General features: G+C 43.8%; 2 protein-coding genes across 4 annotated transcripts; one reads left to right on the top strand and one right to left on the bottom strand.

Annotated features, from left to right (window-relative positions):
* Positions 1 to 39,241: 39,241 nt before the first annotated feature.
* On the bottom strand, positions 39,242 to 104,559 carry LOC132394217 (uncharacterized). Its single transcript, XM_059970086.1, has 2 exons — positions 104,132 to 104,559; positions 39,242 to 40,166 (listed from the first exon to the last, which is right to left on the bottom strand). The coding sequence occupies exons 1-2, from the start codon at positions 104,287 to 104,289 to the stop codon at positions 39,431 to 39,433; spliced, it is 894 nt and encodes a 297-aa protein (XP_059826069.1). The 5' UTR covers positions 104,290 to 104,559; the 3' UTR covers positions 39,242 to 39,430.
* On the top strand, positions 103,837 to 187,628 carry slc20a2 (solute carrier family 20 member 2). Of its 3 annotated transcripts, none has more exons than XM_059970083.1 (11): positions 103,837 to 103,995; positions 148,218 to 148,778; positions 156,014 to 156,154; positions 158,229 to 158,314; positions 158,398 to 158,494; positions 160,003 to 160,122; positions 160,215 to 160,418; positions 166,346 to 166,934; positions 179,184 to 179,369; positions 182,980 to 183,064; positions 186,642 to 187,628. In XM_059970083.1, the coding sequence occupies exons 2-11, from the start codon at positions 148,490 to 148,492 to the stop codon at positions 186,804 to 186,806; spliced, it is 1,962 nt and encodes a 653-aa protein (XP_059826066.1). In that variant the 5' UTR covers positions 103,837 to 103,995; positions 148,218 to 148,489; the 3' UTR covers positions 186,807 to 187,628. The 3 variants fall into 3 exon arrangements, with proteins under 3 accessions (XP_059826066.1, XP_059826067.1, XP_059826068.1); XM_059970084.1 differs by lacking the exon at positions 103,837 to 103,995 and adding an exon at positions 138,873 to 139,073; XM_059970085.1 differs by lacking the exons at positions 103,837 to 103,995; positions 148,218 to 148,778 and adding an exon at positions 151,243 to 151,359.
* The last annotated feature ends 82,336 nt before the right edge of the window (positions 187,629 to 269,964 follow it).

Here is a 269,964-nt window from a genome sequence, read left to right as displayed (position 1 = left end):
TGAAAGCTGAGATTTTTCTTCTTGGAAATATTCAACTTCCTAATTGATGTGACAGTGTACAGGCAAGCAAAAAAAGTCACTGTTATTAAAGTGACAGAGTTAACGGGCATACATTGCATTTTGAAGTCCAAAGTTCAAAGTAAATTTATTATCAAAGTACTTACTGTGTGTGTCACCATATACAGCCCCGAGATTCATTTTCTTGTGGGCATTCACAGTAAACCAATTTCCAATGCACCTGAAGAACTAGTAGCTTCATGTGTAACAGTAGAGATTTTGATTCCAAGTCTCCAACTCATTAGTACAAACCTTGTTTTTCAAGGTGGGCCTAGGCAAGGATCTAATGGAATGAAAGGGGAACAGGCTGTTCAAAGCAAACTCACTTCAGTTTCTTCAGGATTTTGCGTGAGGTTGGTGGAAATCTGGCTATAGGCTCTGTCCAAGGCCCAGCTTTCCTCAGACCGGGGAAGAGCAGTAGGCAGGTTTAAGGCCAAATGGACTTAAAACGGAATGGCTGTCATTGGTTTGTCACACAGCTGTGCAAGGTGTAGAGACAATGTGAAGAAAACCTTCAGTTTGTAGTCTGGACATTTCTGTTATTGGAAATACCTTTGTAACAGGAATGATGTTAATGGGGCAGTGGGAAATTCAGTTTGAAATTGTTTAGATCTAATCTTGTTTTGCAGAATACTTAGAATTATAGTGAATTAAAATGTTTTTGTTTTAAACAAGGACATTTTTGGAGATAGTGGAGTAGAAATCTGGTAGGTGGATCCAATCTTTTCCAGCATTAATCAGCCTTTTAGTGTCAGGAATAGTTGCTTACTTCTGATGAGGCTTTGGCAGCTGTATGTGCATCAGGTCAGGTGGATGATGTCAGTCCGTGCAAAGTGCCAGACCAGTGACAGTGGCGTCCCATGCTGAAACCAACATCCTCTCTCAAACTCACATACCTGGACATGACACCAAGTGCTATTAAGCTGAACTGGTCACTGAGCACAAACTATGGACTCTCTTCTAAGGGCTCTGCAACTTGTGCTCTCAGTATTACTAATTTATTTATTGTATTTGCACGTTGGTTGCTTGTCAGTCCTGGCTTGCGTGTCATGTTTCAGTGACTCTTGTCATAAGTTGGCTGTTGAATCAGGACCCAACTGCAGGACACAGACACTGGAGTCCCGGAAACAGGACGAGACGGAATGCAGTCTAGACAGGGGAAGCAGGACCAGGATGAGGGACTGGGAACAAGGAGCCTGGGGTGCACTCCGAGCCAGAGACTGGACAAGGACCCAGAACCAGGGTCTTGCCTCGGGCTCGGACCCCCAAACCCTGGCGAGGATGTGACGAGGCTTGGCTAGGGACTTGGGGTCTTGAGGCTAGAGGCTGCAGGCTTGGGTCGAAGCTTGAGGCTGCGGTCTCGGAGCTTGGGGAACTCAGTGGCTGGAGCTAGGGGCAGACTAGGAACTGTACATCAACATTATCCTCCGACAAGCCAGGACTCATCTTTAACAAGGCACTGACATGAGACGAGACAGTACACAGATGTAGAGCCAGGACTTATCCACCAACAAGCCGGGACTCATCTATAACTCCACACCAAGGTGGGGCAGGACCATCCGTTGGCTAACAGCAGAACGGCCTGACCTACCGGATGGAGGCAAAGAAAAGACAAGACAGATTCCCCCTGCAGGGCAACGGCAGAAAGGCCTGACTTACCCCCACAGAGACAAGGACAGGAAGAGACAAACACCAAGGAACGACAGACAGTTCCACCTCTGCATCGGGGTAGCTTTGAGTAGCTGTTACAGCCAGCAGCCTTGGCCGACTACGGAAGCAACCGGACCCTACCTAGCTCAGAGTGGCTGACGGCCACCCAGCTGGCCTGGGAAACAGCCGAATCCCTACTGCAATGACCGCTCCAACTGCTACCAGCAAGGCTCCCAGAAGCCATGGTTCTCCAATGCAGTCCCAAGGATGGCAATAGCCCATTCTAGCCTTCCACCAGCCAACTGTACCATGAGTCTCTTGACAAGACGATGACGACAACCACACTCAATCCAGGGCCATTTATATTCCCAGTTCCAATATGAGCCTCAGGTGCCTCTGGTTAAGTCCAACCGCAGCAAGGGACCGCCGGAAAACCCGGAGTCCGGTGTCCACGGACCGGACCATGGACTTCGGACTGAACCACCACAATTCAATTGTATTTATTTGTTCTACTGTGAATATCTGTAGGAAAATGAAACTCGGGGTAGTATCTGGTGACGTATGCATTCTTTGATAATAAACTTACTTCATACCTTTGAATCTTTGAATTAAGCACCTTTGGTTACTTGAGAATGTTGTTTAAAAGACGATGAGCTGGCCAGCTCATTGATTAGTACTTGGATTATTACTTCTAGTTAATGCTTAAATTGTGTGCAGGTTAGGTGATTTATGAAAGTCTTATTCTACAATGAGTCAACACGAGGAAATCTACAGATGCTGGAAATTCAAATAACACACACAAAATGCTGGTGGAACACAGCAGGCCAGGCAGCATCTATAGGGAGAAGCACTGTCAATGTTTCGGGCCGAGACCCTTCGTCAGGATTAACTGAAAGGAAAGATAGTAAGAGATTTGAAAGTAGGAGGGGGAGGGGAAATGCGAAATGATAGGAGAAGACTGGAGGGGGTGGGGTGAAGCTAAGAGCTGGAAAGGTGTTTGGCGAAAGGGGTACAGAGCTGGAGAAGGGAAAGGATCATGGGACGGGAGGCCTAAGGAGGAAGAAAGGGGGAGGGGAGCACCAGAGGGAGATGGAGAACAGGCAGAGTGATGGGCAGACAGAGAGGAAAAAAAGGGGAGGGGGAAAAGCTAAATATAACTAAATATATTTCCCTGATAACTACAGCAACTGTAGTTTCTTAGAAGTTTGTGTAGATTCAGCATGTCACCAAAATCTTTGACAAACTTCTATAGGTGCACGGTGCAGAGTATCCTAAATGGTAGCATTACAGCCTGGTATGGAAACGATGACACCCAGGAACAGAAAAGGCTACAGAGAGTGGTCAGTACTGCCCAGTCCATCACAGACAAAGCCCTCTCCTCCAGTAAGTACATTTACTTGGAACACTACCGCAAGAAAACAGTATCTGTCATCAAATATTGCCAGCATTCAGGCCATGCCCTCTTCTCGCTACTACCATCAGGCAGGAGATAGAGAAGCCTTAGGTCCCAGCCCACCAAGTTCAGGAACAGGTTTTACCCTATAGCCATCAGGTTTCTGAACTGCATCGATAACTTCATTCACCACTCTAAACTGATTCCACAAACTATGGACTCACTTTCAAGGGCTCTACAACTCATGTTCTCAGTGCTATTTTCAGTTGCACAGTTTGTCTTCTTTTTCATAGCTTTATTCATAAACTTATTTTGTGTTTCTTTTTTTCCTGTAAATGCCAGCAGGAGAATGAATCTCAAGGTGATATAGGATAATATATATGTACTTTGATAATAAGTTTACTCTGAACTTTGAAAGGGAAGGCAGAGATGAGTCCACAGCAGAAGATTAAACATACTAAGGTTTTGAGGGCTACCACTTACTACAATCTTTGTGACTTTCACTATTCGAGATCTCTTTGCTTAGTGAAAATGTCACTGAAAACTGCTGACTGCTCAATGTCACAACTGCAAACCTGAACAGAATGAAGACTATCAAATGACTTCTATATTTGGCTCCTTCCTGGGTGCCTTTGGAGGTAATAGTAACATCTTAAAGTTGCGAATGCTTTGATTTATAGGGCAAGCCATTAAATCAGTCTATACACTGAGAGGGAATTCCATCTTGCCAGAGTTGAGTAGTCCAAGGGTTTGCTCAGGTCTTGTGCATAATGTCCTGAGTTGGGTTGCAGGTGGCCTGCAGTCACTCAAGGTGTTGCTGCTCGGCAGCCATCGGCAGTCTGGGGGTGATTCCTTTCTTTTGTGCTAATCCTCTGTGTTAGTATTTGACCCACCACGTCAAGTCAAAAACCTGAACATCAGGCAGTATTACTCCTCCTCTCTCTGCAAGGCTTCCGTTCCATTCCTGGGGGAACCTCTGGATACAGGCTGACAATGTCATAGGAACGTCCCTGAGCATTTTAAATAACAGTTCTATCATTTAATGGTACATACCCCTGACACTTTGATGGAACAGTCTATCACCTAACCATCTTTGCTAAGGAGCAGCATGAGGAGGTGGAGAAGAAACAGCTGGAAGAGCAAATGTGCTAAGGTGAGGAGGAGGTTAACAAAGAATATGGCATGTTTCTGTCCAGGTCATTAGTAACCAATACCACTCCGCTCAATCACAACTTCCCTTTCGTGACAGTCCCATGCTCCTTACCTTTCCCCATCACTAAAAATCGGATCATCCACTTACCAGTAAAACATAAAAATGGCATGCAAAATAGATTTTGTGATGTAAATTTATAAAAAGATTGAAAAGTCAGCTGAGGGACCTTGTGGAGCTTCTTTTGGTGGTGTGTTCCTGTCCTTCTAGAACATACTTTCACAGAGGCTTGTGCAAGTCTGCTGATCTTCAAACGAGGCGACTGCAGATATTCTCTGAGGGTGGCCTGCTCCCTGTTGTTCTGGCTGGCAGACTGACAGGCAACAGCAAGAACTCTGACAGAGTAACATGGGGCTGCTTCAGCAGGAAGGTAGAGCCTCTCCAATTGTAAGCACCAGATTCCTGCGCGATTCGGATCAACACGTTGACGTCAGGTGATGCCAACCCATGTTGGAATGGCTGGGGATGAGATGCCAGATGAAGATTGATCCAACCCTGGCTCCCGAATGGACAGACTCGTGCCTGCCCCTCCTGGGCCGCACTTCATCAGAAGCGTTAAGAGAAAAACAGCCGCCTTATGAAATAACAGCAACGCATCAGATTGACGCAGTATTTGGAATTCTAGGTCCCCGTTCACCATGACCTTGATAGCAGCCGTCAGTGCTTATACTTGAGGAAAAGCTTTGGCAAAAGCCTGTTATGCTGCAAATGAATAAGAGAAATAGTAACGAAGGCAGTGTCACAGTTGCCAATGGAAGTGATTGTCCATTCTAGGCTGGACAAAGCTTTGTGCCAAGCTGGTGCATGTCAGTATCTGCACACATCATCTTCTTCTGTGCCCGGGTATTCGAAGTTCACATCCTGGTCTGGTGTTCTGCAACTACTTGGTATGTGATCTTCAACAGTGTAAAGACAACCCCACTTGGTCCTTTCCCTTTCCACCAGATTTTGTTGCTGGTCGCCAGATGCTGATCTCTTCTCTGTGCTAGTTCTGTCTGGTGGAACCATCTCCACTCCATCGCTCAGAGCTCACAACCTCCAGGTTTCCTTCCTACATCACCAACATGGGGGCTGGTGTGTTTCTTCCTGGTCTTTACCTCTTGTGCACCATCTGCTCTAGAATGTGTGACTGTCATGGTTGTATAGACTCCTGTCCCCGTGAGCAGTGGCTACACAAGGATCCTGGATGGTCATTGACTGCTGGCCAATAGGAATTACTCAAGGCTAGTGATGCAATTGCTAGGATATACCACTTTAAGTGGTTTTGGTCACTTTGGTAACAGAACCATTAAGCCTTTACCCATATCTATAAAGGAAGTCCTGATGTTTGTCTGGTGGGTGTAGAATTCAACACTTTGCAAAGCGCCAAGGAATTTTCACTATTCTGATCAAAATTATCCCATAGCTTAAATCATTAACTACAATTACCTGCCCATGTTTTCTCACAGTGTAGGACTCAGCTGTTCACAGCCATAGTCCTTACAAGACATTATATTTCCTAATTCTTTCACTTATGCAAACTGTTTACTGATAGGTGTATCATTTCCAACACCAACACCAACCTGAAAATGTCATAAGGGGACAGGAGGTTGGTCCCAAGCACAGGACACAAGAATTGAAGTACTAGGGGCAGGACGGGAACAACTAAACGAGAGACAAGACGTGGAGACCGTGGTGTGCATGAGGGACAGACATTCAAGGTGATGCTGGGGTTCTGAGAGAGTCATAGAGTTCAGGCAAGGCTGGATCCTGGAGTTCACTGGGCAGGCCGCATAACTCCTGGGCAGGGACACAGGGACCTGGGCAGGTCACAGGATACCTGGGTAGGTAGCAGGGCACAACCCATCAGCAGCAAGGGATAGGTAGGGGCAGAGACCTCTGGGTGGGCCACATAACTCCTAGGCAGGGCCCAGACCCAGGCAGGAACACAGGGGCCTGAGCAGGTCACAGGGCACCTGGGTAGGTTGCAGGGCACAACCCATCAGCAGCAAGGGATGGAAAGGGGCAGAACCCCCACCAGGCAACCACAGTCCAGCCAGGCTTGCCCAACAGAGGCAAGGGATAGGAAGGGAACTCGGTCCAGGGTGACTGCCAGACTTACTCAAAGAACTCATCTTTAACAAGGAGTACTCCCAGCCAGGACAACCCCCCAACTCCACTCAGTCCCAGAGCCCCCTATGTACACTGCCAGCCGATGGGCATCAGGTGCACCAACTTGAGCCCCAACAAGCCACGATGATCCACAGGTGTGACTAATTGGGCTCAAGGGTGAAAGGAGGGATGGCTCCAGGACCCGGAGTCCAGAGTCCGCGAACTGGATCAAGACCCGGAATGTGGGCTCCGGACCAGACCATAACAGAAAACCTTTTGTTATCTTCAGGGCCACCTCTTTCTCAGGACTATTGTTAATGAAAATAGCAAAAAAAAAACCACTCAGCAGGTGAGGCAGCATCTGTGGAAAGAAAAAGAGACTAAAAATCATAAAATATAGGAGCAGAATTAGCTATTTGGTGCATCGAGCCTACTCTGTCATTTCATCATAGCTGTTCCAATTTCCCTCTCAACCCCATTTTCCTGCCTTCTCTCCATATCCCTTCATGCCCTGACTAATCAAGAATCAATGAACCTTGCCTTAAATATATCCAATGACTTGGCCTCCACAGCCACCTGTGGGAACGAATTCCACTGATTCAACACCCTCTGGCTAAAGCGGGGGTCGGCAACCCGCGGCTCCGGAGCCACATGTGGCTCTTTTACGTCTGTGCTGCGGCTCCCTGTTGCTTTGGGAAATAATTGGTTGTGGCGACCCTTTTCCTGGCACATCCGAACCGACTCACTATTAGATAGCCTACGGGGGTTTGCGAGCACAGAGCTTTGGAGCCTCTGCGCCATGGGGGGCAGGTTGAGGGAGGCTTAAAAGTGAGGCTGAAGATTTCGAATAAAGTTTTTTCCTTCGACTGCAGTTACCGACTCCGTGTCGTAATTTTAGCGCTGCGTGTAGCACACCGCTACATGGTCAGTATTTAATTAAAATGTATTTTATGTTAGTTTGTTAGTTTTTGAAATGTAATTCTAAATTTGAAGATTATGGTGATCTTGTACAATCTAAATAAGACATTGTGGCGACCCATTTCCTGACACATCCGAACCGGCTCACAATTAGCCAGCGCTCATGCTAAGGGAGATAGCCTACGGGGGTTTGTGAGTACGTGCCTTTTGCAGCATCCGCGCCCATGGGGGGCGGGTTGAGGGAGGCTTAAAAGCAAGGCTGTTTAGTTCGAATAAAGCTATCTTTGACTGCAGTTTACTGACTGCGTGTAGCAACCGCTACAACGTGTTTTTATCGCTGGCTGTCCAGAGGGGAGGTGCTGAAACGCTTTGTCGCGTGTCTGGAAGAAGAGAAAACTTCCCTGGGCAGCAAAGGGCCCACCTTTCCTGAGCTGGAACAGCCAGAGTGGCTGGAAAAGCTACACTTCATGGTAGACATGACAGCGCACCTGAACACGCTGAACACAGCTCTTCAACGGGGTAAGGACGTACAGCCCTGCACATGTTGGAGGATGTTTTGGCATTCGAGCACAAGTTGACGTTGCTTGCCAGAGATTTACAGAAAGGCACATTGTCTCACTTCCCCAATTTGAGAGAGTTCAAACAAGGTCACGACATGATAAATTCGGAGTATTTACATTCTGCAATCATCGCAATGCAAACATCGTTTGGGAAACGCTTCTGTGAGTTCAGAGAGGAAAAAAACACATTATCCTTCCCGGTCACTCCCCTAAGCATCGATCCATCCCTACTGAATACGACTGCATTGTCAGGTGTGAGTCAACCTGACCAAGTATGATAAATGTTTTAATTGCCTATTATTTTACGTATATTCATATGTTTTCATTGTTCAGTGAAATAGTCCTTTTATTTTTCAGGTTGACAGCTGGCTGACGTTATTTTTGGTTTGCTGCTGGCGGCAAATTTAAGTTTGGCGTTTTTCATAAATACAAGAAGGACTCAAATAGACGTTGAGTATTTTACTTAAAAGTAACCTTCAACCCAACGTCTTTTTTTCGGAGTTCAAAATGTTTTTGTTGCATGCAGAAATGTAATTTCGTTTTCTCTGCAGGAGTTAATCAATTTCATAAATGCAACACATTATAGTTTGTTTATACATAGCATAAAGGCAAAACAAAACGTTGTATGCAGTGTTATTTCATTTTAAATGTCAAACGGGTTTTGCGGCTCCCAGTGTTTTCTTTTCTGTGGGAAACGGGTCCAAGTGGCTCTTTCAGTGGTAAAGGTTGCTGACCCCTGGGCTAAAGAAATTCCTGTAAAAGGACATCCCTGTATTCTGAGGCTGTGTCCTTGGCTCTTAGGCTCCCCCATCTTTACACCCACTCTTTCTAGTGTTAATGTATCACGTTGATGACCCATGCTCAAAACTGGGGAAGAGAGAAAACAAATTAGTTTTAACATGTAAGTAGGGCAGGGAAAGGATGGGTTGACAAAAGGATTTTTTCTGATAGGGTACGATCACTACCCATTACTTCTCACTTCTTCTGTGACTACATACCAGAATAAATGTGTCAATACCAGAATAAACCTAATGCCAATGAATTACTTTGAGCAATGTTACAGCTTCTGATAAACACATAACCCAACGTATTTTGAAAGATTGTAATTCTAGGAAGTCCGAAAATTGTTCTTGCATTGAAATCAAAGATAATAGTAATGAGGGACAGAACTTGCATTTATCGATTGTTTTTCATTTTGTCTGGACACATCAACTTCCATCATAGTCAATGAAGTACATTCAAAATGCTATATTTTAGTGAGCTCGCCACTTTGTTCTCAGCAAGATCCAATAAACAATGACCCTTTTTATCAGTTGAAAATAGTGTTGAGAAATAAACCCTGAATCCCTGTTTAAAAGCATGCCCAGTAATCTATGAGGTGCCTCTAAGTTGCAAGTAGATTTCTAATTTGGTACCTCATTCAAACAGCATTCCAGTCAAGTCAAGTCACTTTTATTGTCATTTCAACCATAACTGCTGGTACAGTTCATAGTAAAAATGAGACAATGTTTTTCAGGACCATGGTTTACATGACACAGTACAAAAAACTAGACTGAACTACACAATAAAAAAAAAACAGAGAAAGCTACACTGGACTACAGACCTACCCAGGACTGCGTAAAGTGCACAAAAACAGTGCAGGCATTACAGTAAACAGGACAATAGGGCAAGGTGTCTGTCCAGGCTCTGGGTATTGAGGGGTATGATAGATTGGGGAAAGAAACTGTGCATGGTCTGGTCGTGAGAGCCCGAATGCTTCGGAGCCTTTTCCCAGACGGCAGGAGGGAGAAGAGATTGTATGAGGGGTGCATGGGATCCTTCATAATGCCGTTTCCTTTGTGGATGCAGCGTATAGTGTAAATGTCTGTGATGGCAGGAAGAGAGACCCCGATGATCTTCTCAGCTGACCTCACTATCTGCTGCAGGGTCTTGCGACCCGAGATGGTGCAATTTCCGAACCAGGCCGTGATGCAGCTGCTCAGGATGCTCTCAATACAACCCCTGTAGAATGTGATGAGGATGGGGGGTGGGAGATGGACTTTCCTCAGCCTTTGCAGAAAGTAGAGACGCTGCTGGGCTTTCTTTGCTATGGAGCTGGTGTTGAGGGACCAGGTGAGATTCTCTGCCAGGTGAACACCAAGAGATTTGGTGCTCTTAATGATCTCTACCGAGGAGCCATTGATGTTCAGTGGGGAGCGGTCGCTCCGTGCCCACCTGAAGTCAACAACCATCTCTTTTGTTTTGTTCACATTAATGGACAGGTTGTTGGCTCTGCACCAGTCTGTTAGCCGCTGCACTGCCTCTCTGTAAGCTGACTCGTCGTTCTTGCTGATGAGACCCACCACGGTCGTGTCATCGGCGAACTTGATGATATGGTTCGAGCTGTGTGTTGCAGCGCAGTCATGGATCAGCAGAGTGAACAGCAGTGGACTGAGCACACAGCCCTGGGGAGCCCCCGTGCTCAGTGTGATGGTGTTGGAGATGCTGCTGATAAAGTATCACCTTTATTACCTCTAGTTCTGCATTAAAGAGCAGAACTAGAGATCCTCAAAGAAGTGGAGTTTGAGCCTTTTATACCCTGATACAAATGTTATCACTGAAACAAGGCAGTCACTTCTAAATATAATCAGTTAATTTGATAATTTATGAACATTTGTTCCTGAAATAGAACTCAGAATGACTCTGGGAGAAAGGAGTTCTCAGAATCAGAATCAGGTTTAATATCACATATGTTATGAAATTCATTGGCTTTGCGGCAGCAGTACATTGCAATACATAATAATAAAAAACCTGTGAAGTACAGTAAGTATATTAAATAAATTAAATAAATAGTGCAAAAAATAGAAATGAAAACATACTGAGGTGGAGTTCATGGGTTCAATGTCCATTCAGAAATTGGACGGCAGAGAGGAAGAAGCTGTTCCTGAATCATTGAGTGTGTGTCTTTTGGCTTCTGTACCTCCTCCCTGATGGTAGCAATGAGAACAAGGCATGACCCGGGTGATGGGGGTCCTGAATGATAATGGGTAAATATTAACGAATGGATGTGTGGATGTCGTATTGAAATGCTCGGTATTTCCCTAAATTGTAACAAGGTTGTATATGGACAAACTGAGTTATAACATCTGCGGAAATAAGAAGCAAATTTTTCTTTCTGAAGAGGATCCTATCACTTTATTTCATTTCATTCAGCGCAGCAAATTACTGTTCCCTTTTATCCTGCTTTAGCCTAAAGAGAATTGCAATGTAGATTTGATTGTACAGTCACTAAGAAGGCTTTGGCTTATGATACATAGCAACAAGATCCAACAATGTTTATGAACTTGATTAATGTTGTCTACAAGAACCTGCAATTTTATTGTTCTAAATTTAAAAATGCATTAGATGGACTTTGCAAGTGTCAGACTAAAGGTAATTTATTTTAATGGTTCTCTAGAGTCATTACAGAGCATTTAAACTTTAAACTAAAGATGGGGAATACACTTGTAATTTTATTATATCATAACAATATAATAGAATGCGTTTATAACATTTACAAGCTTAAAGCCCAATGCTAAATTTAAAATATCAAAGTTTGATAATGCATAGAGTTTGTTTTGTTGTCACCTTCAACTAAAGTCTTCCAAACTTATCAATTTAATAGGTGTTATCACCATCATCAGAAGAAATCAAACATGCACATGTTCAATGACAGTTTTTACCAGAATTTGAGTATATTTCTGATTGAATCTTATAATTTCACATTTAAATCATAAGATACAGAATGGCAGAGATTTGTAGAGTCCTCTGTATTGGCTCCCTTCCTGTTTACCTGTATACTTCGGACTTTAGTTACAACATGGAATCACATCATCAGCAGAAATTCTCTGGTGATCCAGAAATAGTTGGGTGTATAAAGGACATGAGGTTGAATACAGAGTTCTGGTGGAGGACTTTGTCAAGTGGTGCAAGCTGAATCATCTACAGCTCACCATCAGTAAGACAAAGGAATTGGTGATGGACTTTAGGAAGACTAAGCCTGCACTGCTCCCTGTTACTATGGATGGTGAGGACGTGGATGTGGTGAGGACCCACAAATACCTTGGGAGCACCTGGACGACAGACGTGAGTGAAGCACCAACACAGAGTCTGTGTACAAGAAGGGCCAGAGTCGCCTCTACTTGCTGAGGAGACTGAGGTCCTTTGGAATATGCAGGCCTCTCCTTCACATGTTCTACCAGTCTGCTGTTGCTGGTACAATCTTCTATGTGGTGTGTGCTGGGGCAATGGCATCAACACAAGTGATGCCAACCAGCTCAACAGACTGATTAGAAAGGCTGGCTCTGTTATAGGAGTCAAACTGGAGGCTGTGGTAGAAAAAGGACCCTATGGAAAATCCTGGCAGTTGATTTGGTATTGGGAAATGAACTTGGTCAGGTGTCAGATCTCAGTGGGAGAGCATTTTGGAGATAGTGATCACAATTCTATCTCCATTACAATAGCATTGGAGAGAGATAGGAACGGACAAGTTAGAAAAGCGTTTAATTGGAGTAAGAAGAATTATGAGGCTATCAGGCAGGAAATTGGAAGCTTAAATTGGAAAAGATGTTCTCAGAGAAAAGTATGGAAGAAATGTGGCAAATGTTCAGTGGATATTTGTGTGGAGTTCTACATAGGTACGTTACAATGAGACAGGGAAGTTATGGTGTGTACAGGAACCATGGTGTACAAAGGTTGTAATAAATCTTGTCAAGAAAAAAAGAGAAGCTTACAAAAGCTTCAGAGAGCTAGGTAATGTTAGGGATCTAGAAGATTATAAGGCTACTAGCAAGGAGCTTAAAAAGGAAATTAGGAGAGCCAGAAGGGGTGGGTGCAGAGGAGATTTACAAGGATGTTGCCTGGATTGGGGAGCATGCCTTATGAGAATAGGTTGCGTGAACTCAGCCTTTTCTCCTTGGAGCGAAGGAGGATGAGAGGTGACATGAGAGAGGTGTACAAGATGATGAGAGGCATTGATCGTGTGGATAGTCTGAGGCTTTTTCCCAGGGCTGAAATGGTTGCCATAAGTGGACACAGGTTTAAGGTGCTGGGGAGTAGGTACAGAGGAGATGTCAGCGGTAAGATTTTTACTCAGAGTGGTGACGGTGTGCCGGCAGCAGTGGTGGAGGTGGATACAATGGGGTCTTTTGAGAGACTTTTGAATAAGTACATGGAGCTTAGAAAAATAGAGGGCTATGGGGGAAGTCTAGTAATTTCTAAGGTAAGGACATGTTCGGCACAACTTTGTGGGCTAAAGGACCTGTATTGTGTTGTAGGTTTTCTATGTTTCTGGACAGTGTTTCTCACCCTCTACATGGCAACTTGGCTGAACAGAGAAGCACTTTTAGTAATAGACTAAGACAACTGTGCTGCTCCAAAGAGCTCAATATTAAGTCATTCTTACCCTTGGCCATTAGGTCTATAATGAGTCAACTTATTGCCAGGGAAGTGATAAACCCCTCCTGTTAGACTGTTTGGGATAATTTATTTTTAATTCTTTCTTACTTTTCTTCTAATATTTGTATATTTGTATACCTGTGCACTTGTAATGCTACTGTGACACTATAGTTTCAATAAAGCATCGATTGATCTATCTAGAGAGGAAGACATGAGAACTGTGTGGCTTTGAAGATAAGCCTTGTTGACTTTACAAAGTCTTGTCTCAAGCTGTCACATTCTGAAAAGTCATCTGTGATATTGAGCGCAGGAGCCCTGTCCTTTCAATCAAAGGTCAGCGAGAATTACTGAGTGAGATAAGGATATGAATTAGTAACTAAGTAAAGAGGGAAGGCATTAGAAGGTGACTTACCAGGGGCAATATGGCTCAGGGCTCTCCACAAGGTAGGAACAGCAGACACCAGTTAAAAAATTCAGCTTCCACAAAGATGAAATTAATTAAGAGATGGTAAAGGTATTCACAGGCATAGATGAAATAGGGAGACTGTCTTCTTGAACAGTGCCTGAGAACAAAGTCATAGAGACTTGCAGCACAAAACAGGCACTTCAGCACACCAAATTTATTCATGCTAAAATCATAGCAAGAAAATTGAAGTTTCCACGATGAGTAAACATAGCAGATGCCCTGCCTTTATCAATGTTTCCTCATGTCTCCAGAGAACGCCAGTGTTATTGGAACACAATTGTCAAGTGGGTGGTGATGAACTATGTGTTGAATGAGAAGTCATGGATTCGGGCTCGTCAGCAATGTTCCCTCTCAGGTCTACGCATGTGCGCACGCACACATCTTTTGTGACTAGCCCACAAAGGAATTTAAACGACAGTAAACACAAAGCTGTGGTCAAAGCAACATGTACAAACACGCTGGAGGAACTCAGCAGGTCGGGCAGCATCCGTGGAAACGAGCAGTCAACATTTTGGGCCAAGACCCTTCGTCAGGACTCAGCCCGAAACGTTGACTGTTCGTTTCCACGGATGCTGCCCAACCTGTTGAGTTCCTCCAGCGTGTTTGTACCTGGAATTTAAACAAGTGTCACCCTTAGCATGTTTCACGATCATACCCAATCACATTTCCTTTTCCAGTTTCTGACGTGGATGGTGTTAACAACGTGATTAGTCTGCAGATTTTAGAAAAGGGTGGAAGCACAAAAGAACTGCTAGTTCATTTAAAGTGGAATAGCTTATTACCTTTAAAATAGCTTCAGTTTCACTCCCACTTAAAAATTCAGTGTGGCCGAGTTGTGTCACTGAACAAAAAATTTCATAGCTCAAGACTTCTGTGTACACTGGTCATTACAAGATTGATTGATTGATTCCTGGTATGGCAGGACTTTCATATGAATAAAGACTGGATCGACTAGGCTTATACGCACTGGAATTTAGAAGATTGAAGGGGAATCTAATTGAAACGTATAAAATTCTAAAGGGATTGGACAGGCTAGATGCAGGAAGATTGTTCCCGATGTTGGGGAAGTCCAGAACGAGGGGTCACAGTTTAAGGATAAAGGGGAAGCCTTTTAGGACCGAGATGAGGAAAAACTTCTTCACACAGAGAGTGGTGAATCTGTGGAATTCTCTGCCACAGGAAACAGTTGAGGCCAGTTCATTGGCTATATTTAAGAGGAAGTTAGATATGGTCCTGATGGCTAAAGGAATCAGGGGGTATGGAGAGAAAGCAAGTACAGAGTTCTGAGTTGGATGATCAGCCACGAATGGCAGTGCAGGCTCGAAGGGCTGAATGGCCTACTCCTGCACCTATTTTCTATGTTTCTATGTTTCTAGACTAGAGACTAGGAATTATGCAAATTGACCAAGATTAGTATGGGCAAGGAAAGAAAAGACACGGGGAAGAGAAGACAAAGAAGGTTGGCTTCTGAGGAGAGTCAAAGGAAGGACGAAAAGAGGAAGAGATAGAAGAGGCCTCCTGAATAATCCCCAATATCTGCACTGAACTGCAGCATTATTTCTGTTTCTCCAACTAGCAGGAACAGCCTAATTTGCTAAGTATTTCCAGCTATCTCTGTTTTTCCCAAATTATACGTCCTGCTCTTTTACAGGGTTATGGCATACAGCCAGCAATAATTTTAAGCAAGTAACCCATTGCTGCTTTTAAAGTCTGCATGCTTTATCTTGCGATGGCTGCAGCTTCCTACCAGCTGTGTTGTAGCCACCTGGACTGCCTTGCTTTGAAACTAGCAGGATAAGCAAAGGCTCGAAAGAAATCAAAATCTATGATTACGTTATCTAATTTAATAAGGTTTGTTTTGATTTATAAATTTGATTTGAAATTTTAGTCCGGTAGCCAAGCTAACTTTGTTGGTGTGTTTAAATACTGGTTTATCAGGGAAATAAGGTATAAGATTACTGATGAATAAAGAGCATCACACACAAAATAGCTCAGCAGTTCAGGCGGCATCTATGGAAATGAACAAACAATTGACGTTTCAGGATGACACCCTACTTCAAGATTTGATGTGTTAAGAATCGGGATTGCACTTACTCGAATTATCATCCAGTGAATTGTTCATGGTTATCACAGGCAAATATGGGCTGTATCAGTTGTTCTTCACTTCTTCCCGCATCTTAGCGTGGATGGTGCTGAGCATAATCTCCTCAACATGGGGATGGCAGTGTCACTGTAAAACTTGGGACATGGCCTGTGTAATTGCAGGGTTCTTCAGAGTAGTACAATCAGTGATCTGGTGCTTGAGCACACCATAGTGCTGAGTAACAGAGGCCTGAGAGAAGAGTTAGCCAGAATTGGATGGAAAGGAACACTGGCAGGGATGACGGCAGAGCAGCAATGGCTGAATGTATGGAGCATTTTGCAAGGCACAGGATATATACACTTTAAAGAGGAAGAAAGCCGTCTGATGGTGTAGTGGCAGCTGCACTGGACTTTGAGGCGTGTGTTCAAATCCGAGTTGAAGTCCGGCCGGCTCCTTGAATGCTTTCCATCTGTCCTGGATTGAATGTCGAGCTAGCAACTTAGCCTCATAAGAAGCAGCCAAATGCTAGGGAAATGGCAAAAATGCCGCCGGATGCACCACAAAGTGTGAAAAGGAACAGCAATAAAGAGGAAGAAATATACTAAAGGCAAGGTGACACAACCATACCTAACAATCAAAGTCAAAGCCAACATAAAACACAAAGAGAGGGCATTTATAAGAGCAAAAATCTGTTGGAAGTTAAAGGATTGGGAAGCTTTAAAATCTAAAAGAAGGCAACTAAAAAGTAATAAAGAAGGTAAAGAAGGGATACAAAAGTAAGCTAGCTAATAATATTAAAGAAGATACCAAGAGTTTCTTCAGGTACTTAAAGTGTAAAGGAGAGATGGGTGTTTATTATTGGACCGCTGGAAAACAATGCTGGAGAGGTAGTATTGGGGGACAAGCAAATGGCAGATGAACTGACTAAGTATTTGGCATCAGTCTTCACTTTGGAAGACACAAACAGTATGGTGGAATTTACAGGTGTCGGGGTCATGAAGTATGTGAAGATACCATTACTAGATAGAAGGTTCTTGGGAAACTGAAAGGTTTGAAGGTAGGCAAGTCAGCTGGACCAAATAGTGTGCACCCCAGGGTTCTGAAGAAGGTGGCTGAAGAGATTGTGGAGGCATTAGTAATGATTCTTCAAGAATCACCAGACTCTGGAATGGTTCCAATAGACTGGAAAATTGCAAATGTCACTCCACTCTTCAAGCAGGGAGAGAGGCAGAAGAAAGGAAACAATTGGCCAGTTAGTCTGACCTTGGTTGGGAAGATGTTGGAGTCGATTATTAAGGATGAGGCCTCAGGGTACTTGGAGGCACTTGCTAAAACCATGTAGTCAGCATGGGTTCCTCAAGGGAAAATCTTGCCTGACAAATCTGTTGGAATTCTTCGAAGAAATAATAAGCAGAACAGAGAAAGGAGAATCAGTTGATGTATATTTGGATTTTCAGAAAGACTTTGACAAGGTGCCACACATTAGGCTGCTTAACAAGCTCAAGCCCATGGTATTACAGGGAAGAATCTGGCATGAATAAAGCAGTGGCTGATTGGCAGGAGGCAAAGAGTAGGAATAAAGGGAACCTTTTTTGGTTGGCTGACAGTGACTAGTGGTGTTCCACAGGGGTCTGTGTTGGGACTGATTCTTTTTACGTTATATGTCAATGATTTGGATGATAGAATTGAGGGTTTTATTGCAAATTTTGCAGCTAATATGAAGATAGGTGGAGGGAAGGTAGTTCTGAGGAAGTAGAGAGACTACAGAAGGACCTAGACAGATTTGGAGTATAGGCAAAGAAATAGCAGATGGAATACAGTGTTGGGAAGTGTATGGCCATGCACTTTGGTAGAAGAAATGAAAAGGTTGGCTATTTCCTAAATGGAGAGTAATTACAAAATAATTGAGGTGCAAAGGGACTTGAGAGTCCTATTGCGGGATTCCCTAAAGTTTAATTTGCAGCTTAAGTCATTGGTGAGGAAGGCAATGCAATGTCAGCATTCATTTCAAGAGGACTAGAATTTCAAAGCAAGGATGTAATGTTGAGGCTTTATAAAGCTCTGCTGAGGCCTCACTCAGAGTATTGTGAGCAGTTTTGGCCCTTTGTCTTAGAAAGGATTTGCTGAAACTGGAGAGAGTTCAAAGGAGATTCATGAAAATGATTCCGGGATTGAACAGCTTGTTATATGAAGACCATTTGGTGGCTGTCAGCCTGTATTCACTAGAATTCAGAAGAATGAAGGGGTACCTCATTGAAACCTATTGAATGATGAAAGGGCTTGATAGAGTTGATGTGAAGAGGATGTTTCCTATGGTGGGTGGGTCTAAGACCAGAGGACACAGCCTCAGAATAGAGGGGCATCTTTTTAGAATGGAGGTGTGAAGGAATTTCTTTAACCAGAGGGTGGTGAATCTGTGGAATTCTTTGCAACAGGCAGCTGTGGAGGCCAAGCCTTTATGTACATTTAAAACAGAGGTCAATAAATTCTTGATTGGTCAGGGCATGAAAGGGTACGGGGAGAAGGCCGAAGATTTGGGTTGAGAGGAAAATTGGATCAGCCATGATGAAATTGCAGAGCAGACTCGATGGGTCAAATGGCCTAATTCTGCTCTTGTACGTTATGGTCTTATCTCCCCTTTTGGTGTTATTTGGCTCAAACCCAGCAACAACAGGAGAAGTACCTGGATCATTACTGTGCCACCAAGAACTGATCTGAATGATTTGTCACACACCTGCTGAATGATTCACTGGATATTGTCATACACCAGCTGATTGATTCACTGGATATTGTCACACACCTGCTGAACGATTCACTGGATATTGTCATACACCAGCTGATTGATTCACTGGATATTGTCACATACACCCGCTGAATGATTCACTGGATATTGTCACACACCTGCTGAATGATTCACTGGATATTGTCACACACCAGCTGATTGATTCACTGGATATTGTCACACACCAGCTCAATGACTCACTGGATATTGTCACACACCTGCTGAATGATTCACTGGATATTGTCACACACACCCGCTGAATGATTCACTAGATATTGTCACACACCTGCTGAATGATTCACTGGATATTGTCACACACCAGCTGATTGATTCACTGGATATTGTCACACACCTGCTGAATGATTCACTGGATATTGTCACACACACCCGCTGAATGATTCACTAGATATTGTCACACACCTGCTGAATGATTCACTGGATATTGTCACACACCAGCTGATTGATTCACTGGATATTGTCACACACCTGCTGAATGATTCACTGGATGTTGTCACACACACCCACTGAATGATTCACTAGATATTGTCACACACCTGCTGAATGATTCACTGGATATTGTCACACACCAGCTGATTGATTCACTGGATATTGTCACACACCTGCTGAATGATTCACTGGATATTGTCACACACCTGCTGAATGATTCACTGGATATTGTCACACACACCCGCTGAATGATTCACTAGATATTGTCACACACCTGCTGATTGATTCACTGGATATTGTCACATACACCCGCTGAATGATTCACTGGATATTGTCACACACCAGCTGATTGGTTCACTGGATATTGTCACACACCAGCTCAATGACTCACTGGATATTGTCACACACCAGCTGAATGATTCACTGGATATTGTCACACACCAGCTGAATGCTGAGCAGGTGAAAATCATTCATTCAAAACATCTAAAGAAATAGGAACATAATTAGGCATTTAGTCTATTGGTTCATTTTACCATTCCAAAGTGGCTGTTCTATTATCCCTCTCAACCCCACTCTGTTGTCTTCTCCCTGTAACTTTTGACAAACATGCTTATCAAGAAATTGTCAACCTCCGCTTTAAATATATCCAATGACTCAGCCTCCACAGGCACCTGTGGCAATGAATTCCACAGATTCACCATCCTTTAGCTAAAGAAATTCCTCCTTCTCTCTGTTCTAAAGAGATATCCTTCTATTCTGATGCTGTGCCCTCTGGTCCTAGACTTCCACACTTAGCAAACATCCTCTCCACATCCACTCTACCTTGGCCTTTCAATATCTGATGGGTTTCAAAGAGAACTCCCCCCCCCCCACCCTCTTCTTCTAAACTTGAAATGCTCCAAAATGTGTTCACCTGTTCATTTCCAGGATCATTCTCATGAACCTCCTCTGGACCCTCTGCAATGCCAGCATATCCTTTCTTATTTAAGGGGCCCAAAACTGTTCCCAATACTGCAAGTGTGGCCACACTAATATTCACAGTAATATTTGTTGATCACTAATCAGCGTATTCATGTAGATAGTAGCATCCTGCATTAGAGGAAGCCTGTAGTCCTTGCAAAGATCGTGCTGCCTCTTGCTCGCTGTCAAGTGTGAATGAAATGAATTCAGTTTTCTTTGTGTAGAGATGAGGTTAGGATGTTTCCTTACTCAAGAGAGGCTGGCAATCTGTTGGGTCTTGCAGATATCTCCAGTTTAAGCTTGGAAGGACTCAGTCTCCTCAGCCACTATAGACAATGAAGTCCTAGCTTGCACATTGTAATATTGTTCTCCTTATTTAAGGAAGGATGTTAATGCACCAGAAACAGTTTATGCAATGTTTATGAAATGTATTCATGCCATAGGCTGGTTGTCTTATGGGGAAATGATGGACAAGCTAAGATTGTGTCTGCTGAAATTGTCAAGAGTGAAAAATGACTTAATTAAAGCATATAAAATTCAGTCTTGACATGATCGATGTGAAGAGGTTGTTTTCTTATGTCTAGTTCCCTAAATTACAATTAAGACTGTTGTTTCAAACTACAAAGTCACCTGTTCAAGACACAGCAGAGGTGTAGCTTTGGGAGGGAATGTCTCCTCTTGTGGGAACATTTAGAATTAGGGGTTGTTATTAAAAATATGGGATCGTTAATTTGTAACGGAGATGAATCAACATTCTTTTGGAATGTTCTTCCTCAGGAAGTGTGGTGAACTACATATACCTGTCTGGACACGCCCCCTGCTGACTGCTCCTGTGGCTCCTCCCACTCAGAGTGAGTTATTGATGGTGCATCAGGAAGGCAGTGAAAGCAGAGCCAAAGTCAAAGTTGAGTTTATTGTCATATGTTTGCACAGGTGCAATGAAAAACTTACTTCCTGGTGGCAACTACACAACGTTCATAAGAGTCTGAGTATTTCTAAAGAAGAAACATCGATTACTGATAAGCAAATCATTGAAACACCTCTGAGCATAGGGGCCAATGCAGAGCTGGCATTGCCATCACATCAGCCATGATATTATTCATATCTAATTGCCCTTGAGGAGCTGCTGTCATGAACTTTTGCAGAATTTTGGTGAAAGTGCACTCATAATTGGGTGGCAGGGTGGAGATAGGTCCCTACCAAAAGATGCTCCTTCCCTCCGCTAGCCTGCAGGTCATCCTTGGGCAAGGTATCACCTCTGCTTAGCCCCCACCGATCCAATTCACCGATCCAGCCCTAGGAGCAGCTGGTGCAGATCACAAGCCTGGTCATGAGGCAGGCATTCTCTGAAGGGTGATGATAATGGCTGGGGTCACCCATCTTGTAAAGACACTGCCCAGAAGAAGGCAATGACAAACCACTTCTGTAGAAAAAGTTGCCAAGAACAATCATGGCCATGAGAGTGTGATCACCCAGGTCATATGACATGGCACATAGTGATGACTCATCATAATGATGGTGCATCGGGAATACCAGGATTTAAGCCCAGTGATGAGCTCGATAGGAATGCAGAGTGGAGGTTACAGTCAGATTAGCTGTGGTCTTGCTCGTTATTCAAGAGACCTACTCCTGCACTAATTCAAATGTGCATATATAATCTCAGCTGATAGAAAAAGGGACTCCAATCTTCTATCGGTGCATGTTTTGCTAAGTAAAGTTAGGAGAAGCTGTTAGCTGCAGCAATAACCTCCAGGCATTACATTCTGATTGTCTGACATGTGTCAACCAAGATCATGTCTGATACGATTTGGTCACTGATGCACCATCAATAATTCTCGGAGATGGGAAGCAAAAGATAGGCATTTATTAGCTGCAAACGTGAACACGACATCTCGGAGACTGAGGGAGGAGCAGTGCCCCAATCGCCTTTATACAGGGGCCTGTGGGAGGAGCCACAGGAGCAGTCAGCGGGGGGGCGTGTCCAGACAGGTATACACATAGTTTACCACAGTCACGTCACAAATGGGGGTGTAGGAAGGAGATACTGCTTTGGAAGCAATCCAGTTTTGGTAAAACTGAGACGACATGGACTGTGGACTATGAAACTGAAATCTGTTTCTTAGATTTACCAAACGACCCTAGTTTTCATTGGAACAAATGGACTGTGACATAGAAATTGGCAGAGCAAGATTTGATAACCAGCAGAAATTGACATCTATTACTTCCATTGCAGGCTATGTGGCAGCTTTGTATCGCTATTATGGCCCTCCCGTCAGCTGAATGTAAATCACTACATTTCTGAACAGGAAGTAATACTGGGAAACTTCTCACAAGGTATTGGATCAGCTCTGTTTCCAATTTCCTGCACTGTCGCTAACGAGCAAGCTACAAGATAGCTTCAAAAACAAATGTTTTTATAAATCCCTGTGTTGTATTCAAGCACTTTAAAGATGTCATACAAATCACAATGTGAAGCTCTGCCTTTTAGTATCTCTCTGCCAATTATTTTTGGCTCTGTTCATGAAATGAAATCCAAGCTAAAGTCAGTTTTAAACAATGCTAAACTATGTCAGTTAAGGATTGAAATGGTCACAGTGCGTACAAGGAAATTAGTATAGATAGCAGTATGAGTTCATGCTTCTGGATTTCCTCAGCACATGGAAGAAAAACTTCTGTCCAGCCAAGCTGACATTGGTTTTTAGAACAATCACACCCATCCCAGTCTCCTCCTATTTCCCTGTAACCCATTCTCTCTTACATGCCTATCAGCTTCTGCTACCCACATCTGCTCAGAGTAATCTGTCAACCCACCAACCAGCAAGTCTTTGGGATGTTGGAAGCACAGCCCAAATGTCATCACGGGAAGAATCAAATTTAAATCCTGTTGATTAAAATGCTGGTACCAGTCTCGTACAGGTCCATGAAAAGTTGTAGAAACTTGAAGTTGGTATATGTGGCTTCAGGCCTATTGCAATGAGGTAACTCTTAACTCCGCTGGAATGGCCCTGCAATTCATTCATTCACAAGAGAGTTGTAAAATCACGGAAACTAGCCTCCCTCCCCTCTGGGGACTCTGTAAAGCAGCTGGCATAGTCAAAGACCCTACCCATGCTGAACATCGTCTCTCCTCCTCTCTCCCATCGGGCAGCAGGTGCAAAAGCCTAAAAGCATACATCACTAGGCTCAGCAACAGTTTCTTCCTCACTGTTATAAGACTAATAAGAAGTTCTCCAGTATGATAAATCAGATTCTTGATCTCACAAAATATCTCACTGTGACCTTGTTAACTTGCATTGGTCTTTTTCTGTAACTATTACACTTTATTCTGCATTGCTATTGTCTTACCTTGTTCTGCCTCAATGCACTGTGTAATGATCTGGTCTGTATGCACAGTATGCAAGACAAGCTTCTCACTCTATCTCAAAACATATGGAATAATAAAGCAATTCCAACTCCAGTTGCACTTCCAGTGCAGGGACAATTTAGGAGTGGACAATAAATGCTGACACAGCAGAAATATCCATCTTGTCGAATGTGTTCAGAATGTACTTGGCTACTGGGCGGAGCAGTCACGTTCTCAGCTGTGTTGGCACACCGAACTGCTTAACAAAGAATATTTAACCTCAACACCTACGGCCAATCAACACCTTCAGGAATAACAAACTGTGATATGAGACAAGAGGCTGGTTGAAGCTACACTAGATATGATTCTGCTCCTCTAGACCAGGGCAAGGCCACATTTATTCCAGATATTTAGAGGGAGATCAACCTTCAACAAAGCAAAACTTTGAACTTCCCTGCGCAATGGCTAGTTGGTACCTTTGGTAGAACTTCTGAATACTATTAATCTGCATTAACTGCTTGCAATTACTAGAAAAAAATAGTAAATAATTTAAAAATGAAGGCTCTCTGTGCTCCCTGCAGGTTGTGTAGAGGAGACTGCCCATCCCTCTGTGGTGCCCACAGGTTGTGTAGAGGAGACTGCCCATCCCTCTGTGGTGCCCACAGGTTGTGTAGAGAAGACTGCCCATCCCTCTGTGGTGCCCACAGGTTGTGTAGAGGAGACTGCCCATCCCTCTGTGGTGCCCACAGGTTGTGTAGAGGAGACTGCCCATCCCTCTGGTGCCCACAGGTTGTGTAGAGGAGGCTGCCAGTCTCTCGGTGCCAACAGGTTGTGTAGGGGAGGCTGCCCATGTCTATGAATCATTGGGGTGGATAGGAGATGCTGGAGTGCAGTCTGAAACACCATGAGCAGCATTAACAGCAGGACAGCACAATGGCTCCAAGATAGGGGCACCCATTAATAGGAACCCATGGAATGGCAGAAGAGATTAAGAAACAAAATTGAAACCTTAAGAGTAGAAATAGTCGACCTCATGGAGTAGAAAGTGGATAACCCGAGAAAGAAAGTTAAGAGAAATTCTAAGAAAACACAGGGTCCACACACGATACAATCAACCTAGCCAAAGCACTGTAGAGTTTATAGATACACTAAAACAAAAGCCTGGGGCATAGGAAGACAGGCTAAATAGATACATGAAATGATCAGATGAAGAAACCAGTATTATCAGTTCAGGAACAATGAAGAAAGTTTATATGGGACATTGAAACTAAATATGATGCTCTAAACTGTCAGCAACCCCAGCACAGAATTACCAACAAGCACAGAAATAATATCTGCTCAAATAGGGTGACACACAATCAAGAAGCAAGCCGAATTAGGGAGGAGAAAGAACTCACCCACACAATTGAAGACGTGCTAACTCCTGAAGTTACAATGGATATGCTAAAAGTGGTTATAAAAAATACCCACAACTGGAAAAGTACCGGCAGGAATAATATTCATCACTATTGGTATAAAAATTTACTCAGCTTCATCCTCATCAGTTAATATATATTAACAATTTTCTCAAAATTCCTGAAAATAAAGTCTGAATTTTTGCAGTAATAAAATAATTATTTGTATAAGCAAGGATTCGGTCCCACTGCAATTTCCCTGTTGCCACCATAGGCCCACAGGGGATGCAATCTCATTGGCTCTTCACCTGGAGAATACTAATACATATGTTAGGCTGCTGTTTATTGACTACAGCTCAGTGTTTAACACAATCGTTCCTACAGTTCTGATCAAAAAGCTCCAAATCCTGGGCCTCTGGACCCTCAGCTTCCTCACTGGACGACCACAGTCTGCGTGGATCGGAATTAACATCTCCACCTTGCTCATAATCACCACTGATGCACGTCAAGGATGTGTGCTTAGCTCACTGCTCTACTCTCTCTACACCTAAGACTACGTAGCTAGGCACAGCTCAAATGGCATCGATACTCTTGGTGATGACAGAATCTCAGACGGTGACGAGGTGGTGTACAGGAGTGAGGTAGATCAGTTCACTGAGTGATGTTGCAGCAATAACCTCGCACTCAGTGTCAGTAGGACCAAGGAATTGAATGGTAATTAAAGGGTAAGTTGAGGGAACACACACTAGTCCTCATAGAGGGATCAGAAATGGAAAGGACGAGTTATTTCAAGTTTCTGGATATCTCTGAGGACCTCTCCTGGGCCAAACATGTTAATGCAGTTACAAAGAAGACATGACAGTGGCTGTAGTTCATTGGGCGTTTGAGGAGATTTCATATGTCACCAAAGACATTCACAAATTTCTACCGATGTACCGTGGAGAGCGTTCTAACTTGCTGCATCACTGTCAGGTGCAGAGGGAGGGGTGTGGCACTGCACAGGATGGAAATAAGCTGTAGAAGGTTGTAGACTCAGTCAACTCCATCATGGGCACTGGCCTCCCCAGCATCCTTAAAAAGATGGCATCCCTCCTGACCTTTTATGTACCTGTTAAAAGACTCCGCCATCTACACCACCCACCACCTTCCCCACACCTCTTACCTATGTGGAGAACCCAAGCAAGACAAAACTGAGCAATCAAATGTGTTTAAGGTAAAAATATTCCTAATGAAAGATATGGAACTTGCTGTCATGTTGGATGCCTCACATTGGAGGTGTGCTTCTTGATTTTGGTGTGGCTGAAGCTCAGGTTGGATCATGTTGTGGCATTCCAGTGGGCTGTCTAGTACTGAAAATGATGGAGCTTTCTTCAGCAGAACTGCCTTGTTAGTGACCCGTTAAGAGCATTGTTTGTTATCTGTAAAGCTGGAGCTGTAGTGACAACCTTTCTTCCATGCCTTTAGATTGCTGAATGCTTCTCTATCAAACCAACCCTATGCTTTGTAGCAGAAAACTAATTGTCAAGAATAGCTCATTTTCTGGCCATTGCTAATGGTGACGCCATTTGATATCAAGTGAAAATGGTGGAACTCCTATAATTTAGATGGTCAATGCCAGATATTGTAGGTGGATTGGCAACTTGTCAAGCCTCGTAATTCCTTATGTGCAAACTACCTCAGTGCAAATTATGAGCTTGTAGTGGTGTGCTACACACAGCGCTGAAATAACGACACACAGTCGGTGAGTTGCAGTTGCAAAAGAGGTTTATTCAAACTTCGCGGCCTCGCTTTAAAGCCTTCCTGATCCCGCCCTCCCCAGGCGGGAATGCTGTAGGGGGCGCGTATTCACAGTCCCCTCCCGCACGCGGGCTTTTCCCCTTGCTGGTGAAGCAGACTTGGCGCCCTCTTTGAGACTGGCCTTTATGCCGGCGCGCGCTGCTTTGTGAGCCGGTTCAAGTGCGCTGGGAAGTGTGTCGCCACATAACCCCCCACCACCAGAACTGGCAATACACCCCCCAATGTCCACAGTCTGGGTCAGGCTCTGTTTGAGAGGTCTGCCTCTGCGCAGCGGTGCCTGAATCTCGACCGGCTGCGCCAAGTCCACATGGGCCAGTTTGAGTTGGCCCACCGTGAAAACCTTCTTTCTCCCCCCAATGTCCAGCACGAATGTGGATCCATTGTTTCTGATCACCATAAATAGCCCCTCGTAGGGCCATTGTAGTGGTACCCGATGGCCACCCTGTCGTACAAAAACGAACTTACAGTTTTGTAGGTCTTTGGGTACGCAGGTCGGGTTCTGTCCATGCTGCGAAGTGGGTATGGGGGCCAGGTCACTGAGCCTCTTGCGTAGTCTGCCCAGGGCTGCTGCGGGATCTTCCTCTTGCCCCCTTGGGGCCGGTATGAACTCTCCTGGGGCGACCAGGGGTGTGTCGTACACCAACTCGGCCAACGAGGTGTACAGATCCTCTTTGGGCACCGTGCGGATTCCAAGCAGGACCCAGGGAAGCTTGTCCACCCAGTTAGGCTCCTCGCAGGCAGGCCATGACAGCCAACTTCAGGTGACGGTGGAAACGCTCCACTAGTCCGTTCGACTGTGGGTGGTAGGCAGTTGTGTGGTGCAGCTGTGTCCCCGAAAGGCTGGCCATAGCTGACCACAGGCTGGAGGTGAACTGGGCACCTCTGTCGGAGGTAATGTGGGCCGGTACACCAAAGCGAGATACCCAGGTGGCAATCAGTGCCCGGGCACAGGATTCAGAGGTGGTGTCGGTGAGCGGGACTGCCTCTGGCCATCTTGTGAACTGGTCCACGATAGTCAGGAGGAGCCGCGCTCCACGCGACACTGGCAGGGGGCCCACGATATCCACTTGAATGTGGTCAAAATGCCGGCGGGTGGGGTGGAACTGCTGCGGCAGGGCTTTGGTGTGCCGCTGCACCTTGGCTGTTTGGCAGTGCATGCACGTTCTGACCCATTCACTGACCTGCTTGCGGAGTCCGTGCCAAATGAACCTGTTGGCCACCATCCGGACGGTTGTCCTGATGGAGGGGTGCACTAAGTTGTGAATGGAGTCAAAAACGCGCTGCTGCCAGGCTGCCAGGACGATGGGGCGGGGTTGGCCGGTGGCGACGTCACAGAGTAGGGTCCTCTCACCCGGGCCTACGGGGAGGTTCTGGAGCTGCAAACCAGAGACTGCAGTCCTGTAACTAGGGATCTCCTCGTCTGCCTGCTGCGCCCCCGCCAGTGCTTCATAGTCTACCCCCGGGACAGGGCTTGGATGTTAGGGCGGGAGAGGGAGACATGCCCGACATCCATCGTGTATTCGGAGATGTAGGACAAATGTTGCTGCTGGCGGGACGACCAGGGGTCGGTTGCTTCCGTGAACACAAAGGTAAGAGGTTTGTGGTCCGTGAACGCGGTGAAGGGCCTACCTTCTAAGAAGCACCTGAAATGCCGGATTGCCAGGTATAGCGCCAACAGTTCCCAGTCGAAAGCACTGTATTTGAGCTCAGGTGGTCGTAGGTGTTTGCTGACAAACGCCAGGGGTTGCCAGCGACCCTCGATGAGTTGTTCCAACACTCCACCGACTGCCGTGTTAGATGCATCCACTGTGAGGGTGGTAGGGACATCCATTCTGGGGTGCACTAGCATCGCGGCGTTGGCCAAGGCTTCTTTGGTTTTAATGAAAGCGGCGGCGGACTCCTCGTCCCAGGTAATGTCCTTGCCCGGACCCGACATCAGGGCGAACAGGGAGGATGATTCCTGATTGCATGATTCGGGCAGCTGAAGGGAGAAAATGGTGGTAGAAATTTACCATACCCACAAATTCCTGAAGGCCTTTGATTGTGTTGGGTCGGGGGAAATGGCGGACTGCGTCTACCTTAGCGGGCAGAGGGATTGCCCCGTCTTTAGTAATCCTGTGGCCTAGGAAGTCGATGGTGTCGAGCCCGAACTGGCATTTGGCCAGGTTGATTGTCAGGCCGTATTCACTCAGTCGGGCATAGAGTTGACGGAGGTGGGACAGATGCTCCTGACGACTGCTGCTGGCTATGAGGATATCATCCAAATAGATGAAAGTGAAGTCCAGGTCTCGTCCCACTGTGTCCATTAACCGCTGGAACATCTGTGTGGCATTCTTCAGACCGAACGGCATGCGGAGGAACTTGAAAAGGCCGAACGGGGTGATGAGTGCCGTTTTGGGGACGTCGTCCGGATGCATCGGGATTTGATGGTATCCCCGGACGAGGTTCACCTTGGAGAAGATCCGTGCGCCGTGCAGGTTTGCTGCAAAGTCCTGAATGTGCGGCACAGGGTAGCAGTCCGGCGTTGTAGCCTCGTTCAGCCTGCAGTAGTCGCCGCATGGTCTCCAGCCCCCTGTTGCTTTGGGCACCATGTGCGGGGGGGAGGCCCATGGGCTGTCGGACCGCCGTATGATCCCCAATTCCTCCATCCTCTTGAACTCCTCCTTCGCCAGTCGGAGCTTGTCCGGGGGAAGCCTTTGAGCACAGGCATGGAGGGGTGGTCCCTGGGTCAGGATATAGTGCTGTACGCCGTGTCTGGGCATGGCTGCCGTGAACTATGGTGCCAGAACCGATGGGAAATCCGCCAGGACTCTGGTGAAGTTGTTGTCCAACAGCGTGATGGAGTTGAGGTGAGGGGCTGGCAACTGGGCTGCACCCAGGGAGAATGTCTGAAAGGTCTCGGCGTGTACCAGTCTCTTCCTGGGCAGGTCGACCAGTAGGCTGTGAGCTCGCAAAAAATCCACAGCCAGAAGCGGTTGGGCTACGGCGGCCAGTGTAAAGTCCCATGTGAACCGGCTGGAGCCGAACTGTTGCCGCACCATATGGGTGCCGTCGGTCCTTACTGTGCTGCCGTTTGTGGCCCTCAGGGTGGGACCCGGTTCTCTGTTGCGGGTGTCGTAACTCGTTGGAGGTAAGACGCTAATCTTGGCTCCGGTGTCGACCAAAATGCGGCGTCCCAACTGCTTGTCCCAGACATACAGGAGGCTATCCCAATGGCTAGCCACCGTAGCCATCAGTGGCCCTGGCATTTCCTGGGAACTTGCAGGGCGGGCGACAACGGCGGGCTTCTGTGCCCCACCGCTGGTGGTAGAAGCACCATTGTTTGTTGGTCTCCTCACCCCTGCCTCTGGGGTTAGAGGGCTCTGTGGCCCGGCTTGGTCTGGTCTGCTGTCGGGAACATGGCCTGGTGATCTGTGCAACGGACGCCCCACTCTCCTTCTTGGCGTTCCACAGCAAGTCCGCCCGGCCGCCACCTTCCGGGGGTCGCTGAAATCCGCGTCGGACAGCAGCAGGCGGATGTCCTCGGGCAGCTGCTCCAGGAATGCCTGCTCAAACATGAGGCAGGGCTTGTGACCTCCAGCCAGGGAGAGCATCTCGTTCATCAAAGCCGACGGCGGCCTGTCCCCCAAATCATCCAGGTGCAGTAAGCGGGCAGCTCACTCGCGCTGTGAGAGTCCGAATGTCCTTATGAGCAAGGCTTTGAATTCTGTGTATTTGCCATCCGCTAGGGGCAACTGTATGAACTCCTCAACCTGGGCCGCTGTCTCCTGGTCGAGGGAGCTCACCACGTAGTAGTAATGTGTGGCATCCGAGGTTATCTGCCGAATGTGGAATTGGGCCTCTGCCTGCTGGAACCAGAGGTGAGGTCGCAGCATCCAGAAGCTTGGCAGTTTCAACGAAACTGCATGTACAGATGTGGCGTTGGTCATCTTCTGCCCAAATATCGTTTGGGTCGTCGGGATCACCTATTGTAGCGGTGTGCTACACGCAGCGCTGAAATAATGACACGGAGTCGGTGAGCTGCAGTTGCAAAAAGAGATTTATTCAAACTTCGCAACCTCGCTTTAAAGCCTTCCTGATCCCGCCCTCCCCAGGTGGGAATGCGTATTCACAGTCCCATCCTGCGTGTGGGCTTTTCCCTTAGCTGGTGAAGCAGGCTTGGCACCCTCTTTGGAACCGGCCTCGATGCCGGCGCGCGCCACTTTGTGAGCTGGTTTGAGTGCGCTGGGAAGTGGGTCGCCACAAGCTAGTAGGTGAGCCCGTGTACTATGAGACCTTCCCTGGCAACGTGTCCAAAAAGTCCCTCTTTTGTCACCGTTTGCCTGTTTTCTTTCTCTTGCTCCCCTCTTCTTTCTCCCCTCATTGTTCTCAGATTATTCCCTATGTAACGGAAGTATGAAGTATGAGATCTTTCCACTTAGACCACTGCAGTGCACTTGCTTAGTGCTTCAGTCAGAAGATAGTGGATTGAAGATCCCGGTGATAGTCTCCATTCTGCTCACTGTGCTCTGAGGCTGTTATCATTGTAATTTCCAGCAGGATTCCAGTTAGGAAGATGAAAGGATATGGGATCCAGCCCTTGTTTGACAAAAGCTCCCATTTCTCCAGCATAGTGGTTGAAACATCGAGGCCAGAGATGAATAGCCGAGTTTTCCTCATGCATGTCCTTGACCATTTTGCATGTACAGCAACTGACAGCTTTCCAGTTTGAGAGAACTGTTCCGGTTTCCGGTTCCGGTTGGCATGGGGAAACCAAAATATGTCAAGGTTGTAATCTATCTATCTCGGAACTTGACGGAGACCAGGTTTACGCTATGTTGTTCTTCAAGTCAATATATGCTACATACATATGATCACACGGAAAGTTTCACTTTTTTTAAGTGTGGAGAGGAGCTGAAACTACACAAAAACAGATTGGCTCACCCTTCGAGAGAACGGGCAATGGCCACCTGATACCCCTCCCAACTTCTCTCTTCAACATTGGCCCTGGACGCAATTTTTCAGGCCTCAGAAAGGGCCAGGTCAACTTTAATAGGCACAGCTCTAACAAGCTGCTGCATGTTAATAAGAACCAATCCTCAAAGTTGCCTCTTCCATTGAAAGACAAACTGCTTCACTCATTGTCATTGGTGAACGCCATAAAAACGAGAAGAGAATTGACAGCTGTGGCTGTATACTGTCCTGCAGGTTATGATGGTAAGCTGATGTGTTTTACATCATTCAGTCAATCAGGTTCTCCCATCACAGCACTTCATTCAGTACACTTTATAACTAAGAGTTCAATGAAAATGAAGGGAAAATTTTATTTTAACATCCATTGTCGGGGTTTGGCTGATGGTGACAGAATCCAAAAGACTTCAGTTCTGGGAGTCTCCACAGCATTTGTGGAGGGTTGGAAACCCAAGCAGGAAGGATGCTGATCTCTTGGAGATGAACTGGTTTTGTAGGTTAACCACAAAACTAGGGTGCGTCAGAGAGGCGTGTGTTAGGATATGCTTTTGAATTGGAACCACGATGATGTATCTTTCAGAGAAAGAATTACGACAGACAATAGCTTTCTCAGATCCCTTTCTCAGTGGTTCGGTGTTTCAAAATAAAATTTATTTATAGATGGTTTATAGATTTATTTATAGATGGTGAGTCATCACACAGTAACATAATTGAAAGATTCAAAAAACGCCCAAAACAGGACCACACAGATAAAGATTGGTGGAGTCTAGTGAGCAATGAGAGAATCTGTATGAGATCTGCAACTGTTGCCTGATCTAACAAAGTACTATTAAAGTACAAAGTATGTTAAGCAGTGCTATGGAAACTCACTTTCAAAGTCTGTTCATTGTATTATCTTTGTGCTTCAGGATATTAATCTTAACAAAAGATTGTATAAGTCAACCCTATCCAAGTTTATCATAAGATCATGCTATCAGTGGGGTTTTGACACATCTAAGGGACAACTTGTCCTTGGAAAACAGACTAAAATGTGCCATGTTGGCTTGGTCTTAAACCATGAAGGATGTTTAATGAATAGCCTGGTTAATATTGGTCCTTAAGAATCCAGGCCCAAATCTCAGGTGGTTTTATTTAAACTTGTGATACTCATTCCTATACCATGAATTGTTTTGAATTGTGCTCATTAAGACATGGCGGTCACTGTCTACCCAGTGAAGATGCTCCCAAAGGGTTATTGACAAGGAGCCCAGGGAAGCCATAATGCTAGTGTCAGGTGGTCTGTGACTCAATGGGAACACAAGATTGTGGATGCTGAACTCTGCTGCGGTTTTATGAAAAACAAGCTCCTGGAGAGACTTGGTGGGTCAAGCAGCATCTGTGGAAGGAAATGCAGAGTGTATGCTTCATATTGAGACCCTTTATCTGGACCAAGAGTAGAGGAGAGATGGCCAGAAAAAGAAGTGAGGTGAAGGGAGCTGGAGCAAGATTCAGCAAGTGATGGATGGGTCCAGGTGAGGAAGGGTTGATTGATAAATGGAGGAAGGAAGGATAGAAATAACAAGAGAAGCTTGAGGGAGATGAGTGGAAAGAACAAAGGCCTGCAGATTGTGGGGAAAGTGAGGAGTAGAACCAAATGAGGGAGAAATGGTGAGCAGATGGGAAGAGTGTGGGGTGGGGGAGGGAATAGTGAACCCAGTGGGAGGAGCGTGATGCTGAAGAACATATGGAGTAGGTTCAACTTTATTAGTACATGCACAGAGATAGGGTATAAGTACTGTATCATAAAATACTTATACAGTACAATACCGGCATACATTCATTATTCATATTCATTATTTATTATTATTATCAACAGGTATACTAATAAAGTGGCTACTGAGTCTATGTTCATGGTCTTTTGCTGCTGTAGCCCATCTACTTCAGGATTCGACACGTTTTGCATTCAGAGATGCTCTTCTGCATACCACTATCGTAACGTGTGGTTATTTGAGTTACTGTCCCCTTTGTGTCAGCTTGAACCAGACTGGCCATTCTCCTCTGACCTCTCTCATTAACAAGGTGCTCCCCCCACAGAACTGCCGCTCACTGGATGCTTTCTGTTTCTCACACCGTTCTCTGTAAACTCCAGAGTCTGCTGTGTGTGAGAATCCCAGGAGATCAGCAGTTTCTTAGATACTCAAGCCATTCTGTCCAGCACCGACTGTCATTCCACGGTCAAAGTCACTTAGATCACATTTCTTTTCCATTCCGATGTTTGGTCTGAATTATAGCCAAACATCTTGACCATGTCTGCATGCTGCCATATGATTGGTTGATTAGTTATTTGCATTAATGAGCAAATGTAACTAAAAAAGAGGTCATAGTGTAAGTCAACATAAATTTTAATTAACAGAAATTATGCAAAACTTGCATAACAAAATAAACATAATGACATTTGTGGAAGTGGAGAGAGAAGGAAAATTACAGTCCAAGGCAGTGTAGTGCTCTTCAGTTTAGTTCCAGAGAGTGGAGAAGAAACTATTGATGAACTTTGAAGTGGGGTCTTCAGCAGTGAGGTGAAGAGGAAAAGAAACTGTGATAGGGATTAGCAGTTGGTGAAGAAGAAGGGGTTGTCTAAGATGAACTGGTAGGTTGGTCAGAAGAAGAAAGAAAGGTACAGAGTGGAAGCAGGTTACCCAAAATTGGAGAATTCAATGTTCCAACAATTGAGCAGTTGTCCATTCAGGCACTCTCACCCTGGCAGTGAAGGAGTTAGAAGAATTAAAATGGATTGTATCAGGATGCCCCAGATGGCCACTGGGACAGAGTCCAGATGCTTGACTGGCCAGTCATTTAGTCTGTGCACTGTATTCACCGGACAACGTTGGAGGAGGTGTCTGTGACTCTTTGCTTCACCTGGATGGAGCTGAGGGAGAAGGTGTAGGGACAGGTGTGACATCTCCTCTTGTTGAAGGCAGAAGTGCCTGGGGAGAGGGAGCGATGATCAAAGCAGGGAGTCGTAGAGAGTGCTCTTCCAGCAAGGGATGGGGAGGGGAATATGATCACATTGTATCTTGCAGAAGTCTTGAAGAAAGATATGTTGAATGCAATGTGGAGCAGCCCTTGTTGCAAATCTCTCTCCAATTCTTTATCTGCTAAATCCACAACTACTGTATTTTGGTGCTGCCTCCTGCACCCATGCAGAACTTTTTTTTTACGTCACTGCTAACTTGTTTCTTGCCCTCAAGTTAACTTGTACTATTTTTAACACCTCTCACCTCCATCTTTCTGCCCCCTTCTAGGGAGACAAACTATCTATTTACTCATTCTCACAGCAACCTAGGGGACACCTTTTCCCACCATGTTGTTTGCAAAGGTTTCAAGCCTTTCTCTTAATTTCTCTGTCTGCACCACATCTTTCTCAGTTAGGAGTTCCACTAAACCAGATATCCTGCTTTTTCAAGAAACATGGATTCCCTGCCACTGGATGATGGAGCCTTCACCAGCACCTTCTCCATCTCCTGGACTTCTCACCCTGCTTGCTCGCAGACAGAACAAGGGGGAAGAGTTCTCTTGGTCATTTGCTCTCTCCTCATCAGTTTCTGCATTTAACACATCATCGCTCAATATCAGTAAGGCAAAATGCAGACTAGACAACTGCTTGGCTAAGTCCCTGTGCTCTATCCACCCTGGCCATTTGGAGTTCCTGGTTTGTAGGCCATGTTAATTCCTATTCCCACATTGACCTGATGGCATCTCCTATTCTACCTGGGTAGTTTATAACCCAACAGCATCAACATTTGAAGTCTCTAGTTTGAGGTAATCTCTGTCAATTGCAGTCTCCTTCTGTTTTACACACATCCTTTTTATTACCCTTCTTTCCAACCGCTTATCATGCAGTTTGTTTCCTTTCCCTCACCTGGGCCATAAGCCCTTCACCATCAGACCCCTCCCCTCAACGTTCCTCTCTGCCCACTATCCCTCCATCATTTGGTTCTGCTCTTCAGTTTATTTACTGCAGCTCTGCTTGTCTTTGCTCATCGCCTCCCAGTCTGGGGGGCTATCTCTACCCTATTTGCTCCTGCCTGACATCATCTGCCAATCAATCTCTCCTGACCAGTCTCTAGCCAGTTACAGCCCCTCTCCTCCCCCTCACATTGCTTTTTAAAATTAGCTACTTTCCCTTCACCGTTTCAATACATTTGGAAGAACCCATAATGTCAATTGAGAATTCCCTCCACAGATGCTGCCGGACCTGCAGGATTCCTCTAGCAGCTTTCATTTTTGCTTCAACTTGAAGCATATATCTTTTTTTACGGTGATGGCTGCGAGCTTCAAAGATGCTTGAAGAAGACTTGTTAAGTAGCTGCAATACGTCTTGTAAATGGAGCAAACTACAGTCACAGTTCAGCGGCCCACTATAGCATAGCGGTTAGCACAACACAGCTTAGAGCATCAGAGTTCGGAGTTCAACACCTACATCATCTCGTCCATTCTTCCTGAGACCTCATCAGTTCCAGTTCTCTTCCACAGTCCAAAGACGTACCAGTTGGTGGGTTAATTAGTCATTGTAAATTCTCCTGTGGTTAGTCTAGGATTAGAAAGGTGGGTTGCTAGGCATGACGGTTCATTGGGCCAGTTCCATGCTGTATCTCTAAATAAAAAATAAGTAACAATAGAACAGTGGTGCAGGATGTGAATGGCTCGTGTACAAGATGGAATGACAATCAAACTGGTGGCTTTGTTCTAGATGGTGGCAAGTTCCTTGGGTATTGTTAAAGCTCCACTCATCCATTACACACCTAATTTGTGCTTTGTTATGGATGGTGAAAAGGCTTGGATCAGAGGGAGGGTCAACAGGTTAGTTCCTGGTTTTGAGATTGGATACCATCCACCTCCTCCAAGAGAACCTCAATCTTGTCACAGGGTTTGGAGGCTTGTGTGCAATAGCACTAGATATTTGCATAAATAAGCAGGTGTACAGGTGTAGTAAACAAAGTAGCTACAGAGTATATGTACATCAAACTGAGATGGAGTGGAGCTAAGATGGTGCCAAATAGCTGCTTCTTTGAGCTCATCTACAGAAACAGCTTAAACTCTCTCTTCAATGTCTCTTTTTTTCTCATTTCAACGTGGCTGGGGTTCGACCAATGTCCTGATCTGCCACAGCACTCAAACTGTGTTTTTTCTCGGCAGATGAGTTCCCGCTCAGAGCTCAGTGACCAGACATTTCCAAGAGTGGTCCGCAAGGTGCCGGGGTGCAGCCCTGTGGTCAATCGATCCAGGCCGATGCCACCGAACGAGACGTTGTAGGAGGAGCAACGTCAGGATTTCACTACAGCAAATTCTGTGGATGAAGGTCTCTGTAGTCGAGCAATCACTCCCTCTCTCTTGGTGTTGGGGAGAGTTTGCTGCTGATTCTCGAGTCACACAATCTCAGAATAAAAAACGACGCAGCAGACTGTGATATCATAACAGTAACTGTTCATTGATCTTCCCTTCCACTGTGAAATGGGTGACGCCTCTGTCCCTTGTTAGTGTGGCATGTCAAACTGATGAGTGAACAATAGTTTTTGTTGACTGCAGATCCTGGTCTCTCTTTGGGGGCTTTGCTGTTGGTGGGTGGTGGGTGCTGACACTTTCTGCTAAGATGGGTGGGGGGGGAGCTTTGTTGCTGTTTGTGTGGGGGAGGGGGAAGAAGGGCTTTGGAGTTCTAACATTTTTCTATCTTTCATTCTTTTGGGGTTCCATTATGTTTGGTGGATGTCTGCGAAGAGTAAGAATTTCAGGTTGTATACTGTATACGTTCTCTGATGATAAAATGGAAGCATTTGAAGTCTATTTATGTATCTGTATTCAATGGTTATTCCTTTAGATTTGTGACAAGTCAGGACAAGTCAGGAAAGCACGAATTTAGTCCAGAGGTAATAATGCTATCTCAATGATGTTTCAAGTACTTCCCGAGATATTGCAAGTAATGAAATGGACATCCCGACAAATAAAATCTCACTGTGACATCTATAATCTACATTCAACATCCAGTTCCCTATTCAGTGCTGCAAATGTGAACAAGATCAAATCAAGCTGAAGTGCCCTTTGTGACTGAGGAGGCTGTTCACAGTTAATTCTATGCCCCGTGCGTTTAACTATTTTCTTATAGTCTAGATCTTAATTTACTGCAAGTCATGTTAACATATGAAACAGGCATGCTTCACTCTCTTATACATGTAACCTGTAATCTATAATTACAAATCTTTATATGGTTTTACTGCCTGTTTTCTTAAAATATATTATCATTTTGAACGGTTAAACAGCAGCAGAAAGAATACTGTCTTCATACTATAAGCTTTTCTTTAATAAAGTACTGTTGTTAGTTTGAAGTATCAACTACTTTCAGCTTCAGTGGAAGTGCTGTCCGTGTCCTTGGCTGTGGAGGTTGTGAACTTTGATGCCATGGTTCAAGGAGTCCTTGTGATTAGCTGTATATTATAAGTGAGCAACCTACCATGAGGCAACAATACTCCCCACACTCATCTGTAGTTTGGCCCGTTTACAAGATGCTCTAGAACTACATTCTGAATCTTTTTCGGCCTCACTTCCATACTCATGGCCTTTATCACCGAGAAGGACAAGGAGAACAAATGGCTGAGGCCAGCACCACTTTCATGATATCCATTGAGTCATATGCCACCCTGACATGGATGAATGGAACAGCAATATGTTTCTATCACATTGACAGATAAATGAATCCCCAATATATGGTGTGAAGAATGCCATGGGCCGTTTTCAACTTTTTGTCTTGATCACTATATTGAAGTTATGCCTGGCTCAACAAGCTTTGGCTATTTGATGTTTTTCCCACATTAGCACTAGCCAGTGATCAGGAGCATCACCTCCAATTAGATCTAGTACCCTAGCTTACAGCTCAAAGGCACCTATTGAATTCATTTTCTTTAATGTTGGGCAGTTTGCTTCCAAGAGCAATTGGGGTTGATCCTAGATAATATGGATAGGATTCAGGGAATGGAAAAAAATGGATTGCCCTTACAAAAAGCCAATTAGGATTCCAAGCATTAAGAGAGCTATAACATGTTGTAGCTATGATGTTGTCAGTCCTTTTTGTTGACCTCCTATGGGCTCCTTGTTCTCTTCCATAAATAAATCCATTCATGGTCTTAGACCTCCTCCCTTCCTAACCGTATATAAACTTACAGTAACTCCACTCAGGATTCTCCAGTCCTCCAAGCCTGACTTCTTCTGCTCCCTTTTTTTAAACTGACAACATACCTATCTTAGTCTTGCATTTGGAATATCCTTACCCAATATCCTTCAAAAGTCAGAATCAAGTTAGTCGTATGCATAGGTTCAATATAAAAGCTGCAGCAGCATCAGAGGCACAGAGAATCAAATAAGCAGCATTCACGAGAAGAGCCTAAATTAAACATAAACTATCCACAAATTTGACAATAAAATCCAATTCCAACAGAAAATAAATGCCCATTTTAGTGCAAAGTGGTCATAGTGTTGCCAAACTGTAGATCAAAGGTCAAAGTAAATTTATTATCAAAGTTTGTATATGTCTCCAAATACTATACTGAGATTCATTTTCTTGTGGGCATTCACAATAAAACATAAAGTCAAATCAAATCACTTTTATTGTCATTTCAACCATAACTGCTGGTACAGTGCATTGTAGAAAATGAGACGTTTTCTCAGGACCATGGTGTTACATGATACAGTACAAAAACTAGACTGAACTACGTAAAAAACAACACAGAAAAAGAACTACACTAGACTACAGACCTAGCCAGGACTGCATAAATGCACAAAAACAGTGCAGGCATTACAATAAATAATAAACAAGACAGTAGGGCAGTAAGGTGTCAGTCCAGGCTCTGGGTATTGAGGAATCTGATAGCTTGGGGGAAGAAACTGTTACATAGTCTGGTCGTGAGAGCCAGAATGCCTTTTCCCAGAAGGGAGGAGGGAGAAGAGTTTGTAAGAGGGGTGCGTGGGGTCCTTCATAATGCTGTTTGCTTTGCGGATGCAGCGTGTAGTGAAAATGTCCGTAATGGTGGAAAGAGAGACCCCAATGATCTCCTCAGCTGACCTCACTATCCGCTTCAGGGTCTTGTGATCCGAGATGGTGCAATTTCTGAACCAGGCAGTGATGCAGTTGCTCAGGATGCTCTCAATACAACCCCTGTAGAATGTGATGAGGATGGGGGGTGGGAGATGGACTTTCCTCAGCCTTCGCAGAAAGTAGAGACGCTGCTGGCTTTCTTTGCTATGGAGCTGGTGTTCTCGGCCACCAAGAAATTTGGTGCTCTTAATGACCTTTACCGAGGAGCCGTCAATGTTCAGTGGGGAGTGGTCGCTCCGTGCCTTCCTGAAGTTAACAATCATCTCTTTTGTTTTGTTCACATTCAGAGACAGGTTGTTGGCTCTGCACCAGTCCGTTAGCCGCTGCACCTCCTCTCTGTAAGCTGACTCATCGTTCTTGCTGATGAGACCCACCACGGTCGTGTCATCGGTGAACTTGATGATGTGGTTTGAGCTGTGTGTTGCAGCACAGTCGTGGGTCAGCAGAGTGAACAGCAGTGGACTGAGCACACAGCCCTGGGGAGCCCCCTTGCTCAGTGTGATGGTGTTGGAGATGCTGCCTCTGTTCCTGAAAGGTACGAAAGAATCAACAAAAAACTACAAAAAAGTTTGACAGCAACCAACGTGCAAAAGAAGACCAACTGTGTAAATACAAAAATAAAACAATACTAATAATATTAAACATAATAATAATAAACAAATAATACTGAGAACATGAGTTGTAAAGGCCTTGAAAATGAGTCCATAGGATGTGCTCAAAGTTGAGGTGAATGAAGATGTCCATGTTGGTACAAGAGCCTGATGGTTGAAGAGTAATAACTGTTCCTGAACCTAGTGGTATGGGCCCTAAGGCTCTTGTATCTCATTCATGAAGAGAGCATGGCCTGGATGGCGGCAATTGTTGCTGATGGATAATGATTGATGATTTGGATTTTGCCATTTGGTGTGGATCTTTGATAGATAGTGCCTTTTTGTCAGATAGTGGATACTACTAATGGTGACTGAGTCTGCTACTCTCTTCTGCTTCTCCCATTCCTGTCCATTCGAACAGTCAATGATACAACCAGTCAGGATACTTATACGATTTGTATAAATTGGTTACAAATGAAACGTTTATTATGCCAGTGTCCTTACACTCTTATGATTGTGTCTGTGTGCTGGGCCCAGGAGAGGTCATCAGATATGCCAAGGAATTTAAAGGTGCTGATTTTCTCTGAATGAAGACGGGTGCATGATTGCTCTCCTTCCCCTTCCTGAAGTCAACAAGGGAGTGTAGAGGTTAGTGTAATGTTATTACAGCTCCAGCAATCACTGTTTGGGGTACTACTTCCACTGCTGCCTGTATGGAAGTTGTATGTTCTCCCCGTAGCTGTGTGAGCTTCTCCTCTGGGTGCTTCAATCTCCTCCCACTTGCTAAAGATGTACAGTTATGGTTAGTGAGCTTTGGGTATACCATCTCAGCATCAGAAGTGTGGCAGCACTTGTGGACTGATAAGCACACTCCTCACTGATCTGACAACGCAAACAACTCGTTTAACTGTATGTTTCAATGTACAGATACAAACTTCAAAATCTTCTAAATCTCCTATCTCCTCTCTAAGTTTTGCTGCCATTGAACAAGGTTAATTTTCACAGCACCTCCCAACCAATCTCATTCCAGTAAGCTGATTCATCACCACCTGTGATTCATCCAGTAACAGGAGTATCATTGGCAAATCTGAAGATGACATTGAAGTTGTGCTTAGCCACAGAGTGTAGAGCAGGTGGGGAAACATGCAGCCTTGAGGTGCACCTGGATCGATGGTCAGTGAGGAGGAGGTGTTGTTACCAATCCTCACTGGCTGAGATCTGCTGATAAGGAAGTCAAGTATCCAGTTGAAGAGGGAAGTGTTGATGATGATGATGATGTTGGATGGGATAATTGTGTTGAACACTGAGCTGCAGTCAATGCTCAGCAAGCTCCTGTATGAGTTGCTGTTGTCCAGGTGGTTCAGAGCAGAATGAAGATTCAGGAAGATCAAACCTGCTGCTGACCTGCTACAGTGGTAGGCAAATTATAATGGATTCAAAGCAGCAGCTGATTTGACCCATAACCAAGCTCGCAAAGCACTTCATTATGGTTGAGGTAAGTGCCACCAGACGGTACTCACACAGCAGGTCAGTAGGGTCTGCTTCGGCAGTGGTACAATTGATGCCTTACTGCAGCAGGTGGGAACTTCATACCGTAGAATTGTGAGGATAAATGTTTGTAAACACTCCGGGCGGTCAGACCGCACAGATGTTTAGTGCGGGGTGAGGGACTCTGACTGTAAACACTCCGGGCGGTCAGACCGCACGGATGTTTAGTGCGGGGTGAGGGTCTCTGTCTGTAAACACTCCGGGCGGTCAGACCGCACAGATGTTTAGTGCGGGGTGAGGGACTCTGACTGTAAACACTCCGGGCGGTCAGACCGCACAGATGTTTAGTGCGGGGTGAGGGACTCTGTAAACACTCCGGGCGGTCAGACCGCACAGATGTTTAGTGCGGGGTGAGGGACTCTGTAAACACTACGGGCGGTCAGACCGCACGGATGTTCAGTGCGGGGTGAGGGTCCCTGTCCGTAAACACTCCGGGCGGTCAGACCGCACAGATGTTTAGTGCGGGGTGAGGGTCCCTGTCCGTAAACACTCCGGGCGGTCAGACCGCACAGATGTTTAGTGCGGGGTGAGGGACTCTGTCTGTAAACACTCCGGGCGGTCAGACCGCACAGATGTTTAGTGCGGGGTGAGGGACTCTGTCTGTAAACACTCCGGGCGGTCAGACCGCACAGATGTTTAGTGGGGGGTGAGGGTCTCTGTCTGTAAACACTCCGGGCGGTCAGACCGCACAGATGTCTAGTGCGGGGTGAGGGTCTCTGACTGTAAACACTCCGGGCGGTCAGACCGCACAGATGTTTAGTGCGGGGTGAGGGACTCTGTCTGTAAACACTCCGGGCGGTCAGACCGCACAGATGTTTAGTGCGGGGTGAGGGACTCTGTCTGTAAACACTCCGGGCGGTCAGACCGCACAGAAGTTTAGTGCGAGGTGAGGGACTCTGTCTGTAAACACTCCGGGCGGTCAGACCGCACAGATGTTTAGTGCGAGGTGAGGGACTCTGTCTGTAAACACTCCGGGCGGTCAGACCGCACAGATGTTTAGTGCGAGGTGAGGGACTCTGTCTGTAAACACTCCGGGCGGTCAGACCGCACAGATGTTTAGTGCGGGGTGAGGGACTCTGTCTGTAAACACTCCGGGCGGTCAGACCGCACAGATGTTTAGTGCGGGGTGAGGGACTCTGTAAACACTCCGGGTGGTCAGACCGCACAGATGTTTAGTGCGAGGTGAGGGACTCTGTCTGTAAACACTCCGGGCGGTCAGACCGCACAGATGTTTAGTGCGAGGTGAGGGACTCTGTCTGTAAACACTCCGGGCGGTCAGACCGCACAGATGTTTAGTGTGGGGTGAGGGTCTCTGTCTGTAAACACTCCGGGCGGTCAGACCGCACAGATGTTTAGTGCGGGGTGAGGACCTGATGTCTTTTGTGGATTCACCTTCTTGAAGATTTCCTGAATGTCCGCCTCAGATGACTGAAATTGCAGGCTCATCTGGAGATGTTGGAGCTCATGTGGGTGTGTCATAGTTCTTTCTGTGTGTCCTCCGCTGATTAATTTTCTTTTAACACGTCCATTTATTGTTGATTTGTGCTTTGAAGAAGATTTTTAGGTCACTTCAGCTGTAAAATACCAGATGTATGCCTAATTGTTAATATATTGGATTTCTGTTAATTGGGCTTTTTGTCAATCAGAGCAACCACTTACTTGGGACAAAAAGAAATCAAGGAAATAGCCAGGATTTTCTTTGATTATGTGTGACAATATGCTGCTTAATTGGGGGAGGAGATTGTTGTTAAACATTTTCTAACTAGAGCCAGTCATGTGCTCATCGTGTGGCTATTAGACATTTCTCCATGGTTGGAGCAAACCGTTTTCAAATTGTGCCTCTTGCATGTTTGTGCTCAACAAGCCGTGATTTTTCTCACTGATAGTTGGGGAGTAATAAACAGTAAGACAATTCGGAACCTTTTTGCTCAGAGTGGTTTCAAGCATCCAGGAGCTGCCGGAAAAGGCCATGAGTGAATATGAAACAATTTTGCTTCAAAGGGCTTGACGGTATTGACAATCTTCTTGAATGTATCAATTAGAGTGATGATCTGGAGAATGCAATCAATGAAACACTGCTTGAAGGCAGTCCATTATCTGCTCTAGGTGTCTATGCTGATTTTGTTCATTGTTGTTGTCTGCTGTTCTAACTGAAGTGTGGCCCGGGGTTGCATTGATCTTGGTCTGGCATCTCGTCCACAGCCATTCCAAACGGGCGGCCCTGAGTTGGCATCGCAAGCCTCCACATGATGTCAATGTGTTGATCCAGGTTGGGGAGGATTGTGTTCATTTACAGTCTATCAAAAGAACACATCAGCATACAATGAATTAATTCCTCTGGCAATAACTAGTAGGAGCATAAGAAGATAAATAGAATAATACACCATTTTATAGTACTGTAGTAGTTTCGGTAGTGGTCTACTATATTCTGTATATTATTTAAATACATAGTTTGTTGCTCAGTTAAACATTAGTTTGTCTTTTTTATACCTTTTTAACTACTTCCGTGAAACTTCAGCTTAATTGGGCCAAAATGTACTGGTCCCGATGTGTCTCAAATAACTGTATACTGTAAATAAATATTTATGTGTGATCAACATAGACACTCAACTAGATCAAAAGGCACTTGGCACATGGCAAATAAGTGAAATTTGAATATTACTTCATGCTGATCATTGAATATGGTTTCATGTGAGGTATTGAATGATTCTATTACTAAGAATAAATGTACGATGAAAAATAGGTTAACCATTGCAAAAGGAATACAGCTTGCAGTCAGTAAGTCCAATGTAATTTGGCATACATCCTGTTGTTGTTATTCATCTTCATTATGTTGCTTTAGTCACTGCCCAGCAGATACAGTAATGACTGATTATCCTTTTAAGATTCCATTGTTAGGCTTCTGGGTCTTTCTGAGGAAGACATTGCTAAGTATAGTGAAGATCATTTTAACAAATTTATTGAGACCCAACCCAACCAGTGTAGTGAAAGTCGGGCAAGATGTACAGCATATGAAGGGTAGGGTGAACACTACATATCAGACTGCCCACTGTAAAAGGGGAATCCCACCCCCACCCCCCAAAATAGGATCTGCTTCGCTAATTGCGCTTGAGCTACTAAGCTATTATTAACTGATTTTCCTTAAAAAGAGAAAAAGAGGAAAAGAGAAAGAATTTCTTTAAAAACCTTGATCCTTTGAAGTGTATTTTTGTACATTTTAAAAGGCACCTAAATAAAAATTTGAAATTACTTTCTGAAGAATCAATTCAATGGCCTGACCAACTGTTTCAATAAGGTGTGATGAAGTCCTAGAGAAGCAGTGTAAAAACGGTCTGATCCAACCATCAAATACTCATTGGCATCAATCCTACCCTAACCCACTTTATTCTACCCTCTTTCCCACCAAGTTCCCCTAGATTCTACTTATCTACATGCTGTGGGAATCTATATTCAGCAACTAATCTACCAACTTGCATAATTTTGAGTTAAGGGAGAAAGCTGGTACCCAGAAGTAATCATGTGGTGACAGGGAGAACATGCAAACTCCACAAAGATGACAGTGGAGGTTGGGACTGGGGCCAATGTGAAGTCCCTGTTTTTACTGCATTAAAAAATATCTTTTCTTACCTTATAATCACACTCAAAGAGTCTTTTCAGCCTATTGCGTCTGTGCTGGTTTCCAGGGACAACCCATCAGTACCAGTCAAAGTCAAGTTTATTGTCATCTGCACAAGTACATATATGCATGACAACCGTACCTACAACAGCAGCACAGGCACATAGCATTAGATACACAACGTTCATAAGAGAAATATGAGTTAAACATAAGTTTTTAAAGTGAAATGTCCTGGTTTCCTTAGCTGCACAAGTCTAGGGAAGACACTGTCAAGTCCAGCCAAGCTCGTGAGGTTGAGATGACTCGTCCCACCCCAAACCCCAGTTTGTGTGGGTGCTGTGTAATTTGCTACTCCGTTACAAATTAATGCCATGAAATAACAGACAGTACACTGCATGATTAAAGGAAATATACTTATGAATCTTAACTGAAGGGTTAGCAAAGAATAACAAAAAGGGCCCATTCTAATTAAATCATCAAATGTGCACAAGTTGGAGCTCATCTTGAACTTCTCTGTCACTCACGCACTGGGCCCTTGGCCTGTGTGAACGCCCACACCACCTTACGAACGTCACTTACTATCCATCTCGAACAAACGGGTCTCCCACCGGATTGTATGCTACAACCGGTTCTCCCCAATGTCTTCTCTCTCCATCTCCTTGTGAACCAAAGCCTCAAGCCCAACCTCAACGGCCCTCACCAAGAAAACCTCCCGCTAACTGGATGGCACACATTCCACATCATCCCTTATCTTCAACAGTAACCCAAACAGGCTGAAAGCAGAACAGAGCTGCTAAACGAAATACCTACAGCATGACAGTAAAGATGGGAATCAGGGCATTACACAAGAAAGAACACAATTAGAACAAAAAAGTCCATCGTAATGCCAAAATAGCCATAGCATTGCTTTGCATTTTTCCCTTTCCTTGTGTCCCTGTAAAAAATTCTTTTTCATGTGCTCATATCAACTCCTTTTGACTCTTTTGCCATTTTATAACAGTGGGAGCAATTTGCTGAATACCCTGAGTAACTCGCAGTGCCACTGGAAAAATAAGCCAGCGATGCCCAAGGTTGGAATTGAAATGAGCTTCCTGAAGCTGAGAGGCAACTGCTGGAAACAGTAAGGTCAGTCAGTTTTTCTTTAGACACCGAGTTGTGAGAGACTTCATTAAACCAAAGAGGGTTAGAAATTCAACTGGTTTGTTAGGTCAATTAAGATGACCTCCTATTGAAGATTACCATGATCTGTTCTCCATTTTGATTCCTATTCACATAGATTGAATTAAATACAACTGGTCACACACTGTATCATTAGCCTGCTGTGAAATGAAGTCATCTAATAACTTAAGTTATGCTCTTACAAAGCTTGCCTATGGTAAGTGAGGCTGGGGTAAATGTGCACACTCGGAAATAACGTCAGTACATAATGTAAGGGCAAACCACATATCTACATAAGGTAAATGAGTAACTAAAGAAATTGGAACAACAATATATAGTCTGCCATTCATTATTGGGGATCATCTTCTACATTTTCAGTATATTCACATGTTTGTTCACCCTTCCATTGTCCTAAACTTGGTCTCCGTCTGAATACACTCAGAGGTCGGAGCATCAAGTTAAAAAGGTTCAGTTAGCTTGCTACTATCACCACCATTTCCCCCCTCACCTCCACTGCTTCATCTCACTGTGCACACACACATTTCCCACCTTTTTTCTTATATTTTTAAACTCACTTCTTGAGACCAAATGAAGGGCACAGTACACTATGCCTTCCCATAGTGACGATGAGTGAAGGGGATATGTTTCCACACAAGGATACCGTGCAAAGTGGTGAGGAATCTGGGAGTGCTCAAGACTCCAGTGTAGTTTCAAGTATTCAAGTGAAAATATGTTTTACGGCTGGACCAAAAATCTTAAAAAGCTTTCGCAACATTGCTAAGCTTTAGATGTAATTGCCCTTTACGTTAGTCACCTAGGTAATATTTTTGAAACAATGACATATCAGTTTTATTCCACAGATGATGTATAATCTTTTGTATGAAGCCATGCTTTAAAACAAAATGTGTACAATTATGGATAGCGTCCTTCCCTTTCTACTGATTATAGTGATAACATGAATTGTTTCTTAGTGGAACAGTGCCACAAAGCCACAGGTTTTGTGACAGGAAGTTTTAAATTGGTAGGTGACAGCAATCATGGGTGTGGATTGATTGTTTGCGGAAAAAGAGATAGCTGACAAAACTCTGAACAAAACAACTGGACGGTTTTCAAAGTCTTGTAGTTTAAGAGAAGCACTCTGCCTCATAATGAATCGCATTGTATCTGAAACAGCAATTATTTTACGCAGGTCAAAGCCTCTGGTGAAGATGGGATTTGTCTGTAATGTTCTCAATGCCATCCCTGAGCATTACTTTCTGAATAGTGGTCACTGTTGTTTTACAGGCTAACGTCCTACTCAGTTTAGGCATAGAATGATCCAGAATCAAAATCAGGTTTATTATCACCGAGATACATCATGAAATGTGTTATTCTGTGGCAGTAGTACAACACAAAATAAAAAGTACATCAAGTTCTAAACAATAAGTAAATAAGAAAATGAATAACGTAAAATAAAAAGACAATAGACAATAGGTGCAGAAGTAGACCATTCGGCCCCTCGAGTCTGCTCCGCTATTCTGAGATCATGGCTGATAATTCACTATCAATACCCAGTCCCTGCCTTGTCCCCATATCCCTTGATTCCCCTATCCATCAGATATCTATCTAGCTCCTTCTTGAAAGCATCCAGAGAATTGGCCTCCACCGTCTCCCAAGGCAGTGCATTCCACACCTCCACAACTCTCTGGGAGAAAAAGTTTTTCCTCAACTCTGTTTTAAATAACTGACCTTTTATTCTCAATCCATGCCCTCTGGTACTGGACTCTCCCAACATCTGGAACATATTTCCTGCCTCAATCCTATCAAATCCCTTAATTATCTTAAACGTTTCAATCAGATCCCCTCTCAATCTCCTCAATTCCAGTGTGTACAAGCCCAATCTCTCCAATCTCTCCACGTAAGACAGCCCTGCCATCCCAGGAATCAACCTAGTGAATCTACGCTGCACTTCCTCAATTGCCAGAATGTCCTTCCTTAAACCTGGAGACCAAAACTGTACACAATATTCCAGGTGCGGTCTCACCAGGGCCCTGTAAAAATGCAAAAAGACATCCTTGCTCTTGTACTTAATTCCCCTTGTAATAAAGGCCAACATTCCATTTGCCCTCTTCACTGCCTGTTGCACTTGCTCATTCACCTTCATTGACTGATGAACTAGGACTCCTAGGTCACTTTGCATTTCTCCCTTACCTAACTCGACACCGTTCAGACAATACTCTGCCCTCTTGTTCCTGCTTCCAAAGTGGATAACTTCACATTTATTCACATTGAATGACATCTGCCAAGTATCTGCCCACTCACCCAGCCTATCCAAGTCTCCCTGTATTCTCCTAACGTCCTCTTCGCATGTCACTCTGCCACCCAGTTTAGTATCGTCAGCAAACTTGCTGATATAGTTTTCAATGCCCTCATCTAAATCATTGACATAAATCGTAAAGAGCTGTGGTCCCAATACAGAGCCCTGTGGTACCCCACTAGTCACCTCCAGCCAGTCCGAGAAACAGCCATTCACTGCTACCCTTTGCTTTCTATCTGCCAACCAGTTTTCTATCCATGTTGAAACCCTGCCCCCAATGCCATGAGCTCTGATTTTACTCACCAATCTCCTATGTGGCACCTTATCGAATGCCTTCTGAAAATCTAGGTACACTACATCCACTGGCTTACCCTCGTCTAACATCCTTGTTACACCCTCAAAAAACTCCAACAAATTAGTCAAGCATGATTTGCCCTTGGTAAATCCATGCTGGCTCGGCCTAATCCTATTACTGCCATCAAGATGTGCCACTATTTTGTCCTTAATAATGGACTCAAGCATCTTCCCCACGACTGACGTTAGGCTAACAGGGCGATAGTTCTCCTTTTTCTCCTTCCCTCCCTTCTTGAAAAGTGGGATAACATTAGCCACTCTCCAATCTTCAGGAACTGATCCTGAATCTAAGGAACATTGGAAAATGATTACCAATGCATCCGCAATTTCCTGAGCCACCTCTTTTAGAACCCTCGGATGCAGACCATCTGGACCCGGGGATTTATTAGACTTCAGTCCTATCAGTCTACTCATCACAGTTTCTTTCCTAATGTCAATCTGTTTCAATTCCTCTGATATCTTATGACCCTGGCCCATCCATACATCTGGGAGATTGCTTGTGTCTTCCCTGGTGAAGACAGATCTAAAGTACGCATTAAATTCTGTTGCCATTTCCCTGTTTCCCATAACAATTTCTCCCAATTCATTCTTCAAGGGGCCAACATTGTTCTTAACTATCTTCTTTCTCTTCACATAGCTAAAAAAGCTTTTGCTATCCCCTTTTATATTCCTGGCTAGACTGAGCTCATACCTGATTTTTTCTCTCCGTATTGCTTTTTTAGTTAAGATCTGCTGTCCCTTAAAACTTTCCCAATCATCTGTATTCTCACTCATCTTAGCCCTGTCATACTTCTTTTTCTTTAATGCTATACAATCTCTGACTTCCTTTGTCAACCACTGTGGTCCCTTCCCCCTCTTTGAATCCTTCCTTCTCATTGGAATGAACTGCTTTTGCATCTTTTGTATTATCCCCAAGAATATCTGCCACTGCTGATCCACTGTCTTTCCTGCCCGGGCATCCGCCCATTTAACTTTGGCCAGCTCTTCCCTCATGGCTCCGTAGTCTCCTTTATTTAATTGCAACACTGACACCTCTGATCTGCCCTTATCCCTCTCAAATTGTAGATAAAAACTTATCATGTTATGATCACTACTTCCTAATGGCTCCTTTACTTCAAGATCACTTATCAATTCCTGTTCATTACACATCACCAAGTCCAAAATAGCCTCGTTCCTGGTTGGCTCAAACACAAGCTGTTCCAAAAATACATCCCTTAGACCAGGGGTCGGCAACGTTTACCACTGAAAGAGCCAATATGGACCCATTTCCCACAGAAAAGAAAACACTGGGAGCCACAAAATGAAATAACACTGCATACAACGGGTTTTTTTTGCCTTTATGCTATGCATAAACAAACTATAATGTGTTGCATTTATGAAATTGATGAACTCCTGCAGAGAAAACGAAATTACATTTCTGCATGCAACAAAAACATTTTGAACTCCGAAAAAAAGACGTTGGGTTGAAGGTTACTCCATAGTTAGCCTACCTTGGATCGAAGAATTAAAAGAAAGCGCGCACTGGCGGGTGTCAGGCATTGGCAGTGGTGATGTATATTAATAGCGATAAAAAACACGTTGTAGCGGTGTGCTACACGCAGCGCTAAAATAACGACATTGCAGTCAAAGATAACTTTATTCGAACTAAACAGCCTTGCTTTAAAGCCTCCCTCAACCCGTCCCCGTGGGCGCGGATGCTCCAAAAGACACGTACTCACAAACCCCTGTAGGCTATCTCCCTTAGCCGGAACGGTGGCTAATTGTGAGCCGGTTCCACTGTGCCAGGAAATGGGGTCTCCACAAAGTTTTCAGATTGTACAAGATCACCATAATCTTCAAATTTCGAATTACATTTCAAAAGCTAACAAACCACGAGGAGCCGCATCACAGAGATGAAAGAGCCGCATGTGGCTCCGGAGCCGCAGGTTGCCGACCTCTGCCTTAGACACTCCACAAACTCCCTATCCTGGGGTCCAGCACCTACCTGATTCTCCCAGTTCACCTGCATGTTGAAATCTCCCATAAAGACTGCATTACCTTTAGCACATGCCAATGTTAACTCCCTAATCAACTTGTACCCAATATCCACGCTACTGTTTGGGGGCCTGTACACAACACCCATTAGGGTCTTTTTACCCTTACTGTTCCTCAGCTCAATCCACACAGACTCTACTTCCCCTGTTCCTAAGTCACCCCTTGCTAAGGACTGAATCTCATTCCTCACCAATAGGGCCACCCCACCCCCTCTTCCCATATTTCTGTCTCTACGATAGCACGTATACCCTGGTACACTCAGTTCCCAGGCCTGATCCCCTTGCAGCCATGTCTCCGTTATCCCAACAATATTGTAGTTCCCCATTTTCATCTGAGCTTCAAACTCATCTGTCTTATTTCTGACACTACGCGCATTCAAGTATAGAATTCTTAGCCCATTCCTCCTCTCTTTGCTTAAAACACTGTCTATTGTACCTAACCCAGCTCCTTGAACTTCCATCGGGCTAATTGCATCTTGAATTTTGATGACCTTCTCAAGATCACCCAAACCTTCTACACATTTAACCCCATGCTCCTTCTGACCAACCCTCTGTACATGTAACTTTTCCAACACATGTTCTGTCTCACCTTTCTCCTTTACACAATTAATATTTGGGAAACATGTATTCCCCACCTGTCCCTTATCCTTCATCATATCATCTTCTCTTGTATTCTGGATCCCTGCCCCCTGCACATCTAGTTTAACCCCCCCCCCCCACCCCCGAGCAGCACTGGCAAAAAGAGCAAGGTCATGTTCATGGACCATTCAGAAACCTGATAGCTGGGGGGAGGGGTGCTGGGAAGAAGCTCTTTCTAAAATATTGGGAGTGTGCCTTCAGGCTCTTGTACCTCCTCCAAAATGGTAGTAGTAAGAAGAGGGTATGTCCCAGATGGTGAGGGTTCTTAATGACAGATGCCACTTCTCTAGGCACCATCTTCTGAAAATGTCTTTGATGACGGGATGGTGGGGTGGGTTGTGCTGGTCTACACCCCTTTGCATTGAAGTCTCCATTCTAGGCTGTGATGCCTCCACAGTACATCTGCAGAAATTTGCTCGAGTCATTGAAGTACCAGTTCTCCTCAAACTCCTAATGAGGTATAGCCGCTGGTGTGCCTTTTTCATGAAGTGTTGGGCTCAGGATCAATCCTCTGAGATGTTAACGTTCAGGAATCTGAGGTTGCTCACATTTTCCAACACTGACTCCTCATTGAAGACTAGTGTGTGTTTTCCCAAATTCCCCTTCCTGAAGTCCACAATCAATTCTTTGGTCTTTCTGATGTTATGTGTAAGGTTGCTGTTGTGACTCCACTCAACCTGCCGATCTACTGTATCTTACTCCTATTTACCTCCTTATCGCCTTCAAGATTCTGCAAACAACAATGGTGTCACTGGCGAATTTATAGATGGTGTTTGAGCTGTTCCTAACCATCAATGTTGAGAGAGTAGAGCTGTGTGCTTAGCATGCATCCTTTAGGTGCACCTGTTTTGATTGTCAGCAAGGAGATGTTATTTGTGATCTGCACTGACTGTGCTCTCCCAATAAGGAAATCAATTATCCAGTTGCAGAGGGAGATACAGAGACACATGTTTTAAAGCTTATTGATTAGTACTAAGGGAATGATGGTGTTGAACACTGAGCAGTAATGGCGTCACACTTCTCTATTATATATTGGTTTATTGACTAATCTGTCATTCAGCTCACTTGATCTCAGATGGTCTTAACAACTTTTACCAGCAACATCTCTGCACACAGGTTATTGAGCTGAATGTTGGACACTGATCGTCCCTTCAGTGTCCCCCAGTGATCTGTTAGGTCTGAGTACTTCATGGAGATGTCAGGCACCAGGCGTACAATGAGCTGTGTGTTGTAATTCACGGGGGACTTTGATCCAGGAACCTCCCCAAAAGCTTCCTGCAGCAATGGGCACAGGGATATGCAACCGAAAAGAGGCTGACACTCAGCCAGACACAGCACAGTTGATGCAATATGAGGGAACATGGAGAAAGAAGCTTATTCTTTTTCTCTCATGCCTCTCTTTTCTTTTCACTGAAGTAGCAATTTCACAGTGTTTTTCAATTTTGTACATTTTGGCCCATTTTTAACAAGATATATTGCCTCTGTATTTGTGGGATGATAAACATAACAGAATGTTAGCTAATGAGTGTGGAATTGGGATTTCGTAAATTGTTATAAATGCTGTTTGAGTGGGTTACTGATTTCCCAGCTTTTCAGATGTTCACTCATTTCCTCCTCCTCATCCTGCCACTCCTCAGTCTTGCTCCCACACTGCATGTTGGATAATCATTGCAAGCACTGCGTCTCATGATAATGTGGTTGGAGAGAAGACAGTAAACCACCTCACCCAGTCTGTCAAGTCCAGGAAGCCTTCACCAGGGCAGTGCTGACAGCAGAAACACTCTTTCTAAATATCAGTGATCTGCGATATCATGTTTTCTGTGACAGCATGTTTATCACAGGTGGTTTGGTGGTGCTTAGAAATCACAAACCATATCTTCATCACTATGGTCTCCCTTTCACTAATACAATGACATAACAGACTACCACAGAAGAAAGACAACATGACTGTTCCCAGGATACTGGGAATTGTCCTGTATTATTTGTTTTCTGTGCTAAGCAGCTACATATTGAGAGAAAGGAATCTGGTTTGTTGAATTAATCTTGACATGCATTATCTATACTGTAAGCGATGTGAATAAAGTTGATGGCAAGCACATATAACGAAACATTTTACTCTCTACCAAGTGACAATGAAACTCTGAGAGCTTCAATGACCTCCACTATACAATGGTGGATTGCAAATTTCAAGATGTTGCTACCATTTCCATCTGCGCTTAAAAAGGATCTCATCACAGGTAACAGGTGGCAAACTTCAATAATAGCTGTTTCCTGTTTGGGTTTGGATGGGAGAATCCCCCCTGTGCATATATATGGGCTGCTACACTTTATCTATACCTTCTCCTCCTGACAGCTTGTCCTGCTCAGCACACGTTCACTGTCTTCTCACTCAAGTTGCACTCCAAGAAGCATGCCCATTAATGCACCTGTATCTAAGAGGAACCAGCTGGTACAAAAATCTTGAAATCAAGCCAAAGCATTTTAGCATTTCCCACACCGTGTCCCATCGTTAACCAGCAACTAACCACAGATCTGAACACAACTTCATTAGCTTCAGATGTAATAGAGAAGAGAGAGTACAGGAGTTAGTGACCAAACTTCCTAAAGGAAATCTCAAAGCATGCCACCTATGAAACAAAATTAATAACTTGCTAATTAATAACTTCCCCACAGAACTCCCACCTGGCACTTATCCCTGCAAGTGCAAATGCTACACCTGTTCCCACACCTCCCCCCTTACCACCATTCCAGGCCCCAGACAGTCCTTCCAGGTGAGGCAACACTTCACCTGCGAGTCTGCTGGAGTTGTCTACTGCATCCGGTGCTCCCGGTGTGGCCTCCTCTACATCGGCAAGACCCGACACAGATTGGGGGACCGCTTCGTCGAGCACCTCTGCTCCATCCGTCACAATAGACAGGATCTCCCGGTTGCCACCCACTTCAACTCTGCCTCTCATTCCCATCTAGATATGTCCATACATGGCCTCCTCTACTGCCACAATGAGGCCAAACTCAGGTTGGAGGAGCAACACCTCATATACCGTCTGGGTAGCCTCCAGCCTGGTGGTATGAACATTGAATTCTCCAATTTCCAGTAATTCCCTCCCCCTCCCCCTTCCCCTATCCCAGGTCCCTCTCTGCCTCTCTCCCTTTTCAACTTTCTGCTCCTTTTCCTCTACAGTTCTTTCATGCTTATCCCCTCCCCCCTTTATCCTTCCTCTGGCTCTCCATCTGGTGCCTCTAGCCCTTCCCCTCCCCTATCTCTATTACTGGGCTTCGGCCCTCTCCTCCCCCCCATTCCTGATGAAGGGTCTCGGCCCGAAACGTTGGCTACTCTTTTCTCACGGATGCTGCCTGACCTGCAGAGTTCTTCCAGCATTGTGTTTTTAGTAACTTGCTAATATTGGAAAAAAAAACAAAAACAGAAAATGCTGGAGACACAGCAGATCAGATAGCATCTATGGAAGGAGAAACAGTCAACATTTTAGGTTGAAGCAGGGGACAAGACTGATTACTGTCTTTCTATCAGCAGTAATCTCAATGGATCCATTCTCTTCTTTCATTGATTCTCTTATTGATAACATTCCACATTTTGTACTCAAAGCCTCAGGCTCGAGAAACAGGAAATCCTGCCCAATGTCCACCATTCTCCAGAAATATATTTTATACAACCGGGGTTGTGTGATAAATACTAGCTCATCAGAGATTAAAGTAATAAACATTTTAAGAAGCACATGCTTTTTTAACTTGGTTTTTCTTGTGTTGTTGACATCAGACATAGCAACTTGTTGGCACATTGGGTTGTGAATCTGAGGAATGTTTTATAAGGGTAATCTAGGAAGCAACCTGACTTAGAATGGCAGAGCAAAAAGAGGAAGAAACACGTAGCTTCGTAAGAATTGATCACAGAGATTCAAGACCGGCCTTAATAAGAAAATGTTTAATTTACATGTAGCTTTTCACATTCACAGCATGGCTTGGACGGCTTCATAGCCAATGAAATTACAGCACAGTCAGAGCATGAAATGTGGCAGACAAGCTAGAGAGTCCTACACAGAAAACAATAAGATTTGACAAACTACTTTTAGGAAATGAAGGGTAAGAACCTACAGCCGCTGGGGATTTGGGATGAAAGCGGAAAATGCTGGACTCACTCAGCAGGCAATGACATTAATGTTCCAGATCAAAGATCTTTCATCTGTACCAACTTCTAATCTTTTTGTTTATTGAAGGACGATTGCTGTTATGACTGCAATGAGATTTCCCTGAGCATAAATTCCAACAAGACAGACGGGGTCTTGCTGTAATATTTCATCAAGAAATAGAAACTCTGACAGTGACACACTCCCATCAGTATGGCACTGGGAATGCTCCTGTGCTAAAGGTGCTGCACTAAAAGTTTGACAATCAACCTGCTGAGATAGACAAAAGTTCCAGCGGCTCTCGTTCCCACACCTGAATTAATGGAAAATGGAGAATGCCAGTTCCATCAAGAAGGAAATCTGCTTGCACACCATCTGGCTGATATGTGACTCCAATGCCATATCAAGAGGATAACCTATAGTTTCCTTCTGCCATAGCCAGCAAATTTCATGGATATATTAAAACACACAATACTAAACAAGAAAATCTGCAGATGCTGGAAGTCCAGCCAACACACGATCTGGAAGAGAGGACCGAGTGTAGTGTATCTAGGTTTGCTGATGAAACTAAATTGAGTGAGAAAGCAAATTGTGCAGAGGATATGGAGAGTTTACAGAGAGATATAGATGGGTTAAGTGGCTGGCCAAGGGTCTGGCAGATGGAGTACAATGTTGGTAAATGCGAGGTCATCTGCTTTTGAAGAAAAATGGAAAAGCAGATTATTATTTAAATGATAAAAGATTGCATCATGCTGCTGTGCAGAGGGACCTGGGAGTGCTTGTGCATGAATCACAAAAGATGGTTTGCAGGTGCAGTGACTATCAAGAAGGCAAGTGGAATGTTGGCCTTCACCGCTAGAGGGATTGAATTTAAGAGCAGGGAGGTTATGCTGCAACTGTACAGAGCACTAGTAAGACCGTATCTGGAGTACTGTGTGCAGTTTTGGTCTCCTTACTTGGGAAAGATATACTGGCTTTGGAGGTGGTTGATTCCAGAGAGGAGGGGGTTAGACTATGAGGAGAGATTGTGTCACCTGGGATTGTAGTCACTGGAATTCAGAAAATGAGAGGAAATCTTATATAAACATATAAAGTTATGAAAGGGATCGATAAGATAGAGGCAGGAATATTGTTTCCACTAGTAGGTGAGACTGGAACTAGAGGACATAGCCTCAAAATTCAGGGGAGTAAATTTAGGATGGAGATGAGGAGAAACTGCTTTTCCCAAAGAGCAGAATTCTCTGCTCAATGAAGCAGAGGAGGGTACCTCAGTAAATATACTATTTAAGATAGGGTTGGATAGATTTTTGCATAGTAGGGGAATTAATGGTTATGGGGAAAAAGGCAGGTTGTTATGGTCGGGTCCTAAACCCGCATTCCAGTTCTTGATCCGGTCCCCGGACTCTGGACTCCAGGTCTTTCCACCGCTCCTCATTTCGCCTTGAACTCAAAAAGTCACACCTGAGGATCATCTTAGCTCGGTTGGGCTCAAAGAGGCGCACCTGATGTCTATCGGTTGGCTGTGAATATAAGGGGCTCAGGGATTGACTATAGTTGGGGGTTGTCCTGTCTTGGAATATCACTGTTAATGATGAGTTATGCACTGGGCTGCTCTGTAGCCTGCCTGAGTCTTCTGGCTGCAATGAGTCTTGAAGTCACCCTGGACTGAGCTCCCTTCATACCCCCTGCCTCCATCAGGTAAGCCAGGCTGAATTGCTGTTGCCTGGTGGAGGGCTCTGCCCCTTCCTAGCTCTTGCCTCTGATGGGTTGTGCCCTGTGACCTGCCCAGGAGCCCTGTATCCTGCCTGGGAGGTCTGGGCCTTGCCCAGGAGTTCGGTAGCCCACCCAGGGAGCTATCCTCCTGGTATTCCAAGCCTCAAGATCCCAGGCCTTGAGACCCCAGCCAGGCCTGGAGACTACCTTGAACTCCAAGATCACCACGAATGCCATGGTCTCTACATCTTGTCCTATCCTTTAGCTTGTCCTGTCCTGCCCCCAGTACTTCAGTGCCTGTGTCCTGCATTTGGGTCCAGTCTCATGTCCCTTTATGACATGGGTAGGTGGAGAAGAGTCCATGGTCAGATCAGCCATGATCCTATTGAATGGTGGGGCAGGCTTGATGGGCTGGATGGCCTACTCCTGCTCCTATTTCTTATGTTTCTCTCCTTTCCTACCCTGCCCCCCCAAGAGCCTCTGCATGTCACACACATGCTCTGCAACTTCCACCATCTCCAAAGGGATTCTACAACCAAACATATCTTTACCTCTACCCCCAACAGTTTGCAGGGATCACTCCATCCATGATTCCCTTGACCATTCATCCCTCCTGACTAATGCTCCCCTTGGAACATCCCTACAAGCAGCCTAAGTGCCACACCTGCCCATTCACCTCCTCCCTCACCTTCATTCAGGACCCAAACAGTCCTTCCAGGTGAGGCAACACTTCACCTGCTGATCTGCTGGGGCTGTCTATTGTGTTCAGTGATCCTGATGCAGCGTCCTCTATATTGGTGAGACCTATCACTCCATCCAGCACCTCTGCTCCAAAAGCCAAAAGCAGAACTTTCCAGTGGTGGAACACTTTAATTCCCATTCCCATTCCAATGTGTCGGTCACGGCCTCCTCTTCTGCCAGGGTGAGCCACCCTCAGGGTGTTACACCTTGTATTCCATCTGCGTATCTCCCAACCTGATGGAATGAATACCTTCTCCTTCCAGTAAAAAAAAATCCCTTCCCCTCCCCTCTTCTTCTATTCCCCTCTCTGGCCCCTTGCCTCTTCTCACCTGCCTATCAGCTCCCTCTGGATGCCCTTCTCCTTCTCTTTTTCCTATGGTCCACTCTCCTCTCCTATCAGATTCCTTCCTCTTCAGCCCTTTATCTTTCCTACCCACCTAGCTCCACCTATCACTTTCTAGCTGTACTGCATCACCCTTCCCCACCTCTTTATTCTGTCATCTTCCCCCTCCTTTTTGACTTGAAGAAGGGTCTCTGCCAGAATCGTTGACTATTTTTACTCATTTCCATAGATGCTGCCTGACTTGCTGAGTTCCTCCAGCATTTTGTGTGTGTTGCTTTGGATTTCCAGCATCTGCAGAATCTCTCATGTTTATTGCAGATGTATTGTTTGATTGACCACTCTTTGTTGTTTGCATAGTTGGTTACAGGTTTTATGTGAAAGTACGTGAATGGCAGAATGCCACCCTGTCATAAGTAAACACCTCACTTAAAGTCAAAATCAAGTTAGAATCACATTCCCAAATCCCTTTCAATTAGTTTTCATATTTTAGAATTACAAAACATAACAATGCTGGTGAGGTAGTTTTAAAATTAACTCGAGCAACTGCCTACTTGTTGCAGCACAGCAAGATGTTAGAGTTAAAAAAGAGAGCAGCACAGCACGTGTCTCTTCTGAAGGGAGAGACAGAACATTTTTGAGTTAAAAAAAGGAAGAGATGAACAAGTCCACAGGTTCATAAACAGTGAGTACCAGGTGATAATAATCATAAATAAAAAAAGAGCGGGAATGCAGGCTACATTTGGATGATTGACATATTTGATTGCACAAGAGATAACTGGATTATGTACGCTGAGTGAATTGAGCAGTATTTTGAAGCAAATGAAATGGCCAATGAGCAGCAAGTGTCGGTTTTGCTGAGTGCATTGGGTTTAAAGGCATACAGTTTTCTTAGAAATTTGACTGCTCCAACCAGACCAGCCAAAATGAGTTTTGCTGATATTGTGAGAGTTACGCAGGAACTTTCTCCTTTTCATAAGAAGCACACAAGAGACTGTAGATCCTGGGATCTGAAGTGAAAAAACTCACTCCGTCCTGCTGGAGGGACTCAAACCGAACTGCTGACTATCCCTTTGCTCCACAGATGCTGCTTGGCCCACTGTGTTTCTCCAGAAATGTGATTTTTGCTCTCTTCTTGTCAACTACAACAGGGAAATTTCTAGCAGAAATGCAAGACACCTTTTCCAGGAGAAACAAAAGGTCCATAGAAGAATTATATCTTCAGAATATAATTTCTGAAATTCTTACTCACTATTCCCCTACTTTAGTGACTGAAAATATACTGTTGTAAGTATCTTCTTACAAGCCAAGGCTACATTTTTCAAGCTCATCACAATTCCATTATGTATGCTTAACAGTTGGAAATGTGTTTCAATAAATTTTGGTGCCCCTCTCTCTTCTCCACCTCACCTCCCCTCACCTTCTCATCACATGATTCTGACTGCTGAGGCCTTTCAACAGGAGAAATCATCAGCATCTAACCTTGTTCAACCAAAAATCCCGAGAGCTGACAGTTACATCACAGAGACCAGGCCACGGGAAAAGGAAAATCCCGAGAGCTGACAGTTATATCCCATTGACCAGGCCACTGGAAAAGGAAAATCCCGAGAGCTGACAGTTACATCACAGAGACCAGGCCACTGGAAAAGGAAAATCCCGAGAGCTGACAGTTACATCACAGAGACCAGGCCACGGGAAAAGGAAAATCCCGAGAGCTGACAATTATATCACAGAGACCAGGCCACTGGAAAAGGAAAATCCCGAGAGCTGACAGTTACATCACAGAGACCAGGCCACTGGAAAAGGAAAATCCCGAGAGCTGACAGTTACATCACAGAGACCAGGCCACTGGAAAAGGAAAATCCCGAGAGCTGACAGTTACATCACAGAGACCAGGCCACGGGAAAAGGAAAATCCCGAGAGCTGACAGTTACATCACAGAGACCAGGCCACGGGAAAAGGAAAATCCCGAGAGCTGACAGTTATATCACAGAGACCAGGCCACGGGAAAAGGAAAATCCCGAGAGCTGACAGTTATATCACAGAGACCAGGCCACGGGAAAAGGAAAATCCCGAGAGCTGACAGTTATATCACAGAGACCAGGCCACTGGAAAAGGAAAATCCCAAGAGCTGACAGTTACATCACAGAGACCAGGCCACTGGAAAAGGAAAATCCCGAGAGCTGACAGTTACATCACAGAGACCAGGCCACTGGAAAAGGAAAATCCCAAGAGCTGACAGTTACATCACAGAGACCAGGCCACGGGAAAAGCAGGAGCTGAAGAACATGAGAAGCTACAGCCAGCCAGAGGTCAGGGTTTCCAGTACTGCTTCCTAGCTAGTGGGAAATGTCCATGTGAGAACAAGTAAAGGAACTCGCTTCCCTGCAGCTAATGATTTTGCTAATTTTGTCCAGTCTACTCTTTCTCATGATTAAATGCCCTCGCATTTGAAGAAGTGTGAGCAATAAGTTCAGGAAAAAGATTCAATGTGACACTTCCGAGGAAGGGAGAGAATCCAATTTTGAGAAAAATAGACTTACTTTTATAAAAAAGTCATCTTAATTTTATGTGTTCTGCCTGAGTTTGACACCAACTCTTAACCTTCAGTTCCATTTAATGTGTTCTCTGTGTCATTTACAACTTATGGTTGCATTCATTCCAGGATTTCCATGGTTTGTGACTGTGGCAGAGATCATGTTAGTGTACAGGATTAGATCAGGTAGAGGGAAGAAGGGACATATTTAAACTGGGTGAGAGAAGTCTGTTGGAGCTGTTTCCCTGTGATTGGGTAGATTACCAGGGTAGATGGTACATATTGTTTATATAATTCTGTTAGTGTTGTTTAAATAAGATGCTCAATCATATAACAATAAAATGATGTTTGTCTGTCTGTTATGGCCTATTGATAAGTATATCAGCTTCATTGAACAGAATAGTCCCAAAAATTATAAGCCTTCTGTTGCTCTTTAACTCATTGTGTTTTAGTTGCTGAAACTTTTCTCATTACTATCTTGATGTTCATTGAAATCTCCAACTGGACTTCCTGGGTTCATCACACTCTCCGTAAAGACATATATTCACTTTAAGTGTTTGCATATTTTATAACAGGCTGCAAATTCCTAATGTTCATATATTTAGGCTGTTATTGTTATATTTTAATAATTGCATTGATCTTCCATTTCTGTAAACATCATGACCAATGAATTTTTCCTTTCTTCCAAAATAACACCTTGATTATAGGTAGTACACGTAATTTACACAAGGGTTCATTGCTAATGTTTTGTAACTCCAAAACAAACTAATTGAAATAAAACAGGGGAGCTGAGAACACGAATCTAACTTCATTTTTGCTTTAAGTGAGGCGTGCACTTATGACATGGTTGAGTCATGACAAATGCTTTTCATGAACTTTCACATAAAACCTGTAATAAACTATGCAAACTACAAAGAATAGTCAAATAAGGTATTCACAATATCACTCAAATATTACTGAAATATGACATACACAACACTCCTGCTTAGCTATAAACATTAATTCACTATAGAATGCATCTCAACACATACATCATTTATATATATTATACAGTTACTATATAGACATCCACAGCATAGTAAACTTTAACGTCCACTTCAGGCCTAAAGATTTAATCGTTGTGGAGGACTTCTTATTCTTGTGGGATAGTATCTTGCCTGACATGGGGGAGGGGTCACTCTGCTTGGAGGGTGAGTCCTGTGGCTATGAAATAATTTCAGGTTCTGGGGCCTCCTCCATGGTGGTTGTAGGGGTTGATTCTGGGAATGGAGGAAGTAGTTCTGACACCTCTCTTCTGGACGTTTTGGTATCCCAAAGAGTGCATAGCAAGCCTCATTGAACGATGTGGATCATAATGTGTGTACAGAGCCTGACGTCACCATTTGCATTGCCTTTTGGAGAGCCACCTCACATTGCTCTGTCCATGGCCATTTCTTCTCTATCTGTTGTAATGAGTTCAAGGGGTGGAGCACAGAAATCAGGTTTGGCAGGAACCTGCTATAGTAATTGATAAATTCTAAAAAGGACCATGACTGTGGCATGCATTTGGCCTTGGGGCATCCAACACTGCTTGAATTTTCTCAGCACACTTGTGTAATTCATGTGTGTCAATGGTGTGAGCTCAGTAAGTGATGCTTAGTTTAAAGAATTCATACTTGTTGCATTGTGATCTGAGCCCATAATCTTCTAATCTTTTTAACAGTCTTGAAATTTTGGAGATGTTCCTTGTTATCCTTAATGGTAAAAATGTGTCATCCAGGTAACACTGAGTGTCTGGGCAGCCTTGCACCACCTGGTCCGTAGCTTTCTGCCAGAGTGCAGGTGTGGATGCTACAACAAAAGTAAGCCTACTATAGCTACAAAGCCCTTTGTGAGTGTTTATAGTGAGAAACAGTTTGAACTCTTCTTCCATTGCTATCTGTAGGCAGGGCTCAGCTACATCTACTTCACTGAAGTGTTTTCCTCCAGAAACGTTTGCAAAGATATCCTCCACCCGTGAGGATATTGACCTACTTTCAGTACTGAGTTGATGGTGACCTTAAAATCACCATAGACCCTGACAGATCCAATCGTCCTGGCTCCTGGGACCACTGGCATTGCCCAAGGGGTCCACTCAACCTTGGGAATGATTCATTCAGACCCCATGTGATCTAGATCACTTGCTGCTTTATCACAGATAGGATAAGGGAGCCTGGGTGTGGCATTTCCATTTAATAGCATTTTACCATTGATATGCTTGAGTTTTCCAATACCATCCTTGAACAGTAATGTGGCATTATCCAGCACTTTTCTTAATTCAGTCTCAGTTGACTCTATTGCAGGGATGCGGCCTACAAATCGTGGATGGATCCCCAATCAAGTAGTACTTGTCTCAGCCATTCATGTCTCAACAATACTGGCCCTCCCGTTTTTACCACATAGAAGCCAAAAGTAGCTTGTTAGTTGTTGCATTCACTGTTGTGAATGTCATTCTCACAGGAGTTACCTTTTCCCCAGTATAAGTTCTTGATTGGATATCTGCAGGTTTCAGTGCTGAATCATTGAAATGCCAATCAAACTCATTTTGTGAAGTAACTGAGACACCAAAGCCAGTGTCCAACTGCATTTCGATTTGCATTTCGATTTGCATTGCCATTCATTCCTGGTGTAAGCCATATTGCTTGTCTAATGTTAGTTTTCACATTATAAATCTCAAGGCAACCAAGTCCTGTTTCCAAATCATTAACAACATGCAGATTAGTGCTCTTTTTGAAACTGTAACTTGACTTTTTATTGTTATCTCTTCCCTTCTAGTTATTTTTGTCTGCCTGATGTGCTCTTTGTATGTGTCCTACTTGGTGGCATTTTATGCAAGTATAGCCTTTAAACCTGAGTTGGTCTGGCGTATGTGAGCCCCTGCCATAATGATAACACAATTCGTTTGACCAGACCGGTTTCTGTTTTAATGTTGCAGTTTTGTTCACGTTCACTTTCATTCCTGAATGTAACTCAATTGCATTTCTGTGTGCTGTTTCCATTTCAACTTTTCAACAATTTCAACTGTCCTTTTAAATATGAGTTGTGCTTCAGTTAGGAGCCATTATTAGATACTTTCTTGTAAGGTTCCACAAACAGGGAATCATTAAGCCCGTCATTGAATTGACAATGCTCAGACAATCTCTTCAATTCAACCAAGCACGCTGAACTGGGCTCTCCTTCCTTTTGATTCTACTTATGAAACCTAAAGTGTTCTGCAGTCAACAACGGTTTCGGTTCTAAAATTAAGATTGTCTTCAAAGGGAAATGTAGGTGTAGAGAAAGTAATAGTTGGGTTCAGATGATTACTAGAGTGAATTACTTTCAGAATCAGAGTTAGAGATGCACATGTGTGAGTGAAATCACACTGTACGCAGTTAAGGATTAAAGCTGTGTAAGATTATTAGAGTACATAGTTCATATTGAACATTTTATAGTATTTTGCACCCTATTCTTTTGGTAGTTTCTTGTAATGACTTGTTAGATATTTTTAACCATGTATTATATTTTGCGGCATTTGAATGGAATTAATGAACTTTTATGAGAGTTGTGAGTTGTAATTCTCTGTAAATCTTGACCTAATTTATACCACACAGGCAGGTTCAAGTGAGTAATAGACAGCTACTGTATCTATCAAGGTGATGAAGTCACCTTTATCCTGCCAGGCACAGCTCAAACGCCATCTATAATTCTGCCGATGCCACAACTATTGTTGGCAGAATTTCAGATGGTGATGAGGAAGCACACAGGAACAAGATAGATCAGCTGGTTGAGTAGTATTGCAGGAACAGCCTTGCACTCAACATCAGTAAGATCAAGGAACTGATGGTGGACTTCAGGAAGGGAAAGTTGAGGGAACACACCAGTCCTCACTGAGGGATCAGAAATCGGCAGGTGAGCAGGGTCAAGTTCCTGGATGTTAGCATCTCTGGGGATCTATGCTGGACCCAACATACAGTATTGCTGCAATTACAGAGAAAGCATGAGAGCAGCTACAGTATATTTCATTAGGAGTTTGACGAGAATTGGTATGTCACTAAGGACACCCTCAAGTTTCTACCGTGGCGAGCATTCTAACTGGTTGCATCACTGTATGGTATGGATGGCCAATGCAGAGGATCAGAAAACACTGTAGGGCATTGTAAACTCAGCCAGCTCCCTCACAGACACTAGCCTCGCCAGCATCAAGGCCACCTCCAAAAGGCGATGCCTCAGAAATGCGGCATCCATCAAGGACTCCCATCACCCAGGACATGCCCTCTTCTCACTGCTGCCATCAAGGAGGAGGTGCAGGAGCCTGGAGACACACAACATTTTGGGAACAGCTTCTTCTCCTCTGCCATCATATTTCTGAATGGACAATGAATCCATGAACACTACCTCAATATTTTTCCCTCTGCTTTTGCACTAATTATTTAATTTAATTATATACATATATATTAAATAAAATTAAGTTAAGTCATTTTTTATTGTCCTTTCGACCATAACTGCTGGTACAGTACACAGTAAAAATGAGACATCGTTTTTCAGGACCATGGTGTTACATGACACAGTACAAAAACTAGACTGAACTACATAAAAACAGCACAGAAAGGAAACTACTGTACACTAGACTACAGACCTACCCAGGACTGCATAAAGTGCACAAAACAGTGCAGGCATTACAATAAATAATAAACAAGACAATAGGGCAAGGTGTCAGTCCAGGCTCTGGGTATTGAGGAGTCTGATAGCCTGGGGGAAGAGACTGTTACATAGTCTGGTCGTGAGAGCCAGCACACTTCGGAGCCTTTTCCCAGACGGCAGGAGGGAGAAGAGTTTGTACGAGGGGTGCGTGGGGTCCTTCATAATACTGTTTGTGGATGCAGCGTGTAGTGTAAATGTCCGTAATGGTGGGAAGAGAGACCCCGATGATCTTCTCAGCTGACCACACTATCCGCTGCAGGGTCTTGCGACCCGAGATGGTGCAATTTCTGAACCAGGCAGTGATGCAGCTGCTCAGGATGCTCTCAATACAACCCCTGTAGAATGTGATGAGGATGGGGGGTGGGAGATGGACTTTCTTCAGCCTTCGCAGAAAGTAGAGACGCTGCTGGGCTTTCTTTGCTATGGAGCTGGTGTTGAGGGACCAGGTGAGATTCTCCATCAGGTGAACACCAAGAAATTTGGTGCTCTTTACGATCTCTACCGAGGAGCCGTCGATGTTCAGCGGGGAGTGGTCGCTCCGTGCCCTCCTGAAGTCAACAACCATCTCTTTTGTTTTGTTCACATTAATGGACAGGTTGTTGGCTCTGCACCAGTCCGTTAGCCACTGCACCTCCTCTCTGTAAGCTGACTGGTTGTTCTTGCTGATGAGACCCAGCACAGTCGTGTCATCGACGAACTTGATGTGGTTCGAGCTGTGTGTTGCAGCACAGTCGTGGGTCAGCAGAGTGAACAGCAGTGGACTGAGCACACAGCCCTGGGGAGCCCCCGTGCTCAGTGTGATGGTGTTGGAGATGCTGCTCCCGATCCAAACTGACTGGGGTCTCCCAGTCAGGAAGCCTAGGATCCAGTTGCAGAGGGAGGTGTTCAGGCCCAATAAAAAGTCCATCAGGGTGTGCGTTCTGCAGTTCACTAATAGCCCCGTACAGTTCACAGAGCGCATCCTTAGCATTAGCGCTGGGGGGATGTAGACACCGAATATAAGGACAGAGGTGAATTCCCATGGTAAATAAAAAAAACTCCACTAACAATGAGCAGTGTCTGGAAACCAGCACAGAGTTCTTACACCATTCCGTGTCGATGTAAACACACATACCGCCACCGCGAGTCTTACCGGAGAGAGCTTCCTCCCTGTCTGTTCAAAACAAGGCGAGCCCGTCAGTGATCCACGTTACTGTGAAAACATACGCACAGCAGACTCTGTACTCCCGCAGAGTCTTTCATTGGAGTCGGATGTAGTCCAATTTATTGTCAAAAATATATGTGTGTGTGTAATTTTTAGAATATATTTATTATTATGTATTACAATGTACTGCTGCCAAAAACAACACGAGATGTGTCAGTGATATTAAACCTGATTTTGATTCTAACTCTTTCCCCCATCCTCCTTAATGTGTACGGTGAACTCGTTTGTGATTTCACTGAAATCAACAGAGATCAGGAAGTACATCCTCCCCGTATCCCATATTTCAACAGCCAAAAAAATGAAAATTTATTCTAGTTACCCGAGTGTTCAGGACCTCATTGCATTTTTTAACTTTCTTATTCCAACTGCTGTACTTCTGTTTGTCAAATGCACAATGAACACATTTATATGGTATCTTCAGCTTAAAAAATGAACTTACAAGGTGTATCTAAGTCATAATAATAAAATCAATAACGTGCCAAAAAGGTGCAAGTGGTGGTGCAGTGCAAGCAAAGATTTAGCATCCTCCAGAGGCAAGGACAGCTGTAAAGCAACTTCACTATTTAAAAGAATATTAAATTTTGTAACATTGAAGATAACAGACATGTTTCAATGATATCAGACCACATGGAAAATTGCTGGAAGCAAAACTTTCTTATTACATGGGCAGTTAAGATAAGATAAAGGTGATTGGTTAGGTGATGCACGTGATGTTGCTGTAGTTTGCTTTATTGTGTTTAAGCAATTTGTCATGTAAACATTTGATCCTCTGTTCTGCTGGATGTAAACCTTGCCCAACCCTAGGCAGAGCTCTGAATACTACCTCAGTGAATCTGGCCAGATCAGAGTGTCATTATTTTTGCTGCGTAAGGTACAAAAACAAGGGAGCAGATGTTCTATTGAATAGGTTCAATTTAATTTAACATAGCCTGCAGGAATCGGATGGAGAGGGTTGATTCTCACATTTTATGCTCTTTTTGATTAATTTTCTCTCCCATCTGTCCTCAGATGCTGAATTTCGTTAGTGAGCAGTTTCAGGTACTGTTTAATGGGAGTCCAACCATGTCTCAGCAGTTTTCCTTTGGTAACTCAGAATTCCATGTTCTGTTACTTATACCTGTCATGAAAACTATCTTTATGATATACTCTGAATCAATTTTCAAGATTCTTTTTAAAGTTCAGAAAAGATTCACAAAAATGATTCCAGGAATGAAAGGTTTACTGTATGAGGAACATCTAGCAGCTCTTGGGCTGTATTCTCTGGAGTTCAGGAGAATAAGGGTGGGATCTCAAAGAAACTTTCCAAATGTTAAAAGGCCTGCACAGATTAGATATGGCAAAGTTCTTTCCCATGGTAGGAGATTTTAGTACAAGAGGACATGACTTCAGGATTGACGGACGTCCTTTTAGAAATGAGATGCGGAGAAATTACTTTAGTCAGAGGGTGGTAAATCTGTGGAATTTGGTGCCACGAGTAGCTGGGGAGGTTATTTGAGTGTATTTAAGGTAGTGATAGATAGGTTCTTGATTAGCCAGTGCATGAAAGGGTATGGGGAGAAGGCAGGGGAGTGGGGATGACTGGAAGAATTGGATCAGCCCATGATTGAATGGTGGAGCAGATTCGATGGAAGGAGCAGTTACTTATTTTCATGTCAGAAAGTGTAAGTGATGGTGTTTTCATGCACCTGCTTCCCTTGAACTTTTCTTGCTGGAGGATTGTAGATTTGTAACATTGCAGGATAAGTAACCCTTCAGCCATCATGTTTTGTGGCGGATAGAATTAATTTTTAGGGCAGTGAACTGGGTACCAGTCAGTTGGGCTACTATAAGGCCTGGCACAGTGTCACGGCTAGTAAAGACTGTACCTCACAGTTCCTGTGACCCAGATTCAGTCCTGACCTTGAATGTTGTCTGTGTGGACCAGCTTAGCCCTCCTGTGACCAACCACATGGTTTTCCTTCAGTTGCTCTCTGTTTTCTTCCCAAAGACACGCTGGTGAGTAGATCGATGTGCCTTCGTCCGTTACTATAAGTTGTAGATGAGAGGTAGAATGTGGTGCATTGGGATTGGGTAATGTGGGCATTATCTTTAAAAAGTGGCATTAATATAGGGTTACATAAAAAGGTAGCTGATGTTGTTGTGTCCAACAGGTCTGTTTCTCTGTTATTTTCCTCTCTGACTATATCCTAGCTATTGGAACTACAGCCAAATGATTCTGCCTTGTGCCTGTTAGATGATGGCAAGGCTTTCTGGTGACAGGATATGAGCTGCTTGCTGTTGGATATCCAGTTTCTGACCTAGCGTCCTGGTACTACTGATATAGCTAGGACATTTGAGCTTTTGATTAATGGTGATGTCTATCCCTGGGATGTTGATGGTGGGATTTTCAGCAATGGTAATACAACTGAGTGCCAAGGGTGGGTGGTTACATTCTTTCTTGTTAGAGATTATCAGTACTCAAATCTCTTTTCCCACAAATGTTACCCATTATGTCACACCTGAATGTTGTCTAGGTTTTATTGCATGCAAATATGAGCAGTTGTAAACAGAATTAGACTTTGTGTAATCCTCATAAACATTCCCCCTTCTTATCTTATGATGGAAGGATGATCAGTGATGAAGCAGCTGAAGTTGGTTGGGTATAGGACACTGTCCTATACACCCGAAGTGGCATCCTGAGGCCAGAATTATTGATCCTGACAATGTATAATCTTCCTTTATGAAAGGTATGATTCCAACCATTGAAGTATTTTCCCTTTGTTGCCATTTGACTGATTTTAATCAGGCGCTGTGATGCCACACTCAGTCAAATGTTGCCTTAATATCAAGAATAGCCTCCATCCGAGTTCTCAGTCTGACAGGGACTGTACCGTAAACTTGTTTTGAAAAGCACCTTGAAGCAGCCATTCACCCTGAAAGTCACTGGACATGTTTGTTGCTGCTTTCATTGTTTTCACTGTAATTCCTGCTGCTCAAGTTATCATTTTTTTAAAAATGTTCTTGGGATGTGGGATATGGGTGATGCTGACTAGCATGTGTAACCATAGATAATAAAGAAAACTTGAATTTATATAGGGACTTCCTCGTCCTCAAATTGTTTTACAATCCTTGGATGTATCCTGTCACTAAATGAAATACAGCCATCAATTTGTTCACAACTAGTACAGCAAAGGTAGAGTGATATGACTGAATTATAAGTTTTGCTCATGCCATTTGAAGGGTAACTCTTGCCTCGGAAAGTGCCCTGCTCTTCTACAAGTAGTTTCATGCAATCTTTTACATTCCACTGGTAGATCTCAATATGAGGACTGCCCAGAAGTTGATTAGAAAGACTATTGTTTTTGGTCAAGGACTGCTGCTGGACTATTCAGTTGCACATGAGGCTTAAGGTGTAGAGATCGACTAACAGGTGCTGGATTCTATTAATGTGCAACATTAAAAAGGAAATCAGGTATTTACTAAAGAAGGACAACTTGAGTTGAGTTTCTAATAGCAGCATGGAACTTGCTTAAACCTGGTACTTCAAGCTGTACTGAAGCAAGTCCCATGCTGCTATTAGAAACTCAACTGACTTCAGTTCTTATGACTTGTCGTACATTGTGCTTTCGGTAGGAATTTCACAGGACTAACAGGATATCTTAAAGATGAGGGTGTTCCAGATCAAAATCAATGTTTTTAAGGACATCACAAAGGCAGCTCTGTTCAGACAGCACCTTGTAGGGAACCTGTTCACTCCCAAATGAAGAAACAGGCAGTGTGTTCACAACATAAAGGCTATCCTGAGGTCCACTATATTTGGCCCCTGTGGAGAAACTCAACTTCTCTACCAAGAAGAACAGGGACTATTTATTGAGAGTGACAAGGACATTGCAGAAATAATCAATTGCTTACATAATGTGTTCCTAGAGTGAAAGTTTCTCCCTTATTTAAGAGATTTGAAACCGTTTCAGACATTTGAAAGCAGAAGCCCAGCACAAAGCACAAAGAAAGGTGCTGGAACCTCAATAACTTATAAAAGTGAAGAACCCATGCATTGGTTCTTTAGTTTTATAAGAGCCATATAAATACCCACGGCCCACACCACTATGAACCAAAAATTGATTGAACTCATCAGGAACAGAGAGGTGTAACTACAGTACTCACTGAAAGGAACACTACTGAGACCTCTTCAAACATGTAAAGCCAATGGACTCATTCTATAATAAACAATTTGGGCCAACTTTGTTGTCAACCGCCTGACTATCAAGAATTTGAGAAGGCCATAACTTAACTCAAAAGTAACCAGGCATCAGGAGGGATTGGAATCACTGCTAAAGTCCTAAGAGTCAGCAGTGAAGAACCTTACGCTCAACATGTGCAAGACCAAGGTCCTCTACCAACCTACCACAGAGAACAACTTCAGTCTGCAACAATAAGGCTCCAGGGGAAGACCCAAGAAAATATGGGCTATGAGTCTTCAGAGTAGAGAAGGAGCATTCAGGATGGTTCTGAAAACCTTGAGTGCATCTCATTTGCTATCCATCTATCTGCCACATCAGCCACCTCCTATCCAATCTGCAATTATTACATTGGCTTTGATTTTTTTAATATATCTCTAAAATGCAGGCAGGATCATGGCTCAGTCTTTTTAATATAACTATTCTTAACCTCTGCAATAAATCTGAATCCTTATGACTGTGGAGATGCATCTAGTGAATCTTGGATGCCAGCTGAACACATTGGCAAAATTATTCAATTTAATACTAATTTGCCACCATTGCTAGAAGAATTGGCTGAATGAACATGAACACCAATCATGAGAATCTACTTTTACTTGGCATACCAATTTGGCATGGATTCTAACAGGCTATTCAAAAAGCCTGTTAAATAAGATTTTGATCTTGAACCAAATTCTTTTTCAGGAAACTGAATTTGAGTGTTACGTTGATTGGGATTGTTCCCACTGATACTGGAATTGATATGATTTATTTGTTTGCAAAGTGAAGAATAAACTTACCAAAATAGTAAGTGTTTGTCAGTGATAATAAATTTGATTCTGACTTTACACTCACTTGTGTATGCAAATCTGTCAAGAAATTTGTAGGTGGGAATATCCAGTATCAATAATCTGATAAGTTACTTCATAATTGTCTATTGTGCTCTCAAATAAATTATAAAATTTGGCCAAGAAGCAGGGAGAACTCAATGATCTTTAAAATGAACATGATATCTTTTACCTTCAGCTAAGCTTGTAAATGATGCTTCATTTTAACCAAAACAAGTGTTGTTTCTATTACAATGGGTTACACTGGTGCTTGTTGGATTGAATAGGTCTGAAATTTTCACTTACTTGAATGGTTTGTACATTACATTGAAGTATGCAAAATCACCTAAGCTTAACTGAAAATTGTTATGAAAGTTGAGCATTGTGAACACATATAATTATGCGGGTGAGGGGGAGCATTTTTACAATAAAACTTTTTCATCTTTGCCTAAGCTGCTGCACCAAGTGACTTTATTGTGCACCAAGCTAGAATTACAGATTACAGGAACAGGCCCTTCACCCAACTTATCCATGCTGTCTGAATGAGTAAGTCGCATTTGTCCATATCTCTATTATCCCTTATTATCGTTATCCAGCTAGGTTATCTGGTTAGCTGTTTGTGGGATTTTGCTTTGTGACTTCATGTAGAAAGTAATCCATTGGTTGTGAAGAGCTATCTGATGACTGGGGAGTGTGACAAGTCCTCATATCCCTTTTCCTCACTTCTTTAAGTAGTTTGCTCCCCTGACTTTAATATTTAGCAAGATCACTACTAAACTTTGACTTCAGTTACCTCCTTTAAGCAGGTCTATCCTCTCTTTATGAGGTCACCTTAGTTTAAAACACGTGTTTTTAAAATACTTATAATGTGATAACCTACTTAGATAGAAAATGCTCTAAGAATTATTTGTTCCCATGAAAGAGCTCAGTGAGTGGTGATCAGGGTACTGGGAGGCAACGGGTGGATGGACTGATAAGATCTTGTAGCATCTTATAGATCCTGGTAACCTCTGTAATTTTTACTATTTTTACCTAGTCACTTTCAAGGACTACAAGTGATGACCATTTAATTACTGTGCATGCCAGTGACACTTTTGGGATTATAAATGCAAAAAAAAAAATTACTTTCAATGGATCATTATTAGCTTTCTCTCTCAACATAAATCTACCTCTCCCAACAGCAGCCATCAACGTAACTTCCACTTCTGGTCCAATCTCCAACCCTCATCCCAATCTTTGATGCATTGTCTTTGTTGTTTTGGCACCTCCAACCTTGTCTGGAACCACCTGACATTCAATACCTATTTAATGTCACTGGCATGCACAGTAATTATTGGCAATCACTTGTAGTCCTTGAAAGGCTTTTCCATTTCCTTAAAATGTTGCAAACCTTGTGACAAAGGTGTTTACAAGATGGGGAGTTCCAGGATTAAAATTGAGCAGGAATATAGGAATGAGATATTTTTGTCAGGATTGTTAAGGTCCAAAGTTCAAGGTTCAAGGTACATTTATTAGCATGCAGTATACAACTTTGAGATTCATTTTATATATAAAATACTTATACATTTCCTTTTGACAAACCAGAACACCATTGAATCCATGTTGGCTCTCAAAGCAATCCCATCAATCCCAATCTCTCACCTGTAATCAATTCTCTACCTCATGCCTATCATTTCCCCATGAATTCTCCAACTAACCACCAAGTCTCGGGGTCATCTATAGTGACAAGTTACCCACCCGTTCAGTGCTCTTTGGGATGTGGGAGGAAAGCAGAGCATTTGTGAGAAATCCACCTGGTCCCAAAGAGTGTTGCGAACTCCATACAGGCAGTCTGGAGTTTAGGGTTGAATCTGACCTGATGGGAGGGAACGTTGTAGGTGACAATCTACCTTTGTGTTAAATGACAAAGACAGCTGGTTAGAAATTATTTCCATTGTCTTGCACTCAAGTGGTATAAATGCTATTTGTCACATAGCAATCCACTTTTGAATGCTATCCAGATATTGTTACAGGTAGGATTAGCTGATTCATTACTTGAGGAATTGTTTATAAAGTTAAATACTGTGTTATCATCAGTAAAGTCTATGCTAGTCTTCGTATGATCGCTTGGTGAAGCAACTGAAGATGGTTGTCCTCCAACAACTACAATTAACCTCCCTAACAACCAAATGTAATGTGTGCTTAGGAGGTTGGTTGTGTTCGCTGGCAAAAACACATATGGAAGTAAACTATCAGCTCACTATCTGTTAGCATTATTTACTGATTTTGCAAAGTATCTACAACAGTTTAATTCTTTAAAAGCATATCATCATTCAGAGTTCTGTAAATCTACTGTCGTCCACTGTTACATTGATATAAGTCTATAAGAATGCTAGATCAAAGGTTTCAAAGGTACATTTAAGACAAAGAAATGTATACAATATGCATCCTGAAATGCTTTTTCTTCAGAATCATCCACAAATACAGAGGAGTGTCCCCAAAGAATGAATGACAGTTAAATGTTAGAACCCCAAAGTCCCCCCAGCTCCCCCTCCCTCCTGCATGTAAACAACAGCAAATCAATGATCCCCTTCCCCCACCATCAAAAAAAAGCATCGGCACCAACCACTGGGCATTCAAACGTGCAGCAAAGACAAAGACTTGCAGTACCCCAAGGACTACTCATTCACCCGTATTTGACATACCACAGGCTCTCTCTCTCTCTCTCCCTAATAAGGAAGAAAGAGGTGTCTCTGTTTCATGATGGAGACACAAGAATCTGCAGATACGGGAAGTCCAGAGCAATACGTACACAAAATGCTAGAGGAAATTAGTGAATCAGACAACATCTATGGAGGGAAATAGACAGTTAATATTTTGGGTCAACACCCTTCATCAGGCAAGAAAGAAAGAGGGGAGATAGCCAGTATAAAAAGATGGAGGAAAGAGGTGGAGTGACAGGTGATCCAGAAGAGGGGAGCAATAGGCAGAGGAAGGGGAATGGAGAGTGGGAATGATATAGGAAGCTGGAAGGTGATAGGTGGAAGTGACTGGGCTGAAGAAGGTGGAATTTGATAAGAGAGGACAAGGGACTGTGGAATAAAAGGCAGATGGTGGAGAGGGTAACCAATTGGAGAAATGTGTTGGTGGTAGACAGGGCAGGAAAGGAGAAAGAGAAAGGAGAGTGGGGGAGCTGCTGGAGGATAAAGGAAAAATGTAAGGGACAGAGGGGAGTGGTGACCAGAAATCAGAGAAATCAATGTGAATGCCATCAGGTTGGAAACTACCAAGGTGATCATTCCAACCAGGATCTCCACTTCCACTTGCCACACCTCCTCTACTGTCAAGTTGAGGCTAAATGTAGATTAGAGGACCAGCACATCACGTTCCACCTTTTCCCTCCCCTCCTTCTTCCTAGTCTTGATGAAAGGCCTCGAGCCAAAATGTCAAATGTCCAATTTCCTCTCTGAGTTCCTCCAGTGCTGATGTGTTGTTATATGAATGCAATCCCATGTTCTCAATTTCTCCCCCTTCACTTCATCTGTTCTTAATATGAGGTCTTCTGGTTTAGAGTGTCCTCATTTTTCCAGAAGCATTACTTCTCTTCTGTCACAAGAACCCTCACGTGTCTTTCCTCCACTTACCTGCATGACTGCTCTGATCACTCCTCTCCAGGTAAAACATCAGAAGAGTTCCCTCCTTCTTCATCTTCTGTTCAACCAGCCTTCACATCCAACACATCACCCTCCGACATTTCTGCCAACTCCAAAGTGAAGAGTCACTCTCTGCTTTCTGTAGAGGCTACTCCATGGTCCGCTCATTCCTCTCCATCCTTGTCCCAACCCCTCTGCAACTGAAGGCATAACACCTGACTCTTCACCTCTCCTCTCATTACCACCAAATGCCTGAAAGACCCTTCCATCTGAGGCAGAGATTCACCTGCACCTCTTTCAACTTAGTTGACTGCATATGGTGCTAGCACTACAATGCTGAAACCAAATGTAGACTAGGCAACTGTTTTGTAGTGCATTTGTGCACTGTCCACAGCTGCTGTTTTGAGTTCCCAGTTGCATGTCATGTGAACTCTTCCACACTGAATTGTCTGTCCTCAGCCTTCTTCATTGCTATGAAGAAGCCAAACACAAACTGGAAGAACAACATCTTGCATTCTGATTGGGTAACTTATAGCCCAAATGTTTGTATTCCATATCCGACAACATAATCATAACCTTTGCCTAACCAACTAGTTCGGGCTGGATACCTCTTTTGCCCTTGACTTTAATGGAGTGTTGGATCAGACAAGGAAAAAACCTGAACTTTTCGAGCATATTTGGTTAAAATCAGGGCTGGAATGCTCATGACCTAAAACACAAGTACCCCTTATTAAAGGACTGGGACCAGGAACAATGCCTGTTTCCTCGACCGCCAGGAGCTAAAAGACCATTTGCTTGCCTGAGTTAAGTTGACTAGCTCAGTACATAGTAGTTACTAAAGATTCGTTTTTCCCAGTTTTCACGATTCAGAAGACTACATCAAACAGCATACTTAATTGTACAGTTCAGTACTGCCATTAATTTATCTCTCTCCAAATGCCCTGTTTAGCAATTAGAGGATAATTCATTCTCTGGATATGGTTTGATAGGTTCAAAACTTAATGATACTTCTCAGGTAAGTGCAGTGAGGTTCATATAAAACTCCCATTAATAGATTGTGGGGCATCCTGTGACAAGAGGCTTCTGCTCATAACTTGGCTTTCCCCCCTGTCTCAACTGCAAACCCACCAGAAACCACAGCTCCCACTTTCCCGCCATCAGCTGAGTACCAGCAGGCAATCAATGGCATCCCTGACACCTACATACCAATTCAATGGGACCAAGAAGCTCCTTGCCAGTTGATTTTGATGCACTTTACTTTGCACATTCAGGCATTAGCTATTCATAGAGTCAAAATAACAGCATACATTGACTTTGAGCATTTCATAAGTCACAGGTGAATGTACAGGAAAAAGTAACAATAGTAGGAGTGTAGAGAATGGGCAAGATTAGAAACATAGAAAACCTACAGCACAATACAGACCCTTTGGCCCACAATGTTGTGTCAAACATGTCCTTACCTCAGAAATTACCTAGGGTTACCCATAACCCTCTAATTTTCCAAGCTGCATGTACTTATCCAGGAGTCTCTTAAAAGACCCTATCGTTCCCGCCTCCACCAACAACACCAGCAGCCCATTCCACACATCACCACCCTCTGCGTAAAAAACTTACTCCTGACATCTCCTCTGTACCTACATAGAAGCACCTTAAAACTGTGCCCTTTCGTGCTAGCCATTTCAGCCCCGGGAAAAAGCCTCTGACTATCCACATAATCAATGCCTCTCATCATCTTACACACTTCTATCAAGTTACCTCTCAACCTCCATCCCTCCAAGGAGAAAAGACCAAGTTCACTTAACCTATTCTCATAAGGCATGCTCCCCAATCCAGGCAACATCCTTGTAAATCTCCTCTGCACCCTTTCTATGGTTTCCACATCCTTCCTATAGTGAGGCAATGAGAACTGAGCGCAGTACTCCAAATGGGGTCTGACCAGGATCCTATTTAGCTGCAATATTACCTCTCAGCTCCTAAACTCAATATCACGATTGATGAAGGCCAATGCACCATATGTCTTCTTAACCACAGAGTCAACCTGCGCAGCAGCTTTGAATGTCATATGGACTCGGACCCCAAGATCCCTCTGATCCTCCACACTGCCAAGAGTCTTACCATTAATACTATATTCTGCCATCATATTTGACCTACCAAAATGAACCACTTCACACTTATCTGGGTTGAACTCCATCTGCCACTTCTCAGCCCAATTTTGCATCCTATCAATGTCCCGCTGTAACCTCTGACAGCCCTCCACACTATCCACAACACCCCCACCTTTATGTCATCAGCAAACTTACTAAAACATCCCTCCACTTCCTCATCCAGGTCATTTATAAAAATCACGAAGAGTAGGGGTCCCAGAACAGATCCCTAAGGCACACCACTGGTCACTGACTTCCATGCAGAATATGACCTGTCTACAACCACTCTTTGCCTTGTGTGGGCAGGCCAGTTCTGGATCCATAACATAGTGTGCCATTGGACCCCATGCCTCCTTACTTTGTCAATAAGCCGTGCATGAGGTACCTTACCAATTGCCTTGCTGAAATCTATATACACTACATCTACTGTTCTACCTTCATCAATGTGTTTAGTCACACCCTCAACAAATTCAATCAGGCCCATGAGGCATGACCATGGAGGTGCATGCGCTGCTGAGGACCCGCGACTCTGCCTTCAGAGCAGGCGACAAGGCAGCCCTAACAACAACAAAGGCCAAACTGTCCTAGGCCATCAGAGGGGCAAAGTGTGCACATGCCCAGCGAATCCACAGTCACTTCCAGGACAGCGGCGACACAGGGCGCATGTGGAAGGGCATCCAGGACATCACCAATTACAAGACAACATCACCTGACTGTGCAGGTGATGCCTCCCTCCTAGATGCGCTGAATAACTTCTACGCCCGGTTTGAGGTGGAAAATGACAAGGCACCCCTCCTACAAATGACCAGGTGCTGTGTCTTACCGTGGATGATGTGAGAAGAACCCTGTGCAGGGTCAACCCATGGAAGGCTGCGAGACCAGACAATATTCCTGGTAGAGTGCTCAGAGGATGTGCAGACCAGCTAACAGATGTTCTCACTGACATCTTCAACATCTCCCTGAGCAGCGCCACCATTCCAACGTGCTTCAAGGCTGCCACCATCGTCCCCGTGGCGAAGAAGTCTTCAGTGTCCTGCCTAAATGACTACCGTCCCGTTGCACTCAAATCCATCATCATGAAGTGTTTTGAGAGGCTCGTCATGAGGAATATCAAGACCCTGCTGCCCCCCTCACTGGACCCCCTGCAGTTTGCGTACCGTCCCAACCGCTCAACAGATGACGCCATTGCCACAACCCTCCACCTGGCCCTAACCCACCTGGATAAAAGGAACATATACGGTCGAATGTTGATCATAGACTTCAGTTCAGCATTCATCACAATCATCCCTCAGAAACTGATTGGAAAGCTGAGCCTACTGGGCCTGAACACCTCCCTCTGCAACTGGATCCTAGACTTCCTGACTGGGAGACCTCAGTCAGTCCGGATCGGCAGCAGCATCTCCAACACCATCACACTGAGCACGGGGGCCCCCCAGGGCTGCGTGCTCAGTCCACTGCTGTTCACTCTGCTGACCCACGACTGTGCTGCAACACACAGCTCGAACCACATCATCAAGTTCGCCGATGACACGACCGTGGTGGGTCTCAACAGCAAGAACGACGAGTCAGCTTACAGAGAGGAGGTGCAGCGGCTAACGGACTGGTGCAGAGCCAACAACCTGTCCATTAATGTGAACAAAAGAGATGGCTGTTGACTTCAGGAGGGCACGGAACAACCACTCCCCACTGAACATCGATGGCTCCTCGGTAGAGATCGTAAAGAGCACCAAATTTCTTGGTGTTTTCCTGACAGAGAATCTCACCTGGTCCCTCAACACCAGCTCCATAGCAAAGAAAGCCCAGCAGCGTCTCTACTTTCTGCGAAGGCTGAGGAAAGTCCATCTCCCACCCTCCATCCTCATCACATTCTACAGGGGTTGTATTGAGAGCATCCTGAGCAGCTGCATCACTGCCTGGTTTGAAAATTGCACCATCTTGGATCGCAAGACCGCTACATGCCGCATCCATAAAGCAAACAGCATTATGAAGGACCCCACGCACCCCTCATTCAAACTCTTCTCCCTCCTGCCGTCTGGGAAAAAAGCACCAAAGTATTCTGGCTCTCACAACCAGACTATGTAACAGTTTCTTCCCCCAAGCTATTAGACTCCTCAATAACCAGAGCCTGGACTGACACCTTACTGCCCTATTGTCTTGTTTAATATTTATTGTAATGCCTGCACTGTTTTGTGCACTTTATGCAGTCCTGGGTAGGTCTCTAGTCTGTAGTTTAGTGTAGTTATTTTCTGTGTTGTTTTTTACGTAGTTCAGTGTAGTTTTTATATGTCATGTAATACCATGGCCCTGAAAAAACATTGTCTCATTTTTACTATGTACTGTACGAGCAGTTATGGTCAAAATGATACTAAAAAGTGACTTGATTTGTCTTGACTTGACAACTTCCCTTTGACAAAGCCATGCTATGCCTAATTATATTATAACTCTCCAAATGTTCATAAATCCTGCCTCTCGGGATCTTCTCCATCAATGTACCAACCACTGAGGTAAGACTCACTGGTCTATAATTTCCTGGGCTATCTCTACTCCCTTTCTTGAATAAGGGAACAACATCTGCAACCCTCCAATCCTCCGGAACCTCTCCCTTTCCAAAGACTCCAGCATATCCTTTTCTTTAATTTCTACATGCTCAAGTTTTTCAGTCTGCTGTAAGTCATCCCTACAATCAATAAGATCCCTTTCTGTAGTGAATACTGGAGCAAATTATTTATTAAGTACCTCTGTTACCTCCTCCGGTTTCATACACAATTTTCCACTGTCACACTTGATCGGTCCTATTCTCTCACTTCTTCTCCTTGTCGAATGCCTTGAGGTTTTCCTTAATCCTGTCCACCAAGGCCTTCTCATGGCCCCTTCTGGCTCTTCTTCTTGACTGGATTTACAACAGCCTTAGTGCATCATGGTTCCTGTACCTTACCATCCTTTCCCTGTCTCATTGGAATGTACCTATGCAGAACTCCACGCAAATATCCCCTGAACATTCGCCACATTTCTTCTGTATGCTTCCCTGAGAACATCTGTTTCCAATTTATGCTTCCAAGTTCCTGCCTGATAGCCTCATATTTCTGCTTACTCCATTTAAACACTTTCCTAACTTATCTGTTCCTGTCCCTCTCCAATGCTGTGGTAAAGGAGATAGAATTGTGATCACTATCTCCAAAATGCTCTCCCACTGAGAGATCTAACACCTGACCAGGTTCATTTCCCAATACCAGATCAAGTACAGCCTCTCCTCTTGTAGGCTTATCCTCACACTGTGTCAAGAATTCTTCCAGAACAAACTTAACAAACTCCACCCTATCTAAATCCCTTGCTCTAGAGAGATATTTGGAAACTTAAAATCTCCCACCACAACAATACACCTTTCCAGAATTTGTCTCCCTATCTGCTCCTTGATACACCTATTGGGTTACTATTGAGTGGTCTTTAAAAAGCACACCCAGTAGAGTTATTGACCCCTTCCTGTTTCTAACTTCCACCCACAGAGACTCCACAGACAACTGCTCCATGACGTCCCCCTTTACTGCAGTCGTGACACTATCTCTGATCAGCAGTGCCATGCCCCCACCTCTTCTGCTTCCCACACTGTCCTTTCTGAAACATCTAAAGCCTGGCACTTGAAGTAACCATTGCTGCCCCTGAGCCATCCAAGACTCTGTAATGGCCACAACATCATAGCTTCCAGTACGGATCACGCTCTAAGCTCATCCACTTTGCTCATAATACTCCTTGCATTAAAATAGACACATCTCAAGCCATCGGTCTGGGTGCACACCTTGTCTATCACCTGCTTATCCTCCCTTTCACACTATCTCCAAGCTTTCTCTATTTGTGAGCCAACCGCACCTTCCTCCGTCTTTTCAGTTTGATTCCCACCCCCCAGCAATTCTAGTTTAAACTCTCCCCAACAGTCTTTGCAAACCTCCCTGCCAGGATATTGGTCCCCCTGGGATTCAAGTGCAACCTGTCCTTTTTGTTCAGGTCACTCATGCCCCAAAAGAGGTCTCAATGATCCAGAAATCTGAATCCCTGCCCCCTGCTACAGTCCCTCAGCCATGCATTTATCCTCCCCCTCACTCTATTCCTCTAGTCACTGTCACATGGCACAGGCAGTAATCCCGAGATGATTATCTTTGAGGTCCTGCTTCACAACTTCCTTCCTAACTCCCTGTAGTCTGCTTTCAGGACCCCCTCCCTTTTCCTGACCATGTTGTTGGTACCAATACTTTCCACAACTTCTGGCTGTTCTTCCCACTTCAGCATATCATGGATGCGATCAGAAACATCCCAGAACCTGGCACCTAGGAGGCAAACTACCATTTGTGTTTCTTTCCTGTGTCCACAGAATCACCTGTCTGAGTCCCTGACTATAGAGTCCCCCATTACTGCTGCCATCCTCTTCCTTTCCCTACCCTGAGTCACAGGGCCAGGGATAGCCACAGGGGTACTCTCTAGCATCTGACTCCTGCCCTTCCCGCTCCTGACTGTTACCCACTTATCTGTCTCTCGAGGCCCTGGTGTGATTACCTGCCTGTAGCTCCTCTCTGTCGCCTCCTCACTTTCCCTGACCAGACGAAGGTCATTGAGCTGCATCTCCAGTTCCTTAACGCAGTCCCTAAGGAGCTGCAGCTCGACTCACCTGACATAGATGTGGCCTTCCGAGAGGCTTGGAGTCTTGAGGACTTCCCACATCTGACACTGAACGCAAAACACCGGCCTCACACATATACTTACTGTCTGTATTCTATGCAGGCGACCTACCTCGCCTCGACCTGTTATTGCCAAAACACCATTGAGCCAAAGCCTTCCTACTCTGTCTCCCTCTACTCTGTTGCCCGCTCTATAAAGCTGTCTCCTTTTAAACTCTTCTCACTGTTCTAACTGGCTGATGTCCAAGATTGTCTGACATCTTGGTTGGTAAGATGGGTTTTAAAAGGATTTCAAAAGAGGGGAAATGGGGAAGAATTTAGAGGAGCAATTCAAAGACTGGGAATGAGCTACTCAGTCAGTGTGATATGGTATTTGAAATTGGTATCTTGCTGTGCTTGGACTCGTCCTAGCATCCACTTCTGCAAAGAATCGTTGGTCTGGCCACCTGGGGATGGTGCTAGGGCATTCAAAGAATGGCCAATGAACTAAAAGTGCCCTGATGTATTTAACACCATATTCTATTTATTGATATTTCAGCTTCCCAGTCTTCCAGATTACAAAATGTGGTTTTAGGCAAATGTAGAACAAACATTCTCACATCAGCTGACATTGCCTGCAACATTTCTCCAACTCCAGGCAAGTCAGAAAACTACTAGGTTTGCAAACAATAGTCACTGTGGATATAGGGAAGTGGCGATCACTGCAAAGGTCAAAATAGAGAATAATGCATGATGCAGAGAAAGGCCTTGGGTTCTTTTTATCGAGTTTCACATTGTTATGTCTGCACTGGGGGGATGGAGATACATTGGGTGGGAGGAATCAGGTTTTCCTGAATGGAGGTTCTGACACATTTGTGATTTAAATTCTAGTTGCTTACTCTACAATATCAAAGTGAATAGTAAAAGCTTTTTGCAAAAATAGTAAAAGCAAATGCAATGTTAGCATTCATTTCAAGGGGTCTAGAATAGAAGAGCAAGGATTTGATGCAGAGGCTTTATAAGGCACTGGTGAGGTCTCACCTTGAGTATTGTGAGCAGTTTTGGGCTCCTCATCTAAGAAAAAATCTGGCATTAGAGAGGGTCCAGAGGTTTGCAAGTATGATTCTGGAAATGAAGGGGTTATCATTCGAGAAAAGTTTGATAGCTCTGGATCTGTACTCACTGGAATTCAGAAGGATGGGGTGGGGGGAATCTCATTGAAACCTTTCAAATGTTGAAAGGCCTAGACGGAGTAGATGTGGAAAGGATGTTTCCCTTGGTGGGGGAGTCTAGGACAAGAGGGCACAGCTTCAGGATAGAGGTGTGTCCATTTAAAACAGATGTGGAGAATTTGCTTTAGCCAGAGGGAGGAGAATTTGTGGGATTTGTTACCACAGGCAACTGTGGAGGCTAGATTGTTGGGTGCATTTAAGGCAGAGCTTGATATATTCTTGATTGAACACTGCATCAAAGGTTATGGGGAGGCCAGGGCTGAGGAGGGGAAGATAATGTCAGTCATGTTGAATGGCAGAGCAGACCTGATGGGCCAAATGGCCTAATTCTGCTCCTATGCCTTATGGTCTTCTGATAGGCGCCCTTCTAATCTAGCTCATGGAAATAGGTACGTCTGTAAGAAAGGTTGAAAGTAACTTCAATTTCCTAAAGGATATACACCCTATCCTCATTATGCACGTCTTCACATTACGTCTTCACCCTATCCTCATTATGTACAGTCTTCATGCAGATTCACAGTTATGCGAGGAACCTATTTCTACCAACATCTCCTTATATGCGTCCAAAACTCACAGTTATGCGAGGAACACTGCTTTCCCGCCGATACAAGTCACATGCACACACTTCACAATCTCCCTGTTGGGACGAGAAGCACCGCTTTCCCGCCAATACATGTCAGGTACGTGTGCCTCACAATCTCACTCCCGCCAGAGTTGCATTGGTTTTGGCCTATGGTTCAGTGATTTTGTGCTTGAAGTATTTAACTATGCCTCCTAAGCGTCCGATGTCAATTCCTGGGCCATCAGCCAAGCGGCAGAGAACCGCTTCAACACTTGAAAAAAAGTTGGAAATTATAAACAGGGCGGCGTTAGGTGAAGGTTCTGGGATGCTACTGCTTGGAGCAGAATGTTGCCTTTAAAGTCCTTTTGTTGCTTGACAATGCGCCAGCCCATCCTAAACATTTGGACAGCATTCATCCTAACATAACAGTGCGTTTCCTGCTGCCTAACACAACATCACTGATTCAACCACTCAACCAAGTTGTGATCCACATTCAAGACATATTTTTTATGGCGAACTATCTGTCAGATGCTGCAAACAACAGACGATTTTGAAAATCCTGGGAGTTTACCAACAGTGAGGGAATGAATGGTGGAAGTTGGAATACTTGGTGCAAATGGCAATGGACACTGGACCCAAGTTTAGAACGGAGTCAGTATTTCAGTCATTCCCTGCAGTCAACCCTTCTTCCCTACAAGCAAATTTATGCTGAAAAACAAAATGCTGCCAAGCAAACAACCCTCACCACTTTCTTCAAACCGGTGTCATCTCCTGCTGCCGGCAGTTCTGAGAGTTCTGTGAGTTTTCCTTCACGCCTTGCTGTGCTTGATGATCCTGACGATCCACAACCATCCACCTCATCCATGTAAAGCTTCCCGACACCACAACAATCACTTTATCTCCTGGAGCGAACACACCTGCCACTGTTGGTGAGTACTGTACACCCTAGTATGTTAACTTTCTATGATTTATTTCATTGAATATTACCTTAAATTGATGAAATATAATATGAATGTTGCCTTGTGGTACTGCTTTTGTGTCAAATTGATATGAAAATATGAATAAATTACAGATCAAGCATATTTAGGAAGCCCTCTGGAACGCATCACTATCTTCTCCATTTAAACAATTATTCACATTATGTATTTTCATACTGTGCGTCGACTGCGAGGAACGTATCCCCCGCATATAACAAGGATAGGGTGAAATTCATCAACACTGCTAATTACATTGGCTACTTTGTTAGCAATATATTATAATGGTTGGTTTTTGGTTTATTTATGCCTCTGTCCAAAAGAAGGATTATAATAAAAAGGTGTGTGAGGTATGAAAAACCTTGAGCAGATTGCTCACGTAAGTACATAAGGATTGTGAGTATATGAACGAACATTAGGACTGATTACGTTTAAAGTTATGAAAGTAATTGGGAGGCAATATGATAGAACTATAAGCAATGAGAATAGGTCAAAGGATTATTTGTGAAAGCATGAGAGAGGATTGGAAGTATGAAAATAATTTGGGTGTGAGACAGTCTGAAAGATTGGGCAGAAATTATTTAATACCTATCCATGCCAGTACTTAAGCATTGTGTGAGTACACACAGTTGTATCTTAACACTACTCCCATGTAGAGTTTTGATCTGAAAAGTCAACAGTTCCTTTCCTTTGACATCTTTTGAGCTGATCATGGATCTAGCAGCTCCTTATTCAGACTGCACAACCTCAATGGCCCCTGTTTGAGTGAAATGGAAAAATTGGAGAGGTATGAATAGATGGTGAAGTTCAGGGTGGTAGTGGGCTTGAGTAGCGAATTGGATCTAATGAGCAAGATCAGAAGAAGGAGATACTGTGATGAGTGGAGGCGGTGGAAATAGTCTCCATTATGGGGGCAGGGGATGAGACAGAGTCCAGTGTATGGGGTTAGGAATTTGGAAAGAAACCCTTAGTGTGAGGTCAGGAAAGAGGAAAACATCCCAGTGTGGAGTTAGGGGAAATGTGGAGATATCTGTGTGGAATCTGTAGAGTAGGAGAGCTTTTTGTGGGTTGAGTTGAAGAAGAGACCAATTTTGTGAAATCAGAGGAAAGAGGAGAAGACTCTAGTATGGTGTTGGTGGAGAAGATGAGGGTATGATTGAAGGATATGAAGACTAGTCAAGTTGAGGGTGAATAGAAGGAAAAAGGTAGAGGTAGTGGAGAAGGGAAAACCTTGGAATGGGGTAGGTGGAAAGAAAGAGAGACATTGGGGTAGAGTTGGGAGAGAAGCAAAGACTCTGGAAGCTCAAAAGTGGTTGGAAAATATGTAAATGCTGCTAAACGACAAATAGCATCATATTTCTGAGACCACACTAGCTTTTTAAAACAAAAAGAACAAAAAGATACTCAAAACCTGCTTCATCAACAACATATGCATTTTCAAGTGTTCTACTATTTGTTCTTTTCCAAAGCAGAGATAACGGCTTCGACTCATGCAGCAGAATTGAATGAACAAGAGTACAAAGAATGGAAATTGAAAGAAAAAATCTGCTGATGTTGGTAAAGTCAAATGAAATAGAACATGCTGTTAATATTTAATAGGTCATTCCGTATTTCAGGAGAGAGAAACAAAGTTAATGTTGCTAGTCAATTATATTTTATCGGACTTAGGAAAATTTAGAAATCAAAGATGTTTTAAGATGCTGAGAAGGGGGGAAGAGCGGGGAGAAGCATGTTCTCTAGTCTACAATAGGCTGGAGACCAAAAGAGGTTGAATGACACAATAAGTGATATTGGGGCAGGCTGGGAGAAATTTAGTAACTGTAGTTGATGTAAATAGAAGCGATGATTGAGAATAGAGAAAAGAAAGAAAATATAATGCTGGAATGCTGAGATAGATAACCTTCTATTCACGGTAGCATAGTGGTTAGCACACACTTCACAGTACAGATGACCCAGGTTCAATTCCCACCCCTGCCAGTAAAGAGTTTGTTAAGGAGATTGTATGTTCCCCTCGTGACTCTCTGGGTTTCGTCTGGGTGCTCTACTTTCTCCCACAGTCCAAAGATGTACCGTTTGGTGGGTTGATTGGTCATTATGAATTGTCCTGTGATTAGGCTAGGATTAAATTGGGGGATTGCTGGGAGACACAACTCAAAGGGCCAGAAGGGCCTGTTTCATGCTTTATCGCTTAATAAATAAACAAATGAATATCACACTTCTGACAATACAGAGCTGAAAATATGCAGTTCAGGCAGTGCCTAAAGGCAGAGAAAATCTGAATAATGTTACAGGCTTGTAACCTTACATCACTCTGCTTTGATACAAACTAAACGGCCAATTCTCCAAAGTTGCTGAATTCAATGTCAAGTCCCGGGGGCTGGAAAATACCAGGGCAGAAAGTTTCACCATGTTCCTCAGGCTTATATGTTTTAAACTAATTTGGCAGGAGGGTGGGAACTGGAATGAAGGGACTCAGGATAGGACGGATGGTATAAAAGCATAGATAATGTGCAGTCAGACTGTCAGGAAGGGCAGACAGATGATAGGACAAAATTGCAGCCAGCAGCGTGAGCATCACTGCGTTAGGGATGCAAAATCAAAAAGGGTAGCAAATGCAGTACTCAAAGTGTTACATCTCAATGCACAGAGTATAAGAAATAAGGTGGATGATCTTGTTGCACTATTACAGGTTGTCAAGTATGATGTTGGGGCCATCACTGAATCGTGGCTGAAGGATGGTTGTAGTTGGGAGCTAAATATCCAAGATAAAACATTGTATCAGAGGAAAAGGAAGGTAGGCAGATGGGGTGGTTTGGCTCTGCTGGTAAAGAATGGCATCAAATCAGTAGAAATATGTGACATAGGATTGGAAAATGTTGAACCTTGTCAGTTGAATTAAGAAACTGCAAGGGTGAAAGGACCCTGATGACAGTTATATACTGGCCTCCAAGCAGTAGCTGTGATATGGACTGCAGATTACAATGGGAAATAGAAAAGGCATGTCAAAAGGGCAATGTTATGATAGTCATGGGGGATTTTAACATGCAGGTCGACTGAGAAATTTAGGTTGGTAATGGATGTCAAGAGAGTGAGTTTGTTGAATGCCTACGAGATGACTTTTTACAGCAGTTTGTCATTGAGCCCACTAGGGAATCAGCTATATCCTAGAGGCAATTAGGGAGCCTAAGATAAACGAGCTCTTAGGAGGCAGTGATCACAATATGATTGTGTTCAACTTGAAATATGATAGGGAGAAAGTAAAGTGTGACATAGCAGTATTTCCATAGGACCATAAGACAAAGGAGCAGAAGTCGGCCATTTGACCCACCAAGTCTGCTCCGCCATTTCATCATGAGCTGATCCAATGTCCCCTTTGGTCCCATTCCCCCACCATCTCACCATAACCTTTGATGCCCTGACTACTCAGATACCTATCAATCTCTGCCTTAAATACACCCAATGACTTGGCCTCCACTGCTGCCCGTGGCAACAAATTCCATAGATTCACCACCCTCTGGCTAAAAAAGTTTTTTCGCATCTCTGTTCTGAATGGGCACCCTGCAATCCTCAGGTCATGTCCTCTCGTACTAGACTTCCCTGCCATGGGAAATAACTTTGCCACATCCACTCTGTCCGTGCCTTTCAACATTCAAAATGTTTCTATGAGGTTCCCACTTATTCTTCTAAACTCCAAGGAGTACAGTCCAAGAGCAGCCAAACGTTCCTCATATGTTAACCCTCTCATTCCCAGAATCATTCTTGAATCTTCTCTGAACCCTCTCCAATGTCAGCACATCCTTTCTTAAATAAGGAGCCCAAAACTGCACACAGTGAAGTTTAGGAAATTACAGTGATATGAAAGTTGGACAAAGAAAATTGGAAGGAGATGCTGACAGGGATGACAACAGAATATGAGTTTCTGGGGAAAATGAGGATGGTGCAGGACAGATATATTACAAAAACAAAGAAATACTCAAATGGCAAAATAGTACAACTGTGGCTGACGGGGAGTCAAAGCTAATGTAAAAACAAAAGAGTCAGCATACAACAAGCAAAAATTACCAGGAAGATAGAGGATTGGGAAGCTTTTAAAAATCTACAGAGGGCAACTATAAGAATCATTAGAAAGGAAAAGATGAAATATGAAAGCAAGCTAGCAAATAATATCAAAGTGGATAGTAAAAGCTTTCTCATGTATCTAAAAAAAAAGGACAAATGAGACTGGATATAGAACTACTAGAAAATGAGGTGAGAGAAACGATAAGGGGGTACAAGGAGATTGCAGATGAACTAAATGAGTATTTTGCTTTCAGTCTTCACTGTGGAAGACACTAGTAGTGTGTGATGGAAGAGAAGTGGGTGCAGTTACTGTTACAAGAGAGAGGGTACTCAAAAAGCTGAAAGACCTAAAGGTACAAAAGTCACCCAGACCAGATGAACTGTACCCTAGATTCTGAAAGAGGTATCGTTAGAGATTGTGGAGGCATTAGCAATGATTTTTCAAAAATCATTGGACTCTGACATGGTGCCAGAGGACTGGAAAATTGCAAATGTCACTCTACACTTTAAGAAAGGAGGAAGGCAGCAGAAAGGAAATCAAAGACCAGGTAGGTTGACCTCAGTGGTTGGGAAGATGCCAGAGTCAAAGTTAAGGATGAGGTTATGGAGTACTTGGTGACACAGGACAAGATAGGACAAAGTCAGCGTGGTTTCCTTAAGGGAAAATCTTGCCTGACAAACCTGTTGGAATTATTTAAAGTACAATAAATAAAGAGGATGCGGTGGATATTGTATATTTGGACTTTCAGAAGGCCTTTAACAACGTGCCACACATGAGGCTGCTTACCAAGTTAAAAGCCCATGGTATTACAGGAAATTTACCAACATGGATGTTGACAGGAGGCAGCGAGTGGGAATAAGAGGACCTTTTTCTGGTTGGCTGCCAGGGACCACTTATTTTTATGCTGTATATAAATGATTTAGATGATGGAATAGATGGCTTTGTTGCCAAGTTTGCGGATGATACAAAGATTGGTAGGCACATACTGTTGAGGAAACAGATAGGCTGCAGAAGGACTTAGATCAGGAGAATGGGCAAGAAAATGGCGAATGAAACTCAATGCTGGAAAATTCATGGTCATGCACTTTGGTAGCAGAAACAAATGTGCAGACTATTTCTAAACAGGGAGAAAATCCAAAATGCTGAGGTGCAAATGGACTTGGGAGTCCTTGTGCAGAACACCCTAAGGGTTAACTTGCAGGTTGAGTTGGCAGTGAGGAAGGCGGTTGTAATGTTAGCACTCATTTCAAGAGGTCTAGAATACAAGAGTAGGGATGTGATGCTGAGGCTTTAAAAGGAACTTTGAGACCTCACCTTGAGTATTGTGAACAGTTTTGGGCCCCTCATCTAAGAAAAGATGTGCTGCCATTGGAGAGGAGATTCACAAGGATGATTCCGGGAATGAAAGAGTTATTATACAAGGAACGTTTGATGGCTCTGGGTCTGTACTCACTGGAATTTAGAAGGATGAGGCGGGATCTCATTGAAACCTTTCAAATGTTGAAAGGGCTAGAGGGAGTAGATGCGGAAAGGATGTTTCCCATGGTGGGGGAAGTCTACGGCAAGTGGGCACAGCCTCAGGATAGAGGGCCGTCCATTTAAAACAGACGTGCAGAGAAGTTTCTTTAGCCAGAGGGAAGTGAATTTGTGGAATTCATGACCACAGGCTGCTGTGGAGGCCAGGTCGTTGGGTGTATTTAAGGCAGGGATGAATAGTTTCTTAACTAGAGATGGTATCAAAGGTTATGGGGAGATGGCCAGAACATAGGGTTGAGCAGGGGAGAAAAGGATCAGCCATGATTGAAAGGTGGAGCAGACTCAATGAGCCAAATGGCCTAATTCTGCTCCTAAGTTGTATGGTCTTAGGGTCTTTCCTAGAGCTAGTCACTGGATGTACATTCTGAATCCCAGGGGCAGACAGCTAGATCACCATCAGACCCATACATACTTTAAAATAATTGGAGGGTGACGAATCGGGTTATTGTTGGTTCACTCATCAGAGTGCAGTGCTTTGAAAATGTCCTTGAGTCACTCTTCCACATTTTATCAAAATTCCCTGCTTATGTAACACCGAATTCTGTCTGCTATAGTCTCAAATAGTTCGAAAATGTGTTGAATGAAAGGTGTGAACAGAAGATGAGAAAGGACCCTTTTGCACTGGGGAAATTTCACTAGAAATTCATAATTGCAAAATGTAAAAAAAATTGAGAAGATAACTACATCCAGCAATTGGAAGAGGAAGCATTTTATAAAAGAATTGTCAGCAATGAGGTAAGTTACTAATATACTATCTATACTCCCCTGCTTCCCACTAGCTCACCCTTTATTTATATAACGTCCCTACTACAACAACATCAATTACTAGCCACCTTGGCAAGACTGAAGTTTCTCAGCAGGACCAAGAAAAGTAAGGTTGTTGGGACAATGAAATAAAATGAGGAAAAGCTTCAATGATGTGTTTATCCTAACTCAAAACAAAAGTGATGCCTTGAATTAAATCGATAATCTGCTATAGGCAATGACACGTAATTTATTTCATTCATTTCAAAATAACACAGACTTGAAAACATGCAATCTACTAAATTACCAAATTGTGGTCATGGGACGATGATGTACTTCTTTAGCTTTGAAGTTATTGGTTAGGAGTACCATGGTATTAGGACCCTATCGTGTTAGTCATGGCCATAAAGAGACTGACCAATGCATGACAGAACAAACAAAAACACCAGCTTTCCATGATTGTACCTCAGTGATCAACATAATTACAGGCTAGATTTTTTTCAAGTTTGAGCTATTTTGAAAAAGACTTCAGAATTAAATTAAGAAGCTGTGGAGTTATGCATCTTCTCATTTTAAACTCAATCAGTTGCTTAGTAAAGCACAAAAAAAAGCAACAGGCAGTAGTTAATAACCAGCCAGTGAGAATACAAAGCAGCATAGTCATATATGTATTTTTAGAATTAGTGAGTGGAATTGACTCAGGACAGCATTCCCCCAACACAGTCACAATTTTTCCTCTCACTATTGTAACATTATAAGATGTCACCTTTTGTTACCCAATGTTACCACCCCTTCCAAAAAAGACAAGCTTTTTAGTTCACAATCTTCCCAAATGAAAATGATAAAGCTCATTTACTTAAGTTTCTGCTTGACAAGTGGAGCAACATTGACAGCAATTAGAGCTTAATCTTTACAATTTACAAAGCTTCTTTGATGGGCAGGTGTGAGGTGACAAATGCAGCAAACACGTGAATGCAATGAAAAGATCATTTCATTTTAAATGCAAGGATTTTGGGATTAGGAGTTCAAGATAAATTTCAATGTGTCATTTTGTAGTCCCTGAAAGATGTAAAGTATACCTGACACCAGAGATTAGTACACTCACATGTAATATTTATCAGAGAACTGCAGTGATGGCAAATAATGATGTCAATTAGCAAGAACACTGATTTGACATCAGCATTACTTTTTTGGTGTTCCACTTTCTGGTTAATGCCGTTTGACATAAAAAGCAGCCTACAGAATATTGAAGGGCCTGGACAGAGTGCGTATGAAGAGGATGTTTCCATTTGCAGGAGAGTCTAGGAACTAAAGAATGGGTTTGAAGAAAATCTGTGATTGAATGACAGGGCAACCTGATGAGCTGAATGGCTACTTCTGCTCCTAAATCTTATTGCCTTTATGATATGATTAATTTCTTGTTTTTTTTTACCTCCACCTCCATGGTCCCATAGTGGTGCATTTAAATGCATTATCAACCATTTGTAAGTTAGTTGCTCACTTATTTTTCAGTTTATACAAAACATTTTTTATGATGGATGTGCTTTCTGTAGACATTACCAATGGTGGAAAGGGATATACCGGTGAGTGTGTTTCTCTCTGTGGTTTCCTTTGTTCCTGCACATTCAAATTGCTGTACCAGACCATGATGCAACCACTCAGGATGCTTTCAACAGCACACCTGTGGAAGTTGTTAAGAGTATTCAGTGACATGCTGAATCTCCTTAATCTTCTCAGAAAATAAAGCCTCTGGTGTGCTTTCCTCATGATTGTATTAATATGCAGGGCCCAGAACGGGTAGTCCGATATGCTAATGCCAAGGAACCTAAAGCTGCTGTCTCTTTTCATTGCGATCCCCCAGTGAAGACTGGTGAAGGTTTCCCCTTCTTCCCTTTATACAATCAGCCTTTTTCAGTTTAGCTGATAATGAGTGCGAGGTTGTTGTTGCACCAATTAACCAGGTGACCTACCTGACTCATTATCACCTCTGTTTGGTCCAGCAGCTGTGCTGGTATTGGTGAATTTGAAGATGGCATTGGAGGTATGTCTAGCCACGTAAACATGTATGCACAGGGAGTAGAATGGGGCAAAGCACACAGCCTTCAGGTGCAGTCAGCAAGGAGGAGGTATTGTTACCATCCTCACTAATTAAAGTCTGCCAATGAGGAAGTCAAAATCCAGTTGCAGAAGGAGGTACAGAGGCCCAGGTTTTGAAGCTTGATGATGTTTGGATAGCACATTTGTATTCAATGCTGATCTGTAGTCGATGCATAGCAACCTGACGTTCCTGGTGTCCGGATGGTCCAGAGCAAAGTGAAGAGAAATCACATCTGCTGTTGACCATTTGCCATGGTGGGCAAATTGGAGCAGATTTTATCTGAGGTACGAGTTGATTCATGCCACAACCAACCTCTCCAAGCACTTCATTATGGTTCATGTAATTGCCACTTGACAGTAGCCATTGAGGCAGATCTCATCCATCATCAAAGACCTCCACCATCCGGGCCATGCCATCTTTTTGCAGCTGCCATTGGGCAGAAGGTACAGAAGCCTGAAGTCACAAATTATCAGGTTAAAGAAGAGCTAGTTTCTTCTTAAACCAACTGGCAAAACCCTAAACATTACAGTTTAGTAACACCCTGCAATAAACATTGATTTCTTATTGTCCTAATTGTGTTCTTCTTGTAAAAATTCTGTATAATTTATTTTTATGTTTCTTGTGAATACTACTTGTATAACGTGCTTACATGTCTTTGTGAATGTGGCAATAAACTCGACTTTGACTTTGAAAATTTGGAAATTGTCTACAGGGAGTGGTGTGCCAAATTAAAATATTTCTTGCTAACCTCAAGGTGTCTGTAAATTTCTTGCTCCTAAACAAGGGTTTGTATGTTACATTCCATTTAGGATAAAGTATGGTTTGAGAAATGCTCAAAACATGCAGAAAAATACCTCCCAGGATCCTTTGCACTCATTTCTATACAAGCCATCTTTTCAAAACAGTTAGTGACTCATGAAAGAGATGAGCTATGGTCTCAGTAAAAATCCTAAGCACAATTGCACAAGTTGCATACAATGACAGCAATACTGCCACAAGCAAGGACAGACTGAGGTGTATCATTGTTGGATTCTGTTGGTTTTTATCCACAGTTCTTTCAGAAGTCGGGAAAGAGGCACAAAACTTGCTGCTTCATGGTCATTTTATTAAACAGTAACAGAACAAAGAAAATCTAAAATGGACCGGAGCTGGAGCCGGAGGCTAGTAGTAGAAGGGAAAGACAAAAGAAAAAAGATGGGTGCCCAGCGTGAAGCAGCACTTTTTATACTACATAGATAAGAAAAATTCCATTCAAATTTGCATATAAGAGTCAGCCAATCAGAAATCCATTATTCAAACAATGCAGCATCAAAAGAAGCTTCCAGAACTTTCCAGAATCAAAAGAATGTAACCTCTAGGAGACACGCTGAACATATACTATTACCAATGGGAAGCATACAAAGTGATTACTTATGTATAAGTATTATATAAAATAAAAGCAGACAATTAATTGTTAAACTGCAAAGCAAATAACAAACAGTTGAATCCAGCAATTCCTCCTTTGATTCTAAATCATTTAGAATCATTAGATCTGAAAATTCAGAGGCAGAAAAACCTGTGGTATCTACATTAAGTATGATGGTGGTGGTTGTCTGTCATGTCCAACAAATGTGCAGGAGAGTTTTAATGCAAAAAGGCCGTTGCACTGGGGTAGTCCCACTCTCCCGACCTCGGAGGACTGGGTCCAGTGGTATGAACGTCACAACTAGGTCTTCCTTGGTTGCAGTGAATGACCATGGCTCCTGTACCTCATCATGCCATTGCTCTCCACTGTGTTTCAGAGCAACTTCTTGGACATTGGATCTCACTGTAGATCTTGTCTGCAGAGTTAAGTATAATCAAAAACTACCTAAATTATGAAAATATAAAAGGGTATATTTTTTCAAAGTATTCATAGGATTATGTTATGATTAGACAGATTAATAGGCGCTTTTACGTGAGTTTAAACTATTTTATTAATGATCGCCCTTAAGTAAAAAAGATTCAAAATATAATAAAGCATATTAGTACAAATATTAGTACACATTGTAAGTAGGGAAACTGGAAAAATATAACAACTAATATGAAAATAAACTTCATTATGTCCAGTAGTTGTCTACATGCTTGAAGTCTTCTGACTGTCCTGTGATTTGCTCATGGTAGCCAAGCAGTGTATGAACTGGGTCAAGAGGTTACTAGCACATTAATCACGCTGCTTGTTGTCCTCGTCATGTACCACTTTAGCTCCCCTGTAGTGGTGAGCATCCACTTACTTTTGCCTTCAATTTTCATTGCTGAGTTGGTAATTAACAGCACTTGATAGCGAACCTCCCACCCAGTGGATTCTTATGCAGTTACTTAATCAGCATCCACTCGTCTGGAATCGGGGTGTGTCCTGCTTCTGTTGGATCATTCCAAACAGCAGAAACCTATTGAGAAGCAGACTGGACAGTTTGGGATAATTTCACACAACAGAAAACTAAACTGGCTGCCATAATCAGCCTATCCGAAATCAAGGGCTCCTGGCAGTGACGTAGAACACCCTGTCATCACCTCGAATGGACTTAGTTTAGTTTTCTTGTTTGAAGTTGTTCTGATGCTACACTAGACCACAGGAAGAGCCATACCTTCCTCATGACACTTAGTCAGTGGTTGTTTGATGGTTCCATTCATTCGCTCATCTTGTCCTGATGACTCTGGGTGATGTGAACATGAAAAGACCATTCAATATTTATCAGTCGACGTAATTCCTGACAAACACTCCCAGTGAAACGTGTTCCTTGGACAGAGTCAATGTGACGTGCCAATCCCCGTCCAGGAGTATAGTCCTTGATCAGAGTTTTAGTTGTGTGTATGGCAGTGACCTTCCTTGCTGGAATAGCCTCCACACAGGGTGAAAACTTGTCCGTTATTACCAGGACGTCTCAGTATCCATAACACTTTGGTAAAGAAATGCAATCCACTTGTAAAGGTAAAAGTGGACCAGGAGGGGCAGACACTGAATTGTGGTAGCCTTTCTGCCGCTCTAGGATTTGTTTTCTGGCATGTCATGAATCTTCCAAACATTTGTTAAGCTTGTGCCCTGAACTTTGTGTTCCACCACCACTGGGAGAATCTGCTAATCATATATTACACTCCAATATGTCCTAGGGAATGTATCTGCTGCGTCTGATAAGGAAGCAATGTAGTTGGAGCTACTAGTCTATGGTACTCCATAGTCTGGAGATATGGCACTGTTTAACCTCCTAACATTCTCCATCCAGAACCACCTTTCCTGGTTAGAGCATTGAGCTTGCATCTCTTGAACATATTCTATGTTAATCTAGGTATAGTTCAACTTTGTTTCTGTAATTCTCATTGTCACATTAACTGCAGATGTTCCCAGTACTTCTTTTATTTCTTTTCCTTCTTTTACTCCTTCCGATGCAGCCTTTTGTACAATTTCATCCATGAATGCATTTCCCAGGCTTCCCATTGTAGTGATTTTGGAGTGGCTTTTATATTTTAATGGTACAATTTTTGATGAGGATTGTATGACATCTATAAATTCTTGTACTAGTTGGCCATTCTTGGCTGGGGTTTCTTCAGCCCTAAGAAATGCCTTTTCTCTCCATAAGTTTCCAAAATCATAAGCAACAACAAAAGCACGTAGGGAATCCGTGTCAGTATTAGCTGATTATCCTTCTGCCAACTTACAGGCTTCAATCAAAGCTTTTAGATCTGCCTGTCATCCAGGAGTCATGTTTCCTGATACCAGCAGTTCATTTCCAGAAGCAATGGCCATTCGAATTCCTTTCTCAATCATTGAGAAATTATCAGTGCACAGAATCAGATCTGGGTTTGATTAAGGTGTTTCTTTGTAATAACTTGCATCTTCATGGTGTATTATTGTTCTTACACAGTCACGGTCATCATAGTCTTCCATTTCTGATGGTAACAGTGTAACTGGATTCATTGGACCCACTCGTTGAATGATGATTGTACTAGGTAACAGGCCCAACACATTGTCAAAAAAGTGTGTATTGAGTGTGGACATTGAACATTTAGAATTTGACCAAGCATGATGCTAGAAACAGCCATGACTGCTAGATAGGTTGCCCGCACTGCTCATAAACACGGACTCCCACCATAATGTACATTACCCAATTTAGCTGAATAACAACCAACAGAACACTGCTGGCCTTCATGTTCTTGAGTTAAGACTGCCATCATGTGTTTCTCGTTGACATATAGGGTAAATAGCTTACCTGTGTCGAGGATTCTTAATGTAGATGTAGTATACAATGTCACCTTTAAAACTTGAAACACTTTCAGTTGGTCTTCGTTAAGTCATAGGGTCATCAGAGCACTTACTGCCTTTCAGCAGATTGTTGAGTGATTGAGCATTAGTTAATGGATCTGTCATTAGAGGAGTTAATTTGTCAATACATTGGGATTAGCAATTCTTTCATCTTCAGTCCTGCTTGTCTTTACTTCTGGGAAAGCTGTAACATAGCTGTTAATCTTGTTGTTTTATCACTGTCATCCTCACTTGAGTCACTAGGGGCCGCTGTAGAGTCCACTTCGTATTCAACTGGTAATTCCTTGGAGTTCAGATGGTGTTGCTGTCTCTGAAGACTGTCCGATGTAGGCTATTCTTCTTTAGAGTTCAGTCAATGTTGCAGTTTTAGGGGCACTGAGGGGTGTTTACACTTCAGAAGTAGCATCACAGAGTGTCACTAGAAGAGTCACAATAAACCACTTGCAGGATTGCCTGCTTGAGGTCCAGATTTGGTTTTCCCATGTTGTTTCAGTTTTCTCCTGAACTCTGTATGATGCACTTCAATTTTATCAAGCAACACACACGAAATGCTGGTGGAACACAGCCGGCCAGGCAGCATCCATAGGAAGAAGCACCGTTGATGTTTCGGGCCAAGACCCTTCGTCAGGACCTCTCGGCCTGAAACGTCGACTGTACTTCTCCCTATAGATGCTGCCTGGCCTGCTGTATTCCACCAGCATTTTGTGTGTGTGTTGCTTGAATTTCCAGCATCTGCAGATTTCCTCGTGTTTTCAATTTTATCATGTTGCTTTTCTGCTAATTAACAGAGATCTGCTCTTTAGACTTTTCACTGTCTACATCATGTAGTTTTTGTAGTTTGCCGCAAATTTTGCTTTTCTTTCCCAATCGATTGGTAAAAGCCTTTACTTGATCCATTAACATTTTCATTTGCACACACATTTGATCAAACCAACCACACGGTCTTATCCCTAGATCACAATTACAGGTTCTTCCATTCCCACAGGCATTTTGGGATCTTAATTAACCTGACATTGTTGGTATATTTTGTCTGGACTTTTTCATTAATTTCATCAAACTGAGATGTTTTATTGAGGCAAGAGTGCTTAGTACATTTCATGACTTTGGCTGCTGTTCTGATTCGATCTTAATTTGTATGTATTTTTTATTACTTTGGCCCAACCTCAAAATATTAATAGATTGCAGATGGTAGATTGCTCTGCAACAAATAGGTAGTCCTGTGACCAATGGGTCATCCCACAATCAAAATAAGGAATTGCAACCAATAAATTTACATAACCAAAGTTTTACTAGGTACCAATGGATTTCCATGAAACCAAAATTTTAATGGATTGTCCTGTAACTGAAATGGATTGCTACCAATATTTTTAAAGATCTGTTTTGTTTTTATCACAACAGAGTAGTTTTTCACCCTAATTTTGATCCAATAGTGTATTGAAGCCAGGCCTAAGTTTTCTCTCACACAAATTGGAACAGAGGAAGCTCCTACTCTATTTGTTGCATGCTAAAATTTTCTTCCACTTTGTCTGTGATGCTCCAAGTTCTTAAAGCTTTTCAGTCATCCTGCTGACTATGCAATTGTTGGATTCTTATGTTTTTAATCCAAGGCTCTCTCAGAAGTCAGGAAAAGGGCACAAACCATGTTATCTCACAAATATTTTACTAAGACCATACGATAAAGGAGTAGAATTAGTCCATTTGCCCATTGAGTCTGCTCCGCCATTTCACCATGGTGGATCCAATTTTTAAGTGTAAACAGACAAAAGAAAATCTAAAGTGAACTACAGCAGGAGCAGAGGCTAGCAGCAGAAGGGAGAAACAACAGAAAAAAGATGGTACATAGCATGGAGCAGCTCTTTTTATACTACATAGAAAAGTTTTACTCAAATTTGCAGATTTGAATCAGCCAGTCAGAAAGCCCTTATTCAAAAAAGGCCGCACCAAGCGAAGCTTCCACAGCTTTCCAGAATCATATAAACGTAACCACTAGGGGGAACACTGGGCAACTGCCCACACATAACTGTGACCTCTAGGAAGCACAGTAAGCAGGTACTTATATGTAGGCAATTGTTCAACTGCAAAAAAAAAACAATTAAACAGTCAGATCCAACACACTGCACAGATTTACCAAAGGAAAGATTGTTTCCTAGATCACTATGGAGGAGCCTGCCCTATTTGGCTGTGTGGTTTCCTAGATGTATCCTACATGCTTCATAGCTTTTGCCATCACTGATCAGGAAGGAGCCTAGAAGGAAAAACAAAGAATGAAAAGGAGGAGGAGGAGAACAGAGGGTGCTGAAAAAATGAGGATCTAATAAAGTTAGTTTTGCACTTGAAACTAGTCACCCATTGTGCATTGTTCTGTCCACATCCCATGAGCCTTTGCATGCCCAAGTACTGATCTATGCTGGGTTCAACTCCTCTTCTGTGCTGGTTCCTGATTACTCCAGCCCAATGTTTTGTTAGGTGTGGGTATGGGTAATAAATGTGTGCAGATGAGATTAAGCATTTGCATATATTCCCTGGAGTTCGGGAGAATGGGGGTGGGGGAGATCTCATAGAAACATTCCAAATGTTAAAAGGCCTGAACAGATTAGATATGGCAAAGTGATTTCCCGTGGTAGAGGAGTCTAGGACAAGAGGGCACAACTTCAGGATTGAAGGACGTTCATTTAGAACAGAGATGCGGAGAAGTCACTTTAGTCAGAGGGTGGTAAATCTGCGGAGTTTGTTGTCATGAGTGGCTGTGGAGGCCAAGTCATTGGGTGTATTCAAGGCAGAGATAGATAGGTTCTTGATTAGCCTGGCCATTAAAGGGTGTGGGGTGAAAGCAGGAGAGTGGGGATGACTGGAAGAATTGGATCAGCCCATGATTGAATGGTGCAGACTCAATGGGCCAAATGGCTCCTATATCTTACGGTCTTATGCCAGGTAAGAGACCTAATTATAACAGAGATGGTTAGTAATTGGTGATTATAGAAATACAGTAAACTGAGAGGTTGGCAATGGTGGTGCATTCACAGATCATTATTTGTGTGAGATCACTGAACAGTATGTTTATTCTTGGGGATAAAATGACACTGAAAACAATAAGTGTAAATATACGCGGGGAGTAAACAGTTTTGAGCCAGAAGTGGGTCAAACAATTATTTCTAGGAAATTTCTGTATACTTTTTGAAGTTAAAGATATTCAGTTGAAAGTTCTGTTATTTCTGTGATCTGAGTTAAAGATGTAAAGAACTGCCTTATGAGCAATGATTTGTCCATTTCTTTCTTTTACCTCTGACTATTAATTGCACTCAGAGGGCGAAAAGTGGTATTGAGTGCCATAGAAAATAACAAAATCATAAATTGAAATAATACAGTAAACAATTCTGATTTTCTTAATAAAGGTATTCTCACAGTCATACAGCATGGAAACAGGTTCCTCAGTACTTGCATTCTATCAAATATCCAATTACATCAATTTCTGATTAATTCCACTTTATTCTCCCCAAACTCCCAGCAACTGCCTCTAAATTCTACCATTTTTGTTTACATACCAAAACCAATTTTCAGTGACTAATTAACCAACCAATTTTCAGGGGTTATAGGAAGAAGCCAAACACCCAAAGGAAACCCGTGCAGTTGTAGCTAATACAGTACATGCAAACTCCAGGGCACACCAGAAATCAGGACTGAACCCAGGTCACTGGAACTGTGAGTCAGCGGAATCTTTTCAGATGATTGAAAATTATAAATCCAGGTATAGACAAAATATGAAATATGATAATTCCCCAGCTGTTGAGATCATAAAACTGCCATCAGTGAATGCAAACGCAGCTGAATTATGTATAATAATGATGTATCTTGTATGAGATTGTGTGTAGCTGTGGACTGCATTAGCAGCATTAGTGTATGAAGAAACAATGGGAAGATCACTGTGTGAGAAGTGGTAAAATGGGATTTAAGGAAAAATTAGATATGAGAACAAACCAAATACATGACTGGACTATGCATGTGCAAGACAAGTATTAACTTGGAATGATTAGTACTTATCTGGTATGAGCTTACATTTTTATAAATCCTATGTAATTTTTTGGCAGTCCGAGAGAAGTTTCACTGTTTAATCTTAAGGAAACTACCACCATGATAATTTGTTTTTCATACTAAATTAGGTAGAATCTTGATAATGAAAAATATCGATGATAAAATGTGAAAGGGACTCAATTCAACGGCTTTTTTTTTAGCCTGACTGCTTTTTCTGTGATTAATTCCATACAGGAGGATTGTTTCAGTGTAACTGTTCAGCAGAAAGTGCATTATAAAACATAAGTGAGAAGAATATATCAGATCCCCCATGAAACTAGTTCACTCTTCTAAAACTTGTCAACTGACCTATGTGTGTGCTTTTTGCCATTGCTGGATATACTATACTTACTGAAGAGCAGACTTCCTGACTGCCTGTAGGTGACTTTCTAAAACAGTGAATATAGCATTTGCCTTATAAGAGTGCACTACCACCCCTGGTGAAATAGTTTATTATTATCACAAGTACTGAAGTACAGTGAAAAACTTTTTTTTGTATGTCATTCACTTCATCACACTAATTGCAATGCTGATGTTAGTAGAACACCTGTTACTGTTTTATTTGTGACTGAGATAACGCTAATGTTATGGTACAAATTTACAATGTGGCTGGTACTGGTATTTATGGCACAGGTGGTGTCAGTATCAAACTCGACTACAAGTGATCGCTGATGAAGATGATGGTGTCCGTATTCATGGATTGAGGTGGTACAAGGGAAAGTAATAATAGAATGCAGAATGAAGGGTTATAATTACATAGAAAGTGTAGTTCAGGCAGGCAAAAAAGTGCAAAGCCATATTGAGGTAGATTGTGAGTACAGTCTGAGATTTTCCCAAGTCCATCTACAAATCAGGGATATCTATGTTAGATGAATTTGTCATTGTTGAACTGATGGTGATTTGAGCTGGACTTGATGCTGCTTCAAGTATGGTGGTCACTGTAAATGTTCATGGTATCTGTGTGGGTACACTGTTTCCCGTTTATGGATTAGCCCGTGTGTCCGGTAGCCTTTATGCTGCTGATGTTTATAGACTCATACTGGTTCTATATTCCTCTTCTACATTGAGAAACATTGCAAGCTTGTGTGGAAGCTGGTTCTGGTTATGGGAGAAATGACCCTGGAGTTGGAGTTTGAGGTATGGCTGATGCTGGTATCAGTGCTGTAGCTGATTTTGGTGCTTGTGATACACGTTGTGACCGTGTTAATGGTGACGACCCCGGGCTGTGTGATGCCAGCGTTCAGGGGTTTGCTGGTGACAAGGGTTCACTCATTGCCGGTTCCAGTGCTGGTGTTAATAGATTGCCTGTTACTGTTTTAGTTCTGACAGAGATAGGGCGAATGTTTATGGTAAAAATTGTGGCCACCTTCACAGCGCGGCTGGTGCTGGTTAGGGTGGTTGGTGCCAGTATTCGGGGTTCGGCACGGCACACAACAACACGCAGGGGCGGTATCTGGTCTGCCCTCTCGCACTGTACCTCCGTGGATCCCTCGTTTCCACCCACAAGGGACCCTACAGCTGCTCCGCCTCCTCTCTCCCGCTGCTATAAAGAGAGTCAGAGCCGCTCCCTCAGCTCGTACTTGTGTTAACATGGCGGTTTAGATCAGTCTGAATTGGGAGGAAAACCCCAGCAACGGACCTGGGACGAGAGTCTCACAACGTTCCGTGCGACAGGCACGTTTCTGACTGAGAATCCGCCTCACGATCAGGCCAGCTTCTGACTTCCAGTGGCCAGGACAGCGCATCTGGTAAGTACACGCGGGCCCTGCGTGTCGTCAGCGTGAAGTTTGTTTAATGACATTTATTTTTCTCTTCCCGTTGCTGTAGTCAAATTTACCCAGTTTAAGTTCCCTTTAAAATGCCACACGGTTGCCGGGCCATTACCTCCTCTTTTTTCTGTTCATACACCCCGGTCGCGCAATCGATTCTCCCCTTTCCCGATTCATTTGTTGTAAAGCCGCGGCTCGGATCCCGCGTTGCGAGGCAAGAGCACAAGGGTCGGACGGCCGAAAGTCCAAACGCTGCGATGTTTTTTTAAACATTGCCTTTTATGGCATGAGGAGAGCTGGCGGGTTACACAGGGATCCCTTTACAGCGGCAGCCACATGGACCGAGAAGCGATCGCCTCCATGTGAGCGCCAAGACCGAACCCGGTAGTGAGAGCTGGAGCCCGGCGGAGCGCACGGCACGGCCGCGGGAGGCTCGCTGGAGCCCGGCGGAGTGCACGGCACGGCCGCGGGAGGCTCGCTGGAGCCCGGCGGAGTGCACGGCACGGCACGGCCGCGGGAGGCTCGCTGGAGCCCGGCGGAGCGCACGGCACGGCACGGCCGCGGGAGGCTCGCTGGAGCCCGGCGGAGCGCACGGCACGGCCGCGGGAGGCTCGCTGGAGCCCGGCGGAGCGAACGGCACGGCACGGCCGCGGGAGGCTCGCTGGAGCCCGGCGGAGCGAACGGCACGGCACGGCCGCGGGAGGCTCGCTGGAGCCCGGCGGAGCGCACGGCACGGCCGCGGGAGGCTCGCTGGAGCCCGGCGGAGCGAACGGCACGGCACGGCCGCGGGAGGCTCGCTGGAGCCCGGCGGAGCGCACGGCACGGCCGCGGGAGGCTCGCTGGAGCCCGGCGGAGCGAACGGCACGGCACGGCCGCGGGAGGCTCGCTGGAGCCCGGCGGAGCGAACGGCACGGCACGGCCGCGGGAGGCTGACCCGGACCTCACGGCGTGCTTGTGCGGTCATGTCGCCCTCAGTCGATGGGGGAAATTCTGGAGTAAACTCCATCTCCAGCAGGTCGACGACAGAGAGAGCCATTGAATCGCAGCTCTCGAGTTTGACACGTTCGCGGCCCCTCCTCCTCCAGTCAGTCTGGACTGCGAGTGAACGGTGCGGCCCGCTGTCGTCCGTGTGAAATTAGGGGCTGAAAGGCGAGCACCATGTCACTGGTTTTCTAGTTTCCCAAATTCTCCTCTCCCCCCTCCCCCCCACTAGCATTTCTGCGAATATAGTGCTCTGGATTATAACACAGGATCAGAGCATCAAATGTAGGGGATGTGTAGCATTTGCTGTGAATTCACGGTGTCACTGGATGCAACAAAGATGGGATCGATAATAACAAAATTCAAACTGGTGTGACCAATGATTCGGTGAACTGAATGTCATGTGAACACGGTGGTATTTTCCATGCAAGTGTGCAGTTCAGTAGCCCGAACTTATATTTTCAACCCCTTATCTCCTTAAACATCAGCTGAGTTGTCAGACTCTAATGCTGAGATTGGGCACAAACAGTAGATTTTATATATAATATAGTATTTCAATCTAGTTCACATTGATATAAAGAGAACAGAGTTTAAGGCTGTTGACCTTCTGACAGAATACTCTAATTAACCTCTGAATCAGAACATTTCTTCATAAATGCAGCTGACCTACTGAACACTTGCAGCTTTATCTTTTTTCTTGAAATTTTCCATCACCTGTAGTACTATGATTTTTATATTCATTTTCCTGTCTTTAATCCTTTAAAGATAGCTGTAACTAATTAGAAAGTTTGATGTGACATCCTCCATTTGTAGTTTTCAAACCAGAATTTTTTGCTGCCTGGTCTGCTGAGTTCCTCTGGCATTTTATGTGCTTTGACAAATGAATTTATGTTATTATAGCTGTTTTTAGGGTTAATGTTCTGCTATCATTCATCACTACATCGTTTTCATACTGAGTTAGTTTTGAAAATGTGTTGCTTTGGTTACATTCTGTTCTTTTGTGTGTGTTTATCTATTGTGGCTCAATAGGTAGATCTTCCTGCTAACACAGTAACAAGTTGTTGCAGCTGCCTCAACCTGAGTTCAATCCTAATCTCAGCTACTTTGTAGTTCAGTCCTGATGAAGCATTCCAGCCAGAAACATGAACAATTCCTTTCAGCCAACCTCTGTTGCTTGACCCACTGAGTTCCTCCAGCAGGTTGTTTATTGCTGTAGCTTGTTATTCATCTTCTTAATCTGTAGATTTGCCTCCAGCCTTCTGGTGTCCTCCCATATTATGGATTAAAAGGCCATTGTGGTTACACTTAACTGTAGGTTACAGGCCAAAGAATTAGAGATGATGGACATGTGAGGGAATAAACTAAAGGACTACAGAATCATTTGGCATTTTGTATGTTGTGAAGTTGGTTATTTTGCCACAGCAGTACAGTGCGATGCGTAATAAAGGTGGGGGTGTTGTGGATAGTGTGTAGGACTGTCAGAGGTTACCACGGGACATTGATAGGATGCAAAACTGGGCTGAGAAGTGGCAGATGGAGTTCAACCCAGATAAGTGTGAGGTGGTTCATTTTGGTAGGTCAAATATAATGTCAGAATATAGTATTAATGTAAGACTCTTGGCAGAGTGGAGGATCAGAGGGATTTTGGTGTCTGAGTCCATAGGATGCTCAAAGCAGCTGTGCAGGTTGACTCAGTGGTTAAGAAGAGATACAGTGCATTGGCCTTCATTAAGCTTGGAATGAGTTTAGGAGCCGAGAGGTAATGTTGCAGCTATATAGGACCCCGGTCAGACCCCACTTGGAGTACTGTGCTCAGTTTTGATTGCCTCACTACTGGAAGGATGTGGAAACCATAGAAAGGGTGCAGAGGGGATTTACAAGGACGTTGCCTGGATTGGGGAGCATGCCTTATGAGAATAGGTTGAATGAACTTGGCCTTTTCTCCTTGGAGCGATGGAGGATGAGAGGTGACCTGGTAGAGGTGTATAAGATGATGAGAGGCATTGATTGTGTGGATAGTCAGAGGCTTTTTCCCAGAGCTGAGATGGCTAACATGGGAGGGCGTAGTTTTAAGATGCTGGAAGTAGGTACAGAGGAGATGTCGGGGTAAGTTGGGTTTTTTTTTACTCAGAAAGTGGTGAGTGTGTGGAATGGGCTGCCGGCAACAGTGGTAATTAACCCTGGTAATTTCTGAGGTAAGGACATGTTCAGCACAGCTTTGTGGGCCAGAGGGCCTGTACTGTGCTGTAGGTTTTCTATGTTTCTGAAAGAAACCTACAAATTACAATTATTTATATATAATATTCAATAACTATACAAAAAAGGGAAACAAAATGAAAATAGTGAAGTGCTGTACATGGGTTCAATATCTGTTCAGAAATGTAATGGCAAAGAGGAAGAAGCTGTTCCTAAAATGATGAGTTTGTGTCTTCATGCCCTTGTACCTCCACCTTCACGGTAGCAACGAGAAGAGGGCATGATGCTTTTCTGAGGTATCACCTTTTGAAGTTGCCCTCTATGCTGATGGAGTTGATTGAGCTTGCAACTTTCTGCATGCAGCTTTTTCCAATCCTGTGCAGACGGTGATGCAACCAGTTGGAATGCTCTCCACAGTACATCTGTAGATGGTCCATGGAGTCTTGGGTCACATATCAAACCTCCTCAAACTCCTAATGAAATATAGCTGCTGTCATGCCTTCTTTGTAATTGCATCAATATGTTGGGCCAAGCTAGATCTTCAGAGATGTTGAAATGCAGGAACTTGAAATTGCTCACCCTTTCCACTGCTGATCTCTCAGTGAGGATTGGCACGTGTTTCCTTCACTCAAGGTCTTACTGACATTGAGTAAGGCTATTGTGACACTACTCAACCAGCTGATCTATCTGTACACCACCTCATCACCATCTGAGATTCTGTCAACAATAGTTGTGCCATCAGTACAGTTGGACTGTGTCTAGCCCAGGCATGGGCAAACTACGGCCTGGGGGCCATATGCGGCCCGTTAAGCTTTTTAATCCGGCCTGCAGAACTTGATGAAATTATATTAATAAACCTTGTTAACGTTTTTCCCCCGCAATTCTGGCATTTTCCCAATAGATGACGCACTCTATATACATTGACCTTTGTTGAGGTGCAGCGTATTACTCCACATTTGCGCTTTACTCTTTGTTCGGCTCGACCTATTTGTGTGAACAGGCGTTCAGCGTCATGAACATCAACAAAGCCAGCCACAGATCCAAGTTAACTGACCAACACCTCAGATCCATCCTGAGAATCGCCACAACAAAACTAAATCCAGACTTTGATGTGCTGGCTAAAAAGGGAGACCAACAACACTGTTCCCACTGAAATTAAAAATAAGTTTCTTCGTTGTGTTATGTAAAAAAATGCATTTGAAAATATTTTTTCAATAAGCCTTACATGTTACATGTCATTTCTGTTAAGTGATGGACATGAGTAGTGCGCAGGTGCACGTACGTTCTCAAAATAAAAAATGCGCTCCAGATCAAATAACGCGCTCCGCATACTGGCGCACTGTCACTGTTCTGTCTTTGTGCTGGTCGTTGTTGAGTTTTGGCACGGGACAATTGAATAAGAAGGAGCAGGACAAGTAGACCTGCATCTCCTACCGTTTTTGAAATAAAGACAGTTAGGAGGAGAGTGATGATGATAATATCTTGAAGGATAACAGAATTTTCAGTGCTTTAAAATAATAACTGTTACTATTAAAAAAAAGCTGTATTTTATTCATTTAATTTTCAGTGTTTTAAAAGTCATTTCAATAAATAGCTAAATACCATGGGACTTCAAAGACAGATATTTTGTTGTAATGCATTTGTTCATTTTCAATTGAAATTAAAGCACATGTTTTCTACATATCCCATGATATTTTATTTTCTCTTATGAGGTGTATTACCAAAACACTCCGTCCATTTGCTCCTGGTCCGGCCCCCCTGTCAAATTTTAGAACTCTTTGTGGCCCACAAGTCAAAAAGTTTGCCCACCCCTGGTCTAGCCACACGGTATGGAAAGAGTAAAGCACGCATCCTTGAGGTGCACCACTGTTGATTGTAAATGAGGAGATGTTACTTCCAATTTGCACTGACTGTGCTCTCCCGATGAGGAAGTCAAGGGTCCAGTTGCAGAAGGAGGTACAGGGCCCCAAGTTTTGGAGCTTGTTGATTAGGACTGAGGGTCTGATTGTATTGACTATAGCTCAGCATTCAATAAACAGCGGCCTGATGTAGATATTGTTATTGTCCAGGTGGCCCAAGGCTGAGTGCAGAGCCAGTGAGATCCTATCTGCGCTACACCTATTGTAGCGATAGACAATTTGTAGCAGGTCCAGGTCCTTACTTAGGCAGGAGTTTATTCTGGCTGTGACCAACCTGGCAAACACTTCATTACAATAAATGTGAGTGTAACCGTACGATGGTCGTTGAGACGGCTCACCCTGCTCAGTGGTATGATTGTTGCCCTTTTGAAGCAGGTGGGAACCACCAGATGTAGCAGTGAGTGTTTGAAGATGTCCTTGAACACTCCCACCAGCTGGTTGGAACAGGTTCTCAGTGCCGTACCAGGTACACCATCAGGGCCTGGTGCTTTGCAAGGGTTCACCCTCTTGAACGATGTTCTGATGCATAATGCAGACAGAAGTGACATGATCACCAGATGCTACATGGAATTGTACAGGTGAAGTTTTATTCTCCCTTTCAGAGTGTGCATGAACGGCATTGAGATCATCTCAGAGTGAAGCTATTCATGAGGTTAGGTTTGTAATGGCTTGCAAACCCTGCCAAAGGTGCTTCCGTCTCCAACTTCAATCTGCGTTTTTTCTCTCTTAAAATACCCTTCCATTGTACATGGACATTTTAGATCACCAGTCTCCTGATTACCACAGACCTGAGCCTCAGTTGACTGTGAAACTCCACAGCATTTGGTTTGGGTATGTTTGGTATGTACTCAAAGGCACACACTCATCCACGCAGGTTTTGAGGAAATCGGTGACCATCATTCAGATTCAAAGATAAATCCCAAAATATTGTCCCAGTCCACCAATTCAAAGCAGTCTTGTAAGCACTCCTCTTTGTCTCTTTGTCCATACCTTCATGGCCCTCATCACTGGTGCTGCAGCCTGCCTGTGTACCAGGAGTAGAAGTGATTGGACTTACCAAAGTGAGGGCATGGGCTGGCACAGTAAGCTTTCTTAATGGTGGTGTAACAGTGGTCTGGTGTGCTGGTTCCACAGATGAGATGTTGCTGGTAGTTGATCAGACTTCTTCAAGCTGAACTGGTTGAAAACCTCCCCAGCGATTGGGAAGGCAACAAGGTGTGCTGTTTCATTGCTGCTGATCATGGTGTTTTCTTCCCCTGCTGCCTCCATTGGCCAGGGATGGAATGTACCCCACTAGCAGGATAACAGTTGAAAACTTCCTCACCAGATAAAATGGATGACACTTAACTTCTAGATGTTCCACGCTGGGTGAGCAGGACTGAGACAGAAATCCTCACTTCTATGTACCTTGATGAGTTAACCATAAAACGCAGTCCACCACGTTTACCTTTAAGAGGCTCCGCTGTCCTGTCATTGCTGTAGATGGTGGCGCTCACAAGCTGCAGAGCTGCTTCTAAAATGGTGGGGGTGGACCGTGTTTTCATGAAGCACAGTACACAGCAATCCCTGATGTCCCTCTGGTGCTGCAATCTTGCTCTGAGGTCTTCAATTTTATTTTCTAGAGACTGTACGTTCACCAGCAGGGTAGTAGGGAGCGGGGTTGTCTAAGGGATCTGTTTCAATCGTTCCCGCAGACCAGCATGTCTTACCCACTTCTGATTTCTTAAAGGGAAATGCACTCATGAGCTTAGTCTGCCATCTAGGTTCTGTCGATTTTGAGGATCGACAGAATTTCTGTTGGTAGGTTTTTTTAAAAATCAGCTTAAAACGATGTTGCTTACTGAAATACCCATTGGTTGTGATTGTGGATTTGTCCAGTTCCTAAATGGGAATGTGATGATTCCCTTCTGAGCTGCATGCAGAGTTGCCATTTCCTGGCTGGGGAATTGAAAGGGTAGGTGGGATGGATCTCTAGGGAATTAGCATATACCTGATGGGTTGAATGACCTCCTATGATATAAGTAATTTAGAAGGTTCTGGATTACTTTCTGTTCAGGAATCTGTGTACAACATCTAGAATGATACTGAAAACCAAGCTGGTCTGCTGCATTATCAGAGATGGTAAAAGATCATGGATAGAATTTCAAAAAAGAACATGGAGTTAATCTCCAGTGTCCTAGCCAATATTTATCCTTTGCACAATGTCACCAGTACAGTTGCAAAATTAATCATAGTAACTATTGTTTGAGAGTCATTTTCCAGCGATCTGATATCCACTCTTTTACTCTTTATGTGTGTGTATATATATTTTTCATCCTCCCATCAAAATATTTCTTCTTTGATGTGTCTATCCTGTGCCTTCCAGCTAGCTCCCAGAAACTTCAGACTTTGCTACCCTGCTGTCATCCTTGCTAATGTCCCCTTCTAATCACTTCTGGCCAGCTCCTCTCTCATGCATTTGTAATTCCTTTTATTCCACTGTAATCCTGATACATCTGATTTTAGCTTCTCAAACTGCAGGATGACTTCCATCATATTTTGATAATTGCCTCATAGGGTTCCCTTTACCTTAAATTCCCATATCAAATCTGGCTCATTACACCACACCCAATCCAGAATTGCTTTTCGCCTAGTGGGCTCAACTACAATCTGCCCTAAAAACCCATTTGTAGGCATTCTACAAGTTCCTTCGGCTGGGATCGAGCATCAACCTGATTTTTCCCAATGTACCTACATATTGAAATCTCCATGATTATCAATCATAACATTGTCCATTTGACATGCATTTCTAACTCTCATTGTAATTTGTAGCCCGCATCCTGGCTACTATTTGGAGGCCACTAAGGTCTTTCTACCCTTGCAGTTCTCAACTATACTCATAAGGAATCTACATTTTCTGATCCCAAAAGACCTCTTTCTAAAAACTTGATTTCATTTTTTTTCAACAGCACCACCATGCCCCCACTGCTTACCTGCCTGTCCTTTTGATACAATAGGGTGTTGAGCTTCCAATTATGATCTCCATTCAGTCACAACTCCGTAGTGTTCACAATGTCACACCTGCCAGTCTCTAACTGTACAAGATCAATTACCTTATTGCCTGTATACTATATTTCAAAGGTTTCAAAGGTACTTTTAATGTCCTAGAAATATATATAATATACATCCGGAAATACTTTTTCTTTGCAACCATCCATGAAAACAGGAGTGCCCCAAAGAATGAACAACAGATAAAAGATGTACATTCAAATATTACACTTTTCAGTCCTGCATTCATCAGCCCTTTAAATTTTGCCCCCATTTCAACGCATCACATTGAGTGCAAAGTTGCTCAATCATCTGCCTGTCCTTCCTCAGTCCCAATACACATTGGTTGACTTGAATACCAACTGCCCCGTCTTCAGCCCTGTCACTCCAGTTCCCATCCCCCAAATGCTGTAGCAAACCTATATGCAAGGATATTTGTTCCCTTCGAGCTAAGGTGTAAATCATTAATCTGAACACCCATTAGGTGTAAAGTAGTCGTAAGGCCTCCTTAAAAAATTAGTTTTCAGACTCTAATGCTGGAATTGTGTACTTCTAAAAGCATTAGCTTTTCAACATTTCAGTGACTTGTGTATGAAATCACCTGGATTCCTTTGAACATCACTCCCTTTAACAAGTACTCTGTGTATCTCTGTTTGCACAACATGCTTTTCCCACATTTTATAATTCTATTCACTGTGTTCACACTCACTCATTGTTTTCCATGCTATCCCCAGTTTATTTGCAGCAAAGTTATTTATATGGTATTTGGTCCTTTCAGACAAACTACTGTGGATAATGAATTGCTGGGGCCCAAACACCAGTGCCTGTGATTTCTTCGACTAATCACTGGTTGATAATCTTATAAACTTCGTATATTTTCATTCTTTAATAACCAATTCACTTTGTATGGCAATATATGATCCCCAATTTTACAAAACCCAGATACATCACGTCCACCTATTTCCTTCCCCTTATCTGTTATATGTCACTTCCTTAAAGTTCATTTGAATAGATAAGCACGATCTTACTGTTTATCTTCCATATTTCTGATCTGGCTGTATATTCATTGTTACTAAATGCATTGTGATATATTAGGTTCTTTTGAGAAATAGAAATAAGTACAGGTCATTTGGACCCCAGTGCTGCACTGCCATTCAGTAAAATCATGATTAATCTTTTACCTTAGTGCCACTTTCCTGTTCTAACCCCATATCCTTTGATTCTCTTATTATCTAATAATCTACCAATTTGTCTTGAATAGACTCTGTGACTGAGCTTCTTACAGTTCTGTTGTCAACAGAAATCCAAAGATTCACCACCCTTTGAGTGAAAGAATTTCTTTTCATCTCAGTCCTAAGTATTTGATACTTTTATTTTGAGAATGTTAACCCCTTAGTTTCAGGGACACCACTGGGGAAATATCTGCCCTGTCAAGATTTTTCCTGTTTACCACCATATCTTGAATAATGTTAGTTACTATTAATGGACCTTGTACAAGTTTCACTAATGTCTGTGCTTGTTCACTTCACTGTATCACTATCAAAACACCTATATCTAACAAGTTCCTGCATCTTCAGCTGTACCAGTAAATCCATTTGATTTTTGCTATCTGATCAACCTTGTCAAGGAGGCTAAAGAAATTTGACATGCCCCTTGTGTCTCTCTCTATTTTTTGTAGATGCAAGAAGAAGTAATGTGTAGTTAAAAAGCCTCTGCTTTTTAACTCTTGCTGTTTTGATTTCATTGGCTCAGCTAGTAGGGATCTTTTGCAGAATGTATTTGCTAGATAATGGGCAGATTTTTTTCCAAGAAATGGGCAGTTCCTGGTAAAATAATGTTGACAAAGTATCTTTGGTTGAATGCCAAGGGATAGAAGTCAGAAAAGTGTAGTCTAATCTTTGTCTATTGGTGACAGCAACTACATTGCATGTTGCTGCTTTCCCATGTGCAGTGTTTTTTTTTCATTCATTTTCAGGAAGTTGATGTCACTGGTTTGCCTGCTGCTAATTGATACATATCAGAATCATTGTCTTGTATGGTGTGAAATTTGGTTTTTTTTGCGGCAGCACTACCGTTCAAAGGCATAAGATTACAATACATGAAAAAATAATTAGAACAAAAATAAGCTTCCAGAACAGTATGCACGCATGTTTTTATTGTACCTGTACCTCACTGTACTTGTATGCGTGACAATGAACTTGAAGGGACAGGTGATGTTCCTTGGCATCTGCTGTCATTGAAAGTTGTAGGTGCAGCAGCTGTTGTCAGAGATGCTTAAGTGAGTAACTGCTGTGCTGGTAATGAAAGGATTGAGTGTTTAAGGTGAAGTATGGGATGAGTAAGTGTTTTACCTTAGATAGTGCTGAGCTTCTTGAATGATTTGAAGCTGCAGTAACCCAAGAAAGAAATTCCAGTGTTCTTGTGCCTTGTAGGCACATTGTATTGGTGTGTCCAGGCTACCAGTCTTTAACTTGTAGTCATAGTATTTGCAACTGGTTAAGATGAGTTTCTGATTGATGGTATTTGCCAGAATATTGATGATGAGGACAGAAGAAAGACTGGAGATGTGGAAATCTGGATCAATACACAAAATGCTGGAGGGAATCTGAGAGTAAGCGTTCGGCACGGACCCGAAGGGCCGAGATTGCCTGTTTCCGTGCTGTAATTGTTATATGGAAATAGACAGTTGATGTTTCAGGATCAAAGGTTCAATTTAATGTCAGAGAAATGTATCCAATATATTTCATGAAATGCTTTTTCTTCGCAAACATCCATGAAAACAGAGAAGTGCCCCAAAGAATGAACAACAGTTAAACATGAGAACCCAAGATCCCCCCCCCCCCCATACATAAGCAGCAGTAATGCAATGATGCCCCCTACCCGGCAGAAAAAACTGCACCCCTTACCGAGCACAGGCACAGACCTTGCAGTTATCCCAAAGACTATTGCAATACATTCGGCTTTTGACAAGCCACAGGTTCTCTCTCTCCCTAACAAGGGAGAAGGAGGAGTCCCCCATTTTCAGGTTGAGAAAGAGAGAACCCATTATGAAAAGATAGGGGTGGAGCAAGAGCTGGTGGGTGATAAAATGATGTAAGAAGCTGAGAAAGGAAGTGGAGGTGACAGAGCTGAAGGAGAGGATGATGGACTGTGGAAGGGATTGAGGAGGGGAACTGGAAGAAGGGATGTGTGGGTGATGGGCAGACGAAGGTGGTGTAAGGGAACTAGAGGGGGTGATGTGGGGGTGATGGGCAGACGAAGGTGCTGTAAGGGAACGAGGGGGTGATGTGGGGGTGATGGGCAGACGAAGGTGCTGTAAGGGAACGGGGGGGTGATGTGGGGGTGATGGGCAGACGAAGGTGCTGAAAGGGAACGAGGGGGTGATGTGGGGGTGATGGGCAGACGAAGGTGCTGTAAGGGAACGAGGGGGTGATGTGGGGGTGATGGGCAGATGAAGGTGCTGTAAGGGAACGGGGGGGTGATGTGGGGGTGATGGGCAGACGAAGGTGCTGTAAGGGAACGAGGGGGTGATGTGGGGGTGATGGGCAGACGAAGGTGCTGTAAGGGAACGAGGGGGTGATGTGTGGTCTCCAATCTGACCACATGAACATGGATTTCTCTAACTTCTGGCAATCACTTGCATCTCTCCTCCCTTTGTTTGCCCTTATCCCACCAGTTCCATCACTCCTTCTCCTTAACACTCTGAACTTGGTTCAAATCCCTCTGCATCTGGTTGTGAAATTAAATTTAATTAATCTGGTGTTTTGGCATCAGGCAATTGACCATAATTTTTAATATGTAACTGGTTCACTAATATTCTTGAAACTATTCCCTGCAAGATTTAGTCTTTAGTTGATTCTCACTTTGGGTGAAACCTTTAAGTCTGTGTTATCTATCTTGTGAACGCAATAATGTTTCTCGAATTCCATGACTAATGAGGTTGGATCCTGAAAGACATAAAACTGGTAGATTGAACCTAAGGAAAAATGCTCCTGGTGGAACTCAGTAGGTCAACCAGCATCTGTGGAGACATAGTAACAGTTGAGACCCTGCATCAGGACCTAGTGTGTAGAGAAAGAATGTATATGGAAGTGAAAGCAAGGGGTGTATCAGAAGCTGGTGGAACCAGATCTTAGGGTGTGGGTGAGAGGGTCACAGTGAGGTAATGTGGTGGATGGAGGGGCTGAACAAAGGGTGAACTGATGGGAGTGGATTACCTAAAGCTGTAACATTCAGTGTTCATACCATTAAATTGTAGGCAATCCAAGAGGTGAATGAGCTGCTGTTCTTCAGGTTTGTACTTAGTTTCCCTGTGGCAGTGGAGAAGGTTGGCTGGTGTAGGAAAGGTGACAGCAGTTGAAATAACATGCATCCAGAAGCTTATGTTGGCTGTTGTGGACAGAGTGCAGACATTCTGCTGAACTGTTACTAATCTGCCCTTGGCCTTGCTGATGCAGAAGAAGCCACGTCATGAGGACTGAATACAAAAGACCAGCTTGGAGAGGTGCACACGCATTTCTCAGTCTAACCCCACTTCCCAATTCTCCTAACCTACTCCCTTGTGGGAGCATCATAATTGCTATAATTTGTGATTATTAAAGGCTCTCTAATAGTAGCATTTTGAGACAAAAGGGGTGGATCTTTTGCCTGAATTGTCCTCCTGTACTAGGTAATACAATAATGTACGTTTTTTAATCTTTTCAACTTTCCTTGGAAACTGTGAAATAGTGGAATTGTTCTGAGCTGATTAGTAGTGTGTGTCTGATAAGTATGTTCTTCCACTTCTGTAAGAATCCTTGTGGTGATATGTCCAAAGTGCAGAAGTTTTTTGTGATATATGATAAGGGAGCTGAGGGTGATGAAGGTGTTTGGATTGGTGTGATTGATGATGCACACCTCTGACCAAGAGATCTGAATTCCTCACACTGGACTAGTGTGAGCCCTGAACCTTCTGGCTCTGGAGGGAAAAGAATGTTGTCACTGAGCCAAGAACTCACTCAATGTTATTGAGATTGATGCAGTCTCTTAATACATCATATTCTATTTTTTTGTGTGCCAGAGTTAATCGACTTTAATGATATATGAATCATTTTTTGAATAACTCCAGCTATATTAATTACTGTGGAGGAAGCAATGCATTTTCTATTATTGCTCTTTAATTCACAGTTAATGCATGAAGAACAATTGTGTAAGTGCCACAAATATCTTTTTTGAATACACATGTCCATATTTAAAAGTAATGATCAGTGACTTTTGAAATTTTTTTTTCTATATTTGAACCAATGGCAGTACAATAATGACTTCTTACCAAAGGCAGAGAATGAGCTAAAAAGATATTTGAAGATGATGATGTTCTTCTCGAGCCTTAGTGTAGTAACATATCCTTTTTAGAATAATTTTGGTTTACTTTGCAATACATGACCAGACTGGGGTAAGGTCTTGAAAGTGTTGGAGAAATGTAATGTGGGTAAAGACTTAATCAGATGGTCTGTAGTTGGTGTGTTTGGGATTGAACACAATTATCACTAATTGCACTTGGTGTGCTTGCAGCAGAGGTGGTTGCCAGGCTGGTTTGGACCAGGGCAAAGTTCTATGTTTAACCCATGGACTGCCATGAGAAACATAGACCAAGTGCAGAGGAGACCAGACATAAGGATGGGGTTAAACAAAGAATCGTTACTTGAGGATTGCCTTGCAGAGAACATAGGTTAGGACTCAAAAATCACTACACACAGGAGGTGACTCAAGACTAAGCAAAGACAAGTGAAACAAAGGGAACTTAAATAGAGAAACTAAACAAGGTCAGGTGCACTGATAACTAAAACAAAACTCAGGTGAAGATAGCTAATGAATAATTGGGAGGAGGAATGTCAGAGCCTGGGGGACTCTAGAGCCTCTGGTGATCAGACCGAAGCACGACGGTGCTAATTTTCTAAGTTCCGAAAACATTTGTATTAACTGTATGGTATGGATCTTGGTACGTTTTTATTCAGTTTCTTTTGGAGGATGACTTGCTTGCACAATATTTGTGTGGACTGTGAGGTGATGAGCCAGTGAGAGCTATATACTCTGCCACAGATGGGTCAGGAGATGCCTGTGCATGGGTAATCCGAAGTGCACTCCTTTTACTGTTTCGGTTCTGCTTCTGTGAATTCAAGATTGTCAGATCATCTTTATTGCTTGTCCAGTATTCCCAGAATTCAATGGGAATGATTTATTTTTTCAAGGAAGTTTTAAGAACATAATATTTTTTTCTCCGTTCAGCTGTTTGAACAATTACTCTAGGTGAAGCATTATCCCGAAAGAGTGTTGAGGACCCAGTGCTCGCAACTTTTTTGGTTTACGTCCATAACTTCCCATACTTACATCCACCAGTTTCAATGTTGATTTTTTTTTAAAGAAAAAGAGGTGTTCTCTCCCTTTTTCAAGAGAAAGCATCTCCTGATAGTGGAGCATTGCACTAAAGTATCGATATGGATCATGTATTCAAACCTAAATCAGATATAATCAAAACTATGCATTCAATGACTGAATCATACAGAACACTGATTTATTGTTGAGACTTCAGGTTAAAGCCCTTTTGATTTTTTTTTTGAAATATCTTCAAAACTAATTAATTCTCTTAGTGCTAGACTTGCACAAATTATTGGTGCAGTCTAATCTGGAAATAAATAATAAACAAGTTTGTGTTTCGAGCATACCTTAATATACAAGCACAACTCTAAATGTCAGAAACTACATCATGCCGAAGGAAGTATAAAAATAACAAGTGTTCCACATTGATTTTTCCAATTTTAAAAACCTTATAGTGGTGTTTGTCACCAGGAGCCAAATTTTTTTTTGACAGAAATAGTATTTGGTTAAAGGTTAGCTTTAAAAATTAAATTTATTTGTAACACGTACATCAAAACATACAGTGAGATGTGCCATTTGCATCAACAACCAACACAGTCCGAGGATGTGCTGGGGTGATTAATACTGGGGAACAGCATCTGAATGAGAATTAACATGCTGGAGGAACTCATGAGGTTAGACAGCATCTATGGAGAGGGTAAACAGAAGAATAGAGAATCTTTTGTGTTTATGAGTGAGAATTGAGATGATACAAGTATGAAACCCTGGTTGATCAAGCAGTATTGGTCTGGGAACTGTGTACCACATTCTCAGTTGTACCTTACAGTCTTTAGATGTGCACCTTTTATTTTCAGTGTTGTAATCTCCGTTCAGTTGTATGGAGCTCCGCCTAGTGGCTTGACTCTTCACAAACACAGGAGATTCTGCAGATGCTGGAAATCTTGAGCAATATCCACAAACTGCAGGACGACTTCCACAGCATCTGTGGAGGGGAATAAACAGTCGAGACCCTCAATGGGGACTGTTTATTCTTTAATGCATGACTAGGAAGACATGTGTTTTTTCTGGTAAAGTACTTTGGTGATACTTTAGATTAGGTGATGTCCTATTTCTGATCCAGCATTGAAAGAATGCTGGAGTATTTGTAGATTAGGATATTATGTGGCAGTGTTCCCAAGCAGTAGTGTTAGTCTCCAAGGTGAAAAAGGTTGTGGATTTCAAAAGTGCAGGTAATGTTGAAGGAAGTGCCAGTTAAGTGGGTTGCTTTTGTTGGGAATAATGTTGTGTTTCCTGCTGTTGAAGCTACACTCATCCAAGCATGACATGCTGGTAAAGTTACTTTGAGGACTTGGGAGGTGAATGAAGGCTGCCCAGACTCTGCACCTGCTGTACAGGAGTTCCTGTTAATATTTGGTAAATAATGACTACCTCAATAGATGAGCATTTTGTCCTTTTTTTTTTAATGACCTAATTTGAACAACTTCCATTCCATCTCACGGGGTGAAAAAGCTGCAAAACACCATTTGGGTTGTGGCTAAAGTGTTTGGCATTCATGTTTGGATCTTGGCTTCTTAAAATGTACTGAACTAGTGAGCAGTTGGAGATCTTCTCTTTAGGTTAGTATTGAGTCTCACATGCTGGGAAAACACCAGCATTCCATCATGTGGTGTTGGTTGTGAGGGCCTTGTGGTAAGCAGTTTGATGTCAAGCTCAATCTTGCGCCTGTTGGATGTTAACTACCAAACATTTCCTTGGGTAGAGTTGGCTTTTGGTCTGAGAACTTAAGGTGTTTTATCATGTTAAAGTGTATTATCAATGCAATTAGTATATTTTATTGAGGGAGCAATATGGTGACGGTTTTGTGTAAGTATTGCTTATTCAGTAACTAATCAGAATCGGGTTTATCATCACTATCTTGTATGGCAGGAAATTTGTGTTCAAAGTAAATTTATTAATAAAGTATATATATGTTACCATATACAACCCTGAGATGTTTTCTTGTGGGCATACTCAGTAAATCCAAGAGACATATGGGTGTCCCTCGCCTTAAGCCACTTCACTTTTACAAAAGACCTACTTTAGTAACCTGTTTTCGCATTATAAAGAGGATTTTCGCTTTTACGAAAATTTTTCCCACGTAAGTTAATGGTTCTTCACTTTACGCCATTTCAGCTTAAGAAAGGTTTCATAGGAATGTTGTACGTTTGTAAAGGGGGAGATGCACCTGTAATAGAATCAATGAGAGACTGCACCCAACAGGACAGGCAAACAACCAACTACAAACTGGGCAAAAACAAAAGAAAAAAATGAAATGATAATAAATAAATAAGCACTAAATATTGAGGACATAAGTTCTTGAAAATGAGTCAAAGGTTGTGGGAGTAGTATAGCACTGGAGCAATGAAGGAGAGTGGAATTATCCCCATTGGTTCAAGAGCCTGGTGGTGGAGAGGTCATATCTGTTCTTGACCCTGGTGGTGTGGGTCTTGAGGCTCCTGTACCTTCACAGCAACAGAAGAGTGTAATGAAATAAATGTTACTATGACTCTCAGGGCTAGAACTCTGTGCTCCCCAACGGAGTCTGTACTTGTTCTGAGGAAACAATTATACTGATAAGCAATCGTGATTTAAGTTGCGATAAACTAAACCTTTTAATGACACAAAAGATTTCATGCATACAATGACATAAAGTCTCTCAGCTGTCACTCCAGTGTTTAAGGGGGGAGAGAGGGAGGCAAAAATAAACAGGAAATTATAGACCAGTTATTCTGATTTCATCAGTTTGGTCAGTAAGACCATTGGAACATTGATTTGTCCTGGTAAATTTTCCCTTCCCTTTCTCTCTTCTCCTCTTGCCTCTTCTCCTCACCTGCTTATCACCTCCTCCTGGTGCCCCTCCTTCTTCCCTTTTTCCCCCATGGTCTACTCTCCTCTCCAGTCCTCTACCTTTTCCAGCCATCTGTCTTCACCTATCATCTTCTAGCTGGTCCTCCTACCCCTGCCCCCACCTTTTTACCGTGGCATCTTCCCCTTCCTTTTCAGTCCCAAAGAGAAAGGATCCCGGCCCAAAACATTAACTGTTTATTGGTTGTAGTGAGGTGAGGAGTAGGCCTGAAGCCACACTGTTGCCTGTTTGTGAGGGGGTTAAGTCATTGCATTCCACGGGGGCTGTGTGGCACAGTGTGCAGAATGGAGTCAAAGCTGCCCTCCCAGGGTTTTGCTCAGAAGCCAAGTTCTGTTGCAGATTTTTTTTGCAGCAGTCAATGGACTCGAGCCTCGAGCTGTGGGGTCACTTGCTTTTCAGCCACCAGAGGAAAGGAGTCCGAGCCATCGCACTCTACCGGGGAAAGAATAGTGCAGTTGCGGCAACGGACGATTTAAAATGGACTGAGGGGTCTGGACTATACATATAAACAATTGCCTGGTTCTGTTTTTACTAATAATCTATATGTGCTTGTATATGCGAGAACTAGGCCTCAAAGCCACGGATTCGTCTAGTGGGTGTCAGGGGCCAGTTGACAGATGATATCGGTGGGCTTGGGGAGGGGGGACTGTAAACATGCATATTCTGCATCATTGTATTTTTACTGATACTCTATATGGGTTTGTTGATTTGTATACATCAAGTTGCAGCATAGCAGGGGGAGGGGGAGGTGGGCATCGGGATTCTTATTACGTGTTTGTGATCTTGTGTGTGTGAGGCTATTGATAATGTCTTTCCACCTTGACGCCTTAGTAACGCTGTCTCGTTTGGCTGTCTTCATGAGTGTTCATGTAGGCTTAATGACAGTTAAACTTGAATTGAATTGAACTGAATTTCCATTGATGCTGTGTGACTTGCTGAGTTCCTTCATCAACTTTTGTGTGTTTCACTGGTTAATAAGATTTTATGGAGTCCATTTTTAAGGATGAGGCTTCAGCATACTGTACTTGGAAGAACATGATAAAATAGGCCAAAGTCAGCATGGTTTCCTAAAGGGAGATTTTGCCAGACAAATCTGCTGGAATTCTTTGAGGAATTAGCAGGCAGAATAGACAAAGGTGAGTCAGTGGGTGCTGTTCATTTGGATTTACAGAAGGCCTTTGACAAGGTGCTGCACATGAGGTTGTTAAGATAGGAGCCCATGGTATTACAGGAGAGATACTAGCATGGATAGAATATTGGCTAACTGGCAGAAGGCAAAGAGTGGGAATATAGGGGTCTTTTCTGGTTCGCTGTCAGTGTCTAATGGTGTTTGGCAGGTTTCAGTGTTCGGTCTACTACTTTTCATGTTAAATCTCGATGATCCAGATGATGGAATTGATGGCTTTGTGGCCAAGTTCTGCAGTTGATCTGCTGAGGGGCAGATAGTGTTGAGGAAGCAGGGAGTCTGCAGAACGACTTGGACAATTTCGGAGAATGGGCAAAGAGGTGACAAATGGAATACTTCTTGAGAAGTGTATGTTCGTGCACTTTGGTAAAAGGATTGAAGGCAGTGTATATTTTCTGAATGGGGAGAGAGTTCAGATACTAGAGGTAACAAGGGGCTTAGGTGTCCTAGTGTGGGATTCCTAATGTCTGAGTTGGTAGTAAGAAAGATATATGCAATGTTAGCACTCATTGTGAGAGAACCAGAATATTAAAGCAAGGATGCTTTATAAAACAGTTGGAGAATTGTGAGCTGTTTTGGGCCACGTATGTCCTGTTGTTGGAGAGGGTGCAGAGAAGGTTTATGAGAATGAAGGTGATGAATCTGGAATTCATTGCCACCTGGCTACGAAGGCCAAGTCATTGGGTGTAGTAAAGCAGAGATTGATGTGTTCTTGATTAGTAAGGGTATCAAAGGTTAAGGGGAGAAGGCAGGAGAATGCGGAAAGATAAATGAGGGAAAAATAAATCAGCTACTTTTGAACAGCAGGACAGATTTGATGGGTTAAATGGCTTAATTGTGTTCTTACTATATGTCTTACAGTGTTTTGGGAAATTTGGCAATGATGGGAATGGCCTTTCTTTACCTGATGTTTAATTTTCCCTTGTTTAACAGGCTGTGCGTCTAAAACTGAATTCTTTTAAAATTACTGTTTAGATCTGATGGTCTGAACAAAATTTGATAAGGGGTAATGCTTTTTTTGTTGACTACAGTTTATTGAGTTAAGCAACAAAATCTAAAAAAGACTCAAAGGAACTTGTTAGAGCAATCTGTTTACTTGTGTTGGGATCATTTTAAAACAGCTCTCTATGCTCTCTGAGCAGTACTGATTGAACTTACCAGGAATTGCTGTTGCGTCCCGTGGTTATTTTTAAACCTTTCCTGAAATACTCTTGGTGAGAACTGAGACCAGTTTTAGAATAGGAGGCATCGATGAGAGAGTTGAAGTTTTCTATAAATTAATTTCACCGTATGATTCAGTCCACTGCTCCCAAAAATTTGGGATCTGTTTTTCTCTTAAATTAATTCTGGAATTTTGGCAAGAGGTACAGAGACTGAGATGAAGCAAGAAAGGATGTTTTATAAATGTCAAGTGAATGAGGTGGGTATCAGGTAGAAAGTTCAGATGACAGGTGTACAGATTCAAAAGAGAAAAAGAAGACAAAACTAATCCAAAAAACAATACAGAAAGATGATAATAAGTGCATAATAATTATAGTTCCACAAAAATGAGGCTTGGCAAAAGCTCTGTGTGGATACTCATTCTTCACCAAGGAAAAAGCAGTCCCAGAGTTAGTCAGAGGAAGTATGAGACACTGGAAAAACGTAACATTTGCTAAAGAGAGCAAACTTGAAAAGTTACAGTATGGATAAATTGTCCATTCCAAATAAATGTTGAAGGAGATGAAGGCCAAATTGTGTACAGTGTCTACAAGCCAACAGCCCTTGGATACATTGAGGGGCGGCAAAAGTCCAGAGAATAGCAAATATTACTTTATATATCAAATGATAAATCCAGAAGCTGTAGTCGTTAGCCTCTGTGATGTGAAGCTGCTAGAAATTCAGTGGAATAGCTCATTGTAATCAGGACAAGTAGGGATGCAAATGTACTGCAAGTGTTGATAAGTTACACATAGTCTTCATCTTTGCTGACAAAGTTATGGAACAGAAGGGATATTGGAGAATAGAGTGATTTCAGCATGCAGCTGATGAATAGTGGCTTTTGCAATGTGGAGGCAGAGCTCAGTTCTAAGTTCAGTGTTTTCCTTCTGGTGTAATATTAACTTGCTGTGCACACCACAATTTATACTTGGAAGTGATAGTACAAAATGTACCTAATAAAGTGGCCACTAAGTGTATTTTTGTGTGATTGTGGCCTTCTGCTGCTATAGCTCATACACTACAAGGTTCGACATGTTGTGTGTTCAGAGATGCTCTTCCGCAAACCACTGTTGTACCATGTGGTTATTTGAGTTACTGTCACTTCCTGTCAGCTTGAACCAGTCTGGCCATTCTCCTTTGACCTCTCTCATTAACAAGGTGTTTTCACCCACAGAACTACCACTCACTGTGTTTTTTTTTGTTTTTTGTACCGTTCTCTGTGAACTCTAGATTATTGTGTGTGAAATTCCCAGGAGATCAGTAGTTTCTGAGATACTCAAACCGCTCCATCTGTCATCAACAATCATTCCACTGATCAATAACTGAACCTCTTGACCACGTCTGTATGCTTTTATGTATGAGTTGCTGCCATATAGTTGGCTGATTAGATATTTGCTTAACAAGCAGCTGTACGGGTGTACCTAATGAGTGATATTCAAGGGGACATAAACAGGCAGGCAGAATGGGGAGATTCCTGGGAGATCTTGGGAAAGGACAACTTAAAGCAATGTAATATAAGAGTACAAATTTCAGGAGGTCCAGGAACAAAGAGTTTTTGATGTAAGTATGTATATTTTTGTGGATGCAGGGTTGAAAAGAAACTTGTTTTTATATGTTTTATCTTTTTAAGACAATGTCCTTTTAATCTGGGCTTTGTAAATGTACTAAATGCCACTACCTACAATGGTGGTGGAACAGATTCAGTTGGCATTGTTTTTGAAAGGGACTTGGATACGTAAGTAAAGAAGAAAAGCAATTCAAGCCCGTGGGGTAATGAGTAGGAATGGGACTGAGCAAATTGATTTTTGCAGGGAACTGCTGCAAACAGTGGCTGTGCTAATCTTGTGCTGCAACAGTTGTGAGCCTTGACAATGGTGAATGTGAAGCTCCTTTGAGGAATTAAAACATCAAATTTCCACCTGCACATAGTATTGACATTTTCATTTATGTTGCTGTGCCTAAATTCTGGAGCAGATTGGAAGGTGGCAAATATACCACTGCTTTTTAGGAAGGAGAACAAAAAGAAGTTCAAGGTACATTTATTATCATAGTACATATTGGCTGTGTATCATTTCAATATCGGCTGTGATGCAGCCAGTCAATATACTCTCCATAATACATCTGTAGAAGTTTGCCAAAGTTTTAGATGTCATGTAAAATCTTCGCTAAATCCAAAGAAAGTAGAGGTGCTGCCATGTTCTCTTCATAATTGCATTTGTGTGCTGGACCCAGGACAGGAGCTCTTTGGGGGCGGGGGGAGGGAGTAATAATACTAAGGAATTTAAAGTTGCTGACCCTCTCCACCTCGGATCATGGAAGGCATTGATCTCATCTGGAAGTGAAACCCTGTTGAAGCCTTTGTTGCATGATTTTACTTTTTAGAGGTGATACTATTCAAGCCTTGCCACAACTGTTCAGCATCCTTTGTTGATTCAGTTTTAGTCTGGAATTGCCACCTCAGTCGTGAGATGGCTTTTCAGAGATTGTACCTTGACCTCTTGTAACTTTCTTGGCCCTCAGCACATTGCGAATCTTTTGGTTCCTCCGGGGCTTCTAGTTGGGAAGATTCTGAATGATTTTTTTAGGGATACGCTCATGTACAACTGTTTTTTAAAAGAAGTCTGTAACAATCATGGTGTATTCATTCAGATAGAACATAGAAAGTCTACAGAGCATTACAGGCCCTTCGGCCCACAGTGTTGTGCCGAACATGTTACTGCCTCCAGAAGCTGCCTAGAATTACCCTGCCGCATAGCTCTCTTTTTTTCTAAGCTCCATGGACCTATCTGAGAGTCTCTTAAAACACTCTATTGTATGCACCTTCTCTGGCAGTGTATTCCACACAGCCACCACTGAGAGAAACACTCGCGTCTGACATCCCCTTTGTACCCACGTCCAAGCACCTTAAAACTATACTCCCTCATGCTAGCCATCTCAGCCCCGGGGAAAAGCCTCTGACTACCCACACGATCAATGCCTCTCATCATCTTATACACCTCTGTCAGGTCACCTCTCATCCTCTGTCGCTCCAAGGAGAAAAGGCCAAGTTCACTCAACCTGTTCTCATAAGGCACACTCCCCAATCCAGGTAACATCCTTGTAAATCTCCTCTGCACTCTCTCCATAGCACCAACATCCTTCTTGTAATGAGGTGACCAGAACTGAATGCAGTACTCCAAGTGGGCTCTAACCAAGATCTTGTATAGCTGTAATAATATCCAGGAAGTCCTTGAACATGGCTCAGTCCAGTAACTTGGAGCAATCCCATAACTGCTCCTTTGCCTCCTGCGACCTCTTTGTTGTGCTAATCTCTGGAGTTTTGCTCTTTAGCCTCTGCCTGTGTGCAGAGAGGAGAGGACAAGAAATTGTCAGATTTACCAAAATGCATTGTAGGCATGGAACAGTAGGCATTCCTTATCTTAGTATAGTAGTGGTCTAGTCTGTTGGGAAGTCTGGTGCTACAGGTTATATACTGGTGGTAATCGGGAAGGGTTTTCTTCAAACAAGCCCGGTTGAAGTGTCCCTGACTATGATTTGAACTGCATCAGATTTTGGACTCTGAATAGGGCAGAAAATTGAGCTTGAGGCACCTGTGATCTTCTTGAAGATTGAGGAGGTCTGAGGTACAGAGAGAGACCCAGTTCTGGTATACTTCATGTTTCTAGAAAAATTGACAGTCCCACACAGTATGACCCTTTCAGTCCATGATGTTGTGCCAACCTTTAACTTGCTCTATGATCAATCTAAGTATTAAATGTCCCTTGTGTATCAGCTTCTACTACCCTACCCCCCCCCCCACCTGCAGTACATTCCAGGGTTTGACATCTCCCCAATATTTTATTTCACTTACATTAAAAGGATGTTCTTTGGTATTGGCCACTGCTACCTGGGAAAAGGCACTCGTACACTTTATACACCTCTATCAAGCTGCCTCTCATCCTCCTTTGCTCCAAATAGAAAAACCCTAGCATGCTCAACCTTTCCTCACAAGACCTATCTCTTACTCCAAGCAGCATTCTGGTAAATTTCATCTGCACCCTCTCAAAAGCTTCCCATTCTTCCTATAATGAGGTGACCAGAACTGAACACAATAGTCCAAGCTGGGTCTTACAGCATTACCTTCCAGCTCTTGAGCTCAATCCTCCGACTGAAGGCCAGCAAACAAAGTGCCTTCTCAACCACCCTGTCAACTTTTGTGCCAACTTTGAGTGGAAAAACAGAGGTAAGGATGTTCATCTGAGATTTATAGGTTTCTCTGGTAACTCCACACTGCTGAGAATCCTGCTATTAACCTGATTCTCTCAATCTTGATCTCGATCAAGTTCAACCTTCCAAAATGAATCACCTCTCACTTTCCTGGATTGAACTCCATCTTGTCACTTCTTGGCCTAGCTTTGCGTCCTGGTTATGTTCCATTGTAAGCTACCCACAACAACTTTCTACTCCATTCAAAACACCAACCTTTGTGTTGTCTGAAAACTTACTAACTAGTCCTTCCACTTCCTCATCCAAGTCATTTATTAAAATTATGTAGAGTGGAGTCCCAAAAAGATCCCTACAGAACACCACTGGTCCATGATCTCTAGGCAGAATATGTTCCATCTACTATCACCTGCTGCCCTCTTATCAATTCCAAATCCACGCTGCCAAGTTTCCAAAGATTCCTTGTCTCATCACTGTAGACGAGCCTTCTGTGGGGAACCTTGTCAAACACCTTATTAAAATCTATATACTGCACATCCACCATTCTGCCCTCATCAATTTGTCTGTCACTTCCTTGAGTACATCAATCAAACTTGTGAAGCACAACCTGGCCCTCACAAAGCCACGTTGACTGCATGATAAGGATATATTTCTCCAAATGATCAAGGTCAAATTCATTTAATTGTCATTCGGCCATACACATGATGACAGCCAAATGAAACAGCACTCCTTAGGGACCAACGTGCCATCACACATTGCACAAGGCACGTATAATTATGATAGCAGAAAAACATGCATATAGCCCAAGTTGCTAAATGTCACGGTCTGTAGATATATGGTGCATGGGATGTTGTCCAAACATATCTTCACCTCCCCTTCACTGTCCGCTTCACACAGGGATCGCTCCCCCACTCATTCCCTTGTACATATGTCCTTGGCACTAACCTCCCTCCTGGCACTCATCCCTGCAAGTGGCCAAAGTGCTGCACCTGCCCCTCCACCTTCTCCCTCATTTCCATTCAGGGTCTCAAACAGTCCTTCCAGGTGAGGCAACACTTCACCTGCAAATCTGCGAGGGTCGTCTATTGTAGCCAGTGCTCCTGGTGCGGCCCTCTCTAACTGGTGAGACTCATTATAAATAGGGGCACCACTTCTTTGAGCACCTCCACTCCATTTGCCAAAAGTGGAAATCCCTGGTGGCCGAACATTTTAATTCCCATTCCCATACCCATTTCAACAACTGAGGCCACGGGGCTGCCCTACTGTCGGTCTCATCAGTGAACTGGAGTTTCAGTATTCTGCATTGCCAGCATCCAACAGAGTCATGCGATCACAAGAACATTGTCTAAGACAGTCACGTGCTCGGTTATTTGGACTGTGCACTGCCTCTGACGTGATGTAGCAGGTGGCAACACAGTAGGCAAGTACTGTTCCCCTGCTACTGAGCAACTCACTGGTGGGGTAGGCCTTGATGCTTTTACCATCCAGCAGTGCCATGTGATTGCAAAAAAAGGTAAAGGTTACACGATTACACTTGTCTTCGACGCAGAAAGGCCAGTGCAAGTGTGCAGCTGTCTTACCAGAAGCTTGATAAGTCATATATCCTATCCCTAACTTAATTTACTGACATAAGACTCGCTGGTCTGTAAATCCTAGGGTTAACCCTATTACTCCCTCTTGCACAAAGGAACAACATTTGCCATCCTCTCATCCTCTGGTACTGCTACTGTGGCCAGTGATGATGTAGAGATAATCAGCATCACCCTTGCAATCATTTCATTCGTTTCCATTGGTAACATGGGTTGTATCCCATCTGGCCCCAGGGACGTATCTATCCTAATGTTTCTCGAGAGCTCCAGCATTGCCTCTTTCTTAACCTCAGTGCTCCAGAATATTAGTCTGTTCTCTGCAGAAAGCTTCCTCTCCTGAGTATTCATCAAGGACCTCCCCTGCCTCTTCCAACTCCAGGCACATTTCCACCTATATCCCTGATCGTTTGGTCCTTCCCTCACTCCATTCATCCTCCTGTTCTTCACATGCATGCAGAATGCCTTGGAGTTTTCCTTAATCCCCATGTCCCCCTTCCAGCTCTCCTAGTCTCTTCTTCAATTCCTTCCTGGCTTACTTATAATTCTAAAGAACGCTCTCTGATTTTTGCTTCTGGTAGGAACACTGAATACTGTCTACCTGTAAATTGCAACTTTAAAACAATACAATAAGAATATTCAAATAGTACAAACCATTTGCATTTTAGAGCACTGTTTTAATGTAAGGCATTTCATTTTGCAAAGGTGTACATCGATTTTAATAATAGTTGGAGCTGCAGTTTTTAATAAGGCTAAATAAATATCAAAGTGTGAAGTGGGTATGTTTTGAGTGGTGATTCCAGTAGTACATATCTTTGCCACAGGGTGGTGCTCTCATTGCAGTTTACTAACTCCCACCCATCAACCTTCCCCTTCCTCTCAATCTTAGCATTTTCCCAGCCACTTTAAGGGTGCTTTTTTTTACACACATATTCATATGTAAACCAGTAGTTTGCTTGGATTTCTACCCTCTTCAGATTTTCTCTTGTTTGAGCTTGCCTTGATCATTTGTTTGCCTTTTTGTTGGTGGGGTTGTAACATGTGACAGGAAAGCCATTTGTAATGCTGCAATTTGCTTTCGATGGTGTGAAAGATCTATTGAATTGGGAGCATTCAATTTGAGCTCTTGGTCTTGCTCTCTATTCAGTTAGATCTTGGCTGAATTTCCGCCACACCTTTCCTATTCAATTTCCACATTTTTTGATTTCCTTAGTGCCCCAGCCACTACTTTGAATGTACTCAGTAGCCAAACGCCTTTGTCTTTGAAGAGCAAAAGGATAAGTTCAGCTATTGCAATGGCCAAAATTTATTTCTATGACAACACTGCTAAAATAAGTTAACAAACCCATATGGAGTATCAGTAAACAGACAGGCAGACATACTTTATTGATCCCGAGGGAAATTGGGTTTTGTTACAGTCGCACCAGCCAAGAATAGTGTAGAAATATAACAATATAAAACCATAAATAACTAAATAATAATAATTAAATTATTCCAAGTGGAAATTAGTTCAGGACCAGCCTATTGGCTCAGGGTGTCTGACACTCCGAGGGAGGAGTTGTAAAGTTTGATGGCCACAGGCAGGAATGACTTCCTATGACACTCAGTGTTGCATCTCGGTGGAATGAATCTCTGGCTGAATGTACTCCTGTGCCTAACCAGTACATTATGGAGTGGATGGGAGACATTGTCCAAGATGGCATGCAACTTGGACAGCATCCTCTTTTCAGGCACCACCATCGGAGAGTCCAGTTCCACCCCCACAACATCATTGGCCTTGCGAATGAGTTTGTTGATTCTGTTGGTATCTGCTACCCTCAGCGCAAGGTACAACAGCGCAGAACTTTGCATGTGTGTAATATATACAGTCCAGACCACCCCTGCCCACCGATATCATCTGTCGACTGGCCCCCACCACCCACTAGGCTTAGAGGCCCAGTCCTCACCCTGGATCTACAGAAGTACTTTCACAGGTCAGTATCTGAGTGAACTTCAGAAATATTATGAAGAGCTGACTTGATGGTAAACTGATTGTTGTCTGAGCAGTTTGAATTGGAGCTTGTCAGAAACCAGGGCTGATGGTCATCAATGCTGTGATGAGATGACATGAAAATAGGTTACTTATGCTTCATTGTGGGACTGCATAACCAGTTTCTGACATCTAGTGTGTAGTATGTGGTCTTCACTTGCCACATTAACAACCTTTATCACTGCATTAGAATTCTTTCTACACTGACTTTTCTAACCCTGTCGATCCCTATTTCGGATTTGGTTCTCTGGTTCTGTGCCAGTGTCGGAGTTGCTTTAGATAAGTAACAAGTGATTACATCCTAAGGAAATGCTGGAAACAGGTTGGACGACTGTGGAAAGAGAAACAGAATTGAACATTTTACGTTAAAGATCCATGAACAGAACGGAGAAAAAACTATGCTAATTATGAATCACAGAGAAGATTCAAGGAGTTGCAACAGTGAATATGACACATAAAATAGCTTCTGCTAGGTCAAGGACAGGTGGCTGTGTTGATAAAGCTTGTGATAAAACTGCCTGGTTGATGGGTTAATCAGAGCGATCAGTGGGAGAAAGGAACACAAAGGTGAAGTGCGGGCGAGGACTGCTGAGCAGACGAGGTAAAGCGGAAGCATTACAGGTAGTAACCTACATAGAATTAGCCATTTCTGCTACAGCCTACAAATACAAGTTGCCCAAATTGGTTGAGTTTGGTATGAACTTGTGAGGCTGCATCATGCCAAATGGAAGAGCTTGAGCTTAATTTTGTCCTCGTTATTACAGGTAGATAGATGGGAGTAGGATGTAATTTAAAGTGTTGGGTAGCTAGGTGCCTTGGGTCACCCCTACAGATTGGAGTTAGGTCCTCATGGTCTAAGAGTGTTCAGTTTAGTTCGGTTTAGTGCTGTGTTGTTTGTTGGCTGCAGAGCTGGTCTGCACCGAAGTGCTCCAGTCTGTGCCAAAGCACCATGATCAAGCCACAGAATCCAGAAACGTGTAACATGAACTGCAGAGTCCCCCAAAACAAGCCTACTGATACGAGTTGAGCCAATCAAATTCTGCAGTGTGGGACCCAAGACACCTTCCCTTATCAGCAATGAGTGAGAAGGAGAGGGAGACAGTCAAACTCAGCCAGAAGGTTCTGAGTACCCACTTGCCTTCTGCTCTCGTCCTCGTTGATTTCAGTCGTGCTTGATGCTTTAATTGGCAAGAAATAATGGAGTCGATTGTGGGTTTACACTCCACTCTCAACCTCACTAAATTCCCTGAGACAGCAAAAGCACCAGATTGTTCAGTTAGCCCAAAAACACGTCATCAAAACAGGCTCCAATCATACGCAGTTTAGTAGAAGAGGCATTTTAAAAGAAAACTTGCCTTCTGAAAGTTGACTAATGTTTAATAGGTGAAACTTCACTCCACTCCCAAATTGGCGGCCTCCCTATGTACGTAGAGTATGGTTAGAAAGTAGAAACTTTGTCCCATGAATTTTGGGCGCATCATATTAGTAGTTGGATCAAAATCATGAGGGTGGGGTGAAAGGTGCTACTTTTGCAACCTGTTGATATGTCAGATGTGCTTTAATTTTACAATAGTGTTGTAAACATCCATTAATCTCCCATTTAAAGGGTGGTGTTGCATATTTCATTCATGAACTGAGCAAGCTGTCTGTAACACAAGAGATTCTGTAGATGCTAGAAATCCAGAGCAACACAAAATGATGGAGGAACTCAGTAGGTCAGGCAGCATCAATGGAAATAAATAAAGTCAATGTTTTGGGCCAGGATCCTTCTACGGGACTCGAAAGTAAGTGGGAAGACGACAGAATAAAAATGTGGGAGAAGGTGAAGGGGAAAGAGGACTAGCTAGAAGGTGATAGGTGAAGCCAGATGGGAGGAAAAAGTAGAGGCTGGAGAAGGAATCTGATAGAAGAGAAGAGTGGACTGTGGGAGAAAGGGGCACCAGGAGGAGGTGATAGGCAGGTGAGAAAAGATAAGAAGTCAGTGGGCAATAGAAGATGGAAGGGGGGGAGAAATTTATACCTGAAGGAGAAATCGAAGTCGACGCCATCAGGTTGGAGGCTACATCGGAATATGAGGTATTGCTCCTCCACCCTGAGTGTTGCCTCACTATGGCAAAATAAAGGAGACTATGGATCAACCTGTTGGAACAGGAGTGGGGATAGGAATTCGAATCATTGGCCACCTGGAAATTCCACTTTTGGTTGATGGAGCAGGGGAGCTCAACAAAGCATTCCCCCAATCTATGTCGGCCCTCACCAGTGTAGAGGAGGCCGCATCGGGAGCACTGACTACAATAGACAATACAAACTGATTCACAGGTGAAGTGTTGCCTCACCTGGAAGGATGGTTTGGAGCCCTGAATGGAGGTGTAGGGAGGAGGTGTATGGGCAGGCATAGCACTTAGGCCGCTTACAGGGATAAGTGCTGGGAGGAAGTGTAGTGAGAAGGGATGAGTAAATAAGAGAAGCACGGAAAGATCAATCTCTGCAGAGTGCAAGGTGGCTAAAGATGTGTTTGGTGGTAGAATCCCTTTGAAGATAACAGAAGTTGCGGAAGATGATGTGATAAATGCAGAGACTTGAGAGATGGTAGGTGAGGACGAGAGGAACAATATCCGTTAGGCGGTGGTGAGATTGTGAGGGCAGATGACCAAGAAATGGAGGAGATGCAGGAGAGGACGGCATCAATAGTGGAGGAAAGGATGCACAAGGAGGATCTCTGATGACCTAGAAGGGTAAATCTCATCCTGGTAATGAGGTGAAAATGAAGGAATGAGAAAAGGGAATAGTAGTTTACAGGCAACAGGGTGAGAAGAGGTATAAACAAGAGAAAATTTGCAGATGCTGGAAATCCAAGTAACACACACAAAATGCTGGAGGAGCTCAGTAGGCCAGGCAGCATCTATGGAAATAAGCACAAAAATTAAAGTCCTGCCAAGGGTTCTTGGCCTGAAACATCAACTGTACTTTTTTCCATAGATGCTGCCTGGCCTGCTTGAGTTCCTCCTGCATTTTGGGTGTTGCAAAGGGGTAGAGTCAAGATAGCCATGGGAATCAGTAGGTTTATAAAAGATGTCAGTGGACAGTTTGTCTCCAGAGTTGGAGACAGATTTAGAAAGGGGAGAGAAACCAAGTGAATTTACAAGCAGGGTGGAAGTTGGAGGCAAAGTTGATGAAATTGAGCTCAGCATGGTTGCATGAAGCAGCACTGTTTCAGTCATCAATGTATTGCAGGAAGAGTTGGGGGGCATTACCAGAGAGGGCTTAGAACATGGTCTATTCTGTGTAGCCAGTGAAAAGGCAGGCCTGTTGGCTACCCCTTGAGTTTGGAGAAAGTGGGAGGAGCCGAGGGAGAAATTGTTGAGGGTGAGAGCCAGTTCTGCCAGATGAAGGAAGGTTGTGATGGAGGGAAACTGATTGGGGTTTTGTTGGGAAGACATTGAGAGCTTTAAAGCCTTTTTGATGGGTAATAGAAGTGTTTAGGAGCTGAACATACATGATGAAAATGAGGTAGTCAGGGTCAGGGTACTGAAAATCATTGAGGATGTCTTTATTCTTTCTAAAGGGCAAGGTGATGTAAACACTTCTGTGATTTTCATTTCAAAGTTCAAATTGCATTTTTTTAATCAAAGTATGTATACCATTACAACTGTGAGATTCATCTTGTGGACAGCCAAAAAGCAAAGAAGCACAATAGAATTAATGAAAACAAGACCACGAAGCAAAGACTGTGTGGGGGGAGAGGAGAACAAATCATGCAAACAATAAAACTCGGAACCTGAATTGCAGAGTCCAGGGCCGCAGAGCCGGATCAGTGCTGAGGCCAGTGACTGGCTTCAGGCCACATCCGCAAAGTCAGATCAAACTACTTAATGGAATGTTTGCTTCTGCAAAATGCCTCCATGCCTCATGTGTGCCTTGCCTTTTTTTATTGGTACTTCAAGCTTGGAAGGATTAGGAGTTACGCATTGTGGGAGCAAACAAGTCGGGATGAGCCTGTATTTTTGTATGCAAATGCGTGCTGGATATACAGTTCCACAGAGAGAACTGTGTTTAATTTTATGGTCACATTTTATGCAATGTAAACTTGCTGAAATGCAGATTCTGCACCTCTTGGATTACTGGTCCATTATTGTAGGCATTGTGCTAGGATTTCCGTGATCCATGTCATGGTAGCACGGTAAGAACGAGGTGCTATCTTAATGAAGCCACAATGGAGAGTTGTGATTCCTGTCAATGCAGCAGTCAGTTGATAGATGAAATGCTTCCATAGTCTGCCATGTGCAGCTGTGAAAGGTGCAAGAACATTCTTCTCCATTCTCATTTAACTTATGTCTGGATGCCACGTCAAAAGGTTTTTTAAACAAGTGGCTGAAGTGTTTGGATCCATCTTTCGGAAAAGCATATCTGTCTCTTGCTGCTGTCTCCAGCTCACAACTCACAGATGAGCAGCCATGTAGTGTTGGTGAAACCCAAAATGAGCAGTAATGAAACCTGATGGCGTTGTTGAGGACTGCTTTAGAAGTCGATGGGAGTGATAGCTGGCCAAAAATGGATTTGTCCTAAAGCTAAACACCACAAATAATTAAAACAAAATATTGGAATCCTCAGCAAGTCAGGCAGAAGCTGTGAAAGATCATTGAGCTGTATCATTCCCTGTGGTTTCCGTCTTCATACAGGGTGCTTGATCTAGCGAATATTCCCGCATTTTGCTTTGGTGGTTTTCAGTTTAATCATTCTGTATGTTGGCCGCTGGATAACTGATAAACTTTGGAGGATGGCTTTAAATAGCATCCTCAGTCCAGGAGCAATATCAGTCTTGGTCCATGTAAGCAACAGGAGCAGTACCAGGTTGATAACCTTGAGGCCCATAACCATTGATGCTCCTGTAAGAAAAATTGATATCACAGTAATCTTAGTGAAATGTTGGACAGACTGTTGATATTTGAATATACATTCAAAACAGCCATGATCTAAGCTGCTGAGTAACTTCTACCCCAGTGGGCTAGAAACTGAGACATTTGCCCAGTATCAGGTCAACCAAGAATGAATGGAGACTCCAGGTGAGTGTTGATGGGCTGTCCGGTGCTGAACTGTGTGAGCCTGCCCTCGGAAGCTGGAATTTGAGCTGCCCTTTATCATTTTCCCCTTACTCCAGCTGCAGGCTACTGTGAAAAGAGTGCAAACTCTTAATTTTCATAAGCCTTTTCATAGTAGAATAGCTGGCTGTGGGAAATGTGTTCACTTGTGTAGTTGTGACAGTGCATCAGCACTGAACTTCGAGGCAGATGGTCCTAAGTTCGAACCCAGCCGGCTCCCAGCCTGGGCAGCAGTGGTATCTGTGCGGAAGAAAGGCTTGGCATGAAAACCCAACAGACCCTATTGTCCATGATGACATGAAGAGTCGGGCTTGACTTAATGACTGAACAACAATAACAAAGCCAGTGAATGATGGAAATGTATCTAATGTGGAGAAGCTGAGATTTGAGACTTCATCCAGGATTTCAGGCCCCAGCCATCTTGGAAGTTTAATGGGTTTATTGTTGCCACATGTACCAAGATATAATGAGAAGCTCGCATTGCAAATGGTTCTTACAGATCAAATCATTACACAATGCCTTGAGGTAGAACAAGGCAAACCAATAACAATGCAGAATAAATTCTCATCTGCCAGCCTCTTGATCATCTTACACTATTTTACAGTGTGGAGAGTATACAGATAAATCACATACCTTTTGCATCTCAAGGATCCTGTTATGTATTGTGAATCCAAAACATAAAACTAATTGAAAGAAAAAACAAGGGAGCCTGAGAGATGTGAAAGCTTCATTTTTACTTTGTGAGGCACACACTTGCAACGCTGTGGCGTGATGATGTACTTACTGTGTGCTATTCATGTACTTCCTACATATAACACAATGAATTATACAAACAAAAAGAATGTTTAATCAAACAGTATATTTACAGTATTACTGAAAGATTAAATACACAGCAGATTCCACTATCGTATTTGACAGGTTTATCCTATTTCATACATGTGATGACATGGGAAATTATCATAGTGCCTGGCCATCGCCTGCAGCAATCTTGTTCTGCACTGCCTTTGAGTGGTGCTAGAAGTTCGAGGTAATGGCCCCCGTGCTCGGTGGCCAGTGCCTTTTATCTCAGTGCTGGCAGCATCAAGGACATCTATGCTACCTGCCTGGTTTCAGGGCTCAGATTCACAACGTCATTTCTCGACTTTCTTTGGGTGGAGGGGATGCAGACTGTTTGTACAATGTAATGCTAACTTCCATTTCCCTCCACCTAACCTTCTTTGTTCTCCATCACCTTTTTCATTTTGGTGCAGATGTCAACTTTAGAGGGAGGTTCGATCAACAGCCTGCTGATAGTAGCAGGCAAGACTGTGATTTGTGCCTTTTGGCTTTTAAATGTGTAATGCCCTGGTTCATATTTTTACTATTATGCTGTATACTTCGTGCTGTTCTGTGAGAGCTGCTTGTGTTTGAGTTACTGTTGAAGATAAGAGATGAGGAGAAATGTGTCCCATCCAGTTAGGGTGGTTGGATTAAGGGGAGGGACACTGAGGTTGGGCTTGGGGCTTGTACTCTAGAGGAGATGAGAGAAGATGCTGGAGTGTGAGCTTTCACGTTCACTGAGGGCCCAGCGTGAGAGACAGAGAAGTTCAAAATGAGCTCCAACTTGTGCATATTTGATGGTTTAATTAGAATGGGCCCTTTTCTTTTTGTTATTCTTTACTAACCCTTCAGTTAAGATTCATAAATTTGATTCCTTTAATCGTATGCAGTGTACTGTCTGTTATTTTGTGGCATTAATTTGTAACAGGGTAGCAAATTAAACAGCATCTACAGGGGGTTTGGGGTGGGCCCGCACCTCAGTTGCAAGTTTGGTGGGGCCAGAGATTGTCTTCCCTAGACTTATACAGCTGAGCAAACCAGGTGTATGGCCAAAGATTTATTGATAATGACACCACTTCTATGCGAGAAATTGGACAGTTGGGATGCATTCCTCTCCGGGCTTACATTAAATCATAAGTATTCCTATTCGACAGCTTCCTATACAGGATCAAGTGAGTCATCTCCTATTATGTATAGCATGTAGATTGGACGTGCCCTGCATTCCGGATCAGCGAGTGGCATCTACATGCACAACACATGCTTGCTTGGGGAAAAGCCAAGGACCTCCTACGGCACTCTCCTCCTCCTGTCTCCCTGTCATGTGCCGTGGCACTGGGAGACAGTCCCAGTGTTTGGATTATAAAAGTGCAGAGCTGTGCTCTCTGCTTCTTCTGGTAGGCAGGCTGTGAGGTTGAAGAATCTTTTCAGAACAGCTGACGAAGAAAAAGGTTGGGAGACAGCCGGCATATTTTAAACTGTGGGCTGATAGATTGCTGCTTCTGTTCAACGTTGAACTGGACCCTGCAGTTTGCATTGGTCGTTACAGTGAGACGGTAAGGCAGCTACCAGTCTTTCTGGTTTCTTTGCAGCAGGTTTTCTTTTACTCCTGCCTAGTAAATAACTACAGTATGTTACAAATACGCTAAGCCAGTATATATCTTGTTCTTAAAGGCAATGTAATTTTTTAATGAGACATTGTAAAAGCAGAACTTTCGGCCTAGACCAGCTTTTTCTTGTTGACTTCCCAATTTTCATATTGGCCTGATTGCTAAATTTGATGTTAAATGAAGGCAAAAAAAACCGGTTAATTTAATTGGCCTGAGTTTCTCCATCAACTGTGAAGAAACAGTGTTTGCTGCTGACCTCTCAAAGTTGTCCGCAAATACTTAGTGGTCTCCGTGGTTTTTTTTTTCTGTTTCCCTCTCCACCACCCCTTCTCCATCCTGCCCTCCTCCTTCCTCCCCACCAGTACACACTGATGTGACTGGTGTGCAGGCAGACCCACAATCTGGATTTGACTATTGTCTGAACCACAGAAATATTAAGTTTGCAATACAATTAACTTATAAACATTGAACAAAAAGTTAAGTTGAGAGATTTGCTCACAATTAAAGGAGAAGCTGAAATGCCAGATTTCACTTTTTAAAATTTGCAACATTAGTACATCACAGTTACTTCAAACGGGATTGTCTGACTTTGAGAAAGGTCTAGCAGTATTTGTGACCACCAGTTTCAGTAAAATGTAGCCTGTTCAGTGGATTTTTAAGTGTCACGTACAGGTCATCATTGGGAAATTACTGACAGCAGTTTTCAGACCAGCCTGTGAATCTCTGGACCATGTTGTTCAGTATTGTCTGAAATTATATACAGTCACATGTATTGGGACAATTTGATTTAATTATTTTCCCTGACCTGTACTTAATAGATTGATTTTTTTTGTGTGTGTGGGGTAAAAGTTTATCTTGCCATGGTTTAAATTTAAAAGTGAAAAATTGCAGGACAATTTTGAATAGTGAAAAACAAATTGAGAATTTGTATTTCTTCCCCGCTCTGTTTGTGGGGTCTGTTAGCATCATGTGGAGGGACATGTCCAGCGGTTTGGGAGGGGTGGAGATGATCTTTTCAATTGGAGTGACTCAGCTGACTGGGATCGGCTGCATGTGGCCCCTCCTTTAGAACTTCAAAGATAAACTTGTAGACGTGAACTGTGGTGGTTTACAACCTGTGTACACCTTTAGTTATGCTTAGCCTGTGAGTCACTTATGTTGCATCTTAAATGCTCAGATATTAGATTAGATTCAACTTTATTGTCATTGTGCTGAGTACAGATACAAAGCCAATGAAATGCAGTTAGCATCTAACCAGAAATACAAAGAATGGTGTTATTTACAAAATAACTGTGAATAAAAAGTAAGTGCTACAACACACAAATATAAAAGTACTGAGACAGTACAATATGAGTGCAATACTGCTAAGTGCTGTGATGTGAGGTTCAGCAGGGTCACAGTCTCAGGGAAGAAGCTCTTCCTGTGCCTGCTGGTGTGGGAGCGGAGGCTCCTGTAGCGCCTACCGGATAGGAGGAGAGTAAAAAAGTCCACGGTTAGGGTGAGATGCATCCTTGATGATGTTTTTCGCCTTGCTCAAGAAGTGTTTATGGTAGATGTTCTCAATGGTGGGCAATTGGGTGCCGATAATCCGCTGGGCAGTTTTCACCACACACTGGAGTGCTTTGCGGTCTGATACGGGACAGTTGCCATACCACACTGAGATGCAGTTGGTGAGTATGCTCTCAGTGGTACAGCGGTAAAAGTCCGTCAATAACCTGGGACAGAGGTGAGCTTTCTTGATGTTCCACAGGAAATTAAGATGATCAGGATGGAAGAGTTCAGGGACTAGGTGAGATCCTTGGAAATGTGGACACCAAGGAATCTGAAGCTTGATATGCTCATCTTTGAACGTTTACAAGGCATATGGGTTAAAAATCCCCAAAATTCATTGCATTTTTTGTGTGTTTATTCCAAAAATTAGACTTTTGGATGAAGCTAAAAAATAAAATTTTGTGTTTTATTTCTCAATGTAATTGGATCCAAACATGGTTTGAAAATTCTTAGGGCTGCTGGGCATGACAGTCAATCTGGTCTCGACCACACAGCCCCTTTCTAATTAGCTAGCACAAAATCCTCTAGAAATAAGTTGGAGAGTGGTTGCGTAATTTATTCACAAAGCCGAGTCTTGCTAAACATGCTGCACCCAAATAAAACAAGTTTGGCAGTTTTAAGTTGCCTTCAAGCTGTGGTAACTGGGCACATGTATGTGCACTGATAAGTACCTCAACATGGTTGTAAAAGAGTTCTGGGGGAATCTCAGTGGCTTGGGTACCTATAGATGTAAAAGTTTAATCTATCAATAATGAATTATCCTACATCTGTAAAAGAACTGTTTAATATCTGGAATCTGTGCGTGCACCCATCTAATGTCTTCAGAGTCATTTACATCCGGAGTAACATTGCTCTTGGGAGCTCTTTTTTTTAAGTAAAAGAATTACTGTGTGCTGGTTTTATTTGAATGGTTTCTGTGAGACTTTCTCCAGCCACTGAACCGTAGCTGTATGGTAGCACTCATGGGCTTAAGAGTTTGAGTGTCACTCCAGCAGCCCGAGTACGTAGGGAGGCATTGTAGTGAGAACTAATCCCGCACTTCATTAGCAGAGCTGTGTGTGTCCCAGATGAGCTCTCCCTTCCCCATATTGGGTGAAAGTATAAGACACATGGTACCACATTAGACGTGGTGATCTACCATGTTACTTAATTTTCCTGACTATTCATTATCTTTCTCAGCAAAGAAAATATTTTTAAAAAACATACCTCAGTGTTATCCTGTTATTGTTTATGGGAGCATGTTATGGCATATCTTTATTGCAGATTATAACAAATAGCAGGAGTAGGCAATCGGGCTCCTCACATATGCTCCATCTTTTTTCAATATGATCATTGCTGATGTTATGTTGACTTCAACTCCTCATCTATTCCAGTTCCCCTTAATCTTCGATTTCTCGATTGTTCAAAATATTTACTTGTCTCAATTCTAAATATACCTAATGATCTGGCCTCCACCATTTTCAGTAGCAGAAAGTTCCAGAGTTTTACTGCCTTCAGGGAAGAAATTGGTGCACAATTCAGTTTTAAATGATCAGTTTGTATAAGATTTTGTAACTATACCTTCCTTGTTCATGACTCCCACTAGCAAGTACATTACAATGTGCACCCTATCAGGCACCCTCAGGATCTTGTGTTTGAACAAAATGTACAACTATGTGGGGTGTTGATGAGGTCACACCAGTATTATTGTGCAGAGGTTTGGGCCCCTAACCTTAAAAAAAAGATTGCATGCAGTCCGAAGGAAAGTTAGTCTAATTCCTTTGAGAGGGTTGTCTTATCAAAAGAAACTGAACAGTAGAATGAAGGAGTTTGGAAGACTGATAATTTAGCCGATAGGACCAAATGCAATAGTTCTAAGTTTGCTGATGACCTGACTCTAAACAGGAATGTGAATAGCTTCAAGATAATCAGATAGATGGATAGATAGATAGATACTTTATTCAGCCCCAAGGGGAAATTCAACATTTTTCCAGTGTCCCATACACTTATTGTAGCAAAACTAATTACATACAGTATTTAACTCAGTATAAATATGATATGCATCTAAAATCACCCTCCCAAAAAGCATTAATAAATAGCTTTTAAAAAGTTCTTGAATAGTTTACTAAAATGCATTGAGTGGTGACTTAAGCTCAGTCCTAACCCCGGCACTTTAACATGTCTTGCCCCTGGTGGTTGAATTGTAGAGCGGAATGGCTTTGGGGAGTAATGATCTCTTTATCCTGTCTGAGGAGCATTGCATTGACAGCAACCTGCCGCTGAAGCTGCTTCTCTGTCTCTGGATGATGCTGTGCAGAGGATGTTCAGGGTTTTCCATGATTGACCGTAGCCTACTCAGCACCCTCTGCTCTGCCACCGATGTCATACTCTCCAGTTCTGTGCCCACAACAGAGCCCGCCTTCCTTACCAGCTTATTAAGACGTGAGGCATCCCTCTTGGACAATGACAACAAAACTTTCTTATTTCTAAACACCAAACCAGTTGCAGTAGAGGTCAAAATGCAATTTGCTAGTTTAACTACCTGTTGGACCTGTTTCCTAGCATGTTGTGATTCATGATCTAGAATGTAACCGACATTTCTGTAGTTTCTACAGCAGTGGATAACCTCACATTATTTCACCTGCCATGTTGGCCATTTGGTTAGTTTGCTCATATCTACTTGAAGTTATTCACATTCCCATTTAGATTCAGGTCATTAACGAACTTAGAAGTATTACATTTGGTCTTCCTGGCTAAATTATCAAGCATTGAAGAGACAATACGCCACTAATCCCAGCTTGACAAAAAACTTTATTCCTAATCATTGTTCTTTTTGTTGACCGTTTCTGAATTCAATCAGTTCAGAGCTGATTAATAGTGACAGTCATATTCATATTGCCCCCTCCCAATTGCACATTCTCCAATCTTTAATCCCACATGAGAGATTGTCAAATTTATTGACAACCACTTGAAGATCTAAGTATATCCACGGTTTTCCAACACTCTTAAGGAGCTCTGTTAGTCCAACATGATATCCCTTTTGGAAGTCCATGCATATTCTGCTCAGTCACTTTTTTGGTGTCTTTGTACTTGCATCCCATTTGCTACCTTCCAACCTGCCGGAACCATTCCAATATCAAATCAACCTTAGATGATAACTAGAGCATCCACTATTTCGGTGGGCACCTCTTGCAAAATTCTCAGATGACTGGTCAATTAAGCAGTGCTTAATTGAAAATAAGGTACCTGTGCTATCTGAAATCCTGCTGTGTAAGTTTATTCTGACTCTTCAGGTCTCAGGATTGTCAATGTGTGTCAAAAGCTCTGCTTGTTGTTCGGAGTACTCCCAGAGGCTGCCCTTTTCTGTCAGTGGATGACCCACGTGAATTGATTGGCTTGGTTACATTCTGCCCTTGTAGTCCTGCATAATTGCTGCATTGTTGCTTAAAGGTTTTCAGTGCATCTCAATACACAGTAAGTTTGTTCTTTTAGGTTCTTTGTGACAGGTGCTCCTGTTTCTGCTGTTGGCTTTCTTCTTTCCTCTCTCGTCATCTGTTGGAATGCTGACTATAAGAAATTTAACACACCATTTAGAAGTAAACAATCATGGTATATGGTCTGTGGATTGTTTTTCCTGAAATGTGTGTTTCAAATGTTTCGGCAGGTTTAAATCATAATAATGATATGTATTAGTTCACTAATTTAAATTCCAGCAACAAATACTGTATCCTTTGGTGAAATCATTTGCTGTTATTGGTTCACATGGTGGATAGTCTGCTTTTTATTTGCTACTTCTTTTAAACTTTAGTCATTTCTTTTGATGCCTTGTTTTTTTTAATCATTAATTTGTTAACTGAGTTCCTGCAAAGAGCATTTGAGGAAGCAGTGCATTGTGTTGTCCCACCTTTGATCTTTTAGACAAACACTAGAATTAAATAATAGTCCTGATGTAGTAAAAGCCTTTATGAAGTATCTAAATTAGACATGGAACTGGATAAGGTATTGAATTAACAGCTCAAAGATTTGGACAAAGAGAGACTTTCAGAAATAAATTGTAGGTTTAAGGAAGGAGTTCCAGAGCTTTGATCCGGTGCAGATGTGCAATGACACTGGAATAGGAACAGCAGAGGGATGCTGAAGTTGTGGAAGGAAGAGGTTTGGAGAAGGGGAGAATATGGTTCCAGAAGGATTTGAAATTCACCTCCTGGTTTTCAAAATCTCTTTCTGGACTGGTGTGGATGAGGGTCATTGAGCATAAGCACAGTGGATAGGTTGCTGGTTGCAGAATTGTGAATGAGCTGAAGTTCTGTTGTAAAGGAGATACAACATGGCAAATCACTGGTGGAGCACAAAAAGATTTCAAGTTTCTTATGTAAAGAGCTAATTAGATAGTAAATTCTACCAGTCCTACTGAAGGGTCTCAGCCCAAAAACAATGACTGTAATCTTCTCCATAGATCCTGCCTGACCTGCTGAGTTCCTCCGGGGGAGTGTGTGAGAGTGTGTGTGTCGGATTTCCAGCATCTGCGGATTTTCTCCTGTTGATAAATTCTGTTGTTCTTCAGTGATTTCCACCTTACCCCATTCCCAGCCTACTTATAATGTTGTTTAAACACAATTTGTTCTCTTCAGCTGATTATTTTTTAAGAAGCCATCGGATGACATTTTAAACACTTTACTCCCACTTCTTTGCTCTTTCTCCTTCCCACCCATTCCCTTTTTTGCACTTTTCCCCTTTTGCTCTACTTATTGATGAAGCTTATTTATTTCTGCTGTACATTCTACAACTGGTGTGGCAGTTAAGGGCTTCTGTGGTGGCCAGTTTCCATGGTAGTGCCTCTTAGGGGTTCAGGGACAATTACTTTTAATGATATTTTGCAGTTTGAGGGGTACTATCCTCAGAATGTGTCCTCTATCCAGTTGCATGACAGAGATCTGCTCAGCATGGGTGTGATATCAAGCACCCATTGTACTGTCAAATCCAAAATATACTTGTGTGAAATGAATGCATTACAAAGCCCAAATGATTAATGGCGATAATTTTGCGTTGTACAAAAAATACAGATTTTAATAACCAGAGCAAATTCCTGTCCAAACTCAGCAAAGACAGTAATAAACATGAGAGATTCTGCAGATGCTGGAAATTCAGAGCAACACACACAAAATCCTGGAGGAACTCAGCAGGTCAGGCAGCATCTATGCAAATGAATAAACAATCAACATATTGGGCCGAGTCCCTTCTTCAGGGCTGGAAAGGAAGAGGGAAGACTCGGAGGAGGGGAACTGTATGTGATTGTATGCTTTGTTTGGCAGCCTCACTGCAATGTCTTGTTGCTCTTATGGAAACAAACCCATGTTCAGAATCAGCTTTAATGTCAGCGTATAGCGTGAAGTTCATTAACTTTGTGGCAGCAGTGCAATGCAATACTTGATAAATATAGGAAAACACTGAGGTAGTATTCATGGTTTCAATGTCCATTTAGAAAACGATGGCGGGGGAAGAAGCTGTTCCTGAATTGCTTCTGCCCTCCTTCCTGATAGTAACAATGAGAAAAGGGCATGCTCTGGGCTCTGGGTGGTGGGGGCCTTATGATGGATGCCACTTTCCTGAGGTGCTGCTCCCTGAAGATGTCCTGGATACTATGGAGCCTAGTACCCATGATGGAGCTGAGTAATTTTACAACTCTCTGCACTTCAATCCTGTGCAGTAGACCCCTCCCCCATACCAGATGGTGCTGCAGCCAGTCAGAATGACTATCTTTAGAGTTTTAGGTGACAAACCAAATCTCCTCAAACTCAAAATATAGTTGAAGACAGATGCTGCAATGCGGAACAACAAACAGTTTGCTGTTCTGTCTGTTGAGCAGCACCTGTAGTGGAGAATGGAATTGCTGGCATTTTGGGTTCAAACCCTGTGTTGTGACTTTATAATTATTTAGGATTTGTGATCCTAATTTTTGAGCCTCAATCAGAAACTACACTTTGAAAATCAAAAAAGATGAGTGTTTCCTTTTTAATTGTAATTTCCTTTCTTTCTAAACTTACCAGGCATATTTTTTACTGAGGCATGTTTAGTGAAATATTTTAGAAGTTTATGATTGATTAGAGTTGTTCTATTTGTTTATGCTTGAAAAATATATTTTTCTGAAAATGTCAAATGCAATGCAGGCCAGTCTCTGGGTTACAATAGGGTTCTGTTCCCAGAGCTGTTGACAGCCGCAACTGTTCACAAGTCAGAAATGAACAAATATAATGTATGGTAGATCACAGAAATTGTTTTGATTGGAGAGTAAGCAGGCACAGGAAAAGCACTGGGCAGCCAGCCTCACTGACTCAGTGTGAGTGGGTTTGTTCAACTCGACCCAGCCACGAAAGCTGGAGCCTTTGGTGGGTGGGGTGGGGGGGGAGAGAAGAGAAGGCGTATGGATCGACCAATTCCCACCTGTAGAAGATGCCTGCAGCCCTGCAGAAGCCATCAAATCCATCCCAGCAGTCCTCCAAAGGCTTGTCCTAACTTGGGGAAAACTTGTAAATTCAATTATACTATTTAACTAAAGACAGTGCATGAGAATCCAAACAATAAACAGTGTCCCTTGTAGCTCTTTTTTGTTAAACCCACACTTTGTCTTTATCTGCTAACGGATTCTGGATCATTCTTTTTTTAGTCTGTGTATGAACGCTGCTTCAGCTAGTTCATTGATTGGATTTCACATGCAGTTTGCAGAATTTCTGAATTGGGGCAATAGCTTTTCTCAACTTATTAAATGGACAGAAGTTAAGTCCCTTGAGCTTTATCATTTTGATTTATCTTTTTTATTCCACTGAAATTAGTTTTGTGCAGATGTATTCGTTAGTATTTCTAGTTATTAGCCACAGAAACAGGACTAATATGAAACCTGGCAGATTTGGAATGTCCTGATGAAAGGTCTCAACTGGAAACATCGACTGTTTATTCCTCTCAGCAGGTCACATAGTGTCAGTTGAGGGGAATAAACAGTCGACGTTTCCAGATGAAAATCTTCATCAGGACCCTCAATTTAAACAGAGTGCCAGGCCACGTTCTCTCCTCGCCCAAAGATACCAAGGTCAGATGACTTGCATTTGTACCTGATGGCAGTTGTCCCCATCCCCAAAAAGGACAAAGCCAGAAGCTGCTAAAATTTATTATCACCAATTTTAGTAGTTATTTAATAAGTGCATTCAATATTCAAATATTTAACTGATAAAATGGAAAATTAACTTTTGAAAAAGCAAATGGTATTCACATTATAGACATTGAAGTAAAATCAAATAACTGTTCTGTATTTTCACGGTCTTAAACAATTAGTTCTCCACTCACTTTCCTTCGAATGAGCCCAAAGGTTTAAGCAATGGCTAGCTAGGACAGAAGGTGGAGTTGTGATAGGATAGGAAACAAGACTTGATGTCCAGCCAATGTAAGACTGTGCATATCTTTACTACTCTAAGGTGAATGTTCACAATATTATATGAAAAGGATATGATTTTTTAATCAGTTCATTACAACAGTATAAAATATTTTGTTGATCTTTTTCTATTGTAGGAGTTGACCATCCCTGTCTACCAAGCTGGACAATTAACTATGGAATGCATTCACCTGCTGATAACTTCAACCCTAAGAAACTGTGTTATCACTACCCGGAGAAGTATTAGTTAGCAGTACAACATCTCCAAACACTACCAAGCACTTTTACGGAAGAAAACTACAGTTTACAGAGCTTGGCCTGGGTTGTGTGTGTGCGTGTTTGTGTGTGAGTCTGTTCTGTGATTCTTCCAGTTCACTTCAGTGCACATACTTGAAACGTAAAGTCCAAAATGGTCCTGGAAGATTACTTGTGGATGGTGATAGTGGGCTTCATTATAGCCTTCATTCTTGCTTTCTCTGTGGGTGCGAATGACGTGGCCAATTCCTTTGGGACGGCTGTGGGATCTGGTGTGGTGACACTGCGCCAGGCCTGCATCCTGGCTTCCATTTTTGAAACAACTGGGTCTGTACTGCTTGGAGCAAAGGTTGGAGAGACTATCCGAAAGGGAATCATAGATGTTAACCTGTACAACGGAAGTGAGAGAATCCTTATGGCTGGTGAAGTCAGTGCAATGGTTGGTAAGTAGTTGTTGGCTTTTTCTCTTTTTCTGAGTTTGTAGTGAAACCGTGGAAATAATCAACCAGAGAGAATTCCCTCCCTTTCTAAGCATTGAGTGGAAAGCAGTTTGAACTGGTACTGGAGCATCTAACATTTTTTCTGTTTTAAGAATCACTGTTGTCGGTGTGAAATCATTGGTTTAATAATGCTGAGTTTTATGTAATGGGACTTTCTGCATAATTGAATGGAGTAACTCGAAAGCAATTGATTTTGTTGAAGCTTCTGTTACAAATTGTATTGTCACAAACTCAACCCATTGACTGACAACTCTACATCACAAAGAAATAAATTCTTACAGGTAAAGCTGCCACAAAGATGCCAGAAGTGTTTCCTGGGCCATGAAACAAATGTTAGCACCATATACATTGACTTTGCCCTTTGTTAAACCCTCCCATATGGTGAAGCAGGATGGTAGTAAATGTTCCAAGCAAGATCTAGTGTTAGATGACAACAGTGAGATGGGCATCATGCCGACATTTTCTTATCTGTATTGTAACACCACCCAATCTGCTGGAGGAACTGAGTGGGTTGAGCAGCACGGTCCTTGATCTGCAACGTTCTTCCTGCACATTCCAGCATCAGCAGTTTCTTGTGTCTTTCATCTGTCTTGTAACTTTAGCTATTACTTAAATGAGCTGTGGGTATTTTATTAGATGTTTCTGATGGCCATTATTCATGCTGTTTACCATTGTTGATCAGCACCTCTAATTTTGTAACATGAATACAAATCAAATTCTGCAACAGTTTGCTTCACATCCACCCCTCCTCACTTTGCCCATTTCCCCAACTGAAACCATTGAGTTAAAATCCTGCTGAGCCTTCATCCGTGTTAAGATATACTATTCTAACAAGCCAAAGACTGCAGTTCAGAATCTCACATGGCAAATTGTAAAAGTACTCACTTCAGAAGGACATCCTGACTGAGTATTGGCCCTGCAAGCCTGAAGTGTTGACAATGTAGGTGGTTAGAAATTCAGTGATGTGTAACACGTCTTGTCATTGATATACCTTGAAGGTGACTTGCTGCCACTCTGGTTCTGGAAAGTGGAAGTTGCATATATCCAAGTTCCCTTTAACATGATTTGTCAGTTGTACATACACTACCATATGATCCTGGTCAAATAACAAGGCAATTCAAGATGATTGGAGAGAAATGAGTTTTGCTGCACAGATTTGGTACTGACATGTACCCACTTACACTTACACATGCACTCCGATACGTAGATTCATTTGGTTACCACTTTTTTATCATTCCATCTTCTGTTTCTCTACTTTTTGTCCCACTTTCCTGAACTACTTCCATCCATCATCCTCCTCTCTTACTCCCTCCCCTTCATATCTCCATCCCTTTTCCTTCACTCCCAGCGAATATTTTGTTATTTCTCCCCTTCCGCCGCCCACACTAACTCTTTAACTGCTACCTGTATACTTGGCCTCTTAAAGAGTGAGTCTGTCCACTGCCACTTGCCCTCTGTGGGGTGGATCCCTGGCCGATCTCAGAACCCCAGAAATCTCCTACCTAGTATCAGAACATTCTAATCTCCTGGTGCTCAGTGGGCAGATCATTGAACTTTTCCAGATAATGAGGGTAGGTTCAACCTGTGGAAACTTTTCTCTCTGCATGTTCAGTGACCCTAAATGCGCAGGCTCTCTGTCCATCTTGTTAATCTTCAATCCCCAGGCGCAGCTTCATGCAGTTGTCCACTCGTGTGTTGTGCTCTCTAATATCTGTGTATATCTGTTAAATGGACAAACAGTGACCAGGCAAGGATGTAGCACATGGAATGTAGTGAGAATTGAGGTTGTCCACTTTGCACAAAAGAGAAGAATAGATTATTTTTTAAATGTAACAGTTTATGCATAGTGATGCTCAAAGATATCCTTGTTCATAAGTCACTTCTCTTACAAGCAGGTAGAGCAGATAATTGGGGTTGAAGGACTTGAGTACAGAAAGTACAAGGAACTCTTGCCTCAATTCTATAGGATTATGGTTATACCGCACCTCAAGTATGGTGTACTCATTATGGAGGGAGCACAGAGGAGGTTCACTGGACTGGTTCCATGAATCGAAAGCTTGCCGTGTAAGAAAAAATAAAATAGACTGACCTGTATTCTGTGAGGGCAAAATGCAGGTGGATCTCATTGAAACTTCCTAAAGTGAGTATTTGCCTCTTAATGCCTCCTAATAGTTATTGTTTACAAGAGAATTACATAAGTGATTCATTATAACAATTAAAATTGGAAAGTCATCCAGGTCCAAAGATCAGAACAGTTTTGTGAAGATGGTGTAATCACTTGGGATAATGTGTAATTTAGGACATGCTTTGTAACTTCACATGCCAGGGAGAAACATGGGACTTTAGACTATGGCTTCCAAAGATCTTCTCCCCGGTGTTCCTGTCTATCTGTTAGTGATAAAATCTAATTAGTCATAATTCCCATTGCAGTGTTGCAGCAAGTAGAGCAGCTGCAACAACCATGTTCAATCCTGACATCCAGTGCTATATATGTGGAGTTGCCAGAGTCTCCCTGTGACTTCAAGTGAGTGCTCCAGTTACTTCAAGCAACCTAAACGTGTGGATTGGCAATTAGCAGTAGTGTGTGGATGAATGGAGGAGGGGGAAGGAAGGAGTCCAGTGGATGTGAATTTGATGAGGACAGGATACAGAGGAAATTAATAGGAGGAAGTGACTGATCTGTGAGCTGGCATAGACTTACTAGGATTAAATGGGCTCCTGTGTGTAAGGAAATGTGACAAGTAATAGGATCTTTTATCATTTTGTCTGGCAATTCATTTACTTCAACTATAGAAAGAAAACTGTTTTGACTTAAAAGAAAGTTGCTGGGAATTAAGGGCCTGAATTATAGGAAAAGCTTGAAAAGGTTAGGACATTATACCGTGGAAAGTAGGAGAATGAGGGGAGATTCCATAGAAGTATGCACATTTGTCCTGACCCGAAGGTCTCGGCCCGAAACGTCGACAGCGCTTCTCCCTATAGATGCTGCCTGGCCTGCTGTGTTCCACCAGCACTTTGTGTGTGTTGCTTGAATTTCCAGCATCTGCAGATTTCCTCGTGTTTGCTTAACCTAGAGGTTATAGGTTAAAGAGGAAAGGTGAAATGTTTTAGGGGAACAATGGGGGGGCAATCTTTGCTTGGAAGGTGATGAGAATGTGAAATGAGCTTCCAGTGGAAGTGATGGATACATGTTTGAATTTCAGCATTTAAGAGAGGTTTGGAGGGGTACAAAGGGCTATGGTCCAGCTACGGGGTGCTAGGAATAGGTAGAATAACAGATCGGCCTGGACTAGATGGACAAAAGGCCTTTTTCTGTGCTGCAGTGCTTTAAAAAATAATGTTTATGTTCCGATCTTCCTCATCAGATATAAATGGAGACTATTTACAATTCCTGCTTGTATGCATGCTTTCTTGAAGGACTATTGTTCTAAACAGGAGCAGTGTTTACAAATTATGTGTTGCCTAGTATAGTGAAATGTTTAAAGATGTTTGACAGAAGTGATGGGAATTTGACCAACAGCATTGGAGGAGATAGTGGAACAAGAAAGTGTAGTATGATTTAAAGGGCATCTTAAAGCAGAACTAAAATAAGAGGAAAATGGCACAGCTTTGCCTCTGAGCAGATTACTGTCATTGGGCTTTGTATTCTTTTCCCAAATAAAATATATAATGGATAGCTATTCTTATACATCATAAATATTCTTTTAAAGCCTTCGTAATAAATATTACTCAAGTGCTGTTTGAGACAAATGACTCTTCCACAAGGCATACTTTCGTTTAAGAATACAAGCTGGTGACAGATTGTTGGCTACTGCTCAGTGCAGCTGCCATGTTCATGGAATTTTTTCAAAACATTGTTCTTATTCCATGAGGATTTGGTTCTCCTGATGTTCCCAGTAACTTATGGGTGGTTGATTCTAGGAATTTATTTTTGTCAGGCAATCAATTATCACTGCCTTTTAAATATATATTTACCTGTCATTAGGACAGTTAAATAAGACAAATATTCATTTAAATGTACATGCCAGTTTTCTTCCTCTACTGATCTTAACAATTTTTTCCTTTGAAGGTATTATCTGGTCTTGTAATCCCCTATACTGCCTGTCATTTGAATAATTTTAATTGATTTACCCTTGTTCTGCTTGTTCACCATTATTGACTCCTTGGATCTTTTTGAACAGCAGCTAGCCATATACTTTATTCTCTGCCCCATGTACCTAACGTGCTTCTGGCTTAATGTAATCAAGTCCTGATGTTGTGAGACTCTTTGTTTAGAAGCATAACTGATCTTCTTTAAGCAATAAACCATTTGCTCCCTCTCTTTTCCTGTTTCTCCAAACCAGCTAATCTGCTGTATTTGGCTTACTTGTCATGGATACTTGTTACTTGGGAAATAGTGTTTGAGAAGGAGCACGTTGTCAGCCCATGTGCCATATGCACTGCGCTAAGACAAAATTAATTGTAACAACTTTTCTAATGCCCACAAACTTTCTCCAATTCCTGCTGTCCTTACCCTGTAACCTATTAATTTCTTTCTTCATTACAGACGAATCCCTTAAAGCCCCTATTTACTCCAGCCATTCCAAATGCCATTTCATTACTTATTTTCATGTAAAGGAATTTTTCATAATTTTCACTTGATCTGTTTGTGAAAGGTCTTTTTAAAGTAATGGCCTCTCAGTCTGAGAACTGTCCATACTATCCATCTCCTCTTGTAATCTTAGTGTGTAATATATCTTAATTTCCTTTTTCTGCAGAAAAAAGATTCTGCCTGCTTCATGTTCAGAGTCTGGTCTCAATTCAGCTAACATTTCAGTTCTTGCCTGTAAGACATTTTGCTCTAAAAGTGGGCAAGCCTGGAGCTTTGATTTTATCTCTTGTCCAATGAAGCCATTTTGTGTTAATCTGGAATCATCTGGCTCAGGATTACCAAATGGAAAAGGCCACATCAGCATTTTAAGACTCATTGTAAAATGCCCAACTTCTTTTCACATTGCACAGAAATAGGGTGGCATGTATAATTTGAAAAGCAAACACGAGGAAATCTGCAGGCGCTGGAAATTCAAGCAACACACACAAAATGCTGGTGGAACGCAGCAGGCCAGGCAGCATCTATAGGGAGAAGCATTGTTGACGTTTTAGGCTGAGACCCTTTGTCAGACCCTGTCCCGAAACGTCGACAGTGCTTCTCCCTATAGATGCTGCCTGGCCTGCTGTGTTCCACTAGCATTTTGTGTGTGTGGCATGTATAATTGTCTGGGCAGATAAAATGTTAAAACACCTCAGTTCTGTACTGTAACCAGACTGATATTATGAATGGTTCATTATGTCTAGAGGATAAAGACAGGAACATGGGAGGAGGAGGAGGAGGCCACCAGCCCCTCAATCCTTTTGCTCCATACAACATGATCATGGCTGATGTCCGTCTAGCATTACAATTGAAATGGAAAATAAGAATTGCTGAGAAATATGCTGGCTCTGTTTCCCCAAGGATACCCACGTAGAGTGATTGGTATGCATTAAATACAGCAGTATTCGTAAATTTGGAAAAATGCTGTCTGAGGAGATTAGACATTTTAAAACAAACTTGGTTCTAGGCACAATTAGTAAAAACGTAAACATTTTTTAAGGAAATTCTTGGTGCTCAACATTTTTTTAAAGTGTACAATTCAAAAAGGAGTTCTTGCATTTAATAGCAAACTCTTGCAAAGCTTAGAGTTCACAAACAACAGTAAAATGAACATCACCTGGTTATAACTCCATGAGCTGGGAAGAACAAATAGCAGATTGTGAACATGGTAGCTAAGGAATCAGCCATTGCAACTCTGCTGAATATTGACCCAGGTCACTGTGACCCAACTGGATTATCTAAAACTTACAAGTCGTACACAGTTCTGATCTGGAAACAAATCGCTCTGACTAAATCACAGCTGCAAAGCACTATAGGAGCATCAACATCACATCGAATGGATTGTTGAATTCTTATGGATAACAAAAACATCTGTTGTTTTTTCCATTGCCCGTAATGCAAGTATACTTAAATATAGAAATGGGTTGCATCTTTTTATTTTAAAAAAAGAACAGGGAAATTGAAGATTTGCTTCAAGTTGTTAAAACTGCATTATCTAAGACTTCAGTGAAAATTGCCTGGACCATTTTCTTAAATTTTTTAAGTCCTGTGGGTCATTCTTCTAATCAAATGAGCCTTCTATTTGGAAGACAACTCGGAACAGGAAAAGTTGGCGTAGTTTTAATTAAAACTACAGTACTCTCAGTTATACATTCTTGTACACTACTTCAATACTTTTTTTGATTATGTTTTTGCTAGATTCAAAAAATCAACTATTCTTCCAATTGTGGGCAAAAGAAGGAGTTTGCATTAAAACTCCCAAGTCTGTTTAAGCACCATTGCGGACAACCACAATCCATGGGGAGGTGTGAAGATTAGGAAGTGAAAGTAACCATTGAGATTGGTAGTTGCTTTGCTTTTTTTAACCCCTTTCCTGCCCACCTCTTACTCCTTTTCCATTACCACCCCCCATACTTCTTATCTAAATCCTGACAGGTTATTTTCCAAAAGCTGCTGATAGTGAAACTTTTGACTGCATGGTCTTTACTTGCCTGGAGGGCTAAATGCCCAAGATTCCCTTTATTCCTCACACAGATTTTTTTGTACTGTGACCACTTGTGTTGCCTCAGTTTAAGCAAGAAATGTCTGCTCACAATTGAAGTTTCTGCTGAAAGAATGCTAACCCAATTGACTGGACAGCAATCCTCTGCCTCGTTCCCATTCGGCTCTCAACACCTATGTAACATATAAGCAGAGTTTCAAATGAGAAAGATGGTGTATGAGGTAATAGACGAGTTAATTTCTGGAAGCACAGCTCCAAAGACTGGGTTTAGGTCAGTAGTTGCAGAGTAACTGCATGCTTTCTGATAGGCAAAGCAAAGAGCCACAGGAGCAAAGCACTCCACAGTTAATAATTTATTTTTTTGAATTGTAATCACTGCTGTTGAGAATGCTTGATGTTGAATCCATTTGTGTGACTTTATTTGGTGATCTTGGTTTGTTTTGACTTGTTCTCATTAACCAGAATAATGAGTGCAGGAGCAAAGCAATATTTAACAGCAAAATTTAATTCCTTGCATCTTACCTTGTATTTCTTGCTTTTGATTAGGTTCTGCAATCTGGCAACTGATTGCTTCATTTTTGAAGCTTCCAATTTCGGGCACACATTGCATTGTCGGAGCCACCATTGGTTTCTCACTTGTTTCATTTGGCGCTCAGAGTGTCCGATGGATCCAGCTCGTCAAGATTGGTAATTGAGCTTCTCCTTTCATGTGAGATTATTGTGCACACAAACAACAATGCATACCATTTAACAACCCTTCCATTTAATTGCTTCATTTTTTCTGCTCTGACGTAATTCTCTGCAAACATCCAGTGTAACCATTCTCTTGATTTTTCTTCAGAATGATCAGTACAGTTAGAGTTTTGTGTACTTTAGTAATGTTACATGATAAAGACTCAGCAGAGCTCAGTTTTTATATTGCCAGAGAAAACCTCCCCTCACTTCAGTTTGCCTTTTATTCATACATCCTTCTTGTGCTTTCACCCTCATTCTATCCGACTTCCTTGTAAATTCATCAGTGAGTACCATTTCTAGGTGAGGTATTATGTTGCATATTCTGAGCATCCAGAGGAAAGAAATTCCTCCTGAATTTAAGTGATTTGGGTTCAGGTTACCATTTGACTTTGGATCTTCTCTGCATTCCCCTTAAGTACTAAACCCACCTTATAAAGGCCAGTTTTATATACTTCCTGAGCACCTCCCATTCTAATTGTTAAGCATTGAGATAACAGTTTTAGAAGGATGGGTGGAAGAGCGTAGAGAACTCCCAGGGCAGCTAGTTTGATAGTGGGGTGGAAAGTGTCTGGAAATGTGTAAGCTGTGTGATGTCACACAGGGATCAATGCTGGGACCTTGGTTTGTCGTGTGAATGTAGAAAGAATGAATAGTAAGCATACAAATGGCACAAAGATTGGCAGTGCTTTGGATAGTAAAGAAGATTGGCTAAGGCAGAATGAAAATCTGATTGAAAGCCGGATGGAGGATTGGCAGCCGGTACTTAATCCTGACCCAATGTAAGTCAAGTGGGAGTGGGCCATTTACAGTAAATGGTAGGCCACTGGAGAATGTTGATGAACAGAGAGACCTTGGGGCTTAAGGTCATGGTTCCCTGAAAGTGGCAACACTGATAAATGGAGTGTTGAGCAGGGCATATAGCATTCTTGCCTTCAAAGGTCAAGTTACAAATGTTGGGACACCGCAAATTTGCTGTTAAACTGCAGAATTGTTCGTAATTCAGGTCGCTCATAGGAATGATGTAGTTGCACTGGAGACATTGCAAAGGAGATTGAACAAGAAGCTGTTTGATTAGAAGTTTTAAGTTATGGGGGGATAGTAGGTAAGTTCTACTTGTTCCTCTCGGAACAAAGGAAGCTGTAGGTTGAGCTGAAAGGGATGTATGGAATTGCAGGGTACATAAATAGGGTTGATAGTCATGCTTTGAAGTTCAAAAGATTGGGATGAGAAGTTTTAAAGAGAATTTGAGAGGAAAGTGTGAATGGTTGACATCTGGAACTTGCTGACGAGGAGGTAGTGGAATCCAATACAGTCACGATCTTTAAGAGACGTTTGGACGGGTATTTGTTTAGGCAGGGCATAGAAGGATATATACCTAATGCGGGCAAATTGGGTTATTGTGGATGTATGAAAAGGACAGCAATGAGCACCTTTGTTTCTGTGCTGCAGAAATGCATTAATCTATGACTAAGATGTTAGAATCCATTATTAAGCATGTACTGGTAGGACATTTAACAATATATTGTAGCGATGTAATGTAGCGATGTGCTACACACAGCTGAAATAACGACACACAGTCAGTAAGTCGTTTCAAGACTAGTTTATTCAAACTTAGCAGCGCTGGCATTTAATCCCTAGCGCCCGCCCTCTCCGGGCGGAAATGTCAGACGTGCATTACCAAAGTCTCACCCCGCGCGCTGGCTATTTGTGAGCTGGTTCGCCTGCGCAGAAAGTGGGTCACCACAATATGATACAATCAAGCAAAATCAACGTTGCTTTATGAAAGGGAAGTCGTATATTATCACTTTTGAGGAGTTAATGCGTGAACTAGTATATTGAGTTTCCCTGAAGGCATTTGACAAATTGCCACGTAATGCACAGGGATCAAAGCATTGTCGGTAATGTTCATGTGGGTCAGGGTCCAGTTCAAATCTCACCCCAAAACTGCATTTTTCCATTAAAGCTTTTTTTTTAGGTAGATTGCAATTTCACTTCTGATTTATTTTTGTTTTGTCTGCCATCACAGTTGCCTCCTGGTTCATTTCCCCACTTCTGTCTGGGATCATGTCTGGAGTGCTCTTTATCCTAATTCGATTCTTCATCTTGAAAAAGGTGAGTATTTTCTTAAAAGATATTATTGTGAGTTACTACCCACCCCCAATTTTTTACGTACTAATCACATATCATTTTTGTAGGAAGATCCTGTGCCGAATGGCCTACGTGCACTTCCACTCTTTTATGCTGCTACTGTAGGGATAAATACTTTCTCAATCTTGTACACAGGAGCACCACGTAAGTACTGTTTGTAAACTGGTTGCAGCTCAAACTGATATGAAAATGACCTTAAGCAATAGAAACATCTGCCTTGCCTCCAGTTTTGGGAAAGGAAAGTCGACCATAATGTAAAGTCAGCCATTATCAATAACAAAGGCCAATTTCACCCCATTAACAGTTTACCATTTTTAGCTCAGTGAAAGTAATGGTAAGTTTAAAAAAAAAAGTCAAAGGTGACCTCTCAAGCTATAATCAGCTGATGATTTTATCCTTTATCATTGCTGATGTGTTTGTCATAATTGACTGTCAAAAATAGGACCCAGGACGTTGAGGCTTGCTTCATACTGCCTGTGGTCTATATTTTAATACCTGGATAGCTTTTGTAGCTAAGCAACACATTGCAACAGAGAAACATTGTGTAAATTAATGTCCTTGGGTCTATCAGAAGTAATGAGTCAGTTGTCTAAGAAAAATGCTATGGCTTCATAAATTATGACAGAGGAATGACACAAATTCCAGCTGATTTTTAAACAAGTGGACCATTTGGATGCCACTCTGACAAATAAATTCTGTTTTTTTAAATTGATGGGAAGATTTGTTAACCAACATTAAATGTGAATATTGTTATCAGGAAATATAGGTTAGAAAATATCTCAATGGGGTGAGCATAGAGGAATTTCCCAACCAGAACATTTTCCAAATGCATGCAACAACTGCAGGTCAGGTGAGGAGAACTTTTGAGCTCTTACTTGGGCTTCGTTAGAATTCCCATGCCATTCCAATATGTTGTAGACAAATCAATAAGCCACAGGTGGAGGAGGTGCCCAGCATTTGGTGTGGAGCTGGGTGTGATTGAAACATTCAGGAGAGGACTAGGGTCTAGTGGAGACATTGTAAGTTTTTCTGACACACTGCTGCTTAGGGTAGAGGGGGTAAGACTACATGGAGAAGGGCCACATAGTGAGCTCCTGCCTTTCAATCATCCTCCTCAATCTTTTGTGTTTCAACCAGTTGTCTTTCCTGAAACCCAAAATTTTACAGTTTTTAAGCTAGGTGGCAGACGCCAATAGCAATACCCCTCCCATCCCAAAAACAATTTTATTATCAACGTAACAAAATGGGTTGGATCTTTTTATTCTCTTAAAAAATTGTTGCACTTATATTTTTTTTCCCAGTCAAGTATCAACCATTTCTATTTTGTATTTGAATAATACCAAAGGTTCTTAAATATCTCTGCCACAAAAGGCTTGTAGTGCTGGTGTAATTGAGACAGGTGATTTTATTTCTTCTTTTGTTTATGCAAGACTTTCTCTGTTCCTGAATCACAAATGTGTAAAGATTGTTGTGCTGTAGGTCATTCCTGATGTTTAAGGTAATGGTGTAAGAAGCTTAAGGTTTCAGCACAAAGGCTGGAGTGTACATTGTGTGTTTATAGGTTTTAAAATTCAATCACTGAATGTAGAGAGCTCGTAACACTGATAACTGAAAGCTCAGCAGAACAATGAGATTGTATTTCTTCCCCCTAGTGCTGGGATTACACACACTGCCCATCTGGGCAATGGTGCTCATCACCTTCGGTGGAGCACTGCTGTCTGCACTTGTGGTGTGGCTGTTAGTCTGCCCCTGGATGAAGAGGAAAATAGAAAGTAAGTCCCCCACACTAAAATCATGAACAATATTTTTTGATGGAGGGAAATTAAGCCCTGCTTGAGTTAAAATGACCTCATCTGTCTTGCAGGTAAACTAGCGCAGAAAGGACTGTGCAGAATATCAAATGAAAGTCTTGATAAAAGCCAAGAAGAGGAAATGCCAGTATTTAAAGATCTGCCTGGCACGAAGGCAGCAGATGAGTCAATGCTGCCTCTCACTACTGGAGTCTCTGAGGCATGTGCTGGTGCCCCAGATGGCCATGTCATTGCTGCATCAACAGGAGTTTCAAATGGTAAGTCAGGGTGACCACCTGCATGCTGGCAAACTGGATGGTCTCTTCGTTAAGACTAAATACATTAATATATGCAGATGCAATCTTCCTTTCCTTGGCTCTGTTGCTACTTTGACATTAATGATAAATTGGAGTTGTTACTGACAGTGGGCACATCTTTACTCCCGTGAATAACTTGAAGCAATATACTAAATTGCATTTCCTTTTGGTCTTGTGGATCTAAACTTGATGGTTGATCTTTTTTTAAATTTGCCTTGGCTCTACATTAAAATTTGAAAGGGGAACATTCATGAGCCTACACCAAAGATTCCATCTCTTTCTGCTTCTGTCATTTTTACTTTCTTCTATTACTATAGTTGGCAAAGCAAACGTTTAAAAAGCAAATCTGGCTATGTTTTCAGGTTGGGTGCATGGGTGGTGATGCAGTCCTGTTTAGGATTATAAGTAACAATATCCATGTAGATAGGTCATCCTGGTATTTTCTAACATGAAACAATGAATATGGGATTTCTCTGCCAAATTCATTCAGTTCCATTATTTATTATTTAAATGATCCCACAACCATGCTACAGCTAACAGATTGGATAAAAGATCTAAAATTTTGAAACATCTGTTTGTGAATGGTGGTGGGCAATTAAACAACTAATCAGAGAGCATCTGTATCCTCAAAAGCAAGGGGACCCAGCATGTGAGTGCCAAAGACCAAGCTGAACCACTGAACCAGTGTCAGTCAGAGATACCAAATGTGTTTCCAGCTGAAATCCTCGGTAGCCTGTCTCCAGCTAAGTTGATTCGCGTCACCACTAGAGACCACCAGATGTAGCAAAGGTTGTGAGAACTAACATCTTTCTCGCTGTAGTATAAGCACATGCTAATTGGACCTTTAGCCAATCTGTTCCAGTATATTTGCATACTGCCATCTGACAAATCGTGCCCAGGTACATCCTGCTCACAAAAGGCAGATTAGGCTCATTTCCACCCACTGAATTAACTGTCCTCAGCAATGATGGTGTCGAGCAGTACACGGCAATGCTCAGCCTGGGTTTTACAAAGACCACTCAGCTCCAGAATTTATCACCCCCCTGGCCAAAGCCTGCTTAATATCAGAGCATAGAGGCAGTTTCCCTGATAACAATTGAAGTCAATAGGCAGCAAGGAGAATACACTCCTGTAGTGGGAGATCAATTATCCCAGCCACAGGTCTCCCTCTTGCTACTTTCTGAAGCCTAATCAAGTTTCTTCACCAAAGCCCTGGCATTCATCATGAGTGGGGGAGTGTTTGCTTATCGCAGAAATGTTCAGCAAAAGAAGCAGCCTGTATCTGTATGCAGAAAGACCTAGGTGACGTACAGATGGATTAATAAGTGGCAAGTAACGTTCATACCATAAGTGCCAGACATTGATTATTTCCAAATGTCTAATCATCTATTCTTCACATTCAATAGCAGTACCATTAGAGTCCCAACCACCAATACCTTTGGAAAACTTGTCACAAAGTAAGAACAGGTCAGAAACTGGGCTTCACGAAACAAATGACCTGTCCTCTAACATCCCAAACTCACACCAATGCACAACTAAATGGGAAATCACCTGCTTTTATTCAGTACCCATTTACCACTGCAACCATTAAGTTCCCTTTCACCCCCAGCGTAGAGTGACTAGATAGTACACAGAGAACAAAGTGCAATGTTGCTATTTAACTGGGCTGCTGAATTCAAGAAAGTGACTCCCCTTCGCCTTATCAAAGATCCTTGCAAATGATCAGTAAATGCTATCCTTTGTACAAAAACAAAGAAAATGGCTTCATCACTTTGACCAATTATCCCCACTAGAACTGCACCTTCACCCTCCCCTCCCTCAACCTGTTCCCTTTTTCCCATGTCTTCCAACTGACCCACTGCCTCTGTCTCCCAAATCCTCCTCTTGGTCACTTCCCTCCCTCAATTGGCCTATTTGCCCACCACCCTCCATGGTCCACCTGTCCCTTACTGTCCCCTATCTCATCCATCCCCCTTTCTCTTTATACTGGCTTTCTTCCTCTCCACCCTCAGTTCTGATGCAGGGTTTTAACCCGAAGCTTCAATTCTGCTTTCCTCCAGAAGTTTGCTTTTTGCTTTGGATTCCAAAATCAGCAGTCTCTTGTATCATCTTGTTCCTGTGCAAACAAAAAAAACCTGTGTCCACAGTTAAAGTCATCATCGAGGATATAACACAGATGCCCATTATGTTTGAGTCAACTATGAACACCAATCTAAACTAATCTTATTTCAGCACAAAGTCCATATCCCTCAATTCTCTGCCTATTCATGTGTCCAAATGCTGCTTAAAACATTGCTATCGTATCTACTTCTGCCACTTCCCCTGGCAATGTATCTGTGTGTTCCAGGCACCTACTACTCTATACCAAATAAATATTTGCTTTGTAAAACTTTCACTGTCTCACCTTGAACTTGAGCACTCTGGTATTTGATATTTCCATCCTTGCAGAAAGCCTCTGACTATCTGCTGTATCAATGCCTCTAATAATTTTGTATACAGTACGTCTAGCAGGTCAAAAGCAAAGTGGGCTAATTGGCGTATGGACGAGTGCACATACGTACAGGTGCAATGAGAAACAACTACGTATGTGATTCCATAAGCAGCATTCACAAGGAAAACATAAGCTATACACAAATTTTACAAGAAAGAACACAATTCAAACAAAAACCCAAAGCTGTCACCCCTTGCCCTGCTGCCTTCCAGCAGAAACAATCCAAGCTTGTCCAACCTCCTTATAGCCAATGTTCCCCAATTCAGAATATAAGAAATGATTTTAGATTGCCAGCTTCTGGTACAAATTTGAGTAATCAATAATGTATCTTGCAAGATGATTACCTTCAATTGAACCTGAGCCTGGTATATTGAGCACGTGCTTCAGTTAATCTGTTGGATGGACATTCTTTTTATTCAAATAATGAGGACCTAGGCCCAATCTGCTGAAGTGTACCCTCCCCAGGGATGCCTGTTTTCTGCACTTAAGCCTATCCATGTTTGTGATATAAGTTTTAAACTGTAGGGGTAAAACAACTCATTCTATCCAAAATAGAATGTGGTAAATGATGGAAATAAGAAATAAAAATGGAGAATTCTTTGAGTGCTCAGTTGGTCAGGCAGAATCGGTGGAGAGAAAACCTGTCCAAGTTTAAGGCCAATAGGCCTAAATATTGGAAACATTGGTGTGGAAGGTGGAGTCGTGAGAAAAAGAAGTCAATGATTTGAAGCAGTAACACATTTTATGCTCTCTAGATGCCGCCTGGCCTGTTTTCACACGGCTTATGTTTATAACCAGTATTCAGCAGCTATCTACTAACCAGAGCAGTTGTGGAGGAAACTGCAACTAGCCAGATTGTCAATGACTAATTTTATTTCCTTTTCATTCTGGCATAAACAAGGTGATTTCATGGGTTTACTGGGTTGGCACAAATTTTGTCCAACACGTACAAAAAGGATGTAAAGGCTCTGCTTTAGTTTATAACTTGATGCCTGTCATAGCATTGGAATTCTTTCTGACCAGAATTGAAACACCTGCTTTGAGAACTATCTTGGAGATGGAAATTTGGGGCAGTGATATGTCTTGTATTAGTTCAATCTGTGTGCCAAGTATGAATGTTAAATTCCCTCGCTTGCACTGCATAGACAAATATCAGCCCACCAGCCTCCAGGCCCAACATAAAGCCACCTCCAATGGGATCCCACTACCAAGCACATCTTTCCCTACCCCCCTCTTTCTGCTTTCCCCAGGGATCGCTCCCTACATGACTCCCTTATCCACTCGTCCCCCCACCCCCCATCCCTTCCCAACGATCTCCCTCCTGACACTTACCCTTGTAAGTGGAACAAGTGCTATACCTGCCCTTACACTTCCTCACCACCATTCAGGGCCCCAGACAGTCCTTCCAGGTGAGGCGACACTCCACCTGTGAGTCGGCTGGTGTGGTATACTGCATCCGGTGCTCCCGGTGTGGCCTTTTATATATTGCTGAGACCCGATGCAGACTGGGAGACCGTTTTGCTGAAAACCTACGCTCGGTCCGCCAGAAAAAGCAGGATCTCCCAGTGGACACACATTTTAATTCCACGTCCCATTCCCATTCTGATATGTCTATACATGGCCTCCTCTACTGTCAAGATGAAGCCACACTCAGGTTGGAGGAACAACACCTTATATACCAGCTGGGTAGCCTCCAACCTGATGGCATGAACATTGACTTCTCTAACTTCTGTTAATGCCCCTCCTCCCCTTCTTACCCCATCCCTGACATATTTAGTTGTTTGTTTATTTTTCTCTCTCTCTCTGCCCATCACTCTACCTGTTCTCCATCTCCCTCCGGTGCTCCCCCCACCTTTCTTTCTCCCTAAGCCTCCCGTCCCATGATCCTTTCCCTTCTCCAGCTCTGTATCACTTTCGCCAATCACCTTTCCAGCTCTTTGCTTCATCCCACCCCCTCCGGTCTTCTCCTATCATTTTGCATTTCTCCCTCCCCCCACTACTTTCAAATCTTTTACTATCTTTCCTTTCAGTTAGTCCTAATGAAGGGTCTCGGCCTGAAACGTCGACAGTGCTTCTCCTTATAGATGCTGCCTGGCCTGCTGTGTTCCACCAGCATTTTGTGTGTGTTGTTTGAATTTCCAGCAGCTACAGATTTCCTCATGTTTACACAAATCTAAACTCATTTTTCTAATGCCAAAAACCTCACAATGTTATTTTTAAAGAAACTATCTAATTTTCTTTCAGTGTTTAGGGTGTGTTTGTGGCAGGCATTCCACATTTGATTTAATGTTTTGTAAAAAAAAAATTCTACTTTTTATCTTTGACTTGCTGTAAATAGTATACCTTTAATTGTCATTTTATCAAAACTTTTGATAAATTTCCTCTAAACTGTGACTTATGTCCTTTGCCAAAGTCCATTTACAGGGAGATATGGTTGCTTTTGGCTTCCTGGTCTTTATCATTCATGTAGTAATCTTGTGTCAATGAGAACAGTATCTATCTTTTGCTATGACAAAGCTAGCATACATCAGCTCTTTTTGGAGATCCTGGTATGACATTACTTAATGTTGAATGGGGCCAAATTAGAATCTCTGACGTTTTAATAAGACCTTGTGGGGAGTCGAGTCAAGTTGTGGTGCAGTGGAGTGTGTTGGGTTTTAATGAGTTCCTTATAGCAAACACACAATTTGAACATACCTCAAATTCCTGAATCCACAAACAGGTATCAATCGGTGGTACACTTGGAGAGATGTTTCTATAACCTGATGTGGAAGTGGGTCCTTTCTTGGATTCCCAAACAATAAATTAAACAGCCTTTGTGGACCATCCAGAACTTGTGTAAAAGAGGCCCAGGAAACACGAAATACTAACCGAGAAGAATACTAAAGCATTAGCTGCAGTGTTGTGTAGTCTCCTAGGCCAGTTGTGCACCAGGTGACTGGTGGGGTTAGTGCAAGTGCATACAGCTTATCCTACTACCGCTGTGTGTGAATGCCACCGTGTGTTTCTATTTTTATAGAGCTGGTAAACGACCTGACCCAAGAATGTGGCCTGCAGTACTGTCCACTGGTGACTTAGTCACACTTTCACTGGACTCAACAGGTTATAGGTTAGAATGTGTCCTCCCTGCCCTTTTCATTCTCAGGAGTTTAGAGATTGGTGGCAAAGTTGTTATCTATCCCAGGGTGCCCTATGGGTTGATAGACCATCATCTGTCAGCTGGGTAATTCATTTGCCTCCTTGTGTGTGCAGTTAAGCATCTGCTGAGGGCACACATTTATTTGCCAGGAAAAGGTGGTAGCACTTGTGTTAGAGCCGATTTACGGGAATTTCTTTTGTTCCCAGGAACTTGTGCCAGACTGCAAACTAAGTGTTGGCTGTTGATTTATTTTTACAGGTAGAGCTGCATCCCTTACAAATGGCGGCATAAAGTCTCCGTTTTCCAATGGTACATTTAATTTTGAAGGGCATACAAGAAGTGACGGTCACGTATACCACACAGTACACAAGGACTCTGGGCTATACAAAGATCTCCTGCACCGAATTCATTTAGACAAGATCACAGATGATCGGGCACAACCAGAGAACTCCTACAGGCTTCTCCGCCGCAATAACAGCTACACATGCTACACAGCTGCTATCTGTGGTATGCCTGTCCAGCCAGCCTTCAAGTCCTCAGACTTTGTGGGGGTGGAAGACAATGAGAAGCTTGTAGATGATGTGGCCTCCTACTCCAAAAAGCGGCTTCGTTATGACAGTTATTCTAGCTACTGCAATGCGGTAGCTGAAGCAGAGATAGAGGCTGAGGAAGGAGGGGTGGAATTAAAACTGGCCAGTGAGCTGAGTGACCCTCTGCCCCCAGCGGACAACGTGGTGGACGAAGATGGCGAAGAGAAGGAGAAGCCCCAGGTTCATCTGCTCTTTCATTTCCTCCAAATTCTTACTGCTTGCTTTGGATCATTTGCACATGGTGGTAACGATGTCAGGTAGGTTCACTCTCAAATCCATGACCAGTTTCTGCTCGTTATGTTCCTCAGCATTTCTTAGCTTGTGTCTTATGTGCTGGCCTTGGGTGGTGGTGAGAAGCAGATTTGGTGGCGTTGTAACATTGACTGTTGCTTTCCAAATTACTGCTTTTGTTTCAACGTTCCTTCGATCTTTGTTAGCTCTGTCAATGAGTTAGTTCATGCTATTGATCTCACTTCCTCTGCTCCTTAACTTGGCCATAAAAAGTGATGATCTTTTATCAGTTTAAGCTGTGAAGAAAATTGGATTGTCTCAGCATTATTAAGCAATATGCTCCATTTTAAAATAGAGAAACTGAACAGAAGTTTGTGATAATAATGTTTAGCTTAACCAGTGTACTCACTGCCTGCCTGTCATGGTTGTGGCAGGCCTTATGCATACATTTGGACATCGCATGCATCCAGGCATTAGCTTCTGAAGTTGAAAGTTTGCAGTAACTCCGTGAACGCTCTCCTATTGATCTTGACTGTTAGTGTTGCTTCTGATCTGTGTTTTTCATATGCAAAGAATTCAAAGTTTAACTTTTCAAGGTGTCTCAGCCAAGGTTCCACACAAACTAGCCTTAAAGTTTATCCAGTCCCAAACTGTGGCTTGGGGAATAACTATGAATATTGCAACAAACTGAGTAGATTTTATAGGAACCACAAGTTTAGTTATTTTGGCTGTGCTCCCTCTAATTCAGTAAGGCACTTTTGGCTGAATTCAGCCACCAAACCATGTGGAGTGCCAACGGTTTGCTGAAGATTGACGCATCAACAGCAGCAAGTTGTAAATATCTTAACATTTATTATACGTGATGGTGGCAGACATTTTCTCTCAACTTTTGGCTAAAATATTCATCAACTTAAAACTCATTTTGGGAAAAATTCTTGTTCCTATTTCAAATAATAGTAAATAATTCCATGCAGTAGCTGTAGCTTATTGTATTTATATTCAATGTGGGCATTCTAATCTTAATTATTTTTAAAACTACCCCATTCCCTTCCCACACATATACATTTGTGTTTTGAAGTGGGATAGGAAACTTGTGGAGAGCAGTACACCTCAGACTGCAGTGAGATGGCGAACAGATGTTCTGATACAGGATGAGCAGTAAAGGACGATTAGGAGAATTCCTCTTGACCAAACCCATGGGGCATTTTCTCACCAAACTAAGGCTGGGCCTCAGCTTGAGAAAGGCAGCAGCTATAGCAGTGCATTCTTACTGCACTGAATGGCCAATTTTACTGAATGTAGAAGACAATTACTAATAAGATTACAGTTAAGGTAGTTTTGATTGCTGGTCAGAGTCCATTAATGATCCATTTACTCCCAGCTCCTGTGCTGAAGATATGGATAATTTGTGTGAGAGCTCAAACTGAGCTGCTGGGGAGGTTATTTCAAGCTAAGGGGGAAAGGTCATCACTATGTCCAATTTCAATTCTGTTCAAAAATAATGGCCTTGTTTCAGTTTATCTAGGATGGTATTCCAGTGAAGAATGTTTAATTGTGTCTTAATTTTTCTGTTGAGACTTAAACTGAGGTTTGTTTCTGTCTTTGATTAAAAGAGCCGACAGCAGTGTGTCAGAGAAGGACATAGTGTCCTGTCCACTTCTTTCTGGTATAGCTAGTACCAGATTATCCCATTACTATTTGTGAAAGCCTGTGTTAAAATTATCAAACTCTAAATGACCTTAAAGTTATTTGGGAAGTGTGCAAAGGTGCAGAATAATCGCAAGTTCTGTTGTTCCTGTCTGGATCAGGAAGTACTAATCTAGATCTCGGTATTTACAATACCCCGAAATATAAGAGAGGACCTGCTCCAGGTAAGTTATGTAAGGAAACACCAAGGGGAATAGTATAAAACATAACTGAAGAAAAACTGGTAGAGTAGTTACTAAATATAGATTTATCGGTCATTTTCACCTCTGTTCAGCAGAGATCTTCTTCAAGGTCATTGATGCATAACTGGCAATTTAAAAATAGTTTAAACATGTGTCGCTGGCAGAGTTTGATGCTGACTTTTATTGGCTGCTTCCTGGATAAGCGTTTTTCTATTTTACCTGAATGAGAGTGTGTTTAAAAAAAATATTATGAACTTTCATTTTCATCCTTATTGCCTCATGTTAAGCACCCTTGTGTGTTATTTTCCAATCACTAACCTGGCAGGTCTATGAACAGTGGTCTTGTATTTCACACATGACCCACTGTTCTAGGTGTGAAATTACCAGGAATCCTCTACACAGGAACAGGTTTCAAAGCAGATGTAGGCCATTGTCATCTGTGCCTGTTCTGCTGTTCATTAAGATAATGACTTTGATCTTTTACCCTCAACACTTCTTTCCTAGAGTAACCCCCCCCCCCCATTACTATCTAATAATCTTCTGATATCTCTATAACCTTTTTGTTTCGGAGTGATCATAGTCTATCTAAGCCTAAAACTGTTTATCTCTGCCCTTCCTGTCACCATATACCTTGAATTCCTTCTCTTTTGTGTCAAGCACTCTCCAAGGCATTGATTCTCATCATCCTAGAACCAAAGGATTCCTCCTATAATCTTGATGCTGAACAGCTAGTGAGTTTTATATTATTGTCCCCTGACCACAGCCAGAACTGTTATTTTCCCATCCACCATGCTGAATATATTCATTATACCTGGAGAAAGAGCCCCCAAAATGTCTGATCTCTTTTGATAAATAAGAGAAAATCTGCAGATGCTGGAAATCCGAGCAACACACATAAAATGGACTCAGAAGGCCAGGCAGCATCAATGGAAAAGAGTATAGTCGACGTTTTGAACTGAGAACCTTTAGCAGGATCCCTTTTGATACTGGTATTAGTTTTCATAAAGTCATAGAGAAGTACAGCACAGAGAGGCAAGCCCGTCAGGCCATCTAGTCCAACCAGTTAAACTACCTACTCCCGTCACCTGCACTGACCACAGCCCTCCACACCACTACCATCCATGTACCCCCAAACTTTGCTTAGACATTGAAATCGAGCTCACATGCACTACTTGCACTGGCAGCTCATTCCAAACTTTGAATGAAGACCTTTCCCTTCATGTTCTCCTTAAACTTTTCACCTTCACCCTCTGATTATAGTCCCACCCAACCTCAGTGGAAAAAGCATGCTTACATTTACCCTATCTATACCCCTTATAATTTTGAATACCTTATCAAATCTCCTCTCAGTCTTCGATGTTCTAAGGAATAAAGTCCTAACCTATTCAGTCTTTCCTTGTAACTCACATCCTCCAGCCCCAGCAACACCCTTGTAAATTTTCTCTGTTCTGCTTCAAACTTATTTACATCTTTCCTGTAGGTAGGTGACCAAAACTGCAGACAATACTCCAAATTAAGGCTCATCAATGTCTTGTACAAATTCAACATAGCATTCCATCTCTTGACAGACAGACATACTTTATTGATCCTGAGGGAAATTGGGTTTCGTTACAGTCACACCAACCAAGAATAGTGTAGAAATATAGCAATATAAAACCATAAATAATTGAATAATAATGCCAAGTGGAAATTACTCAATACTTTGATTTATGAAGGCCAATATGCCAAAAGCTTTCTTTACAACCCTGTCTACCTGTGATGCCACTTTCAATGAATTATGGACCTGTATTCCCAGATCCCTTTGTTCTACCACACTCCTCAATGCCCTACCATTCACCGTGTAAGACTTACCCTGGTTGGTCCTACCAAAGTGCAAAACCTCACACTTGTCTGTATTAAATTCCATCTGCCATTTTTCAGCCCATTTTTCCAGCTGATGCAGATCCCTCTGCAGCCATGATAGCCGTCCTCACTGTAATACAGCCTTGTCCTCACTGTCCCTAATCACTGTCCTTCCTCACTGTAATGCAGTCCAATACAGTCTTGTCCTCACTGTCATCTGAAAATTTGCTGATTCAGTTAGGTCCTGATAAGTCTTTAGTTGTAGTACTCAGATATTCTCTTGTAATACTAAACTGCACACAGAAGTTCTTGCAATTTAATCCACACAGCAGAACAGTCTTGACCCAGTTACCATCATTTCTAACTTTCTGGCTCTGTGCTTCTTGCTTCCACTTTTTCACAGATATAGAAACCCGTTTTGAGGGAGAAACTGGATGTTTAGAAAGGATAGGGTTGCTTCTCAACACTGAATATTGAAAAGTGTCACCCTGGGATGTCTTTGAAACTAATATTTAACATCAGTTGATATTTGTTCTGATTCTTTTTTGAGAATGGAGGACTGAGATGAAAGCATCTCAGGTGACTTGTGGATTTGAACTCAAATGCTTTAATAGTTTTCCATAATTTAACTGACACATTTTACCACCTGGTTTGGTGGTAGCAGTTTTGCCATTGGATTGGAAGATCGTGAATCTTAAGTCACACTCAGCAGACTTGAGCGTGTATTCCAAGCTAAGGGAATGCAGGACTGACAGAAATGTCATCAGCCTTCTACTGAGAAATTCCCGAGGGCAAATCTGTGCTGTGGATGCTTGCAGCTCTATTTATGCAGCCTGGACTTAGCAGCATTTTAAACACGCCAGCCTCATTACAGTCATGAGGAGAAAGGAAAGGTAGTGTGTGAGAAATACACTGGCAGGTTAAATATAAAATGCCTATGATACCTTTGTTAAACATGCTGTCAAATTGTAGCGTGCTTTCTCTAGCCAACTGTTAAGTATTTGTAACACTCATACCCGTTTGTCTGCTCTCACTGTGTGTGTTGCTCTGTCTCTGCCTCAACCCTGTGCCTGCCCAACTCCCTTCCCTCGTCAGCAGGTATAAGAGGAAGCTCGGGGCTCGGGGCTCTCACTGTGTGTGTTGCTCTGTCTCTGCCTCAACCCCGTGCCTGCCCAACTCCCTTCCCTCGTCAGCTCGGGGCTGAAGAACAGGGGCAGCTTGCTGAAGTCCTAGTGAACATTTCTTCCATAATGATAAACAAAATGAACAACTAACCACCTTCGAGTTGATTTTGAAATTTTGCCTAAGTAGGATTAATCTTTGTACTTCCCATATTACATCTGTTTAAACAGCACCAAAATTAGTATTTCATAGTCTGCAGAACACTTTGGAATGTCCGAAGTTGTGAATATCATTCCTTTTGGTTGATAGTTCCCAACCGTACTTGCTGCCACTGCATCAGAAGCATGATTGTTGGGCCTGGGCCTGCAGCTATACATGTAGTTGCTTATACTGCAACCCTAGAGGACCATCACCCGTTCCCTGGCATGGATGATGGGGGGGGGGGGGGGGGGGGGGAGTCATTTGATGTTCTTTGGTCCCTTCGACTATGAAGCATCAACAGCGGGAAGAGAACTGTACTCCAAATCTTTTTAAACAAAATAGTTTCTCCTTTATCCCAAATGGCCTAAATAGCTGGTGGATTTTACTTACTCATTCTCTAGTTGTACGAGTTCTGGCATTTGGTGTTTATGTTATTGAACTGGTACTTCAGAGGACAGAAATGCTAGTTGGTACATCTTTCAAAGCAAAAGGACCTGGGAGTTGCTGATATCAGTCACTATGTAACCAAGGTACAATTTAGTGAGGAAAATAAATTGGTTCACTAGTGGGTGGAACCCTGCCATTTTACCCTGCCATACCTATTTCTAGCCTTACCCAATGTGGTTGACATTTTCTTGCCCTCTGAAGTGGCCTGGCACCAAACACCAGAGATTAATAGTAAAGAGCATAGTTGTTAAGAATGAAGCTCAGAGGTGTGATTTGCTATCAGTTGTATAATTATTATCCAGTTATCGGATGGTTCAGAAACCCCTGCTAAACCCCTAGATTCCAAGTTTTAATCAACTTGAATGAATAGGTTAATGTCTTTGACCACAATGAATACTTGTTTCATAGGTTTAGAAAATTCCCTTTAAACTTGCCAGCTTTAGGAATGTACAGGAGGAGTAGGGGACGAGTACTGCGGTCAGTTCATAACAACCACCCAATACCCTGCAGCCACACCTCAGCTGGTGCCCACATAGACTCATGTGTATAGCCTTCCCCCTCACCAGGCTGGTGTACAAGTTCCTGTGGGTTAAGCTTATGCTGGGGTGTGGGGGCTTCCTGGTTGCTGCTATTGCTGGTTCTGGCAGAGAGCTATATCCTGCCCTGTTTTTGTAACTGAGGAATCATGTTAGGAAAATCAACTATTTTTATATATTTTTTAAAAAAGTGGGATTGCATCGTAAATGTAGAAAGAAGGAATTGTTCCCAGAATATGGTTGCACAGTGTTTGCTGATCATTTGTGTCAATCTCTTTAAAGGCTCTGAGCATGAAGGCAGCTGCTGCAAGCATTCTGTTAATGGGCCACAATTCTAGTTGTGAATCTGGAATGGTTCTTAAACTTTGTATATCATTTTGCCTGCTGCAGTTGTAGCTCAGTTTAAAAATAGCAGTGACTTGAATGAACTAGTTTTGCAGTGCAGCTTAAAAATACCAGTCGCCACCATCCAGAGGCCCTGCTCTGACTGTCCAGCTTCATTAACAAATAAGTCTGAAATCCTGCTGGAAATGTTGATGCAACACCTAATCCTCTGAGACTCTCATTTTAATCCACAGAAGTGGCTAGAAATGATGTTTTGGAAAGGCTGCACTAGACTGAGTTTTAATTTGGAGTTTTGTTTTGCAATACCTACTTGCATTTATGGTTGTGTAAACATTAATTTTACTTGCATTTAAAATACTATGCAGTATTAAAAGAATATTCTGGGGGTCTTTGCTGAATGCAATACAGGAAAGGATTATGGAAAGCAAAATATTGTAGATACTGGGAGTCCGAATTGAAAAACTCAAATGCTGAGAATACATAGCCAAGCAGGCATCAAATGAATACTTCACGTCATGTATTGGAGAATAGATCTAGTATTGATGGACAGTGTGATGCTGATATTGGTTAAGTATTCTGGAGAACAAAAACTCCAATTCTTAAAACAAATTGTCCGCAGTTGCTTGATTTTCATGTTTTTATGTTGTAGGTGGAGATGAGTTGGTGTGACCACACTTCAAATACGTGTTCTGGTGTCCTGTTATACAAAGGACATCATTAAAACGAAACAAGTGCAGAGAAGGTTTATGAGGATGCTGCCAGGACTCGTTATAGGGTGAGGTTGGGCAGTATAGGACTTTAATCCCTGGAACATAGGAGATTAAGGGGAGACCAATCACAAACATGAGAAAATCTTAAGGCGTGACCTTAAAGGTGTATAAAATCATGAGGTGTAGAATGCATAGTCTTTCTGCAAGGAAAGGGAACTAAAGACATGGGTTTCAGATCAGAGGTGAAAGATTTGAAAGGGACCTTTGGGGCAACACCACACAGGGTGCTGCCTATATGGGATGGGCAGACAAACTAAGTGGTGAAGGAAGGTACAATAATATTTGAAAAGACATTTGAATAAGTATAATGATAAGGAGGTTTTAGAGGGATATGGTCAAATGTGGGCCAATAGATTAACTTAGTGTGCACCATGGTTGGACAAGTTGAACCCAAGTTCCTGTTTCCACATTGTATTAATCTGTGGTTCTCCTCTTGGCTGTGGGGAACCTAAATAGTCACAAGACATATGTCAGGCTGTTGTTGATCGATTACCAGCACCGTTATTTCCTCGGCACTAAAACCCAAGTTTGAAAACCTAGATCTCTGTACCTCCTCCACTTCCTTATTGGGAGATGACAGTCTGTGCAGATAGATAATAACTTCTCCTTACAAGAGTGAAGTAGATCAGCTGGTCGAGTGATGTTGCAACAACAACCTCGCTCTCAGTGTCAGCAAGACAAAGGAAGGGAAGTCCGAGGAAAACATACCAGTCCTCATTGTGGGGTCGGTGGTGGAAAGAGTGGGCAACTTCAAGTTCTTGGACATCAGTATCTTCGAGGATCAACCCATCAATGCAGTCATGAAGAAGGGGTACTAGTGGCTTTATCTCAGTAGGAGTTTGGTATGCAACCAAAGATTCTTAGAAATTCTATAGAAGTATAGTGGAGATCATCCTAACTGGTTGCATCACAGCTTGATATGGAGCCCCCAATGCACAGAGGCTACAGAGGATTATAGGCTTGCCATTTCCATCATGGATGCAACACACCCATCATTGATGACATCTTCAAAATATTGTGCATCCATTGTTGATGACTCTCACCATCCAGGACATGCCCTCTTCTCATTACTAGCCTTGGCAAGGAGCTACAGGAGCCTGAAGACTAACACTAAATGATTTAGGAGCAGCTTCTTCCTCTCTGCCATCAGATTTCTGAATGGTCCATGACCATTACCTTATTATTCCTTTTGGTTAGTGCTGTATATTTGATTTTGTATTTTTATAGATTTTTTAAAAAATCTTTGCATTGGTCTGCTGCTGCAAAACAACAATTTTCATGTTGATTACAAGTGATGATAAATCTGATTATGATTCTATGAGCATGATACTGCTTATAAGTTAAACTTAGATAAGAGTGAGTTATTCCCTTTAAACGCGCAAACTTTATTGAGTGATAGGATGCCATTTAAAGTTGTTACTGATAACTTTATCTATTTAGGTATAAAAATCACCAAGAAATATAAAGATTTATTTGGACTGAATTTTTTACCTATGCTTCATCAAATTCAACAACTTACTACTAGATGGTCTCCCTTATTTTTATCATTAGTTGGTCGGATTAATGCTATTAAAATGATGATTTTACCGAAATTTTTATATTTATTCCAAGCTTTACCAATTTTTATTCCTAAATCTTTTTTTGATAATATTGATTCAAAAATTTCCTCATTTGTGTGGCAAAATAAAAATCCTAGGTTAAGCAAAAGGCAATTACAAAAGTCTAAAAAAGATGGTGGTCTAGCTTTACCTAACTTTAGATTTTATTATTGGGCGAATAATATTCGTAACCTAATGTACTGGAAACTAGATTTGGATTCACCTGTGTGCCCACAGTGGGTAAATTTGGAATGTAGTGAGGTTAAGGGATATTCTATATTTTCCGTTCTTGGTTCTTTTCTTCCTATTGATTTAGCCAAATTCAATAAACAGATATCTAACCCTGTTGTTAAACATACACTACGAATTTGGTTTTAATTTCGCAAATTCTTTAATCTGAAAAACTTTGCTCTGGACAGCCCTATTTTATGTAATTTTTTTTTTAAACCTTCATTGACAGATCAAGCTTTTAGTATATGGAAAAGGAAAGGTATAAAATGTTTTCGTGATCTTTTTTTTGAAGGTACTTTGATGTCTTTTGATCAACTATCCAACAAATTTGAATTACCTAAATCTAATTTTTTTAGATACTTACAAATTAGAAATTTCTTACATAAAATTCTTCCATCTTTTCCTAACTCAACTCCATCGGATTTTTCAGATTTGATTTTTACTTTTAATCCTTGTCAGAAGGGATTAGTAGCTTTTATTTATAATATGATTATGAAGATACAGCCAGAAATATCGGATAGAATTAGACAAGAATGGGAAAAAGAACTTCGATGTATTATATCAACAGATAAATGGGAAAAAATTTTACAAATGGTTAATTCCTCCTCTATTTGTGCTAAACATGCTTTAATACAATTTAAAATTGTACATAGAGCTTATATGTCTAAAGATAAGCTTGCCCGATTTTATTCGCATATTAATCCTCAATGTGACAGATGTCACTTAGAAGTGGCTTCATTGACTCACTTGTTTTGGGCATGTCCCACTTTACATAACTATTGGAAGGACATTTTTGATGTAATTTCCTCAGTATGGAATATCGATTTACAACCCCATTTTATTACTGCAATTTTCGGTATACCAAATGAAGATGGCAATCAGCTTTCCCCTTCAATCAGACGAATGATTGCCTTTGTAACATTAATTGCCAGAAGGTCTATATTACAAAACTGGAAAGAAGTAAATCCTCCTACTACATTTCAGTGGTTCTCCCAAACTATTTCTTATTTGAGTTTGGAAAAAATCAGAAGCACTATCTTTGATTCTTCAATTAAATTTGAAGAAACCTGGGGACCATTTATTCGACACTTTCATATGAATTAATTTGGCCTATTTCAGATCCTTTTCTCTACTTATCCTTGTTCAGGTATGGAGTTCCGGAGTTCTTTTCTTGACACCTTTATATATTTATAAAGTGCTATTATTGCCCATGTTAGTTTTAGTTTAGTATTTTTTTTCAATATATATTTTTTCTCATATATAATTTCAATTTTTTTTTCTTTTTTCGATGATTATTTTTGTTTTTCTTTCATATATATTTATATAGACTTGATTGATTTATGTACCTTTTGTTGATGGATGTTTTAATAGGATATTATTATCCTATTACTAATGTAATCTCAAGTTTATTGAATCTGTAATCTATTCATTATTATGTGTTGTTTTTTTTTATATATATGAAATTTAATAAAAAGATTGAAAAAGAAAGAAAGAAAGATACTGCTGCCTTGTGTAAAAGTTCCAACAGCGTAGGAAGGGTAAACACATATCTCACCTGGTCTACATTGTTTTTGAGACTCTAGTCCTGCGATTTGTGTGTTTCTTAATTGCCATCAAAAGTAAATCAATAAACCACTGAGACTGGGGTGAGACAATAAATCCAGGTGTATTCTGAGTCTGAATAAATGGATCCTGGTTTAAAAAAAAAACAATTTTCCAAAGGAACTCGGTGGGTCGAGCAGTTTTGATGTGAGGAGAGGAATTGGTGACATTTCAGATAGAGACCTGAATCATGAGTCCTCTTGCAGGGCCTTAATCCAAAGCAATTGCTTTCCCCCCCCCCCCCCCCCCCCCCAGTGTGAATGCTGGTTAACCCTTCAAGTTCCTCCCACAATATTTTTGCTTTCCAGATTCCAGGATCCGCAATCTGTTTTGTCTCCAATGGATATGAGTTTGCTGTCAAAATAACCACTGTTCTTGAAATTATTTATGCATACATCTTTGAGAAATATCCAAATATGTAGTTAAATGTAATGATCCAAGAACAGCCTGCACATTGTGGTGTCACACCAGCTTCACAGGATAAAATGAATAGGAAATACTGGAATCAGTTGTAAAACAAAGTTAATGTTTCAGGTCATTAGACATAGGACTGTTTGTGATTAATGGGGCTTTAACTGCGGAAAAAAGAGGCTTTTCAAGAGAAGAAAAGTATGTTGAAGGGTGGAGAGAATAATTAAAGTAAAATGATGGTAAAGGGATAAGTGAAGAATCAGGAAATGAATAGAGTTGTAAAACTGTTTCAGACAGAACAAAATTGTGCCTCAGCATTGTTGTGAATTTTGTTTCCATAGTGATCCAACTTAAATCTTGCACAGTTAAATGAAGCTAGTAAAGATGGATTTTTTAAAATTTATAATTTCAAAATTTCTGTTTCAAAAGATTATTCTTTTTTTTTGCTTTATTCTCCCTACAAGTAAAAGCAAAATGTTAACTTATCCCAGTGTTGATTAGTGATGATGAGACTTCCTGCTTGTTGTTCCATGCTCTGGACTGTGGCCGTCCTCCATCCCTCAACGTGCTTCTTACAGCTTACACTCGTAGCCCCTTTTACAGCAGGAATGATGCCCTGCTGTGGCAAATTCCAATGCGGTCATGTCCTCTGTGAGGGGAACAGAGGGGAATAAACAGTTGGCATTTCAGCCAGACGCCCTTCTTTAGAACTGGAAAAAAAGGAGACAGAATCCAGAAGAAAGTGGGGAAAGGGGACAAAGTACAAGTTGGTAGGTGGGGAAGGGGAGAAGTTGTGAGGTTTTTAAATACTTCACAAAATTCCTGTCAAATAAGAAAATTGGACCATTTTTGTTGTGGTCATGTTTGAAGTACAATGGTCAATAAACTGAAAGATGTCTACGTCTGTTCTTGAAATAGTAGTCTTTTTCATTTACTCTATTGGCCAGTACCTCATGCAGAGGCTTGCGTGACAGGAACTCATTCACAATTGATCGCCATGGTTTTATTTTCTGGCCTAGATCTTCCTCTGCTTTGCATATTGCTGGGATTGTGAGAATTTCTGTGGAAATTGGGTCTTTTCCAACACTGCAGGCAGGCAAGAACATCATCAGTCTCCACCGAATGTACCTCCATACAAAAATGCTGGATTTAAATTGTCTCTGGGGAACAAAAACTATATCACTTCAAAACCTCTATTGTTTTAATGTTTAAAATATTTTCCATTTTTGCGCATTTATTGATTTACTCTTCTGCTGAGCGTTCTTTATTTTCTTTTTTAAGCAATGCAATTGGTCCTCTAGTTGCTCTGTGGCTGATCTACCAAGAAGGAGCTGTGCTACAGAGTGCCTCCACGCCAATCTGGTTGCTGCTATATGGTGGCATGGGCATCTGTGCTGGCCTCTGGGTCTGGGGCAGGCGAGTCATTCAGACGCTGGGCAAAGATCTCACTCCCATCACCCCTTCTAGGTGAGTATGACCCGCACATTGTGTCCTATTTGATGCTGCACATATAATACTGCACCAAGATGGTTATGTGAAGAGACCTTACTGCAGAGTACATTGTTTTCCCCTCAAATTTTGCTGAATTTTGGCCCTTACAAATTGAATAAGCTTGTGTTTTGTCTTCTCCTATCTTTCTTTTCATCCATCCCACTCTCTATGAGTAAGCCACTTACTTAATAAAGACATTACCGAGTACAGAACTTATAACCAAGCTTACCTATTGGCACATGGAGCAATGGACTACTGGACAGCCCATTCTGCCCATGATGTGCTGATCTTGATGACTGTTTATACTAAATGTCCTCTTCTACAGCCCTTCACATACATGTGTCTATCTTAAACTCTACCACCTTTTTAAAAAAATTATGATTGAGATACTGCACGGAATAGGCCCCTTGAGCCACACAGCCCAGCAGTTCCCTGATTTAATTCTAGCCTAATTACAGGTCAATTTACAATGACCAATCAATCTACTAATTGGTACATCTTTGGACTGTGGGAGGAAACCAGAGCACCTGGAGGAAACCTACACGGTCAGGTGGAAAACGTGCAAACTCCTTACAAACAGCTGTGGCAATTGTGGAAAGAGCTGCCTATAATTGCCCAGATTATCCCCATTTCCTTCCTTGAACAACGACACAATTTTTGCTACACTGCTCTCCAGGCTTCGGCGACATCGCCTGTTGCTAGTGAGGACACAAAGATCTTTGTCAAAGCTCCTGTAATCGCTTTCAATATTTTTGCCATCTTTAGAAGTCCCAGTACTACCTCCTTAATCTCAAAATTCCCATTTTGCCTTCAGTATGCTCCAAATCCTTCTCACTGATACATAGGTCCTTAAAAGGACCTACCCTCTCCTTTAGTTATAAGTATAATGAAGTATAAAACTCCTTGAGATTCTGCTTGATCCTGTTTGTCAGAGATATTTCTTGACCCCTTTTTGGCCTTCCTCATTGCCTGTTTCAGCATTTGCTTTATATACTGCAGGTGCCCCAGTCTGATTTTAACTTTTTAAACCTTCTGTATGTTTCATTTTACTTCCTGAATAAGTTTCGGAGCTCTCTGGTTATCCCAGATTCCCTTGCCTTACCATCCTTGTCTTGCTCTTTACCAGACATGCTGATCCTGAACTTGGATTAGCTGACCTGTAACAACTCTCACATGTCAGATGTGAGCTTGTCCAGCAGCAGCTGCTCCCAATCAACACCAGTCCTGTCCCTGCAACTATGTCTCTGTAATAAGAACGGCCTCATAATTCCATGTACTAATCCAGGCTTTAAGCTCACCCTCTTTGCTCTAACACACTTAACATTGAAATAAACACATTTCCATCCATCAGTCCCACCGTGTTTATTAGCCTGTCCTTTCAGACTTGTTTATTACACCACCTTTCTTGCCCTCAACCCCACCACCTGTCGCCCTTCCGCTGTGGTTCCCATCCTACTCCTCTCAGGTAGTAATGGCAAGGAGGATATTGGTTCCCTTCCAGTTCAGATGCAAACTGTCGTACTTGTTCAGGTGTCACCTACCCGAGAAGGAAGCCCAGTCATCCAAAATCTGAAGCCCTCCCTACTGTACCAGTTCCCCTGCCGTGCGTTGAACTACTTTACCTATTCATCTATCTCTCACCTCATAGGACATGGCACAGGTAGTAATCCTGAGATTTTATCCCCAGCTTTAAATTTCTGCCTAGCTCATATATCATTGGTACCTATATGGATCGCAACCTCTTGCTGCACACCCTCCCCTTTCAGAATCTCCTGTATCCTCTGCAAGAGATCTTTGACCCTGGCATCAGTGCCACTCTGGAATCTCTACCATGACCACCTTTCTGCACCCCTTACTATTGAGTTCCCTTTCACTCTCACTCTGACCTCATCCTTGTTTGCCTCAGAGCCAGGCACCACGCCACTGACCCCCTACTGCTGGTGGCCTCTGAGAGATCGCCGCCCCAACAGTACCCAGGGACGTTCTGAGGGGAATTATGCACTATCTGCTTAGTTCTTTTTATTCTGCAGGTGATCACCCATTTATCTGTAACCTGCACTTGAGGTATGACCACCTTACTGCACTCTCATCTCCGATCTCCTCAACCATCCAGACGTTCCTGCTGCACCTGCCTGAATCTCAAGTCCCGTGACGTAGTCTGTCAGAAGTTTCACTTGGAATGATTTAATATCAAACAGTACACCATGGTGTAGGTCTTGTCCACATTTTCTGGTGATGATTCAGGTTCTAGTATGCTCCAGTTTACTAAATCTAATGACTGTTGAAAAAGTAAAGGTGCCTTGAGTATTTTCTACTTCCCTACAATGCCCTGGGATGTCCTCAGCAGGCCTAAGCCTTGACCTCCACTCCTGGGCCATCCCATCTTCCTAAAATAACTAGCCATCACAAGGAATGTGGCTTGAAGTTCTAGAAGCTGGCCCATCACTAGCTTGTTGGAATCTGGAGAACAGCAATGATTCCCTAGTGTGTCTGTGTTCCTAGAATAATAAAAGTAACAATTACAAACATGTTCTTTCATTTTGATATTCTCCGTTGTGCTGCATTTTATCCAGATGTTTTCTAATCCTCCTAGCCTCTGCAGAGCACTGTCTGGAGTTCCACTTTTATATTGAGCCCGGAATATGACCATATTTGAATGCTGCAATCTTCCTTCCCTGCACCAATTTAATGCAACTTTGCTTAAGGATCAGAGCTCTCCATGAGTTAGATGGCTAGTTATTCTTGCCATGTGCAAGATACCAAGTTGGATCAATTAAGTCTTCACAGACATAGAAGCGGTGTTTGTGCCGGCTTGTAGATGATTTTACAGTCAGATATTCAACAGTGGCTCATATCTCATTCATCTCCTTCAGGGGTGGAAAAGGATCGATTCTTCCCACAACAACCAAGTAGTTTTGAGGGGTTTCTTAATTTTCCCAGGCATGCATCATTCCTTGTAAATTAGGTGCTATCTGAACACTAGTATTTTCTTTGTCTTTAGCTTGCTGAATTTAAATGTTCAAAATTGTTCTCCATTTCTTGAGGATAATAAACCATACATTATGGAGCCCTCAGAAAGCTAGGGGATAGTGCTTGCACCAATACCAGTTATGTGTAATTACTATGATTGTGTGCTGAGCATGGGGACAGTAATTTGGGGAGAATATAATGGCTCTGTGTGCATATTGTCACATTCAGAGGCTTGTGTATATTGTATGTCATACATTTAGTGCCATCTTTATACATTCATGCTGCTAACCCATAGTTATATGGAACTTGGTCTACTTGCCTGAGTTAACTTTATGCATGCAATGCATATAGTCAACCATTTCCAGTACCATTACTGGGAATAACTGCATCAGCACAAACGTGAATGCATTATGCCGTGAATAATGATTTAATTCTCTCATTTTAAAATATTTTCTGAAACCACACATGGCTGCTGGATATTTCAAAATGGTTGCCCTGGAATTTTGTCTAAAGCTGTGGTAAGACTCTTGCATGTGGCCTGAGGCTTCGTAGTAATAATCTTGAGACTCGCTGGTACAATGAATGACTGTGAAGTATTGTTTTGTGCTTCCTGCAGCGGGTTCACTATTGAGTTGGCTTCGGCGTTCACAGTTGTGGTTGCTTCCAATGTTGGACTTCCTATCAGTACCACACACTGCAAGGTATGCGTATGCCCTGTGACTGCATCTTCAGCAGCTCACTCTGTACCACCCTCTGAGGCTTGCTCGCAACAGTTCCTGGTGGCATGGAGAAGCAGACCCAGTACTATTATATATTCTGATTGGTTCAAGCCCTCGTTACAAAGAACATTCCTTGTGGTAAAACAAGACATGGCAAACCCAAAGGGAATAGACTACTCTTTGCCATCTAACAACTTGACAAAACTGAACAAATAATCCTATCTGATCATTTATCATCTTTAAAGAAAGAATTGGCATTGATATAATCCATGTCACAACTTCAGGATGTCCCCAGGTTCTTTACAGCAGAGAAGACATTTTAAAGTATAGTTGGTAGAGTGATTAGTAATCAGATTGTGTGGAATAAGGTGTAACCACCTGCAGGCTCAACATGCTCAGTCAACTATTTTCAGTTGTTTTAAAAAAAAGTTTTAACAACATATGCTACTTTTTTAGTCAGATCAGATTGATCCCTAAAACCCTGCAAAATTCTGTGCAAACAAAATGCACTAGATAGATATCAATAGTGAGATCCTTTATTCAAGTTAATTGCCCAAAAAATGTTTTTTGTCACTGAGTGGCCTAAAAGTTCTAGGTTATCTGACAGCAGCAATGTTGCATTAGCCAATGAGCTTTTCTTGCCATTATGGACTGATTAGCAGCACGCTACTTGGAGCAGGATGGTGTCTACTGGAACCTCTCGCCACTCAGACTGTTTTACATTGCATGTTTCTGATGGGATGTCTTTCACGTGCTTTTCTTACTTCAAACTTATTTTCTGTTTCTTCACAGTGGATTTTGCATTGAAGTAATGAGTGCGCTAACTGTACTTGTAGCCTCAAATGTGGGCATTCCAATAAGTTCCACTCATTGCAAGGTATTCTTGTGTCATGTTAATGCAACAACCATGTCGCTAGCACTTGTAGCAAACCAGATGATTGAACTAAAACCACTTTAACTATTGTATTCTGCTGTCTCATGTCTAACTTGCAACAGGCTTCACTTTAAATCAGAAGTTATTTAGAGGAAGATACTTGGAGCTTTGTTTGTTTAAAGTAACATATACAAAATGCTGGAGGAACTCAGCAACGCAGAAACGAAACCCAATTTCCCCCCGGATCAGTAAAGTATGTCTGTCTGTCAACCATTTGAGGGGAATAAATAGTTGTCGTTTCAGACAGAGTCCCTTCATCAGAACTGGAAAAGAATGACACAGAGCCCAGAATAAGAGGTACAAATGGGCAGATGATAGGTGAGACCTAGTGGGGGGGGGGTGGTGAAGTAGGAAGCTGGGAGGTGATAGAAAAGGTAAAGGGCTGAAGAAGCAATCTGAGTGGTGAACTATGGAGGGAAGGGAAGGAGGCAAGTGAGAGAGAAATCAGAATGGGAAATGGAAAAAGGGAGAAGGGGAGGGGGAAGAAATTACTAGAAGATAGGGAATCAATGTTCATGCCATCAGGTTGGAGGCCACCCAGGCTAAATATAAAATATTTCTCCTCCAACCTGAGAGTATTGTCCTTTTTTTTCCAGCCATTTACTTCTACCAATCATCTCCCAGTTTCTTTCTTCTTCCCTCCCCCCGCCACACCCCCAACCAATCACCTGATCTCACCTATCACCTGCCAGTTTCTACTCCTTCCAGTAACACCCACCCCATCTTCTTATTCTGGCTTCTGCCCACTTCCTTTCCTGTCCTGATGGAGGGTCTCAGTCTGAAACATCAGCTGTATGTTCCCCTCCGTAGATGTGCCTGCCTTGCTGATTTTCCCCAGCACTTTGTGTACGTTTCTCAGTCTTCTAGCATCTGCAGACTTCTTGTGTTTATTGTTTTGTTTTAGGTGTGCATTTTGATAGATTGCTTGATGTGGATCAGCAGAAGTGGAGTTAGGGTATGAGATGATTGCACATGTCGAGCAGATATAATTTAATATGATCACTCTAATTGGATCTTGTCCCATAATGATGTGGTTGGAATTCCACTGTAGCATTAACAATTCCTATTGTAGATGTTAGAACTGTGGACTAATGGTCCGTGAGTTGCTTTGGGTGTTGATAAGGGTAATATCCTGTCAACAAATTACTCTCATCAAATATGTCTGGTGTTAGAATTGATGGTTCTGCCGATCAGAGACCAGGCAGATAGAGTTCATGCAAGTTTCCAGTGAGTTCAGTCTGTGAGTAGTGTTACCTGAGAGTTAAGTTCTGAAGATTTGAGATAAAGGGGCTTGTGAAGGTAAAACATCTTTCTCCAACAGTCTAGATTTTAGAATCCCATTGTTAATGTGAAGCGAAGCTCCGTTTCTTCCTTCCCTTCAGGAAGTGGTTATTATGCACAATGACAGGCATTCTGTAGAAAATAAATAGACAATAGGTGCAGAAGTAGACCATTCGGCCCCTCGAGCCTGCACCGCCATTTTGAGATCATGGCTGATCAACTACTATCAATACCCGGTTCCTGCCTTGTCCCCATATCCCTTGATTCCCCTATCCATACGATACCTATCTAGCTCCTTCTTGAAAGCATCCAGGTGTGGTCCTTCCTTAACCCTGGAAACCAAAACTGTACACAATACTCCAGGTGTGGTCTCACCAGGGCTCTGTACAAATGCAAGAGGCTGACCTTGCATGAAAGATGTTTGAAGGACCGGCAGGAGCTACAGAGGTAAAATGACCCCTCCAACCACCTGCAGGATCGTTCATCCGGTCAGCATCATAGGAAGGGAGAAGTGTAGCCATGGATAATGACAGCTTGAGGATGGTGAGGAGGTATGGAGATTGACTTGTGGGTGATGCTAGAGCAGCAAGGTCCATATCTCATAGATAGGTAGGAAGAGAGGGAATTATTGAATTCAAGGTCATATCCAATCTGGTTTTGGAAGCTTGGATTGTCCCACTTGCAAAGTCTGTATAGATGTGTCCTTTGTTCATTATTTCTCAATGAAAGGGAGGAACTCTTTAGAGGAGAAGCATGATGCTGTTCTGTTTGTAACAAACTGCTTCAGGTAATTCATTCTGGTTGAGGTCCTAACTTGCTCACTTACCAACTGTTTGTCAACTTTGGTTTTCTGTCTAATGTGTCACTAAATAAATTGTGTTGGGTTGTTAACTAACTTAGTTTTGACTTTGTTTATAAGAGTAGACTGATAGCTTCAAACCTGAAATACCGATCCTGCACTCTTGGGAGTGGAGCTTCACTGAAAGGGTTGCTGAGCCATCAGAGAGGGCTTTAGCGTTTTAAACTTACCACTGACGGGCTCTTGCTCAGTAAAGCTTCCACAATAGAGTGCAGGATCAGAGAACTGTCTTTAAAAGCTATATACCCGGGTAACTGTTTACATTTAAAGCACATTATTTTAAATAAATCAATAGTTCAAATGCTTGAGTTTGCTAAATACATTCCGGCAATCTCTGCTAACTGTAATGAAGTGGAAACCATCTTGCTTTTGGCTGTTGATTTCTATTTTGAAGCGGTCTTTTCCACTGCCTCAGTTTTCACTTGTAGCCTTTCCGCACTCGTCTGCACTCCTATTGATTTCTGTTCCGGCTTTTGTTTGTCCAGGTTGGCTCTGTGGTCTCTGTGGGATGGATCCGATCGCGCAAAGCTGTGGACTGGCATTTATTTCGCAATATCTTCCTGGCCTGGTTTGTGACTGTCCCGGTCTCTGGTCTCTTCAGTGCTGCCTTTATGGCACTCTTTGTCTATGGAATACTACCATATGTTTAAATTTGATTTTTATGAAGATTTGTAACCAGCAGCGTGAGGTGCCCCTTTTCTTCAATATAGCAGTCACACCCCCTCCCAAAAGTTGGTTTATTCCTTTTTTCCTTTCTGTTTGCTGTTTTAAAAGGAATTAAAGAGCTATAAATTAATTTTATATTTTCATCTTATCTGTTTTCTCACAGACTGTAATTTACACTACATATTCTCATTTTGATAACTTGGTAGCTTGTAATGGCAAAGCCCTATTTTGTGGTGTATGTGTACACCTGTAAATAGTGCTTCAAAGTCATGATGTTTGTGGAATGAATGGTATTGCTTGGAAGATTTTGTCCCCCATGGATGTTGTAAAGATGTTGTATATATTGTATTATTAATCACTGGAAAGCTTTCCTTGGTTTGGACCCAAGAAAGAATTTTTAAAACAAGATGGTATGCTTTCTTTATTAAAATTATCCATTTGATCTGGAATAAGGTATAAAGCCCTATTTCAATAATCAGCCTCTTTTTTTTTTGGCAAGGTGCATTTCTCCATGCATACTCTGCGTGCTACAAACATCATAATCAGAATGGGGAGAGATTCATTGTGATAGGTTTCATGGAAACTTGATTTCATCTTATAAGATTGACAGTTGTATTATATTGTAATTTCCAATGTAAATACTATCTATGAAAGATTTGGGTTTGCTTGTGTGTGTGTTTTTTTTAATTGGTACAGATTTCACTCACTCATTTAAGGCTTGAAAGCTATATTGAATGTACCAAAGATTCAAAAATAAAGATTTGTCAGTATTTCCACTTAAGTTTATTAAAAATGCCTATTTATAATTTTGGGTTCCATCTCAAATTCTTTTGAAATTCAATGACATTTTGCTTTAACTTGAACTGGAAGAAAATGTTAGTTTCCTTTAAATTAAAGTGAAAAGTATTCTTCAATTTCAAATGTGACATCAAATCAATATTAGTCGAATTGTCTATTATGCTCTTCTATGGTTTCTATACCATTGGATATGGTATCCTGCATTCCAGAAGTGCAGTTGATTTTTTTTTAACTAGTGAAGTAGGGGTTCCTTTGGCTGAGAGATTGGTGGAAATAATCAAGAAACTGGATTGAATGGATTTCAGAGAGTTCACACCAAACTTTCAGTTCTCAAATTTAAATTCTCAAGAACCCTATTAGAATTCAGCCCATTAGTTGGCCCCACCATGCTCCTGGTTATGGTCACCTTGTGTTTAAAAGTTGCCTCCAGATAAGGTTTTTAAACTGACCGTACACAACATTCAATTAGATCCTTAGTCCTTGTCTTGTTCTGTATTTTGGGAGGTATAACAGGGAAATGGTTGCCAATGACTTTTACCATACAATTCACAATCAGCTTCTTACTATCTGAAGTTGACAGCTGCATAGTATGAGGTTGCAGCTTCTAGTTGAAATTTTAAGCATTGTTTCCTTGTTGAGTGGAATATAAAAAAAATACCATTTTCAATGAATCAGCAGGGAAATCTACCCAGGACCCTAGCTAATACTTATTCCACAGTGAACATCATTGAAACAGGTTATTTAGTCGTTGCTGATTGTGGATTTTGCCAACAGTGATTACTATTCTGGATTAGAAAGCACTTTTGGGCATGTGTGGTAAACAACATAGATGCCAGCTACAATAGTGCCCAGTGTTTAAAAAAAAAGTTCCATTTGGAAGTTCACTTCCCTTGTTGCAGATGAATTTTTCTCCATTGTGGTCCAAGTTGGTGTCTTCCAGGAATCTACTGTAAATGTGTTATTTTTAATACTTGTATCTTTTTGGTAATAGCTGACGACTTCCCCTAAAAAAAATTATTCATGTGATAAAATGATGGAAAATATTTTAGAAATAAAATCTTCACTCTAAAACGTTTTGTTTTGACTGATTATTTAACATAAGATAGGAACAGCTCGTACACCAATTCAGAAGTAGTAGAAGATCATGAGTTCATTTTATAGCACTGTCAATGTATTCTGTCTGAGGTTACCACAGACAGAGTTCAACCAAAATCCAGAACAAATTAATTAATGGTTTTAATATCTCCTAGAATGTATTTGGCAAAATCAATAACTGCTGTGGCTCATGGATATGATGCTTTCCGTGCAAGGTTATCTTCAATGAGCTTTAAATACAACCAAAACACCTTTGTCAAAGGTAGAGATATAACATAACTTTTTATTCAGATACTCATAGTTTGGGATCTACCAACAAAGAAAGCATGATCGACTTAATAGTTTGGACAGGTAATGTACATATTTTTTAGCTGTCTGGACCTAATCAGTGCTTTGTCCAATAAGTGTGCAGAAGCACGTGCAATATTTCCCAAGTGCAATTGTCCATATTTCCTGGAAGAGAATATGGTTTTAGTTTTTTGATAACTCATTGAGTGAGCTACCTTTATAAACTTTAATTTCCTGTATAATTCCAATTTAAGCTTTGATCTGTTTGAGCTGAACACAAAAAGTAATGGATTTTTGATGTTTAGCCCAGAATTTGTATCCAATATGTAACTTTTGAAAGCAATAATTAGAGGTCTGGAACCAATCCAGCAGTTCATTTGGGGGCTAAAACAAGTCATAGAAAGATGCGACAAGACCAAGTAGCCTCACGGTTGCCACATTAACACAATTGAGGAACCATCCCTCAAAGTCCAATCAACTGTCTTGGATTATTATGGGCTCCCATGTTACCTCCTCTTACAAAAAGGCTTTTTAACTGGAACCTGTTGAAGTTTTGAAATGAGCTCTGATTAACTTGAACATGGGTTCTAAAGCATTGCCTTGACAATGACCCACATTGTACAAGTGTCATGAGGCACAATGCCTCTGATATCCCTCTAATATCCAATGCACAATAGTCAAATGAACACTCACAAACAACACTGCCACCTGATTCCCAAATGGACATTGAACCCTTGGACACTACCTCACTTTTTTAATGTGTATTATTACTGTTTTGCATGATTTTTGATCTATTCAGTATACATATACTGTAATTGACTAATTTCAGAATCAAGTTTAGAATCACTGAGATTATTCATGAAATTTGTTATTAGGTGACAGCAGTACTGTGCAATATATAGTCATAAGCTGCAAATTACAGTGTGTATATTCATATAAATAAGTAAATAGTGCAAAAAGGTGGAAAAAGTGAGTTAACGTTCATTGGTTCAATGTCCATTTGGAACAGATTTCCTACTCTGATTACTACTAGTTTTTCAGGGGGGTTTTGTCATCACCTGTTTCTTGGTCATTTTCTACTATCCATTCTTAACTCCTGAAACTTGAATAAAAGTTAAATTCTCTTGACTATTATGGTAGGGTTTGAAGTTTCTGTATCGCAAGCTCAGGTCCTGCATTACATATCAGTTGGGTAGAGGATGCAATAGGATACTGTGCTCTTAGGTTACAGGACCAAGCATTTGAAATAAAATCCACGTTCACTGGCTTGGGATTAGAGGGCATAAGCAGTAAATATGTAATCTGCAATAAATTTGTCAAAGCTATTGTTTTGGAAGCTCAAAGGATTTACAAAATCAAATCTTTCCTGAGGATTGTTAGCTCAGGCCAACATATTCATGAAAAATGAAATTAGTTTTTAATTTCCTGAAAGTAAGCTGAACTCAACTAAAACAAAGTCTTTAGAAACATAGAAAACCTACAGCACAATACAAAGTTGTGCTGACATGTCCATACCTTAGAAATTACTAGGTTTACCTATAGCCCTCTATTTTACTAAGCTCTGTGTACATAGCTAAAAGCCATTTAAAAGACCCTATCATATCAGCCTCCACCACCATTGCCGGCAACCCATTCCACGCACTCATCACTCTCTGAGTAAAAAACTTACCCCTGACATCTCTGTACCTACTCCCCAACACCTTAAACCTGTGTCCTCTTGTGGTAACCATTTCAGCCCTGGGAAAAAGCCTCTGACTATCCACACGATCAATGTCTCTCATCATCTTATACACCTCTCTCATGTCACCTCTCATCCTCCTTCGCTCCAAGGAGAAAAGGCCGAGTTCACTCAACCTATTCTCATAAGGTATGCTCCTCAATCCAGGCAACATCCTTGTACATCTCCTCCACACCTTTTCTATGGCTTCTGCATCCTTCCTGTAGTAAGGTGACCAGAACTGAGCACAGTACTCCCAAGTGGGGTCTGACCAGGGTCCCATATAGCCGCAACATTTCCTCTCAGCTCCTAAATTCAATTCCACGATTGATGAAGGTCAATACACCATACGCCTTCTTAACCACACAATCAACTTGCACAGCAGCTTTGAACATCCTATGGACTCAGACCCAAAGATCCCTCTGAATCCTCCACACTGCCAAGAGTCTTACCATTAATACTATATTCTGCCATCATATTTGACCTACCAAAATGAACTACTTCACACTTAACTGGGTTGAACTCCATCTGCCACTTCTCAGCCCAGTTTTGCATTCTATCAATGTCCTGCTGTAACCTCTGGCAGCCCTCCACACTATCCACAACACCTCCAACCTTTGTGTCATCAGCAAACTTACTAACCCATCCCTCCACTTCATCATCCAGGTCATTTATAAAAATCACTAAGAGTAAGGGTCCCAGAACAGATCCCTGAGGCACTCCACTAGTCACCGGCCTCCATGCAGAATATGACCCGTCTACTACCACTCTTTGCCTTCTGTGGGCAAGACAGTTCTGGATCTACAAAGCAATGTCTCCTTGGATCCCATGCCTGCTTACTTTCTCAGTAAGCCTTGCATGGGGTACCTTATCAAATGCCTTGCTGAAATCCATATACACTACATCACTGCTCTTCCTTCGTCAATGTGTTCAGTCACATCCTCAAAAAATTCAATCAGGCTCGTAAAGCACCACCTTTACAAAGCCATGCTGACTACTCAATCATGTTATACCTCTCCAAATATTCATAAATCCTGTCTCTCAGGATCTTCTCCATCAACTTACCAACCACTGAGGTAAGACTCACTCGTCTATAATTTCCTGGGCTATCTCTACTCCCTTTCTTGAATAAAACAACATCTGCAATCCTCCAGAACCTCTCTCTTCCCCATTGATGATGCATTACCAGAGGCTCAGCAATCTCCTCTCATCCCCCATAGTAGCCTGGGGTACATCTTATCAGGTCTCAGTGACTTATCCAACTTGATGCTTTCCAAAAGCTCCAGCACATCCTTTCTTAATATCTAACATGATCAAGCTTATCAGTCTGCTGCAAGTCATCACTACAATTATTAAAATCCTTTTCCATAGTGAATACTGAAGTAAAGTATTCATTAAGTACATCTGCTATTTCCTCCTGTTCCATACACACTTTCCCACTGTCACACTTGATAGGCCCTATTCTTTCACATTTTATCCTCTTGCTCTTCACATACTTGTAGAATGCCTTGGGGTTTTCCCTAATTCTACCCATCTACCCCTTCTGGCTCTCCTAATTTCCTTCTTAAGCTCCTTCCTAGTAGCCTTATAATCTTCTAGATCTCTAACATTACCTAGCTCTCTGAACCTTTTGTAAGCTTTTCTTTTCTTGACTAAATTTATTATAGTCTTTGTCCACCATGGTTCCTGTACCCTACCATAACTTGCCCGTCTCATTGGAACATACATATACAGAACTCTACACAAATATCCCTTGAATATTTGCCACATTTCTGTCGTACTTTTCCCTGAGAACATCTGTTTCTAATTTAAGTATCCAATTTCCTGCCTGATAGCCTCATAATTCCCCTTGAATTAAACACTTTTCTAACTTGTCTGTTCCTACCTCTCTCCAATGCTATTGTAAAGGGGATAGAATTATGATCACTATCTTCAAAATGCTCTCCCACTGAGAGACCTGTCACCTGACCAGGTTCATTTCCCAATACCAAATCAAGTATAGCCTCTCCTCTTGTAAGCTTATCTATATACTGTGTCAAGAAACCTTCCTGAACACACCTAACATACTGCACCCCATCTAAACCCCTCACTCTAAGGAGATGCCAATCAATATTTGGGAAATTAAAATCTCTCATCACGACAACTCTGTTCTTATTACACTTTTCCAGGATCTGTTTCCCTTTCTGCTCCTCGATATCCTTGTTACTATTGGGCGGCGAATAAAAAACACCCAGTAAAGTTATTGACCCCTTACTGTTCCTAACCTCCACCCACAGAGACTCCGTAGACAATCCCTCCATGGTATCGACCTTTTCTGCAGCTGTGACACTATCCCTGATCAACAGTGCCACGTCCCCACCTCTTTTGCCTCCCTCCCTGTCCTTTCTGAAACATCTAAAGCCTGGCACTTGAAGTAACCAATCTTGTCCCTGAGCCAAACACAAGGAAATCTGCAGATGCTGGAAATTCAAACAACACACACAAAATGCTGGTGGAACACAGCAGGCCAGGCAGCATCTTTCGGCAGAAGCACTGTCGACGTTTCAGGCCAAGACCTTCGTCAGGACTAACATTAGCCCTCAGTGCTTCTCTGTAATGGCCACCACATCATATCTTCAAGTACTGATCCACTCTCTAAGCTCATCCGCTTTGTTCACAACACTCCTTGCACTAAAATAGACACATCTCAAACCATCAGTCTGAATGCGTCCCTTCTCTCTCACCTGCCTATTCTCCCTCTCACACTGTCTACAAGCTTTCTCTATTTCTGAGCTAACCTCCTCTTCCCCAGTTTTCCCCAGTCTTCAGTTTGGTTCCCATCCCCCAACAATTCTAGTTTAAACTCTCCCCAGTAGCCCTAGCAAACCTCCCGGCTAGGATATTGGTCCCCCTGGGATTCAAGTGCCACCCATCCTTTTTGTACAGGTCACACCCGCCCCAAAAGAGGTCCCAATGATCCAGAAATCTGAATCCCTGCCCCCTGCTCCAATCCCTCAGCCATATATTTGTCCTGCACTTCATCCTATTTCCATTCTCACTTTTGCGTGGCACAGGCAGTAATCCAGAGATTACTACCTTTGCGGTCCTGCTTCTCAACTTCCTTCCTAACTCCCTGTTGTCTTTTTTCAGGACCTCTTCCCTTTTCCTACCTATGTCATTGGTACCAATATGTACCACGACCTCTGGCTGTTCTCCCTCCCACCACAGGATATCTTGGATGCGATCAGACACATCCCGGACCCTGGCACCTGGGAAGCAAACTACCATCTGAGTCTCTTTCCTGCGTCCACAGAATGGCCTGTCTGACCCCCTAACTATAGAGTCCCCTATCACTACTGCCTTCCTTTAATTTTGCTTTGAGCATGTAATGCTGTCTTCTCACTGTTGCCATCAGGAAGGTGGTAGAGGAGACTCAGGACTCATGCCATCAGGTTCAGGAACAATTATGATCCATCAACTGTCAAGTTCCTGAACCAGAGGGGAATAACTTCACTCAACTTCATTTGCCCCATCTGTTCCCACAACCTCTGGACTCCCTTTCAAGGACTCTTCATCTCACATTTTCAATATTTGTGCTTATTTATTTTTTATTATTATTTGTTTTTTTTCTCTTTGTACTTGTACAGTTTTGTTGTCTTTTGCACTCTGGTTGTCCACCCTGTTGGCACAGTCTTTCATTGATTCTATTATGATTATTGAATTTATTGATTATGCCTGCAAGAAGATGAATCTCAGGGTTGTATATGGTGCCACATATATGTACTTTGATAATAAATTTACTTTGAACTTTGAGAGAATAAATGATGAACTTCTTTTGTTATTCACTCCATGATTAGGGCCTCATACTTCCCACGTAGTTCAAACTGAAGTTTACATCTCCTGTGGATCTAGATTCAATTGGAGAAAACAGATTAGATTAGCTTAATTGTTTCACTGAAATCAGCCTGTCCAAAGACTGGTTGCTGGAACTGACAACTAATGTCAGACAGTGTCCATGCACGGTAGCTTCACAGCCATCCATATTTGCTGGCTTGGGATGAGAGGGCTTCAGCGGTGAATATGTAATGCGCAGTAAACGTGTCAAAGCTCCTCCTTGTGATAGTGTGGATCTCCCCCAGATTTCCCATTTTCCTCCTGCTTCCCACGCAGGCAAAATGTTCCAGTGTGTAGGTGAGTGGATGAATCTCTGGGGGTGTGATCTTACAGGGAAAATTAGAGAGAGGAATAGAATTGTTCCATGATTGGGTATAAATTTAATGGGCCAAATGTGGCATTTGGATCATTTTCTAATTAGTTCATATATTGTATATTATCTTAAGTTATTGATAACACACCATGAAATGGAAATTAAATTTGCATTTGGCGAAGGAACAACTGGACAAATGCAATGCTCCTGTCCATCACGGATGCTGGCCACAAGCCTCTGGCATCAAAAAGTGACCAATTGTGAATTTAAAGATCAAACACGAGGAAATTTGCAGATGCTGGAAATTCAAACAACACTCATACTTGTCTCCTGTGGGTCCTGCTGGGGCTCTGAATGAAAGAGGACCTGCAGTCATCCGTGGCTGAGTTGATATTCCGGCCAAGTGACTTTATTCCTGTTGCCACGACTGCCTAATTGGCTTCTCAACAGTCGTACCGCCCTCCTCAGTAAGTTCAAAGGTTCAAAGGTACAATTTAATGTCAGAGAAATGTATACAATATACATCCTGAAATGCTTTTTCTTCACAAACATCCATGAAAACAAAGTGCTCCAAAGAATGAATGACAATTAAATGTTAGAACCCAAAGTCTCCCCCAGCTCCCCTCCCTCCTGCACTGCAAGCAGCAATTCCCCCTCCCCCACCAGCAGGAAAAAAGGCATCAGAACCCACCACCAAGGTCTGAAGCGTGAGCAAAGCAACAGCAAAGACACAGACTTGCATTACTTCAAAGACTTCGCGTTTCACCCAGTATTTGACATACCACAGGCTCTCTCTCTCTAATAAGGGAGAAGGAGGTATCTCCGTTTTCGCAGCAAGCAGAGAGACCTAACAAACAATTTGCTGGTTTATGATGTTAAAAGTCCGTTACGTCCTTTTCTCTAGTCCTGTGCCCGAAGATCTCAAAGATCTCGAGTCTCCAGGCACACAGCCGTAGATATTCCAACCCCTCCAATGACATACGGGTCTCCTGACGTGACACCGACCCTCGATCCACCCATCTCCGGTGTCCCGAGATCCTAGGCTTCCAAATCTGAGTCGGACTCTTAGGCTGAGCCCTTGGCATGCCAGACAACAATGGCTGGTTATGAAATCCCAAGAGCAGGTTCCATTCCCACAAAAGACTGAAGTCAGCATGTAACTGCACGTCAGGGTCTTCAAAAGAACCCTGAAATAGAAAAATAAAGATATTAAAGATGGAAATAGAGCTGTTTCTGAAGATGCAAGCAAAGGAGTTGCCATTTAGTGCCATCGTCACTCCGCTCCACCTCTTCAGGAGCCAAATCCTTTGTACATATTCCTACCTCCCATCATGGCGAACAGCACTCTTGGGTTCCTGTTGGCCTACATTCCGCCTCATTTGTTTTCCTCTGCCATGATGAACACCCTTTAGGCCCCTTATGATTGCTTGTTCCACATTATGAAACAAGAAGAAAAGACTTATATCATTGATGAGAGGGGTAAACCTGAACGTATTTCAGTAGATCACCTTAAGCCGGCCCACCCAGATTTGGCAGATTCTGCTGCCATGCCCCTGGTGTCACAAGATGACCATGAGCATGTCGATGCACCTCTGGACAAGCCGTGGAACCTGCTGTTCCTGTTCCTCCCGCCATGCAATATAGAACTTGATCCAGGTGGCTCATCCGAGCTCCAGACAGACTCACAATGCCAGTTTTACTGAATTCTGGAAGGGCCTGTGTAGGGTAGCATAATTGGGAGAAACGTACATAATTCACAACCGCCAACATTGAGTTAGGATTTCACTTTAAGAGGCTGGTCTGATGTGAATACTTTATTACGTACAAGGTTCTTATGGTGCTTTCGTCATGCAGGTATTGGAGTTCAATAAAATATGTTAGAGGTTCCATTAAACATAAAATGCCTCACTTTGTCTTATTTATGGATACCTACACCTATACTGTATTCCAACTGCCACTTCTTTGCCCATTCTCCAAGTCTGTCCAAGTCCATCTGCAGACTCTCTGCTTTCTCAACACTACCTGTTCCTCCACTTATCTTCATATCATCCACAATCTTGGCCACAAAGCCATCAATTCCATCTTCCAAATCATTCACATATAATGCAAAAAGAAGTAGTCCCAACATCAAAACCTGCAGAGCACCGCTAGTCAGCCCATCTGAAAAGACTCCCTTTTTGCCTCCTACCAGTCAGCCAATCTTCTATCTATGCTAGTGTCTTTCCTGTAATACCATGGTTTCTTATCTTGTTAAGCAGCCTCCTGTGCAGCACCCTATCAAAGGCCTTCTGAAAATCCAAGTACACAATATCCGCTGACTCTCCTTTGTCTATCCTGCCTGTTATTTCCTCAAGGAATTCCAACAGATTTGTTGGGCAAGGTCTCCCCTTCAGGAAACCAGGCTGATTTTGGCCTAATTTATCATATGCCTCCAAGTACTCTAAAACCGCATCCTCAATAACAGACTCCAACATGTATCCAACCACTAAACTCAGGCTAACTGGACTCGAATTTCCTTTTTCTGCTTTCCTCCCTTCTTAAAGAGTAGAGTGATATTGCAATTTACTGAAGAGAAGATGCTTGGCAAGATGAAAAGTCAGAAAGTAAATAGACATTTGCAATTTTCCAGTCCTCTGGAATTATTGCATAATCCAGAGATTCTTGAAAGATAACTACTAATGCCTTCATAATCTCTTCAGCCACCTCTTTCAGAACCCTGGGGCGTAGTCCTTCTTGTCCAGGTGATGTGTTTACCTCCAGACCTGTCATCTTCCCTAGCACCTTCCCTTTACCAATAGCAGGATCCCACACTTCTGCCCCCTGCATTTCTGAATTTCCGGTATACTGCTAGTGTCTTCCACAGTGAACACTGACACAAAATAAGTTCCTCTGCCATTTTTGTCCCCCATTACTACCCGTCCAGCATTATTTTCCAGTGGTCGAATATCCACTCTCACCTCTCTTTTACTCTTGATATATTTGAATTAACAAATAATAAAGTGCATGTATAATACAGGTTAAAAAGTAAATCATATAATACTACTGTCGTTTCACACCTGATGAGACCTGGGTGGTGGCAAGAAGTTCAGTAGCCTTATGGCCTGGGAGAAGAGCTGTTTTCCATCCTAATAGTGGTACCTCCTGCATGATGGTAGGAGGTCAAAGATATTTTTGGATGGATGGGAGGGATCATTGACAATGCTAAGGACCCTGCACTTGCAGCATTCTTGATAAATATCTCTAATGGGTGGAAGAAAGACCACAATGATCCTCTCGGTAGTCTTTGCAGTCCTTTGTAGGGACTTGCAGCCTGATGCCTAGCAACCCATTACAGTTGCTCAGGACACTCCTGAATGTGCTCCTGTAAAACTTGGTTAAAATAGGGGGTGGGTGGGTGAGAGTAGCCTCATTCATCTCAGTCTCCTCTGGAAGTGGAGGTGCTGCTGTGCTTTCTTGATCAATGAGTTGGTACTGAGGGACCTGGTGAGATCATTTATTATGTGCACTGAAACTTGGTGCTCCTAATTCTCTCCACAGAGGAGCCATGTATGTTCAGTGAGGAGTGGTCAACCTGTACCTACCTAAAGTCCACTATCATCTCTTTGGTCTTGTCCACATTGAGACTCAGGTTGTTGAGCTTGCACCATTCCACCAGCTGCTCTACCTCCTCTCTGAACGCCGTCTTGTCATTGTTACTGATGAGGCCAACCACTGTTGTGTCATCAGTAAATTTGACACTCCAGTTCTGTAGACTTTTATATGGCTGTTGAGTGATCGTGGCCCTCCCCATGCTGTGCTAAAAGTACTTACAGGGCCATGTGGGCAGGTAGTGAGTGGCAGTCCATTCCTTCGGTCCCTTTAGCTGGGCTTCCATGTGCTTCAAAGTCTCAATATTCTCACTTACCATCCAGGATTCTTCTCTACATTCATCAGATATTGTCTTCCCATACAGAGCTGAAAAGTGGAGGAGGTTGGTTCTTTCAGGTTACTTCTGGGCTTCATGGACAAAATGTGACTTGCTGTTAGCTGTAATTAGCTGTAATTGTATCCTCAGTGGTGGCCTGAGATGTTGGCCTGGAAAAGGATCCGTTTTCCTGCTGTGGGTCTAAAAGATTGTAGAGAGATACCATTGGTGTATCTCTGCTTCTCTTTGAGTTCTTTATCTTTCTTTGATTGCTATGGTGAAGAAACAACACTGATAGATTCACGAACTTCGTTCTATTTAGAGATTTACAGCCCTTGAAAACCCAGTTAATGATTGCTCATCCGAGCTGCCTTTCAACTCCATCTCATCATGCACCATCTAGGGCTATAATATTCTTCCCAAGATAGTGATCAGATATAAATAGAACACTCCACCAAAGGTGAAATCAAGAGTTTAAAAAGAATTTACATAACACACTTGTTACTGTCGTCTGTTCATTCAAACAGTCTTAATGAGCAGATAAAAGCAATATCATTGACAGTGTGACAGAATACTGGGAGTAACAGTAAGTACAGGAAGCCACTGAGTGTGTCACACCACTTTTGCCTGAAGCAATTAGTTCAACCCCACCAACATGTTTCTAAATTTCTAATCAGTCAGCTTTGCAAGTAGTAAACGGCTTTTCTTTCTATTGAGTCTGTTCCACCAACCTTTCTGGATCAGAGCGACATGCTGCATCTGGCAGTGTATTTAAAATGATAACAGAAAATCCCCAAATAACTTAAGCGATGAATCCGCACCTGTGGAAAGATAAACAGATTGATGACCTTTCATCAGAACTGGGAAAGGTGTGGAGAGAGAAATCAAAGTCGAAGTGCAGAGAAAGTGGGTGGAGGGCGAGGAAAGTCTCTGATAGGCCGAAGATGAGAGAATAAATGATAACTGATGGTTCAGGTGGAAAGTAAGGGAGACGTCCAGGCCATATAGATATGTATATGGGGAAAGCACCAAATGAATAAACTGTGAAAACAGGAATTCTGAAAGAAATTTGCAGGATGAGATTCCTGCAGCTTGCACAGAGACCTGCTATCTAGGTACAGGATCCCGAGAACAGAAACATTAGGGTTAGCACCTGCCTCCACCATCACCCTGGCAGTTCATTTCATTCCAGCATCTATCTCCCTCTGTGTAAAAAAATACTCGCCTCTCACCTTAAAGCTATGACATTTCCACCCTGTGGGAAAGGTTGTGATTATTTACCCTACCTATGCCTCTCAAAGAGGGTGTGAGGGAAGTCGAATCAGCCCTTGTTACAGCTGTGAGACAGGGTCACTCTCATCTACGAGCTGTTTCCAGGGACACACACGGAGACAAACATCCAGTGCTGCTGGCAGATCATCATCTTAGTGAAAGAAGCTCTTTGGTTGGCCCGAGACTTGGTGTTCTGCCAGCACATTGAGATGTCTGTGGAGGAATGTTGCCGACTGGAACACTCCAGGCTGCAGGGGTACGTGCTGAGGGTCCCACTGAAGCTTAGTGCAGCTTGGTAAGGAAGGACCGCAGTGCGGGGGTTTTGTCAGACTGGAGCGGGTTGGGGGAGGAAGCCCCTCAATTACTATCATAGCAGTGTGCCACCCCAGAGTGTCACATGAGTGACAGCAATGTTGTTGAGGTATATGAGTGAAGTATAGCAGGACAGGATGCATTGACCATGATTGAAAAGGCATTGAACAGTTTACTTTTGAAAATAATTCTACTGCAGAGAAAACAATCCCAAGTTTCTCCATCTTCTCCTTCTGCTTTCTAATACAGGCAATATAATGGTGAGCCACTGCTGCACCCTCTCTAAAGCCCCCACCTCCTTCCTGTAATGCAGCAACTGGAGCCACAGCCAATGCAGCCTAGACAATTACAACACGACCCCCCCAACCCTTACACTCAACACCATGATCTTTGAAACCAATTACTCCGCCTGCCTTCTTTACCACCCTATAACTGGAAGGCTACTTTCAGGGAGATGTGGACTTGCTCTCCAAGATATCAGTACATCAATACTCTGAGGAGTTCTGCCATTTGCTGGAAACTTTCCTTTGCACTTTGACCACATTTGTCTGGACTAAACCTTCCTGAAGATCCACAGCTCCAATTCTTATGTCAGAATGAGAATCAGGTTTAGTAACATTGATATACTGTATGTGTTTTTTTTTGTGGCAAAAAAGTTACTCTAGGTTCCAGAAGTAAATAAGTGGTGGAAAACAAGGTACTCAGCAAGCCAGGCAGCATCTTTGCAGCAGAATAATCAGGCAATGTTTTGGCTAAGACCATTCATCAGGACTGGACAGACAGCGGGCAAAAGCCAGGTGGGAAGAAAGAGAGTACAAACTGGCTGGAGGGGGAAAGGTAAGTGTTGGGGGGGGGCAGGGGATTATAAAGTAAGAAGCTGGGAGGTGATAGATGGGGAAGGAAAAGGAGTAAAGAGGAAGAGCACCTTGACTCTGTCCACTGCACAGGTAGGATCTCCCATGGCTACCCACTTCAATACAATTTCCACTCTGACTTGTCTGTCCATCACCTCTGTAGCCATGATGATACCAAACTCAGGCTGAAGGAGCACACTTCATATTTGGTTTGGGTAGCCTTCAGTCTGATGACACGAACATCCATCAATTTCTCTAACTTCTGTTAATTATTCCCCCTTGCCCCTTTCTCTCTTTTCTCTACTTCCCACTCAGTTTCCCCTTTTCTTCTCCCCAACTGCCCATTTCCTCCTTCTGGTAACTCCCCCCACCCTTCTCTTTCTTCCATGGTCTACTGTCCTCACCTATTAGATTCCTTCTTCTTCAGCCCTTTAACTCATCCTTCTCATTTCATCCCCCTCCCCAACCCACCCACCTTCCCCCTCACCTGGTTTCACCTATCACCTACCATTTTGTACTCCTTCCTCTTCACCCACCTCTTTGTTCTGGCCTGTCCCCCACACCCCCCACACTTCCGCTCCAGTCCTGATGAAGGGTCTTGGCCCAAAGTATTGACCATTTATTCCCCTCCATGGATGCTGAGCTCCTCCATATTTTTCCAGCTTCTACAGAATCTCCTATGTTTAGGAATAATGAGATACTGTTAGCAAGTTCATGGACCATTCAGAAATCTGATGGCGAGGGGAAGAATCAGTTCCTAAAGTTCTGAGTATGTGTCTTCAGGCTCCTATGTTGCCTCCTAATGGGATCCAGCGCTGATCTTTGCAGAACACAGCTAGTCACAAAAACTCTAGTCATAATAACAGTCTTCTGCCACCAGTCTCTATCTCAGAGGTTCCCAACCTGGGGTCCATGGACCCCTTGCTAAATGGCATAAAAATAGATTGGGACCCTTTCTCTATCTTCTATGGCAAAGCCAGTTGTCAGAGGAAGCTCAGAGAATGATGGGATAACCATGGCTGAGAAGGGAAGTCAGGCACAGCTTACCAGCATACAATTTCACAAAAATTAGTAGGAAGTCAGAGGTATGGGAAGCTTTTGAAAACCAACAGAGGACAACTGAATATATATATATAAGGGAGGAGGACATGAAATAAAAGGGTAAACTAACCAATACCTAACAGAAGATCAGTACGAAGAAGATCAGTATGAGTTAAGAGTGGGCATTGGACCACTGGAAATTGACGTAGTAATCGGGAACATAGAAACAGTGGAGGAATTGAATAGGTACTTTGTGTCAGTCTGAGCAAAAGAAAAAACTCAGGAGAGTCGGGGGCAGGTGGTGTTGCAGAGGCTGAGAGTTTGCAGAAGAACTTACAGAGGTTAGGAAAGTGGGCGACAATGTGGCAGATGGAATACAGTGCAGGGAAGTGTGGGGTCATGCACTTTGCTAGGAAGAATAAAGGCGAGCAACACACACAAAATGCTGGTGGAACGCAGCAGGCCAAGTGGCATCTGTAGGAAGAAGTACTGTCGATGTCTCGGGCTGAGACCCTTTGTCAAGACGTCACCTGTGCTTCTTCCCATAGATGCTGTCTGGCCTGCTGAGTTCCTCCAGCATTTTGTGTGTGTTGCCTGGATTTCCAGCATCTGCAGATTTCCTGGCGTTTGCGAAGAATAAAGGCTAGCAATGGGAAGAGGTTTTAGAAATTTGAGGTGCAAAAGGACTTAATTCTGGATTGCTGTGTTCTGCTCCCTTAGAGCATCACAAAGTGGACTGGTTCCTGACTGGCAGTCGTTGAGCTGTCTGACCACACACACCAGTCCGAGGGCAGGGAGATGTTGTGGTCCACCCTGACCTGACTCCACTCCCCTCAGGGCCACGCTGAAGCAGCGCCCTTCTTGTTCTTGACAGGACTGCGGTCTGCCCATGTCCTGTGCATGCGTTTGTGGAGGGAGGTTGAGCTCTGTCACATCTTGGTTGCCAGCTGGAAGCCACTTCCTTGTCCCATCCTCACTGGCTGACGCGCGGTTACTGAGCTTGCGGAGCAGACTGGATGAGCCGGACGGCCTAATCCCGCTCCTGGGTCTTATGGTCTTGCATGTCGAGTCAGTGATAAGGATGGCAAATGTAATGCTGATATTTATTGCCAGAGGTCTGGACAGGGACATACTAATGGCCAGACCACATTCTGAATACTGCTCCCTGAATTTGAGGAAAAATTATACCGGTCCCAGAGAAAGTCCAGAGGAGTTTCAATAGAACGATCCTGAGAATAAAAGGCTTCATGTTTGAGGAACATTTGATGGCTCTGGGCCTATACTTGCTGGAGCTCAGAAGGATGAGGAGAGATCTCATTGAAACCTACTGAGTATTGAAAGGTCTGAATGGAATGGACATGAAGAGGGTGCTCTATCTGAAGGAGAGTCTAGGGCCCGAAGAAACAGCCCCAAAGTAAAGGGACATCCCTTTAGAAAGGAGATGAGGAGAAATTTCTTCAGCCAGCATTGGTGAAGCTAAGGAATTTTTGCCACAGAGAGCTGTGGAGGGCAAAGCATTGGGGGTAATTAAAGATTGATAGGTTCTCAATTGTTAAGAGCATAAAGGGTTTTTGGAGAAGTCAGGTGAATGGGGCTGGAAAATCAGCCATGATTGAATGGCAGAACAATCTCGATGGGCCAACCCATATTATGGTTTTAAATGATAATGGCCTTATTATATTTTATGGTCTTATGGAATCCTTTCTCCAAGGTCTCCAAGTGACTAAATAATTTAGTGTATAAAGAGACCATTTGAACTATCGTGCTATCCCAGGTTTTTGTTGTGGTAATCTAATTGCTCTTTCCACATGATGCTGTGCTTTTTCTGTTTCAAATACTTAGAAAATTCACTTTGAAATTTTACAATTGAACCTGCATTTGCTGCCCTTTTGAGAAGTGCAATCCATTTGACAGCAGTTCACTTCCCTGTGTCACACTAGTTCTTTTTCTAAATAATAAATATTTGTTTCAATTATCAACCCATTGTAAATAATTCCTTATTAATTCTAATGAAACCATTCATAATTTTGAAAACCTTATGAAATCCTCTCTTCTGTTTTGGTATACTATGGCGAACAATCAAAATAGTTTTTATAGAATCAACCCCTAACTGAACTGCTTGCTTTGTTACCATTGCAGTAATCCTCCTCTGCATATATTTCAAGGAAAGAACTTTTAGCAGGTTTCTTAAAGTGTGGTGCCAGAGTAGGACCTGGCTGGAATCTCTTTCTAAAACATTACATTTTCAGCAGTCTTCTAAATTTGTCCTGTCGTTTCTAGATGCTTGTGTTTTTGCAGCCAAGCTGAAGTAGTAAAATTGACTGCAATTGGGTATGAAAGTGAAACCAGGCAAAAACGTTCACACATCTTCAACGCACTCAATGGTTACACCATTATGACCATGAGCACCCTCCCTAAGCTTTGGTCTCAGCCTTGTTTTGAAGAAGAAAAACTCCCTTTCTAGCAGTAATTTCAGGGGACTCACAGGAGTAAGATCATGAAAAAATATAAGTAGGAGGACTAGTTGGCATAACTTGTAAATAAGCACACTGGTGGAGTGTGCAATTCAAAGTGCAGAAGGTGAAAGTGTGGCATTTCATATATTGCTTCACACACTATTAAATCTCACATATAAAATTACAGGAAAGTGTCAAGAGCTCATTTAGTGTTCCATTTTGCAATAACCTGAGGATTGTTTTACTGGAATACTTTCAACCCAACAGTACAGAAGAAAAAAAAGAGGAGCCATACTTTTAGCCAAATTCCTTATTCATGTTTATGGGTTAAGAAGATTGGAACTGACGGGAGACTGGTAAGTAGAAACACCACTGGAAGTTCTTTTCTCTATATGTCAAACTCGGCCAATTGAACAAAACAGACTTTGAATCTCTTCAATATTCAATTCCCGCTGCATAGCATCAGCACACTATTTAAGCCATGGTGAATATGTGGGCTTTGAAACCTTTATCAAACGTGCTAACAGCTGTCACGTCATGAGGTATGGCCAGCATGTTCTCAATGTGAGAGAAAATATCTCGAATCTGACATCACTTTTTTATATTCAAAATTCTTCACTTTGCATTTCACACAAGAATATGCTTTATTTAAAAATTATACTGACTGTTCTTCCTCCTCTTACTTGTCCTGGGCCCCACTTCGCAAATTCACAAAATAACTTCTGAAGTTACAGAAACAGATTCTTAGTTAATTGATTGAAGGCTCCCAATTTTGCTTTTTCCAGATTCATTTTCTGTCTTTGAGTCGACTGCTTAGCTTCAGGTAGCTTAGATGCTATTTTTCTGATAACAGCATCTCCATTGGTAGTAGTAGCAAGAATTTAGAGCACATATTTTGAATTAAACGATAAAGGGCACAATATATTCTATGGGGTCATTCAAGGAGAGCACATGCAATTTCTCCAGTGCCATGCTCTGTATCATCTATATCACATAGAAGCGAATGAGATCTTGCTTAACGCTATGTGACTGCCAGTTTACTACATTGGAAAATAATACCATAGTACCATAAATCATAGGAACAGAATTAGGCCATTCAATGGTGGAGTCTACTCCACCATTCCATCATAGCTAATTAATTAACCCTCTCAACTCCACTCTCCTGCCTTCCCCCATAACCTTTGACATCCCTGATTAATCAAGAGCCTATCTACCTCCAATTTAAATATACCCGGTGACTTGGCCTCCACAGCCAGCTATGGAAATGAATTCCACAGACTCACCACCCTATGGTTAAATAAATTCCTCCTCATCTCTGTTCTAAAGGCACAACTTTCTATTCTGAGGCTGTGCCTTCTAGTCCTAGATTCCCCCATGAATGGAAACATCCTCTCCATGTCCATTCTAGACCTTCCAATATTCAATAGGTTTCAATAAGGTTGCCCTCATTCTTCTAAATTCCAGATTTGTAACGTAATTCATTCGATGCAATGAGCTTTGGAGCACCTCAAAATTGTAAAGTGAACAATAAAATTGGAAATCTACCTTTCTTCTACACTGTTGCTATGCCTGATGCATTGTGATTACATTGAGCTCATCTGCCTTCAGGCTGGCAAGTTATGGGCTTCTACATCGCTATGTTACTGACTTCCAGATTGTTCCATACTCACGCCTATTTTGACCCTTACCGCTGGCTGTCAAGCTTCTGTGTGGGCTACGTACTGAATGTAATGTGAGACCGCGTTCTGGGTGGATGACTTAGAAGCAAAATGAACAGATGCATGGTTCTTCCTCACCTCTGTCTCTTGTGTTATTTACGGTCATCCAGCTTCCCAGAACCTCAAACATTACAACTTCCTCGTGTGATATTTATTGTTTTGTTCCTTTCGGCAAGAAAAGTCCGTGTGCAATGTGGCTTTGTATTGCTCTGTATTGTGGGTGAGTGAGAAGAAGATGGCTGCAGGAAGCGCGTGAGAGAAGAATCCACGGGAGAGAATGAGAATCTGCAGGAAAGAATGAGAACAGGATGGTTAAATTAAACAAATAAGAGAAGGAGAGATGGATAAGTCTCATGAACTTTCCTGGAACATGTTTGAGTTTGAAACTGGCAACAATGTTTGGAAGTATGGGGTTGTATGATGAAACAACAGAGCAATGGAGTTCACATACTGAAATATTTGAATATTTTGCTCCAACAAATCAAATTTCAGGTAATAGTCGTGTTTCAATTTTTCTGACTGTGACAAGTACTTAATTTATTACACAGTCTAGTGCAGCTTGCTAAGCCTGGTGACAGGTTTTATGAGGACATAGTTAAAGTCTTAAAGCACCACTATTTACCTAAACCTTTGTTTATTGCTGAGAGATTTTAGATTTCATAAAAGGAATCAAGAGGAAGGCGAGACTACGAGTTTGTAGTGCTGCTGAAGCAATTGTCTGAACACAGTGGTTTTGGGCAGTCACTGAATGACACGTTATATGATAGACTGGGATGTGGTCTGTGTAGTGAGGTCTTTCAGAAACATTTGCTTATAGGAGACAGACTAACATTACAGAAGGCAAGTGCGATTAGTCCATCAATGGAGATGGTAGCTAAAGAATTACAGCTACTAAGTGCATCTTCCCAAGTTCATTAAGTTTCTACTGACTTTATGGCACCAGTTGGCAACCAATGTTACCATTGTGGCAAAACCGAGCATTCAGCAAAAGAACGCTGGTATAAGGATTTAGATTTCCAAAGCTGCAGTGAGAAGGGACGTATGAATGTGCCTGTAAAAGGAAGAAGACAGTGTCAACCAAAAACTTTGTAATAAAGGAAAATGAGTTTTGGTAAAACAAGAAGAAAGGTGTGAGCCAGATGGAGCTCACTGAGGGAAGACTGAGTGACTCTCACTCTGTGGTTGAAGAAGCTTTGCAGGTTTTATCTGGTTCGGACACAAAAACAGGTGTTGGGTGGCCCCGCAGTTGGATGGAGTCACAGTGGTGATGCAGGTGAACACGAGGGCTGCAGTATCATTAGTGTCACAAACAGTTTACAAGGAGAAATTGCAGCATCTCACCCCAGAAGGGGCAAGGCTGACTTTGAAGACTTACGCTGGTGAAGCTGTTCCAGTCAAGGGAGTAGTACATGTTACAGTAGTGATTAACAAACAGAGAAAGAAATTTCCACCGTACATTGTTAAAGGCAGTCATCCAGCCTCTGGGCTGCTTGCAGTTGGAGCAGTTCAACCTCTGTTGGCACAAAGTGCACTGATCGGGAAGAAAAGGCAAAGGACAGAGCAGTGTGATTGGCTTTCCAAATGGCAAAGGACATGTTGACTGCAGACACTGTTCTCACACATTATGATCCACATCGTCCAGTGCGGTTTGTCTGTGACACCTCACCTTCTGGTACAGGTGCAGTCATGTCACATGTTATAAGACCATAAAACCGTAAGACAAAGGAGCAGAAGTCGGCCATTCGGCCCATCGAGTCTGCTCTGCCATTTCATCATGAGCTGATCCAATCTCCCCTTTAGTCCCATTCCCCCGCCTTCTCACCATAACCTTTGATGCCCTGACTACTCAGATACCTATCAATCTCTGCCTTAAATACACCCAATGACTTGGCCTCCACTGCTGCCCATGGCAACAAATTCCATAGATTCACCACCCTCTGGCTAAAAAAGTTTTTTCGCATCTCTGTTCTGAATGGGCGCCGTGCAATCCTCAAGTCATGTCCTCTCGTACTAGACTCCCCCACCATAGGAATTAACTTTGTCACATTCACTCTGTCCATGCCTTTCAACATTCGAAATGTTTCTATGAGGTTTCCCCCTTATTCTTCTAAACTCCAAGAAATATAGTTCAAGAGTGGTCAAACGTTCCTCATATGTTAACCCTCTCATTCTGGGAATCAATTATGAGTGATGGAAGTGAATGCCCCATAACCTTTGCACCATGTTCCCTAACCTTAACAGAGAAAAAATTACACACAGATTGACAGAGAGTCTTTGAGTCTGGTTTGGGGTGTAAAATGTTTCAACCAGTATCTGTATGGGAGAGCGTTTACCCTCATTACTGATCATCAACCACTAGTGTCCATTTCCAATCCACAGAAGTGTGATCTGCTAATGTCAGCGGCACAATGCAGAGATGAGCTCTGTTTCTTGGAGGACACAATTACAAGATCGAATTCAAGAGGACAACTGATCATGGAAATGTCGATGGATTGTCCTGGTTACCCTTGGAAAAGGAAATTCCTGAAAAAATTACAAAAGAGGACTCTACTCTTGACGTACTTTCTGTAGTGCAAGTCGAAAGTTTCCCTATTACAACAGATGATCCAAAGGGAAACAAGAAAAAGCCCACATTGCCTCAGGTCTATATGGCCACCCAAAAGGCTGGAACGTGCAGCAGAAACTCCAGTTCCCTTATTTTTACCAGTGCCAGGATAAACTTGCCTTTGACAGATTTTGCCTTATATGGGTATTGAGAGTTGTCGTACCTTCCAACCACCATGGACCCGAAATTGCTTCTCAGCCACAAGTTTCTCTTGGTAAACAAAGTAATTCTCCTTGTCAGGAAAGACATTATCCCACAAGAGTAAAAAATCCTCCACGGCAATGAAATCTTCAGGTCTGAATGGGGCAATTTAAAAGTTACTGGGTCTATATGATAGTTGTATATTATACGTGTTTTTTTGAGAGAGAGAGAGGTGTGTGTGTTGAGATGCATTCTATATTGAGTTGGAGTTTATAGCTAAGCAGGAAGGAGTGTTGTGTATTTAATACTTCAGTAGTATTTGAGAAGCATTTAAATATATTGTTTGATTAAGTATTCTTTCTTTACATAATTAATTATGGGTTTTGTGTAAAAGTATGTGAATGGCATATGTCATTATGTCACCATGCCATATTTGGACTCCATTGTTAAAGTAAAAAGCTAAATGTACACGGGTTATCCCTGGCTCTGTGTTTTTCTTTCAATTAGTTTTATGTTTTGCAGTTACAAAGCATAACACCCTCAGCACACAGGGTAGAACAATCCCAGGGTTATGTCTGGGAATAGAGGACCTGTGGTAAACTATGTATACCTGTCTGGACACGCCCCTCTGCTGACTGCTCCTGTGGCTCCTCCCACAGACCCCTGGATAAAGGCGATTGGAGGCACTGCTCCCCCCTCAGTCTCCAGGATGTTGTGGCCTCTTTTGCTGCTAATAAAAGCCTATCGTTCACTTCCAGTCTCCGAGAGTTATTGATGGTGCATCAGGACCTCTACTCTCCTTCCCTAGTTTAGAAAAAATGTGTTTTTTTTGTTGTTGCTTGAATTTGATGATTACTCAATGGAATGTTAATAGTTCAGCAGCTGGTCTGTGCATGGGGGGGGGGGGAAGGAAATGTTATGTATTCATGTGTATTTTGACCCTTACGGGTTGCTCTCAAGCTTCTCTGTGGGTTATGTACTGAGTGTAATGTGAGGGGGCATTCTGGGCAGACGACTTACAAGCATGCTAGTTCACCACCTCTCTATCTCTTGTGTGTTATTCATGGCCACTCGGCTTCCCAACATCACAAACATAACACAGAGTTTGTCCTTGCCACAAACATTGTACTTATTCCCTCTACACTTGACAATAAGGCTGCCATAAATCATTCATTGTACACTGCAGGCAAATCTGTCATAAGTTATCTGGGAATTGACAGCAAATTGACAGAAAAGTCACTCATCAAGGTTGCCACCACTTGTAAGTAGAAAGGAAGGTCTTCCATTAGCGTTTTCATAAATTACATACCTACATTCTTAGAAATATCTGTAAACATCTGAACATAATTGATCAAACGTAATGCTCATTAAGTTAAATGCTTAAACTTCCAATTAAGTAAGTCAGTTATGATGTCTATTCGATCTGTTGTGTCTGTCTCTCAACATTTGTACCTTCAAGGCTCATTCCCCTCTATCTTTATCTGGTGGTTTTTTCATTAGACAGCGTTTGCATTGTGGCACAACCTTCTCTGAGGTGAGATGGCTCCTTCTTGTAGTATTTTGACTTCTGTGGAAGGACAAGTCCTAGGTCCATGGTTACAGTCCATGGTTGCTCTAGGACAGGGGTGGCAAACCTACGTGCCCAAGATGGCATGCACAAAATTTTGTTGGCATGCAGCATGTAGTTCTGCCCTTTGATTCTTAAACCACACCCATAAAAGCAAGTTACATGATGATTTTCTTTACTGCCAAATGAAGTAGCGAATGGTTTTCTACAACCTGAGAGGTTTCCACAGGACACATCTCATGCTAGCTTGATACCACCTAGATGATTGCGAGAACATTGCCAGAGCTGGTTTACACATCGGTATTTGGATAGTAAATGGTTACAATAACAATGCTATTTAAAAATATTATTTTTCAATCCCCTTCATTTAGTTAAGTCTGTCTCTGTTATACTTTTATTAATAGCAAAACAGTAATACATATAAATAAGCAACAGGATATAATTTCACGATAAATCAATGTTCAGCTCTGCTCAAAATTACCTTGGCACACAAGAGAATTTTTCAGAAGATTATCACCAATTTTGGCTCACACTCTCAAAACAGCTCACCACCCTTGTCCGAGGATATGGAACTTCAATGTGACTGACACAGCAAGGATATAGATGTAATCCCCTGGGTCACTTCAGGCTCGCTCAGCTCGTTCTCGTCTAGGGGGAGCAACCTTCGGCCCCGCCAAACTGGATAATCAGCTTGTGTGTATGCTGTGTGATGTACCCGCCTCGCCAAAGAACAGACAGGACACCATATGCGATTAAATGATTACAATTTATAAAGATTACTATAACTAAGTGATTAATAACGATACAGTATATATGAAGGAAAAGAAAATAAAGAAAAGGTGCCAAACTTATCAAAGTCCAAACCACTTTGTGCACAACCGTTGGAGCTCAATTACTGAAGTCTTCTGGCCACCATTCGATCCCCTCCGAACTCCTCGACTCGCAGCTCGGGACCACCCGAAGAGGTCAACCAAGCACATCTATCCTCGTCTCCTCTCCTCGGGGTACCTCCTGGCTTCGGACCCCCGCTTGGGGTCCATTTCTCACCCAGTTTACAGTACCACGTCCTCTCTCTCTCACCCCCTCCCGTTGATCTCACCAAAACCCCGCCAACAATAGCTTACAGACTCAGAAGAAAGAACAACATTAATCCCAATTGGTTAACAAAGGAATACAATTCTCATTATCAGTAGATCGGGATCAGCTAGTCCCACTGGCCCGCACTCAGCCCATAACCCTCCATTCCTTTCCTGTCCATTGATCTGTACAAGAAATCCACAGACTGCCCCTCCTTTCAACCCTTCCTTTGGGAGATCAAATTTTCTCCCACCTCCAGAATTTTCTGCTTTTGATAGCTGTGCTTGATTTTGCACTCAATGTCTTTCCATTTGTTACGATAAGTTACCAACCAACACAGAAAAAAATGCTTATTCAGGAACAAACACGAGGAAATCTGTAGCTGCTGGAAATTCAAACAACAACACACACAAAATGCTGGTGGAACACAGCAGGCCAGGCAGCATCTATGGGAGAAGCACTGTCAATGTTTCGGGCCGAGACCCTTTGTCAGGACTAAAAGGAAAGATAGTAAGAGATTTGAAAGTAGTGGGGGGAGGGGGGAATCTGAAATGATAGGAGAAGACCGGAGGGGGTGAGGTGAAGCTGAGAGCTGGAAAGGTGATTGGCGAAAGTGATACAGAGCTGGAGCTGGAGCATTTCCCCCTCCCCCACTACTTTCAAATCTCTTACTATCTCTCCTTTCGGTTAGTCCTGACGAAGGGTCACGGCCCGAAACATCGACAGCGCTTCTCCCTATAGATGCTGCTTATTCAGGAAGTTCATTTGAAGAATTTCATCTAATAAATGATTGAGATTCCTAACCGACTACCAGCTGTTAGTTACAACCTCTTGTATCAGGGATTGAATATTCAGTATTCATATCTGAAGACTAAATATATTCATTCAACATCAAAGGAGAAAATATATTTCAAAAATAGCCAGGCTAATTCTGCTATTACATATTTTGACTACACATAGTATAGATTATTGAGACAGTTGGAACTTTTCCATTGCAAAGTGATGGGAAGCAGTAATTTCGTTTTCCAGACATTCCCGAATCTTAAGGGACAGATGTTGAAGAAACCACCATTATTATCCTGAGGTGTACAAGACTACAAAGCCACAGAGGCTGTATGAAACACTTAAGGCTGCCCTACTGTTTATTTCTAAATACCTCTCTTTGCTGATGTAAACAGGCACAGAGTTCAGAATTGTATTTGTTTACAGGTAACAAGATTAATTTTCCAGGACTACAGAAGTCAATTTATCTTTAACTTTTATCCGCTTCAGCCATAAGCATGTTGCAGCAGCTTTCACTGGTTGAGAAGTCCTTTATAAGACCCCTCTGTTTGCCCTACATTTGATGGCGTCTTGCTCGGGGCTAGAAAAGGGCAATAAGCTGAGGCTGGTATATCTTCTCCTTGCTATACAACCACATTCACCATGATCATTCTCTAAAACAAAAAGCAAACAGTGATTTTTGCAACACAGACTATTCATACTTTGGGCAAAAACATTCAGAAAATAAAGTTATCATCAAAGATATCATCAATGATATCATCAAAGTTATCATTGCAAGATGTAAATTTGACATCACTGCCCTAAGCAAGACAAGATCAACTGGATTGGGAGAAAAGGAGGAGGGATGTCCCTTTAAGTGAGAAGCACTCAAGGTATCAAGGTCTGTCAAGAGCTTACTCACTAATTTCCTTCCAGAATTAATTCATTGTCTTGAATGAATGTCTCCCAGGAGCATGTGGGGACACAAAGTGATGGTCCAGGGAGACCAGCTGTGACACAGTCCTCTCAATAGTCAAGTATGTGAATGATGTACTTAGTAAATGAAGTCCCCTACAATGGAGTAAGATGTAATCAACGAAGTACATCCTTGATGTCTCCCGCTCCTCCTCCAGCACGTTATTCATTTGCTCCAGTGTATAATGCTGACAAGGGTGCCAAGGAATTGTTTTGCTCTGATAATGAACAACGTCACCACCAAAACCCCTAATGAGGACAAGGTCATTCTCCTCAGCTGCTCCAATGCCGGATTCAAGAGTGACATCAGAACTCTGGAATGATTTTACATATAACTCACACACAACACATAATGTAATATTACACAAATAATTTACAGATAATAAAGTATATTCCAGAATATTGACGTTTAGCATAAGGTGTATTTATGACACAAGTTAAAAAGTAAACAGTATAATGCTACAGGCACTTCATAAGTGATGAGACCTGGGTGGTGGCTGGGAGTTCAGTAGACTCACAGCCTGGGGGAAGAAGCTGTTTCCCATCCCAACAGTTCCTGTCCTAATGCTGTGGTACCTCCTACCTGACGATAGGGGTCAAAGAGATTATTGGATGGAAGAGGTGGATCATTGACAATGCTGAGGACCCTGTGTGTGCAGCGCATTGAATAAATATCCCTGATGGGTGGAAGAGAGACCCCAATGATTCGCTCAGTAGTCCTCAGAATGCTTTGTAGCATCTTGTGGTCATATGCCTTGGAATTCCCACACCAGATGATGATGCAACTCATCAGGTGCTCATGTAAAAACTGGTCAGAATGGGAGTGGCGGGTGAGGAGTCTGATTGCTTCAATTTCATCCAGAAGAGAACATGCTGCTGGGTTTTCTTGACCAGTAAGGTGGTGTTGAAGGACCAGGTGAGATCACTCCCGGAAACTTGGTGCTCCTAACTCATTCCACAGAGGAGCCATTTAATTGCAGTGGAGCGGTCAGCCTGCTCTTTCACAAAGTCCACAATCATCTGTTTAGTCTTATCCATGTTGAGGCACAAGTTTTTTCACTTGCTCCATTCTGTAAGCCGCCCTACCTCCTCTCTGTGCACTGTCTGTCTGACGTCATTGATGAGGCCTAGCAATACAGTCATGCATCAGCAATGTGAACTCGCCTCTGGAAGACATCACACACCAGCTTCTGAGGGATAATCATGTTAAATGCCAAGCTTAATTCGATAAACAGCATCCTGGCGAGTGAGGCACCATTTTCCAGGTGAGTCAGGACAGTGTGGAAGGCAGAGGCTATGGCATTGACCATTTTGAGCATCAAGTAAACTGGAAAGGGCCCAATGCAGCTGGAAGATGGGAATGAATGCAGTCCGTAACCAGGTATCAAAGTACATCATTGTTGTTGAGTTGAGTGCCAATGGACAGTAGTCATTAAGACCATAAAACCTAGGAGCAGAATTAGACCACTCAGCCCATTATTATCCTCTCAACCCCATATTCCTGCCTTCTACCAAGAGCCTTTGACACACTCACTATAAATACACTAGCTTTAAATATACTCAATGACTTGGCCTCCACAGCCATCCGTGGCAATGAATTCCACAGATTCACAAATGTCTAGCTAAAGAAATTCCTTCTCATCCCTGTTCTAAATGAACATCCCTCTATTCTGAGGCTGTGTCCTCTGGTTCTAGACTCACCCACTATGTGAAACATCCTCTCCTCATCCAGTATGTCTAAGCCTTTCTATATTCGATTGGTTTCAATGAGATTCCCCCTCATTCTTCTAAACTCCAGTAAGAACAGTCCCTTTCATTCCTGGAATTATTCTTGTGAACCTCCTCTGAACATTCCCAATGCCAACACATCTTTCCTTAGATAAGGGAACAAAACTGCTCACAATACTCAAAGTGCAGTCCCACCAATACTTTATATAGCATCACATCCTTGCTCTTATATTCGAGTCCTTTTGAAATCATTGTAAATATTGCAGTTACCTTCCTTACCACTGACTCAACATGCAAGTTTACTTTTAGGGAATCCGCACGAGGACTCACGACTCTTTTGCCCCTCAGATTTTTGAATTTCCTCTCTGTTTAGAACATAGTCAATGCCTTTATTCCTTCTACCAAGGTGCATGACCATACACTTCCTTACACTATATTCCATCTGCCTGTTCCTTACCCACTCTCCCAATCTGTCTAAGTTGTTCAACAGACTCCCTGCTTCTTCAACACTAACTGCCCCTCCACATATCATCTGCAAACTTGACCAATAAGTCATCAATTCTGTCATCCAATGTGTTGACATATAATGTGAAAAGATAAGGACCCAATCCCAATCCCTGTGGACCACCACTCATCAACAGCAGCCAACCACAATAGATTCCCTTTATTCCAACTCTTTGTCTATTGCCAATCTTCTATCCATGCTAATATCTTTCCTGTAGTGTCATGGGCTCTTTTCTTGTTAAAGCTGTGGCACCTTGTCAAAAGCCTTTTGAAAACCAAGTTAACAACATCCACAAGTAAACACAAAGTACACTGCGATGCTGTGGTCAAATCAACACGTACAAAAACTGGATGAACTCAGGACTGACGAAGGGTCTCGGCCCGAAACGCTGACTGTTCATTTCAACGGATGCTGCCTGACCTGCTGAGTTCATCGAGCTTTTGTACGTGTTGATAACAACATCCACTGACTCTCCTTTGTCTATCCTCCCTGGTGTTTCCTCAAAAAAATTCCAACAGATTTCTCAGGCAAGATTTCCCCATAAGGAAACCATGCTGACTTTGACCCACTTTATTATAGTCCTTCTGAATTGTCCCCAGAAATTCCAGCCATTGCTGTTCAGCCATCATCCCTTCTAGTGTCTCCTTCCAATCAACTTTGACTTCATGATTATTACCTTATACACATAGAGTAGAAGATGATGAGATCATTATGAATAGAGGGATTATCTTCCCTCGTCCACCTCTCCTGAACAGAGGCATTTCTGCTTATGTCTGGTCACAGTAGTCAGCCTGTTTCACCTTAGCACCACCTTTCTTGACCTCTCCTCTATTTTTAAGTGTTAAGCTGCCTATGTTAAAGCTTGAATGAGCAGAAATTACCTCCAGCTAAACTTGGGGAAGAGCAAAGCAAACATCTTCAGTTTCATCATGAACTTTATTCCTTAGCCACCAAAACTATTCCGCTCTCTGAAAATTGTAAACCAGATTGTTTGCAAGCCTGGTGGAATTTTTGGTGCTGAGTTGAGTTAGACCAGATGTCCCTGCTATCTATAAAACTCCTATTTCCATCAAGGTGCCTTGCCTAGTTCTGGCCCTGCCTCAGCTCATCCACTATAGAGCTCCTTCCCATGTCTTTGTTCCCACCAGACCTAATTCTTCTAAAGTACACCTGCCTGGTCTTTATTAGGATTATTGTTTGTCACTTGTACGTACAAACATTGAAAAAATACAATGTAAAGCATCATTTGCATTAATGACTAGCATTGCTCAAGGATTGTGCCAGGGGTAGCCCCCAAGAGTCACCATGCCTCTGGCATCAAGACAAATCACCCTAACTCTACATCTTTGAAACATGGCAGGAAGCCGGAGAACCTGGAGAAAAGCAATGCTGTCACGGGGAAAGCCTACAAAGTCCTCACAGACAGAGGCAGGAATCGAGCCCTGATCAGTGCTCCTGGCGTGTAAAGCGTTACACTGACTACTATACAACCTCACATCTCTCTCAGTCAACTCGCTGTAAAATTGTGGTCATTCAAAGTTCTGCTGTCACGGCAACTACCACTCATCCATCTCCGCTGAGCTTTCTGGCTCCCAGTTAAGCAACGCCAGGACTAAAGCATTCTCGTCTTTGTTCTGAAATCCCTTCATGGTTTTGCCCTACAACTTCCTCCAACCATATAACCCTCCAGAGTATGTGTAATCCTTCCTGCAGTTCATTGTTCCACCATTATGTCTTGAGTTGCCTGGGCTCGAGATTCTGGAATTCCATCCCTTTCTACCTCTCTACCTCTCTTTCCCCAAAGAGGAACCTCTTTAAATTCTGTTCCTTTGACCAAGTTTTTGTTATCTGCCCAAATGGCTCTTGATGTGATTCTGTAACACATTTTTGAGTCAAAATTTTCAATGAAATTCCATGGATTGATCGTGCAACATTACAGGCACTGAATCAATGAAAGTTGCTGCTGGAGTAACGCATAAATTAACATCATTGTTTGGCACTAAATCTGAGTCCTCAAGGAGTGTTATTGTGTGAGGGGAACAAATGAACCATTGTTGTTGCAACAAAGTCTGTGCTTCCAATGTGGGTGAAGTTCACTGCAATCACTGTCTCCAATGTGCCATTTCAGGCAATAAACAATGTGTGTGTTTCTAACTGAACCAATGAAGTTAAGGTTTCAGGAAAATTGAAAGGACTGAAGGTAAAATTATTTTCAAAAACATCTGTGACTGTTTCACCCGTTGCCAGAGAAGCACAGTTTTCACTCTCACACTTCATGTACAGTAAGAGCTTTTGTTCAAGCTGGAAACTATCCACTGACTACTGAAATCAACCTCACCTGCAAGCCTCGAAGCTCCTGTGCAAAGTGACAACTGCAGTGGAGGTGGCCCAAGCCAACAGCAGCACTGACACCAACATTGAAATGCTGAGAGAAGACTGACAGCTGTGAGGAGGATTTGCATGCTCTCCTGGGAGGCTCACTTGTCCTGAATAAAGTAGCAAAAGATGAGATGGCAAGTAGGATCAATGCAAGGCATGAGACACCACCAACCTGATAGCAGAGCAGAAAAAATATGAATGCCTCTCTTCCTGGTCAAGGTCAGTGGAAACAACTGCTGACACCATCTCTCAACACGTCCATTTCTAAACTCACTCTCTTACCACCATTCCAATTCAAACATACTTCATAACTTTTGCATGTTTACGTACAGTGAATAATCTTAGCAGTTCAACGTAGTTACTGTAACTCTTCTCTCTCCCCCACAGGGAAAAAAGCACTCAAGTTAGTCAGGTGCAGTTACAAACATAAGTGGCCCCTCCCCAACTCAGCAACTTAGAAAAGATGTATTCACAATCGTCCAGTCACCTGTGTCACATTCCATCTCTGCTCGTCCCACAGTATCTTCTGCCAGTGAACAACTTGACCTGACTATTTATGCATGCATTTAGGCCTTTTTCATTCAAAGTTTATAGAATGTCCTATTTTTGTAAACACTCCCACACCTTCCCCAGCTCCTGCTCCACAAGTGTTGCAACGTTAGAAGGGGAAAAAGACACACACGTTCACCATGTTTGTCACTCATAACCAGCTGCTCAGGTACTGGGACATGGTGCACAGAGAGACACGTTAATAATGGTGGGATTTGTAGAACAAGTATGTATCTAGCTGGAGGTCTGTAACAAGTGCTGTTCCACAGGAATCTACTGTTTGTTTTATATATAAAGGACATGGATGAAAATGTAGATGGGTAGGTTAGTAAATTCACTAATAACACAAAAAATGGTGGGGTTTTGGTTAGTGTAAAAGGTTGCCAAAGGATTCAGTGGGATATAGATCAGTTGCAGATATGTGTGGAGAATTTAGCCCGAGCAAATGTGAAGAGTAGCATTTTGCGAGATTAGACGTAAAGGGAATATGCACGCTTAACAGCAGAACCCATAAAGGCATTGGGGCACAGGGGAGTTTTCAAATTCAAGCCCATCGTTCCCTGAAAGTGGCAACTCAAGTTAAAAGGGCAGTAAAGAAGGCATACACCATGCTTGCCTGTATTACTGAGTTCAAGAGTCGGGAAGTCATGTTGCAGCTTTAGGCCACATCTGAAGTATTGGTTGCTCCATTGTATAAATGACGTGAGGCTTCAGAGGAAGTTTATCAGGATGCTGCCTGGATTAGAGAGCATGTGCTATGAGTAGAGACTGGACAAACTAGAGTGGAGTGGTAGAGACCTGATAGGTATTTATAACATTATGAGAGTCATGGACAGCATGCATGTAGATGGGTCAAAATGTCGACAATCTGAGGGCATGTATTTAAGGTGAGAAAGGGAGACTTCAAAAGAGATGAGAATAAAGTTTTTTTTACAGAGAGCTGTGGGTGCCTGAAATAACCAGCTGAGGGGGTGGTTAGGCAGATATAATAGAGGCATTTAGCTGGCTCTGAGATAGCATGTGCAGAGAATGGAAGGATGTGGATAGTGTGAAGCTTAATCATTGACTTTTCCTATGAGGTACTATGTTCATGGCTGAACACAAATACAATTGCTTAAGTTTACCACATTAAAATTACTCTCCCTAATTGTGAGTTTTCAAACTTACTCTACCACCATGAATTTCTTCCTCTATTCAAAGACTTTGTCACTTTGAGAGACTTCTTTTAAACCCCACCATAGTCACCAGTGCCCATGAAGATTTCTATTTTATAGGAAAAAGTGTATTAAAACACAGCAGACTCAGAGAACTCTAGAAGATTTGTCTGGTTGATTAATGTTTCCTTTTAGTCTGTGCTTACACACAAAGTGGTACATATGCTCAAAGTCATAATTTCTCTATGTGTCACTTACTAACATACTCTACAATACGTATATTAAACTTTGACTGACATTTTCATTTTCTCCATTGCCTGGCTCTTGCTCAGAGCTAAGCAATCAATATTTTTAAAACCAGTGTTAAGGCTGGATAGAGGATCACTCACAGATATAAATAGTTACGAATTTTCATTCAGTGTCATCTTTCAGACAGAGCAAAGTGACTGTGTCTGACATTTAAGGGTCCCCAAGGCTACACCCTACCCAGGACACATCAACTCTGATCACTTCTTTCCCCAATCGCCTTTTTTATTGCCTAAAGGTTTATCACTTACTGTTTCTTAAAAGCAAGGAACAGTTGCATTCATTTCAGGAATAATGATTTCAAGTAGGTTTTGAAGAAAATAAATGAATGAGAGAATGTGTTTGAAATAAATTAAATTTTAAGTGAGTTATATGTAGTGAATTTTGAGAACTAGTTTGGAATAGAAAGAAAGATTTACGTTTATATAGTATCCCTGACAATTTTAAATCTATACACTGCTAAAAGCCTCGCGCTCTGTTTGTCTGTGACCTCCAGTTAGCCCAAACAGTGCATCCAGTGGCACTTCTTTTGACTAAATCGACTTAAAATGTGTTAACTTATAGAATGCATGCAAAGTTCAGGGTTATATATTAATATAAAATTGCTCACTTGTTAATCAACAGGCCTCGCTTTCCACAACCCGAGCCAATTCCAGCTTTAATGGAAACCGTGACTTGACACCATGATGCATGTGCACGGCCAGCCTCAGCGGTGCCTCACGATGTGAAGGACGATATTCTGAGTTCTTATTGGATGTTGGAGAAGACAAGATTGAGAAAAATGAAAGCGATGAAATCAAACTACCTGAAGATATGATTCTGCCAACAAAAGCTATGGAAAAATGCATTGATTTCATAGACCTGACATTTGACAATCCTGCAGAACTGTTCTCAAGGAATTCTACCTTGGTCCCTCTCAATGAAATGATGCAAAAAATAAACTTCACATGCATTAGACGCTTCCCTGGAATCATGAAAGAATACTGTTCCTTCAACGTCGTAAGTGAAGGAACTAACGCCACTTATTTTCCAACAGAATTCCTGGATTTGGTCGAACTGTCTGGATTGCCACCACATAAACTGGAATTGAAGAGGAGATCTCCTATCATTTCAATGAGGAACTTGGATCCACCAAGGCTTTGCAATGATGGTGGTGGAAGAACTGCACAACAATCTCATCGTAGCAAAGATAAACAATGGTGCATTCAAAAATGACATTGTCATGATCCCAAGAATTACTCTCAATTTATCAGAAGGGAAAGATGTCCCTCCTCAGCGGAACCAGTTCCCAATACAGTCATGCTTTTCTATGACTATACATAAGGTGCAAGGCCAAACCATGGAGAATGTGTTGATTTATCTGGAGAAACCGGTATTCCAGCATGGTCAGCTGTATGTGGCTTTAAGTCAGGGAAAAAGAAATGAAAATGTAAGAGTATTCTTGAAGGGTGGCAGATCAACCAGAAATGTTGTCAGCAAAGGTGTCCGTTAAACGAGGAGGAGCTATATTTGTCTTCCTACGTGTCTTTCTTCTTTAATAAACTGAGTTTTTCTTCTCCAGTTTCCAAAGCACATCACATCAGACTGCACTACCTTTCTCTCAAAGGGTGCCCCAATGGGTCACCCGGTTGTCTAGTTGACACTAAAATTGGAAAATGTAGTCTGATGTTTGTCCCAGGGCCTGGCTTGGTGCTAATTTGCTGTTTACCTGTAATGTTGTGTGGATTTGTGTCAATGATCTCGATAGTCCACTTCATTGACATGTGCCGTGAGCTCTTGTGAAATGAACGTCAGATCCCTGACACCAACGTGGAACACACTGGGAACACTCAGCAGGTTGGGCAGCATCTTTGGAGAAAAGAGCAGAGTCTAACAGTTCAGATCATGACATTTCTGATAACAACAATCCAAAATCTGCAAACAAGATCGAGCTGGTAGTCTCAAAATGTCAGCCTGCTCTTGTCCTGTAGAACTTATTATGTCTTCTTAACTTCCCTCAATTCTGTCATCTAACTTTAACAATGGTCCCAAATTGCTCATTTTGACAATGGATATTCAATTTTTCTACATCTTTGCTGCACCAGGTTGGCCTGAAGGCCCTTCACTCTGACTTTGAACAGAAGTTCATCCACCACTGCCATCCTTCAGCTGCTTCAGTCGATCTGCATGTTGAACTGAAGTGTATTTACGAGAAATCCCATAGGCCTTCATGTCTGGTTCTGTGTGATAGATAAAACAATCCTTTTTCAATTCTACTCAGACTTGTTCTTTCTCTCTTCCCACTTCATGGTCGATTGCTGACAGTCGAAATACTGTATCCTGCTCTTGTACCGAACTGGAACATTTGCTGCCAATTTCCAACCTTCCTTCAGTTTCATGTGGCTATCTCAGACTTTTCCTTTCCCCATTCTGATGTCCCTATCTCCATCATACGTTGGTGATCAATATCCATGTTGTTTGCAGACTCTCACAACTATTTGGTCTATGCCATTCATAATCTCCTTCATATGAGGATTCTATACTCTGACTTTCTCTAGTTAAGTTGCATTTGCCTGACAGTGGCATTTTCAAAACAATGCTTCTGAGCTGACTTTCTTTTCCCCTGAGCATGCCTGTCCTTTGACCATCATTAACAGTGTTCTCATTTCTATCTGTTTTATTTCCTGTAGTTCCACTCTCACCTCTCATCCCCTTGTCCTGAACTTGGATAAAGTTCCCTTTGTCCTCATTTTCCAGTTCACCATCCTCCACATTCAATGATTATCCTCTCTAATTTCCACTTCCTTTACAGAATTCCACCACCACACACATCTCCCCTCAACCACAAATTAAGTCAAATTCAAAGTCAAGTTTATCATCATTCGTGCAAGAGCGTGTATGCACAGGCACAGGAGCTTAGCGTCACATGAGCAGCATACAGAGGATAAACAGACATTACACATAAATTATAAGCAGTTTTTGCATGAAAACACTATTAAAAATAACATTTATTTTGGTGCCAAGTGGTCCTGGTGTTGCCAAACTGTAGTGAAGAAAGATTTTCCGGTTGGCTCAAAAAGCACGAGGTTGTATGGAAGTAGCTGTTTTTGAACCTGGTGCTGAGGGACTTCAGGATACTGCACTTCCTGGCAGATGGCATGGTCCTCCTGCAGATACACCAGTGGTGGTGAGGGATATGCCCATGATGTATTGGGCTGAGAACACTACTCTCTGCAGATTCTTGTGTTCGAATTGCCATACCAGTCAGGACACAGAGCGTCTTTCATTGTTTCCCTTCCTCTTTTCCAGGAACTCAAACACTCCTGTAAGGAGAAGCAGCTTCTTCCATTTTCTCTGAGTTCTCCGTCAGTAAGAGCTGACCATGGATATTGTATCGTAGATTTGCAAAGCTGGGCAGTATGATATGGAGAGTAAGCTGTTGCCCATGTAGCAAGCTCCCTCTCTCCATGCATTTGATGAACGCAAAGGAATGGCAGAGACCGATACAGTTTGGTACCAGCAACATGACAGGAGTTGCCAGTCAGCATGGAACTCAATGTAGGACTGCCTCAGGGACTCCAGCTCCACATTATTTACTGCCAAAGCCTTCCCCATGATGGATATAGCCTCAAGGCAGCAGAGGTTTGACATCAGAGATTTCCTTCTCCTCGATGAGCTGCCAACCACAGCTGATGAGCCCCAGCTGCCTGAAGCGACTGGTTTTAATGTGCCAGTAACTCAGCTGTGCCCCTTCTCCTGTCAGTGGAAACGGTTCTACTGGGCTTAGTAGCTAAGCCACACGTGAAGGCCAAGAGCTGGACTTGGTTGTCAGAGGCTATTTGAGGCACAGGGCATTGGGAACATTTAATGGGTAATAGGAGCTTATCCCCAGTACCACGTCCCCCTCCCCAGCTTTGACAGCTTTAAGAAACCATTTTCGGGTTACTGCATTCAATGTTTACAAGATGATCTCCTTTGCATTGGAAAAACTACATGCAGAAACCCTGTGTTCAGTTTGTAGGTGCAACCATGTACCTCCAACTATTCACCCATCGACCTTCCTTCTGACCTCATTTGTCATTGGCCTCCTGCACGGTTCCAACAAGACCCAACCGTAATTCGAGGAAAAACACCTTGTGCTTAGGCATGCCATAGACCTTGAGAGTCAACACTGAGGTTTAGAAAACCATACCATCGTTTGCAATTTGTGTCAGCCTTTCATCAGCCTGTAAATTTAACTCAGTTTTTCTCCCTCCTCAGATACTGCTTAACCCACTGGTTTTTTCCAGCAATCTCCTTTACTTCAGATTTCCAATAACTGCTGTGCTCTATATCCTGTGGTTCAGACATTACACTTTTCTCACTTCTGTACTCCCTCTATTTACACCTGCGACAGAAGGATAGACTGTCGTGAACAAGCCCCTTTACTCACTGGACACCCATGTGTTCCATTCACTCAGTCTCCTCACAGTTTCAAGCACCCCCCCCCCCACCTTCTCTCTGACCTGACCCCTTCTCTGCAACTTAAAACATTCTGTTATCCTGATGAAAGATCATTGGCCTGGAACTTTAACTTGTTCTCCTTCTCCACAAATGCTGCTTGACCTGTTGAGTTTTTTGAGCACTTTTAGTTTTTCCTCATGAAATGGTATGCTATTAAATCTGCAAGATCATACCATGGACAGAATTCTTGGGAAAAGCTGATCCTCCATGGGTTAAACGAGCACAGAGGTCCCCGCTGTGGTAAAAAGGTCGTGAATGTTACCTGAACGAATTGTTGTTCATCTGCAGGACTATGGTGATCTGTAACACTATGAATGTGAACTTTGAGGAGGAATGGAGCTGTGGGAACTGAACAAATGGGCGACCCCAGCTTCAGGTCAGATCTGGCAGCCAGCTTGCTGTTGCTGATCAGTTGAACACATGGCGAGAGACAGGCTCCTAGCACATTACGTCACAGCCAAACCTAATGTGACTATATGAAGAACTGAAGTCAGCCATGGCTGTGCAGTTGCAGGCTTCTGCTGCTGGGGTAATGTAACCTCTCAACACATTTCCCAGTGTCTGGCTGCTGCTCCAACCCTTTCTCACACACAACAGCACATATGTTCCAAATGGGTTTTGAGAGAATCGCGGAGCACAGTGGGAGACCATTTACTTATTGTGTCTCTACTGGCTCTTTGAAAGAGCTGTCCTATCAGTTTCATTCTCTCGGCTATTCCCCCGTAGCTATGAAATCTTTCCTTTGAACATATATCGAATTCCCTTTTATGAATTTCCAGTGAACCCGCTTCCAATGTCCTTTCAGGGAAAGAATTTCAGATCAAAGACTCAGTGCACAGGAACATCCTGTTTTCTGTCTGTTCTGTTTAACGGTTCTCTTCATTATTGCCCACTTGGGAATCCAATGCTTAACCCAATAGCATTGGCAAATCCATCAAAAATCTTTAAAAACGGTCATAACTCACTTTAAATTTCCCCACTGAAAGGTAATAATCAAATTTTTTCTGCTCTCTTCACATCATTCCAGCAAGTCTCTGCTGCACTATCGCCAAGAATGTAACATCCTTCTCAAAATAAAGGGACACAGCTGACAGGATTTACAGGACTGGACAGTATTCGGTGAATACCCACAGTTGTCACAGACTTCATCAAGACCTGTGTGGATGAGTGTGTGCCTTTGAGAACATACCCAAACCAAAGGCCATGGATGGACCATGGCTGAGGGCCAGATCTGTGACTTTCAAGACCGGTGATCCAGAACTATGCGAGAAATTGAGGTATGACCTAGGGAAGGCTACTTTAAGGTGAAGAATAATTCCAGTTGAGGTTAGAGATGGAATTAGATGCATGTCAGCTCTAGCAAGGTTTGCAGGCAATTCTCCTGAGGCCTCCATCAGTCAGAGTTGACCCTGGATGTTGCATCTTAACTGTCCAAGGTAGTACAATATGGAGAGCAAGCTTCCCCTCTCCACACATCTGATGAACCTAAACGAACGGCAGAGACCAATTCTGCTCAGCACCAGCAGCGTCGCTGGAAATTACCAATCAGCATCGAACTCAATGTAGGACTGCCTTTGGGACTCCAGATCTGGACTTTTCCCCTCGGTGTTTACTCCCAAAGCCTTCCCCTTGAGTGGAGATTTGAGATCAGAGTTTGCCTTCTCCGAGATGAGCTGCCAACTACAGCTGACGAGCCTCCTCTGCCTGAATCGAATGGTGTTAAGGCGCCAGTAGCCTCTGTCCCTTCCCCTGTTGGTAGAAACAGTTCCACTAGGAACTAAGCCATACCTGAAGGCCAGGAGCTGGACTTGGTTGTCAGAGGCTATTTGAGTCACATGCCATTGGGAGTATTTAATAGGTAACAGGAACTTGTCCCCACTACCTTTCCTGGCTATAACAACCATAAGGCCATTACTTCCTACGAAACAAAACCTAACATCATGAGTGGCCATGATGTTTCTCTCCCAGATGAGCTCAACACCTTTTATGCACTCTTCAAAAAGGAGAATAAAACTAGACCTGTGCAAATCTCTCCAGCATCAGGTGACCCAGTGATCTCTGTCTTGGAAGCTGACATCAGAACATTTTTCAAGAGGATGAACCCTAGCAAAGCATCAGGCCCTGATGGTGTACCTGGTTGGGCACTGAAAACCTGTTCCAAGCAACTTGAAGAGTGTTCAAGGACATCGTCAGTCTCCTATTACTGCAGTCAGAGGTCCCCACCTGCTTCAAGAGGGCGACAATCATACCAGTGCCAAGAGGAGCAGGGTGAGCTGCCTCAATGACTATCTCCCAGTGGTACTCACATCTACTGTCATGAAGGGCTTTGAGAAGTTGATCAAGGCTGGAATCAACTCCTGCCTCAGCAAGGACCTAGACTCGCTGAAACTTGCCTATTGCCACAGTAGCTCTACAGCAGATGCAATCTCACTGGCTCTCCACTGGGCCTTGGCTCTCCTAGACAACAGTGATACCTATATCAGTCTACAGCTCAGCATTCAACACAACCATACCCTTAGCTCTAGTCAACAAGCTTCAAAACCTGGGCCTCTGTACATCCCTCTGCAACTGGATCCTTGACTTCCTCTGTGCGAATTGGAAATAACATCTCCTCCTCACTGACAATCAGCACTGGCACACCTCAAGGATGCATGCTTAGCCCACTGCTCTGCTCTTGCTACACCCACAATCGTGTGGCTAGGCACAGCTCAAACACTATCTGTAATTTTGCCAAGAACATGACTATTGCTGGCAGAATTTCAGATGGTGACGAGGAGGCGTAGCGGAGTGAGATAGAGCAGCTGGTTGAGTGGTGTTGCAACAACAACCTTGCACTCATTGTCAGTAAGACCAAGAAATTGATTGTGGACTTCAGGAAGGGTAAGTCGAGAGAACACACACTAATCCTCTATAGTGTAGAGTGGGATCCGGGATCAGCCATGATAGAATGGTGGAGCAGACTTGATGGGCTGAATGGCCTAATTCTGCTTCTATGTCTTATGGTCTTACCAAGAGATTAGAAGTGGAAAAGGTGAGCAGTTTCAAGTTCCTAGGTGACAATATCTCTGAGAACCTATCCTGGGCCCAACATATGGATGCAATTGCAAAGAAGGCACAACAATGGCTATATTTCATGAGGTGTTTGAGGAGAATTGGTACGTCACTAAAGGCACTAGCAAATTTCTACAGATGTATTGTGGAGAGAATTCTAGCTGGTTGCATCACCATATGGTATGGAGGGGCCACTGCACCGGACTGGAAAAACGCTGCAGAAAGTTATAAACTCAGCCAGCTCCATCATGGGCACAAGCCTCCCTTCCATCGAGGGCACCTTCAGAAGATGACAGCCATCATAAAGGAGCCCCATCACCCAAGATATACCTTATTTTCATTGTTACAATAAGGAAGTGGTACAGGAGCCTGAGTACACACACACAAAGTTTCAGGAACAGCTTCTTCCTCTCTGCCATCAGGTTTCTGAATGGACAATGAACCCATGAACAATATTCCTCTCATTTTGCACTACTTATTTAATTTAATTATATATGTAATATAAATTACAATAAGATTTATTTACACTTATTGTGATTTATAGTTTTTATTATTGTTATGTTTTGCAATGTACACCTGCCATAAAACAATAAATTGCCCAATATATACCAATGGTATTAAACCTGATACGGATTCTTATTCTAGCCTGAATATTCCAAATAGGGTTTAACCACTATTTTATAAAAAGTTGGAATAACCTTTTGATAAAAACATAGAATAATATATGTTTTCAGTCTGTGTTCCTATTATCAAGCCAAAATTCTGTGACTTGTCTGTGACCAGTGAACCCGGTTGACAATTAAGTTGTTACCAAAATAACCTTTTACTCACTGCAGCCACGTAGAACAGTTGGTTTTGCTATATTACCTCCCTTATTTACATTGCCTGCTGTATATCCTATTTATAAATGCTGAGGGTATAACTGGCTTGTATATTATGATTGATATGTATAATAAGCATTGTTTATACAAAATAGATTCATCATGAAAGGACAGAAGAGTATTATTTAATGGACTGAGTGGATAAAAGGAAAGGCATGCAATAGCCAGGGTAAATTAATGTAATGTATGTATAATGCACAGTGCGTATTTTTTAATTTCAGCATCTGTGTGTCACTGATAAAACCAATATTTATTACCCACCCCTAATTGCCTTAAACTGAATGCTCCACTATAATTCCTCTCAACGTCTATAACAGGAATCACAATTAAGACTATCCTGTTGTTCAGTAGTCACATTATTTAAACGTTTCCTTTTAAATTTTGTGTAATTAACTGCATTTAAATTCACAGCTGTCATGGTAGGATTTGACCTCTATTGCCTGGAACATTAATCTGATGTACAGTGTGTACCATTCAATACCCACTGGCCTTTCCACTCCCTATTATATAATTCATTCATTATACATATATTACAACTTTGTGTGTTTAAGTACACCACTCCTTATATTCTATTCAGTATGTAAGGCACACTTCAATATTGTATGCAATACCAATACATCGCCGCTTAAATATCCCTAGTACATGTCACCCACTGTAAACCTGTCTTCAATATGCCCTGCCCCTTATGAAACCCATTCATTAAATATTTCATTCATTGTGCGTACAACGTGTTGGAAGAGTTCAGTAATCCAGCTGCCACATCACCATAGCACACCTATATGGTTTCTGTGTGTAACGGGCACAGTTTTACCATGCAGTAGGCAACATGCATAATGGTGTCGAGTAAATAAATCAGGCTTGTGCCAAATGTACAGCTTTTATAATGGGCTCTGTCTGTGAATGAATTGACTTTATTACTTATATCCTTGAGGAGTAAAACTCTTTACGTCTCTGTCTAAATGTATACTGTGCAATTTATAGCAATTTATAATAAATTAGCATGTGTGTTTGTGTGTGAGAGAGAGAGTGGATATAGTGGATGGATTTTACAATGAGCAGAGTGTATTATGGCCTTGGTATGCAATAGGTGGTGTGTATTATGGTTGGAGTATATAAGCATTTATTGACTGGTATATATGACAGGAGATGTGCCCAATGGACAGTACACTACAAGTACAGAGTACAATGGACGCAGTCGAGCATCAAGGCACAGGTGGATGATGTAAGCACTGTGTGTTGAATTTACTACTGGAATATATCATATACAGTACAGATTCTAACAGCTTTCAATGCCTGTTGGGCAGGGTGTATAATGATGAGAGTGATGGTCTTTCATTGATTCTATTGTGTTCCTTGCATTTGCAGTGATTACTAGGGTATCTCCAGGCAGACGTGAGAGGGAGGTCGGAAGTTAACATACAGCTCAGAGGGCAACCCGGTTCCTTGCCGATTTTGCCAACTGAAGTTATATGGGAGACTGAAACATTGAGACCAAAACATGGAGAACCTGTCAGTTCTCAAGACGAGTTCTTGGAGAAGTGACACAGTAGATTGTAACATCGGAACAGGGAGGCGCTGGTCTCCGCTCCCATTGTTACAGGAGTGATAGAACTTTCCGTTGCTGGAGAGATAGTGGGGGAGCCTGTCTGAAACATTGAAGTGCTGGTCTGTGAACTGGAGTTTGATGGAGTCTGTCTGCATCAATCACCTCTTTGGGGCTTCTGGGGCTGCTCGCACTGTGGGGGAGGGGGGTATGAGGGAGTCAGTGCTTCTGTTGGTGCAGGTAGGGGTTGAGGGGGGGTCAATGGTTTTGTTGCTGCTTGTGCAAAGGGAGGGAGTCTTCAGGGTTTTGATCTTTCTATCTTTCTATGGTGTTTCTTTATTTCATGGATGTCTGTGAAGAGGACGAATTTCAGGTTGTATACTGTATGTTAATATTAAGTGTTACCTTGAAAACCTTGAAATCTTGAAAATAAATCTTGGGATTGTGTATGGTGACATACATTTACTTTGATAATAAATTTACTTCGAACTTTATAAGTTATATATGCAGCATATATAATGGAGAGTGTGATTTATGATGGGCAGGGCAGTATGTATAATAGCAGGGTGTAGAATGGGAGATATTTAATGGACTGGTTGTATGATGATGAAAATAGATTAGGCAGGGTTATAAATGATTTATAAGGGCAAGTTTTATAAATAATAGGCAGGATCGATAATGGGCTATAAGAACAATGGGCTGGGTGCTTAACTCTTCAGGGTAGATCAGAGGCACATCATTGATGGAAGGTACAGAGCTGATTTGTTACTGAAGAATCCTTTAGCTGTCTCCTGTCTCTCTGCTCCTTTGTAGATGAACTCACAACTTCTGCAGACGTGAAAACAGTCCATTTTGTTTACAAATCCCGACCAGCTGTGTAAAGCAAAGATATTTAAAACTCACTCTTATTCAGCTAAACTCATTATGGCATGGGCTAATCGACACATTTTGGAAAATATATTGGGAATAGTTTGTTTGGGAATATGTAAAGAGCAAGCTGATAATTAAGGAAATATGCTGATAATAGGTAATTCTGCAAGCCAAGATCTTGGGTGGTGAAGTGGGAAAAATGAATGGAAGAAGTTTGAAACTGTGACACAAAATTCAACTCTCGTTTAATCTTCTGTGGGTAGAGTGCATGAATAATTGAGCTGTTAAGTGCAGTTCTCACAGATGAATATTACAATAGAACGCTGGGTTGAATCTACATTGATCCCAAAGCCACCTGTTTATTAAGCAGGGAAAGGCAGCATGGTTCAGCTTTTACACCCCATCCTGCTCCCCTCACAACTCCAGCCCCTCTTGTCTCTCCACATATCATGATTCTCACTGCACCAAATCCCAATCTCTACTCCTGACTTCACCCGTCTGTCCCATTCACTAACCAGTTCCTGTTGCCTTCCCAACCCCTCTGCTGTTTCTATCTGATCAAATGCCCCCCCCCCAACTGCATAGACTAATAGCTTGATGATTATCAACTCTCTTCCTCCCCCAAATGACTAATTATCATTCTTCAACATTATGTATCACTTGGAGGAAGCACTGGGAGGAGGGGAGGGGGTGTGAGGTAGGAGGAGAAGAGGTGTGAGTTAGGGGGAGGGGGAGTACAGAATACCCTCTGGGGAATTCCCATGCCCATCACAAAGGAGACTCAAAAACCCACCCCTGCCTTGTTGGCCTCGAACTGAAGGACACTGTTGCCAGGATGTGTTCATGGCAAGTTGTGAGAGGACCAATATGAGGGAAAAATCAACTTGACCTCATCCTTACCACCCTACCTGTTGCATATCTACCTGGCCATGACATTATTGGTAGGGAGAACATCAAACATGGAAGATAGAACATTACAGGACAATACTGGACCTTTGGCCCACGATGTTGACCAACTCCAAGATCATTCTAACACTTCCCTCCCAGAGAGCCCTCCATTTTCCTATCATTCATGTGCCTATTGATTTGTCAAATGTCCCTAATGTATCTGCACCTATCACCAACCCTGGCAGCACGTTCCACTATCTCTGTGTAAAAAAACTTGCCTCTGACATCTCCCCTATACTTTCCTCCAAACATCTTAAAACAATGCCATCTTGTGTTATTGTTTCTCCAAAGAGAAAAGCCTAGCTTGCTCAACCTTTTCTCATAATACATGCTCTTTAAATCAAGGCAGCATCCTGGGAAATCTCCTCTGTGCCCTTTATAAAGCTTCCACCTCCTTCCAATAATGAGGCAACCAGAACTGAACACAATACTCCATGTGTGGTCCAAGTGTTATAGTTTGTGACTCTTGAACTCAATCCCTCCACATTACTTCTACACAAGACACTCCCTTTGAAAGACTCACTACCAGTAAGTACATTAACTGTTTATTTACAGGATGAGACAGACACTAAATATGCAGTAAACTCTTCAACTTACACCCAGTTACAAATGTGTATCTGCAATGTGGGCTCAGGCAGCACAATTCCATTGCTCTCACACCACTGGTGTGACCCCAGTCCATTGGCGGTCCTGCAAGCGAAAAGGTTCAGGTTCACCTTATCCATACCATGATGTCACCAGTCAGCGTCGTGGTGCCAAACAGCACCCAATGGAAGGGCTATAATTCTTCTTAAATGGGCCAATCCCCAGCTAGCACAGAGGAGTGACTTTCAACAAAAAGGGAAGATGACACGTACTGCAATATTTCACCCTTCGAAAGGTGCAACACTGTAACACTCGGCCCGCAGGCTAACATACATCTGACGAAGGGAGCGCCCCACTACACTACACACAAAGTCTAACACTATGATACCCAGAAATACCAGCCCACTAGTTGCTACCCAGTGTGTTACAGTAGTCCACCAAACTCCCAACACACCAAAAGGCCACCAACATCCCCCCAGGATACAGTAGTTATAAAGCTGGGCCCCGACTGACTGATGGAACCTGTGCTCATCGTTCTGCCAATACCAAAACTCCTTCCCTTCCCTGTTGGCAGAGGGATCACTCCCCGAGTCCAGGCCTTCAGATTATGTTTTTATTGAGATACAGTGCAGACGTGGTCCTTCCAGTGGTTCGAGCCACACCACACAGCAACCGCTGGGTTAACCCTTGACTAATCACAGCATAGTTTACAATGACTAATTAATCTACCAACCTCTGGAAAGTGGGAGGAAACTGGAGAAAACCCAAATGCCTACTCCACAGCGGATTACAGCGACTCACATTCCTTAAAGCCAATCCCATACAATGGAGCAAGGTTGAGTAGAATGGACAAATCCATCCCAGCTTCCCCCAAAGCTGGAGAAAATGGTCAGGTTCCATCAACAGTCCTGTTCTCCCCCGTCAAGGGGGATCAGTATCAGCGGCACATCTGCCATGTGGGTTGGGTCCTCAAACAGATCCGACAGTCCGAAGTGTGGGTCTGGGTTGGGTCACCGTGCAGATCCAATGGTCCGAAGTGTTGGTGTGGATTGGGTCCTCATGCAGATCCGACGGTCCGAAGTGTTGGTCTGGGTTTGGTCCTCATGCAGATCCAACAGTCCGAAGTGTTGGTCTGGGATGGGTCCTCATGCAGAATCGACAGTCCAAAGTGCTGGTCTGGGTTGGGTCCTCATGCAGATCCGACAGTCCGAACTGTTGGTCTGAGTTGGGTCCTCATGCAGATCTGACAGTCCGATGTGTTGGTCTGGGTTGGGAACTCATGCAGATCTGACAGTCCAAAGTGTTGGTTGGGTCCTCATGCAGATCTGACAGTCTATAAGAGTTGGTCTGGGTTGGGTCCTCATGCAGATCCGTCAGTCTGAACTGTTGGTCTGGGTTGGGTCCTCATGCAGATCCGACAGTGCAAAGTGTTGGTCTGGGATGGGTCCTCATGCAGATATGACAGTCTGAAGTGTTGATCTGGGTTGGGTCCTCATGCAGATCCGACAGTCCGAAGTGTTGGTATGGATTGGGTCCTCATGCAGATCCGACAGTCTGAAGTGATAGTGTGGGTTGGGTCTTCATACAGATCCGACGGTCCGAAGTGTTGGTCTGGGTACGGTCGTCATGCAGATCCGACAGTTAGAAATGTTGGTCTGGGTTGTGTCCTCATGCAGATCTGACAGTCCAAAGTGTTGGTTGGGTCCTCATGCAGATCTGACAGTCCGAAGTGTTGGTGTGGGTTGGTTCCTCATGAAGATCCGACAATCTGAAGTGTTGGTCTTGGTTGTGTTCTCATGCAGATCCGATAGTCCAAAGTGTTGGCTGGGTCCTCATGTAGATCTGACAGTCTGAAGTTTTGGTCTGGGTTGGGTCCTCATGCAGATCCGACAGTCTGTGGTGTTGGTCTGCGTTGTGTCCTCATGCAGATCTGACGTTCCGAAGTGTTGGTCTGGGTTGGGTCCTCATGCAAATTCAACAGTCCGAAGTGTTGGTCTGGGTTGGGTCCTCATGCAGATCAGACGGTCCGAAGTGTTGGTCTGGGTTGGGTCATCATGCAGATCCGACAGTCCGAAGTGTTGGTGTGGGTTGGGTCCTCATGCAGATCCAACCTTCAGAAGAGTTGGTCTGTGTTGGGTCCTCATGCAGATCTGACAGTCCAAAGTGTTGGTTGGGTCCCCATGCAGATCCAAAAGTCCGAAGTGTTGGTCTTGGTTGGGTACTGATGCAGATCCGACAGTCTGAAGTGTTGGTCTGGGTTGTGTCCTCATGCAGATATGACATTCCGAAGAGTTGGTCTGGGTTTGGAACTCATGCAGATCTGACAGTCCAAAGTGTTGGTTGGGTCCTCATGTAGATCTGACAGTCCTAAGAGATGGTCTGGGTTGGGTCCTCATGCAGATCCAACAGTCTGAACTGTTGGTCTGGGTTGGGTCCTCATGCAGATCCGAGAGTGCAAAGTGTTGGTCTGGGATGCTTCCTCATGCAGATATGACAGTCCGAAGTGTTGGTCTGGGTTGGGTCCTCATGCAGATATGACAGTCCGAAGTGTTGTTCAGTGTTGTGTCCTCATGCAGATCCGACAGTCCAAAGTGTTGGTTGGGTCCCCATGCAGATCCAACAGTCCGAAGTGTTGGTCTTGGTTGGGTACTGATGCAGATCCGACAGTCTGAAGTGTTGGTCTGCGTTGTGTTCTCATGCAGATCTGACAGTCCGAAGTGTTCTTCTGGGTTGGGTCCTCATGCACATCGGACAGTCGATATTGTTGGTGTGGGTTGGGTCCTGATACAGATCCGACGGTTGGATGTGTTGGTGAGGGTTTGGTGTTCATGCAGATCGGACTGTCTGAAGTGTTGATGTGGGTTGGGTCTTCATACAGATCCGACGGTCCGAAGTGTTGGTCTGGGTTCGGTCGTCATGTAGATCTGACAGTCCGAAGTGTTGGTCTGGGTTGGGTCCTCATGCAGATCCGACAGTCTGAAGTGTTGGTCTGCGTTGTGTCCTCATGCAGATCCGACGTTCCGAAGTGTTGGGCTGGGTTGGGTCCTCATGCAGATTCAACAGTCCAAAGTGTTGGTTTGGGTTCGGTCGTCATGCAGATCCGACAGTTTGAAGTGTTGGTCTGGGTTGTGTCCTCCTGCAGATCTGACAGTCCAAACTGTTGGTCTGGGTTGGGTCCTCATGCAGATCTGACAGTACGATGTGTTGGTCTGGGTTGGGAACTCATGCAGATCCGACAGTCCAAAGTGTTGGTTGGGTCCTCATGTAGATCTGACAGTCCTAAGAGTTGGTCTGTGTTGGGTCCACATGCAGATCCGACAGTCTGAATTGTTGGTCTGCGTTGTGTCCTCATGCAGATCCGACAGTCCGAAGTGTTGGTCTGGGTTGGGTCCTCATGCAGATCTGATGGTCCGAAGTGTTGCTCTGGGTTGGGTTGCCATGCAAATCCGACAGACTGCAGTGTTGGTCTGGGTTGTGTCCTCATGCAGATCTGACAGTCCGATGTGTTGGACTGGGTTGGGAAGTCATGCAGATCCGACAGACTGCAGTGTGGGTCTGGGTTGGGTCCTAATGCAGATCCGACAGTGCAAAGTGTTGGTCTGGGATGGGTCCTCATGCAGCTATGACAGTCCGAAGTGTTGGTCTGGGTTGGGTCCTCATGCAGATATGACAGTCCGAAGTGTTGTTCAGTGTTGTGTCCTCATGCAGATCCGACAGTCCGAAGTGTTGGTGTGGGTTGGGTCCTCATGCAGATCCAACCGTTCAAAGAGTTGGTCTGTGTTGGGTCCACGTGCAGATCCGACAGTGCGAAGTGTTGGTCTGGGTTGTGTCCTCATGCATATCCGACAGTCCAAAGTGTTGGTTGGGTCCCCATGCAGATCCAACAGTCCGAAGTGTTGGTCTTGGTTGGGTACTGATGCAGATCCGACAGTCTGAAGTGTTGGTCTGCGTTGTGTCCTCATGCAGATCTGACAGTCCGAAGTGTTCTTCTGGGTTGGGTCCTCATGCACATCCGACAGTCGATATTGTTGGTGTGGGTTGGGTCCTGATACAGATCTGACGGTTGGATGTGTTGGTGAGGGTTTGGTGTTCATGCAGATCGGACTGTCTGAATTGTTGATGTGGGTTGGGTCTTCATACAGATCCGACGGTCCGAAGTGTTGGTCTGGGTTCGGTCGTCATGTAGATCTGACAGTCCGAAGTGTTGGTCTGGGTTGGGTCCTCATGCAGATCTGACAGTACGATGTGTTGGTCTGGGTTGGGAACTCATGCAGATCCGACAGTCCAAAGTGTTGGTTGGGTCCTCATGTAGATCTGACAGTCCTAAGAGTTGGTCTGGGTTGGGTCCTCAAGCAGATCCGACAGTCTGAATTGTTGGTCTGCGTTGTGTCCTCATGCAGATCTGACAGTCTGAACTGTTGGTCTGGGTTGGGTCCTAAAGCAGATCCGACAGTGCAAAGTGTTGGTCTGGGTTGGGTCCTCATGCAGATATGACAGTCCGAAGTGTTGTTCAGTGTTGTGTCCTCATGCAGATCCGACAGTCCGAAGTGTTGGTGTGGGTTGGGTCCTCATGCAGATCCAACCGTTCAAAGAGTTGGTCTGTGTTGGGACCACGTGCAGATCCGACAGTGCGAAGTGTTGGTCTGCGTTGTGTCCTCATGCAGATCTGACAGTCCGAAGTGTTCTTCTGGGTTGGGTCCTCATGCACATCCGACAGTCGATATTGTTGCTGTGGGTTGGGTCCTGATACAGATCCGACGGTTGGATGTGTTGGTGAGGGTTTGGTGTTCATGCAGATCGGACTGTCTGAAGTGTTGATGTGGGTTGGGTCTTCATACAGATCCGACGATCCGAAGTGTTGGTCTGGGTTCGGTCGTCATGTAGATCTGACAGTCCGAAGTGTTGGTCTGGGTTGGGTCCTCATGCAGACCCGACAGTCTGAAGTGTTGGTCTGCGTTGTGTCCTCATGCAGATCCGACGTTCCGAACTGTTGGGCTGGGTTGGGTCCTCATGCAGATTCAACAGTCCGAAGTGTTGGTTTGGGTTCGCTCGTCATGCAGATCCGATAGTTTGAAGTGTTGGTCTGGGTTGTGTCCTCATGCAGATCCAACAGTCCAAAGTGTTGGTTGGGTCCTCATGCAGATCTGACAGTCCTAAGAGTTGGTCTGGGTTGGGTCATCATGCAGATCCGACAGTCTGAACTGTTGGTCTGTGTTGGGTCCTCATGCAGGTCCGACAGTCTGAAGTGCTGTTGTGGGTTGGGTCCTAATGCAGATCCGACAGTGCAAAGTGTTGGTCTGGGATGGGTCCTCATGCAGATATGACAGTCCAAAGTGTTGGTCTGGGTTGGGTCCTCATGCAGATATGACAGTCCGAAGTGTTGTTCAGTGTTGTGTCCTCATGCAGATCCGACAGTCCGAAGTGTTGGTGTGGGTTGGGTCCTCATGCAGATCCAACCGTTCAAAGAGTTGGTCTGTGTTGGGTCCACGTGCAGATCCGACAGTCCAAAGTGTTGGTTGGGTCCCCATGCAGATCCAACAGTCCGAAGTGTTGGTCTTGGTTGGGTACTGATGCAGATCCGACAGTCTGAAGTGTTGGTCTGCATTGTGTCCTCATGCAGATCTGACAGTCCGAAGTGTTCTTCTGGGTTGGGTCCTCATGCACATCCGACAGTCGATATTGTTGCTGTGGGTTGGGTCCTGATACAGATCCGACGGTTGGATGTGTTGGTGAGGGTTTGGTGTTCATGCAGATCGGACTGTCTGAAGTGTTGATGTGGGTTGGGTCTTCATACAGATCCGACGGTCAGAAGTGTTGGTCTGGGTTCGGTCGTCATGTAGATCTGACAGTCCGAAGTGTTGGTCTGGGTTGGGTCCTTATGCAGATCCGACAGTCTGAAGTGTTGGTCTGCGTTGTGTCCTCATGCAGATCCGACGTTCCGAACTGTTGGGCTGGGTTGGGTCCTCATGCAGATTCAACAGTCCGAAGTGTTGGTTTGGGTTCGGTCATCATGCAGATCCGACAGTTTGAAGTGTTGGTCTGGGTTGTGTCCTCATGCAGATCCAACAGTCCAAAGTGTTGGTTGGGTCCTCATGCAGATCTGACAGTCAGAAGTGTTGGTGTGGGTTGGTTCCTCATGAAGATCAGACAGTCTGAAGTGTTGGTCTTGGTTGTGTTCTCATGCTGATCCGATAGTGCAAAGTGTTGGTTGGGTCCTCATGTAGATCTGACAGTCCGAAGTGTTGGTCTGGGTTGGGCCCTCATGCAGATCCGACAGTCCAATGTGTTGTTCTGGGTTGGGAACTCATGCAGATCCGACAGTCCAAAGTATTGGTTGGGTCCTCATGTAGATCTGACAGTCCTAAGAGTTGGTCTGGGTTGGGTCATCATGCAGATCCGACAGTCTGAACTGTTGGTCTGTGTTGGGTCCTCATGCAGGTCCGACAGTCTGAAGTGCTGTTGTGGGTTGGGTCCTAATGCAGATCCGACAGTGCAAAGTGTTGGTCTGGGATGGGTCCTCATGCAGATATGACAGTCCAAAGTGTTGGTCTGGGTTGGGTCCTCATGCAGATATGACAGTCCGAAGTGTTGTTCAGTGTTGTGTCCTCATGCAGATCCGACAGTCCGAAGTGTTGGTGTTGGTTGGGTCCTCATGCAGATCCAACCGTTCAAAGAGTTGGTCTGTGTTGGGTCCACGTGCAGATCCGACAGTCCAAAGTGTTGGTTGGGTCCCCATGCAGATCCAACAGTCCGAAGTGTTGGTCTTGGTTGGGTACTGATGCAGATCCGACAGTCTGAAGTGTTGGTCTGCATTGTGTCCTCATGCAGATCTGACAGTCCGAAGTGTTCTTCTGGGTTGGGTCCTCATGCACATCCGACAGTCGATATTGTTGCTGTGGGTTGGGTCCTGATACAGATCCGACGGTTGGATGTGTTGGTGAGGGTTTGGTGTTCATGCAGATCGGACTGTCTGAAGTGTTGATGTGGGTTGGGTCTTCATACAGATCCGACGGTCAGAAGTGTTGGTCTGGGTTCGGTCGTCATGTAGATATGACAGTCCGAAGTGTTGGTCTGGGTTGGGTCCTCATGCAGATCCGACAGTCTGAAGTGTTGGTCTGCGTTGTCTCCTCATGCAGATCCGACGTTCCGAAGTGTTGGGCTGGGTTGGGTCCTCATGCAGATTCAACAGTCCGAAGCGTTGGTTTGGGTTCGGTCGTCATGCAGATCCGACAGTTTGAAGTGTTGGTCTGGGTTGTGTCCTCATGCAGATCCAACAGTCCAAAGTGTTGGTTGGGTCCTCATGCAGATCTGACAGTCAGAAGTGTTGGTGTGGGTTGGTTCCTCATGAAGATCAGACAGTCTGAAGTGTTGGTCTTGGTTGTGTTCTCATGCTGATCCGATAGTGCAAAGTGTTGGTTGGGTCCTCATGTAGATCTGACAGTCCGAAGTGTTGGTCTGGGTTGGGCCCTCATGCAGATCCGACAGTCCAATGTGTTGTTCTGGGTTGGGAACTCATGCAGATCCGACAGTCCAAAGTATTGGTTGGGTCCTCATGTAGATCTGACAGTCCTAAGAGTTGGTCTGGGTTGGGTCATCATGCAGATCCGACAGTCTGAACTGTTGGTCTGTGTTGGGTCCTCATGCAGGTCCGACAGTCTGAAGTGCTGTTGTGGGTTGGGTCCTAATGCAGATCCGACAGTGCAAAGTGTTGGTCTGGGATGGGTCCTCATGCAGATATGACAGTCCAAAGTGTTGGTCTGGGTTGGGTCCTCATGCAGATATGACAGTCCGAAGTGTTGTTCAGTGTTGTGTCCTCATGCAGATCCGACAGTCCGAAGTGTTGGTGTGGGTTGGGTCCTCATGCAGATCCAACCGTTCAAAGAGTTGGTCTGTGTTGGGTCCACGTGCAGATCCGACAGTCCAAAGTGTTGGTTGGGTCCCCATGCAGATCCAACAGTCCGAAGTGTTGGTCTTGGTTGGGTACTGATGCAGATCCGACAGTCTGAAGTGTTGGTCTGCTTTGTGTCCTCATGCAGATCTGACAGTCCGAAGTGTTCTTCTGGGTTGGGTCCTCATGCACATCCGACAGTCGATATTGTTGCTGTGGGTTGGGTCCTGATACAGATCCGACGGTTGGATGTGTTGGTGAGGGTTTGGTGTTCATGCAGATCGGACTGTCTGAAGTGTTGATGTGGGTTGGGTCTTCATACAGATCCGACGGTCCGAAGTGTTGGTCTGGGTTCGGTCGTCATGTAGATCTGACAGTCCGAAGTGTTGGTCTGGGTTGGGTCCTCATGCAGACCCGACAGTCTGAAGTGTTGGTCTGCGTTGTGTCCTCATGCAGATCCGACGTTCCGAACTGTTGGGCTGGGTTGGGTCCTCATGCAGATTCAACAGTCCGAAGTGTTGGTTTGGGTTCGGTCGTCATGCAGATCCGACAGTTTGAAGTGTTGGTCTGGGTTGTGTCCTCATGCAGATCCAACAGTCCAAAGTGTTGGTTGGGTCCTCATGCAGATCTGACAGTCAGAAGTGTTGGTGTGGGTTGGTTCCTCATGAAGATCAGACAGTCTGAAGTGTTGGTCTTGGTTGTGTTCTCATGCTGATCCGATAGTGCAAAGTGTTGGTTGGGTCCTCATGTAGATCTGACAGTCCGAAGTGTTGGTCTGGGTTGGGCCCTCATGCAGATCCGACAGTCCGATGTGTTGTTCTGGGTTGGGAACTCATGCAGATCCGACAGTCCAAAGTATTGGTTGGGTCCTCATGTAGATCTGACAGTCCTAAGAGTTGGTCTGGGTTGGGTCATCATGCAGATCCGACAGTCTGAACTGTTGGTCTGTGTTGGGTCCTCATGCAGATCCGACAGTCTGAAGTGCTGTTGTGGGTTGGGTCCTAAAGCATATCCGACAGTGCAAAGTGTTGGTCTGGGATGCTTCCTCATGCAGATCCAACAGTCCGAAGTGTTGGTCTGGGGTGGGACCTCATGCAGATCTGACGGTCCGATGTGTTGGTCTGGGTTAGGTTGTCATGCAGATCCGACAGACTGCAGTGTTGGTCTGGGTTGTGTCCTCATGCAGATCCGACAGTCCGAAGTGTTGGTGTGGGTTGGGTCCTCATGCAGATCCGACAGTCCGAAGTGTTGGTCTGGTTTGGGTCCTCATGCAGATCCGACAGTCCAAAGTGTTGGTTGGGTCCCCATGCAGATCCAACAGTCCGAAGTGTTGGTCTTGGTTGGGTACTGATGCAGATCCGACAGTCTGAAGTGTTGGTCTGCGTTGTGTCCTCATGCAGATCTGACAGTCCGAAGTGTTCTTCTGGGTTGGGTCCTCATGCACATCCGACAGTCGATATTGTTGCTGTGGGTTGGGTCCTGATACAGATCCGACGGTTGGATGTGTTGGTGAGGGTTTGGTGTTCATGCAGATCGGACTGTCTGAAGTGTTGATGTGGGTTGGGCCTTCATACAGATCCGACGGTCAGAAGTGTTGGTCTGGGTTCGGTCGTCATGTAGATATGACAGTCCGAAGTGTTGGTCTGGGTTGGGTCCTCATGCAGATCCGACAGTCTGAAGTGTTGGTCTGCGTTGTGTCCTCATGCAGATCCGACGTTCCGAACTGTTGGGCTGGGTTGGGTCCTCATGCAGATTCAACAGTCCGAAGTGTTGGTTTGGGTTCGGTCGTCATGCAGATCCGACAGTTTGAAGTGTTGGTCTGGGTTGTGTCTTCATGCAGATCCAACTGTCCAAAGTGTTGGTTGGGTCCTCATGTAGATCTGACAGTCCGAAGTGTTGGTCTGGGTTGGGTCCTCATGCAGATCCGACAGTCTGAAGTGTTGGTCTGCGTTGTGTCCTCATGCAGATCCGACGTTCCGAACTGTTGGGCTGGGTTGGGTCCTCATGCAGATTCAACAGTCCGAAGTTTTGGTTTGGGTTCGGTCGTCATGCAGATCCGACAGTTTGAAGTGTTGGTCTGGGTTGTGTCCTCATGCAGATCCAACAGTCCAAAGTGTTGGTTGGGTCCTCATGCAGATCTGACAGTCAGAAGTGTTGGTGTGGGTTGGTTCCTCATGAAGATCAGACAGTCTGAAGTGTTGGTCTTGGTTGTGTTCTCATGCTGATCCGATAGTGCAAAGTGTTGGTTGGGTCCTCATGTAGATCTGACAGTCCGAAGTGTTGGTCTGGGTTGGGCCCTCATGCAGATCCGACAGTCCGATGTGTTGTTCTGGGTTGGGAACTCATGCAGATCCGACAGTCCAAAGTATTGGTTGGGTCCTCATGTAGATCTGACAGTCCTAAGAGTTGGTCTGGGTTGGGTACTGATGCAGATCCGACAGTCTGAAGTGTTGGTCTGCGTTGTGTCCTCATGCAGATCTGACAGTCCGAAGTGTTCTTCTGGGTTGGGTCCTCATGCACATCCGACAGTCGATATTGTTGGTGTGGGTTGGGTCCTGATACAGATCTGACGGTTGGATGTGTTGGTGAGGGTTTGGTGTTCATGCAGATCGGACTGTCTGAATTGTTGATGTGGGTTGGGTCTTCATACAGATCAGACGGTCCGAAGTGTTGGTCTGGGTTCGGTCGTCATGTAGATCTGACAGTCCGAAGTGTTGGTCTGGGTTGGGTCCTCATGCAGATCTGACAGTACGATGTGTTGGTCTGGGTTGGGAACTCATGCAGATCCAACAGTCCAAAGTGTTGGTTGGGTCCTCATGTAGATCTGACAGTCCTAAGAGTTGGTCTGGGTTGGGTCCTCAAGCAGATCCGACAGTCTGAATTGTTGGTCTGCGTTGTGTCCTCATGCAGATCTGACAGTCTGAACTGTTGGTCTGGGTTGGGTCCTAAAGCAGATCCGACAGTGCAAAGTGTTGGTCTGGGTTGGGTCCTCATGCAGATATGACAGTCCGAAGTGTTGTTCAGTGTTGTGTCCTCATGCAGATCCGACAGTGCGAAGTGTTGGTCTGGGTTCGGTCGTCATGTAGATCTGACAGTCCGAAGTGTTGGTCTGGGTTGGGTCCTCATGCAGATCTGACAGTACGATGTGTTGGTCTGGGTTGGGAACTCATGCAGATCCGACAGTCCAAAGTGTTGGTTGGGTCCTCATGTAGATCTGACAGTCCTAAGAGTTGGTCTGGGTTGGGTCCTCAAGCAGATCCGACAGTCTGAATTGTTGGTCTGCGTTGTGTCCTCATGCAGATCTGACAGTCTGAACTGTTGGTCTGGGTTGGGTCCTAAAGCAGATCCGACAGTGCAAAGTGTTGGTCTGGGTTGGGTCCTCATGCAGATATGACAGTCCGAAGTGTTGTTCAGTGTTGTGTCCTCATGCAGATCCGACAGTCCGAAGTGTTGGTGTGGGTTGGGTCCTCATGCAGATCCAACCGTTCAAAGAGTTGGTCTGTGTTGGGACCACGTGCAGATCCGACAGTGCGAAGTGTTGGTCTGCGTTGTGTCCTCATGCAGATCTGACAGTCCGAAGTGTTCTTCTGGGTTGGGTCCTCATGCACATCCGACAGTCGATATTGTTGCTGTGGGTTGGGTCCTGATACAGATCCGACGGTTGGATGTGTTGGTGAGGGTTTGGTGTTCATGCAGATCGGACTGTCTGAAGTGTTGATGTGGGTTGGGTCTTCATACAGATCCGACGATCCGAAGTGTTGGTCTGGGTTCGGTCGTCATGTAGATCTGACAGTCCGAAGTGTTGGTCTGGGTTGGGTCCTCATGCAGACCCGACAGTCTGAAGTGTTGGTCTGCGTTGTGTCCTCATGCAGATCCGACGTTCCGAACTGTTGGGCTGGGTTGGGTCCTCATGCAGATTCAACAGTCCGAAGTGTTGGTTTGGGTTCGGTCGTCATGCAGATCCGATAGTTTGAAGTGTTGGTCTGGGTTGTGTCCTCATGCAGATCCAACAGTCCAAAGTGTTGGTTGGGTCCTCATGCAGATCTGACAGTCCTAAGAGTTGGTCTGGGTTGGGTCATCATGCAGATCCGACAGTCTGAACTGTTGGTCTGTGTTGGGTCCTAAAGCATATCCGACAGTGCAAAGTGTTGGTCTGGGATGCTTCCTCATGCAGATCCAACTGTCCAAAGTGTTGGTTGGGTCCTCATGTAGATCTGACAGTCCGAAGTGTTGGTCTGGGTTGGGTCCTCATGCAGATCCGACAGTCTGAAGTGTTGGTCTGCGTTGTGTCCTCATGCAGATCCGACGTTCCGAACTGTTGGGCTGGGTTGGGTCCTCATGCAGATTCAACAGTCCGAAGTTTTGGTTTGGGTTCGGTCGTCATGCAGATCCGACAGTTTGAAGTGTTGGTCTGGGTTGTGTCCTCATGCAGATCCAACAGTCCAAAGTGTTGGTTGGGTCCTCATGCAGATCTGACAGTCAGAAGTGTTGGTGTGGGTTGGTTCCTCATGAAGATCAGACAGTCTGAAGTGTTGGTCTTGGTTGTGTTCTCATGCTGATCCGATAGTGCAAAGTGTTGGTTGGGTCCTCATGTAGATCTGACAGTCCGAAGTGTTGGTCTGGGTTGGGCCCTCATGCAGATCCGACAGTCCGATGTGTTGTTCTGGGTTGGGAACTCATGCAGATCCGACAGTCCAAAGTATTGGTTGGGTCCTCATGTAGATCTGACAGTCCTAAGAGTTGGTCTGGGTTGGGTACTGATGCAGATCCGACAGTCTGAAGTGTTGGTCTGCGTTGTGTCCTCATGCAGATCTGACAGTCCGAAGTGTTCTTCTGGGTTGGGTCCTCATGCACATCCGACAGTCGATATTGTTGGTGTGGGTTGGGTCCTGATACAGATCTGACGGTTGGATGTGTTGGTGAGGGTTTGGTGTTCATGCAGATCGGACTGTCTGAATTGTTGATGTGGGTTGGGTCTTCATACAGATCAGACGGTCCGAAGTGTTGGTCTGGGTTCGGTCGTCATGTAGATCTGACAGTCCGAAGTGTTGGTCTGGGTTGGGTCCTCATGCAGATCTGACAGTACGATGTGTTGGTCTGGGTTGGGAACTCATGCAGATCCGACAGTCCAAAGTGTTGGTTGGGTCCTCATGTAGATCTGACAGTCCTAAGAGTTGGTCTGGGTTGGGTCCTCAAGCAGATCCGACAGTCTGAATTGTTGGTCTGCGTTGTGTCCTCATGCAGATCTGACAGTCTGAACTGTTGGTCTGGGTTGGGTCCTAAAGCAGATCCGACAGTGCAAAGTGTTGGTCTGGGTTGGGTCCTCATGCAGATATGACAGTCCGAAGTGTTGTTCAGTGTTGTGTCCTCATGCAGATCCGACAGTGCGAAGTGTTGGTCTGGGTTCGGTCGTCATGTAGATCTGACAGTCCGAAGTGTTGGTCTGGGTTGGGTCCTCATGCAGATCTGACAGTACGATGTGTTGGTCTGGGTTGGGAACTCATGCAGATCCGACAGTCCAAAGTGTTGGTTGGGTCCTCATGTAGATCTGACAGTCCTAAGAGTTGGTCTGGGTTGGGTCCTCAAGCAGATCCGACAGTCTGAATTGTTGGTCTGCGTTGTGTCCTCATGCAGATCTGACAGTCTGAACTGTTGGTCTGGGTTGGGTCCTAAAGCAGATCCGACAGTGCAAAGTGTTGGTCTGGGTTGGGTCCTCATGCAGATATGACAGTCCGAAGTGTTGTTCAGTGTTGTGTCCTCATGCAGATCCGACAGTCCGAAGTGTTGGTGTGGGTTGGGTCCTCATGCAGATCCAACCGTTCAAAGAGTTGGTCTGTGTTGGGACCACGTGCAGATCCGACAGTGCGAAGTGTTGGTCTGCGTTGTGTCCTCATGCAGATCTGACAGTCCGAAGTGTTCTTCTGGGTTGGGTCCTCATGCACATCCGACAGTCGATATTGTTGCTGTGGGTTGGGTCCTGATACAGATCCGACGGTTGGATGTGTTGGTGAGGGTTTGGTGTTCATGCAGATCGGACTGTCTGAAGTGTTGATGTGGGTTGGGTCTTCATACAGATCCGACGATCCGAAGTGTTGGTCTGGGTTCGGTCGTCATGTAGATCTGACAGTCCGAAGTGTTGGTCTGGGTTGGGTCCTCATGCAGACCCGACAGTCTGAAGTGTTGGTCTGCGTTGTGTCCTCATGCAGATCCGACGTTCCGAACTGTTGGGCTGGGTTGGGTCCTCATGCAGATTCAACAGTCCGAAGTGTTGGTTTGGGTTCGGTCGTCATGCAGATCCGATAGTTTGAAGTGTTGGTCTGGGTTGTGTCCTCATGCAGATCCAACAGTCCAAAGTGTTGGTTGGGTCCTCATGCAGATCTGACAGTCCTAAGAGTTGGTCTGGGTTGGGTCATCATGCAGATCCGACAGTCTGAACTGTTGGTCTGTGTTGGGTCCTAAAGCATATCCGACAGTGCAAAGTGTTGGTCTGGGATGCTTCCTCATGCAGATATGACAGTCCGAAGTGTTGGTCTGGGTTGGGTCCTCATGCAGATATGACAGTCCGAAGTGTTGTTCAGTGTTGTGTCCTCATGCAGATCCGACAGTCCGAAGTGTTGGTGTGGGTTGGGTCCTCATGCAGATCCAACCGTTCAAAGAGTTGGTCTGTGTTGGGTCCACGTGCAGATCCGACAGTCCAAAGTGTTGGTTGGGTCCCCATGCAGATCCAACAGTCCGAAGTGTTGGTCTTGGTTGGGTACTGATGCAGATCCGACAGTCTGAAGTGTTGGTCTGCATTGTGTCCTCATGCAGATCTGACAGTCCGAAGTGTTCTTCTGGGTTGGGTCCTCATGCACATCCGACAGTCGATATTGTTGCTGTGGGTTGGGTCCTGATACAGATCCGACGGTTGGATGTGTTGGTGAGGGTTTGGTGTTCATGCAGATCGGACTGTCTGAAGTGTTGATGTGGGTTGGGTCTTCATACAGATCCGACGGTCAGAAGTGTTGGTCTGGGTTCGGTCGTCATGTAGATCTGACAGTCCGAAGTGTTGGTCTGGGTTGGGTCCTTATGCAGATCCGACAGTCTGAAGTGTTGGTCTGCGTTGTGTCCTCATGCAGATCCGACGTTCCGAACTGTTGGGCTGGGTTGGGTCCTCATGCAGATTCAACAGTCCGAAGTGTTGGTTTGGGTTCGGTCATCATGCAGATCCGACAGTTTGAAGTGTTGGTCTGGGTTGTGTCCTCATGCAGATCCAACAGTCCAAAGTGTTGGTTGGGTCCTCATGCAGATCTGACAGTCAGAAGTGTTGGTGTGGGTTGGTTCCTCATGAAGATCAGACAGTCTGAAGTGTTGGTCTTGGTTGTGTTCTCATGCTGATCCGATAGTGCAAAGTGTTGGTTGGGTACTCATGTAGATCTGACAGTCCGAAGTGTTGGTCTGGGTTGGGCCCTCATGCAGATCCGACAGTCCAATGTGTTGTTCTGGGTTGGGAACTCATGCAGATCCGACAGTCCAAAGTATTGGTTGGGTCCTCATGTAGATCTGACAGTCCTAAGAGTTGGTCTGGGTTGGGTCATCATGCAGATCCGACAGTCTGAACTGTTGGTCTGTGTTGGGTCCTCATGCAGGTCCGACAGTCTGAAGTGCTGTTGTGGGTTGGGTCCTAATGCAGATCCGACAGTGCAAAGTGTTGGTCTGGGATGGGTCCTCATGCAGATATGACAGTCCAAAGTGTTGGTCTGGGTTGGGTCCTCATGCAGATATGACAGTCCGAAGTGTTGTTCAGTGTTGTGTCCTCATGCAGATCCGACAGTCCGAAGTGTTGGTGTGGGTTGGGTCCTCATGCAGATCCAACCGTTCAAAGAGTTGGTCTGTGTTGGGTCCACGTGCAGATCCGACAGTCCAAAGTGTTGGTTGGGTCCCCATGCAGATCCCACAGTCCGAAGTGTTGGTCTTGGTTGGGTACTGATGCAGATCCGACAGTCTGAAGTGTTGGTCTGCATTGTGTCCTCATGCAGATCTGACAGTCCGAAGTGTTCTTCTGGGTTGGGTCCTCATGCACATCCGACAGTCGATATTGTTGCTGTGGGTTGGGTCCTGATACAGATCCGACGGTTGGATGTGTTGGTGAGGGTTTGGTGTTCATGCAGATCGGACTGTCTGAAGTGTTGATGTGGGTTGGGTCTTCATACAGATCCGACGGTCAGAAGTGTTGGTCTGGGTTCGGTCGTCATGTAGATATGACAGTCCGAAGTGTTGGTCTGGGTTGGGTCCTCATGCAGATCCGACAGTCTGAAGTGTTGGTCTGCGTTGTCTCCTCATGCAGATCCGACGTTCCGAAGTGTTGGGCTGGGTTGGGTCCTCATGCAGATTCAACAGTCCGAAGCGTTGGTTTGGGTTCGGTCGTCATGCAGATCCGACAGTTTGAAGTGTTGGTCTGGGTTGTGTCCTCATGCAGATCCAACAGTCCAAAGTGTTGGTTGGGTCCTCATGCAGATCTGACAGTCAGAAGTGTTGGTGTGGGTTGGTTCCTCATGAAGATCAGACAGTCTGAAGTGTTGGTCTTGGTTGTGTTCTCATGCTGATCCGATAGTACAAAGTGTTGGTTGGGTCCTCATGTAGATCTGACAGTCCGAAGTGTTGGTCTGGGTTGGGCCCTCATGCAGATCCGACAGTCCAATGTGTTGTTCTGGGTTGGGAACTCATGCAGATCCGACAGTCCAAAGTATTGGTTGGGTCCTCATGTAGATCTGACAGTCCTAAGAGTTGGTCTGGGTTGGGTCATCATGCAGATCCGACAGTCTGAACTGTTGGTCTGTTGGGTCCTCATGCAGGTCCGACAGTCTGAAGTGCTGTTGTGGGTTGGGTCCTAATGCAGATCCGACAGTGCAAAGTGTTGGTCTGGGATGGGTCCTCATGCAGATATGACAGTCCAAAGTGTTGGTCTGGGTTGGGTCCTCATGCAGATATGACAGTCCGAAGTGTTGTTCAGTGTTGTGTCCTCATGCAGATCCGACAGTCCGAAGTGTTGGTGTGGGTTGGGTCCTCATGCAGATCCAACCGTTCAAAGAGTTGGTCTGTGTTGGGTCCACGTGCAGATCCGACAGTCCAAAGTGTTGGTTGGGTCCCCATGCAGATCCAACAGTCCGAAGTGTTGGTCTTGGTTGGGTACTGATGCAGATCCGACAGTCTGAAGTGTTGGTCTGCATTGTGTCCTCATGCAGATCTGACAGTCCGAAGTGTTCTTCTGGGTTGGGTCCTCATGCACATCCGACAGTCGATATTGTTGCTGTGGGTTGGGTCCTGATACAGATCCGACGGTTGGATGTGTTGGTGAGGGTTTGGTGTTCATGCAGATCGGACTGTCTGAAGTGTTGATGTGGGTTGGGTCTTCATACAGATCCGACGGTCAGAAGTGTTGGTCTGGGTTCGGTCGTCATGTAGATATGACAGTCCGAAGTGTTGGTCTGGGTTGGGTCCTCATGCAGATCCGACAGTCTGAAGTGTTGGTCTGCGTTGTCTCCTCATGCAGATCCGACGTTCCGAAGTGTTGGGCTGGGTTGGGTCCTCATGCAGATTCAACAGTCCGAAGCGTTGGTTTGGGTTCGGTCGTCATGCAGATCCGACAGTTTGAAGTGTTGGTCTGGGTTGTGTCCTCATGCAGATCCAACAGTCCAAAGTGTTGGTTGGGTCCTCATGCAGATCTGACAGTCAGAAGTGTTGGTGTGGGTTGGTTCCTCATGAAGATCAGACAGTCTGAAGTGTTGGTCTTGGTTGTGTTCTCATGCTGATCCGATAGTGCAAAGTGTTGGTTGGGTCCTCATGTAGATCTGACAGTCCGAAGTGTTGGTCTGGGTTGGGCCCTCATGCAGATCCGACAGTCCAATGTGTTGTTCTGGGTTGGGAACTCATGCAGATCCGACAGTCCAAAGTATTGGTTGGGTCCTCATGTAGATCTGACAGTCCTAAGAGTTGGTCTGGGTTGGGTCATCATGCAGATCCGACAGTCTGAACTGTTGGTCTGTGTTGGGTCCTCATGCAGGTCCGACAGTCTGAAGTGCTGTTGTGGGTTGGGTCCTAATGCAGATCCGACAGTGCAAAGTGTTGGTCTGGGATGGGTCCTCATGCAGATATGACAGTCCAAAGTGTTGGTCTGGGTTGGGTCCTCATGCAGATATGACAGTCCGAAGTGTTGTTCAGTGTTGTGTCCTCATGCAGATCCGACAGTCCGAAGTGTTGGTGTGGGTTGGGTCCTCATGCAGATCCAACCGTTCAAAGAGTTGGTCTGTGTTGGGTCCACGTGCAGATCCGACAGTCCAAAGTGTTGGTTGGGTCCCCATGCAGATCCAACAGTCCGAAGTGTTGGTCTTGGTTGGGTACTGATGCAGATCCGACAGTCTGAAGTGTTGGTCTGCTTTGTGTCCTCATGCAGATCTGACAGTCCGAAGTGTTCTTCTGGGTTGGGTCCTCATGCACATCCGACAGTCGATATTGTTGCTGTGGGTTGGGTCCTGATACAGATCCGACGGTTGGATGTGTTGGTGACGGTTTGGTGTTCATGCAGATCGGACTGTCTGAAGTGTTGATGTGGGTTGGGTCTTCATACAGATCCGACGGTCCGAAGTGTTGGTCTGGGTTCGGTCGTCATGTAGATCTGACAGTCCGAAGTGTTGGTCTGGGTTGGGTCCTCATGCAGACCCGACAGTCTGAAGTGTTGGTCTGCGTTGTGTCCTCATGCAGATCCGACGTTCCGAACTGTTGGGCTGGGTTGGGTCCTCATGCAGATTCAACAGTCCGAAGTGTTGGTTTGGGTTCGGTCGTCATGCAGATCCGACAGTTTGAAGTGTTGGTCTGGGTTGTGTCCTCATGCAGATCCAACAGTCCAAAGTGTTGGTTGGGTCCTCATGCAGATCTGACAGTCAGAAGTGTTGGTGTGGGTTGGTTCCTCATGATGATCAGACAGTCTGAAGTGTTGGTCTTGGTTGTGTTCTCATGCTGATCCGATAGTGCAAAGTGTTGGTTGGGTCCTCATGTAGATCTGACAGTCCGAAGTGTTGGTCTGGCTTGGGCCCTCATGCAGATCCGACAGTCCGATGTGTTGTTCTGGGTTGGGAACTCATGCAGATCCGACAGTCCAAAGTATTGGTTGGGTCCTCATGTAGATCTGACAGTCCTAAGAGTTGGTCTGGGTTGGGTCATCATGCAGATCCGACAGTCTGAACTGTTGGTCTGTGTTGGGTCCTCATGCAGATCCGACAGTCTGAAGTGCTGTTGTGGGTTGGGTCCTAAAGCATATCCGACAGTGCAAAGTGTTGGTCTGGGATGCTTCCTCATGCAGATCCAACAGTCCGAAGTGTTGGTCTGGGGTGGGACCTCATGCAGATCTGACGGTCCGATGTGTTGGTCTGGGTTAGGTTGTCATGCAGATCCGACAGACTGCAGTGTTGGTCTGGGTTGTGTCCTCATGCAGATCCGACAGTCCGAAGTGTTGGTGTGGGTTGGGTCCTCATGCAGATCCGACAGTCCGAAGTGTTGGTCTGGTTTGGGTCCTCATGCAGATCCGACAGTCCAAAGTGTTGGTTGGGTCCCCATGCAGATCCAACAGTCCGAAGTGTTGGTCTTGGTTGGGTACTGATGCAGATCCGACAGTCTGAAGTGTTGGTCTGCGTTGTGTCCTCATGCAGATCTGACAGTCCGAAGTGTTCTTCTGGGTTGGGTCCTCATGCACATCCGACAGTCGATATTGTTGCTGTGGGTTGGGTCCTGATACAGATCCGACGGTTGGATGTGTTGGTGAGGGTTTGGTGTTCATGCAGATCGGACTGTCTGAAGTGTTGATGTGGGTTGGGTCTTCATACAGATCCGACGGTCAGAAGTGTTGGTCTGGGTTCGGTCGTCATGTAGATCTGACAGTCCGAAGTGTTGGTCTGGATTGGGTCCTCATGCAGATCCGACAGTCTGAAGTGTTGGTCTGCGTTGTGTCCTCATGCAGATCCGACGTTCCGAACTGTTGGGCTGGGTTGGGTCCTCATGCAGATTCAACAGTCCGAAGTTTTGGTTTGGGTTCGGTCGTCATGCAGATCCGACAGTTTGAAGTGTTGGTCTGGGTTGTGTCCTCATGCAGATCCAACAGTCCAAAGTGTTGGTTGGGTCCTCATGCAGATCTGACAGTCAGAAGTGTTGGTGTGGGTTGGTTCCTCATGAAGATCAGACAGTCTGAAGTGTTGGTCTTGGTTGTGTTCTCATGCTGATCCGATAGTGCAAAGTGTTGGTTGGGTCCTCATGTAGATCTGACAGTCCGAAGTGTTGGTCTGGGTTGGGCCCTCATGCAGATCCGACAGTCCGATGTGTTGTTCTGGGTTGGGAACTCATGCAGATCCGACAGTCCAAAGTATTGGTTGGGTCCTCATGTAGATCTGACAGTCCTAAGAATTGGTCTGGGTTGGGTCATCATGCAGATCCGACAGTCTGAACTGTTGGTCTGTGTTGGGTCCTCATGCAGATCCGACAGTCTGAAGTGCTGTTGTGGGTTGGGTCCTAATGCATATCCGACAGTGCAAAGTGTTGGTCTGGGATGCTTCCTCATTCAGATATGACAGTCCGAAGTATTGGTCTGTGTTGAGTCCTCATGCAGATATGACAGTCCAAAGTTTTGTTCAGTGTTGTGTCCTCATGCAGATCCGACAGTCTGAAGTGTTGGTTGGGTCCTCATGTAGATCTGACAGTCCTAAGAGTTGGTCTGGGTTGGGTCCTCAAGCAGATCCGACAGTCTGAATTGTTGGTCTGCGTTGTGTCCTCATGCAGATCTGACAGTCTGAACTGTTGGTCTGGGTTGGGTCCTAAAGCAGATCCGACAATGCAAAGTGTTGGTCTGGGTTGGGTCCTCATGCAGATATGACAGTCCGAAGTGTTGTTCAGTGTTGTGTCCTCATGCAGATCCGACAGTCCGAAGTGTTGGTGTGGGTTGGGTCCTCATGCAGATCCAACCGTTCAAAGAGTTGGTCTGTGTTGGGACCACGTGCAGATCCGACAGTGCGAAGTGTTGGTCTGCGTTGTGTCCTCATGCAGATCTGACAGTCCGAAGTGTTCTTCTGGGTTGGGTCCTCATGCACATCCGACAGTCGATATTGTTGCTGTGGGTTGGGTCCTGATACAGATCCGACGGTTGGATGTGTTGGTGAGGGTTTGGTGTTCATGCAGATCGGACTGTCTGAAGTGTTGATGTGGGTTGGGTCTTCATACAGATCCGACGATCCGAAGTGTTGGTCTGGGTTCGGTCGTCATGTAGATCTGACAGTCCGAAGTGTTGGTCTGGGTTGGGTCCTCATGCAGACCCGACAGTCTGAAGTGTTGGTCTGCGTTGTGTCCTCATGCAGATCCGACGTTCCGAACTGTTGGGCTGGGTTGGGTCCTCATGCAGATTCAACAGTCCGAAGTGTTGGTTTGGGTTCGGTCGTCATGCAGATCCGATAGTTTGAAGTGTTGGTCTGGGTTGTGTCCTCATGCAGATCCAACAGTCCAAAGTGTTGGTTGGGTCCTCATGCAGATCTGACAGTCAGAAGTGTTGGTGTGGGTTGGTTCCTCATGAAGATCAGAAAGTCTGAAGTGTTGGTCTTGGTTGTGTTCTCATGCTGATCCGATAGTGCAAAGTGTTGGTTGGGTCCTCATGTAGATCTGACAGTCCGAAGTGTTGGTCTGGGTTGGGCCCTCATGCAGATCCGACAGTCCGATGTGTTGTTCTGGGTTGGGAACTCATGCAGATCCGACAGTCCAAAGTATTGGTTGGGTCCTCATGTAGATCTGACAGTCCTAAGAGTTGGTCTGGGTTGGGTCATCATGCAGATCCGACAGTCTGAACTGTTGGTCTGTGTTGGGTCCTAAAGCATATCCGACAGTGCAAAGTGTTGGTCTGGGATGCTTCCTCATGCAGATATGACAGTCCGAAGTGTTGGTCTGGGTTGGGTCCTCATGCAGATATGACAGTCCGAAGTGTTGTTCAGTGTTGTGTCCTCATGCAGATCCGACAGTCCGAAGTGTTGGTGTGGGTTGGGTCCTCATGCAGATCCAACCGTTCAAAGAGTTGGTCTGTGTTGGGTCCACGTGCAGATCCGACAGTCCAAAGTGTTGGTTGGGTCCCCATGCAGATCCAACAGTCCGAAGTGTTGGTCTTGGTTGGGTACTGATGCAGATCCGACAGTCTGAAGTTTTGGTCTGCATTGTGTCCTCATGCAGATCTGACAGTCCGAAGTGTTCTTCTGGGTTGGGTCCTCATGCACATCCGACAGTCGATATTGTTGCTGTGGGTTGGGTCCTGATACAGATCCGACGGTTGGATGTGTTGGTGAGGGTTTGGTGTTCATGCAGATCGGACTGTCTGAAGTGTTGATGTGGGTTGGGTCTTCATACAGATCCGACGGTCAGAAGTGTTGGTCTGGGTTCGGTCGTCATGTAGATCTGACAGTCCGAAGTGTTGGTCTGGGTTGGTTCCTCATGAAGATCCGACAATCTGAAGTGTTGGTCTTGGTTGTGTTCTCATGCAGATCCGATAGTCCAAAGTGTTGGCTGGGTCCTCATGTAGATCTGACAGTCTGAAGTTTTGGTCTGGGTTGGGTCCTCATGCAGATCCGACAGTCTGTAGTGTTGGTCTGCGTTGTGTCCTCATGCAGATCTGACGTTCCGAAGTGTTGGTCTGGGTTGGGTCCTCATGCAAATTCAACAGTCCGAAGTGTTGGTCTGGGTTGGGTCCTCATGCAGATCAGACAGTCTGAACTGTTGGTCTGGGTTGGGTCCTCATGCAGATCCGACAGTCCAAAGTGTTGGTTGGGTCCTCATACAGATCCGACGGTCCGAAGTGTTGGTCTGGGTTGGGTCATCATGCAGATCCGACAGTCCGAAGTGTTGGTGTGGGTTGGGTCCTCATGCAGATCCAACCTTCAGAAGAGTTGGTCTGTGTTGGGTCCTCATGCAGATCTGACAGTCCAAAGTGTTGGTTGGGTCCCCATGCAGATCCAAAAGTCCGAAGTGTTGGTCTTGGTTGGGTACTGATGCAGATCCGACAGTCTGAAGTGTTGGTCTGGGTTGTGTCCTCATGCAGATATGACATTCCGAAGAGTTGGTCTGGGTTTGGAACTCATGCAGATCTGACAGTCCAAAGTGTTGGTTGGGTCCTCATGTAGATCTGACAGTCCTAAGAGATGGTCTGGGTTGGGTCCTCATGCAGATCCAACAGTCTGAACTGTTGGTCTGGGTTGGGTCCTCATGCAGATCCGAGAGTGCAAAGTGTTGGTCTGGGATGCTTCCTCATGCAGATATGACAGTCCGAAGTGTTGGTCTGGGTTGGGTCCTCATGCAGATATGACAGTCCGAAGTGTTGTTCAGTGTTGTGTCCTCATGCAGATCCGACAGTCCAAAGTGTTGGTTGGGTCCCCATGCAGATCCAACAGTCCGAAGTGTTGGTCTTGGTTGGGTACTGATGCAGATCCGACAGTCTGAAGTGTTGGTCTGCGTTGTGTTCTCATGCAGATCTGACAGTCCGAAGTGTTCTTCTGGGTTGGGTCCTCATGCACATCCGACAGTCGATATTGTTGGTGTGGGTTGGGTCCTGATACAGATCCGACGGTTGGATGTGTTGGTGAGGGTTTGGTGTTCATGCAGATCGGACTGTCTGAAGTGTTGACGTGGGTTGGGTCTTCATACAGATCCGACGGTCCGAAGTGTTGGTCTGGGTTCGGTCGTCATGTAGATCTGACAGTCCGAAGTGTTGGTCTGGGTTGGGTCCTCATGCAGATCCGACAGTCTGAAGTGTTGGTCTGCGTTGTGTCCTCATGCAGATCCGACGTTCCGAAGTGTTGGGCTGGGTTGGGTCCTCATGCAGATTCAACAGTCCAAAGTGTTGGTTTGGGTTCGGTCGTCATGCAGATCCGACAGTTTGAAGTGTTGGTCTGGGTTGTGTCCTCATGCAGATCTGACAGTCCAAACTGTTGGTCTGGGTTGGGTCCTCATGCAGATCTGACAGTACGATGTGTTGGTCTGGGTTGGGAACTCATGCAGATCCGACAGTCCAAAGTGTTGGTTGGGTCCTCATGTAGATCTGACAGTCCTAAGAGTTGGTCTGTGTTGGGTCCACATGCAGATCCGACAGTCTGAATTGTTGGTCTGCGTTGTGTCCTCATGCAGATCCGACAGTCCGAAGTGTTGGTCTGGGTTGGGTCCTCATGCAGATCTGATGGTCCGAAGTGTTGCTCTGGGTTGGGTTGCCATGCAAATCCGACAGACTGCAGTGTGGGTCTGGGTTGGGTCCTAAAGCAGATCCGACAGTGCAAAGTGTTGGTCTGGGATGGGTCCTCATGCAGCTATGACAGTCCGAAGTGTTGGTCTGGGTTGGGTCCTCATGCAGATATGACAGTCCGAAGTGTTGTTCAGTGTTGTGTCCTCATGCAGATCCGACAGTCCGAAGTGTTGGTGTGGGTTGGGTCCTCATGCAGATCCAACCGTTCAAAGAGTTGGTCTGTGTTGGGTCCACGTGCAGATCCGACAGTGCGAAGTGTTGGTCTGGGTTGTGTCCTCATGCATATCCGACAGTCCAAAGTGTTGGTTGGGTCCCCATGCAGATCCAACAGTCCGAAGTGTTGGTCTTGGTTGGGTACTGATGCAGATCCGACAGTCTGAAGTGTTGGTCTGCGTTGTGTCCTCATGCAGATCTGACAGTCCGAAGTGTTCTTCTGGGTTGGGTCCTCATGCACATCCGACAGTCGATATTGTTGGTGTGGGTTGGGTCCTGATACAGATCTGACGGTTGAATGTGTTGGTGAGGGTTTGGTGTTCATGCAGATCGGACTGTCTGAATTGTTGATGTGGGTTGGGTCTTCATACAGATCCGACGGTCCGAAGTGTTGGTCTGGGTTCGGTCGTCATGTAGATCTGACAGTCCGAAGTGTTGGTCTGGGTTGGGTCCTCATGCAGATCTGACAGTACGATGTGTTGGTCTGGGTTGGGAACTCATGCAGATCCGACAGTCCAAAGTGTTGGTTGGGTCCTCATGTAGATCTGACAGTCCTAAGAGTTGGTCTGGGTTGGGTCCTCAAGCAGATCCGACAGTCTGAATTGTTGGTCTGCGTTGTGTCCTCATGCAGATCTGACAGTCTGAACTGTTGGTCTGGGTTGGGTCCTAAAGCAGATCCGACAGTGCAAAGTGTTGGTCTGGGTTGGGTCCTCATGCAGATATGACAGTCCGAAGTGTTGTTCAGTGTTGTGTCCTCATGCAGATCCGACAGTCCGAAGTGTTGGTGTGGGTTGGGTCCTCATGCAGATCCAACCGTTCAAAGAGTTGGTCTGTGTTGGGACCACGTGCAGATCCGACAGTGCGAAGTGTTGGTCTGCGTTGTGTCCTCATGCAGATCTGACAGTCCGAAGTGTTCTTCTGGGTTGGGTCCTCATGCACATCCGACAGTCGATATTGTTGCTGTGGGTTGGGTCCTGATACAGATCCGACGGTTGGATGTGTTGGTGAGGGTTTGGTGTTCATGCAGATCGGACTGTCTGAAGTGTTGATGTGGGTTGGGTCTTCATACAGATCCGACGATCCGAAGTGTTGGTCTGGGTTCGGTCGTCATGTAGATCTGACAGTCCGAAGTGTTGGTCTGGGTTGGGTCCTCATGCAGACCCGACAGTCTGAAGTGTTGGTCTGCGTTGTGTCCTCATGCAGATCCGACGTTCCGAACTGTTGGGCTGGGTTGGGTCCTCATGCAGATTCAACAGTCCGAAGTGTTGGTTTGGGTTCGGTCGTCATGCAGATCCGATAGTTTGAAGTGTTGGTCTGGGTTGTGTCCTCATGCAGATCCAACAGTCCAAAGTGTTGGTTGGGTCCTCATGCAGATCTGACAGTCCTAAGAGTTGGTCTGGGTTGGGTCATCATGCAGATCCGACAGTCTGAACTGTTGGTCTGTGTTGGGTCCTAAAGCATATCCGACAGTGCAAAGTGTTGGTCTGGGATGCTTCCTCATGCAGATCCAACTGTCCAAAGTGTTGGTTGGGTCCTCATGTAGATCTGACAGTCCGAAGTGTTGGTCTGGGTTGGGTCCTCATGCAGATCCGACAGTCTGAAGTGTTGGTCTGCGTTGTGTCCTCATGCAGATCCGACGTTCCGAACTGTTGGGCTGGGTTGGGTCCTCATGCAGATTCAACAGTCCGAAGTTTTGGTTTGGGTTCGGTCGTCATGCAGATCCGACAGTTTGAAGTGTTGGTCTGGGTTGTGTCCTCATGCAGATCCAACAGTCCAAAGTGTTGGTTGGGTCCTCATGCAGATCTGACAGTCAGAAGTGTTGGTGTGGGTTGGTTCCTCATGAAGATCAGACAGTCTGAAGTGTTGGTCTTGGTTGTGTTCTCATGCTGATCCGATAGTGCAAAGTGTTGGTTGGGTCCTCATGTAGATCTGACAGTCCGAAGTGTTGGTCTGGGTTGGGCCCTCATGCAGATCCGACAGTCCGATGTGTTGTTCTGGGTTGGGAACTCATGCAGATCCGACAGTCCAAAGTATTGGTTGGGTCCTCATGTAGATCTGACAGTCCTAAGAGTTGGTCTGGGTTGGGTACTGATGCAGATCCGACAGTCTGAAGTGTTGGTCTGCGTTGTGTCCTCATGCAGATCTGACAGTCCGAAGTGTTCTTCTGGGTTGGGTCCTCATGCACATCCGACAGTCGATATTGTTGGTGTGGGTTGGGTCCTGATACAGATCTGACGGTTGGATGTGTTGGTGAGGGTTTGGTGTTCATGCAGATCGGACTGTCTGAATTGTTGATGTGGGTTGGGTCTTCATACAGATCAGACGGTCCGAAGTGTTGGTCTGGGTTCGGTCGTCATGTAGATCTGACAGTCCGAAGTGTTGGTCTGGGTTGGGTCCTCATGCAGATCTGACAGTACGATGTGTTGGTCTGGGTTGGGAACTCATGCAGATCCGACAGTCCAAAGTGTTGGTTGGGTCCTCATGTAGATCTGACAGTCCTAAGAGTTGGTCTGGGTTGGGTCCTCAAGCAGATCCGACAGTCTGAATTGTTGGTCTGCGTTGTGTCCTCATGCAGATCTGACAGTCTGAACTGTTGGTCTGGGTTGGGTCCTAAAGCAGATCCGACAGTGCAAAGTGTTGGTCTGGGTTGGGTCCTCATGCAGATATGACAGTCCGAAGTGTTGTTCAGTGTTGTGTCCTCATGCAGATCCGACAGTGCGAAGTGTTGGTCTGGGTTCGGTCGTCATGTAGATCTGACAGTCCGAAGTGTTGGTCTGGGTTGGGTCCTCATGCAGATCTGACAGTACGATGTGTTGGTCTGGGTTGGGAACTCATGCAGATCCGACAGTCCAAAGTGTTGGTTGGGTCCTCATGTAGATCTGACAGTCCTAAGAGTTGGTCTGGGTTGGGTCCTCAAGCAGATCCGACAGTCTGAATTGTTGGTCTGCGTTGTGTCCTCATGCAGATCTGACAGTCTGAACTGTTGGTCTGGGTTGGGTCCTAAAGCAGATCCGACAGTGCAAAGTGTTGGTCTGGGTTGGGTCCTCATGCAGATATGACAGTCCGAAGTGTTGTTCAGTGTTGTGTCCTCATGCAGATCCGACAGTCCGAAGTGTTGGTGTGGGTTGGGTCCTCATGCAGATCCAACCGTTCAAAGAGTTGGTCTGTGTTGGGACCACGTGCAGATCCGACAGTGCGAAGTGTTGGTCTGCGTTGTGTCCTCATGCAGATCTGACAGTCCGAAGTGTTCTTCTGGGTTGGGTCCTCATGCACATCCGACAGTCGATATTGTTGCTGTGGGTTGGGTCCTGATACAGATCCGACGGTTGGATGTGTTGGTGAGGGTTTGGTGTTCATGCAGATCGGACTGTCTGAAGTGTTGATGTGGGTTGGGTCTTCATACAGATCCGACGATCCGAAGTGTTGGTCTGGGTTCGGTCGTCATGTAGATCTGACAGTCCGAAGTGTTGGTCTGGGTTGGGTCCTCATGCAGACCCGACAGTCTGAAGTGTTGGTCTGCGTTGTGTCCTCATGCAGATCCGACGTTCCGAACTGTTGGGCTGGGTTGGGTCCTCATGCAGATTCAACAGTCCGAAGTGTTGGTTTGGGTTCGGTCGTCATGCAGATCCGATAGTTTGAAGTGTTGGTCTGGGTTGTGTCCTCATGCAGATCCAACAGTCCAAAGTGTTGGTTGGGTCCTCATGCAGATCTGACAGTCCTAAGAGTTGGTCTGGGTTGGGTCATCATGCAGATCCGACAGTCTGAACTGTTGGTCTGTGTTGGGTCCTAAAGCATATCCGACAGTGCAAAGTGTTGGTCTGGGATGCTTCCTCATGCAGATATGACAGTCCGAAGTGTTGGTCTGGGTTGGGTCCTCATGCAGATATGACAGTCCGAAGTGTTGTTCAGTGTTGTGTCCTCATGCAGATCCGACAGTCCGAAGTGTTGGTGTGGGTTGGGTCCTCATGCAGATCCAACCGTTCAAAGAGTTGGTCTGTGTTGGGTCCACGTGCAGATCCGACAGTCCAAAGTGTTGGTTGGGTCCCCATGCAGATCCAACAGTCCGAAGTGTTGGTCTTGGTTGGGTACTGATGCAGATCCGACAGTCTGAAGTGTTGGTCTGCGTTGTGTCCTCATGCAGATCTGACAGTCCGAAGTGTTCTTCTGGGTTGGGTCCTCATGCACATCCGACAGTCGATATTGTTGCTGTGGGTTGGGTCCTGATACAGATCCGACGGTTGGATGTGTTGGTGAGGGTTTGGTGTTCATGCAGATCGGACTGTCTGAAGTGTTGATGTGGGTTGGGTCTTCATACAGATCCGACGGTCAGAAGTGTTGGTCTGGGTTCGGTCGTCATGTAGATCTGACAGTCCGAAGTGTTGGTCTGGGTTGGGTCCTTATGCAGATCCGACAGTCTGAAGTGTTGGTCTGCGTTGTGTCCTCATGCAGATCCGACGTTCCGAACTGTTGGGCTGGGTTGGGTCCTCATGCAGATTCAACAGTCCGAAGTGTTGGTTTGGGTTCGGTCATCATGCAGATCCGACAGTTTGAAGTGTTGGTCTGGGTTGTGTCCTCATGCAGATCCAACAGTCCAAAGTGTTGGTTGGGTCCTCATGCAGATCTGACAGTCAGAAGTGTTGGTGTGGGTTGGTTCCTCATGAAGATCAGACAGTCTGAAGTGTTGGTCTTGGTTGTGTTCTCATGCTGATCCGATAGTGCAAAGTGTTGGTTGGGTACTCATGTAGATCTGACAGTCCGAAGTGTTGGTCTGGGTTGGGCCCTCATGCAGATCCGACAGTCCAATGTGTTGTTCTGGGTTGGGAACTCATGCAGATCCGACAGTCCAAAGTATTGGTTGGGTCCTCATGTAGATCTGACAGTCCTAAGAGTTGGTCTGGGTTGGGTCATCATGCAGATCCGACAGTCTGAACTGTTGGTCTGTGTTGGGTCCTCATGCAGGTCCGACAGTCTGAAGTGCTGTTGTGGGTTGGGTCCTAATGCAGATCCGACAGTGCAAAGTGTTGGTCTGGGATGGGTCCTCATGCAGATATGACAGTCCAAAGTGTTGGTCTGGGTTGGGTCCTCATGCAGATATGACAGTCCGAAGTGTTGTTCAGTGTTGTGTCCTCATGCAGATCCGACAGTCCGAAGTGTTGGTGTGGGTTGGGTCCTCATGCAGATCCAACCGTTCAAAGAGTTGGTCTGTGTTGGGTCCACGTGCAGATCCGACAGTCCAAAGTGTTGGTTGGGTCCCCATGCAGATCCCACAGTCCGAAGTGTTGGTCTTGGTTGGGTACTGATGCAGATCCGACAGTCTGAAGTGTTGGTCTGCATTGTGTCCTCATGCAGATCTGACAGTCCGAAGTGTTCTTCTGGGTTGGGTCCTCATGCACATCCGACAGTCGATATTGTTGCTGTGGGTTGGGTCCTGATACAGATCCGACGGTTGGATGTGTTGGTGAGGGTTTGGTGTTCATGCAGATCGGACTGTCTGAAGTGTTGATGTGGGTTGGGTCTTCATACAGATCCGACGGTCAGAAGTGTTGGTCTGGGTTCGGTCGTCATGTAGATATGACAGTCCGAAGTGTTGGTCTGGGTTGGGTCCTCATGCAGATCCGACAGTCTGAAGTGTTGGTCTGCGTTGTCTCCTCATGCAGATCCGACGTTCCGAAGTGTTGGGCTGGGTTGGGTCCTCATGCAGATTCAACAGTCCGAAGCGTTGGTTTGGGTTCGGTCGTCATGCAGATCCGACAGTTTGAAGTGTTGGTCTGGGTTGTGTCCTCATGCAGATCCAACAGTCCAAAGTGTTGGTTGGGTCCTCATGCAGATCTGACAGTCAGAAGTGTTGGTGTGGGTTGGTTCCTCATGAAGATCAGACAGTCTGAAGTGTTGGTCTTGGTTGTGTTCTCATGCTGATCCGATAGTACAAAGTGTTGGTTGGGTCCTCATGTAGATCTGACAGTCCGAAGTGTTGGTCTGGGTTGGGCCCTCATGCAGATCCGACAGTCCAATGTGTTGTTCTGGGTTGGGAACTCATGCAGATCCGACAGTCCAAAGTATTGGTTGGGTCCTCATGTAGATCTGACAGTCCTAAGAGTTGGTCTGGGTTGGGTCATCATGCAGATCCGACAGTCTGAACTGTTGGTCTGTTGGGTCCTCATGCAGGTCCGACAGTCTGAAGTGCTGTTGTGGGTTGGGTCCTAATGCAGATCCGACAGTGCAAAGTGTTGGTCTGGGATGGGTCCTCATGCAGATATGACAGTCCAAAGTGTTGGTCTGGGTTGGGTCCTCATGCAGATATGACAGTCCGAAGTGTTGTTCAGTGTTGTGTCCTCATGCAGATCCGACAGTCCGAAGTGTTGGTGTGGGTTGGGTCCTCATGCAGATCCAACCGTTCAAAGAGTTGGTCTGTGTTGGGTCCACGTGCAGATCCGACAGTCCAAAGTGTTGGTTGGGTCCCCATGCAGATCCAACAGTCCGAAGTGTTGGTCTTGGTTGGGTACTGATGCAGATCCGACAGTCTGAAGTGTTGGTCTGCATTGTGTCCTCATGCAGATCTGACAGTCCGAAGTGTTCTTCTGGGTTGGGTCCTCATGCACATCCGACAGTCGATATTGTTGCTGTGGGTTGGGTCCTGATACAGATCCGACGGTTGGATGTGTTGGTGAGGGTTTGGTTTTCATGCAGATCGGACTGTCTGAAGTGTTGATGTGGGTTGGGTCTTCATACAGATCCGACGGTCAGAAGTGTTGGTCTGGGTTCGGTCGTCATGTAGATATGACAGTCCGAAGTGTTGGTCTGGGTTGGGTCCTCATGCAGATCCGACAGTCTGAAGTGTTGGTCTGCGTTGTCTCCTCATGCAGATCCGACGTTCCGAAGTGTTGGGCTGGGTTGGGTCCTCATGCAGATTCAACAGTCCGAAGCGTTGGTTTGGGTTCGGTCGTCATGCAGATCCGACAGTTTGAAGTGTTGGTCTGGGTTGTGTCCTCATGCAGATCCAACAGTCCAAAGTGTTGGTTGGGTCCTCATGCAGATCTGACAGTCAGAAGTGTTGGTGTGGGTTGGTTCCTCATGAAGATCAGACAGTCTGAAGTGTTGGTCTTGGTTGTGTTCTCATGCTGATCCGATAGTGCAAAGTGTTGGTTGGGTCCTCATGTAGATCTGACAGTCCGAAGTGTTGGTCTGGGTTGGGCCCTCATGCAGATCCGACAGTCCAATGTGTTGTTCTGGGTTGGGAACTCATGCAGATCCGACAGTCCAAAGTATTGGTTGGGTCCTCATGTAGATCTGACAGTCCTAAGAGTTGGTCTGGGTTGGGTCATCATGCAGATCCGACAGTCTGAACTGTTGGTCTGTGTTGGGTCCTCATGCAGGTCCGACAGTCTGAAGTGCTGTTGTGGGTTGGGTCCTAATGCAGATCCGACAGTGCAAAGTGTTGGTCTGGGATGGGTCCTCATGCAGATATGACAGTCCAAAGTGTTGGTCTGGGTTGGGTCCTCATGCAGATATGACAGTCCGAAGTGTTGTTCAGTGTTGTGTCCTCATGCAGATCCGACAGTCCGAAGTGTTGGTGTGGGTTGGGTCCTCATGCAGATCCAACCGTTCAAAGAGTTGGTCTGTGTTGGGTCCACGTGCAGATCCGACAGTCCAAAGTGTTGGTTGGGTCCCCATGCAGATCCAACAGTCCGAAGTGTTGGTCTTGGTTGGGTACTGATGCAGATCCGACAGTCTGAAGTGTTGGTCTGCTTTGTGTCCTCATGCAGATCTGACAGTCCGAAGTGTTCTTCTGGGTTGGGTCCTCATGCACATCCGACAGTCGATATTGTTGCTGTGGGTTGGGTCCTGATACAGATCCGACGGTTGGATGTGTTGGTGACGGTTTGGTGTTCATGCAGATCGGACTGTCTGAAGTGTTGATGTGGGTTGGGTCTTCATACAGATCCGACGGTCCGAAGTGTTGGTCTGGGTTCGGTCGTCATGTAGATCTGACAGTCCGAAGTGTTGGTCTGGGTTGGGTCCTCATGCAGACCCGACAGTCTGAAGTGTTGGTCTGCGTTGTGTCCTCATGCAGATCCGACGTTCCGAACTGTTGGGCTGGGTTGGGTCCTCATGCAGATTCAACAGTCCGAAGTGTTGGTTTGGGTTCGGTCGTCATGCAGATCCGACAGTTTGAAGTGTTGGTCTGGGTTGTGTCCTCATGCAGATCCAACAGTCCAAAGTGTTGGTTGGGTCCTCATGCAGATCTGACAGTCAGAAGTGTTGGTGTGGGTTGGTTCCTCATGATGATCAGACAGTCTGAAGTGTTGGTCTTGGTTGTGTTCTCATGCTGATCCGATAGTGCAAAGTGTTGGTTGGGTCCTCATGTAGATCTGACAGTCCGAAGTGTTGGTCTGGCTTGGGCCCTCATGCAGATCCGACAGTCCGATGTGTTGTTCTGGGTTGGGAACTCATGCAGATCCGACAGTCCAAAGTATTGGTTGGGTCCTCATGTAGATCTGACAGTCCTAAGAGTTGGTCTGGGTTGGGTCATCATGCAGATCCGACAGTCTGAACTGTTGGTCTGTGTTGGGTCCTCATGCAGATCCGACAGTCTGAAGTGCTGTTGTGGGTTGGGTCCTAAAGCATATCCGACAGTGCAAAGTGTTGGTCTGGGATGCTTCCTCATGCAGATCCAACAGTCCGAAGTGTTGGTCTGGGGTGGGACCTCATGCAGATCTGACGGTCCGATGTGTTGGTCTGGGTTAGGTTGTCATGCAGATCCGACAGACTGCAGTGTTGGTCTGGGTTGTGTCCTCATGCAGATCCGACAGTCCGAAGTGTTGGTGTGGGTTGGGTCCTCATGCAGATCCGACAGTCCGAAGTGTTGGTCTGGTTTGGGTCCTCATGCAGATCCGACAGTCCAAAGTGTTGGTTGGGTCCCCATGCAGATCCAACAGTCCGAAGTGTTGGTCTTGGTTGGGTACTGATGCAGATCCGACAGTCTGAAGTGTTGGTCTGCGTTGTGTCCTCATGCAGATCTGACAGTCCGAAGTGTTCTTCTGGGTTGGGTCCTCATGCACATCCGACAGTCGATATTGTTGCTGTGGGTTGGGTCCTGATACAGATCCGACGGTTGGATGTGTTGGTGAGGGTTTGGTGTTCATGCAGATCGGACTGTCTGAAGTGTTGATGTGGGTTGGGTCTTCATACAGATCCGACGGTCAGAAGTGTTGGTCTGGGTTCGGTCGTCATGTAGATCTGACAGTCCGAAGTGTTGGTCTGGATTGGGTCCTCATGCAGATCCGACAGTCTGAAGTGTTGGTCTGCGTTGTGTCCTCATGCAGATCCGACGTTCCGAACTGTTGGGCTGGGTTGGGTCCTCATGCAGATTCAACAGTCCGAAGTTTTGGTTTGGGTTCGGTCGTCATGCAGATCCGACAGTTTGAAGTGTTGGTCTGGGTTGTGTCCTCATGCAGATCCAACAGTCCAAAGTGTTGGTTGGGTCCTCATGCAGATCTGACAGTCAGAAGTGTTGGTGTGGGTTGGTTCCTCATGAAGATCAGACAGTCTGAAGTGTTGGTCTTGGTTGTGTTCTCATGCTGATCCGATAGTGCAAAGTGTTGGTTGGGTCCTCATGTAGATCTGACAGTCCGAAGTGTTGGTCTGGGTTGGGCCCTCATGCAGATCCGACAGTCCGATGTGTTGTTCTGGGTTGGGAACTCATGCAGATCCGACAGTCCAAAGTATTGGTTGGGTCCTCATGTAGATCTGACAGTCCTAAGAATTGGTCTGGGTTGGGTCATCATGCAGATCCGACAGTCTGAACTGTTGGTCTGTGTTGGGTCCTCATGCAGATCCGACAGTCTGAAGTGCTGTTGTGGGTTGGGTCCTAATGCATATCCGACAGTGCAAAGTGTTGGTCTGGGATGCTTCCTCATTCAGATATGACAGTCCGAAGTATTGGTCTGTGTTGAGTCCTCATGCAGATATGACAGTCCAAAGTTTTGTTCAGTGTTGTGTCCTCATGCAGATCCGACAGTCTGAAGTGTTGGTTGGGTCCTCATGTAGATCTGACAGTCCTAAGAGTTGGTCTGGGTTGGGTCCTCAAGCAGATCCGACAGTCTGAATTGTTGGTCTGCGTTGTGTCCTCATGCAGATCTGACAGTCTGAACTGTTGGTCTGGGTTGGGTCCTAAAGCAGATCCGACAATGCAAAGTGTTGGTCTGGGTTGGGTCCTCATGCAGATATGACAGTCCGAAGTGTTGTTCAGTGTTGTGTCCTCATGCAGATCCGACAGTCCGAAGTGTTGGTGTGGGTTGGGTCCTCATGCAGATCCAACCGTTCAAAGAGTTGGTCTGTGTTGGGACCACGTGCAGATCCGACAGTGCGAAGTGTTGGTCTGCGTTGTGTCCTCATGCAGATCTGACAGTCCGAAGTGTTCTTCTGGGTTGGGTCCTCATGCACATCCGACAGTCGATATTGTTGCTGTGGGTTGGGTCCTGATACAGATCCGACGGTTGGATGTGTTGGTGAGGGTTTGGTGTTCATGCAGATCGGACTGTCTGAAGTGTTGATGTGGGTTGGGTCTTCATACAGATCCGACGATCCGAAGTGTTGGTCTGGGTTCGGTCGTCATGTAGATCTGACAGTCCGAAGTGTTGGTCTGGGTTGGGTCCTCATGCAGACCCGACAGTCTGAAGTGTTGGTCTGCGTTGTGTCCTCATGCAGATCCGACGTTCCGAACTGTTGGGCTGGGTTGGGTCCTCATGCAGATTCAACAGTCCGAAGTGTTGGTTTGGGTTCGGTCGTCATGCAGATCCGATAGTTTGAAGTGTTGGTCTGGGTTGTGTCCTCATGCAGATCCAACAGTCCAAAGTGTTGGTTGGGTCCTCATGCAGATCTGACAGTCAGAAGTGTTGGTGTGGGTTGGTTCCTCATGAAGATCAGAAAGTCTGAAGTGTTGGTCTTGGTTGTGTTCTCATGCTGATCCGATAGTGCAAAGTGTTGGTTGGGTCCTCATGTAGATCTGACAGTCCGAAGTGTTGGTCTGGGTTGGGCCCTCATGCAGATCCGACAGTCCGATGTGTTGTTCTGGGTTGGGAACTCATGCAGATCCGACAGTCCAAAGTATTGGTTGGGTCCTCATGTAGATCTGACAGTCCTAAGAGTTGGTCTGGGTTGGGTCATCATGCAGATCCGACAGTCTGAACTGTTGGTCTGTGTTGGGTCCTAAAGCATATCCGACAGTGCAAAGTGTTGGTCTGGGATGCTTCCTCATGCAGATATGACAGTCCGAAGTGTTGGTCTGGGTTGGGTCCTCATGCAGATATGACAGTCCGAAGTGTTGTTCAGTGTTGTGTCCTCATGCAGATCCGACAGTCCGAAGTGTTGGTGTGGGTTGGGTCCTCATGCAGATCCAACCGTTCAAAGAGTTGGTCTGTGTTGGGTCCACGTGCAGATCCGACAGTCCAAAGTGTTGGTTGGGTCCCCATGCAGATCCAACAGTCCGAAGTGTTGGTCTTGGTTGGGTACTGATGCAGATCCGACAGTCTGAAGTTTTGGTCTGCATTGTGTCCTCATGCAGATCTGACAGTCCGAAGTGTTCTTCTGGGTTGGGTCCTCATGCACATCCGACAGTCGATATTGTTGCTGTGGGTTGGGTCCTGATACAGATCCGACGGTTGGATGTGTTGGTGAGGGTTTGGTGTTCATGCAGATCGGACTGTCTGAAGTGTTGATGTGGGTTGGGTCTTCATACAGATCCGACGGTCAGAAGTGTTGGTCTGGGTTCGGTCGTCATGTAGATCTGACAGTCCGAAGTGTTGGTCTGGGTTGGTTCCTCATGAAGATCCGACAATCTGAAGTGTTGGTCTTGGTTGTGTTCTCATGCAGATCCGATAGTCCAAAGTGTTGGCTGGGTCCTCATGTAGATCTGACAGTCTGAAGTTTTGGTCTGGGTTGGGTCCTCATGCAGATCCGACAGTCTGTAGTGTTGGTCTGCGTTGTGTCCTCATGCAGATCTGACGTTCCGAAGTGTTGGTCTGGGTTGGGTCCTCATGCAAATTCAACAGTCCGAAGTGTTGGTCTGGGTTGGGTCCTCATGCAGATCAGACAGTCTGAACTGTTGGTCTGGGTTGGGTCCTCATGCAGATCCGACAGTCCAAAGTGTTGGTTGGGTCCTCATACAGATCCGACGGTCCGAAGTGTTGGTCTGGGTTGGGTCATCATGCAGATCCGACAGTCCGAAGTGTTGGTGTGGGTTGGGTCCTCATGCAGATCCAACCTTCAGAAGAGTTGGTCTGTGTTGGGTCCTCATGCAGATCTGACAGTCCAAAGTGTTGGTTGGGTCCCCATGCAGATCCAAAAGTCCGAAGTGTTGGTCTTGGTTGGGTACTGATGCAGATCCGACAGTCTGAAGTGTTGGTCTGGGTTGTGTCCTCATGCAGATATGACATTCCGAAGAGTTGGTCTGGGTTTGGAACTCATGCAGATCTGACAGTCCAAAGTGTTGGTTGGGTCCTCATGTAGATCTGACAGTCCTAAGAGATGGTCTGGGTTGGGTCCTCATGCAGATCCAACAGTCTGAACTGTTGGTCTGGGTTGGGTCCTCATGCAGATCCGAGAGTGCAAAGTGTTGGTCTGGGATGCTTCCTCATGCAGATATGACAGTCCGAAGTGTTGGTCTGGGTTGGGTCCTCATGCAGATATGACAGTCCGAAGTGTTGTTCAGTGTTGTGTCCTCATGCAGATCCGACAGTCCAAAGTGTTGGTTGGGTCCCCATGCAGATCCAACAGTCCGAAGTGTTGGTCTTGGTTGGGTACTGATGCAGATCCGACAGTCTGAAGTGTTGGTCTGCGTTGTGTTCTCATGCAGATCTGACAGTCCGAAGTGTTCTTCTGGGTTGGGTCCTCATGCACATCCGACAGTCGATATTGTTGGTGTGGGTTGGGTCCTGATACAGATCCGACGGTTGGATGTGTTGGTGAGGGTTTGGTGTTCATGCAGATCGGACTGTCTGAAGTGT

The sequence above is a fragment of the Hypanus sabinus genome, chromosome 5, assembly GCF_030144855.1.
Source record: "Hypanus sabinus isolate sHypSab1 chromosome 5, sHypSab1.hap1, whole genome shotgun sequence".
Taxonomy (NCBI): domain Eukaryota; kingdom Metazoa; phylum Chordata; class Chondrichthyes; order Myliobatiformes; family Dasyatidae; genus Hypanus; species Hypanus sabinus.
Note: the sequence above shows the minus strand (reverse complement) of the source record. Positions and strands in the feature narration are given on the sequence as shown.

Excerpts from the sequence above, each read along its gene's own strand:
- LOC132394217 (XM_059970086.1), bottom strand. The coding sequence starts at position 104,289 with ATGTTTAAAAAAACATCGCAGCGTTTGGACTTTCGGCCGTCCGACCCT. Across the intron at positions 40,167-104,131 it reads ATGAACAGAAAAAAGAGGAG|GAACAGAGGCAGCATCTCCA; the intron begins GTAATGGCCCGG and ends CGTACCTTTCAG.
- slc20a2 (XM_059970083.1), top strand. The coding sequence starts at position 148,490 with ATGGTCCTGGAAGATTACTTGTGGATGGTGATAGTGGGCTTCATTATA. Across the intron at positions 156,155-158,228 it reads GATCCAGCTCGTCAAGATTG|TTGCCTCCTGGTTCATTTCC; the intron begins GTAATTGAGCTT and ends CTGCCATCACAG. Across the intron at positions 158,495-160,002 it reads CTTGTACACAGGAGCACCAC|TGCTGGGATTACACACACTG; the intron begins GTAAGTACTGTT and ends TCTTCCCCCTAG.